This window comes from Natator depressus, chromosome 1 (assembly GCF_965152275.1).
Source record: "Natator depressus isolate rNatDep1 chromosome 1, rNatDep2.hap1, whole genome shotgun sequence".
NCBI classification, from domain to species: domain Eukaryota; kingdom Metazoa; phylum Chordata; order Testudines; family Cheloniidae; genus Natator; species Natator depressus.
The window spans coordinates 108922538-109184633 of NC_134234.1; the positions used below are offsets into that span (position 1 = coordinate 108922538).

The window sequence follows — 262096 nt, forward strand, 5'->3', positions numbered from 1 at the left end:
TCTCAGGCTGTCTACACAAGAGCCCTTACAGCAGAACAGCTGTACCCAGTGGTGAGCAGGAGCCAGTTCGCACCGGTTTGCGCGAACCAGTTGTTAAATTTTGAAGCAGTTTTAGAACCGGTTGTTAATCTGCTTCCCTGCAGGGGGCGCTGAGGCTTTGATGGGCTCCGGCCAGAAAGTGATGTAATTCCTCCTCCGGCCGCTGGGGGCGCTGTGCTGCGGGAGCCATGTGGGCTGCCACCTGGCCCTGGGCACAAGCCCTGTTGCTGCTGCTGCTGCTCCCCTGGCCCCGGGGCTCCCGATGCTGCCTGGTGGGTCCCCGGCTGCTCTGCTGGGCCTGGGCTGCGTCCTGCTGCTCTCCCAGTGAGTACCCATCACCCTGCCCGCAGCCAGCCCCTGCCCGCACCCCGCTCCTGCCCTGCCCGCACCCCGCCCGCAGCCAGCCCGTCTCCAGCCACCCCCGCACCCCCTGCCCTGCCCGCAGCCAGCCCATCTCCAGCCACCCCCGCACCCCCTGCCTGCAGCCAGCCTCTGCCGTACACACCCCCTGCCCTGCCCGCAGCCAGCCCGTCTCCAGCCACCCCCGCACCCCCTGCCCTGCCCACAGCCAACCCCTGCCGCACCCTCCTGTCTCCAGCCAACCCCGCACCCTCTGTCCTGCCCGCAGCCAGCCCTGCCCCACGCCCCGTCTGCAGCTGGCCCCATGTCCACTGGTGCCCTGCAGTTCCCAGGGCAGTAACCCCGCACACCTGCTTCAATGAGGGGGGCAGGGAGCAGCTGGGACCCACACATGTGAAACGGAGCTCATTTCTAGTTCAGGCCCATCTTTTTAAAAAAAAAAAAAAAAAAAAAAAAAACTTTAGCCAGGGTTAACATACATCCGTATTTTCCTGGAGAGGTCAGGCTTTTTGGTTCTTAAATCTTAAATTTTTAAGTTTAGAATTTTTAAATTTTAAAAATTCCTCCCGGGAAAATATGGACGTATGGTAACCCTGTTGGTACAAAAAATACATACTGGGGCACATCCCTTAAATCAGAACTTTTTATAGGGAACCGGTTGTTAAGATTTTGGCAGCTCATCACTGGCTGTACCGATGTAGCTGTGCCACTGTAATCTCTCATGTAGCCCCTGTATGCTGACGGGAGAGTGCTCTTCCCTTGTGTCATGGGGCTGATACACTCATCACCCTTTGCGGGGATGGGGTGGGGTGCTTACAGCCCCATGGTTGCATCTGTAGGGCTGCCCCCCGGTCTCAGGGCCGCATGGCCTTAGTCAGACACCCTTGTGATCAAGGCAGTGCGGCCTGATGGCTGGAGTCAATAATGGCCCCTGCTATTGGGGTATTGAGTTTCCACGGCCAGAGTCAATAATACGTCCCGTGCTGTTGGGGCAGTGCGGCCTAGCGGCAAGAGTCAATAGTGCTAGGGAGCTGAGCCACCACCCCAGGGTGAGCGGTGGCCAGGATAGGGGGACCCAGGCCCGCCTTCTCCATCAGGTCCCAACCCAGGGCCTGTTAGTGGTGGGGTTGCCCACCACCCGCTCAGCAGGGATCCTATCGAAACACGCCGAGCCCGTCTCCTATTCTACAACCGCTTCCCTGCCAAGTTTCCCTGGGTCACTTCCTACCCAACTCTCAACAGTTCGCCATCTCTGGGTCTCCATGGTCTCTCCCCTCTCTGTGGCATCTCGAGCCGGTGTGTAGGGGTCCATCTCTGGCTGGCTGGCCTCCACGTCCTGCTATGCAGGTAGTCCTCCCCTAAGAGTCAGCAGCACACCTCCTTCCTCACCAGTGGTCAGCCCAGACTGAGCCACTCTGCTGCCTTTTATATCCTGTCTGCAGTTGGAGCATGCCCAAAAGAGTTGAGGGGGCCTGGCCTCCTCAGCCAAGAGAGAAGTGTTAAACCCTGTTGCATCAGTTCGGGGTTGAAACACCCCGTCACACCTTGACATAATTGAACCACCCCCAATGGGTGGTGGTAGCTATGTCAGAGGGAGAAGTTCTGTGCACACTACAACTTATGCTAGTGAAACTTATGTCGCTCAGGGAGGTGGTTTTTTCACACCCCTAAGCAACATAAGTTTTGCCAACATTAGTGGTAGTGTAGACATGACCTAAGACTCAAATACTTAAATCAACCAGGTTTATTAAGAAAGGAGAATGAACATCTGATTAAAATGAAAAAAAAATCTCTATATATTCATTCTTATACTCTGCAAGAATTGAGCTAGGGTAGTACAACTTTGGATCATCTACAGTGAAAGAAAGGATATCTTACTTCTCTGTGCCCTTCCCTGTGTACCCTATCAGTGAGACAACCTCTTCCCTCAAGGTAGCTGTCAAACTTTTCCCACTTTGATCCACTCAGCCATCTAGTATCTCAGAGAAACAGCTTCTGGTTTCAAGTGTCTTCAGTTCCCCTTCACCCTTGAATCTGTCCTTTCACCACGAGGTGAATATAGCTAAACCACTTGGTAATAGTGACCATAATATAATTAAATTTAAGATCCCTGTGGCGGGAAAAATACCACAGCAGCCCAACATTGTAGCATTTAATTTCAGAAAGGGGAACTACACAAAAATGAGAAAGTTAGTTAAACAGAAATTAAAGGGTACAGTGCCAAAAGTGAAATCCCTGCAACTGCAGGGAAACTTTTTAAAGACACCATAATAGACACTCAACTTAAACGTATACCCCAAATTAAAAAAACATAGTAAGAGAACCAAAAAAGTGTCACTACATCTAAACAAAGTAAAAGAAGCAGTGAGAGGCAAAAAGGCTTCCTTTAAAAAGTGGAGGTTAAATCTTATTGAGGAAAATAGAAAGGAGCATAAACTCTGGCAAATGAAGTATAAAAATATAATTAGAAAGGCCAAGAAAGAATCTGAAGAACAGCTAGCCAAAGACTCAAAGTAACAGCAATTTAAAAAAAAAAAAAAAAAAAAAAGTACATCAGAAGCAGGAAGCCTGCTAAACAACCAGTGGGGCCACTGGATGATTGAGATGCTAAAAGAGCACTCCAGGATGATAACGCCATTGCAGAGAAACTAAATGAATTCTTTGCATCGGTCTTCATGGCTGAGGATGTGAGGGAACTTCTTCAGATTTGTCACCTAAAAAGAATGGCTCAGGTTTGGGAACTGTCCCAGACTGAGATGTCATTAGAGGTGGTTTTGGAACAAATTGATAAATTAAACAGGAATAAGTCACCAGGACCAGATGGTATTCACCTAAGAGTTCTGAAGAAACTGAAATTGCAGAACTACTACGTAGTTTGTAACCTATCATTTAAATCAGCTTCTGTACCAAATGACTGGAGGATAGCTAATGTGACACCAATTTTTAAAAATGGCTCCAGAGGTTTATCCTGGCAAGTACAGACCGGTAAGTCCGACTTCAGTACTGGGAAAATTGGTTGAAACTATAGTAAAGAACAGAATTGTCAGACACACAGAGAAACATGATTTGTTGGGGACGAGTCAACACGGTTTTTGTAGAGAGAAATCATGCCTCACCAATATACTAAAATTCTTTGAGAGGGTCAACAAGCATGATCCCGTGTATATAGTGTACTTAGATTTTCAGAAAGCCTTTGACAAGGTCCCTCACCAAAGGCTCTTAAGCAAAGTAAGCTATCATGGGATAAGATGGAAAGTCTTCTCATGGATTGGTAACTGGTTAAAAGATAGGAAACAAAGGGTAGGACTAAATGGTCAGTTTTCAGAATGGAGAGATGTAAATAGTGGTATCTCCCAGGGGTCTTCACTTGGAATAGTACTATTCAACATATTCATAAATGATCTGGAAAAAGGGGTAAACATGTGGCAAAATTTGCAGATGATACAAAACTACTCAAGATAGTTAAGTCACAACAGACTGCGAAGAGCTACAAAAGGATCTCACAAAACTGGATGACTGGGCTACAAAACGGAAGACGAAATTCAATGTTGATAAATGCAAAGTAATGCACATTGGAAAACATAACCCTAACTATACATATAAAATGATGGGGTCTAAATTAGCTATTACCACTCAAGAAAAAGATATCTTGGAGTCATTGTGGATAGTTCTCTGAAAACATCCACTCAGTGTGCAGAGGCAGTCAAAAAAACCTAACAGGATGTTGGGAATCATTAAGAAAGGATAGATAATAAGCCAGAAAATATCATATTGCCTCTGTATAAATCTATAGTAAGCCCACATCTTGAATACTGCATGCAGATGTGGTCGCCCCATCTCAAAAAAGATAGATTGGAATTGGAAAAAGTTCAGAAAAGGACAACAAAAATTTTTAGGGGTACAGACAGCTTCCATATGAGGAGATAAGATTAATAAGACTGGGACTTTTCAGCTTGGAAAAGAGATGACTAAGGGGGGATATGATAGAGGTCTATAAAAATCATGACTGGTGTGGACAAAGTAAATAAGGAAATGTTATTTACTCCTTCTCATAACACAAGAACTGTGGTCACCAAATGAAATTAATAGGCAGCAGGTTTCAAACAAACAAAAGGAAGTATTTCTTCACACAAGGCGCAGTCAACCTGTGGAACTCTTCCAGAGGATGTTGTGAAGGCCAAGACTATAACAGGGTTCACAAAAGAACTAGATAGCCATTGATGGACCTATCCTCCATGAATGTATTAGCATGTCCCTAGCTGGGAATGGGCAAAAGGGGATGGATCACTTGATGATTGCCTGTTCTGTTCATTCCCTCTGGGGCACCTGGCATTGGCCACTGTTGCAAGACAGGGTACTGAGCTAGAAGGACCTTTGGTCTGATCCAATATGGCCATTCTTATGTTCGTTATAGTCTGTGACTGTTTCTGAGTTAAAGGCATGACAGAAATCAGGCATGCCGATGAAGTTTACATCAGCATTTCACCAAAGTAATGTTTGATCATCTAGAGTGGGGGAGAGATGGTAATAGTCCCCGTTTTCTGTACAACCACTTCTGTTTTCTCTATCTTGTAACAACATTCTCCTACCTTCCCACCCCACTGTGTCTGCCCTACTTCAGTGCTGGAGTATTTCCCAGTTTCTTCTTTCAACAGCAAACATTTCAGATGCCTCTTTGATCTTGCCTGCACCTGAGTGAGCCCAAAGGAGCAGCATGATTGGGCCCAGATTTGCATGTCAGTTGTCCATAGTTGGACTGAATCAAACTCATGGTCTTTGAAGCAGCAGGATTTGCAATTTTTGTATAGTTTAATTTGACCAGATATGTACTGACAGACAAAAGTCCACCTGTATTGGTAGGGCAACGATTAAGATACAGGTAGGGCCCTACCAAATTCAGTCCATCCTGGTCAATTTCACAGCCAGAGCGTTTTAAAACTGGTCAATTTAAAGATTTCAGATGTTTCACAGTGTTGTAACCCTGGGGGTCCCAAAATGGGATGGGGGGGGAGGGCGAGTTGCAAAGCTGTTATAGGAGGGGGCTGCTAGTCTAGGCCAGTGACAGAATAAGGCAGGGGACCCCAGCCAGTTTGGGCCTCTGTGCTCCCAGCAGCAGGGGGATCAGATTTCACGGGGAAGGGCTGATTTAACAGTCTGTGACATGTTTTCCACAGCCATAAATTAGAAGGGCCCTAGATATAAGTATTTTAGTCCTATTCTTCTTAGAACTTAAGGGAGCTGGACTGATTAGCTTTAAGACTTCTTTCCAGCAGGGCTCTTAGCTGAATTAGTGTCCCAGATGTATTAGACTTTTTCATCACGGATATGCTGAAACTTTCCTGGGAATAATATAGCTGTTCCTACTCCTGCTTTTTCAACTGCCCATTTAAGAGGCACTCTTTCTAATGTGCCTGTGAGAGAGGACTGAGCTCAGGGAAACAAACAACATGGCCTTGATGAATTATCACATTTGTTTAGCTATTTTCAGACTTCGTAACAATCAGAGTCAGAGTAACAATAGCCATAACTTTGTTATTAGCCTTTTAGGTTTTGAGCATGTTGATCTGTGGTGGTTTTCACTTGTGGGGGGGCACTGCTAGTAGGTCAGGGCTTTGACCTTTCGATATGCGGGGGAGGGGAGGCACGAGACCCTCCCAGTCCACCAGGCTCCAGCCCAGGGCCCTGTGAGGGCAACACAAGGGTCTCACACCCAGGAGCATCTTAAAGCTGCCCTCCCTGGGCCACTTCCTATCACCCTGCTATTGTCCAAAGTTCACAGTCTATCACAGGAGGGTGAGAAGACCGTCAGCTCGTCAATTGACATAGTTTCTTGGCCAGGCATGGTGTGATAGTTCTCTCCCTCTTTGGGCAATTGCTGCCTCCTCATGTCTTGGCCCTCCGGCAGGTGAGTTCCAAGTCTCTTCGCTTCCAGCGGAGTCCATAAACAAAACATGGTGAATCAATGCAAATAAACTGGGTTAATAGGTGAGAGGAGGAAATACCTCCCTCTTCAAGTATAACAGAAGCAGGTCCTCCCTTTCCTCAGGGAGGGGTCTTCAGACAGTTGTTGAGGAAGAGATTCTGTCTTCCCTCAGCCTTTTTCTCATGAGCTGCAAGGTACAAGTCCTTTTTCATCCCTGGTCTGCCCACACGTGAGCTGTTCTGCTCCCTTTTAGCACCTCCTCCAGTCAGTACATCTCTTGCAGGGGTGGCAGGCTGGGGCTTAATCCCTTGTTGCCCAGTGTGGGGTTTGTATACTACATCACAGGATCCTGTAACTCCTTCTAAAATATGGTATTTGTTGTGCAATGTCAGGGAGTCTGAGCTTATTTTGATGGTCTGGGATTCATAATCAATATCTTCTAGAATTCTGAGGACAGAGATATTTTAAACCCTGACTTGGTGCTTTAGTGTTTCCACTTTTCTTTCCAGCAAAGAAGTTTTTTATAAGAAATTTTGTAATTCTCTTGAAGTTTCTTTGAGCTCAGATTCCATGCAGCCTAACACTGCTCAGTAGTAAAATCTCTTGGTTCTTAAATTAACAACTTCTCAGAAAACTACTCTATTTTTTCCCCCATGGCAGAGGGGCATTGTTGGCACATGACAACATATATCACATTGGTACATGTGCAGGTGAACGAGCCTCTTATGGTGTGGTTGATGTGATTAGGTGCTATGATGGTGTCCCTTGAATAGATATGTGGACAGAGTTGGCAACGGGCTTTGTTGCAAGGATAGATTCCTGGGGTAGTGTTTTTGTTGTGTGGTTGCTGGTGAGTATTTGCTTGAGGTTGGGGGGCTGTCTGTAAGCAAGGACTGGCCTGTCTCCCAAGATCTGTGAGAGTGAGGGATCATCCTTCAGGATAGGTTGTAGATCCTTGATGATGCACTGGAGAGGTCACAGTTGGGGGCTGAAGGTGATGGCTAGTGGCTTCTGTTACTTTCTTTGTTGGGCCTGTCCTGGAGTAGGTGACTTCTGGGTATTCTTCTGGCTGTGTCAATCTGTTTCTTCACTTCAGCAGGTGGGTATTGTAGTTTTAAGAATGCTTGATAGAGATCTTATAGGTGTTTGTCTCTGTCCGAGGGATTGGAGCAAGTGCGGTTGTATCTTAGAGCTTGGCTGTAGACAATGGATTGTGTGATGTGGTCTGGATGAAAGCTGGAGGCATGTAGGTAAGTATAGCGGTCAGTAGGTTTCCGGTATAGGGTGGTGTTTATGTGGCCATCGCTTATTAACACTGTAGTGTCCAGGAAGTGGATCTCTTGTGTGGACTGGTCCAGGCTGAGGTTAATGGTGGGATGGAAATTGTTGAAATCATGGCAGAATTCCTCAAGGGCTTCTTTTCCATGGGTCCAGATGATGAAGATATCATCAATGTAGCATAAGTAGAGTAGGGGCATTAGGGGACAAGAGCTGAGGAAGCGTTGTTCTAAGTCAGCCATAAAAATGTTGGCACACTGCAGGGCCATGCAGGTACCCATAGCAGTGCCGCTGACTTGAAGGTATACATTGTCGCCAAATGTACAATAGTTGTGGGTGAGGACAAAGTCACAAAGTTCGGCCACCAGGTTTGCCATGACATTATCAGGGATACTGTTCCTGACAGCTTGTAGTCCATCTTTGTGTGGAATGTTGGTATAGAGGGCTTCTACATCCATAGTGGCCAGGATGGTGCTTTACACTAACCCAGGACCCTATCCTTGCAACAAAGCCCTTTGCCAACTCTGTGCACATATCTATTCAAGGGACATCATCATTAGGACCTAAATCACATCAGCCACACCATAAGAGGCTCGTTCACCTGCACATCTACCAATGTGATATATGCAATCATGTGCCAACAATGCCCCTCTGCCATGTACATTGGCCAAACCGGACAATCTCTATGCAAAAGATTAAATGGACACAAATCAGACGTCAAGAATTATAACATTCAAAAACCAGTCGGAGAACACTTCAGCCTCCCTGGTCACTGAATTTCAGACCTAAAAGTCGCAATTCTCCAACAAAAATAACTTCAGAAACAGACTCAAATGAGAAACTGCAGAAATGGAATTAATTTGCAAACTGGACACCATTAAATTAGGCTTGAATAAAGACTGGGAGTGGATGGGTCATTACATAAAGTAAAAACTATTTCCCCATGCTAATTTTCCCCCCGCTACCGTTACTCACACCTTCTTGTCAACTGTTTGAAATGGACCATCCTGATTATCACTACAAAAGGTTTTTTCCCTCCTGCCGATAATAGCCCACCTTAATTAATTGGTCTTGTTACAGTCGGTATGGCAACACCCATTTTTGCATGTTCTCTGTGTGTATATATATCTTCCTACTGTATTTTCTACTGCATGCATCTCATGAAGTGGGTCTTAGCCCATGAAAGCTTATGCCCAAATAAATTTGTTAGTCTCTAAGGTGCCACAAGTACTCCTCGGTTTTTTTTTGTTGATACAGACTAACACGGCTACCACTCTGAAGTCTAAGGCCAGGTCTACGCTAGAAGTGCTTTGATGGAATAGCTATACTAGTATTCTATACTGGCAAAGCCCTCCTAACGTGAACACAGCTCACCCTGGAAAAATGGTGCTTTTGTGGTTATAACTTACTCCAGCTGCCCCCAACCCCAGTGAAATAAGCTATATCAGCAAAAGTGCAGTTTTGCCAGTATAATACAGCTACACTCGGGGCTTTTGCTGGCACAGCTCTGTCAGTAGCAAATCACACCTCTGACTGACTTAGGCCTGGTCTACACCTAAAACTTAGGCCAACCTAGCTACATTATTCAGGGGAGTGAAAAATTCACACACCCCTGAGACATAGGTCAGCTTAACTAAGTCCCAGTGTAGACAGCACTAGGTCAATGGAAGAACTCTTCCATCAACCTAGCTGCCGCCTCTCAGGGAGGTGGATTACTACAGTGATGGAAAGACCCCTTCCACCATTATAGTAAACGCCTACACTACACTGGTGGTACTGCAGCTCTGCCACTGTAGCATTTCTAGTTTAGATATACTCTTAGCTATGATGACAAATATCTGTACTGCAGACCTGGCCTAAGTATAAGACAAAAAGACCACAAGTAAATATAGACAGACAGACTAGGAAGCACAAGGAAACAATGAGATAATATTGATCAACATGGTAGACAGTAGTCTCGGCATACCTTAGTGTTTCCTATAGCCTAGTATATACCCCATTAGGGGTGTGTGAGAACAGACCTCTTAATTATTCTCGACAGTCTCAGCTTTCAATAACAAAAACAAACAAAAAAAGCCTCTAGCAAGCAGTTGCTATTGCACAGAGCCTTCAAAATGTGAAGCGTGTTTAAGTGGTGAACAGGCTGCTCCTGAATCTGCCGAGAGCGTGAAACAAGAGCTCTGAGATGTGAACAGCACCATTCATCTTAACTCTTGCTAATTCAGAGGACACAGGTCACACTGAAATTGCTGAAAATGTTGCTGACAATTTCACTGCTTGTCGAAGCATGTGAGAAAGGAGAAGAAGTTTATTATGAAGATCTGCAAGTGTTTTTCCAATAATTGTGGGGGAGGAAAGATGTATGAATGAAGATGCGTAGGCCTTTAGCATCACATGGAGCATAATGCATTTCATTTGCCTGAAAAAGGGAGAGAGGACTCTCAGGTTTCAAAAGTTTGGGAAATATTCATATTTTTGGATGCAGACCATAAATTCTGCAGCAAAAGTCTTGATTTTATTTGCTCACATATACTGGATTTTATGACAAACTATAGTAGCATAAAATAAATGAAAAGTAATCAGATTTTTGTTGAATATTAAAATTAACTACACAATCAATGCAGTACTGATGTTCATTTTTATGCAATGAAAATTCTTTAAGATATTTTTCCATTTATTTTATGCTGCTGCAAAAATTTCACTCAGTCATCATATTTTGCATTGACAATAGGGTAGTGGGGGGATAGAGAAAAATAAGCCAAAGATTTGGCTTGCAGGAGGTTTGGGGCTCTTAAAAGAAGGCTGTGTTAGCGATACAGGGCACGTGAGGTTGCAGGAACTGAGAAGGGTTGGTAACTGAGGCAAGAAGCGGATTTGAGTTCTATTACCTCTTCCTGTGGGTGTTTGTGGGAGGGGTAAAATATTTGCCTTCTTGTCCGTGGGTCCTCCTTAGTGAAAGAGCCAGGAGCCTTTGTGAAATCAAGTCATCGAGCAGACCAATCAGCAACACACCTTCTTTCTACACCTGAGGCGGGGACAACATTTTCTGTGGGACCACAGCACCACTCAAAGCAGAGACTAAGTTTAACATAAGTCTCACATAAATCTAAACACTGTAGAGATCAACAATAAAGATAGCTAAAACTGTATATGTTTCCTATCATATTTCATGAGTTCCCCTGCAAGCCTGTCTACAGCAAGTTCCTCTTCATTTATATAAAAAGAACAGGAGTACTTGCGGCACCTTAGAGACTAACAAATGTATTAGAGCATAAGCTTTCGTGGGCTACAGCCCACTTCATTGGATGCACAGAATGGAACATATAGTAAGAAGAATATATATACACACACACATACAGATAAGTGGGAAGTTGATATATATTCTTCTTACTATATGTTCCATTCTATGCATCCGATGAAGTGGGCTGTAGCCCACGAAAGCTTATGCTCTAATACATTTGTTAGTCTCTAAGGTGCCGCAAGTACTCCTGTTCTTTTTGCGGATACAGACTAACAAGGTTGCCACTCTGAAACTGTTCATTTATATAGTGCATGCAATATAACTAGGTCCTGTTTTTCAACCTAGCCCTTTTCTCTCTCCTGGAGAGAGCAGGGGGGGCAGAGGGTCTAGCGAGCTACCTTTTGATCAGTCCCTTATGGCACAAAACATTAGCTATAGGTTTGCTCAAGAGATCAAAGATCTCTTTAGATTAAGGACTGCATCTTCATAGGTGTTTGTACGGCGCCAAGCACAGCTGTAATACTAATATATACAGAAATAGATGATTGGCAGTGGGCAGAGAAACTATTCCTGATGTTTTGCAACGTGTGTGTAAGCAGATAATCAGGCCATAGTTTTATTCACTCTTACATGATATGGAGCCTTTTCTCCCCACCTCTGCCCATCCAATTATGCCAGACTCAGTTTCCTATTAGTCAAATTTTCCCACAAGCATCTTTGTACTTACTCTCATGCCACTTTTTATGCCTGAGAGCAGATCCTCATAAAAATCCACAATGCCATTACATTTTTATTAATAAATTAATGTACATTGAGGTTGTGCTTTTTTAGTTTTTTTAAGAGGATGGAAGGGGAAGTAATTTCAGTTACACCCAAGTAATTTCATTGATGTTAATGGGGCCGCATAGTTGTAAATGAAGACAGAAATGCAGCCTAAGGGCCAGTCGTCTCAAAGAAAGAATTCCTACTTCATGACTTCAAAGCATGGAAACCTTCCTAAATCACTTCAAATGTTGCCAGTTTTGCTCCTTAGTAGCCTCAATCACTTCTCTTTTCAAGGGGCAGGGAGGTGGAGGGAGCAAATACTCCCTTCTCCTCAGAGCAATTTGTTGGAAAAGTGGGAAGTAGAAATTTGGAGTTCCAGCAGTTTATACAGTCTTCTTTTGCATACATACTTCCGGCTGCATGGGAAAGGATGACCCTTAATTTACTGTACTTGGCTTCAAGAGAAGTATGACAATTCTTTTTATTTTGGATATAAATCATATCCATTAAAATGATTGTTCTGAGAGTGTTTAGGTCTGAAAACGTCCACCCACTAGATCTTGTCAGGGCAGTCCCCCACATTTCAACGTTAGTGCTCGTTTCTTTAAACTGGTTTTAAGTTGCTACTGTGACTCCGAACAGTAAACTATTGTTGCAGTCATTAGTCTTTAGGGCTGTAGCCTATAATACCTCTTTTGTAATAACAGTGTAATTTGAAAATGGAGATTTGTATATAGTTAGATGCCAGTAAGCAGTGATTTCAGGAACCAGATAAAAGGAACAGAGCCAAGAATTAAGGTAATTCGTACTTAAGAGTTCCTTTCATCTAAAGATCTGAAGATCTCTACCCCCATGCCCTTGTCATACTCCCATTCTTCCACCCCAGCACTAGCCAGTTGTACTGAATCAATAGGATATGGAGGGGGCAGAACAGCACCAATCATACCGGTCTTTAGGTGGGCCAACACTAAGTGACTGCTGTGGGAGCACTCTAGTATACACGTCTATTTGTAGCTTCTAAAGTGGTGAGTATTGTTGGTAGCACTTAATCACAGTATTTAACATTACTTAAACTACTGCCCAAATACATCCCCATTACACAGAGACTGTTACTGTTGTCTTACTTTAGCATTACTCATTAGCGCTCACTAGCATTACGCATTAGTTCCCTGGAACAATTCCCAATAAGACAGCCATCCCTGTGTATACTGTATTCTATCTAAGGGCAGCGATCGATCCAGCGGGGGTCGATCTATCACATCTAGTCTAGACACGATAAATCAACCGCTAAGCGTTCTCCCGTCGACTCCGGTACTCCACTGGAGTGAAAGCGCAGGTGGAGTCGACGGGGGAGCATCAGCTGCTCAACTCACCACAGTGAAGACACACTGGTGAGTAGATCTAACTACGTCGACTTCAGCTATGTTATTCACATAGCTGAAGTTGCATAACTTAGAACAACATTTCCCCCCCAACCAGTGTAGACCAGACCTAAGTATCTGAACACTGAAGGGTCAAATCCTCTTTCCTCTACCATGAGCAGTAGAGTCTCAGACACAGCAGAACAAATATAGTTTCACTGCACATGTCGGGGTTCCAAGAGTCTCTACTGAGTGAGCACACTTGTAGCCGTAGGGGACACCCACCCTGCATCTGGAACCTCCAGTCTTGGGTCCTGAACAAGATTACACTGATGCCTGCTCCTCTATGACCAACCTATTTCCTGAGATCACTTCTCTCTCTCAGTACAGAGTAAATGAAGGCTGGAGCCAGCCTATTAAAAAAATAAAATAAAAAAAAATATTTGGGATATCTTCCCTCCTCAAAAGAAGGTATGGCAGTCTCTAGCTATTTCTCAGACTATTTTGGGGAGTGCCTTCTTTCCACAACACAGAGAAACTAAGGCTTGCAGGCAGATTGCTGGTAAAAAACAAACAGTCTTTCAAAGTTTTTTCTTCCCTGCAAAGAAAAAAAGACTCAAATGCAAACCATCAGAAAAAAAACAGTCGCTCTGCAACTCTTTCCCTTCCTCCAGGCTAGCTAGTCAAACATAGAAAAGACAAACTCAGTCTTTTCATAGTATTTATCCTGTGAGGCACCACGTTTTTTGCCAGGCTGTCCCCACAGAACTGCTTCCCCACTCCCAGCAACCCTTAGCAACTTTGGCCGAGATCCACAAAAGGATCTAACAGCTTAAGTTCAACATTTTAGCATCACCAAGATTCTTAAAACCCCTGCTCAAATGCTGCCTAACTCTGGATGTGCCTGAATTTCTGCCATTAAAATCCCAGAGACAGCTATGTTTCTACTGCTGGGCATGCGTACGCCACCTCAATCCTGGCAGATAGGGCCTCTCTCACACCTATATGCCAGTGGAATCCTTACGGTAGGCGCCCGCCATTCATTAGACATACTCAGAGCACACCTAAGTCCACACAAAATATCCAAGGTGAGGCAGGAATAAAAGGCTTCCTTTATAACCCATAAATCTCATTGGTTAGGACACTCACCTGGTATGTGGGACGCTGGTTAAGTTCTCCCCTCTGCTTGATGAGGCAGATGGCTTTGAACTTGAGTGTTCTCTGGTGTGTGTTCTAATCACTGGGCTATGGGATATTGAGGAGTGGGTCTTTGTCAGTCTCTCCTGTTGAAGCTCTACTATGGTGTATAAATAAATATGCATTGGGCCAGAAAGAGTGAGAGAATAACTCTATAGCCCAGTGGTTAGGGGTCCTATTTCTCTCCATGGTCATATAAGGACTCTAGGCACTTAACTCAAGGCTATGGATTCCCATGGGTGGCAAGGCACCTAAGTGCCTTTATGGACTTAGCCCTTCCTTCCGCTTCCTTATAAAGGCTCCAGGAAGACTAACAGATTTCAGTCATTCCCTGGATGTGGTGGCTAACCAGTAGTACCTACTGGTTAATTCTTCCCTTCCCAGTGTACATGTCCAGGATTTTTGATGCCATCATCTTCCTGCTCTGAATGAGACTCAAATGAATGGTGTGCCCCAGGACAGGATGGAATTCTAGCCTGTGTTCATATACAAAAGTTACAAAACAATAAATTACACATTAAAGTTAAGTTAATGAAATGTTGTGAATATAATTTTTATTCTTGTATATCTAAGCAATTTTTTTTTTCAGTTTATGTCTCCGTATTTCCAATTCTTTCCCCTCATTTAGGGTGCAAGATTTCCACTGGTATGTCCCAGTCAGGATGAGCCTGGGATAAATTATTGCCTGCCTAATTGAACTGATTTCTATTCATATATCAACAAGTTGAAGTAAACTTAGACCACTAACTTTACTGCAATTGCAGACAAGGTCCCCAAGGAAAAAAAGAGACTCAATGACTGTGGCCGTTACACCACAAGTGACATGATGGAATTGAATGTGGTCATGGGTGAGGGCTTCAGGGACCTCATACACCTCAATGAGCCTGCCTACAAAGTGCTGCATCACACCATGTTCCCTCAAAAGCAAGATTTCCAGTACAGACAATGCTCAAAATGCCAAGCCTCTTTAATACTCAAGAAGATCAACCAGACATAGCAGTGCTAAGGGAAAAGCATAGCAGCATCTTTAAGAACTAGTTTTCCACCAAACAAGCTTGTAACATTGGCAACAAGTTTGGACACATGGTACAAGCATATCGAAAAGCTTTTGTGGGCTATTAATATTGAAGGACTTCAGAAAATTGCATTTGACAAATTTCTTTGACTATTGATAAGCAGAATAGATGTGCCGTTGGTTTGTTAATACGAGTTGAAGACAAAATTGTCTTTCAACTTAAGAAAATACCCAGAAACAACAACATGTCCTAGATTTCATAGAGACCATTGTACTCTAATTTGCATTAAACTTTCTAAATAGGGAAACTTGATGACTGTATTATTGCATACTTTTTTTCTAAACCAAAAAGGTAATACAATATTTACCATTACAAAAACGAATGTATTTACTTTATGGTATTGATTTGTAAAAAAATCACTCAAGCTTCCTAAGTAAATGGCTGTAAAAAGATTGAAGACCAAGTCAGGAAAAAAAAATGCAGATATTGTTCAGAAACATGAACCCACAACCTTTTTGAATCTAAAAATGCTGACGCTACTAATTTGAGTGCTTTATTTGGTGGGAGAGAACAAGCCACTAAAAGAGGTCTTTTTTGAGCACTAAAGCAGAAGAATGGTAATCACAGATGACATTAAAACGGAATTTTATTTACTTAGCTGATTTGGAATCAGTTACCCATTTCAGTAGCTAGAAAAGATTTTTAAAAGTAAAATTCCCAATGTGATAAGTACCTTATGGTGCATGCTAGTTCTGCTAAATAGCACCAGTCCATCCAGTTATTTTCACATTACGTAACAGTGACTGTCAACTACCTGACCCCCAGGATAAACTCGTCGCTTTTTTATAACCCTTCCCCCCTCCCCACCCACCACCACACAGGCAGCAAGAGACAGTTTGCAAGCCATATAGATGTGATGTTATCAGAATTTATGATATACTGGATGGTTTGACATGCTGATCAGAACAATGGTAAATTGAGATCAAGCTAGCCAGAGACATAAAGGGTAACAAGAAAACATTCTATAAATACATTAGAAACCAAGAGGAAGACCAAGGACAGGGCAGGCCCGTTACTCAATGAGGGGGGGAAAAAAACAACAGAAAATGTGGAAACGGTAGGGGTGCTTAATGACTTCTTTGTTTTGGTTTTCACCAAGAAGGTTGGTGGTGATCGGACGCCTAACGTAGTGAATGCCAGTGAAAATGAGGTAGGAACAGAAGAGGCTAAAATAGGGAAAGAACAAGTTAAAAATTACTTGGACAAATTAGATGTCTTCAAGTCACCAGGGCCTGATGAAATGCATCCTAGAATATTCAAGGAGCTGACTGAGGAGATATCTGAGCCATTAGCGATTATCTTTGAAAAGTCATGGAAGACGGAAGAGATTCCAGAGGACTGGAAAAGGGCAAATATAATGCCCATCTATAAAAAGGGAAATAAGGACAACCCAGGAAATTACAGACCAGTCAGCTTAACTTCTGTACCTGGAAAGATAATGGAGCTAATAATTAAGCAATCAGTTTGCAAACATCTAGAAAATAATAAAGGTGATAAGTAACAGTCAGCATAGATTTGTCAAAAACAAAATCGTGTCAAACCAACCCGATAGCTTTCTTTGACAGGGTAACAAGCCTTGTGGATGGGGGGGGGGGGGGAGAGGGGGAGGCAGACATGGTATATCTTGACTTTAGTAAAGCTTTTGATACAGTCTTGCATGACCGTCTCATAAACAAACCAGGGAAATGCAACCTAGATGGAGCTACTATAAAGGTGGGTGCAAAACTAGTTGGAGAACCATTCCTAGAGAGAAGTTATCAGTGGTTCACAGTCATACTGGAAGGGCCTAATGAGTGGGGTCCCGCAGGGATCAGTTTGAGGTCTGGTTCTGTTCAATATCTTCATCAATGATTTAGATAATGGTATAGTGAGTATACTTATAAAGTTTGAGGACGATACCAAGCTGGGAGGGGTTGCAAATGCTTTGGAGGATAGGATTAAAATTCAAATTATCTGGACAAACTGGAGAAATGGTCTGAAGTAAATAGGATGAAACTCAATACGGACAAATGCAAAGTACTCCATTTAGGAAGGATCAATCAATCAGTTGCACCCATACAAAATGGGAAATGACTGCCTAGGAAAGAACACTCTGGAAAGGGATCTGGGGGGTCACAAGCTAAATATGAGTCAACAGTGTAACGCTGTTGCAAAAAAAGTGAACATCATTCTGGGATGTATTAGCAAGAGTGCTGTAAGCAAGACACGAGAAGTAATTCTTCCGCTCTACTCCACACTGATTAGGCCTTAACTAGAGTATTGTGTCCAGATTCCACATTTCAGGAAGGATGTGGACAAATTAGAGAGAGAGTCCAGAGAAGAGCAACAAAAATGATTAAAAGTCTAGAAAACATGACCTATGAGGGAAGATTGAAAAAATTGGGTTTGTTTAGTCTGGAAAAGAGAAGACTGAGAGGGGACACAGCAGTTTTCATGTATGTAAAAGGTTGTTACAAGGAGGAGGAAGAAAAATTGTTCTTCTTAACCTCTGAGGATAGGACAAGAAACAATGGGCTTAAATTGCAGGAGGGGAGGTTTAGGTTGGACATTAGGAAAAACTTCCTAACTGTCAGGGTGGTTAAGTACTGGAATAAATTGCCTAGGGAGGTTGTGGAATCTCCATCATTGGAGATTTTTAAGAGCTGGCTAGATACACACCTGTCAGGAATGGTCTAGATACTTAGTCCTGCCATGAGTGCAGGGGACTGGACTAGATGACCTCTCAGGGTCCCTTCCAGTTCTATGAAATTAGGCAAAGACAATTGTACATCAGGATTAGAATCAGAGCAACGAGGTGTTATGTGAAAATAAAATACAATAGCAAAAAATATTCTGAGCCTTTAAAGCCCTAAAATGAGAAAGAAGGCTTTCCTCATCTAGACCCCAATACTGCATGAGCAGTATACATTCATAGTAATCGAACAGCAAGGAACTCAGTGCAAAACCAACATACTAGAGCCTAAAGTAGAGACATAAGACAAGGCTAACCTTATTGCAACTCCTAAGTGAATAGAAAAAGGCAAAGCCTAATTCAACATAGCAGCAAAGAGAGAAAAAATACCCACTTTACCTGTAGATTCCAACAGTTGCTTATTCCCTGCTTGTTTATATCTTCCTCTACCCTAGTTATAGGGGTGGCTTCCACTACTAAGGCTCATTACTATTCCAGCAAGAAGCACCTGTTAATGCACTTGTGTAAGTGTAGGAAAAGGAAGGCAGGTGAGTGAAAGACGTAATTAGTATGTTTGTAACCATAGCAGCTAACACTTTTGTGTTTCACCCCACCAAAACGTGAGTCTCGGAGAAGGCTGTTTATCTTCTTAACAGAGACAAGGTGGGGGAGGGAATATCTTTTATTGGACCAACTTCTGTTGGTGAGAGAAACAAGCTTTTAAGTTTACACAGAGCTCTTCTCGTTTAACACATTGTAGTTTACACTGTGGGCAAGTCTGGTCCTTCTACGGCTCTGTGTGTAAAGACATTCCAGAATGCATTAACCTTCATGCAGAAAAGGTTGCTCTGTGGCTGCTAAGTACTGTATACCTTGCTGAGAAACTATCTGATACAAGTTTCAGAGTAACAGCCGTGTTAGTCTGTATTCGTAAAAAGAAAAAAGAAAAGGAGTACTTGTGGCACCTTAGAGACTAACCAGTTTATTTGAGCATGAGCTTTCGTGAGCTACAGCTCACTTCATCGGATGCATAGCATATCGTGGAAACTGCAGAAGACATTATATACACACAGAGACCATGAAACAAAACTTCCTCCCACCCCACTGTCCTGCTGCTAACAGCTTATCTAAAGTGATCATCAAGGAAGGCCATTTCCAGCACAAATCCAGGTTTTCTCACCCTTCCCCCCCCCACACACACACAGACACACATACAAACTCACTCTCCTGCTGGTAATAGCCCATCCCTCTTTGAAACCTCTCTTTATAATGCGCATGATAATCAAGGTGGGTCATTTCCAGCACTAATCCAGGTTTTCTCACCACCCCCCCCCAACACACACACACCCCCCTCCAAAAACCACACACACAAACTCACTCTCCTGCTGGCAATAGCTCATCTTACAATGTGCACAGCAATAATCCAAGTTTAACCAGAACGTCTTGGGGGGGGGGGGGTTGTAGGAAAAAAACAAGGGGAGATAGGCTACCTTGCATAATGACTTAGCCACTCCCAGTCTCTATTCAAGCCCAAATTAATAGTATCCAATTTGCAAATGAATTCCAATTCAGCAGTTTCTCGCTGGAGTCTGGATTTGAAGTTTTTTTGCTTTAAGATAGCGACCCTCATGTCTGTGATTGCGTGACCAGAGAGATTGAAGTGTTCTCCGACTGGTTTATGAATGTTATAATTCTTAACATCTGATTTGTGTCCATTTATTCTTTTACGTAGAGACTGTCCAGTTTGACCAATGTACATGGCAGAGGGGCATTGCTGGCACATGATGGCATATATCACATTGGTGGATGTGCAGGTGAACGAGCCTCTGATAGTGTGGCTGATGTTGTTAGGCCCTGTGATGGTGTCCCCTGAATAGATATGTGGGCACAGTTGGCAACGGGCTTTGTTGCAAGGATAGGTTCCTGGGTTAGTGGTTCTGTTGTGTGGTATGTGGTTGTTGGTGAGTATTCGCTTCAGGTTGGGGGGCTGTCTGTAGGCAAGGACTGGCCTTTCTCCCAAGATTTGTGAGAGTGTTGGGTCATCCTTCAGGATAGGTTGTAGATCCTTAATAATGCGTTGGAGGGGTTTTAGTTGGGGGCTGAAGGCGACGGCTAGTGGCGTTCTGTTATTTTCTTTGTTAGGCCTGTCCTGTAGTAGGTGACTTCTGGGAACTCTTCTGGCTCTATCAATCTGTTTCTTCACTTCCGCAGGTGGGTATTGTAGTTGTAAGAATGCTTGATAGAGATCTTGTAGGTGTTTGTCTCTGTCTGAGGGGTTGGAGCAAATGCGGTTGTATCGCAGAGCTTGGCTGTAGACGATGGATCGTGTGGTGTGGTCAGGGTGAAAGCTGGAAGCATGTAGGTAGGAATAGCGGTCAGTAGGTTTCCGGTATAGGGTGGTGTTGATGTGACCATCGTTTATTAGCACTGTAGTGTCCAGGAAGTGGATCTCATGTGTGGACTGGACCAGGCTGAGGTTGATGGTGGGATGGAAATTGTTGAAATCATGGTGGAATTCCTCAAGGGCTTCTTTTCCATGGGTCCAGATGATGAAGATGTCATCAATATAGCGCAAGTAAAGTAGGGGCGTTAGGGGACGAGAGCTGAGGAAGCGTTGTTCTAAATCAGCCATAAAAATGTTGCCATACTGTGGGGCCATGCGGGTACCCATAGCAGTGCCGCTGATCTGAAGGTATACATTGTCCCCAAATGTAAAATAGTTATGGGTAAGGACAAAGTCACAAAGTTCAGCCACCAGGTTAGCCGTGACATTATCGGGGATAGTGTTCTTGACGGCTTGTAGTCCATCTTTGTGTGGAATGTTGGTGTAGAGGGCTTCTACATCCATAGTGGCCAGGATGGTGTTATCAGGAAGATCACCAATGGATTGTAGTTTCCTCAGGAAGTCAGTGGTGTCTCGAAGGTAGCTGGGAGTGCTGGTAGCGTAGGGCCTGAGGAGTGAGTCTACATAGCCGGACAATCCTGCTGTCAGGGTGCCAATGCCTGAGATGATGGGGCGTCCAGGATTTCCAGGTTTATGGATCTTGGGTAGTAGATAGAATATCCCAGGTCGGGGTTCCAGGGGTGTGTCTGTGCGGATTTGATCTTGCGCTTTTTCAGGAAGTTTCTTGAGCAAATGCTGTAGATGCTTTTGGTAACTCTCAGTGGGATCAGAGGGTAATGGCTTGTAGAAAGTGGTGTTGGAGAGCTGCCGAGCAGCCTCTTGTTCATATTCCGACCTATTCATGATGACAACAGCACCTCCTTTGTCAGCCTTTTTGATTATGATGTCAGAGTTGTTTCTGAGGCTGTGGATGGCATTGTGTTCTGCACGGCTGAGGTTATGGGGCAAGTGATGCTGCTTTTCCACAATTTCAGCCCGTGCACGTCGGCGGAAGCACTCTATGTAGAAGTCCAGTCTGCTGTTTCGACCTTCAGGAGGAGTCCACCTAGAATCCTTCTTTTTGTAATGTTGGTAGGCAGGCCTCTGTGGATCATTATGTTGTTCAGAGGTATCTTGGAAATATTCCTTGAGTCGGAGACGTCAAAAATAGGATTCTAGGTCACCACAGAACTGTATCATGTTCGAGGGGGTGGAGGGGCAGAAGGAGAGACCCCGAGATAGGACAGCTGCTTCTGCTGGGCTGAGAGTATAGTTGGATAGGTTAACAATATTGCTGGGTGGGTTGAGGGGACCATTGCTGTGGCCCCTTGTAGCCTGTAGTAGTTTAGAAAGTTTAGTGTCCTTTTTCTTTTGTAGAGAAGTAAAGTGTGCGTTGTAAATGGCTTGTCTAGTTTTAGTAAAATCCAGCCACGAGGAAGTTTGTGTGGAAGGTTGGTTTTTTATGAGAGTATCCATTTTTGAGAGCTCATTCTTAATCTTTCCCTGTTTGCTGTAGAGGATGTTGATCAGGTGATTCCGCAGTTTCTTTGAGAGCGTGTGGCACAAGCTGTCAGCATAGTCTGTGTGGTATGTAGATTGTAATGGATTTTTTACCTTCAGTCCTTTTGGTACGATGTCCATCTGTTTGCATTTGGAAAGGAAGATGATGTCTGTCTGTATCTGTACAAGTTTTTTCATGCAGTTGATAGATTTCCACTCCATGCGGCTAAATGCAGTGCCTTGCATAATGACAGGTTTCAGAGTAACAGCCGTGTTAGTCTGTATTCGTAAAAAGAAAAAAGAAAAGGAGTACTTGTGGCACCTGGGCTATTACCAGCAGGAGAGTGAGTTTGTATGTGTGTCTGTGTGTGTGTGGGGGGGGGAAGGGTGAGAAAACCTGGATTTGTGCTGGAAATGGCCTTCCTTGATGATCACTTTAGATAAGCTGTTAGCAGCAGGACAGTGGGGTGGGAGGAAGTTTTGTTTCATGGTCTCTGTGTGTATATAATGTCTTCTGCAGTTTCCACGATATGCTATGCATCCGATGAAGTGAGCTGTAGCTCACGAAAGCTCATGCTCAAATAAACTGGTTAGTCTCTAAGGTGCCACAAGTACTCCTTTTCTTTTTTCTTTTTATCTGATACAAATAATTGAGAAACATAGTAAAGTAGTATGGTAAAGGTAGAAGTACAACCACTGTTGTGATGGTAGAAAAAGCAACTGTGTAGACACAAACCAAATTAAGTTACTTACAATTAGCTCATATGACTGTCTCTGCTGCTTATAAAATCATAGTTAAAAGCTGTAGTATGTTCTGTTAGAGGATTTTGCTATTAAATTAGGAAATACAGGACATCTTGCAGGTTATATCACAACCAGGATGTGGTCAGTCTGGTATAGTGGGTAGGACCAGAAGTCAGGCCTAGTGGTCAGAACCAGAAATCAGCACTCAAACCAAGGGTCAGAACCCAACAACAGAACCAGAAGCCAAAACAGGGCCTGTTGGAACAACAGGTTATGTACTTCTAAGGTGCTTATACATCTTCCTGGAACTCCCTCCATGCTTGAATAGTGCACGTGGACCAAAGGTCATGGGGTGCTGCCAACTGAGTCTTCTATGGGTAGCACTTCCTGTGGTGATTAGCTTTACCCCTTCCCCCCAGCATTTATAGCACATGGATCACAGTTCTCCTATGGCTGCTGGTGTGAAAGTGTTGATCACCAAGAGCCCTGCAAACCTGGGTTTTAGTCCTCTAGATCCTCACTTATTAATATAATGGAATTTTGTTGTCATGCTCTCTGCTATTGCAGATCGGATATAAACAGCAAGCCCAGGTACATATTGTCAGAAAATTAGGAAGAAATATGTCAAAAAATCAGAAATACAACCAGCTCATTCTCACTATGATTTTTCCAGGAAACAAAACCTCTTTAAGATTTTAATAGGCACTAAAACATATCTAAAACATGTTTAATAAACCATGGTAAATGCTAGGAATACCGAATAGGTTTTAACTATCCATGGCACTATGGAACTGAACAAATCCATAGTCTGGCCACCAGGTATTTAGTTCTTCATAGAATGGTGGCGTAAAACCCTTTCCATTGCTCTTTTAAGAGAGAGAGAGAGAGAGAGAGAGAGAGACTGTGTGTGTTTTCAGTGTTTCACCTCTCATCCTCAGGGAAATTAATTACTGCAATGTAAAGGCTGTAAACATTAGTATGACAAAGAGTTAATATAAATGCAAAAGTTAATAAATATTTATCACTAACAAAGGTACAGAAACTCAGTTTTTAAATTGATGTCCCTTTAAGGTTTGAATAGCAATGTTAGCTTGACCACATTGCACATACCGTATATTAAATTGCACATTTTGTGGGTCTAAGGAGTAATAAACAATCCTGAATGTATACTATGTGGCTAAATTAAAGGTGACCTGAACAGAGGAAAAAAATGTTGGACCTATGCCCTTATTTTGTTTCCAGGATGTATAAAGAACTCAAAAAACACGATAAAAATATATACTGCTGGGTTTTTTTTTTCCACATTAGAAGTTTCAGGAATTGTCTGGCCTAGGAAATTTTATGATGGTTGGAGAACTAGTGAATTTTGACAACACAGGGACCAAGAGAGTGAAAGTTGACTAATCTAGGCCATGATCTAGGCCATGCAAAGCAGGTTGCATCATTAGGGCCCTAGACAGGAAGGGATTTTTAGTTCAACTATATAAAATACTTTGGGTTTGGTCTGCTCTTTAAAAAACTTATTTAACTAAAACAAAATAGTTTATTTTAATTAATTCTGGACAAAGAAAATTTTTGTTTAAAGTAAAATCTCTCCAGCCTTACTCCTTCACTTAAGGTGTGAAAACTAACAAAGAACATCTTCTGAGCCTCTCAACAAGTCCTTTCGCAAACTCAGGGGAAACCAGAACAGATGTGAAAAACAAGTGTCATGAGACCCATAGAACACATTGGGATTACTCATGGGTAAATTGTTTGCAGGAATGGGCCTTAACCCACCCCCCCATTACCAATAAAGGAGTATTTAACACATTGGGAATATATTCCCAGTCCCTGTATATTTTTCCATGATTGTAGCATCCTTGTGTGTGTGAGACACACGCTATTTACCTCGATTTGCCACTGTTGGGACCTGTGTGTGGTTTCACCCCTAGGAATTTTACAAATAAAGTCCTGCACGGAGAAAACTGAACAGCTGCTCCATCTAAAGTTCCCTTTCCTCGACTTCCCACCCTCAACAGCAAAGGAAACAAGGGAGAAGCGCTCATCACCGGCGTGGAGCGGGACGTGCTCTGCTGCCCGAGAGCTCCCAGCCGCCGCAGCTCGGACCTGCGGGAGCGTTCTGGGGCTGTCCCACTGCTCCGCCAAGGTCGCCCCCTCCGGGGAGGGCTCTAGCTATCACTCCCTCCACTGTCTGCTAGGTCGCGGCGTCAGTAGCTCGGTAGTTGTGGGTTTAGGGCTCTGCAGTCAGGTGATTAAAGAAGGCGCTTCCCGCTCTTTTCTCCACTTATGGGATACGCTCTTTCAACAGGCGTTGGGAACCTTCCTCTGCTTTTCGGATTTTCTGTTGCAAACTCGTGTGCACAGATGTTGGGTGCTAGCACTTTCTGAGATTGTCACTCACAACCCATCCGGAGGCAGGACAAAAGCTGCAGCGATAAAGGACAAGGAAGGGTTGCAAAGAATACGTGTGTGTTACCCGGAGTAAAGCACTCACCCGGCCTCTGCGGCATCAGCCTGCATTCTTTGCACCCCCACGTCTGAGTTCAAGGAGTGTTTTCGGGTTGCAAAATGTGCAGGAGAAGGCTCCTTGAAGCCACAGCAGAAGAGTCAAAGAGGACTGGAAAATCAGCGATAGCGCGGGGCGTTTTCCCCTGGGGTTAAAAGACAGGGTCAGGGGGAGGGAAGCAGGACGGAAACGCTCCAGTCCGAAACCTCCCAGCTTCGGCAGACCCGAGCGTGTGTCACCCGTGCCCTGAGAGCGCCCCCCGGCCGCCGGCCGCAGAGCGAAGCGCAGGACAGGAGTAAAAAGGGCGGAGCTCGAGGCACTGCGTGAGTGGGGAAGGGGAGGGGGTTATTTGCGGGAGGGGGCTTGGGGAGGCGGAATGCGCATGCTCTCACGCCCTTTATGACGCGGACTGCCTGAGTAGCCGGCAAAGATCAAAGCGGGAGGGGGAGCCGAGCCGGGCAGGGCTCGCGAGCAAAGCTAATTGCACGCTCAATAAAACACTGTCTGGCAGCCAGCGCAGAGGCAGGGACACGCCCCCCCCCCCAGCCCGGCTTTTTCCTCCTTGCAAAGTGTCCAGGGGCGGCAGCAGCAGCTCGAGCCGAGTCCCCTGCGCGGGGGGGGATGAGGCGCCGGCGGGGGCAGCGGCGCACACATGGGTAGCCTGGCGCACGCATGATTTAGCCGGGGCAGCACGGGGGGAGGAGGCGGCGGGGCGGGGGAGTCGCGCTCCGCTTCCTTGCGGGGGCGTGCGGGCGGCTGAGGAGGAGCAGCCGCTGCTCCATGGAGGCGGAAAGTGGAAGCGAGGCGAGCTAGGCAGCCCGGCCGGCCGAGCGGCTCTGGCTCACCATGGATTGCAGCCTCATCCGCACGCTCATCAACAGATATGTAAGTACCCGGGGCCGCGCCGCGAACTCGCCGGCCGGCCGGCCGCTCCCAGCGGGGCGCTCTCGGGGGCCGCTTCTCCCCGGCGTGCGGGGGAGCCAAGTGCCCGCGTTGGACCCACGCTGGCCCGGGGAAGCGCCCCGGTGACCCCCAGGGCGCTGCGAAGCCCCCGTCACTCCATTCTCCCTCCCCATGACCGCTTGGTCCCCTTCGGGGGCAGCCGCTCCGCTCCCTGCCGGGGGTGGGAACTCGGCCCGGCAGCAGGTTGCAGTGGAAGCGGTGGCGGGCGCGCCTGGCTGCGAGCACTTGCACACCGGCAAACCACTGTACTGCCGGGACTCTCCGCACTTTCCAGCTCTGCCCCCTCGCTTCCTGCCTCTCCGCCGGCCCGTTTCCTTCTGCAAAGCGCGGCGGCGGCGCCGGGTCAGTGTCGGCCGCTAGTTGCTTGTAGGACGTGAGAGATTTGAACTCTCCAGGCTGGACCAGCAGGTGCCTCTCATGTGAACGCACTTACAGGGCGAAGTATAAACACTTGTTCTGGCTCTAATTGCCTTGCGTTGCGTCGATACAGTATTTTTGACTAGCTGATGGGCTAACTATTCGCTGGTGAGTAGCTGAATAGTACAGTGTTTCGAGCTATTCAGTAAGTGAAAACTATATTTGATGCAATATGATGAATATTGTTATTGCTCGACGGTAAAAAATCCACCGAGAGAGGGGTGGCTGTGTTTACTAAGTCCGTCTTCCACTTTTGGAAGCCTTTACATCTGAGATAACATACTTGACACCCCATATCTCTCCAAGCCTAGTGAAATACAAACCCTTAAGGTAGCATTCCAAGACAACATAGTTATTTTTGTCAAATTGATTACAGTGAACCAGAATAAATCTGTTCAGACAGTAACTCCCTTTGCTGTTGAAGGCTGACAGTAAGTGATCAGTCATGAGTTTTTGATAGTCTCATGATTTGCAGGGAGGTCAGGAGAAGCCTTCAGGGCTTATCATTGCACATGATGGATCTGGTTTACACAGTTGTTAGTGTTCCCCAAATAGGTATGGGTATTGTCGTGCACTCCTTTTTACTAAAGCAAAAGTCAGCTTTCTTACCTAAAACAAGGACAACTTACTATACACAAAAATAAGTAATACTACCAGAGTGGACCAGAATTAGCATTAACAGCAATTCATATTTGATTTAGAATTTTTTAAGGATTGAATTTACAGGTATTTCTCACAAAACTAAGGTGACAGTCACTGTTAAGTGCAAAGTAATGCACATGTAGAAAAAAATAATCCTAACTGTATGTACAAAATGATGGGTTCTAAATTAGCAGTTATCATTCAAAAAAGAGATCTTGCAGTCATTGCAAATAGATTTCTGAAAACATCCGCTCAAGGTGCAGCCGCAGTCAAAAAGCTACCAATGTTAGTAGCTGTTTAGGCAAGGAATACATAATGAAACAGAAAATATCATAAACCTATGGTATGCCCACACCTTGAATACTGCATGCAGTTCTGGTCACTCTGTCTCAAAAAGATGTATTAGAATTGGGGGGGGGGGAAAAAAGTACAGAGAAGGGCAACAAAAATGGTTAAGGGTATAGAACAGCTTCCATATGAGGTGAGATTAAAGAGACCTGGACACTTCATTTTAGAAAAGAGACGACTAAGGGGGATATGACAGAGGTCTATTAGACCATGAATGATTTGGAGAAAGTGAATAGGGAAGTGTTCTTTAACACTTCATGTAACACGAGAACCAGGGTCATACAATGAAATAATAGGTTGCAGGTCTAAAACAAACATAAGGAAGTACTTCTTCACACAGCCTGTGGAACTCATTGCCGGGGATGTTGTGAAAGCCAAAATTATAACAGGGTTCAAAAAAGAATTAGATCGGTTCACAGAAGATAGGTCCATTAATGGCTATTAGTCAAGATGGTCAGGCTGATCCCAAGCTCTGGGTGTCCCTGAACCTCTGACCATCAGAAGTTGGGACTGGACGACAGGCGATAGATCACTTGAGAACTGGCCCGTTCTGTTAATTCCTTCTGAAGCATCTGGCCCTGGCCATGGTTGGAAGACAGGATACTGGGCTAGATGTACCACTGGTTTGACACAGTATGGTCATTACTTCATATGAGGAAAAATGAATTGACTTTGAGATGAACAAAGCACATGGTTTTTGAAATCTGTATGAAAGGACAAACAAATGATATCAAAATTAGCGTTGTATTAAGTTGGAGAAAAGTGTATATTGAGGGTCAAAAGAACAGTGCTAAATCTGGCTTTCATTAACATCCTCACTGATGATCAGGAAGAGAGGGTAAACAATATGCTTACTAAGTTACTACTAAAACCAGAAACAATACAGAGAGATTAGAAATATGGGCAGGAAATTGAAACTACATGTGAACTAATGCAAATTAGTACATTTGGGGATGGGGGGGAAGCCAAACCATAAATATTTTATGAGATGGGGGTAATGCTAAGAGACTTTGGGGTGTTCAATGTATCTGTAGGGGTTTTTGGGTTTTTTTTGTTTTGGTTTGGTTTTTTTGTTTGTTTTTGGACTGCATGTTCAGAAATATCTTGTCCTAGGTCAGGGAGATGATTTTCACTCTCAGTGAAACAGTAGCTAAAGTACCCAGTTTCTTTCTAAGCTCTTCAGCCAGAAAGATATGGACAAATTGGAAGGAAATGAGAAGAGTTTAGAGGGAAAAAACCAAAGAGAATAAAATGACGGGTGTTGAAGAGATTTCCTTGTGGCAAGACTTATAATGCTTCAGCTAAGGGGTGGGTGGGTGGGTGGGATGGCAAGGGAGGTAACTATATTCACACACCTTTAGAATGTAACCCTGAAGAAAGGAGAGGCATTTCTAAATACTATACAACTTTAAGTCTTAGTCCTTCAATTGGATCTTCATTGTGGAGGATTCAGCTCAGGTGTACTCTTATGCATATGCAGAGCCCCGTTGTAGGCAGCAAGTCTCCATTTAGGTGGAAAAAGAAAAGGAGTGCTTGTGACACCTTAGAGACTAACCAATTTATCTGAGCATAAGCTTTTGTGTTTCAGGCAGTTGATAGATTTCCACTCCATACGGCTAAATGCAGTGCTTCTGTAAGGCACTGCATTTAGCCGTATGGAGTGGAAATCTATCAACTGCCTGAAACACAAAAGCTTATGCTCAGATAAATTGGTTAGTCTCTAAGGTGCCACAAGCACTCCTTTTCTTTTTGCGAATACAGACTAACACGGCTGCTACTCTGAAACCTGTCACTTAGGTGCAGTGATTTGTCAGTGCAGATCCAATTGCAGGATCCAGCCTAAGCAAAGGCCAGTTTTGGATATAGCTGTGTTTTGAAAAATGATTTCCAAGTTCTAATGAATAGTCTTTCAGAGGAAGTACTGCAAACAACTTTGGTAAAACCAGGCTAGAGAATATGCTAGAAACTATTCTAAGAAGAGAGAGACCATGTAAAAATCATCATGTACTTGTGGGAGGATGGACTGTATCATCTAAGTTTCTTTTTAGTTTTGATGATTAAACAGGCTAAAAATTTAAATGCAACCACTTCATAAGCTGAATTATGGAGTGTTCCTATTTCTCAATGCTCAGAACTTTCTGCTTCAGGATAAAGTCAAGATATGTGGGAGAAATAAAAAGATCTTTATAATTCACCAGATTTTCTAGACTGGCTTCTATGAATGGCATACTTGATCAGTTGCATGTTATTACATTGCTTGGAGCAGGTAAACTATCTATCTTTCCTATTTTCTCTGTGAGTCTTGTTGGTTTCTTAAATTTGAATTCTTTATTATTTTTATGAAATCTCATGGAAGAAACTGCTGTGGACACTGTAAGGTTTACCACTTCAGAAAACTCTGCAAGTAGATGTCTAGCCAGTTGCTTTTCCCAACTCAGTGGTTGAACTGTTTTATTTAACCATGGCAGTAAACATACTCTTGCAATATTAAATGCCATCCCTGAAACTGATTGGCGTGAATGATTAGATGTCCATGCCATTAGCATAGATCTTTATCACTGTTACTGAATAGATGACACCCACACACTCGTCTCATCTTTGTCCTCATTTCAGAACTTTTTAAAAGGCTGGTGAGTAGGGGGGATGGTACTGCTGGAGGAAAGCCATAGAGAAAAGGTCGGTTTTATGTTTGCGTACACAATGTCAAGCTCAGACTTAGTCTGACTTCGTGTGGTAAGCTGAGGTCCTACCACTAAGAATTCTCTGCCCCGACTCTTTTCCTGAATCATTTTGGCTACAATGGTTTTGTGGTGTGTAGTTGTCTTGGTGGATTGTGGATGGATAAATGGTCTCTAAGGTATGCAGGTGCTAGCCTATTAGAGGCTTTGCAGATTAATAGTGTTTCCCTGGCTGAATCCAGACTAAACTTGGCTGAGTGATATAATCTCTTCACTCTCTGGCTAGTAAACAAATGCTGCATGTTGAATTAGTTGTAGCTTCTGTGAGGTGGTCTCTGTCAGTCCTAGATAACTTCCAGTTGTGTAGTTTTGAGGTTAAAACATTGGGGTTTTTTATTCAAAAGGAAAGGTCGGTCTCCTGGCTTACCAAAGGTGAGAGGTTGTAGTCCTCGCTGCAGTTGGAATCTATGTCCAAAAGCAGTGAAGTCCAGCATAACTTCAAGGTTATGCAAAAACTTTTGGATCTGATGCCCTTAGTTCAGGGTGAAGTTTGTTTTGGCTAGCATCTTGAAATGTTTTTGTCTAGTGTTTTACCTGAGTTGTTAGTCATTTGTTTCCTTATTTGTTCCAGGTATGAGGACCCTTGATAATGACATTGGTTTGCCAATGCAGCCTGACTTTAACCAGTATGCTGAGCACTTGCAAATATCATACTGTGTCCATGCCATCTCCCTGAGTGGTGGGAGAACACTCTAGAAGAGTAGAGGTGCTAATAATAACAGTGTAGTCAAATCCAAATGCATTCTGTCTCCTTTCTGCAAATTATTCTCTGCTTCCACACATACCCTGTCCTGTACACCCCTATAGGGCTGTGGGTAGGGGAATAACTTATATGAGAGATCCCAATATTTGAACAGTTTGTAAATGCTTTGGGTTCCTTGAGGATAAATGGTGTGACAGGAATATACACTTTGTTTTATATTTCCATATGAGTTTTGTTTACTGAAAGTAGTGCTTTAGTGGGTTTCAGTTTGTTGAGGCATAGTACATGGGTTCTTAATTGAATATTTGTACTTCATTATTCATAGTTTTTCTGTAATATAGGACAGAAGCTTCTGACTAAACATATACTGTTTAAGTTTAAACCATTCAGTTCCCTGAAGTCTTGAACATGTTTTGATTCTTATGGCAAACAATGAAAATTAATTTCCTAATATACATGATTAAAAATCTGTACAGCTTGTAGCCAAAAGTTTTTTTTTGTTTTTTTTTCCTCAAGTTAATTAGACTGACTTTTTACGGGGAGAAATAGACTTGAATTTTGGCCGATTTTTTACAATGAAGTTAAAGTAACTTCTGTGTCTGTGATGGGGGTATACAAACCCCACACTGGGCCCAAAGGAGCCAAGCCCCAAACTGAAGGTTCGCATAAGACAGATGTTACTCAGGGCAGCAGACTTTTACACTCTGTCGGAAGGAATTTGCTGATGTTCCTTCCCACAGGGCCCTGGGCTAGGACCTGGTGGAGAGGGGAGGGCCTGTGTTCTGTACCATGCCCCACTTATGGCCAAGGCCCAGATGCAGAGGGGAGGCACAAACTCCCAGCCTGGAGTCAGGAAGCAGGCACCATTAATGCTCTTTTTCTCCCCTTGCTGTCCCTTCCCCCACCCCCCTGTGCCCCGAAAAAAGAAGATGGAGGTCAGGTGCACTAACTACCAGGAAACCCAGCCTTCCAAGAACCCTATCGCAATATCCCTGATAGTACTCCCTGGTAATTTATCTGGTTTTACAATCACATTTTTGTTTTAAAAAAATGTTTCTTTCCTCTGTTGTTGTGTGAATGATTAAAGCAAACTGGAAATCATACTGTACAGGAGAAATAGGGAAACTGATTATACACAAATTGAAACTAGTAGTAATAGAGAATCTTTTTCTCTAAACTCACAGAAGTTTACTATAGCTATTAATAACTATATCAGGGTGGATTTGATTTAAATCATGATTTAAATCACTAGTCAGGAAGACTCTATTTTAATTATGGATTTCTACATAGAAGTACATTCTTGTTGGTTGTTAAACTCAGACAGATGTAGGTTTCATTTTTAGAAGGTACACACTATACATTTTTAAGTGATTTATTTTGAAAACTTTTCAGATTAGTTTTACAGCTATATCAGAAAATGAATGATTGTTTGGTTATTTCATTTACCAAAGGTAATTGAAGCAGATATTTATGAAGTCATTTGGAGGTGAACTATCTTCAGTTCAACAGGTTTATCATTAATATTTAGAGGATTTTCTTGCCTTGCTGTATTAGGAGGAGAACATCACCAGACAGACATTTAAATTGTTTTATTCAACTAAAACAACATTATGTATTTTGGATTTTTTTCTTCAACAGTTAACATATAATATCTTAACAAAACAAGCATATGAATTTTTGAATTTAAACCTTCAAGTTCTTGTAAAATCAGGTTTGTTTTTGTTTAACTAAAATAGCTAAATGAAATATATTAAAAAAAAAAAAAAAAGAACTTGACTGTCAGCCAGGTCAACATGAGAAACTTAAAATATTGGCTTTTGCAGCTAACACAGTCGTCTTCACCTTCATTTTCTTTTGTTCATAATCTGGAAAAGAAAAACAAGCTTTCTTGCTTTTTCAGGTCCCAAATGATTTCTCAGTTTGGAATGAATTAGTCCAAAGGAAGAAAATATTCTTTCTACGCTGGCAGAAGAAGCTACTGCAGTTAAGAGTGAGATTATCACTTCAAGAGTCTCTGAATCCAAGTGCTTAAGTGGCTTCCACCAGTTCACTGGTGTGACTTTCTTTAAAACATCAGCAAAAATGTATTTCTTGAATGGTTCTTATTCCCAAACTGGGTCTCTTTTATGGCCTGCTGCTATTACAGGTTTTCCTTTCTAGTGAGAGAATGGTATGGTGGATCTCAGATCCATGAAGGCTACACTCAGAAAGACCTAAAGACTTCTGGAATATGCTGCTCAAACAGTTTCACATTTTTTTTTCTACTGCCTGCCCCTCCCTTCTCACATTTATCTCCAGACTTCTTCTCCTTGTCGAGATCTATTCCACCTCCAACAATCTTCTGTTCATTGAACTTTTTGAAACTTTGCACTTTTAGAGAGAGGTAAGGGATTGACTCTGTACATAAATTTGCAGAGGGACAATAGGGTTGAGGTCTGTTATTTCTCACTTCTGTATATTTATTTAAAAATATTTTTGCTGTTACCAAGCATATTATCTTTGGAGATACAAATCCACAGTTTGAGAACTGCAAAACCAAGCACCTCTAATGATATCTTCTCGACTGAGCACTGATTCCCATTGGGTGGGTAGATTATTTAGATTAATCTTTCTATACAGAAGCCCCTGGAACCCCATAAGATTGGGTCTCTAATCCATGAACTATTGGAACTCATTTACAAAACTTTTCTTAAACATTACATGAATATATTGTCTTATACTATAGAATTTATAATCCCTATTGCATGATGAGATATCTTTGAGCTACAATGTATCTTAATTAAAACTTTGTTAGGTTTTTTCCTCAAAGCATTTTATCAAAAAAATGGGATTTTTTTCAATATTTTTTAAAAAAAAAATTTTTTTATCCACCCTGACTATAGTAGACACATGACTTAATTTCTTTGCATTTTAGAATCCAACTTTACATTTGAAGATGTGCAGCCATCTAAAATGACCTGAGAGGATTGAAAACTCATTAAATCTTGAGGCTTTTATTGGTGGGTTTATTCGATTTGATGCCCCCCCCCCCCCTTCTGGTGGATGTGTGGTTTAACAGATGCAGCATAATTGTGTAAACAGAATCTCTTGTGAACAGTTTAGAGGTGAATCCTGTATTTGAAGGCAGGTCAACTTGAAGGTCAGGGCTTGAAAATACTTACTAATAACCAGGTATTAGTCTCATTGCTACACATGGGGTCTGAATAGCCTCAGTGAAAATGGCCAGTTTTGTTAGCTTTCCCAAGCTGTGGCAGAGGTACTGGAGCTGTCCATGTGGAGATTTGGGAAGATAGCATTGCATCAGATAATACTTGAGAGTTGTCTTTTCCCCCAAGGGCTAGAAACTTAACCCACCATAAACTTTATTTTTTCAAATATTGGTGGATATATTATGTGCCTTTCTCTGGTGAATAATTGAGTATATTTTTCGAGCACTGCTAATGGTGGGGGGGAAAAAACCTGACCTCATTCTTCTGTGGTGGTTTTTCATGCTTCTCCTCTTACCTTCTTGCTCTTGTAATCTGTTCTAATTCATCCCCCTTCTTAACCGTTCTATGTACCCCATGTTGCCGCCTTATTTCCTTCATCGAGTTCAGTGTTACAAGTAACAGGTAATAAAATACTTGTCTGATAGCCAACACAGTTATTTCATGTTCCAGATTTGGCTTTTAAGGTCTTTCTATTTAATAACCATAACAAATAAAAGCACATTTTGAATTTTCATTGCTTTTCTTACCCTATTAAGCTAGTTTCACATACATGTCAGTGACTTCTATTAAGCAACTGTAATCTGTCTTATACAACTTGGACATCTTAAGAAATTTCAATGGAATGACTGGGTAATTAGGCTAGAAAAAAGGACTTGCTCTGTTTGATTAGAAAAGAATACTTTAGTTGTTAAATTAATCATACTGTGAGGGGAAAAATCATGTTCCATGTGTATTAAAGTTCACCACATCTTCCCTTAAAAATAACCCTATGCCTCCTGTAAAATAAGCATTTGTTGGAAATGGGGGTTGTGGGAGAATTATCCAAGGCCATCAGTTGGCTGTGGACCGGTGGAGAAGATTGCATTGAGTAGGGTGACCAGATAGCAAGTGTAAAAAAGTGGGACAGGGTGGGGGGTAATAGGTGCCTATGTAAGAAAAAGCCCCCAAAATCGGGACTGTCCCTATAAAATCGGGACATCTGGTCACCCTAGCTCTGAATAGTAATGATCTCTCAACTTCTGTGTATGTTGGGGCCTAGCACCATGGGGCCCTGATCTTGATTTGGGGTAATGTAAGTACTGTATTTCAAACTGGATAATCAATTACGTGGAAAAAATATTAGTGTTCACAGTGCTATCGCTTTTAGAGAGGAATTAAACATGCTGTGATTAAAACTGTCTTTAGAAAAATCTCTTGTAAAACAGATTGATATGCAAGGCATTACTTAGATGCCATAAAGCAGGTGTATCTTGCTGACATAATCAGCTGCAACTGCATCCCTTTTTGTGAGGGATAACAGCATGAATTAGTAATCTTAAAACTTCTGAATTTCCTGCTTCACTTATTTTCTTCTTCTCTCCTTTTTTTTTTTTTTTTTTTTCTTTTTAAATGAGGAGAGTTGGCTCACATTCTGGAAATGAAATACACAAGTCTTGACTTTTTGTAAAATGAATCATTTTTCTTGGACCTTGCATATAATCCTGATATCCATTTATAACTGATGAATAGTTGTTACTGTGCTGGCTGTGGAGCTGGACAAGCTAGAAGGTATTTGCTTCTCCAGGCAATCTGGTAAATGTCGCTCACAGCATACATATGCTTAGATACTAAATGGTCAGTAAACATCTTGCAGCCCATGGCGACTGCCTGTTCTGTATGCATGGGACAGCTGACCCTGATCTGTAGATACTGCTGTCTAGGCTGACTGCTTTGATTCTTGGCAGGACTAGTTGGGTTCGAGAATCACAGTTACTGAACTGCTCTGCTTTTTGTTTATATATTAATTAAAATAACTGCCACTGCTGCTTCATTGCCTTTGCTCTTCCATGTGTTCCCATTACTTCAGAATGACAAATCTGGTATGTTAAATCTCTTCTTTTCTGGAAGCACAGATACTTTGTTTTCAGTATTATATTTGATAAATTATTGGTTCCCTAGAAAGGAATTCTCTATACATCTTTGGTTGCTGGAGAACTTCCAGGGTGATTATGATAGTCCTCTAAAATATTTGAAAAGCTCAACAATTTAAATGTTTTCATAAATGTATGCTTTGCCCTACTTTAACAGAAGTGGGTGGAAAGTGAAGCCTTGGTTAGGTAAGATGACAGTAGTGAATGGTATAACAATGAGCTTCTCTGGAAATATACATAGAGTTTCAGCATATTCCCTATGAGTGTGGAATTTCATACAAGTGTTCCTGCGCTGTGTTTGTAGTCATTGACATAAAGGGTGTACCATATAAGTTGAATATAATTTTGAAGTTTCTGTTCTTGTTGACTGCCTTAAACACTTTACTAGTATACATATTTTGTTTTTTAATGAAACAGTGAAGAGAAAAATTCAAAGCTGAATATTTGTTACACTAGAAGTGTATAAAATGAAGTAAGGCCAATACAGCTTTAATGTGAAACTTGGAGACAGACGTTTTAGCTCTTTTGGCCTGGGATCCTTTTGTTTAAAGGGACATGGTCAACTTAAAAAACAAACAAAAAAAACCCAACCCAACCTTAAGTTGTCTCAGGTGCTACACCTACCTCCAGGCCAGTATTTCTGGGTTTAGAGTCACTTGTTCATATTTAAAATATCTATTTTTATCTTAACAGCTAGGAGGTTCACACAAACAGGGAAAACTGGTTGACCATATTGGGGAAACTGTGAAACTGACTTTATATAAATTGCTATCAAATGTACAAAGCAAACTGGAAAAATATTTCTCTAATTTCAGTTTTTAGGTGTAACATAGTAAGTTTTAAAAAATATGGCAGTATGACTTGGTATCCTGTCCCTTTTTTAAAAATCAAATTCTGAAAGGCAGAGATTATTATTTTGAATGACTAAAGGACAGTTGAATTTGAAGGATGTCAGAGTTAACTCAAAGACTTGGGCAGTGGGGGGAGAAAGCAATATAACTTCCTGAAACATGAATTTCATGTTCAGTATTCTAGTTTTCACTTGATCTAGGATCTAATATTAATGCAGCACAAACTGGAAATGTACATTCATATACCACAATTTTTTTCCCTGCTATTTCGAAATTCTCCTTTTTTCTTTTTTCTTTTCTTTTTTTTTTTTTTTTTTCCTTCCCCTTCTCTGAAAGATCTGCACTGTTTCAGTGGCCAGGTGCTCAGGTACATCCATACTTTATCTTGTGATTATTCATATTGCTACAAACACACATTCTGCTGCGGTAACTTTTGTACCCCAATTTTTGCTTTTCCTGATGGTCAGTTGGCTTTCCCTGGAGTAGCTTTCTTGAGTATTTCATCTCATGTGTTTTCCTGCTCCCTGGAACTCTAGTCCTTCATAGACTGATCCTTTTTTATTTTAAAAGTGTGACAAAATTTACTGTCACATCAGCCTACAGGCCTACCATTTCAGCAATGTAATGTTAGTTTAGATATGTCATTGGGGGGATGGAATACTGTGTCCTTTGTATGAACACAAGAGATGTTCCCCAGCCTACCCTTTGCACTTTATTTCCACTTAAACATCCTCCATTCCAATGGCCATTTACTTGTTGGTCAGGCCTAACAACCTCAGTTTTTTGTAAGTGTCCTTTAATCTATCTCAGCCTGCCTTTTAGGATACAGGGGGTAAATACGAATTCCTGACATATTGCTAAATCTAATTAGTTTCTCATGCAGTAGAGAACTATTGTAACTTTCACTCTAGTCTTGTGTTTCTTATTTTGTTTCCTGGTTCTTTAAATGTTTAGTATTCTAAGGCCTAAATCCAAGGCTCAAGAAGCCTGAGAGAACAATAAATACGTGAAGAGCTATGTGGGTTCTCTTCTCCCTCTTCCCCCCCCCCCCCCTGCGATTTGTCAACAGGTTAATCATAAGGCAACTTTTTTTTCCTTTCTTTTGAACATACAAATGAAGGTAGGATTGTGGCTGTAAACCACTTCAGTTACAGTAAACTTGAACCCACATTACAAGCTGGTTGCTATTGGCTACAAAGCATTGCTCTTCTATGCTCACCAAGTGCTAGGTTTTCTAGAATTACAGATTTCTTTTGGAGTCTCTGGATTGTTCTAATTTTTATGTCCGTGACAGTTTTCTACAAGAACATGTAACTCTGACATTTTTAGCACCAGAAATTCTTAATGTGACCTCTTCCTGTTTGTAAGACAAGAACTGTATATATTTTGTTTTTCTTCAGGAAAGATGATTTGTAGCATTACTAAATAACCACAAAACATCAGTGTGAAAATTAAGAAACATTTTAAAAAGGTTGTTTGGGAATGAAAAAGGACAAGACTCCGAACAGCACATCATAGACTAAATATATATTTGTCCATCATTTTTCCACCTTTTTCCCCTTGTCGTACAATAGTAGTTGAAACAAGAAAAACAAAAGGGGAAAGTCTTGATTTTTTTTCACTTTATTTTATAGTCCATTCAAATCAAAATATCTCAAATTGGTTTGTAAACTGCATTCTGAATGCAGTAACTTTGGATTAGCGGGAAAAAGTTACTGTATATAAATGCCGTAATTGGCTACTATTTAAAATATCAAGACAGTTGGATAACTCGAGCACAGTTTAAACAGATTTGAATGTAATTGGAAAATGGAGGGAGTTTTGAGACAACACAAGCTGATTTTTTTTTTTTTTTTTTCCTCCCTTCCTTCTCCTCCACTTAAAAGATGAAATCGTGCCTTAAGGCTGGCTGGGCAGATGATGTTATAGCACATGTAACTGATGTTATAGCACTACGTAACTGGATTTCACTTAGCAGGCTATTTTGTTCATGAAATACAGTTATCTTCTCATTTAAATCTTTTAGTCAAATTGTATTTTTCCTGAGTACCATTTCTGAACCCATTGGTTTACCATTATATGAGATAATGTAACATTTCCATTGGTATAATTGTCAAGGGACATCTCAGTTGAAATTCAGCCTGAACTACAAGGCAGAACACTGGAATGCTGTTTGTCTCCTCTGCTATAATTGCCATAGCAACAATTGCAGGTAGGGAAGCAAACCAAGTCTTCTTTCTCTGTCAGAAAGACACCAGTTTTTCATTTTAACTGTAAGGAGTCTGTTATAGAGCTGTACCCTAAGTCCCCTTGGAAGGTGTTTGAATTGAATGTCTAGTATCAGAAATGTTTCATATTAAGGTTTATTGACATCACAGAAGTATTTTGAAATATTATTTTAAAAAGAAACATGTACTTTCTAGCAGAAGATGACATTCCGTACTAGATTATTTTAGAGGGGAAGGATGGTCCAGTAGTTAGGGCTTAATGTGGGTCTCCCAGGTGCAGGCTCAATTCCCTGCTCTCCCACAGACTTCTTGTGTGACTTTGGGCAAGTAACTATTTGTTTCTTTGTGCCTCAGTCCCGCATCCCCCAAATGGGGACAATAACACTTCCCTACCTTATAGAAGTGTAGGTAAAAGCCTGTGAGGTATTCACATACTATGGTAATGGTGATCATGTAAGTACTACAGATAGGTGGGGTTTTTGGTGTCTCCCCCCCCCGCCCACCTCCCCCATCACTACTTGTTTTCCAATTATACATGATTTGCAGTAGCCTTGATCTGGATTTCTGAAAGCATCTCCTCAAACTTTGATTTATTTGATATGCTTTGATAGTAAAGGTCTCTGATAGTGTTTCCATTAAATCTCACTGAAATTGCATAGCTATTCTTTAGAACATTTGTTGTACTTGTTTCATTTTCCTGAAGCTACAAATATCACTGACTTAAGAGGTGAAAGTGATCTTTTCAGGTTTAGTGTGTGTATATGCATAATTCATATATGCAGGCACTGTCCTCTGTTTTATGTAGACTGATTTCCGTTGTTGAAACTTGTGACTAGTTAAGTTGTTTCCTTCGCTGTATCTGGAAGAGTCTAATACTTAAATACAAAAGATGTAGCAATTCTGTTTCCTGGTGGCACGGACTAATCTTGCTTCAGTTGAAAGAGGATTAAATCTACTCTATTTTAAATAGAGGATTAAGGACAATTAGGTTCTTCCTCTAGATCACTACTAAGATATTACTTTGTGAAATCCCCTGAAATGCACATCTGCTAAAGCACCAGAAAGGTGTTGGTAAATTAATAAAACACATACATAATCTCTCTCTAAAAATAGAAATGGATTATATGCTGATAAAATGTACTAAATGCCAGGGTGCTGGAACTAGGAGTGCTGGGGGTGCACGCCCAGGCTTGAAGTGGTTTCCATCATACACAGAGTTTACAGTTTTGTTTTTAAAGGGCTTTCAGCACCCCCATTAGAAAAATTGTTTCAATGCCTTTGCTAAATACAACATGTACTGTTATACATTTAACCCTATGAAGAACAGTGTACAAAGTATCATAAGCCATGCAGAATGTACCCTGCATTGATCATTTGTAATTTACATTAGTGGACATGTAGATCAACTGGAAGGGATTTCTTGAAATGTATGGTGGTTAATGCAATTAAAATAATATGCTTAGCATTTTATACAGCCCTTTATTTTTTTTACAAGTACTGTTAGTTTTATAAAGCAATATAGCAATTAAGTACAGACGCAAATATACACTAACTTTGCATGTATGAGAGTTTTTACACTGTACCTAATGAATATGAATTCCCTCTCTTGAGGCGAACCTGAATCAGAAGGGGCATTCAATAATATGTATTAAACCAGCACCCTTGACAGGAGGTGGTCATACAGTAAAAGTGGATATTGAAGTGTTTGAGTGTACATAGATCATAATTATTTAAACAAATAGATGTAAAATACTTAATCCTATGTGAAGGAAAAAGAAATGACCTTACTATTTTTGTTTTTGTCTGATGGATTAGTTGTAGAGAATAACTGTTCAAAAGACAGATGAAAGTAAATTGGTTTTACTAGACTGACACTTGCCTCGGAGAAAGGAAAACCAAAATGTTTTCAAAATTTCATCTCTAAATCTAATAACTGTCAGTTATCAGTAACTTATTTTCTTTTGTTTATAACAAGAATATTTGTTCAGAGTGCAGGGATTAGTTGGTTCTCTTGGATTACACTGTTCTCTCTCTGAATTCAGGTGCTGTTTAACCCTGGCATCTTTTGGGCTGGTAACCAAATAAATGCTTCAAATACATAGATAGGTCCAGACTCTGACGATTTAACCCATATATAAAAGGAAAGTGCATGTTGATCACGGTTTCTGTTTTTCTGAGGGCATGGAAAATGAGGAGAAAACTAATTGCTGGAAAAGTTTAGGTACATTCTGTTGTCTCGTCTCTTTAGAGTTGTGTAAACCATCATTTTAAATGAAACAGTGCCATGAAAGCTCTTACAAACCAAGCTGTCATTTAATCTTAATACAAAATGTGCCTAGGTATAAACAATACAATTTTATTATTGGAAATATGATACATGAAGAGGATGAGAATACTGCAAGTTAAGACCTAAGCAGTTTAACTTAATTTTTTATTTATGGCTTTGTCAATAACTGTTATGCTGGAGTTAGCAGATGTATAATCTAAATGTTTAGAGTTAGCATTTAGTTTTGACTAAAATACTCCATTTATTGTTCTTAAGTAATGGTCAGCATTTTCCTTGTAAACCTAGAATACACACATTGAAAATGCTGTTCATGTTAACTGGGATTTCCTGTATCTTCTATATAACAAATGGCAGTTATGAATTAACTAACTTTTTTGTGTTTTTTCTAAAGATCAGCTTTAACTGAAAGTACTCGAAAGCTTGGTTTTTTTTGTTTTTCCTTTTGTTGTTTTGACTGAAACTCATCAGTGAAGTTATGCTAGGAGTGAATATGCGTTTAAACCAACTTCCAGGCTCTAGACCGCCCCCTACCTGGCAACTTCTTTCTTGGATAGTTAAACAACTTCTGCTAAGATGGGACCAATAAAAATGGGAAAAGGACAAAATTATAGCACTTGAAGCTAAATTTACATTTTTAATCTAATATAAACTTATTGATAAGTTTCTATAAAACAGTATAAGTATATATCTGGGTGGCGAAACTCACTAGCCAGCTGAGCTGCATACAGTAATTGTCAGAAGTTTGAGAGCCAGAGCGAACCTGCTGGGAGCCAGGGCTTGGGGCTTCAGCCCCACTTCTGCTGAAGCCGCGAGCCCCAGCAGGTGCGTTCCACAGGGCGGAAGCCCTGAGACCCTCCTCCCCACTGGACAGAAGCTCCTACCCCACCATGCCACTGCAAGGCATATGTTCCAAGCTCCAGCCTGGTAGGTGAATAATGGGGAGGTGGAGTGTGGCTTGTGAGCCACACTTTAATGGTAAAAGAGCCACATGTGGCTTGCAAGCCAGAGTTTGGCCACCCTGGTGTGTATACATTACAGTGTTTGCAGCTATTCCCACTTAAATTTTTGTTTTTGTTTTTTTTCTAGTTATTCACTCATTTGTTGCTAAACCTTATCGTACTTTGTTGTGCAACAAAGGTCACATTTTCTGGTGCTTGACACATACATTGGACATATTTGTATTATTATAGCTTGACTTTGGCGGGGGGGAAGATTTTGATTTATGCATCTAGATAATTGCCTTGTTTAAATTTCCATACATTCATTTTAAACAAAAAGTTCAAGGAAAATCTTGTAAGCAGTTCCTTTAAAAAAAACAAAAACATAACCATTCATTTCTGCTGTTATGAAGCTATAAGTCATTCATTTTAAGAAGTGAAGGTTGAAGTACTATTAATCTCTTAAATGGTGTTAAGTGGTAAACTGTGACTTACAGGAATAAAGTGACCAGATGGCCTAGTGTATCTGGCAGGAAGATTCTCTTGTATCTGTGTTTTGGAGCAAGGGAAAGGGGAGATGTGATGAAGAACGCTGTGACTGTTTTAGTGCACTCACAGCTTTCATGGGGTTTGCAAATATGTTTTTGTTTCTGAGAGGTCACTTTACTCTTCAGCCAAATGATTTAATGAAGGAAAGCTTGAAATACTTTCTGTTGTGGGAGAGGAGGTGGATTCCAGTGAACACACAGACTTAAATGTGTGACGTACTAGATTGATATTTTTTTTTTTTAGAAGATTTGAGCTCTTAAATTTGGGGTGCTATTTCTTCCCCCAAAGGGGGGGGGTTCCAGCCATTTGAATTTCTTTTTAAGGGGTGAGTTACCTTAGCCAATAATGGACTATAATATTGTGCTCAAACACTTATCTCTGGAGGCTTGTGCTGACATGGGTGTGTATGACTGAGATATCCCTGTGGCACCTTAGACTAACCAATTTATTTGAGCATAAGCTTTCGTGAGCTACAGCTCACTTCATCGGATGCATGACGATGTAGCTCACGAAAGCTTATGCTCAAATAAATTGGTTAGTCTCTAAGGTGCCACAAGTACTCCTTTTCTTTTTGCGAATACAGACTAACACGGCTGTTACTCTGAAACCTGAGATATCCCTAAGCATTTGTCATTGTTTGCATAATGGAAAAGTCTAAATATAATATAATTTTCTTTATAATAATAAAAAGTGCCTGTACACAGGCTCTCTGTGCCCTGCTAATTATTTAAAATGACAAAAACAGTGTGGCGAAACCACAATTGGGGTAGAAATACCAAAGGAAACTACCGACAGTCTGACACATACTTGAAGGGTGGATAGGATTGGTGAAGATCCTTGCCAGAGATGGGGAGAAGTTATAGCCGTGGTTCTCAACACCTCTTCCTACTCACCCTATCAAATCTTTACTTTCTTCTTTCCTCCCTAGGAGCGCTTTGTTGTTGTGTAACATTGGCTGCCTGTTCTGTGGCTCCTCCCTGAGGTGGTGGTCAGAGCCAGTTGTGGCTGCCTTTTTTTGATGGGGGCAGAGCTACCCTTCTCCTTCTTTGTGGGCACGCTGGCCTGGGGGCAGCAAGGACCTGACAGTCCTACTACTGGAGCTCATGCTCTGCTCATTTCATCGAGTGGCAGCTCAGTGGAGCAGGGGAAGGGGGGTGGGTGGGTGTGTGTGTGTGTGTGTGTGTGCGCGTGCACGCGCGTGTAAGGGGATTCCTCAGATGGTGGCTACTGCACTGGCTTTGCTCCCCTTCTTATGGCACGAGGGAAAAGGCGAAGTATTTGTATGAACTTCCAGTGCTGCCAATTGCATGGGTTCTTGATAAGAGCACTTCTAACTGGATGCACCAAGGGCATCATGAGAGTTTTGTCCCATAAATTGGGGCCTAATCCAGCAACTTGCTGACATCCTGTGAGGTACTGAGTGCTCCTTGGGGACCATCCAGCATTGGAAAGGAGAGGAATAAATGACCAGAACATTATCCAATTTTCACAAATCCAGAATAATAAAGAAGAATGTGGGGTGGTATGGTAGTGGAAATGTGAGAGAATGCTGTGATGTGGAGTTATTTCTTTAATGCCTTTCATTCTTCATGAAGGCCAGACATGCATGATCAACTGGAAGTGTAATGACTACAGGAAAATGGAGGAGCCATTATGTGCTCAGCAATTACTCCCATACATACATTAGAAAATCTTTTTTATTGAAGATGAATATTGGTCAGTACACCAGAGTTATCCTTTACTCTTGTCCTTGGTAAGCAGTTATATCTTCAAGTCTTCCCCAGACAACCACAGACTGGTAGCAGGGATCTTTTGGTCTAAGGCCAATTTCTAACAGTACAGCATGCAGATAATCTCAGTAGTGGATTGTCTGGCTTGGAGGCAATTGCTCTCTTAATTGAGCCATGTTATATCCTTCGGTTTTTCTTCTAAGGTATTTGGGATTTCACTTTTCATTTTATTCTGAAAGCAATTGGTAAAATACAATAACTTCTCAAGAACTTGTCTTTTAAAAATATAAACAGGACTTCAGGGGATGAAAAAGGTAAAGTTCCTTTAAAGGGATTCTCAGTGAACCGCATATTGATCATTATGTATCGATAGCTTGAACTGCATTTTGTTCAGACACTGTGGTCCTTTTTTGTGTGTGTATGTGCGTGTGCATGGCTCACATTAGCAGAATTTACGGGTGGTGCTAGTGTGGTAAAGTAGGATGTAAATGAATTTTTAAAACTCTTGAATATTTAACTTCTGTGGTTTTCATTGCTAATGAAATAACAAATATAAAAGTTAAAATTCAAATAACCTATACATTTCCTCCTTCTCTTTACCTGGAATTTAAGTCATTAGGATATTCAGTTATCAAAATGTGTGCCGTTATACAACAAAATCATTTTTCAAGTGTCATTATTCCCTGAAGAAATTAACAGAATTTCTCCCCTTTTTGTCTTTCAATATATTCAATATCTAATGGTTCTCTTAAACTAATTTGGATGTTACAAATCTAAAATATGTAAATCAGTCCTCTGGGACTGGATATTTAAAACAGGGACTGCAAATCTTTGTAATTCTTTCAAATTTTACTTGAAAACAACCATGTCTAAGTAATTGAATAACTAGTACCTTTCTAAAATCTGCACTGACTTTTTTTTACAGTAGTTCCTGTTAGTCTGAAATTGCAATATGAGGAGAGATTGCTTTCCAGAAGTATTAACAAGAACTTCTTGTTCTTTCACTCTTGCAGGAAGCAATCTCAAAACAGCATGGAAGTATAGATGTAACTTTCCTTTTTAAAGCCCTTAAGAGTTATTCAAATAGCAGTTGAGGGTCAGCTGGCAAGCAGAGTCTGAAGCATGTAGGTGAACAAAATAAAATTAGAACTAGAATCTTTGCTGGCTGCTTCCAGCCACTCACTCTGTACCTGTCATATCCAAGTGGTGCTCAGTCCCTACAGATGGTGCAAAAGGCTGGTCTCCTTCACTCCCAGCTTTCCAACTGTCTCCTGTCATCCTCACAGACTTTGGTTCTTTGTCATTAAATCAAGCCCTACAGGGTGTATTCGGCAGGTGGGAAAGATATGGAATGTCTCAGCAGACAAACTACCCCACCCTTGACAAAAGTCTGGTAATGCAGCTGGATGGAGAAATGCCCAATATCACTCTCAGAAGTTTGATGCGTCAAGGGAAAGCCACTATATATAGACAAGTAACAATATCATTATCAAGAACATTGTAGGGAGGGTGGTCACTTTGGATAAGCTATTACCAGCAGGAGAGTAAGTTTGTGTGTGTGGTTTTTAGAGGGGGGTGGGGGGGTGAGAGAACCTGGATTTGTGCTGGAAATGGCCCACCTTGATTATCATACACATTGTAAGGAGAGTGGTCACTTTGGATGGGCTATTACCAGCAGGAGAGTGAGTTTGTGTGTCGGGGGGGGCGGAGGGTGAGAACCTGGATTTGTGCTGGAAATGGCCCAACTTGATGATCACTTTAGATAAGCTATTACCAGCAGGAGAGTGGGGTGGGAGGAGGTATTGTTTCATGGTCTCTGTGTATATCATGTCTTCTGCAGTTTCCACAATATGCATCCAATGAAGTGAGCTGTAGCTCACGAAAGCTTATGCTCAAATAAATTGGTTAGTCTCTAAGGTGCCACAAGTACTCCTTTTCTTTTTGCGAATACAGACTAACACGGCTGTTACTCTGAAACCTGTCAATATCTTTAGTGGCTTTCCCTTGACGCATCAAACTTCTGAGAGTGATATTTGAACTGTTCATGATGCTACTTGAGAAACCCAAAGATATTTATACCCCTTTCTATTTATTTCCATAAAAACAGTTGGGTCCTACTTCCCATTTAAATTAAAAAGAAAATGGTCCCTCCTGCCTCTTTAGAAGACATCTTGTTTTATCATCTGGCCAAATGATGGTGGTAAAAGATCCTGAGAGGTGTTTAAAACTGACTCTGGGTACAGAGAAGCATAATACTTTTAATAATTCACAAAATATGTGCTCTGTTATATCCATACAGAATATAAAAGGTCATAAAGATTACCAGTGACTACTACTTGGTGGCTCTCTGTCTCATCCCTGGAGATTGTGGGCCTTTATTATGGCAGTGATTTGTGTATAGATCTCTACACTATGAAAACTACCTTAGAATTTACACTGAATCACCTGTTTTACCCTGAGATTATTGCTACTGCTTCTGAATACAGAAACATCAATTAGGATAATGACACAGGGACAGACTAGCCATAAAGAACTTATTAGAAAATATGGAAAAATTTAGGAAATCACTCTGGAGAGGATGGAAGTGAACAAATAAGGGATGCAGACACTTCACGCATGACACATCTCTTCGCTTATTCTCACCCCATTCATTTTACACCTCCAAATCCAGTCTCAACTCTGGTTACAAGGAAAAGAAGGCAACACCTCTTAAACTCTTGTGTGTATTGGTGGCAGATGAACACCCTTTATCTTTTTATAAGGTACTGGGCCTGTGATCTGAAAATGAATCTGGGCTCCACTATTCCATGTGTTTTTAGTGAACTGACATGGTTGCACTTTTCTTAGCAGTTTGTGGAGAGAGCAGGGTTGACTTTGTGGAGATGGTTAGGACTAATACAAACCCTATATAGGATTTTAATTTGTTTCTTTTATGGAAATAGGAATAAAAATATTTGACCGTTAAATTTCAAATTGTTCATAGACAAAGTACAGGCTGTTTTTTGTACTACATATAACTAATTGGTATGCAAGTTCCAGCCCAGACTGGCCATAAACTTGCCCAACCAGTCCTGAGACGTGCTTTTATTGAGTCATTAGATTTTAGAAAAGACTGCAATTCTGAAAGTGGGTACTTGGAGGTCTGAGTCAGCTGAACTGGCTAGTTGAACTGGATTCAAACTACCTTATATAATCTTGTACTGTTTCTAGAAACTATTTTTAAGGTAGAGCCTCTTGCTTTTGTTACACGGTAGCAGAGGATGTAATGTGAAGGATTTTTTCCACATAATTAGGCAAGGCTCTTGGCTGAGACATACCTTGGGATTTGACACCCATGCTGTTAGGAACAGGTAACCTACCATTTTGAGATCTGTGAGCTGGTGTTGGTGAGAGACCTTGACATGTTTTCTGCCATAACAGATATTTTTCTGTTCTGCTGTGATATGGTAAATTGGCACTTGCAGGAGTCTTACAGTAAAATTAATCCAACAATGTGGAGGAGGGTTGGGCGGACTTCTCTGTTTCTGATGGAGTTCACCACCTCTCTGGATACTGCTAACTCCCCAGGCCAATGATTTGTTTTTATCCCTGGATTCCTTTTCAGATTAAATTGTGAAAAGCTGTTGATACGAGTATCCTGTGGTATAGTATTAGTGATCTCAGTGCCACCTTCTTGGTAGACTGTAATGTGTCGAATCTAATCTAATGGTTTTCTGTAGCTCCTTCAGTATAAGTGCTTTGCACAGGTAAATTAGTGTTGAATAGTAACTCCATAATGCACAGAATAAAGGATTCTGCTCTTTGTTCTTCTGGGGCATGTTGGAAGCTCAAGTTGGGGTATGTGTTTTGAGAGCCTGTATTTTTACACTATGGTTGCTGATACAGAGCAATCTGGACTGTGTGGTAAGCTGGCCTCAAGCAAACTATGAATTTTTTAATAAAGCTAAATGTATACAGTTAGGAACAAAGAATGTACCCCATACTTACAGGATGGGGCACCTCTATCCTGGGAAGCAGTGACTCTAAAAAGGGATTTGGGGGTCGTAGTGAATAGTCAGCTGAACATGAGCTCCCAGTGGGATGCTGTGGTTAAGAGGGCTAATGTGAATCTTGGATGGATAAACAAGGGAATCTTGAGCAGAAGTAGAGAGGTTATTTTATCTCTATATTTGGAAGTGGTACAACAGCTGCTGGGTTACAGTGTCCAGTTCTGGTGCCCACAGTTTGAAAGATGTTGATCAATTGGAGAGAGTTCAAAGAAGACCCATGGAAATGAGTAAAGGATTAGAAAAAATGCCTTGTAGTATAGACTTAAGGAGCTCAATCCACTTAGTTTAACACAGAGACAGAGAAGGGGTGACTTGATTAGTCTATACATACCTATGAGAAACCAATATTTAATAATGGGCTCTTCAGCCTAGCAGAGAAAGGTATAATATGACCCAATGACTGAAAGTTGAAGCTAGACAAATTCATACTAGAAACAAGGCACACATTTGCTGCACTCTACTCCCTCTGTCATGTAGACTGGGCAGCAATAGTTTGGTCAACCTGGGTTTAAAGTTGCAGGCAGGTTGACTACTCCAGGCATTGAGATAGCATCCATCCATTGCCGTGAGGTCATTGTATGTTAATGCTAGCCACACTACCTATGTGCTGATTGAAGCTCAATTATGAGGCATTTAAAATATCAGATTTCATATATTAGAAATTTCTCAGTGACTTTGCCTCAAATAGGAGGTTGGAGACAAGGTCAAAGTTGGTCAGACTTTCTCTATATGGTGTTTTGTCTCTTGGAGAATCAGACTGAGTATTGTGTGTTTTAGTGGGTTGATGTGTGTGTGAGCTTCTCTGAAGGTGTCAGATTCCCATTAGCAGTGGGCATAGCTGTTCTTCTGTGGTTCTCACCAGCTGAGTGAGGTATGGACCTTTTTCCTCAAGTAGTAGTGTAAATATTTCTTGTTGCTTTTAAAGGTTCATTGGATGTGATAGTGCCAAACTCTGTCAGAGAAAGCTAGTGGTCTACTGCATTTCACTGAAAGATTTTCCTTTATTTTCTTCTTCAAGTGTTGAATAGCATCTTTATGTTTTGACACAAAATTACTTCAAAAGAGTTATTTTTAACTTTAAGCTGCTTTTTTGTGGTGTCTTTGGAACAATATTTTTAACGAAATCCAGAATGCCAACTTTCACTTTGCATTTTCTGGCTATTATCCAGACCATTTGCCACCATCTTACCATCTAAATGTAGTTCTTATATCTATTTCTAATTTATAATATTTCTGTGCAGTGTTTCAGTGAGGATGCCAGAACAGCCATATGGTAAATATTTAATAACAGTAGTAAAGACTACTCGTTCTCAGCAGGCTGAAGTCCAGTCCAAAAGGAAATGAAATAGACTTTTGAAATTATTTATGAAATGCTGCATATAATATTGTTGGCTTTATTGTTCAGTTTACTCATGTCATCTGTGTATCATAATGCTTTCAGCTTTAAGACATAAATGGTGCAAGTGAGCTTTAGATTTTTATTATGGTAAAAAAAAAAAGGTCCCCTTGGAAGCCGTGGATCTTTTAACAGTGCCAGTTGAAGGTGATATAGTTCCATATCCAGGATGGTACATCATAGTACAGTGGTGATCTCATGGCCATCTGAAACCTTGAAGTCGAAATATGGATTAAGTAGATGACTAGTCTCAAACTTTTTATAGAACTTGAAAGGTGGTAATTCCAGTTTGAAAGGCTTTTTTAGAGTTTAACAGTGAAATTGTCACTTGATTTAGGTGTGGCCTCAGCTCTCTAGGGAATGTTACATCTCTTTAATTTACTGCTATTTAAAATGTGGATCCCAACAAAATTAATTTTGATTTGGAGTTGAAGCAACCTTTTAAACTAAAGTTAGAACTGAATAAAAAAAACTTAATGGGGGAGGAAAGCCACAAACTCTAAATTTTTGCACAGTACAAACCAGAAGGGAAGTTCTAGTTAAAATATAGAGCTCAACCTTACCTAAAAGAAATTAAAAAAAAAAATTGGAGGATATTAGGATCTTGCTATAGTGAATTCAGTGACTTTTCATATGCTGATTATCAATAAGGTTTATGCTCAATATAGAAAAAGCCAAGCAACTTAAAATTCAAGGTGGTGTTGCCAGGGTATATTACTGTTCTTATAAGACTTGTGAAATAATGCAGTTGACAAGTATCTAAGTCCTCTTTGGATCAGGTGAGTAATGGCTTTACAGTAAGGACATCTATCAAAGTTAAAATATCACTTAACTGGAATGTGGATGCCAGCAATCTAGTCTAGGTCACTGGAATATTATGGAGGCATTTGTAGCAGCTCCATGGTTAGTTATGTTGAGCTATGTACTCTTAGTGTGACCTAATATATTTCTGTTCCTTGATCTAGTTGTAGGCATGGATGTGTGGTGTCGGGGGGGCATCAGGCTATGTACAAGACTTCTGGGGGCTTGGGGGAAATAGGAGGGATGAAGCGGACCAGAGCAGTGGCAGAGGGGAACAGAGCTGTGGAGAGCAAGGGGCCAGTTCAAGGACTCAACTTAGGGTTGCCAACTTTTCTAATCACACAAACTGAACACCCCTGCTCTCATAGGCACTGACTTCCCCTCTGCCGGATGAGTGCTCGCCCCCACCCCTGCCCTGCCTCTTCTGTCTCCTCCCCTGAGCACACCACCAAACAGCTGTTAGGCGGTGGGGGGTGGTGGTGGTGGGAAGTGCTGGGAGGGAGGACTCTTGGGGAGGAGGAGGGGGGAGCTTGGCGGCTGCTGGTGGGTACGGAGCACCTGCTCACTTTTCCCTGTGGGTGCTCCAGCCTTGAAGCACTCACGGAGTCAGCGCCTATACCTACCCCACCTCTTCTGAGACCCTGCCCCTGTTCACTCCATCCCCTCTCTCTCTATTACTTGCTCTCTCCCATCCTCCCTCACTTGTTCATTTTCGCTGGGCTGGGATGCAGGAGGGGGTGAGGGTGCTGGCTGGGGGTACAGCTCTAGGGTGGGGCTAGAAATGAGGGGTTCAGGTTGCAGGAGGGGACTTGGGGCTGGGGGGTTGGGTGTGGGGGGGGGTGAGGACGCTGGCTGGGGGTGCAGGTTCTGGGGTGGGGCTGCGGATGAGAGGTTTAGTATATAGAAAGGGGCTCTGGGCAGGGGCTGAGCAGTTTGGCGTGCAGGAGGGGGCTCAGGGCTGGGGTTGGGAGGGTGTGGGCTCCGGGAAGGAATTTGGGTGTGGGAGTGGGCTCTGGGTTGAGGTGTGGGATGGGGCTTTGGGCTGGGGGATGCTGAGGAGTTTGGGGTGCAGGAAGGGACTTAGGGCTGGGGTGGGGGTGTGGCCTCCGGCAAAGAATTTCGGTGTGGGAGTGGGCTCCAGTTTGAGCTGTGGGAGGGGACTCCAAGCTGGGGGATGCAGGCTCTAAATGGGTCTGGGGATGAGGGGTTTGGGGTGTAGGAGAGGGCTCAGGGCTGGGGGTTGAGGTGTGGGAGGGGATACAGGCTCTGGGATGAAGTTTGGGGCGCAGGTGGCAGGCGGTGGTTACGCAAGGCAGTTTCCAGAAGTGACAACACGTCCCTCCAGCTCCAGTGGGAGGGGCAGCCAGGGGGCTCTGTGCTGCCCATGCCCGCATGTGCTGCCCCTGCAGCTCCCGTTGGCTGCAGTTCCTGGCCAATGGGAGCTGTGGAGCCAGCACTTGAGGCAGGGGCAGCGTGTGGAGTGTCCCTTCCCCCCAGCACCCCAAGGTTGTCCCTCTGCCTAGGAGCCAAGGGACATGTCACTGCTTCTGGGGAGCTGTGCAGAGCTAGGTAGGGAGCCTGCCAACCCCACACAAGCCAGACTTTTAACAGCCTGGTCAGTGGCGTTGACCAGAGCTGCTGGGGTCTCTTTTCGACTGGACGTTCAGGTCGAAAACCAGACACCTGGCAATCCTAACTCCACTGTTTCTGCATTGTGGTATTGGCGCTTAAAAGGAAATGTCAAATACTGATGATTTAGTATGCGAAAGACAGACTCCCATCCTCAGCGCTGCAACCTCGGCCACTTGCATGGAAGGGGAAAAAGTGAAACCAGTGAATATTAAAAAGGAAGGAAATGCAGAGTCTGGGTTTCACTTCCCAAAAAAGGCATGTAACCTACCTTAGTTATGGCCTTGCACCAAAGGGTCAGCTGCTGAGAAGGTTGCCTCTAACTAGTGTCACTCTTTTGTTTTGTAGGTAAGTCTGTTCCAGAGGAGTACATGTCACTCCTCAAGGACAATGAAACTACCTAAAAGGATAAGTCTTGATCGTGGGTAGGAAACAGTCCCTGAGGTGATGAGTGCCCAGCTCACTGCAAGCTTTGAAGATCCAGACCAGGATCTTAAAATTAATCCTATATTTGATGGAGAGCTCCTGTAGTAATGAGAGCACTAAGGGGGGTTGATCATGACCTATGCTGGTCTGCAAGTAGAGAGCCATGGCTTTCACTAGTTTGAACTCTCATTTACTCTGGATTTTTACTTTAATTCCATTGTGCCTTAACGGTGTGATCTATTCTTTTGGTAGTAGGGCTTATTTCTACTTGATGCTATTCTCTTCTATCCCTGATATTCATGGTTTTGATGATCATAAACCATTATTTTAAAGATACAATATGCCTCCTGAATGAAAGGGCATTTTTTTTAGAATGCATAAACTCAATTAGAAGCGCTCATAAGAATTCTCAAACTTAGAGGTTGTTAAAATGTGTAGAACTTAATACATTAAGGCTGGGATTTTCAAAGGAACTTAAGTGAGGTAAATGCCCAACTCCCATTGCCCACCACTGTAGTAGGGGAATTAAGCACTCAAATCCAATTACAATGCAACCTGTGGTCTGCAAGACAGTTTGTTTACACTGACAGTCCACGAGCACAGCTGCCCGCAGCTCCCAGTGGCCACAATTTGCTGTTCTGGCCAATGGGACCTGCAGGAAGTGGCACGGGCTGGCTGCCACTTCCCACAGGTCCCATTGGCTGGGAACAGCAAACTGTGGCCACTGGGAGCTGCGGGCAGCTATGCGTGCAGACGGTTCATGTAAACCAACTGTCTTGCAGCCTGCCAGCAGATTACCCTGACGGGCCACAGGTTGCCCACCACTGCCCTAGTGCCTTTGAAAATCTCAGAACAAGACACTTCGGATGCAAATGTTCGAATGATAAACTTTCCCACTCCTGGAAAAGACAGTTTTCAAAGAACAGTTCTGAGAACAAAGATCAACCCACTCCTCCAAAAGTAACAACTCCTCAAGGCAATGAGGAGGAGAGGCTCAAACAACAAACTGGAATTATTTAGTAAGTATTGTCCTGTGTTGGGCAAGACAGGACGATGCAATACCTGCTGTGAGGCACTTACAGCTTAAATACAACTTACTTTTGTCAAATTTCATTAGTGTATATAAAGAATTAATGCTATGAAATACATATTACATGCTCTGTTGCATTTTATATTTCCTGAGTTGGCCATCAGATTGACTTGAAAAAATGTTAGCTCTTTTTTTCCCCATTTCTTTTTAACAGTAATCTGCCTCTGTAAAAGAGCGGACTCACCCCTGTGGCACCTCTTGCTGGTCATTAGGAATTCAGCTCTTTTCCAGCTTGGAGCACCCTCTGCAGGCCGGTGATCCACACAGCTCTGGCCCCCATGTCCTTCACAGACCCCAGTGCCCCTTTCTCTAAGATTCTGCCCCCTGGCTGTACCCCCATACTCTGCTTCTGAGTCTCCCCTTCCCAAGGGAACCCCCAACCCACTATCCCCCCCTTTCAGTCTGGGCTACTGCCAGTCATCACCAAGTCCCCCTCACTGCAGTGTAAAGGCCACTCATCATAGGCAAGGGGGTTTGGACCTGTTGCCTTCCTCTACCTCCCAGTACCTCTATCAGCCCTGGACCAGGCCCTACAGCCTGGGGAGTTGCTAGCCTGGAGCACCTCCACTCAGCCTGCTCCTTCCCCAGCACTGCACCATCCTCAGTACCCTGTCAGTCAGGCAGCCAGGCCCTGCTCTCTCCCAGCCTGAAGAGAGACTCCTTGGGCCTCGGGCTCACAGCCTTTTTATACAGGCCAGCTGGGGCCTGATTGGGGCTTGGCCCAGCTGCAGCTGCTTCCCCAATCAGCCATCCCCAGCCACAGCCCTCTCCAGGGCTGCTTTTAACCCCTTCCATTTTAGGAGTGTGATAGTCACCCCGCTACAGCCTCAGAGCGTGTATGTGTGTGTCTGTCTGTCTCTCTTCTCCCCCCACCCCTTCGCTTTTAAAAAAAATAAATAAATAAAAAAAAAATTCCAGCACTTAAGAGGAGTGGAGAATTAAGGGTGTGTCAGCACTGCAGCTGGGAGTAAGCCTCCCAGCCCAGATGGACAGACACATGCTAACTCTATTTGAACGAGTGTGTGAAAAGTAGCAGTGTGGATGTTGCAGCATGGGCAGTAGCTCAGGCAGCAACCCAAGTATAGACTCAGGAGGATTGTACTTGGAAGATTGCCCATCTCACAACATTCATCCACGCTGCTATTTTTAGCATACTAGCTTGAGCCATGCTCCCAGCTGCTGTGTAGACATACCTGAAAGATTGGTTGCATCAATCGCAGTTGCCTAATGCGCCTGTAAGTAGGCCTGAGACTTGAACTTGCATTTAAATCTGGTCCCTAGCCTCTGCTGCAGATCTTAGCTCATTCTTTTACTCCAAGTCTGAAGAGTCCTATATTCACTATGACTTTAAAACCTTTTCAAAGGATGTTAACCACAACTTTTCATCATTCTAAAATCCTGTCCATAGTGGGGGGAGGGGAAATAAGCATGCTTGGAATAACTTGAAACATCTGTAAAAAAAAAAAAAAAATTTCTTAAATATTTATAGAACTCCAACATCACTCTTGCACTGAAATGCTGTGATTCCTTGTGTGCATATTCAGAAGTTGTGTGCGGGATTTTGATGCGCTGGTCTCACACTAGTTTGCAACACCTGGGATTCTGTTTAACCTTAAGTCCCAGTGAACCAGTGCAATCTACAATTTTAGCCAAGTATGGACCTGGAAGCCACAAAAATTATACCTGCATTAGTTGAACTGTTTTCTTTAGCTCATCATGCCTTAAATTTGTAAACTGCCAGTACGCTTCTTGCGTAAGTGCTGGTGTAAGTACTTGGAGATTGGTATTTCATGAGTCTGAGAATGCACAAGTACATCCAATGATTTGTAAGGAGGGGTGCTTTGAGGATGTGCCAAAACTACTGTAACAGAATCAGGGTTGCTGTGTGAACAACGCATCAAATGTGTAGCTCTGCCTTAAAACTAATTAAACTCGGAAAAATGTTTGCTAAACTATACTTGAAAACCAAACAACTATTTTTAAAAGTATAAGTGCATTGTAATTTGATGTGGCAATTAAAAAAAAAAAAAACCCCACCTAGAGAACAGAAGAAAACAAATACTGTGTAAAGCAAGCAGCTCTAAGCTCATTATAGGCAGTTGTGGCACACTCCTTCTCTGAGAGTTTACAATCCAAGGCCCTCCACTTGGGGTTGCCTGTTATGGTAACTGCTAATTGCAGTAGCAAGTTTATGAAGCATTTGCCCATTATATGCAGGCAAAGCAAGATGTACTGAGTCCCAGAAGATGGTGTTAACGTATCCTAGAATCTCAGCAGAACGCTTCCGAAATGGAGGACAAAACTGATAGGCCTGAGGATTGTTCGTTAGGCTTCCAAAAACGAGTTATTGAATGAGTAAAAGAACAAACTGCCAAACAAACGCATGCAGTGTTTAAATGTGAGATGGGGAAACTGAAATTGGTTTATATTATAAAATGGGCCATTTTAAGCTCTCTGAATGAACTTAATTCCTGATATGCACTGTCCAACCACTCCAGTCCAAGACCTCTCCTCAACGGGAAGGCTGCACTGTGGCACAGTTTTGCTAGCTAGTGATTACAGAAATACAAGCGTGGCAGCTTCCAGCTCTCAAGAGGAGATGAGTGCATAACTAGTGTTCTATTAGGCTTGGATGAACTTAAGCTCTTAAAAAATCCTCAATTTTGCGGGGCTGTTCAGGATGCAATTTTCTGTAAGCCCTCTGTAATATCCTAACTGCTTATATCCATGCCAAAGGGAGTTTTACCATGGACTTCAGTGAGGGCAGAGTTAGGTCAACGCTGAGCACTTTTGAAAATCCCACCCTGAATAATTAAATGGAAATAGAGATTCTGTCTTTTTAGAACTACCTCTCTGTGTAGGATGTGTACTCCACATGCTAAGGTGCCACAAGTACTCCTTTTCTTTTTGCGAATACAGACTAACACGGCTGCTACTCTGAAACCTGTCTCTCATGTAACGTTTTTCATCTATAGATTTCAAAGCACTTTACAGAGGAGGTAAGTATCATCTCCATTTTATGCAGATAGGGAGACTGAGGCACAAAGATGAAGTGATTTTTGGCCAGGGTCACAAGGCAGGCCAGTGCAAGAGGCACAGAAATTTCTCAAGTCCCAGTCCAGCACCCTACCAATGAGGCAACCGCTTCCCAACAGAACTGTCGGTAACTAAAATGAAGATGGTGATCTAGAAAGAAGTGCACCTTGGGCATGTTTGCAAATGTGTGGATATAATGATCTCCCCACAGTTGATTTACATTTGCCTGCTTTTCCAAAATATACAGAACAGGAAACTGGTCTTTTGAGTTCAGATTATCCCAGTAATTTGTTTTTTGAAGCATAGTCTTATCCCTTAGAAGCCACTTAAACTACTGCTCTGTTTTCAATGTTTAAAATGAATCCTATCTGTTTCTGCAGATCAGTTACATGTAATTGAGTTTGTTTTTAGCCTGGTAGCTTAGCTTTTTGAGGCTGTAAATAGCTAAATTGTGGTAAGAGGTTAACACTGTTTGGTTGATTGGCTTTTGACTCAGTTAAAAAATTGCTTAATCGTTTTAGTAAAACACTTCACAATGGTGATGCTACAGCTCAGTTGTGAGACCAGTTACCTTTCCTATGACTTTCAGCTGCTGACTGCTCATGTGATGTGAGTGTACAATCCCACTCATCTCCTCAGACAAGAGGATATGGAATGTTGGTTTTAGTTTCACTTGTCAACATAAACGCTGATAAATGTAATCTGCGAATCTGGTTGTATTAGGCATTCTGGCAGCCTCTGCAATAACTCTTACCCCTTGTACCCCAGTCCTTAAAGATAAGCTGGCTAAAGGTACTGTAGTTTGGCTGTTAGACCATATGTGCATTGGTGGTGGTCTTGTAATTGGTTAAGTGGGTAAATATAATGCACCAGATCACTAACAATCATAGAATATCAGGATTGGAAGGGATCTCAGCAGGTCATCTAGTCCAATGCCCTGCTCAAAGCAGGACCAATCCCCAACTAAATCATCCCGGCCAGGGCTTTGTCAAGCCTGACCTTAAAAACCTCAAAGGAAGGAGATTGCACCACCTCCCTAGGTAACGCATTCCAGTGCTTCACCACCCTCCTAGTGAAAAAGTTTTTCCTAATATCCAACCTAAACCTCCCCCACTGCAACTTGAGACCATTACTCCTTTACTCCAATGGTTGTATACAACAATGGTTGTATTCAACTTGTACAGTAAAGGAAAGAGGGACTGCTAAGTGCTTTTGCTTCAGAGAAAGGGCTGTGTGAAATTATAAAGCATTTGTATGCTTAATAAACTTTCTGGCAACCTCTTAAAAACATGTTCATGAGAAGTTAATATCTACCCCCTGAAACTTGGTATCATGTTGGAATTAGGAATTCTAAGGTAAAATTGTGGAATGCTACCTCCTATTCAATTAATTTCATACGCTGTTGGAACTTTAGGGTTTTGTGTGTTTTTGAACTAAAACAGAGGCAAGCTGTGAATATCAAATAAGATATTAATATTTTAGTAAATATTTTTAAAATAAAATGTAAACACATGTGAATTGCAGTCAGAACATACGCAGTATCTTGTAAAATATTTGAAAGTCTGTTTGTTGAGCAGGAATATGATGTGTGTTACACATCTTCCCTTTCGGTCAAATAAAAGTGTTATATTTTTGACAGTCCTGTAAAATATTTAATGTTTTTCACGGCAATGTGTTAAAACAAATTGTCCTCAAAATATATTAACATACATTAACTGTGAAAGACACAGGCATTGTTTCAGAGGTAGGACGCTGGGGTTTTATGATAATATACCACTCTAAAGTTGAATGTTCTTGTTTTGCATTGTTCATATGTATAACCCTTTAAATATATGACTGCAGCCTTTTAATTAGGATCTATTCTATAACTGGATATTCTAAAAGTGTGTGTAAGTGGCACCCTTTCCTTTTTTCCTTAAATACTAAGTTTCTTATGAGGAGCAAATCCCAGGCACAGGTTTTGGAGATGTTAAAGCTTAATTTTAACTTTAAACATATTTTGAGAATGGAGGCTACTTATAAAAACAATCCTCAGGGTTCTAAAACCATAAAGCTGCAGGGACTTTTCTTCAGCATATTTATGAGAATCTGTCAATAAGTGTTGTTGGTAGCAGCTGTTTCAACAGTTAAAAATATTAATGACATATTGAGTATCAGCCGATTATATTGAAGTTAAGTTAAAAATATAGCTTTAACATTTAGGACAAAAAACAATTGAAAAATACCACACCAAAATGTCTTGCTCTGTGTTAACATTATAGACTTCAATATGGCCTGCCATGTGACCATGTTTACAACCTAGCTTTATTTAAAGCTAGAACTAGTCAAGTGTGTATGTAACTTTAAATATCTAAAATTCAAAAGCAATAATTAGTCATGTTGCATCCAGGCTGACAATTTATGTACCATGTTTAAGATAATGTCATTTAAAGAGATAAATGACACTAGGAAAGCTGGCCTTCATTCTAAGGTAAAAAGAAAAGGAGTACTTGTGGCACCTTAGAGACTAACCAATTTAGTTGAGCATAAGCTTTCGTGAGCTACAGCTCACTTCATCGGATGCACCTGATGAAGTGAGCTGTAGCTCACGAAAGCTTATGCTCAACTAAATTGTTTAGTCTCTAAGGTGCCACAAGTACTCCTCCTTTTCTTTTTGCAAATACAGACTAACACGGCTGCTCCTCTGAAACCTGTCATTCTAAGGTAGTCTCTTATTTTGAAAAAGTCCTTGCCACTTCCCACTCTCAAATTTCAGCATTATTCCCATTGCTGAGCCAACTGAATACAGAGTAGAACCTCAAAGTTGCAAACACCTCAGGAATGGAGGTTGTTCATAACTCTGAACAAAACATTATCATGGTTCTTTCAAAAGTTTACATCCGAGCATTGACTTAATACAGCTTTGAAACTTTACTATATAAAAGAAAAATACTGCTTTTAACCATCTCAATTTAAATTAAACAAGCACAGAAACAGTTTTCTTCCCTTTTCAAATCTTACTTTTTTAAACTTTCCCTTATTTTTTAGTAGTTTATGTTTAACTCAGTACTGTGCTGTTTTTCCTTTTCCCCCCTCTGCTACTGCCTGATTACTTACTTCAGTCAAGCACATGCCTCATTTGGAACCGGGTCAGTTCGTAACTCTGGTGTTCGTATCTCTGAGATTCTACTGTACAGCCTTTTTGCAAACCCACTGTGTGACACTGGCAAACGAGCTGTAGTTTATGCCAAGGTGCTCATGCCTCATTTGGATACTGACAAATACATAGGTGGAATTAATCTGACTCACCTATGTGTCAGTATTGTTAAAATAGATATTAGAATTATAAAAAGGTGGTTAATGTTTAGAGATTATTGAATGCTTGTAAATTGCTGCATTCATTAATCTCATTAATAACATCTATATCCTATGTTACAAGGTAAAATATAAGTATTTTGCATTGTAAGCCTCTGTAACTATGTAAATCACCCGAGAGGGACCAGCTCTCGTAAGCTTACCCAGGTGACAAGATAAACCAGAGTACCCAAGAGGACTGTCTGTGACTCCATGGTTAGACTGTTATAGTGCTTGAGGAGTTTATACTTAATAAATGATTGGTGAAATCAAAGTCTAGAACTCACAACCAGTTTGGGGTTTGTCCCCTGCTTCTTAATAGTCTGCCCTGAAGTTGGTATTCATGCCCTTGAGTCACTGGAGGACGGCTTGATGCACTATTACTGTTGTTCGAGAAAATGGCCTGGCAGGAGGTGTCGAACAGTATTCCCCTCTTTCAACACTACAGATGCTACTTCTGTAATAATTGATGCTTCGTCGAGAGATATCCCTGTGGGTGCTCCACTCCAGGTGTTGGTGCGGCCCTGCGCCTTCGCTTGGAGATTTTTACAGCCGTGCATGTGCGGCGCTTGCCTCATGTGCTGACGGTGCCTCAATAACGCGTGCGCACGGCCCAGGCTCCTCAGTTCCTTTGCTATTGTCTCCGGCCGGAGGCAGAGCTCAGCTGTCTCGCTCAATTATTTCTTGCTTTAGATAGTTGTTTATACAGTTTATCTAGCTTTTTTTTTTAAATTAGATACGTTTAATTTCCCCTTCTCTTAATAAAATTAAATTTAAATTAAATTTTTTTTCCTTCCCGTTTTTTTCTGTCAGTTAGACAGTTTATACTATGCCTGGCTCTCCAGGTTTTAAGAGATGGACTGCATGCAGAGAGGCCATCCCTATCTCTGATGACCATTCTTAATGTGTTTGCTGTTTGGGGGAGTCCCACATCCCCCCCAAAATGTGCCCACTGCAGTAAACTAAAGGGTAGGGCACTAAAGGACCAAGACCTGAGACTCAAGTTAATTCTAATGGAGAAGTCCCTTAGACCTGCCTCTGACTCAGGTCAGGAATCCTACTTGAAACAGAGCTCTCCTAAGTCTACTAGGGACAAGAAAACGACAAAAAAACTGCCAGCTTCATCACCTCACAGAGATGAGCCGGTATCCAAATGGTCTCCAACCAGGTCTCTCGTCGGTGCCGACAGCTCCGTGCTAAGCACGTACAACATTCTGGGCACCTCCAGCACCGTCCGTACCTCAGCTGCTGCCAGTACACACTGCTCCGGTGCCGAGGCTATGTGCTTAAAGTTGCCTGCCTCTTCTAATACGGCACCGCAAAGGACTCGGTGCCTACTCAACTGAGCCTGCCTGTGCTGCACACCAATATAGTTGCTGTCCCAGCACCAACACCTCAACCACTTATCACTCCGCATACGGTGCCGCGCCAATTGGCACCAGCCGACCCTGTGGCCCCGATGCCGCACCCAGCGCTATGTATTCCAGCTCCATCTACCTTGGCACTACAGTTTATTCATTCCAGTGATTTGCTAATCTCGCCAGCTCCAGATTCCCCTTTACTTGGTACTGATCTCTCACCAGGACCGTCGGCACAGCACCGACAGCTATCCCCCATTCCCTGTCACTTTTTTTTTCTAGTGATAAGGATGATGACGTGGAGGGAGTTTTTTCACCATACCATTCCTCCCCCGTTCACACTCCTGCTAGCATGGGACCAAGGTCCTTTTATTCCAGGGACTTACCAGGGTGGTATGGACACCTGTGGATGGGACCACCCACACCCTTCCCCAGACAATGGCATTATTGGAACCCATGGGGGGTCCTACAGCAGGCGCCACAGTAGCCAAGCAGAGGTGACATTAGATCTCCTTCTGTACCCGTCCACGCTTCTGCGACGGACGGACAGAAGCAACCTGCAACAGTGCACGTAGACAAGGAGGCACCTGAACCCTCCCCAAATAATAATAATTAATCCATCCCACCAGAAGAAGCTATTCTGCCCCCACCCCCAACAACAGCAGATTATTTTACTCATTTTCAGGACCTCTTCAAAAGAGTGGCTAATGAGCTCAAGATGACTCTGGAGGAGGTGTCGGAGACTCAGGATGAGCTGACCGAAACATTACAACCTTCGACCTCCTGCAAGATTGCCCTACCTATTAATGGAGCCATTATGGACCCTGCCAAGAATATCTGGCAAATCCCAGCCACCATACCCCCCACCTGCAAAAGGGCAGACCAGAAATACTATGTCCCCTCCAGGGGCTCAGAATTCCTTTATACACACACCACCACCACCAAATTCACTGGTGGTAGAAGCAGCCATCCAAAAGAACAAACAGCAGCCATTTCTGGTCCACTCCCTCTGACAAGGACAGCAAAAGAATGGACCTACTCGGCTGCAAAGTTTATGCATCATCCACGCCACAGTTTAGAGTGGCAAACTACGTGGCCCTACTGGCCAAATAATATGATAGAAATTTCCATGAGTTTCCTGTCTTTATTAATGACATCCCAGAGGACAAGAGACAACAATTCAAAGCAGTAGTCTCTGAAGGGCAGATTATTTCCTGCATTACAGGCTGCCCTCAATGCTGTGGACACAGCTGCCAGGTCCACCGCAAGGGCTGTAGTGATGCGTTGGGCTGCTTCTTTCCCACGTGAGATACAAAAGATGGTGGAGGATCTCCCCTTCAATGGCAAAGTTATTTGTAGCAAAAACCAACGAGGTGCTGCACACCATGAAGGATTCCAGAGCGATGCTCAGATCCCTAGGCATCCATACACTGGCATCTGCCTTATCAATGCCCACGACACCCGGCCTCCACACAACAACAACAGAGGCCATACGACCACCAGCAGCAACGCCGCCAGAGACCCAGGCATAAACGACGATGCACCACAACATCGGCACCGTCCCAACCTGCTCCATCTAATAAGCAGATTTGAAACCTTGGTCAAGACCTTCTACCCACTCCAGCACTTATACTTCCCATTCAACCTTTTGGTTACCGTTTACTCCCATTCTACCACAACTGGTGAGCCATCACTACAGACAGATGGGCCCTAGAGGCCATCTGATTGGGTTATTCCATCCCCTTCCTCTCCATACTCCCGTCCCTCTTCGGGGACCCCTCTCATGACCACTTGCTCCACCAAGAAGTGCAACGTCTTCCACAAATAGGAGCTGTCAAGACAATGCCCAATCAGCACAGGAAAAAGGGTTTTTGTTCCCACTACTTTTTGACAGAAAAGAAAAGGTGGGGGATGGCGACCCATCGTCGACCTCAGGCGACTCAATAAGTTTGTCAAAAAGCAAAAATTCAAAATGGTTACTCATACCCATAATTCCAGCGCTGGAGCAGTGCGATTTGGTTTTCAGCCCTCAAACTCCAGGATGCTTACTTTCATGTAACTATACACCCCGCCCACGGGCGTGTTTTTCTCAGATTTGTTTTGGGCTCAAATAACTACCAATACACAGTAGTTTGACCTCTGAACAGCACCCCACGTCTTTTTCCAAGATTCTCATGATGGTAACAGCACATCTATGGAAAAAAGGAGTCATAATTTTTCCTTACCTGGACAATTGCCTGCTCAAGGCACAAACTCTCGGGGCAGCCATTCAAGCCACACAGATGACCATCGACTGCTTCCAAGGTCTGGGCCTACAAATAAACAAAACCAAAACCACTAACTCCTACTCAATGACTACAGTTCATGGGCGCTCACCTTGATTCCGCAACTGGACTTGCATTTCTTCCATTTTACAGATTCAATACCATGAAGAATCTTGTCGCCAAGTTGCAAAACAGCCTGCAGGTCACTGTCCAGGACTCTCTCTCTGCAACTTCTCAGCCATATGGCCTCGTGCACTTTTGTGGTCAAGAATGCACACCTCTAAATGCGGTGCCTGCAGGATTGCATGACCATTGTCTACAGACTTCTCTCCATAACTACCAAAGTCTAGGACTCACGTGGTGGACTCTTCCTCTGCTCCAGAGTTCTGTTCGTGCAGGAGTCCCCCTCCGTTATAATTACCACAGATGCTTCCCTCACAGGCTGAGGAGCACACATGGCATGGCACACCACACCACTCAGGGACCCTGGTCCCCTACAGAAGCCCCACTACACATAAATCTTTTAACTTTAAGCAGTCCACAGTATCTGCCTCCAATTTCTCCTACACATCCAGAACCAACACATCAGGATCATGACCAGCATCGTCTGCATGTTTTATATAAACAGACAAGGGGGAGCTCGATCCCACTCGCTCTGCATGGAGGCTACGAAACTTTGGAATTGGTGCCTCCAAAACAATATCCAAATTTCAGCTTCCTTCCTACTTGGTTCACTAAACACCACTGTGGACGAGCTCAGGAGATCTTTCCCCCTAAACGATACCATCCTACACAACATATTCCAAAATATGGGGCTACCTGCAACTGGATCTTTTTGCAATCACAACCAACAAAAAATACCCAGAATTTTGTTCCAGAGCGGGCCTAAGAAAGCACTTGATGAGAGTCGCATTCATCAAATGGAATGACAATTTCCTATATGCATTCCCCCAGATACCCTGTGAACAAGTGGTATTACAAAAAATATGAGCGGAGAGAGCCAGGGTCATACAAATAGCCCCTACATGGCCCAGACCGGCGTGGTACCTATTTGTAACGAGGATATCAGTTTGTCTGCCGATTCCACTTCCCCACCTCTTCCGAACCTATTATCATAATTATCAACTACACCACCCCAACATAACGATGCTGCACCTCAAAGCATAGCTCCTCAGTGATTCTCTAATGAGGAACTAGACTGCTCTGAACAGGTACAAAGAGTACTATTACATAGGTGGTATGTGTGGATTGTGTTCTGCTATCTCCATAAATGGACTAGGTTCACTCACTGGTGCTCCACCAAGCAAACCGCACCTGTTTCCGCCCCTCTTTCACTAATACTAGACTATCTGCGCTCTCCTTTAGCTCCATAAAGGTACATCTAGCAACAATTACGGCATTTCCTAATAAGACTGGAGACACTACTATCTTCACCCACCCCATCACAAAGCAGTTCCTCAAGGGCCTCCAGATCCTATACCCGGACATTAGACCACCCATTCAACCCTGGGACCTACATTTGGTCCTCTCATGCTTGATGCGTGATCCATTTGAGCCACTTGCAACATGCTCTCTCCTACATCTATCCACAAAAACTATTTTTTAGTTGTCATTACATTGGCCAGACATGTAGGAAAACTTGAGTACTTAGGGCTGACCCACTGTATACTATATTTTTTTAATGGACAAAGTCGTGCTCCAGACGCATCCTACATTTCTCTCAAAGGTACATTCCTCCTTCTACCTCAATGAATCTATCATCTATCAACCTTCTATCCTAAACCATATGCGACTGCTTTCGAATCAGCAATGCACACACTTAACGTGCACAGAGCATTGTCTTTTTATTTGGATAGGACTAAGCCCTTTAGGGCTTCCCCTAAACTTTTCATTTCAGTTGCAGAATGATCCAGAAGCAAATCCGTCTCTACCCAGAGAATATCCAGTTGGATAGCAGACTGCATCCGCTTATGCTACCAACTAAAGAAGATGAATCCTCCAACTTCCGTTAGAGCACGCTCCACCAGATCTGTGGCATTCTTACATAACGTACCCCTCACAGATATTTGCAAAGCCGCCACCTGGGCTTCAGAGCATACTTTTGCTTAAACATTATGTTCTTACTCAAGGACCCCTGACCGATATTCGAATGGGCCGAGCTGTGCTGTCTATAGCTTTCTTACCAGATCCAAAGGCCCTACCTCCTTAAGAGATACTACTTCTCAGTCACCTGGAGTGGAGCACCCCCAGGGACATCTCTCAGAAGAAGAGGAGGTTACTCACCTATGCACTTCCTATCCTCCTCCCTCTACTTCGGAGTTCGGAGCGGTCTCCGTTGTAGAGAAGGAACTGAGGAGTCTGGGCCACGCGCACGCATTATTGAGGCACAGTCAGCGCGTGAGGCAGGCACCACGTGTGTGCGGCCCGTGTGAGTACTGTTGTAAAAATCTCAGAGTGAAGGCGCGGGGCACACCAACACCTGTAGTAGAGCACCCACAGGGACGCTCATTTCGAAGAACGTCAGTTACTGCACAGGTGAGTAAGCTCCCCTTCTTGAACAAATGTAGAAGTCGCAAATGTAGAAGCCACTTGGCTGGAGGTCCCCCCCCCGTCCCCCTTGTATTGAGCTGCATGCTGCAATGTAACCTTTGTCTGATATTAAGTCACAATGGGCAGTGTTCACTGATCCAGCCAAGGACAATGTATGCGTATAACAAGACTGATGAATCAGTCTGAATAAAATACAAAACATTGCAGAACCTGTTCTTGCCATTTGAAATAACGTAAACTCCCATTTTAATCACTTTATATGCCTCTGAGCTCTTTGTTTACATCTGGAAGTAGAAATAACCACAGGTGTCTTATGGAAGGGAATGTATCTTTGTGTTTTGAAAAGGACTGAGTACATTATGGGTGATACTGTAATATAAGTGGTGATGCTGTATTTTTTTTATTTGAACCAAACCAAGGAACTTCAAAGACCCTGATCTTGCAACAGAAGTGGTATGAATACAGCCTCTAACAGAGGTCTGCCCTCAGTATAAAATAACTGCAGTATACATTTTTAATCAAGGAAAGTAGGTACAACCTGAAAGAGGTTGCTACCGTCCTATCTGGCGGCACTACAAGTCTTGCCTATACTGCTACCAAACAAAGAGTAGCCTGCAGTTCTGCACTTCTGTAGGTTTGCTTTCTGCTACTCTGTTAGGGAGACTTAATACACTCACACAAGCCCACACCCTGCCCCACTGACCCCCTCCTACTTTAATCTCTCATTGTCTACGACTAAGGAAACTAGGGAGAAATTTAAATACACAATACAGAAGTTCCTCCCCAGACTAACAAAAGTGATACCTGTGCCCCAAAAATTCATGCTGCATAAAACCTTGAGAACAAAGTGGTTTTTCCAGCAAAAGTGTGACCCAGAGAGTTTGTAACGTATGACTATTGAATGAACATAATCTGTGTATTCTAGTTTCATTTAAAAAATACCCAGCAGTCAAACAGGTTCTTGTTTCTTTCGTTCAAGTAAGTTTTCCTCCATGCTCAATGCACTCAGACGTTTACTCCTACCTGCATACTCCAAGCTTGTCTACGCTGTGGGGCAATATGCTGTGGGAGAGAGGAGGATTTAAAGTACATTAACATGCAGAGTATTAATTGATCTGTGTAGACCCATTCGAGGCACGCTAAGTATCTAGGGAACTTTAATGTAGCACACGTTAATGTGCAGCACATTAATGCACTTCAGAAACTATATCCCCATAGAGCAAAATGTCTTACCTTACAGACAAACACTAGAACTCTAGTGAAATAATTTCACTAATCTGTGGTCACTTGGGCAACACCACTCACTACATACTCATGGCTCTACTTGCTGGTCGGAGTTATTGTTTGTATTGTGTGTGATCTACCATCAAAGACTACTCCTCCCTTGGACTTCAGCTTCATTTTACACACCGAGCTGTAATTAACCAAAACCTTACTTAGAGCAATGAGTGATCACAGCAATGTGCATCGTGACACCTTTTAGTTTTTTGCAGTGCTTAAAACACAACATTATTGCCAATTTCAAGAGGTCAAAAAATCATTAATCAGGGCTGAACTTTGCAAGGGGGTGAAGCTTCTCCTGTCATCACGAAGTAGGCTTCAAAACCCCACCACACATGATGAAGTAGCAAGAATTGGCAACACTTAAGGTTGCCAGATATTTCGCGTTCTAAAACAGTGTTTTCAGTTGCTTATAAATTTGCCGAACTTTAATTGTTTAGGCAGATATTTTCCATGCCAGGTATTTGCCTCAAGTTATTTAAAAAAAATTAAATAAAAAAACATCAGCTAAACAGTGTAGCTATTTCTGAGAACGAGATAAAGGGAAAGTACTTTTTGAAAAATAATAATGAACTGAGAAGGTCTAACACCCCTATGCTGGAATTTGATAGGTGTGGTTTTTGTATCAAGGATGTGCCTTTTGCTGTCCCTATGAAAATCCACCCAATCTGGCCAGGTTGTAAGCCTCTGAAATATAGTAGTTTGCACACGCTCAGTAGAGATGCCTTAAATTTTTAGCAGCTAAAATCTCCAAAGATTCCCTCCTTGCTGCCATCCTCTCTCAGCTCCTAGTGCCAGACTGCACATGTGCCATCCCCTCACAGAGCAACTGACCCATGCTCCAATCCAGGGCTACAGGAGTTCAGAAGGACTTTCTTCTGTAAAGACTGGTAGGGCCAGGCACCAGAACGGAGGGCAGGGAGCCTGTCTCTCCTGTGTTTTCAATGATCCTCCTACTGACATCCAGGCAGCATGGAGGAGGAAGGAGCAGCCAGATTTTGAATGAGGAAGGCACAAAAAATAGACTGGGGTTGGGGAGGAAAAGGAGTAGATTGGGACAAAGGAATGTAGTGAGATTGGGGTTGGAGGTAGGGTAGAAACTGGATTGGTAGAGCAAGGAGACTGGGAGCTGTGGGAAGCAGGGGAAGCTGGGGATGGTGTGTGGTGAGGTTTTTCGGGGTGTTTTTTTTTTTTTTTTTTTTTTTTTTTTTGAGGAGGGGGAGACAGGCGTGTGTTGTTCTTTCTCTGTGTGTCATGTTGAGCTTGTACCAGTGCCATGAGGTAGCACATGATTAGAATAGCCATGGTGAAGTGGGTTAGATTGGATGTGGCACTTGAAAAAAGGGAGGACCCACTAGCAAGTTGTGTAACTACCATCACCTTTGAGATTTTGCTAGTTTGTCTATCTGCAGTTGTTCTGCTCATCTGTTTAGATCATGTGCACTTCAGTGTGAGTGGTCTGTTTTACTCAATGTAGGTGCAGCACCTGGCACATTTGGTCACTTCTGCAATACACAAGTAAATAACATCTGCCTTCAACACACCATTCTCCTGCTTTGCTGAAACAACTATTTTTTTTCTTGTATCTTTCAGAGGTATTAAATTGTATCTTATGTGAATATAAATTAACTGGTTTATAAATTTTAATCTAACAAGCGGTAAGTATTTAGCTTCAACATCCCACATACAGTTCATTTAGAAAAATAAAACAAACAGATGAATCCCAGTATTGTTACCTGAGAGCACTGAAAAATCACAACAGTGCAGGCTAGAAACTTTTTTTTTTTTAAAAAACAATTTAAAAAAAAAAAACACCCAGCACCCCAGCTATAGTTAAGGTTCTGGTCTATTCACATAAAGCCAGGGCCTAGAGCTTTAAGAAAAACACTGAATACTGTGAAGCTCCTGGTTTTTTTTGGAAAGTTGAGAGCTGACAACAATGCAATCACTTGAATCAAGAGTTTAAAGAGATTTAAACCAAGAAATAGTTGGTTTTCCAGTCACAGGACTAAAACCATCTCTGCATGTTGACTGTCCATCAGTTGAATGTCTGGATTTGTTGCTGGGTATTTGTCTTGGGTTCAACCCCCCCTCCCCCCCACACACACACACAGAGTGCTTTGGCGTAACAGCTCGACTACAGAACTCTATAGGAGATTAAAAGCAGACCTGACGTCTTTGCTATTCTCCTATAACTAACTGAAACAAAAGCTCCATGCAAAAGAGTGAGGTGAATGTGCTGCAACCCTATTCGATCTTTGAAGATCTGTGCAAGTGTAACCCATGCCTGCTTGGTATGACGTTTTCTGTTCTGGTCTAGTGGCAGCTAGAGATTGATGAGTCTGCTACAGCCTTGGCTAAGAGAGCGCTGTCTTTTAGCTCATGCAGTAGAATGGGGTGGGGAACCTTTTTTTCTATCGGGGCCCTTGACCTACAGAAAATATCAGTGGCAGACCCCACACAGCCCCACAGGGGAGCACGGAGGCTCAGGGCTTCCCCCTGCAGTGGGGCGAGCCAGTGCTCCCAGCTCCAGCCACACAGGGAGGCGCAGAGGCTCGGGGCTTCCCGTAAGCTCCATGGTGGGGCCAGAAATGAGAGGTTCAGGGTGCAGGAGGGGGCTCTGGGCAGGGGGTTGGGGTGCAGGAGGGGGTGTGGATTCTGGCTGTGGGTGCAGGCTCTGGGTTGGGGCTGGGGATAAGTTTGAGGTCTGGGAGGGGATTCTGACCAGAGGCAGAGGGTTGGGTTGCAGGTGGGGGAGGGAGTTCGGGTGCAGGAGCTGGATCAGGTCTGGGGGTTGGTGTGTGGGCTCTGGGGGGAAGTTAGGGTGTGGGGGCAGTGAGGGTTTCAAACTGAGGCCAGGGGTTGGGGTGTGGGTAGGGGTGTGGGCTCTGGAAGGGAGTTTGAGTGCAGGAGGTGGATCAGGCCTGGGGGTTGGTGTACAGTTAGGGGTGCTGGGTCTGGGAGGGAGTTAAGGTGTGGCAGGGGTGCGAGGTGCTGGTTCCAGCCAGGTGGCCCTTACCTGAGGTGGCTCCTGGTTGGCAGCACATCGGGGCTAAGGGAGGCTCCCTGCCTGCCCTGGTCCCGCGCCCCTCCTGGAAGCGGCCAGCATGTATGGCCCCTAGGCGGAGGCGCGGCCAGGAGTGTCTATGCAGTGCGCGCTTGCCTGCACCTGTAGGCGCCATCCCCACAGCTCCCATTGGCCCCAGTTCCCAGCCAGTGGGAGCTGCGGAGCCAGCACTGGGGGCCGGAGGAGTGTGAGGAGCTTCCCTGATCACCTCTCCACCCAGGAACTGCGGGGGGTAGGGGGATGCTGAGGCGCAGGGCTTCTGGCCCACAGCATGGAGACTTGCTGTGGGCCAGATTAAATTAAGCAGCAGGCCGCATCCAGTATGGGAGCCAAAAGTTCTTCTCCTCCCCCCCCTCCCTCTCCCCCTCCCCCAGTAAAGCTCATGCATTAAACTCCAGGGGTCCCAGGTTAGGTCCTGGTTGCTGCTGACCGGGATTTGTTGGTTTTACACCAGGACTTCATCTTTCATCACAAGGAAACTGGGCTAGGAGTCATACATGTTGCTGGTGACCTGAAGCCAGGGAGTGTCTTGATCTTACCTCCTCTCCAGCATTGCTATAGAAATAAATTCTAACCACTGTGCAGGGGAAAGTAGTGCACAGGGAGACATGCCGGTGAATAGGAGAGCAAGGCCACAAGGAGGGGAATCCAAACATTACAGAATTGGACATGGAGGTTGGCTAGGGAGAAGAGGACAACAGGATTGAATTGCTCTAATTTTAAAGATGGAGGTTCTATTTGAGTTTCAGTACTAATCCAATTACAGCAGCATTAGTTTAGATCAGTACCCAAAAGAAACTCAGTAACGTCCTCCCAAAATGTTAATCCTTAAATAACTTTTTTATTATTATTATTTTATTTATTAAAGTGTATGTAAACAGTGAGGTGGTGGAGTAGAAGAGGAGTAGAAAATGTGTAGTTAAGAGAGAACGCCATTAAAACTCTGCTTATATCCATGTGTTCATTAGGGTAAATTGCTGAAACTGATTATGTACCAAAAAACCTTGAAAATTCTGGTGGCGTGTGGTGTTTTGTTTTGTTTTGTTGGTCTTGCCTAAACTTCAGATTTAAAAAAAAAAAAAAAAGGAAACTAAATTCTCAAACTTTACAGTAGCACCAAAATATAGTGTGGACACCGCTCCCTTCCCCAACCTGCATATACATGCTTGTACACATACAGTCTACTACATGATTATTGGTCTAAAGCTAATCCATTTTCTGTTTGGTTTCATACTACTAACAAGAGACATCCCCACTAGATTCCTTGGTTTCTGAACATGACTTAAAACTCCATGCACATTGAAGCAGGCTAAATTCAAGGATCTAATTCCTACTGCATTATTTCATATGCCAGGTCAAATAGTATGACAGCACAGCTGCAGGTTATGAAACCTTGGCATGTCAAGGCCAGAGTCTTTTAAGCCTACAGAACAAAGGCCATTATCATGTAACCCCAAACTACTGGGTAGTGTCAAAAATATCTAACAATTGAAACATCACACCAGATTATTTGATTTGTTGCGATACTGAAAGAATACAAACTAATAGATTATGGAAATGCTACACTATTTAGCATTATAAAGTTTAACACGGGGTTGGGGTTTTATCCTATTATGTTACACAAATCTTTGGATTATATCAAGTGTTAGCAGCCTGCTCCAACAAAAACCAAATTGAAAATGTGTTTTTCACAAACTTACAGATTTTAAATAGGTTTTAGTTCAACGGTAGACGGGTTTATGGTCTCAAATTTATACCCCTCAGATGAACAGGTCATGCCCTAACTATGTATACAAATGTATTTGTAAGAGACTAATTCTCCTTGGAAGAATGCCCCATTATTTTATTTCATTGTATTGTACAAAGCAAGTACAGCACTGAAATAAATTATCAAGATTTCGCTCTATAATAAAAACAAAAGTCACGGGATGCTCTCACAACATATAGTGCCTTTCAAAAGAGCCCTTTCAATGTTTATAAAATCAATTATTATTCTCTGTGGACTACATCAATGAAGGGAATATTTAGGGTTGTACCGGGGAAATCCTACTGTGTATAGGATTTATCATAAAATTAAAGCTTCAGTCAGCTACCTTTCACAAAGGAATGTCTTATTTTAATCACATGGTAAATATCATATTATCTTACAACTATAAAACTGCTTAGAAATGGATTCTTTACTCACATAAAAATGTCAGCAGGGAAGAAAGGAGAAGTGGTAATGTAATATAAATGTGGAAATCAATTTGGCAAAACCCTTCCCTGACTCCTCCGTAGAAGAAGGGAGGAAACAGGTTTGCTTTGTTGCATAGCTAGTGAAGGAAATTTAAGGAAAAGCTAAACTCCAAAGTATCTGAAGAACTTTTACTTATATATTTTTTTTTTCGGAAAATACAGGATTACATGGAATAAACTCTAATCCCATAGTATTGATTTGCAAACTTCTTTGATCAAAATACTTTTAAAGAAATCACACCACTGTTGCGTGTGTGTAGTGCTAAACCACTGTTGGGGGTTTAGCACTACAAAAGTGGACAAGAGTTTTTGAACATGTGCATTCTAAAAATTATAAGAAGCAACTCACTCTGTTTATATCAGAGAATTTAATAGAATACAAAATAGCTAATTATTTATTTACTTTATTTATACAGAAGCATTATGTGCTTACAAAAGTCTTTTAACCAAAAAAGAGAGACACCAGACACTTGTGTTAATCTAATTTCCCCCTTTTTCTGTAGAAGATCATTTAGAAAGTGAACTTCTCCACTTCTAAAAACGTTTATTCAACACTGACGCCATCTTGCACCCCCCCCCCAAAGTTACAATTCTATAGATAACCAACAGCGTAAGCTGTATCTCAACATTACTTCAAAAGGACACTAAAATCGTCATGTCTTTCCTAGTAGGGGATGTAATTACAAAGTCAGCGATAGTCATGTTGGACATTGTGCCAACCGATGAGCAAAGTCCTACTGATGGTGTGCCTGCTAATGTAGAAAAAATTCATTTAGTATGTAGGCATACACTTCAGTAAATGTCATTCCATTATAGCCATATCTGAGAGGGTTCATGATCCAGGTTTGTCATAAATTCACAAGGTGGTAGGAATCTTCACCACACAGATCAACATGCAATGCTGTAGAAATGTTTTACCATGTATATGGCCAGCTAGGCAAAATTACTGATGCTTATGGAGCCTTAATTAACCAGTTTTTCTATTTAGTGACACTGATTTGGACTGATACCACGCTTTTATTATTTTTCCCTTTTTTAACTGGGAAAAAAGCTAGTGTCCTCTGTGTGCTTCCTTTCACAAAACCGAGATTGGATCATGCTGCTATGGCAGTGTCCTATCCTGATCAGAGGCCCCAACTCATGTTTTTTTCAATCTTAAAACAATGAATTTCCATCATGCACTAAACATTATAGGAGCACATGGCCCTGGGTTTTATAATAAAAATTTAAACATATTTCAGTCTTGGAACAGAAGTTGTACTTAAACTAATTATGTTTTAAAGTGTTCAGTAATTTTTATTAAATATGTGAAGAATGACAGACCCTCAGTAACCGCAGCAGTTCCAAGCACCATTATCACTGTTAACATGCATGTAAGTTGAAAAGGTCTGACATTATCAGTCTCCATAGATTCATATGTTAATTCATCAGAAAATATTTCCTCAGGAAATACACTATAGACCCTTTGGATCTTAAGAAATTTTCTTTTGCCCAAAGAGCTTTCATTGCTCCAGCAGCAGAATAAATGCCTACAGTTGATCCATTTTTCTTAACTTCACCTACGAGGTCCACTTCTTTCAGTGTGACATAAAGTGTGACATTTAATAAAGCTTAAAATCAAGATTTACTTCATACATTGCGTAATTTAGACTATCAACATGTTTGTAATATTTCAGTTTCCAGACTCTTAACAATGCAAAGACATTTTAAGAGATCTTATGAACGAGATGGCCAAAGCGCAAGCTACAGAAGAACCATCTCTTTGACCAGGAAGGGTTAAGAATCAGCTAACACAGAAATAAGGTGAAGATGGAAGATTTTACCCAAGGGCTGAAGCTTTGTCAGAACAGAAATCTGATTGAAGTACTCAAATGTATTCAACACAGGGGATTACAACTTGGGATGCACAGGATTAGTTCACCATGCAGACACTTGAAAGGCGAGCAAGTCAAGTTGGGACACTGAATTGTTATAAGCAAAGCTTGAGAGCTGCTTTCATCAGATGAAGGAGCATAGAGTTTAACCTTCCACAAATTTAGAGTCCTCTAATTATCCTTGTGAAGAAGGATGGGGGAATGAGACGGTGTGGGGACAATTGGTGGCTGAATAAAGTTTCAGGACACATGCCCAAACTTAATCTGTTGTCCAAAGCTTCCTGTTTTACTACACTTGACCTAGCCAGTGGATACTTGTGAGTGGAGATTCATCCATATGATTGGCCTGAGGCCTATGAGGGACAAGAGGGGGTGATTCCTAGAACTATAATGAAGGTAAAGCATTGCTCCCAGTGAGTTGTTCAAGTCAGCTAAATATTCTCTGTCCTCATTCTTCTCTATTCTAATCAATACCTCTATCCCAGGAGACTTAAGTGAGAATGGCAGAGATCTGGAATCCCTTTCCTGTAAGGAAACAAGAAAGACTCAAGATTACAGGGAAACTACAGTTTACTGTTAATGTCGGGTGGGTTATTAGGAGATTGGAGACTCCGTTCTCATTTGATGTTTATCTTTACTTTCTAAATGCTTTCTAAATTGCAGGGTAGGTCAAGATCTCTGCTTACCATTTTTCTATAGTAGAACACACAACAGATGTAAATACTTATTGTAGTTACGAGAATTATATATCGTAAATATATTTCTTTTAACAATTTATCTTGAAAACCTTTGGAGAAAATGTATATAAAAATCGGGAACAAAGAAGTAACTGGCCTAGAGAATCAGAGTATGAAACCACAGTTCACTTCAGATGGGGGCCTGATGCAAAGCCAGCAGAGTCCACGAAACTTTTGACTGCAGGTAGAAATCAAAGAGGACGTTTTCAGTTCTGTCATACATTACACATTTTAAAATGAATTTGAATGTAAGGTGAAGAATTAGAAACTAAATTAAAATGTTTTGAGATACTTGGTACTGGAGATCCCAGAAATATTTTTGATCAGAGCTCTATATTTTGTTTTGCCAAATACTTTACAACTGTCTCCAAAAATAGGGGTCTCTAAAAGATAAGACTGTAACATCCCCCTCAAATAGATTAAACATTTTTTAAAAAAGATACAAGACTTGTAATTCTGAAACCCACGAAGTTCCAGAAGTTTAACACTAAGTTCTGGAAATTTCCTTTTCCATAATCTACACCAATATTTAAAAATAGGGACATAGGTTAACATGAAAGCCTAAAGCTTAAACCACCTAAACTTGCAACTTGGCACTTAAATAAGAGCAGCCTGACGTTCAGAGATGCAGATACAGCTGCAAAGTCTTTGAAAGTCAGGCAGCTTTTAGCTAGGTGCTTTACGTTAGTCACCCAAACTTGAAAAGGTTTAGCCAAATCTTTAAACTTCATTGGCCACAAATCTCTTTGGATGGTGTGCAGGGGAAATTCACATTTTGTAGTAATTCTGTGGATTATCCCTTTTGAGAATTTCAGCGTGTACAAGACTTGCAAAGTTAAGTACGCAGAAGTGAAGAAGTGCCAAAATTAAAGTTGCTCATTCAGCTGCTTTGTGTGTATGCATTATGATACAGTCTTTAGTTACACGATCACATACTATTTTTTTCCACTCCCACTCACTTATCTTTATTGTTAGGGTAGGAATATATCTTTGCAATGATTTTATTTGACTCAGACGGAGCTGATAGTCTGCTCTCTCCAGAGAGTACGTATGTGACTGCTTCTGGTTAAGCAAAGGAACTTGAGAACAGTGAGTATATAAATAGATGTTTGGTTTCTTTGTACCACATGCCTAGATCCTTTAATTGTTTAAGAGTCAAGTAAACACATTTCAGAAACCTACAAACAAAAAGCAGTTTGCCCTAATACACAGAGCTGGAGTCAAGGTAAACAGTACAAACAAAATATGTCCAATATCTATTGTACATGGAATATCAAAAACAAAATTGAACATATGCAGAAAACTACTAAGGTATTAAATGCCAACATTTAACCAATTTTAAAGGAAACTTTTTTGGCATCTTTTCGTGATTTGGCCACTATAAAAATGACAGGAACGTAAGAGGTTGGTTTTTTTGGATACATCTATCACCATTAATTTTCTTATGACCTTCATGGAACTGATAATATAGGGAATAGCTGTTTCCTTCCTCTTAGTACCCTTCAAAATCACCTTTAATTGCATCTGTTTTAGAAACATTTTGAATTAGCAGAACAGAAATCTAAGTCCAGTTCTTCACCACATCCTGCTCCTTACATTTCATTGGAGATTATTTTTTTAGTGAAATAAAACCACTATAAACTAAAAATGACACATTCTGTGTCCGTTAGATATTGTTTTTAAAATACAATGCTAAATTTAGAATTGTGTAAGAGAGGGGGAAGGAAAAATTTGATAAGACCAAGGATTTCTCTTCATGGTGTGCTAGCCTCTTCAGGATGGTAGCATTGCAGTTCTAGCTGGAACACGTATAGAAGATAATGTGCATGTTGACCTGAAATTAAAACTAATGGAAAACTGTATTAAAACCGTTACTAAGATTTTTGGTATTCCCCAAAAAATTGCTGTTGAGGATCTGTTAGTTATATATAAATCTTTTTTAACTTCACTGATTGTAACTGACCCTTCTTTAAACACACTAAAAGTGTATCATATATGTCTTGAAAGAAAGTCTCCATTTTGATCATTCAGGTTCCATTAGTAGCATCTGTTTTAGTCATTTTTGTAATATTACCCACCAACAATTTGTTAATGAGAGAGGTCTGGAAATGAAAAGAGAAACGGAAGTTTTTCTTTGAGTGCTTGCTCATGTCAGTTCCATTCACGGTCGTCGGAGTTTTTTTGCCTTAGCGGTATCCGTAGGGTCAGCAGTGGCACCCCCTTGAATGCCGCGCTCGTGCACCAGTATATCAGGCGCCGCCGACCCTACACCCTCTCAGTTCCTTCCTACTTCCCATGGTGGTTAGTCGAAGTGCCTTTCCTTGCATTGTAAGCGCTAGAGGTTTTTCCTCTACTGACATCAAGCCTTAGGGCCTTGTAAATAGTTTGTTTATAGTTGTTAGTGTTAAGTAGTTAGTAGGTAGCAGTTAGAGTCCCAGCAGGGACTTTGCCCCAGGAGGAGCATGCCCCGGTCTCCTGGGTTTAATCCCTGCACGGACAGCAACAGGCCTATGCCTGTAAGTGACCGCCATAGCAGCTGCTGCAAGTGCTTGGGGGAATCACACATGAGATAAGTACTGAAGTTGTAAAAACTTCTGGCCCCTCGCTCAAAAGGAGCGGGATATTCAGTTACAGGCTCTCCTCATGGAATCCGGCCTCCATGCAGCCCTGCCAGGCATCGCCAAGTACCTTGGCCTCAATGCACAGTGTGTCCCTGGCACCGGGCTCTGCCCGGCATCGTTCCCAGTCACCAGTGCCCAAAAAGAAGGCCAAAAAGCATGGCTCCCTGGATGAGGCAGTGGTGGGACCCTCGAGCATTGGTGCTGGAACGCTTTTTATAGTGCGGTGCTGAAAGCCAGCAAAACTATCCCCAAACTTTTTACCTCATGCCACCTCTCTCAGATCTGAGGCCAGGAGCAGGGCCGTGTCTCCGGCTTGGGGGACATGGACAGGGATAAGGGGGCCGAGGCTGGGGGCAAGCATGGGGTCTGTAGTGGAGGCGTGCGTGGCCGGGAGCGGGGCTGGCAGCTGGGACCTTGCGTGCGCAGCCGGTAGCTGGTACCCCGCATGAAACCTGAGGGTTCTGCAGCACCCCCTGCCCCCCTACTTTCCGTGCCTATGCCATCAAGGGTCAGTCCGCCAGACGATTTCAAAGAGCACCAGGCCCTGCTGCGTTGGGTGGCTGAGAACTTGGGCCTGGAGGTGGATGAAATGGCTGAGCAGGTGGACACCTTATTTAATGTCCTGTCAGCCTCTACCCCAACCCGTGTCACACGACTGGTGCATGATGGTGTCCTTAAGATTGCCAAGGCCCTCTGGCAAACTCCTTCCTCCATTCCTCCCACCTCAAAAAGGGCTGAAAAGAAATACTTTGTCCTGGCCAAAGAGTTTGAATTCCTCTGCACTCACCCTCCCCCTGGCTTGCTGGTGGCCTCTGCAGCCAACGAAAGGGACAAACGGTCATACCAGCTCAACCCCCAAAAATAGAGAGGCCCAAACGGTTGGACCTGTTTAAGGAGGAAAATTTATTGGATGGCAAGTTTTCAGTTCCGGGTTGCAAATCATCACCCCCTTTTGGGCCATTACAGTTTTAACTTATGGAGCTCCCTCCATAAGTTCAAGGAGTCCCTCCCACAGGATGTGGTCCAAGAATTTGGCACCCTGGTGGAGGAGGGCACTGCGGCTGCCCGTTGCTCCCTTCGGATGACAAGGGACACCACGGACTCAGCAGCCAGGGTGGTCGCTTTGGCAGTGGTAATGAGACGCCGTTCCTGGCTTCAGACCGCCGGACTTTCCCAAGAAATGCAGACCTCTGTTCAGGAGTTCCCATTTGATGGGAATGGTCTCTTTTCCAACCAGATGAATGCGATGCTGCAAGGGCTAAAGGACAACAGGGCCACCCTTCGCTTGCTGGGAATGCATACACTGCAGCCTGCGAGGAAGCAGTTCCGGCCGCCCCCGCCACCTAGGCTTGGCAGTCTCATTCAGGGTCTGCAAGAAGAAGGGACTGAGACTTTAGCTTCAGCCGCCGCCACCACCTTTCCTCCTCCTGCTCACCCGTGCAGCCTGGCCTGGCAAAACACTCTGGGGGCCAGAAGCGCTTGTTTTGAGGGTGTGGTCGAGAGCAATGCCCCAGTCACCTTCCAGGATCCATCATGCTCTTTCCTCAATCATCTTCGTCCCTTCCGTTTGGCCTGGTCCCAAGTCACCTCAGACCATTGGGTGTTAGACATAGTGTCTCAAGGTTACACTATGCAGTTTACGGCCACCTCTCCTTCCTCCCCCCTCTGCTTCTGTCCCTCTTCAGGGACAAGTCTCATGAGTAATTCCTTGTTCAAGAGGTCAAGAACCTCTTGCGCATGGGGGCCGTGGAGGAGGTCCCTTGGGACATGGCAGGGAAAGGTTGCTACTCCTGTTATTTTCTAATCCGGAAAGCAAAAGGGAGCTATAGACCCATTTTGGACCTGCAGTACCTCAACAAGTCTCTCTCAAAAAGTTGAAGTTTCGCATGGTCTCCCTGGCCTCCATCATCCACTCCCTGGATCCAGGAGACTGGTACGCCGCCCTCAACTTGAAGGACACCTATTTCCATATCGCCATATTCCAAGGTCACAGACGTTTCCTCTGTTTTATTGTGGGCGAACCCTATTTCCAATTTAGAGTGCTCCCCTTTGGCCTCTAATCAGCCCCAAGGGTCTTCACGAAACATATGGCGCCAGTGGCCGCTTATCTGAGGGGTCCAGGTCTTCCTGTATCTCGATGATTGGCTCATCAAGGCCAAGTCTTAGGATTGAGTGCAGAGAAGCCTCGATCTGGTGCGTTCCACGTGCCACAACCTGGGCCTCTTGATAAACAAGAAAAAATCAACCTTAAGGCCAGTCCAACACATAGAGTTCATAGGGGCGATTCTCGACCTCATGTGAGCCAGGGCCTTCCTCCTGGAGGCACATTTTCAGGTCATGTTGGATCTGTTCTCCCATGTGAAGAACCAGCCGCACACCACGGCTCTCACCTGCCTGCAGTTGCTGGGCCACATGGTCGTGTGTACGTACGTGGTCAGTCATGCCCGACTCTGTTAGCCTCTGCAAGTGTGGATGGTGTCAGGTTACACCTCCAACAGACACGATCTAGACTGGATAGTCAGGGTGCCAAATCACATCCCTGGAGTGGTGGTGCAGAGAGTTCCCTTCGCAGCCCTGTCCCCATCGCTGACCCTGGTCTGAGATGCTTCGGTCCTGGGCTGGGGAGCCCACCTGGATGAACTCAGCACTCGGGGCCGCTGGCTGCGGGAGGATCTGGCCCTTCACATCAATATCAGGAAGCTATGGGCTGTTCACCTGGCCTGCCAGGCCTTCTTGCCCCACCGGAGGGGCAAGATGGTGCAGGTCCTCATGGACAATACCACTACGAACTATTACATCAACAGGCAGGGCGGGGCCAGGTAGTCACCCCTTTGCCAAGAAGTTCTCCGCCTTTGGGACTTCTGAGTGCAGCATGCCATTTATCTGGTAGCCGTGCGCTTGCCTGGGACCAAACATACACTAGCAAATTGCCTCAGCAGGACCTTCTTGTTTCTCCATGAGTGGTCGCTTCATCCAGAGGTGGCCAGTATGATCTTCCAAAAGTGGGGGACTCCCCAGGTAGACTTGTTCATGTCCCACCAGAACAGGAAACACCACGAGTTCTGTTCACTCCAGGGGATGGACGGGAGATCCCTGTCAGATGCTTTTCTGCTTCCATGGTCAGGAGCCCTGGTGTATGCCTTCCCACTAGTGCCATTGATCCACAGAGTCCTCATGAAGATCAAGCGGGGCAGGGTGTGAGTTATCCTGATAGCCCCCGAGTGGCCTCACCAACACTGGTTCGGCACACTGCTGGACCTTTCTGTAGCCATGCCGCTGTGACTCCTTGTCTGCCCAGACCTGCTGTTCTAGAACCACGGCAGTCTCCTGCACTCAAACCTGGAGGTGATGCACTTGACAGCGTGGCTGCTGCATGGCTGAATGCAGACGAGTGGGAATGCTCAACCAGGGTGCAACAGGTGGTGTTGGGCAGCAGAAAGCCCTTCACCAGAGCAACTTACCAGGAAAAGATTCACACGCTGGGCTTCAGATCAGCGCGTCCGGGCTGAGCAGGCTTTGCTGCAGGTGATCCTGGATTATCTTCTGCACCTCAAACTTCAGGACTTGTTCCTGTCATCGATCAGGGTCAACCCGGCTGCTGTTTCGACTTTCCACCCCCCCGTTCCAAGGCAGGTCAGTCTTCGCTCATGATATGATGGCCCAGTTCTTAAAAGGTCTGGAGTGTCTTTACCCTCACATCCGGGATCCTGTCCCTCCCTGGGATTTGAATCTCATGCTGTCAAGACTCATTGGGGCCTCCCTTTGAACCTCTGGCTTCCTGCTCTTTTCTCCTGGAACATTGTGTTCCTGGTGGCAGCTACTTCTGCCTGCGGAGTGTCTGAGATCAGAGCACTTACGTCAGAACCACCCTATATAGTGTTCTACAAAGATAAGGTCCAGTTGCAGCCACGGTCATTCCGTAAGTCCACGCAGCTGTTTGTTGTGGCAGTAGTCAGGATGAAAGGTCATCCGGTGTCTGCTCAAAGGATTTTGTCCTGGATCACAGCCTGCATCTGATACTGCTACGATCTGGTGAGCGTGCCTCCACCGGCAATAGTCAAAGCACACTTAACTAGAGCGTGAGCGTCATCAGCAGCCTCCTTGGCCCAGGTGCTCATCCAAGAGATCTGCTACCTGGTCATCTGTCCACAGGTTCACATCCCATTATGCAGTGACCCAGCAGGCCCAGAACGATGCTGGCTTCAACAGGGCAGTGAGTGCTGTAAACTGCCAGATTATGAACTCCGAGCCCACCTCCATTGGCACTGCATGTGAGACAACTAGAATGGAATCGACATGAGGAAGTACTCGAAGGAAAAACAGTTACCTACCTTTTGTAACTATTGTTCTTCGAGATGTATTGCTCATGTCCATTCCAAACCCACCCTGCTGCCACTCTGTCGGAATTGTCGGCAAGAAGGAACTGAGAGGGCGAAGGCCCGGCAGCGCCTGATATACTGGTGCATGAGCGTGGCCCTCAAGGGGGCGCCACTGCTGACCCTGTGGATACTGCTAAGGAAAAAAATCTCCAACTGCGCATGTGGGTGTGCGCACACCTAGAACGGAACGGACAAGAGCAACTCATCTCGAAGAACAGCAGTTATGAAAGGGAGGCAACCGTTTTTTCATTGAAACATCACTTCCCTGGTATTGCTAAAATAACTCCTAATGGCAGAAAAGTAGCTACATTATCTGAATTCTCGTCTCGTGTTTCCAGACCTCCGTATTTACCCACTAAATTTAATCAAATTAAAAATGTCTATTTTATACTATGTCTGTTTTTTAAGCTGAGAGAAAACTTTGTTTTTGTATGTGACGATCTGGATTCAGATGTCAGGTCTGATATATTTTTGTTCCCTGAATATAAGTAATGTCATGTTAGCTTAGAAAAACAAAAACCCCTCAGCTTTTTTATTTTCATGTTTAATTATTTGTATGGGTCTCATTTTTGAGCACTCTTCTAGCAGGATTTGATATATTATATTTCTTGTTTGATGAATGCATACTTGAAATAATTTCACAACCATGAGCGGAGTTACTGAGTGGTTGAAATAACATTTTAGTAGTAGCGTTTGTAGACCTAGTTGCCATGTAGTATTCCTTGCCTTGTCTTTAAAAGAGAGAGGTTAGCTCTCCAATTTAAACTTTTCATTGAAGTATCTGGATCTAGTATGGACTAGTTTGCATCTTAAACTTAAAAATTCTAGCTGCTTTTTGTGTTTTGTTTGCAACTGTGGTAATGCAATCTTGGCAGATAAGTCTTTTGAAATATTTTCCTGGTTAAGTATTCATAGCTGTGCTTTTGTTGGATGTTAAGAAATTCTTCTTTTATGCAAACTTCATTACTTTGAACAAACTCTTATGGAAATGGCTTTGACAGGATTAACATTTCAGAGGTCTGGAACAGGTCTGTTTTTAGGGACTGTGACTGTTGGAAAGATGTTATTTAGAGGCAAAATATTATTTGGCCTTATTGTGTGTGTGTGTGTGTGTGTGTGTGAAAGAGAGAGAGAACCCCCCCGCTCTTTGTCCCCTATGCGGCCCCTCCTGGGACCCCCACCCCTAAGCGCCCCCTGGGGCCCCACCCCATATCTAACCCCTCCCTGTCCCCTGACTGCCCCCTCCAGAACCTCTGCCCTATCCAACTGCTCCGTTCCCCGTCCCCTGACTGTCCCCCATCCAACTGTCCCCTGACTGACACCCGGGACCCCCTGGCCCTTATCCAACCCACCAGCCCCCTTACCACGCTGCTCAGAGCAGCATGTCTGGCTGCCGCGCCGCCCGGCCGGAGCCAGATGTGCTGCCACGCTGCCCTGCATGAGCACGGAGCCCCGCTACCCAGAGTGCTGTCCATGCAGTGGCGTGGCTGCAGGGGAGGGGGGCTAGCCTCCCGGGCCAGGAACTCAAGGGCCGGGCAGGACAGTCTTGCAGGCCGTAGTTTGCACACCTCTGAACTAGAACAAAATAATTTACCAAAATGAGACCATTAGATTTTTCTGTATTTTCTGCCCTTCATTGTGGTTTATCACTTTTTTCTTTTTACACGTAAAAATACTGTCTCCAGTCAGTGGTTTTGTTTTTTTCCTTCTTGATGTCCGAAACACCACCTGTTTCCAATCTTCCCCACACTATCCTGTTGTTTACCTTCGTATCTGAGGGAAGTTATTGCTTGAGCAATTAATAGTGTGTCATGGAGACACCTGGCTAAAGTGATTTATACATTTTTAATGCTAACTGAAGGAACCATTTTACTTTCCTTATGGGTTAACGTCATTATGCCTTTCCAAAAGTAGATTAGCATTTCTTTGTGCCTTTTCCCCTTTACCTTAAGGTACAGAGTGTATTGAAATGTTCATGAGACTTAAAAACAAAATAGCTGGTTGTAAAGACAGTCCTTGGAATATTTCCTTCTGTCCATCTCAAAAGGAATCTTTGAAATTCTGTCAATATCTTACGTAAATATTTATCTTAAATAAGAGTAGCCTTTCCCATATCATTCCTACAGGATATCAGTGTAGTGAGAATGACTATCTGAAATATTGTAATGGCTCACTGAAAGATCCTTCAGAATTGGGAATATCTCCTCCATTAAAACCCGAGGGTACTCTCATTTATGCTTTGTTTGAGAAGGGAGAAAATTTCCAGGGATACTGTTCACTTTGTTAAATCCAGATATAGAAACATCGTTGTAAAAGGCATCTGAGCATTTGTGGCAATGTATGTAAATAGAAAATCTCTCCTATTGTTTTTGCGAAAACGTGTGAAGCCATTGGAACTAGATAGGAAAAATATTGTAAGAGGCTCAGGCTTGGTGGCTTGTGGGCCTTCTGAATTAAGACCCCACATAACTGTTGTTGTTGTCTCATTGTAATTTACCAAGTACCTAGTAGAGAGTGCATCACAGTTCCCAGAGACCCTCTTGGGATTCCTGTCAGGCTTACAATAGGATTTTTGTTGTTGTTAAATTCCCTGTAGAACTGATATTTACTCTCCAAGGAACTTTACATCAATGGGAGCTGAATGTGCCTAGCATCTGTCATGATCCGTTCCTATGAAACTAACATTTTTCAAGATGCTCATTTTTTTCTTCTCTTGGGGAAATGTATCTCTTTCTGGGGTAATGGAACTGAATGAGTGGACAGGTGTTATCTCCTTTTTAACACACAGGTAAACAGAGGTTAAATGTCTTGACTGGTAGCACAAAAATGGGAAATGACTGCCTAGGAAGTAGTACTGCGAAAAGGAATCTGGGGATCATAGTGGATCACAAGTTAAATATGAGTCAACAGTGTAATGCTGTTGCAAAAAAAGCAAACATCATTCTGGGATGTATTAGCGGGAGTATTGTAAGCAAGACACGAGAAGTAATTCTTCCGCTCTACTCCGCACTGATTAGGCCCAAACTGGAGTCTTGTGTCCAGTTCTGGGTGCCACATTTCAGGAAAGATGTGGACAAATGGGAGAAAGTCCAGAGAAGAGCAACAAAAATGATTAAAGGTCTGGAAAACATGACCTATGAGGGAAGATTGAAAAAATTGGGTTTGTTTAGTCTGGAGAAGACTGAGAGGGGACATAACAGTTTTCAAGTTCATAAAAGGTTGTTACAAGAAGAAGGGAGAAAAATTGTTCTTCTTAACCTCTGAGGGTAGGACAAGAAGCAATGAGCTTAAATTGCAGCAAAGGCGGTTTAGGTTGGACGTTAGGAAAAATGGCCTAACTGTCAGAGTAGTTAAACACTGGAATAAATTGCCTAGGGAGGTTGTGGAATCTCCATCATTGGGGATTTTTAAGAGCAGGTTGGACAAACACCTGTCAGGGATGGTCTAGATCAGTGCTACTCAAAGTGGTGGTCCACGGACCGGTGACGGTCCGCGAGCCATCAGCTGCCGGTCTGCGCGCACATTGGAAAAAAAATTTTTCCGGTCCCCGACATCAGATAGCTTGAGAAGCACTGGTCTAGATAACACTTAGTCTTGCCTTGGGTGTAGGGGACTGGACTAGATGACCTCTTGAGTGCCCTTCCAGTTCTATGATTCTATACCAAATCTGTAGTAGAGTTGGGCGGAAAATCCAGGTTTGTGGTCTCCCAGTCCACTGTGCTAACCAACAGGCAATACTGTGGCCCCACAGTTGTTGTCCATCACATGGAAAATGAGGACACCAGTTTTACTTTCCTTGCATACAAACAGAGCACTCTACCTTCTCAGCAAATTCTTTTTCTACACATCAATTCTTTTCTCGTCCTCACTCACCCATATCCTTTCTCTGAATTTAGAATTTATTTTGATTTCTGATTTTGGTATCAGATCTATATCTCCATGTTCCAGAAGAGATCAGTCTTTCCCTCTGATGGATATCTCTGAACAACCATGTCTGAAATGTACTTAACAATCCTAATAAAGTTAGGCAGCACGATATAAACTTTTATCAATCACTACAGTCTACTTGATACTGTTTAAACCATGTTAATGTGTATGTAGGGCTGTCAATCGCAGCTAACACATGATTAATTTAAAACAGATTAACGCTTTTTTAACAAGCATTAATCGCACACTTCTGAAGACAGGACTAGCAGCGGCCAGGCAGGGAGGAAGACACAGCCAGCCTTAGGGGTGAGTGAGGAGGGACCACTGCCCAGGGTGCTGTGCTCAGGGGGTGCCCCTCTGCCTGCTGCCCTGCTCCACTGCTTCTCCTGCCTCCTCCCTCCCCCTGAGCCATCTCTGCTCAAGCTGCTCTGGAGCGGTCGGGAGCCTGCCTCCTGTCTGCTGCACAGAGTGGGGGCAGTGGGGAGGCTGATGTTGGGGTGTCCCCGTCCACTCAGTCATTGCTGAGCTGGGGTCAGGAAAAAGGGAGAGCCTGTCTGTTGCTGGCTCAGGAATTAGTGCTGCCCCCAGCAGCTGCTGCTGGCTGAAAATGCATTCAGGCTCCTGAGTGTTCGGCTGAAAGAGACAGCACTCTTCCCCCACACACCCCCCACCCCGCGGGCGCACGCACACACACACACTCTCTCTCTCTTTCTCTCTTCTTCCCGCCCCCAAATCTGAAATGGTGTCCCTGGTGAGCCAGGAATGGCCAGAGGGGCTGCGGAATGGCCATGGGCTCTGGAAAAATGCAGCCTCTGTATGAAACCATGAAGCCTGCCTTGAGCTGCAGGCCGAGTGCCAGGCATCACGAGCTGCAGCAGCTGCGCAGAAGTAGGTAACATTCAAGAATATTTAAATAAATGGTATTCTATTGTTGTTTTAACAGTGTGATGAAAACTGCGATTAATCACGACTTTTTAAATCTTGTGATTGATTAATTTTTTTAAATCGTTCAACAGCCCTAGTTTATAGTTGTGCCAAGTAAGACACTTTAATAAAAAAAAAAAAAAGGTCAGAAAATGAGGTAGAGTGGTAGTGTAGTCAACAGTAGAAAGCTTAGCATCGGCGTAACCAGGTCTTGAGAAACAGGTCTGGCCACACTAAATTAAAGTTTTGCCAAGTGGGATATGTAGGGAATTGTTCTTTCTCTGAGAACGAGGAACTGGACTGGATTTTATCTTGTACTTAATTTGAGCCAGATAGCCTAGGGTTGAAAGGATCTATATATCGTCACTCCACTAGTTACCAATATATATTTTTCTGTGAATGTTACTTTTAGCTAAGGATTCATCATCTGAAGGCAGCAATATTCCTGCTCACATCAGTGTATCATTTTATTAATGATAGTTATTTTATACAGTTTGCATAGAATCTTATTCTTCAGCTAATCCAAACTTGTATTATAGAGAAAACTAAGAAACCTGTGGGAGTCATGCTCTCCCCTTGTATTTTGCTGTATTCTCAGAATCCAAAGCTTTTATTAATTACAAAAAAAAAAGCCCTTCTAGTTGTGATGATCTTCAGAATGTAAACAGATGGACTGTTATATTGTTTGCAGCCTGCCAAACTGAGATAATAGTGATGAGAGGTGTGAAATGCTTCCATTACTCTAAATGGGGCACTAATTTAGAAACCTTATGATGATGTATTGCCAGTGCTGTTAATGATATATCAGGTACGTTCAACAAATATGACTGAATACATTCAGTGTATGTTGTGGCACAGGAACATTTCAAGCAATGGGAAAGGATAGCTGAGAAATTGGGTTTATCTTTGATTGTTAGAGGATTTATATCAAACAAAGCAAAATTCCTACCTACAAAGGTGGGCTTGCTCAGTGAACTCTATTTAAAGCATTTTTCTGAACAGCTGTTTCTAGCCCTTCATTTATATTTAAAATTGTGTATAATTATTACTTGAAATGCTGTTTTTTATCCAGTATACATGAAATTTTTTCTAAAAGAACTGAAGAATATGAAGGAAAAAACCTCTCTGCAGATCTTGCTGTGGGTGACCACAATTTAACCTGCTTTCCAGAAAATTCTTAGTGACAGGTTGTGTGTGTAGGCGGAGATGGATACAAGCAAATTATTTAATGCCTCTAGGTTTTTACATTGTCAAACAAAATTTCACATCCACTGTAGGCAGCGTGCCTTTATGTGTGAATCTTCCAGGGTTTGCTGTTCTTTAAATTTCAAAACTTCAAATTTTCTTTGCAAATTAATTTGTAATCGAGTCTGTAAAATTTATGGGGGAAAGATAGAAAGAGTTTGGGCTTGTTCTTTGTTTCCTATATAGCAGTTTCACTGACAGTCTTATTTCTGCTGAGCTTATATTTAGATCTGATGGTTTGGAGTGTTTGTTTTATTAAAAGCTGCATTTTTTGTAGTAGTTACAGAACACCAAGGGAAAGTTATTTTGAATCTTTGTTTGTAGTGAATTGATACTCTTAAGTCAATAACTTTTCGATTTGACTGTGGGCTAGTGAGGGATGTTCTTATTTGTTTTAAAAAATGTCCATGTGCAGATGTCATCCCCCAACATCTACAAGTGTACTCCCTTTAAAAATATAAAGTGTGGCAGAGTATTAATGACATATACTTATTTTTTTGGGAGATAATGTACATTTTTATTTTAAATCAATTGCACCATAAACCACAAGTTAATATAATATGCAATCAGTTCTGCTGCCTAAGTTATTTTGAGCCATGTTACACTCCTATTGGAGGGATTTATATATTGTAATTTACCAGAAGACTGTTGGTTCTTTCATGTTCTCTTTAAAAAGAAAATGTTTAAAAGTAAAGTAACTTTTTAAAACTTTTCCCTAAATATTGGAAATGTAAAAAACAAACAAACAAAACCCCTAACCCTGTCTAAATATGTGTTAAATAAATAATTTTTTTTTCGTTAAATTTGTAATGAGGATGACAGTTCTCTGGGGGGAAAAATGTTCCCCTGCTTGGAATAAAACAATTGAAAGCTGGTGGGATTCCTACATTGACAAAAAAACCTTTTCTGGCGGTGTGGGCTGTGTCTATACTACAGGGCTATGCTGGCATAGCTATACTGCTACAGTGTCCATAGTGCAGACCAGGGTTTTTGGTATAGACCAGGGTTTTTGCCTGTGACCACCCACCCCGCATTTTGAGACTTACTGTTTCCTCTGACCCCAGGCAGCAACATAGTGACCAAGGAATTTACACATTAAGTACACTATTTGATGCTCTCTAATGTGTCATTAGAGAACACTGTGTGACATAACAGGCAGTTTGGCCCTTCTTCATTCTTGACCAAAACACTGGTGAAGCATAATCGAAGAAAGCCTTGTCATATTTGCAAGCACGTTTCTTGGATTCTAGTTTTTCGTTCATAACTGCATCACTAGACTTGCTGCTGGAGGTTGATGAAGATACTGTCTGTAAAAATGAGTTCGTTGTGCCGCCTCTTCAAAAAGTTAAGCAAATGAGGCCAGGACTTACGAAGGCCTTGTGTGTTGATATTAGGGCAGCACTGAGACAGTCATTGTATGTCACTATCGTTGAGTGCTAACAGAATACTCAAGGTGACATAAAAGAAGATATGGGCCCTGCCTTAGCTTACAAGCCACTGCAGGTTCCATCTCAGAAAAGGCTAGCACAGGCTCCTACCAGCTCGAACAGAGAGAATGCTCTGTTGACGAGGCTGGTGCCCACAGATAAGGCTCTTCTGCATTCAAGTACCTCAGCTGGATGCTTGCATAGCTGGATGCTGCAAATGACCAAAGTAGCGTCCACACAGCTATCTCCGCACAGCCAATGCGTCCAGTTTTGCTCCACAAATGCCGCATCAGGTATTGTAAAAGGGCCTTGCTATTATGGCAGCTCGGCTAAGAAGACAAGGAGGAGTCTAGGTGTATCCTTACTAGATGACTGCCTAATACAGAGCTCCTCCCAACATCATCTCTTGACATCTTCACTTCTAAGGGTTTCAAGGTCAACAAGGACAAATCCACACTGACCCCAGTGCAAAGCATCAAATTAATAGAAGCAGTATTAGATTCCTGGCTGGGAAAAGCATATCTACCTGAGAGATTTGAAACAGTGGCAGACCAGCATACAGCATTTCCAAAAGTGCAGCCCTCAACATCAATGAGAACCTGTCTGAAGCTTCTGTGACATTTTGTTGTACACGTTTGTCACACAGCATACCGGACTTCACCTTTGTCCACTACAGGGGTAGTTGAAGTGAGCATATCTACCCAACAGCGACAGCCTAGACAAGATGGGCTCCCTCCCTGGCTCCTGGGCACCCTGCCTGCAGGCTGCAGCTCTCTGGACTCCAAGACTCCCTAGCAGCCCATCTGGCTGCCAGAGTTGGGGCTTCAGGGATGGCCAGCTCCCCAGCTGGTGGAATTCCTGGGCTTCCTGGCTTTGTGGGTGGCCAGTTCCCAGATCCTGGGGTCCCAGACAGTGGAGGTGACTGGCTTCCCAGCCAGCAGGATCCCTGCTCCCGGGGTTTTTGAGCGGATGTCTCCTTTGATAGTCTGGCTCCTTGGCCTGTCCTACTGGCGGGCAACCTGGGAAGCCAGCTAGCTGGGCAACTAGGCCTTCCGCCCAGCAGTTTGGAGGCTGGGCAGGTAGCTGGCAAGCCAGAAACCTCCATGCTGATTCTTCTGTAATGGATTTTTTTCCTCTTCTTTCCTTCCTGTTTAAAAAAAACAAACAAACAAAACCCTCTGTTCCCATTCAGAACAAAAAACCCTCAATCTTGAGATTTTTTATGGAATGGAAGATCTTTTCCCCCACACAGATCTACTAGTCACTTTTGAAGACCTGAGGGCCAATGGAGTACATCACACTCAGTTCTCAGTGTGCTCTGTAGGCACCCAGTTTTGTTCAGGATCCAGGTTAAGATTTTTATTCATTTTTAGAGTGCTATCTTAGAATGCCTTTTCTCTGACTCGACCTAAGGAGTGGGCTCTTAGGTGACTTGTTGGTGAATCACTTGTTATCTAGGGGTAAGGCATTCTTGGGCTTGTGTTAATAAGCTCCTTACTGCTGAAGAACAGGATGGCCCTGACCGTCATAAGAACACAGTGCAAGACTGAGTCTTTGGCAGAAGCCTTTTCTTGGAGGGTGAACCAGGGGAGAGGAAATTTTTTCATAGGAGAAAGAACAAAAAAGGCAAAGGAGAAAACTTTCAGTATGTAATTGAGGCAGTGGTAATTCAAACAGTAACAGAACCAAGGATGCCTTATTAGACTACTCATTTTTTTTAATTTAGTCTCCTGCATGGCACATAGATACCATGCTTATGAGAGCATCAGAAATGTATAGATGGAACTATCGCAGCATTACTTGGCCCTTATATGCACTTTACAAAAAATAAATGGCCTTTAGTAGTACAGGGTATGTGTAGTTTACTGCAGTATTTTTCTTCCAGTATACAAAGGTTATAGTGACAACAGTTATAATGAAGATTTAATAAGGACATGTGACATAAGAGGCTGTTTCTTACTGCATTGTGTGGTGACTTAACAGCTTATGCTATAGCTTACTTTTCCTTCGTGAAAGATTAACTGCTTTTATTAAAGGCTCTTTCTTCTAGAATAATGCTGAATAAAATTCCTGTTGCAGCTGCTTACGTCATATTGCTTTCAACACAGTTAGAAATGAAACTGTGAAATTTAAAACACTTAATCTTTTTTTAACATGACATTTTGTAGTAGTGTCTCTGATGCAATCTAATTGAAAAGATCCCCCTCAGAAACTCTCAAGTAATGCTTAGTTTATAGGCTTTATTTTTACAAAAGCAAAGCTAGTTTTTTTTTTCTCTATGGAAATGTCTTAACACTAGATTTAAACATAATGTTTGTAGAAATTTTGTTTTGCTCTAATGAATAAGTCTTATGTGTAACAATTGGTGCATTGTTAATGTCCAGTCTCTTATGTGATTTACCAACACAGTTTACGAGCTCAAGTTTCAACTTCTGTCTGCTTCAGGCTTTCAAGAACAAAGAAAGCAGCATAATCTTGTAACACAACAGTTTTTTTGTTTGTGTGCGTAGAAATAAAAAGGCAAATTTGTATTCTCGATCTTTTTTAACAAACAGTATCAATAGATTATATACAGAATATTTCCTGTCTTGCTTCGTACTTAAGATTTGTTTTTTAAAAAAATCCAAAGTTTGCTACAATTTGACCCTTACTACAGCACCATCGTGTTGAGAGGTAAAGAATGGATCTGCATGAGATTTTGAAGAAGCCTTTAGAGAAAGAAAGTTGTTTTGTTTCTACACTGTTATAATGAATATATAGAGTGCAGCAACTGATTCTTTCAGATTGTTCTAGCCATGAATTAAAGCCTTTATCTATGCTATAGGCCTAAAGAAGTAATTGATAAAAAGGCAGCAACGCATAGTTGTGCTAGTAATAGGTAAAAACAAAAATTCGTATACTGTCTACTTCTATCAGTGCAGGCAGAATTTGCCCCACTAAAACCAGTATCTCGACAGCAACTTGTTTTTCCAGTGGGATAAAGATTTGGTTTGTTAGGTGACATGCTTAAATAAATTAATTGTAAACCGACATTACGGTTAACTATTTGAAGTGTACAATAAAATATATATCACAAGTATTTGATCACATACACTTATACTGTACCTGAGAAACAGTATCATACTTTTTTTCCTTAAGAACTTTGCTACAGAAGTGTAGCATCTGGTAAGGTAGTAGTGTTTCAGACAGTCTATGAAAATAATGTTTTATAGACAACTACACAGTGGAAGTTTACTTAAGTGTTATACAACTTCTGTGCGTGGCTCTTGACTAACCAAGATCTCCTGACCTTTGGAACTTGATCCCCCAACTGTTCTTCAGAGTTTTTAGATCATGCTGTAAGGTTTGTCTGCTCAGCATGAAAACTTCGTATGTTTCATTTTCATTTTTGATTTCTCTTCTGGGTAATGGGATATTGGATGTGGCCAGGTTTCTAAGTTTTTGATCCAAGTTTCTATAAAGGGAAGGACTGACCAGGGTGAGCTGGAGCCGTTTCGCTGGAACTGGTTGTTAAATTTAGAAGCCCTTTTAGAACCGGTTCTCCTGTTGTTTTGTGAGGGACAACTGGTTCTAAAAGGGCTTCTAAATTTAACAACTGGCCAAAAGTGGCGCCTTAGGGGAAAATTTGGTGGGTGCAGAGCTCCCCACCTGGCCCCGCCTCACCTCACCTCTGCTCCGCCTCCTCCCCAAACACATCGCCCGCTCTGCTTCTTCGCCCTCCCCCTCTGGTTTCCCACAAATCAGCTGTTCGCGCGGGAAGCCTGGGAGGGCTGAGAAGCAAGTGGCAGCTTTGCGCTCAGGCCCAAGGAAGTGGAGCAGAGGGGAGCTGGGGAGGGGGGGGCGAGGAGGGCCGCCCACGCCACAGCAAGTAACCCGTGGGGCGCGCAGGGGAACCACTCCCCGCCCCAGCTCAGCTCCGCCTCCCTGGGCCTGAGCGTGAAGCCGCCGCCTGCTTCTCAGCCCTCCCAGGCTTCCCGCACGAACAGCTGATTCGCGGGAAGCCGGGGGTGGGGGGTGAGGGACGGGCGGAGAAGCAGAGCGGGGTGGCGCGTTCAGGGGAGGAGGCGCAGCAGAGGTGAGATGAGCTGGGGCCAGGCAGGACCAAATTTTCCCCGTGGGTGCTCCAGCCCCGGAGCACCCACGGAGTTGGTGTCTAAGGCGCCCCTTTTGATGTGATCAGTGGGGGGAGCGGCCTCCCCCTGCTTCCCCCCTAGCTATGCTACCCCGCCCCTAGGAGCCAGAGGGACCTGCCGGATGCTTCCTGGGAGCCACCCCAGGTGAACCCCGCCGGGACTCCCCACCTCACCCCCTGGCAGATCCGTCTGGCTCTTAGGGGCGGGGTGGGGTGGGCACCCACTACAGTGGCCCACGAGACCTTCCTGCCCGGTTCTGGGGGCAGTCAGGGGACAGGGGACAGGGGAGGGGGTTGGATGGGGCAGGGGTCCTGGGGGGTTGGATGGAGCAGGGATCCCTGGGGGCGCGGGCGGACCACGACTCCCTTGTGGGTTGAGGAGGGAACCGGTTGTTAAGATTTTAGGAGCTCATCACTGGGACTGACTGAATTGAATTCTGTTCTGTCATTTTGTTATAGATACTACATCATACAAATTGGACGTGTTGTGTGGATTTGTTGGTTATATCTGGCTGTTTACTTAAGATATCGGGAGGAACTTAGCGAAGTAACAGCCTAGTATAAGTGACAGTGGATTGGCTGGCTATATTTGGTGGCAATCATTTTTATCATTTTTGCAGTCGATTACAGTAGTTACTAAAATCCAAAAAGCTAAGGTAACTGTTTACAGAATCTCAGCAGAAAGCAACTATAAAGCTTCTCTTGGATCTTAATTTAATTATGATCAAACTGAAGCATCTCCTAACCACTGTCACCACTTACTTTGTGGGGAGAAAAGGCAGCCACCGAAGGATTTGGAAGCCGTTTTCTATTTATAAGATAGTTTGGCTGAGATATTCTAAAGTCACTAGTAATTTTTGAGTGTTTAATTTTTGGGTGCTCATTTTAGGGAGCATCTTAAAGAGTCTGATTTCCCCCCGAAAGTGTTGAGGATCCAGCTTTTAAGGGGGGAGGGGGTCTGAATTTTAGAGTGTTTGGCACTTAAAATTACTAATCACTTCTGAAAAATTTGGACTTTCTTCTGGAATTATTAGTAATATATCCTCTTACTCAAAGCCATGCTCATTTTACTTTAAATTTGGTCTTATACCATTGGTGGTGATAGCTTTAGTTACAGAGCTTGTTTACAAAGCTGTAATTTTTTCGTCTAATACAGAAAGGCAGATAAAAAAATAAACTGTTAGGCATCAGTGGGGTTAATAGCAAACAAATGTGACCAATTTATAATCAACTCCTTTTTTGTCAGTTCAACATTTAGTGTCTGATCCCAAACTAAGTTGCTAGTATTGATAGGTTTGCTCAATTATTATTTTTTTTTTAAATCACCCAGGCAATTGATTTACTGAGCTTTGTTGTGTAACACAGAGTGTGTCTGAGCTGGGGCAATAGTTTGGGCAACCTAATAAAATTGATCTAAGTTTAATGTAAACCCCTGTAGCATAACTTCTGAAACAATAGGATTTAGAACGATTTGCTTTAGAAGAAATTGCACCAGCCAATAATGACAAGATAGCAATCAAAGCAAAATAGCCTTTTTGGAGAGGTTTCAAAAGTGTAACCATGTTCTTAGATGATTCAATATGTAGTCATTTGAGAGATGCTGAAACTACTTAACTGCTGCTTGCGAAGTGAAAAACAGAAAGCTAGTGAAATGCTGGCTCTACACAAAATGGAAAAGGAGACATCTTGGGCTAGATGATCAATGAAGCTATCTTCAATAAGCTTTTGTACCTGTACAATGAAATATAGAAATGGAGACTTTCAAACTTTTGAAAATAGAAACTTAATAGAAAGATCCATGCATTAGTGAATTTCTGGGCATTGCAAAAGTAAATATGCTGATTGCACAGAATGCTGGATGTGGCTCTTAATTGAATACTTGAACATCCGGGGGGCGGGGAGGAGGGTGTGTGTGAATTCATGCAAAGTAGTTTTCCCTCATTGTTTAAATTGGAAAGCTGTCCAGAGGTATAGTCAGTTGGCTTGACTAAAGTCTTGTTTAAAGCAGAGTTGTTGCCAGTAGCTGTACTACAGTGGCTGCTAAACTTCTTCCAGATACGCTCTGTGACAAGTATAGTGTAACTGATGCAGTCCCTGGGACATCTAGTATTTGCTGCATCACTTTTAGAGGTTGAGAAGATTTGCATTGTTTCTTGTAACATGTAATTACAGCATTGCGACCTATAGTAATTGCTTCAGAGATGTAGTGTGTCCTGTTGATTTTGGAAAATTTGGACCTGAAAATATTGAAAGAAGTTGCAGAGTTTCTGGGAATTATGTATGACTGTTCTCAGCTACCTCTCTGTAAATCTGGAGTAACTCGAATGAAGTAATGTCACCTAGTGCAGAATTTGGTCCGTTACAGGCAACTCCCATTAGGAGTTAGAAAAATGCTCACTTCAGTTACATTAATGTATTCCTTTGTACCTGAGAAGGCTTCTGTAATGCGCTTCTCATTTGCAACATTGTAACTTTAAATATTGTGTGGTGTTTTTGTTCTTAATTACAGTGCACAAAACTTCTTAAAAGCACTTATAATTAATATATTTTTGTTTGAGATCTTCATGGTTAAACATATAATCTACTTATGTACACACATGTTCAAATTGGAGGAAGAGATGTCTGCTTTTGTGGGATGGGGTTAGAAGATTTCGTTCCTAATCAACCAAATGGGTTTCGCTTTTCTTCTCTCTGGAGCCTTGAATTACAGAGAAGAAGAAACCTCCTTGCAAAATCTTTCACCAGCATTTCTTTCCTACTTGCAGTGGCAGAGTCATGAAACTGAACGATAGAACAAGTAATATGCTACCAAAATTTTAGCAATGTGTTCCCTCAAAACTTTCCACTTTGTGGGGTGATCTATATGACACTCCATGGGTGAAATACCTTGCACATATATTCAGCAATCTTATCCCTATCCCCTAAAAATGACTGTCCCCCACACCTCTTTGCCTTCTGCTCCCCAGTACCTCTATTGAGGCTTTTCAGTGGTGGTGGCAGCTAGCTTGTCTTGGATGTGGCCTTTGTTTGCTGCAAACTGGCTGTCCAGTGTTGGCTTTCAGGTGGCTAGTGTGTTGTGGTTCGTGAGAACTGGGACTGGCAGCAATTTGGTATTAAAGGCATGGCTCTTCTCCTAAGGTCTGTAGATTGTTAAAATGCACATATCATGTACATGCTGGCCTGGACACACATTCATGGGCTTGTAGTAGTGTCTGGATTATGTCAGTTGTGCTGATTCTTGACTTGCCAAACAAGATGGTAAGTGCTTTATTACATCATGGATTGAGGCCTTCTTTTTCTTAAGGCTTTCTTTAAATTCTCTTAATTGTTTGAGAGACTCACTGCCAAACGCATTTCCTTCATCCAGAATTATGCATTTTAAAATGTTAAATTGTGGGGGGGTGTTTTGTTCCTCTTCTGTAGGTCAGGAAGTTCTTTCTAAGATTATGGGTTGAGCTCCCACTGCAGGTTGAATATATCATCTGCTACATCTTAGAGCTAGGCTTTTCCAGTACACTGAAAGCAAAATAAATTAACCCCTCTCATTTGAAAACTGCCCATGTATGGATCTACTGCTGATGGGATAAGTAGTCCCTCAGAGTTTCTGGAAACTGTGTCCGTTGGAACTCTTTTGCAGCGTTCCGATGATATAAATCAGGGAGTGACACCAGCCACCCTCCATTTCCTTTTCAACAGCAATGCAGCATGTTAAAATGCTGTGTCCTCAACACTTGCCTAGCTTCTCCTCCCCTTTTGGGTGCTATTTTTAATTTTTGTTCAGTGTCCAACTTGGAAGCACAACCTTGTGATCACTTCTAACCGTAATACTCAATCCATTCCTGGTTGTTTAATCTTCCACCTGTGAGTATCCACGTGGGCAGTTTTCAAAGGTGAAAGCCTAGATGGCTCCACACTCTGCACCCACTGCTTTGGAGCTTCAAGATAAGGATTCCTGAGTTCGTGGCTGGAACTAGGAGGTGGATGGGCCACTCCTGCTCTGATGTTCCTGGAATCCTACATGACGCAAAGGGTTGGGGGAAGTGACTCTAACGGGCAGCACTTTCTAGAAGATTCTGAGATGGTGGGCCAGACATGCAGAGATGCTCATACTCTAAGAGCGTGGCTCCATATGGGCAATATTCATCTTGCAGAACCACAGTCACTATGGTGAGAACCCTTTTTCTTTTTCCTCATGTGGGCTAACTGGTGGTCTCCAGAGGTGAGTACAGAGGGGATTAGTGACTGCCAGCCTTCTGTAAATGCCCTGGTTTGACAGATTAACATGTAACTAGCTCTCTGAAGCCATACATTTGCATCTACAGACATCTGTGTATCTTTTAGTCTCTCTAGGATGTCCCCAGTACCTCTAGTATGAGAGAAAGCATTCCCCCCGTGAGTGGAAAACCTTCAGTTAGCCCAAGGAAACTTTTTTTTAATGGGCCTAAATTCTTCTTATATCGAACTATATGCACTGACTCTTCACTGCTTTCACCAGTTAACGCCTCACTCTTTAATTTCAGTTGCTTAACACAGACTGTCACTGCTAAATTAAGTAAAGTACAGGTTGTAGATAACTCACTCTGTTATACTGAAGAATTTCACAAAACAAATTGGAACTGGGTTTGAAAGACTTGTACCTTTTTTGTCTCTTATATTATCTCAAGACTGTTTTGATTGCTGTCCACTTACATTACAGGGTCCCTGAGTAAAACTGCATTTATTATAATAAAAGGTTTGGCAAAGCTAAACACTGTGTTCTACTTTGAAATACTTAAACTCAAGAACTTTCTCTTCAGGTTTGGAGGGCTCCATAAAGAGGTTGTTTCCTTTCTGAAAAGAGGCTGATGGAAGGAAGGAAGGTTTCAGGGAGTTTAATTGTTGGGAAAGGTGCCAGATTTGACATTTCTAGAACTGAAGTATTAACAAATCTTTTCCCCTTTAACGGGAAACCACCTTATCAATGCAGTTCCAGTTCACTACCCTTCTCCACACCAGCCAGGCCATCTTCGAGAGGGGGATCTTGGGTATTAGCAGTATAGAATGGCAAATTGTCCCATGCCGACTCTGTGTAAGAGGGCTGTCTTAAAAAGGTCCAGTACTTTTAAAAGGCATTCCAAATAGAAAAATATTTTTTCTAGAGGAAAGTAAATACTCAAAGTGTGATGCTAATCTGAAGAGAGGTTAGGAATGGCACCATGGAGTTCAGTTTTTGTGCCTCAACAATATTGATTCAAATACACTCTGTTCACAGGTGGTAGTAGTATGGTTTGCTTTTTTTTCTCTTACCGGACAGCCCTGCAAACTGAACATGAAAGTCCAGCTGGAATATTCCCATCTTGTGTATCATCCCCAGGAACTGACCATGTCTGCATGACTAATTATGCCCTCAGTTACATCTGTGCAACTTCACTACAGGCAGTGGATTTGCACAGGTGAATCTGATTGGAAATTGACCAACAATTCTCTTCATGATACTCAAGAAAGGAACAGAATCCAATTTACCTCATTTGTCTCTGTTTGCTCTGCAGAACTAACTGGAGTGAAAAATTAAAAAAAAAAATTTGTCAAAGTAAACAGCTATGACTGAATACACACACAGCAAATCTGTTAAGACAGTGATTTTTCCACACATTCACTTTAAAACTAAGACTTCACTTTGATGCCTTGTCTACACTAGCAAAATCATTACTGTATTCAGCAACTGTGCAGCTGCAACAGAGTGCTAAGTGCTAAAAGATAGCAAAGTTACCCTAGACTACAAAGGGGAAGGAATGCAGATCAGGTAAGTAAAGAACACAGAACTGGAAGCCATCGGAGTGGAGTTGGACGCAGGGTGCCGGAGATGATACGCTTGGTGGCATGTAACTGTGTATCCACCAGTTTGGTGTGTGATGATCGACTCCAAACTGGTGTGCAGTACTCTGCCACCAAATATGAGATGGGAAGAGCTGACGTCCTCAGAGTTGGAGCATGAGCACCACATGATGAACCTGCCAGTTTGCTAAGAAGATTGTTGCCCGTCTTAACTTTAGCTGCTGTCTTCTTCAGGTGGGCATGGTAACTCAGTATGCAGTCTAAGGTCACACCTAGATAGACTTGTTTTACTTCGTGCTTCACCTTCTGACCATTCAGATAAACATTCAGTTCTTGTGTTTCGCTGGCGTGATGAAGATGGAACAAACTGGAGACTGTTTTTATGATGCTTGGCTGGAGGCACCAAGTCTTACAATAGAGTCAGCTAACTTTATTATGTTCCGGTTTAAGGAGGCACCAAGGATGTAGAGAAACTGGAAAGGATCCAGAGGCAAGTGATAAAGATGATCAGTGGAATGGAATCCAAGCCAAATGAGCAAATGCTGAAGGGACTGTGTATGTTCTGTTTGGAAAAGAGGAGATTAAGGAGGGACATGATGGCGGCCTTGAAATACTTGAAAGGCTGCCATAAAAAAAGATGGAGAAAAGCTGTTCTCTCTTGCCGCAAATGGCAGGCTAAAGGGCTATGGGTTCAAACTACAGCACAGCAGATTTAGATTAAATCTCAGGAAAAACTTCCTAACCGTAAGAATGGTAGGACAATGGAACAGACTGCCCAGGGAGGTTGTAGAACAGGGGTCTCAAACTCAAATGACCATGAGGGCCACATGAGGACTAGTACATTGGCCCGAGTGCCACACCACTGACCCCCCCCACCCCGCTGCCCTGGCCCCGCCCCCACTCCACCCCTTCCGTGAGGCCCCACCCTTTCCCTGCCTCTTCCCACCCATTCCTTGACAGGCTATATTTTGAATTTTTATTTTTGGCACTATAGTTCTGATGTCTTGCCCCACCTTCTCTGCCTCCAGAACAAATGTGTGCCAGGATAAGTGTTCTGGCTTAAGTAGCATGCATCTAAAACCATTTCCAAATCTACAGCTGTTTATATGGATGTTTGCTTTTTAACTGATCAAATACTTCAGTTGCTGAAGCCCAACTTACTGTTTCATTCAGTGCCATTGGTGGCAGGGGGAATGACTAGACTCGAGGTTTTTTTTACCTTGAGTTAGTTTATTATGATGGACTTGAACTAGGTAACATGCTTAAACATGCTAGTCAGGACGCTTGGCAAACATTTGTTCCACAGCATGCATGTTTGTGGTTTATTCTAGGTTATCCCCCTAAATATCAGTATTTTGAGTAGGTTGAAGCATTTTGTGTCTTAGGATAAGTGTCCAGGCTAGCATTTAGAAACAGGTTTGCTGATTAATTGGTAGTCAATGAATTAATGTTAAACTCTAGTCTAGACTAATCCTCAAAAATGCCAAAGAAAATCCAAACAGTACATGTTAAACAAGAGGTTTATACAACCAGTTGCTCAGTCAACCTGGAGTCTTCTGAAAAGACCTGTAACAGCGTGGAACAAGGTACTGAATTTTCAGGGTCATTCATTCTCAGGAGAAGGTGTTGAGTGCAATATATAACCAGTTTTCTTGGATATTCAATGTAAACTTAATTTATACTAATTTATTTTGTAGTCAGTCTTATAAAGGTAGTTTGAGTTTATTTCATCACTGCTTTTTGTGGCTCCACTTCGCAGTAGCTGAGCGGTTATGGTTTCTGTGCTGTTTGCTGTTATGGTTTCTGTGATTTGGCTTAGTTCCATAACCCCACTTAGACACCAGGAGCAGACTATATGGCCAGGGAAACACCCTGGTGTTGGAAGAGGCTCAGTAAAACTTAAAAACACTTTTGATTGTGTACTCAGGACAAGGCTCAGAACAGAAAGCAAATGATTATAAAATATTTTTTTCATTAGATTAAAAGCCCCTTTCTGCTGAATTTCCCTCATTTGTAATTGTATTTGTGTGTGTGTGTGTGTGTGTGTGTGTGTATTTTTATATATATAAAATACACACATTCTTATATTTGTGCTTATAGGATTCAGCTGCACCAGCTTGTAGGTTATTTGGCTTGTCTTATGCAAAAAATCAGACATTATGATCAGAGTCATCCCCTCTGGTCTTAAAAATCTATAAATTTCATCATCTTATTCTTGAGCGTTTGAGGAAGCAACTCTGAGTCCTAGATTTCCTCTTCTCTGTCTTCATAAGAGAAATTTGAATATGTAGAACTCATAACTTTGAGGCTCCATTTTGGGCTCTGAAAGGTTTGTAACATTTCATACTCTTATGTAAAGTTCCTTATATGAAAGAAGGTCTTGCCTCTCAACAGGCGCATTTCCCTCCTGATCCCTTTTACAGTAGAGCAGCCGAGCATAGGGTGCAGCACAGTCTCAGTGCAAGTTTTTCCTATTCTGCCCTGCTAACATAATGGGTTGAGATTGGTTACATGTTGCTGAAGGGAGGCTCAGTTTTTAAAGGTTTCTTTAGGGAGCAGGCAAAAAGGGATATTAAGGATGTGGGTTAAAGAGTTTTGGAAGACCTTTTGGTTAAGGAGCACATGGGGAGATATGGTAAGAAGAGACCACCATTCCATGACCAGCTTGTCTCTACAGCATCTCTTCCTCTTCTATAACCAGGATTCTCTTCCCCTCTCCTAGTCAAACAGTGTATGACAGCAAATCAGAGACTGGAGGTGTATGCTGTTTCATGTATTGTTTATGTATGTTTTTGCTGTTTGAATAGGAAACTGCTACATCAAAATGTTGTTTAACCTTTTTCTATATCATTGAACAACAGACACATCTGGAGGCTGTGATTACACGTATCTTCTCACCCCAGACAAAACTACCTAACCTCCCTTGCCGTTATCAATATCATTGCAACTCAAAATGTACTAATATTAAAGTACAGTTCTATACATGACTTTATAGCAAAATCTTTCTCTAACAATATCTTGGCTTTCCTAGATGAGAGACAACAGTTTTTTCATATATTAAATGCTCTTGAAATACAGACATATATTAAATCTCTATCCAAATATAAATGGAGGTACATGGTACGTCAAAAGCATTTTTCCCATCTCCATTCCCCATGTAGTGTAATTATATTGGTGTCATCCACACTGTGATATTCAAAGGTCTGTTACTCTGAGCACATACGTGAATGATATAATGTATAGCTTATATTTAGAGTGGGAAGTGGCTACTGTTTCATTAAAATAAAGAAAATTAGTTGAACCCCATCAGCCTCTAAGATGACAGTCGCAGTTTATAATACAGTTTGATGTGTTACAATTTAAAGCTTACAATGCTTACCAGGATTTACATTAGCCATGTCCCTCCCTTGAGTCACTACATACAATCCCACAATAATACATACACATTTGCATTTTTTAATACCATGAACTCCTAAGGTACTGAAAGATTTAACTTAATAAGGTTTAGTCAAGCAATTGCCATATTGTCACAGGCAGGTACTGTTGTCCTTTCAGTTTTAAATGCCGAACCACAAGCCCTTAAGCGTTATCTAACATTGACGGTAATTGGCCTCAATGAGCCTTTCTGAAAACATCTCATATCATGCGACCTCGTGTTTTGGGTTTAAATCCTTTCAGGGGAGGGATGATGGTAGGGCCCATATATTCCCCCTCTGCACCTTGAAGTTGTGTGATCTCAGATCGCTACCCAATATCTCAATTAGGATATAACACTCTCTTCCTCTGCCATTAAATACAGCCCCATTGCAAGCAGACACCTTTGTCACACCATCATAGCAATAGAATACACATGCACCATGAATTCCATGGGTCTCTAGCCCAAGTATGCATGTGCCTTTGTAGGCCAGGCCATGAAACATTGGATTAGTGGGTGTGTATCAGTAACAAGAACTACCCTTTCACCCCTTAGGAGAAAGGGTAGCTGTTCTTCCCTTATTCACATAAGGTGGGCCATATTGGGTGGCAAGAGAGCAGGCAGATTACAAAGCAAGTATCACTTTATGGCTCTCTAAAATGAATTAAATATCGCTATAAATTGGGTTTATGGGCAAATTATTTATTCAGAATGCACCAGAACGATTGATCTCCCAGAGTAGCTATGTCTTCTACCTGAAAAAAGGGAGACACCGAATACCGTGTGCGGGAAAAGACACCTTTGTTATCCTAGTTTGTAAATGGATGAAGGTGGTGGATGGTAGGCAATTATTTACTGTACCTGGTACCCAATTAACCATGTCTTATTTCTGTTACTTTAGCCCAAACCTTAAATAAGCGAACACTGGTATTTTGAAGGATCACTACACGTTTAACACAACAACTCTTCTTTCTCATGATTTCATTCTTTTTGGTTTCATGCTTTGGGCCTATTTCTCAAGTGCCCCTCAATTTCATTGTCAGTAGTAGAAGTTCTTTAATGTGGAATATGGTAAACTTCTGATATTCAGTGTTTGTACCAAAACTGCACCAACAAACATTTAGGCTATTGTTTATATTCTCAAGAGTAGGTACACTCAAAGATAAGACAGATGTTCCATCCTGGTTACTTTGCCTATGTACACTTTTGAAGTGTAGTTCTCAGCAGCAGATGAATTAGGTACTGGATTTTCTTTACCTACCTATGGTAAGATATATTTAAATGAGTGATAAGTTCTGAACTACCTTTTTGTGGTTATGAAGTAAACTGGCTATCATGATCCACAGTTCAGTGTTTAATTATATTACAAATATAGGTTTGATATTTTGTGCTGAAGTCTGGCAGAAGACTGTCTATATTCAGTTCATACTTCTGCAAATATATTCACATTTGGGATTTTTTAGCTTTTCTGAATTGTGGTGGAACTCCTTCCTAAATAGTCAAAATAAGCATTTGCATCTGATTTCTCCTGTTCTCATGTTACTATTATTTTTTGGGAATTATACTTTCATTGCTTTGAGAATATGAATGTCAAAGAAAGATTAAGAATGCAAAGGAAAGTTTGGGATGTGAAATTGAAAATCTTTGTTGAATATCCAACAAACTTCTGAAATGTAAATAGTACTGAAAAATAATAAATGTTTACTATGTTAAATATTTGACTGGCTAGTGGATAAGTGCTTATCCTTAAAATGAATCTTTTGATGTCATTAAATGCAATACATTGTGAAATATTCGTACTTTGATTTGGTATTCAGTTGTAGATGGAAAAAGCTATACTCTTTGAAAGAATGAAAAGTAAACAGGACTTAAAAGCTCAGTACATCAAAGGAATTTCTTAAATATTTAATCTTTAATTGAATTGTTTCTTTTCTTCAATTGCTGTGAAAATCAAACTTATTCTACAAATGCTGCGATTAGCAGTATTGTAAACCTTTTTATTTATTAGGGGTATGTTTCTCCATACTCCTGACGTTAACACACACTAGAGGTGTCAAACATGAATTTTCCACTCTGTCAGCTTCAGACATTCACCAGCATAGGTATTACATGAAGTCTGTGATCTAGACGCTGTTAGTTTGAGGTGTGTATTAAAGATCCCCACAACTATACTCAGGGATCAAAGGGATATATCATCAGCATCTAATATATAAAATGGTAGGTAAAACTATCAAATGTAATTTGTGGGTGGTATTAGAACTTGAATATTTTTCTGCTGATATATTTAAAATTGGAGTTCTTCCTTTATATTAAAGGGTCTGATTGATATTTTAGGTTCCTTTATCATGGCAAAATTGCAGTGGAGTATTGTTTTTGTAAATATGTGAAATTCCGTCAGAGGACAGTCTGGTTTTTGTATAGCTCTGAACAAATTTCTCATCTAATTTTTATAACTTTCTAGAGTTAGGGTCCTTCTTCACATCATAGCAGATCAAATGTGGGTTACCATTTTCTAAACCAGACATTACATAACCAAGGATTTGCTGCCAGTCTACTGGAGATGGTCTGGAAATGCAGGGAACTATTTAATAATACATTGTAAGATAATTTTTATCACTTATCCTGAAGAGACAAGTGATTTTAAAGCTATATGTACAGGAATAACTGTGCAGGCTGAAGTGTAGCTACCCTTGTGTTGGAACATGACAGCTGTATAATGTTTCAGAGTTGCTAAACAATTATATGCTATCCAACAGACACTGCAGCGGAAATTTAAATAGGAAAAATGTAATAATCCATATTAGAATTTGGCCGGCACATAAGACAATGCCATAATTTTGCCTAAAGGAGAGGGTGGGAACTATAACAAGTGATCAGGATGTTGGTTTTAATCTTTATCTGAAAAAGGCAGCCCAAGCAACAAAGTGTCTAATGTATTGCTAGGGCATTTGGTCTATACTACCTGATAGTGAAGAGTACCATCTACTCAGTCAGTAATACCACTCCCAGAAGCACTTGGATTTGCTTTGGAGAACTCCCATTAGTGTCTCTACTTAGTTTAGGAGATCCGATGAACTTGCAGTTCAAGTTGGTATGGCTATACACATTAATCAGGAGAACCTTGAACACCACTACCTTGTTCAAAAGAGGTTGAAGGTTTGAGGGTTTCCTGCAACAGTGCATTATTACACAGATTATTCGATAGTGGCACTTGTCTTGCCTATATTTAAATGATATAGATGATATATAGATGAATGACTATGTATAACTTGACTTCTGTATTCTACGAATATATTGCCAGTTGTAATATAGATCACATTTCAATGTTCATTGTATAATATTTGTATATCTGGAACATACAATACTGGAAGCATTTTGATGAAACTTGGTGCCAAAACAGATATGATGGTTTACAGTCTGAGTTGTGGGATTTTGGCAGTTTTGATTTAGTAATGTAAAACTGCATAAGTAACAATTTGTCCGCCAAGATTCATTTAGCATATTCAGTTGTCTTTTGAATTTCTGAGACAGGCTAATGTTTGAATATGCTTACAAGAAAGCAATGCCTGAATAGCAAAGAAAATGTAAATGTGTTAAATGATGAACTGTTCATTTCAGAATTGGTCCAGTTCATTTTGTGGTAAGTGTCCTTAGCATAAGGTCAACATCATTATTCTACAAAATATCTTATTGGGGGTGTGTGTGTGTGTGTGTCTGTCTGTCCATCTATCCACACGCACACGCACACACACCATGCACAGGTTGGCTAGCTTTTATAATAGAAATAGTCAACACAAACACTAGAGCATTGGGATTTTACATATAGAACACTTTGACCAACTGGGGATTTTTAGATTTATTTTACTGTTAGAAAGTATTGGAAGGCTTCAACTGAGCAAATTTTAACCAATTAATTACTTTGTGAGTTGAGATATTAATTGTTGTTGCTATATGTTTGGTTGCCATCATTAAATGAAACTGTCTTTCCTAACTGCATAACTGTAATCATAATCACTGGGTCTTTGATTCTGTTAGGGAGGAGTAGTTTGTGATATAGGCCTAGGTCTTGCTAAAAAGTTTAGGGATTTTTTGGGGGGTATCTTTTTAAAAAAGTCATACAGGTCATTGAGTTACATCCTGTCTGGGATGTAATGACGAGGAAAATAATTAGACTATTGTAATTGAGCGTTGAGGCAGAATTTAAGCTAAGTTCCAGCATATTCACACACAATAAATGAGGCATATGAGGCGATAGTCTTACTGCTACAGAGTTTTGAGGAGATCTTTCAGTGACGGTTGTCACAGGAACAGGTTTTTCTTAGGAAGCCTGCGGGTGGGAAAAGCCTCAGTGGAAAGAAATCTGGCTCGTATGCCCTTAATTCCTCTCTCCCTAGTTGTGCTCCCTCTCCCCAACTGTTTCCCCAACACCCCCTTCCACAACCAGCTCACAGCAAGAGAGACCACAGCAGCCACCTCTTCTTCCTCCCCCACTGGCTCTTCTTTACTGCCAGGCAGTTAGCTAGCAATGAACAGGGGCAGAGAGGCGTCTGGTTGCCTGTTCCTCCCCACAGTGCCTAGAAGCACCTGCTTCTGCATGCTCGCAGGGACCTTTATCTCCTGGGTCAATGAGGAAGACCATTATATGGAGGTGTCTGGGTCAGCTGGTTGAGTAGCCTAGTGTGTTGCCTGTCTAGGCAGCTGGAGTAGTTGAGTAGTAGAAGTTTGCTAGTTGTGTGGGGCTGCTGGGGAGTGAGGGGAATCCTGTGGTAGCTTATACTGTGAGAAACTCTGGACCAGTATTGGACTCCTCTCCCTTTGCTGCTGCAGTCTCCTCCCTGGTTAAGATCCAGCAGGAAGAGCGGTGAGATGGGAAGCAGGCATCACAGTGGCCCCAGGTGGTGGCCAGACAGCACAACTGGAGGCAAATGCCTCCTGCTTCTCCACAGCTCATTAGCTATGTGATCATTAGGCTTGGCAGAATTTATAATTGATGGGTCAATGTTTATTTAAGCATTTTAATGATTTTATTGATGTAAATATTTACAGTTGTGTGAAATTATGGGGTTTAAGCACTTTTCTGTTTTTATCAATTTAAATTGTCAGTTGTGGGGAAATTAAGGGGACATGAGCTGATAAATATTTAATGACAGTTGCTGAATTTCCAAAAGTTGAAGCTACTTAAATGGCGCCTCTGTTCCAGGTCCACTAAATGCCAGCGTAACACGTTTTATATACATTAAGGTGGGACTGTAAGTTCTCAAGGAGCATTTTTCTTTTTGTCTATCTGTAAAGTTTGATAATAATCAATAAAAATATTATTCATTGGTTTGTGTGTACAGTGAAATTTACATTTGCTGACATTTACTGATTAAAAATCTAATCCTTATTAGTCTAGTGATATTGCATTTGTGATGCAGGTTTGGACTCAGTTGTAAAGAGTGTAACAAAGTCCTTGTCTTTTTTTCTTAATTGTCTCTTTGCCAAGGTTTGTTACAGGAGGTCTGACCAAAGAGTCCAATACATGTTTCCTTCTCTCTATGTTGCTTAATATACTAGTGCTAGGATTCTGGTCTGAGGCTTGGGGAAATCTGCCTCCCTCTCTCTAGTGCAGTGATGGTGGTAAACATTGTACAGCAAAATTTATTTACAGTGAATATTTTATGAACGAAAACTTGCTCAATCAGTTGCTTGCGAAAGAGCTGAATATAAAAGGGGTATAAACAACAAATTAAATTTGCGTTCATTATTTGCCATAGCACTTGCAAAGAATTTTCCCACTACTGCTTACTTCTAGTCATGACTCTTCGAAGGCTGACAAAATATATTACTTTTACTTAATATATTTTTAGAATGCAGCCCTCTGGACAGTCTGAAAGTACTCTAAAAGCAAGAACCTTGGTTCAGAAATGGTCCTGTTTTATCTAATCGCCTGAATTTTTTTGTATGGGGAGAATACTTGGCCCCTCCCCCCCATGCATTAAATTGTGCTTTTGAAAGGGTTGCTTACTGGAACTGTTGCTTGATCTGTCTTAAAAATTAATATCTCAGTATTGAAAACTTAAAATACAGAGATTTTGATATTTCCAGAATTTTGCTACTTACTTTTGCATGAATGAAGGGACAAAATCACCCCCCAAACCCAAACAATATAGACACTATTTTCAGAATTTGATATGCTGCAAATAACAGCAATACATTTAAAAAATTGAAATGTTGAATTTTGTAGCTTGACATTGTCTCGTTACTTTCTTTTGAGGAACAATTGTAAATTCAGTGTTCCCCTTGCAACCAAGAGGATGAAGTTGCCAGTCCTCTGAGGCATCTTATGTAAGTTCTCTTAGTTTAGCTACTACTGCATGTAATTCTTAGCACCACTATCAGTTATCTTGTAAAAACTGAAAAGATTTCTCGATACTCTCTAGTCTTCATTTAGCTCCAGGAGCAGGAACTCCAGATCCTCTTCTCATAAACTCAAGTTTCAGTTATTGCATTGTCTAAGGGCTAGCTAGGTATAAACTTGACTTATAATTAATTTAGATACCAGGGCTGCCAAGTATCATGCATCTCATGTGACATCTTATGCCTGCCAGCCCCCCTTGTCACTCCTGCCCACAGTGTAGTTGGATTCTCATGCATCCATCTGGTTTGCAGACAGGCAGGAAAGGTTACTCTGCAGTGACTCCTCCTAACTGTTGGGGGCAACGCAGCCTCTCTGCCTCAGCTCTTTCTGCTGTCTTACAGCCACCATTGAGCACAATATGGAGCAGGCAAGAGTGAAAAAGGTGAGGCCCAAAGCACTCCCTTAGATGCCCTGACACTCCCATGTTCCCCAGACGTTTACTTCCTGCTGTTTTCCCCATATTTCCTTGATCTGGGGTCCCAAGAGTGTGTATGAAGGGACCCTAGGGAGTGTTGGAATAAGATGCTGCTTCTCTGTACCATGTCCATCACTACTCCTTTTATAGAGGGGAGGGGGGAGAAATCGGGAACACACACTCAGCCATCCGAAGTATCACAGGTGGGTCCATTCTAAGTCTTTAATATAGTTGTACTTTGTTTGGAGTTAAAGATGACCACATATTAACAATCTGCTTCTTGTTCCAGTAATTTAGATTTGTTTATGATCTGAAACAAATTACTGTAAACTCTGCTGAACAAGAAAATGGATGAACTAACCTTGTCAGTTCAGTAATCTGGAATTAAGTATGGATAGCATGGAACTGCAGTTTAAGTGTAGATGTTTAAAATTTAAAATTTGTGAATATAAAGTGAAAGTGGTCTGAGGTGCAAGTACCCCTACTAAAAGACAAGATAATGACTTGACTGAATAATTTCATCATATTAGTGCATAATAATATTCTAGTGATGTCACAGCAAACATGAGGTGAGAAAGGCATCTCAATTTTTTGAATTAGGTCGGAAATTAGAAATGATAGATTCTGATTATTAGTTTACTGGAGATGCACTGATAATTTTCTGTTGCAATTCAGTTGGGGTTGGTCCTGCTTTGAGCAGGGGGCTGGACTAGATGACCTCCTGAGGTCTCTTCCAACCCTAATCTTCTATGCTTCTATGAGTAGGCAGAACTAGATCTGCCATGTGGTGTTGTGCTGGATATCACTGTGTTTGGTGGCTAATCTGATGTGAAATAGATTTTAACTAGATCTGTTAGATGATCTTCTGAGCAAATGGCTGTGACAGGGCTTTCTGCTTACTGCTCGAAGGTGCCTCCTCCTGGCTGTCTGCGGATTAGCTCTGCCAGGCCAATGTCCCTTCCTGCTGTCGCACTCTGTCTCTCTCTAACTGTGGCCCCTCTCTCGCTCCAGGAGCTACTACTTCCTCTTCGTGACTTGGCCTTCTTGCTAGGTCACTATGCCGTTTCCCCTCTCAGGGTACAGCCCTTCAAAGTCTTCCTGTCCAAGCAGTGTCAGGCAGTCCTCAAGCCCACTACCCTGACCTTGTCACTCCAGCAGTGACCTGGGCAGTCTTCTAGTTCACTGCCCCAAGCGGTACCACTCTGCAGTGGTTCGTAGGGGAACCCACACCCATCATCTACTCTGGGTTGCTGTCCAGGGCCCTTTACCAAGCTGTCACAGTCTGCAGTATCCCTAACCTTACTGCTCTCACCACTGGACTACTTCCTACCTTGCTTCCACCCATTCTAGTCAGACCTCTCCCTTAGGGTTTGCTAGGTCTCAGGGATTCCTATCCCTCCTTCCTTCAGGGAGAGTGATTGCCACTCTTCACCCTGTAGCCATTTCTCTGGTACCAGTCTCTTGACGTTTATGTAAACCCTGCCTGTTCCCTCACAGGTGACTGTGCTTCCAATTAGCAACCTCCTTGTAGCCTAAATCTCTCCCCTGTTTGCTGCTTAATTGGTCAATTGATTGGGCCTGCCTGGCCTAATTCAACCCTTTCAGGGCTAGTGTGGGAAGCTCATCACAATGGCCCCAAAGGGGAAGGAGTCAAATACATTTTCAGTACATTCCCAGCAATGCTAGGCTTTCCACAGAAACTAGAATGTTTGCTTGTTTGTCAGGATATATGTTCCAACAGGTGTGACAGAAACTTAGTAGTTGCATTATGTAATGTTTTGTATCTCCTGTGCCTGTGCCTGACGTTTTCTACGATTATAATCAGTGTGGGGCTTTGCAGACACCCATGCAGTCTGTGGATCTGACCAGAGCTCTTTGCACTCTCCTGGAGCACCAGTGACTTACCATTGCTCTATGCAGTGTTGTTATAGCCATATAGGTTCCAGGATATTAGTGAGACCAGATGGGAGAGGTAATATCTTTTATGGGACCAACTTCTGTTCGTGAGAGAGACAAGCTTTATAGAAAATATTGGAGATCTCTGTGTAGCTCAAAAGCTTCTCTCTCTCTCACTAACAGAAGTTGGACCCAGAAAAGATATTACTTCCCGCACCATGTCTCTCTAAGGCCTTGTCTACACTACAAAATTAGGTCGAATTTCTAGAATTTGGTATTGTAGAAAGCGTTTTTATTCAGTCGATATTGTGTGGCTAAGGTTACCATAAACGATATCACTCTCCTGAGGATAACCCAGAGAGATAAAGAATGGATGTTGCTTGAATGCCAGCAAACACCGGGACCGTACGCTGCCAGGCTTTGTCATGCAATGATACCAGATTACTTGCTACTAGCATGGCGTGGTAAAGTGTCCTACCATGGAGGACAGAATAAGGCTGCTCTCCCCAGAAACCTTCTGCAAAGGCTTTTAGAGTACCTCCAGGAGAGCTTCATTGAGATGTCCCTGGAGGATTTCCGCTCCATCCCCAGAAAAGTTAACAGACTTTTCCAGTAGCAGTACTGGCCACAAATGCGTCCCAAGTCCTCAGGGCTACTTAATCATTAAAAAACACTTGCTTTTATAACATGTATTATATTTAAAAAGGTACACTCACCAGAGGTCCCTTCTCTGGCTTCGTTGGGTTGGGAGGGTATTTCAGTCAGGGTGATAAAAAGATCCTGGCTGTCAGGGAGAATGGTGTGCTGTGTGCTCTCCCCAAGCTCGTCGTCCTCCTCCTCTTCATCTTCCCCATCTGCAAAATCCTCAGGCATGGCGGAGAGTATCCCATCATCGGAGTCCATGGACAGGGGTGGGGTAGTGGTGGCGGCCCCCCCTAGAATTGCATGCAGCTCAGCATAGAAGCGGCATGTCTGGGGCTCTGTCCCGGAGCGTCCATTTGATTCTTTGGTTTTCTGGTACGCTTATCTGAGCTCCTTAAGTTTCACGTGGCACTGTGTTACGTCCCTGCTGTAGCCTCTGTCCCTCATGGCCTCGGAGATTTTTTGGAATGTTTTGGCATTTTGTCTTTTGGAAAGTAGTTCTGATAGCACGGATTCCTCTCCCCATACAGCGATCAGATCCAGTACCTCCCGTTCGGTCCATGCTGGAGCTCTTTTTCGATTCTGGGACTGCATGGTCACCTGTGCTGATGAGCTCGCCTGGCCAAACAGGAAATGAGATTCAAAAGTTCCCAGGGCTTTTCCTGTGCACCTGGCCAGTGCATCCGAGTTCAGAGTGCTGTCCAGAGCAGTCACAATGATGCACTGTGGGGTAGGTCCTGGAGGCCAATATCTTCGAATTGCGTCCACGCTAACCCTAATTCGAGGTACTGGTGACTAAAATTTGGGGCCACGGTGCTCGGGGGGGGGGTCCAGGGGCACCGGAGGTGCTGGGGGAGGTGGCCCGGGACCCCTGCTGATGCTGGAGGTGTGGGTTGGTGGGGCTGGCAGGGGCTCCTTACCCGGCTCCGTATCTCTGCAGTTCCTAGGCGGCAGAAGGGCACAAGAGGCAGCTGCTGCAGTTCCCATTGGCTGGGAACTGCAGCACACAGTGCGGAGCCCCCCGTGACCCCTCTGCTGCCTAGGAGCTGCAGGGCCATGCCAGTGGGAGCCCCACACCCTGAGGTAAGCACCTCCCGCACCCCACAACCCTCTGCCTCTAGCCCTGAGCCCCTTCCCACACATCCAAACTACTGCTGCTAGCCCAGGGGCTGCCGGAGCCAGGCAGCCCCTGAGCCAGCACCAGCCGCTGCAGAAGTCTCGGAAAGTCATAGAATCTGTGACCTCCGTGACAGACTCACCCTTAATCATGATACATTAATTAGATCGGTGGCTTTCAAACTATTTACCATTCAGTCCTTTTATCAACGGAAATTAACTAGGAGGGGCAGAGATGTTAAGACAGTAATAGGGGAACTGTCATTCATTTCCTATCTCAGGGTTGAGGATATGGTAAGTAGAGTCTCCATCTGAGCAGTTAGGGAGAGGAGTGCATTTTTGTGCATGTTAAAAGTTAACTTTTTCAACCTGAAATTATCCCACACACATTGAGAAACATCAGTTTAAAAAAATATGATTTGCTTTTTTTTTAAATCTCATAGTTTTTGTGGGTTGACTCTTGACTTTTGATCTCTTGAGATTAGCAATACTGAGTACTGTTTGCAGATTTCTAGAAGGGTTTTTTAATCAGTGGTGCAATATGTGTAACGGGAGGCTGAGCTTTATAACAAGCCTTTATAAAATTTGTCTTGATACTGAATTTATGTAATAATTACCTATTTATTTGGATTCTTAGAACGCATCTATAAATATGCCTGAAGTGCAATAAAATAATTTTACAAACATTTGTTACTGTTCATTCTGAGTTAAATTCACATGCGTAGATGGCCAGGACCTGGTCTTAATCAAAGTATAATCCTCCTTAAGCATTTTACATGGGTATTTGTGTTGGCCCTCTGCACAGAGCTGAGTTTCACCTTTTATTTCCACATAGAAATGCATCTAATTTTTAGGAGGTTTCATACTTCGTAAGATATTTACTGATATCTATGGATAATATTAATTCACTTGCAGTTGCTAGCAATTACTTGTTCACAGTCCTTAAAGGAAATGTAAAATTACCCCTTAAATCAAAGTATTCTATAGAATTTATACTCGATCTGCATTGTTATGATTTACAGATTATCTGCATTTAAAAGCATTATCTGCATTTAAAATGTATGATTGGATTCAGCAGGGCCAAATTCAAATGCGCACATCACCCTCACCTCTACCAGAGACAGCTGGTTAGGGCCTGACTCTTTTTTAAAGGTGGTGGGCATTCCCAGCTGTGGAAGCGTGGATACTTGGCACCTATGAATAATGAAGCCCTTTGGGTATAAATCAAATGAGTAACCTAATAAATGAGATTGTGTGATTAGAATATTGAAAATCAGAATGCAAATCATTTTGTTTTTCCCTTTAATGAACTATGCCTTCTTACAATGTTAAAATAGCTATGTGCATTGAATAGTAAACTGAGAACAGAGGGAATCTTGCTATTGCAGATGCACAGTAATGTACACAAGTAGATGTGAGCAAACCATTTTACTCTTGGAGGTTTTTCAAACTGTGGTGTATTAGTACTTAATACAGATTTGGATGATAATAGCTTGTCCTTTTCTGTTATCCTAATCGCTGAAGTGACTGAACAGCTGTGTTCTTGTGCAATTTCAGCAACAGTGTTAATTGTGTTATCAAGGTCAAAAAATGGAGTAGTGTTTTTACTGAAGCACCATATCTGTTGCAAATGTTGCTTCTTAGAGTTCAAAGCATTTGTGTGAATGAAATTTGGTTTTAGCCTGAGCAGATAGGCTTACAGCTGATTCTGAGCATTCATTACTAGCAAGTATACAGTTTGAGTGTGCCATCTGTCTATGACTCTTCTGATACACTAATTTTTCCTGAATGAACATTTAACAACAACAAAAAAAGAAATTATTGCACATCAAGTTATGTTTCCAGTCTGGTCAGTGGAGATTATTGCTGAAGTTGTAGTTGTAAATCTAAATGCAGTTATTTATTCTGTAATTTTGTTAGTTACATTACTTGGAGTAATAATCTAATCTTGAGTTTCTTCAAGTGCTGATCCCAATGTGTATTCCACGTGTGGATACACATGCATGCCATGCGCTGAAGTCTGGAGATTCTTTACAAGCAGTGTCCATTGGTCCATGTTTGCGCAGTTGCTCTCTTCATGCTCTACACTGAGCCGACAGCATGGGCTGATGTCTCTCTATTTCCTTCCTACTGCCGCATGCCCCAAGTTGGAATCCTCTGCATCCAGATTTCTTCAGCTTCTTTCTTGTTAAGCCTGTAAACAGATATAGTAAATCGCTTTTTTATTAGCATAGTTAGTTTTCTAGTATGGTTAGTATAGCTTGTTTTTCTCAGTCCTGGGGTTCAAGATTTACATCTCTTGCCCTCATTCTTTCTTGATGAATGATGACCACAGCACTGCCCCTACTCTGGTTGAGATACAGATCTCTGTATAGTGCAGCATCTGTTACTCATTTCCCATGCAAACATGTGGTGCTCATGACATTCAGTTCAGGAAAAACTCTTTATGGAGAAGTCTGTGAGGCCTCACTCTGATCTGGTCCATGAAGATCCCCCTGTACATTGGCCCCAGCCGACAAGTAGCACCCTTCTGGGCATGAACTTGGAAGTGGTGCCTAGAGCTGCGTAGGCCAAAGAGTCCTCATCCAAGGCTTTACATGAGTGCAAGGGATACTCTCCTGGTTATAAGGACCATAAATAATGTAGAACATTACCAAGTATGTACTACTTACAATAAACTGTAGGTTACCAACACATTAATCTTTGTGAGCTTATACATGCTACTCGTCCTTACTCTGTGCAGTCAATACCAAATGCATTGTTGTTAACAAAAATAAAAGTGATTACTCAAGAATATACTGTGTTACTTCAGAGAAGAAACAACTTTTCCTCTCCTGGGCAGCAAGTCCAGCTCTACTCTTGCTGTCCTGTTCTTTGCTTCCTTTCAGCTTGAAGTGCTCCTTAGATTTTATTTGCCTATGACTGTACCTCTTTTCGCTGAGTTTATCCACGGGTTTATCTTCACCTTGTGGGCCCTCATTTGTCCATTAGGCACCTTTTGAACTGTATTCCTTCAATAGATGTTTAAACAGTCATTCTCTTTGTTCATAGAATCATAGAATATCAGGGTTGAAAGAGACCTCAGGAGGTCATCTAGTCCAACCCCCTGCTCAAAGCAGGACTAATCCCCAGTTTTTGCCCCCGATCCCTAAATGGCCCCCTCAAGGATTGAACTCTCAGTCCTGGGTTTAGCAGGCCAATGCTCAAACCACTGAGCTATCCCACCCCCACTAAAGTTCATATACTTTAGGTTCTTTGTGGGTGGGCTTCTCATTTACTGTTTTCAGGATCTTTTTTCATTGAACAAGCTTTTTGAACAATTCCCTTTTTCACCACTTATATTTCCTGTCAGTTTTCCCCCTTGACTCTCTCTCCAGTATGTCTGTAGATTTTATTTCCCTCTACTTCCCTTTTCTACTATGCTGCTGACATACCCAGGTTTTTTATTTCTGCCTCTCGTGAACTGAAACCGTTCCTATTTTCCTTCTTCCCTCCTTCCCAGTTCCATATATTTATTCTCCTGTTCTTTTATCACCTCACCTCCTACCCCAGTTCTGCTTCATCCACTAGCTCAGCATCTAAAAGAGTTGAGACATGCTATTTCATCCTGACCAAAGGATCTGAGTTCCTTTTCAACCATCCAGCAGACAACTTGCCACTGTTGCAAGCAGCCATAGAGAGAGCAAGGTCACAATATCCTAAGACAGTGGTCTCCAACCATTTTATGCACAAGATCACTCTTTGAATTTAAAATCAGCCCAGGATCTACCCCGCCCCTTCCCCAAGGCCCCGTCCCACTTACTCTATTTCCCCCTATCTCCATCGCTCACTCTCCCCCACCCTCACTCATTTTCACTGGGCTGGGGCAAGGGGTTGGGGTGTGGGAGGGGGTGCAGGCTCTGGGCTGGGGCTGAGAGGTTTGGAGTGTGGGAGGGGGCTCCGGGCTGAGCCTGGGGTAAGGGGTTGGGGTGCAGGAGGGGATGAGGGGTGTAAGCTCTGGGAGGGAGTTTGGGTGCAGGAGGGAGCTCTAGGCTGGGGCAGGGGATAGGGGTGAGGGTTCTGGGAGGGAGTTTGGGTGCGGGCTCAGGGCTGGGGCAGGGGGTTGGAGCATGGAAGGCGGTGCAGGGTCTGGGAGGGAGTTTGCGTGAAGGAGGGGGCTCTGGGCTGGGCAGGGGTGCAGGAGGGGGTAAGGTGCAGGCTCTGGCCAGGAGGCACTTACCACAGGTGGCTCCCAGTCAGCAGCGCAGTGGGGCTAAGGCAGGCTGCCCTTGCTTCCCAGGGAATTTACAGCAAGACCCTCAAGCGAAAACACTGCAGGCATGGGTATAGACCAAAGCCACCCCCTCCACAAACTTTCTACCACCAGAGTCCACCAGAGCCTCTGTGCAAGCATCAGAGAGTAGAGAGACCTTGATTTTCAGCTCCCTCTACTACCACAACCTCTGTCCATTCCCATCCACCCAATGTGAGGGCTACTTCTAAAGCACCCACTGTTATTGATGCTGACCATTTCTACTCCTCTCCGTCTTCTTTGATGGTTCTCTCTCACTTTTTTTTTTATCACAACTGGGACTCAGTCACAACAGACAGTTGGGTTTGAGAAATCATCCACCATGGTTACTCCATCAAATTTCTCTCCCTTCCTCCAAACAAATCCACTTCCTGGTTCCTCTTCAGGGACCACTCTTTCATGAGGAGATTCTTCATAAGTAGGTGGATTCTGTTCTTCAATAACAGGCAATAGGATGATTCCCACCTCAGTATCAAGGGAGAGGATTCTAGTCTCCATACTACTTAGTCCTCCAAAAAGACAGAGGGTAGACACCCATTTTGGACTTTTGACAACTGAACATCTTTATTTGAAAGTCAAAATTCAGGATGATTACACTGGCATCAGTAATCCCCTCCCTACAGGAGGGAATGTGGTTCATGGCTCTTGACATGGACATCTATTTTCATGTCGATATTCATCTGTCCCACAAAAAGTTTGTTCAGTTCCTGATAGGTCAGGAATGTTACCAGCGCAGAGTCCTTCCCTTTGTACTAGCAGCAGTGTCCAGGTATTCACAAAGGTTTTCTTTGCGGTGGCCACCCAAATGAGACAAGTTGCTTGTTTGAATTTAATAACAATTTGAGATTATCAAATAACAATAATAACCTTTGATTAAATAATTCCATTTAATGAAAGATAAATACAGAAAGAATAGATACATTACCACTCCCTGTAGATAGTGAAGAAAAGGTAGTTTAGTCTTTTCTTCTGCACCTGGTGGTATGCTGACAGGGCTCATTCACAATCTAACTCCAAAAACCTGCCCTTTACTAGGGTGTGAGACAAAAACTCTTCCTCAGAGCGCAAATACTTTCCCAAAATTAATGTTATCACTTGTTCTGTTTTCCTAATTAGTGATGGAATTTCTTGTATGGTTCTCAGTTTACCTGATTGAGTGTGAGGGGAATCTCTAACCCAGTCATGTTTACTAACAGCTGTGATAACCAACAGTTTTCAATGTGTTAAAAACATCTTTCAGTAGGTTATTTCCTTCATTACAGAACCCATCAGTAATAAGAATTATTCCTCATCAGTCAGTCGGTTTGGTTTATAACATACTTCTGTAGACATTTTTATTTGAGGGGTCTTTTCCCTGAACACCTGGATTCCCAAAGACCAGGAAATGCTCGGGATAATTAGATACAGGCCAACACGTAATCAGAAAAAAAAGTTCTTGAGTACAAGTCACTTTCAGTTTATGAATTCCTGAGTTCAGGTTACTTTGGGCCTTAGAATTCAGATGCACAATTTGCTTATATTGTAAAAGATTCTGGGGCAATAGTAAATATTAACCCTTTTAATACTCTTTTCCTTGTATATTAAATTCATTTGTATATTAACTAACATACTAACAAATGTCATGGTCACACAGTTTTCTCGTATTTGGATGATTGGCTGTTAGTGGGTCACTCCAACCATATGGTCAGGTCAGCAACTTTTTCCTGCTCCATCTTCTAGTAGCGCTGGGTGAGTGCACGAACAAAGAGAAGTCAGTTTTGATGACCATATAGGCAATAAACTTTATGGAAGTGACTCTGGATTCTATCTCAGCAGGAGATTTCCTCCCCAAGGCAAGATTTCAATTATTGGGCAATCTGATAGCATAAATTACTCACAGACCAAAGATTATGGTCCTAGTATGCCTTTCTCTTCTCGGCCTCATGGCCGTGTGCACTTGTGTGTACCAGATTTCATCTATGCTGCCTGCATGCTTGGCTCCAGTCAGTCTACTCATCAGACAAGGACCACATGAACACCAGCCTGACTGTTCACACGAGAGTAATCACCTCTTAGCTGGTGGTCAAACCTGGCACAAGTGTGAATGGAAGTTCCCTTCAGCACTCTCAACCTCCCCCCATGCCACTGTCATCACAGATGCATCCCTTCTGAGTTGAGGTGCTCACCTGAACAACCATACCGTAGAGGGGATTTGAACCCCACAGGAAGCCAGACTTCACATCAACCTGCTAGAACTGAGAGCAGTGCGCCTGGCTTGCGGGGCCCTTTCCCCCACTCATATGTTCACTCCATATCCAAGTAATGTCAGACAACATCACCATGGTTTTTTTAGATAAACAAGGAGGGTCAAGCAAGATCCCTTCCCCTCTGCCTGGAAGTAGTCAGGCATTGGAATTGGTGCATCAGAAATCACATTGCTATCCAAGCCAAGTATCTTCCAGGTGTTCAGAATTCTTTAGTGGACAATGTAAGCAGGCACCTCTCTGCAGATCTCAAGTGTAAAATATACAGCTTTGTCCTGAGTGAGATATTTGCTCAGTGGGGAAAACTTCAATAGGATCTCTTTCTGTTCCAAATGAATAGGAAGCTTCCCTTGTACTGCTCCAGAGCAGCTGTGGGCAACTACTCCCAGGGTTATGCTCTACTGCTGTCAGGTACAGACCAACTGAGAGATCCATTTTAGCCCATTCCCCTGCTACCACAGGTCTTGAGAGTGGCTCTGGCCCTGTCGAGCCAGATCTTTCTCACAGCACCCAACAATTCCCAGAACTTCGGAGACTATCAATCTGTCCTCCATCAGGATTTGTCCCATCCCAGATCTGCTAATTTAAGAAGTTGGTAAAATCAGTCGCACCAATCCAGACCCACTTCACCTCATGGCCTGGTGTCTGGATGGACATCAGACCTACAGCACTCATGTTCTGAAGCTGTCCAAGCCATTCTTACACAAAGTAGGAAAGATTCAACTAGGAACTGCTACTTGAGGACGCTTCCCTACCTGAGTATGGTGCAATGGGTCTTCCTCAAACTCTGCAGATATCCCAGTCATTTTAGACTATCTTCTGTTGTTGAAGAACTTGGGTCTTTCCCTTCGCTCACTGTGGGTACTTTTTGCAGCATTCAGTGCCTTTCTTCTTCCAGTAGGGGGATGTTCCGTTTTTTACTCACCCAGCTATGGTTAGGTTAATGACGGGCCTAGTCAGGATCTTTCTACCAGTGGTAAAGTCTGTACCTTAATGGGACCTCAAACTCTCCTGTCAGTGCTGACCAGACCACCATGTGAACCTTTGCCATCGTTCTGTGTCCCACCTTTCCATGATAGTTGCATTCTTAGTTGATATAAGTTCAGTCAGAAGGGTGAGCTAGGTGGGGGCACTCCTGACTGACCTACCATATACCACTTTTCACAAGAAGAAGGTCTTCCTTCACCTTCATCCTAAATTCCTCCCTAAGGTAACTTCTGAATTTCATGTCAACGAACCTGTCCATGCTTATCATGCTTCCACCGAAGAGAAAAGACTTCATTCCCTGGATGTCAGATGTGCCCTGGCATTCTACCTGCAAAGGACCAAACCAATTAGAAAATCACCAAGGCTGTTTCTCACTATAGCAAAGAGGTTGCGAGGACAAGCAATATCTTAGCAGAGAATTTATGAATGGATTTCTGGTTGCATTATCATGTGCTACCAATTAGCATGTACCCTTCCTCCGGATGGAGTAAGGGCACACTCCACAAAGGCGCAAGCTGCTTCTACAGCATCTCTGCAGGAGGTACAGATACTGAACATATTCAGAGCAGATACCTGAAGTTCCATTCACAAGTTTACAAAACATTATGTGTTAGTTCAGGCCTGCACTGAGGATGCAGTGGAGTTCTTCAAGCATCTTTACTGCCAGCATCCTTGCACCCCCCCTCTGGTCTGAGCACTGCTTGTCAGTTGCCCACATGTGGAGTATACATAGGGACCAATACTTGAAAAAGTGGAGGTTACTTACCTGTAACTGGAAGTTTTTTCAAAAAGAAAAGGAGTACTTATGGCACCTTAGAGACTAACAAATTTATTTGAACATAAGCTTTCGTGAGCTACAGCTCACTTCATCGGATGCATTCAGTGGAAAAACTGTGGAAGTTTTTTGAGATGTATGATCCCTGTCTGTATTCCACTACTTGTGCTCTGTCCTCTTTGCTTTGGATCCTATTGGATTCACTGTAAGGAGAGGCATTGACCCGCACTGCCTCTTGTGTCCTTGGTTTGGAGCACAAGGTGGGCAACTGCTATGTGTGAGCCAATGGACGCTGCTCGTTCCGAATCTCCAGAGTCAGGTGCATGGGGTGCATGCATATACCCATGTGTGGAATACACATACAGACTGCACATCTTGAAGAACTTCTAGTTACAGGTATGTAATCACCTTTTAGATTACTTTTGGCTCTGTTCCAAACTGGTATTCTTTTTATTTGAGATTTCTGGAAATGTCTTTCTTTGTTTCCATTGATTTTTCCAGTTTATAGCCCAAAACCCTGTTCCTTAAAATTATCTAAGATTCTGAATCTTTCAAGATCAGTTACGTTTTCAAAATCTGCTGTTGCAAGCTAACAGAGTTGTCAGTACCTTAATTAAAGTTGCCTTTGGACTGGAAGAGCTAAAATTACATGTGAAGAATAAGCTGATTTGTTATACCCCTGGATTTTATCAAATTGCTTTTATTTCTCTCTGTTATTAATATGAAGATGTCTTTGTAACTTAATTCTCAGAAAGCATTGTTTTTTAGCTCACAGACGTTAACTTATCTCTCTTCACTCCCAGCCCCCACCACCTGTTGAATATTTATACCTTATCTGGTCAATCTCTAAATGGATCTAGCTAAAAATTAGCAGAGTAACATACAAGTGATTCAGAAGTTTGTCATAGTTTGGAATTAAACCTAGAACAAAATGCTTAGTGTATTTTGTGTGACTTCCTAAACTCTCAGATTTTATGAAGATCATACTAGATCATCAGCCTTCTTTTATGTGAAGTACAGACAATTTAATGGATTTTTCACCAGTCTTTGGTTTCTGTATTGCTGACAGTGCTAAAGAGCGCAGAACATAAGTAATGCTGCTTCATTTATGTGCCAATGAAACTAGGTTTCAGTACATTGAGCTTTTGTACTAGTAATGGAAACACATAATGCTTTAGGTTTATTTATGGTTTCTTGGACATATTTGTAATGGGCTTAAGCAACAGAATATAAAACATTGAATACACTTCACTGCACTGGCCACAGTGCAGAGTTCCTTTTTTCTATTATCCTGGTGTCACTCTGCAAATGATGTCTAATATCTGGTACCTGGACATCAAAAGAATTCCTTGTTCAAAGTGTTCTCTTTGTAGGACAATATTACTGTTAATAAAAACATGGTGTTTTGATCTCTGCAAGTAGCATACATTAGAGCTTCACTGTGGCATTTTCCTCCATATACCTTTTCCTGATTAGTAGAGATGAGTGCCCTTGTGGGATAACTGTATTGCAGTGTTATTGAATAATGCATGATGCTTCCTTTTTTATTACAGTATTACTTCACTGAACAATGCAGTTGCACATGTTGTGCAAAATATTCCATGTATATGTTGTGAAATGTCTTTTTGTTTGGAGTAGACCAGTGATGTACATTAATTCATCACTTCTACAAACTGATGGGAAAAATCAAATTAATTCTGCTGTGGCAAGTGGTTAAACCTGTATGTAAAAAGTTAGTTGACTTGTTTTTAATCCATTCTCTATGGTGAATTTATTTTAAGAACAAAAATAAATCTGATGGACTGAGTAAATGAGCCTGTCTTAATTTATATCCCTATGTACAATTAATTGTATTGTGCCTCTATGTAGACGGACAAATGTTGGTCATAATACTTGACTGGCAGCCTGATAGAAAAATACTAGCTTTCAAATCAACAAAGTACTGTGGGGGAACTTCAGCTCTTTAAAGGACTTTAAATAAATAATATTCAATATTATATGAGCTCCTATTGGTAATCCAGTTAATGGGGGAGGGTTGTGCACTTGTAATTGGCTCATGGCAAAGACCAGTTTATATTGCAAAATGAAGGAATTGGTTACCTCACCTACTCATGTTCTCTCCAAATCCCTTTATGTGGACTCATAAACACAAGGAATATGTTTGTCAATCTTGCTCAGTGTAGAAGGAAGAAGCTAAATAGTCAAGTCTTGATGTTCAAGGATTTATGCATTGAATTCCCATTAGCTCTAATGGAAGCTTCCTACTTGCATCCCCTGTGTATCTTAAAAATTGTACTACAATACAAAGAATTGTTCCCATTTTTTAAAGTCCTCCTTAGTGTAAAAACAAATGCCAGTGTACTGTATAACTTAATAGACTATCCAGGCCTGTACTGTATTCTCTGTTTTCAGCAGTATTATTTGACACAAATACCTATAAACCTTTCAAGTGTTTTGTGCATCCTCAGGTACTGAAAAGGTGATATGTATGGCAATTTAGGTATAAAATATACATTTTTTTGAACCTATTTGTTTCTGTTGCCATAGAAGGTCAGTATAATATAGAAATGTTTTCAGTACAATTTCCTTTTCCCTCAAAATTCTTTGACTTGCCACAAAATCCTGGGTACCTGGGTGGGGGAAGTGGTATGAACTATAGCTATTCTAGGGTAAGTTGAATATTTGGAATGGCAACAAGCTTTTTAAATTGTGGCAATTCACATTAAAGACATGGGGAGTTGACTTGTTGGAGAATTAAACTTGTTGGAGATTAAACGTTCTTCTCTTTCCCTTATTCCACTTTTCAAAAGGGATGCGCTAAATGTTTTTTAGATCTACACATTTGGGGCCTGATTCTAAAAGATGCTGAGCACCTACAATATCCATTTGAAGTCAGTAGGAGTTGCAGGTACACAGTACTTCTCAGGATCATGGTCTTCCTCTGTCTTGAGGCAGTCTTCATTTCTACAGTCTTTGCATCTGTAAATACATTGTCAGAGTAGTTATTTTTAAGGTGTGCCTCTCAATGTACTGAGTAGGATAGAAATAGAAGAATAGGATGGCGAAAATGCCAAGAAACACTTTATCTTCTTATCCTTTTATCTTATTTAGTTTTGTATACCAAACTCACTATTTGGGCATCTGAGTGCCATCTCTTCATATTTCTGTATGATTTCAAGAATGAATACTAATGTAACTTTTTTGTTGACTGTTTTCAGTACAGACATATTGAAACGCATAGATTAATTATATAAAGGTACAGTTAAAACTTAATGGTTCATAGATTTAATTTTCATAGTCTTAAACTTTTCACACTTTTTCCCCAAAAGAAGCTTCAAATCTACACATTTGCAATTAGACATTTACTGATTTTTCTACACACAACTACTTCAGGTTTTTCTTTTTCCTTTTTTCTTTTTTGTAATACTGCATTAACAAACAGTTGAACTGAAAGTTTTTTTCTTAATATAAACGTAGTATTTAAGTCATTAACTTGCTGTAGTAGTGAACCAGTGTGGGCAAGTCTAAGTGTAGGCAATCTAAGGGCAAGTCTCTTTTGCTTAAATGTGAGAATGAAATTCTATTTTCAGAATTCTGGGGTTATTGAGGAGGAAAGCTAATGTTCTAAGATGCTAAACACAAGTGTGTATAAAATACAACATTTCAATATAAGGTAATGTTTGTGTTTAAAGCAGATTGAAACGTTCTCTAAATAAATAATTAAATGTAAACTTAATCCTGTGGCATTTACAATACAGTGAAACTCCTATCTAAAGATACCAAGTACTACACCCTGTGCAAATACCGAAGAGTTGGTGCACTAGGATAAAGTTTAGATATATGTGGGAACTACTAAAGCTTTTTTTTTTTTCTTAAGAAGCAAGTACTTTCTATTCTAAACTCTCTGAACCAACCCCTCAAATCATAATCCCAAGGGAAAGGGATCTGTGTCCTCAGATAGTAGTACTTACAAACTGTGAATACATAAATGCTAATTTGAACCAATTATATAGAAGCTTTGTGATGTGGTGTGTGTGGGGACTAAATGTGGGCCCCACTCATACTCCTCTTTTTTTCATGATCATAGGCTTTGAACCCAGATAGTATATTCAGAGATGAAAAGCTAATGCATTGCCCTGGTGTACAGCATATCTCCAGTGTCTGGATTATGAAAAGTATTCTGGGTATTTCTGGATATGCTACTGTGGCTTGGTGCCTGTGGGATTCACCATTACTAGTATTTCAGACAACACAGGGTGGGTTCTGTGTAGAAAGTAAAGCACTTTTCAGTTACATTTGCTTTAGTGTTGGGTAAAAATGGAGCTATAGCTGGCTATTCATCCAATCTAGATTGTTCTTGTCATATGACTGAAATGTTAATATTATCAGTAATTTTCTCAGAGTAGTGAGATAAGCACTGGCCATGTGGAAACTTTATAAAACTCGATTTAATGGCAAAATTGTAAATCGTCTCTTCTTTTTCTTCAAAGGCTAGCATTTCAAGGATATTACCTTATTGCTATAGGGGGAAAATGTTACTGAAGACAATTAAAGGCAGAATTTTGATAGCTTGCTCCTATTTGTCATTTAGGGTTCTTGGGAAGACTATAGGCAGAAATTTAGGGACGGTACATTGATGACTGTGTGAAAATGGCATCTGTGTTGAAAAATGACAGGACTAGCGGATTCAATCTGACTATTTTTATACAGAAATACTGGGTGAACTGAGGATAACTCTTTCTTTTTTCCTTTTGCAGTGTGCTGGGGAAGAGAATTGGGTGGACAATCGGACTATTTATGTTGGGCATCGTGAACCTCCTTCGGGCACCGAAGCATACATTCCACAGAGGTATCCAGATAACAGGATAGTCTCATCAAAGGTAGAAGTATTTCCTTTCATTCACTGTTAGAAACCACATCATTTTCTGCTTTATTCTGTTCATTTTTTATTTCCACAAAAATCTTTTTTTGCTTCTTAATTCATCATCATCTTGACTGTGACAGCTTCTGGAAAAGGTAAAATGAAAAGTGCTACAAGTTTCCTTCACCAAATTGCCTCTGGCTTGAAGGGGAATAAAATGACTCATTCTGTGTTAATATCAGTGATGTACATTAAGCCAGTAATGTGACTCCACATGATTAATCAAAAATGTGGGCTTTTTTATTTTTTTTTTTAAAAAAAGGCAAATATTAGTGTGGAGACAAGTTGGGAAAAATGGAGGAATAAATCTTCCTTCTCTTACTTTCTATTCCCCTGCTCTATATCCAAGAATAGTGTTAGCTTTCTTAACTACAGCATTGGACTGGGAGCTTGTGCTTAGTTGGTTATATGCTATGATCATGGGCAGCGGATGAATCCCTGCTTTGCAGAGGCTAGCCCGCTGCCCCCCGCTTCTGACCAGGGCCCTGATGCCTGCACGCCGGAGCCCCCGAATTCCGCCCCCCCCCAACAGGAGAAGCCCTGAGGGGCATCCCCATGACTGGAGGAGCCCCGGCCTACCCGCCCCAGCCACACCAGGCTGAGCCACCGATTCCCCTGAGCTGCTCGATCCACCGCCCCCCCCATCCAGCTGCGGGGCTGGCCCCCCCACCCCTGAAGGCTGTCCCCTGGCCAAGCAACTGGCCCCCAGTGCTGGGCTGAGCTGCTGGCCCCCCGAGTGCCAGGCCCACCCCAATGCCGGGCCAGCCCCCCCGAGTGCCTGAACCCCCCAGGCCGAGCCTCTTTACTCCCCAGCCCACTGCTGACTTTCTGCATCCCTCCTCATTCCCCTGTCCCTGAGGAGGAGGGATGCTGCGAGCAGCAGGGCCCTTCAGAGTGGGGGTGGAGTTGAGGAGACATGGCAGGCAGGCAGGAGCAGCAGCAGGCAATGGGGGCCTTGGGGAAAGAGTGGGGCCCAGGTGGCGGGTGGGCAGCAGCACCAGGGAAGGCTAAGCCTTCCTTGGCCTATTATACCCACCGCCTATGGCTATGATCCCCATAAGTCCCTTTCAGAGTTGATACATTCTAGGGTATTGTACCCCATCCTGCACAGGCGGCGGGTGGAGTTGCCCTTCAGGGAGGCTAGCCCCCAGGTCCGCCCCTTCCGCCTGCACCCATTTACATTTCCTCCCCACACACCTGGAGGAGCTCCGGGAGCCCCCTCCCCTTGGCTGGAGAAGCCCCGGGCCAGCCGGAGGCCCGAGCGCACACCCCCCCAAACATAGGCCGGAGGAGACCTGGGCCAGCTGAAGTCCTGAGGCGCCCCGCCTAGAGGAGCCCGAGGCCAGCCATGCCTCCGCAGACCTTAAGCCACCCTGGGGAAAAGTGTCTCGTCTGAAAAAGCGTTTGCTATGCCCTATGCAGGTTCTGGGGCAGCTGAGGAGACAGTATTTGCTCCTCAGCTTCCTGGATTCATCAGTAATTTCTCTGAAGTCTTGGGAGATTACTGATAAACCTGGGAAGCTAAATAGTACATACCGCCTCCTCAGCTGCCCTGGAACCTGCATGAGGCATAATAAAGCAAAAACTTCCTCGCCAAACCCTGCACCCGTGGGTTCAGCAACAGAGGCATCACCAGGCAAGGCTCAGCCATCCTGCAAGCATGATCTACATTAGATGATCCTAAATTAATGACCATGCATTTGGCAATATTAAAATGGTTATTGTTCAAATGAGCCCAGCTTACCAAGCAATCCAGATCATGCTATAAAACTGTTTTGTTCTTATCACTCTTTATCACTCCACCATTTTTTGTCATCTAATCAGTAATTTTTCTACCTCATTGATAAAAATATGCAAATTGTATTGGGCCAAGAAGAGCTCTATGCAGGATCACACTAGAAACCCGTCCCCCTCCCGGAATGAATGATCACTTATTTTGAAATGTAGTCACCAGTTTCAAATCCTCATAGTATGTTGCTTTGTTAATTTGTAGAGTGCTTATTTTATTATCAAAATAATATGCATACAATACTAAGTCAAATGCCTCACAAAAGTCTAAAAATATGTCAACGCAGTTGTCATTGTTAGCCAAATTTGTAATCTTATGATAAAACATGACTAAGGGAGTAGGATGGGGATAAAGGTGCAAAGGGAAGGGGGGCAGGAGCCAGGGGATGTGAGGGTGGATAGGAGCAAAGAATCAGGGAGGCAGGAACTGGAGAGTGGGCAGGTTGTAGAGAGGAGAGAGAGAGGCAGGACTTTGGGGAGAGGTGGGTTAGAAGCAAGGACATGTTGGGTGGTCAGAGCAGAAGGGTTTTGTAACTAAAGACCATATCCTAATGCATATGTACAGTGAGACCAAACTAAGGTTATATGTGCAGTTCCGGCATTTCTGAACATTAGAGTGTCTGACTTCACAACTTTAACAACCTTATCATTCTTCGTAACATTTATTGGGGTGTAATAAATTACATGTACTCTACACTTACGTAGTGTACAATTAACATCTCTGGGGTGGAATGCTGAAATTGTAGTATACAGCAACTTCATTTCCTGTGCTAAGTAAATATGTTCTCATAGTGACACTATGAAGGGAATTGAGCACCAGCAAAATGTGCTATTGTGTCTTCAGTGACCACTGGTGCTCACAACTTCTGTTTTGTGTCTCAGCTGAAAGATGTTACCTCAAGTAGAATCACTGTACCACAAAAGAGGTACCCCCACTGCCACCATTTCTTGTCGTATCTGGGCTTTCCCTGAAGGATAACCATCCAAATATTGACACAGCTGCTGATCTCACGAGATGTAGCCAGAGCTAGTAACACTGTAGTTTGAGAATCCTCCAAATATCCTTGTTCTGCAAATGAGTCCTCAATTGCATCCCACAGAAAAACTAAATTATAGTTTTTTGAAGATACTAGTTATTTATGAGTCATCTCAGACCTTCAGAATCACAGTGAATATCTGTCTTTTCTTGTAGCTAAAGAGGTCTCTCTGTTCTCAGTAAATAATTTTAAGATGTCACTGACAGATATTACAATTACATGGAGTATCTTTGGGGATCATATAGTATTAAATCTATGAATAGCTTATGTATGATTGTGTTCTACATGGGGGTGGGGGAGTTACCACAGCACCTTCAGGAACTAAAAATAGTGGAAGGTGATTAAGGTAAATCACTGAAAATGAAAAACTCTAGGGAGGTACCACCCCCTGGAGTGGCTTGCATATACTATTCATATTGGGTTTTCCAGAGACTAGGGGACAAAGAAAGGGCTTTTGGCTTAAAAGGATGAGCTTGAACTGACCCAATGTGTTCCTTCTGATCCAGTAAACAGACAGGTCCAAGGGGGGAGACCCTTGTGGAAGGTGTGGAATGACTTTGGCCTACAAGGGCCCCATATGGTTGGTGGGTGACCTCTAGTGAGCTTTTAGCATATGTACAGGAACTTTTATTTTTTAAGTTTTTCTCTGTAATGCTTTTATTTTAAGAATAAATGTACTTGCTTATAAAGTACCATGAGGTAACTTGTGATTTCTGGCGATACATTATTTATAGACTTTGGAGAGAAAGAAAAGCACAGACTCTGACCTTTAGGCAGACTGGCTTGCTAAGGCTATCACAGGGTAAGGCAGGGAGCTGTACGGCCTTAAAACCCTGAGTCAGAAGGAAGTGGGACAAGGGTCCCTGCCCGGAGACAGATGTGGCTGGAGACCTGACTGGGAACTCCTGGAGTGGACCATGGAGAGGGGATACAGGTGCAGTTACCTATCACTGTTTCAGGGTACGTCTACACAGCAGCTAGACGCTCAAGACTGGCCTGTGCCAGCTGACACGGGCTCGCAGGCCTTGTGCTGTGGGGCTGTGTCATTGCTTTGTAGATTTCCTTACTGTCATTGTCACTTGTTGCCAGTGTTCAAAAGTGTGCATCTAAAAGAGCAGCTAGTGATGAATGCATGTGTAGTTCATTCTGTATTAGGAGCGCACTTAATGAGCCTACGCTAAAAGCCAGCACTACATGTGGTCAGTAGGTGTTTTCAGACCTACATAACTTAGTCAAATAAAATGAATTTTCTTCTGAAACAAGGCCATGTTCTGATCCGCAGTGAGGACTCTTTCTGGGACAATTGCAGCTTTTGAAAACCAGACTTTTCAAGTGGACGCCTATTCAAATCTCACTTAAAGATTTAAAAAAGGGCTGTGAAGTGCAGAGGTTATGAAGGTCATTCAGGAGGAGGGAACACAGGACTCCTTGACTCCAGCTTTGTGTGCATTTCCTATTATGAAGAGGACGACTTCTTCTGTGAATAAAGCAGGAGGCCAGGGAAGGTTTTCAGTAATGTTTGGACAGCTGTCCATGTTGGTTTGGAGTCATTCTTGGAACTAACCAGTTTTGTGGGAAGCTAAGCTAGCTACAAGTTAAGTTATAATGGAAACTGTTTTATCAACCACGAGTGTGCCCTCCAGAAGGCTAGACAGTCTCTGTTCTTTGTTACTTGCTTTTTAAAATGTGGCTAAGATATTTGCACATTCATACATTTTTATTTGTCTCCTGCAAAGCACTTTACACAATTGCCTAGGCATTATTATCTCAGTTTTATTTGTAACATAGCTAAGTTTAGAGGTCTCAAGCAAATTGCTTCAGACACTTTAGTTGGGGGCAAAGACGTAAGTCTAACACATTAAAGATCAGAGTTCAGTTCTGCCACAAACTTCGTATATGGCAAGTCTATGTCTGATTTCTAGAAAAATGGGAGCAGTGAATGTTGTCCCTCTTTGATTGTTAGTGTGAGGACTTTCTAAGAAGGTTTGTGAAGCACAAAGACATAAAAATATTGGAGGAAGAGGTGGGATTAAATCTCTAAGCCCTGTCTGTGCACGTTTCTTTTGGCTGTGGGCAGCATTTTGGTGTGTCTTCCACAACATTTGAAAAATGCATCCTGGCTAGTTGGCATAAATTTAAAAATGAGCAGCTCAGTGGGTACTTAATTAAACGGTGCATGCATATTTACTAGATTGGCAGTGCACCCTTCTATAGGTGGGCTTAAAAATTTTGGCAAAAAATCTCTACTGCACATGTTCAGTATATGATTTTGACTTGTCCAAGTGGTGAGCATTTGAAATACATCTTCCAGAATAAAGATGTGAACTGCATTTGACAAGTTCCATGTCTGAAAAGTGTAATTTTATAAATTTAGAAGTTCTGAAAACACAAAAACTTTCTCATTATGGATAAAGTATATTGAATATAAACTGTATAATTGCAGCTGGCATTTGAGCTCCCTTGCTGAAGGCAGACACCTTGTTTAAAAAAAAAAGTCATTTGCTATTTTGGCAACATGAGAACCTTACATAAGAAGTTGTAAACATTTTCTTTAAATTTTGTTTGTGTCATAAAAATCCATGTGCTGGGAATATTGCTGTTAATACATAGGAATCCAAATATTGTTTAAATATCTTGGTCTTTTCTGATGTATAGTTATACTTATTTTAGATGTTGGTACCTAGCATTTGTTTGGCTTGTTGTAAGAAAAAAATTATTTGAAAATCTTAACAAATAAAAAGAGATTGAATCCATCATGGTGGTGGCTAGAATTCAGGATGTGGCTGGAGGTTTACCATTGGAGGGTTAGATAGAGAGAACACAGGGTTGAGGGTGGCACGACAGCCTGGAGGCTCTTAGGAGCATGGGTGAATGGGTATATATTTGGTTATAGGAGGCAGCAGGAAGAATCCAGTAAGACTGGGGGAGGGAGAATCTGATTTGTGTGAAGTGGGAGAAATTTGGAAAAAATGAGGATGTGGTGGTAGCTGCTTGGCCAAATGGGCTGTGGGAAATTGAGGAGGCAGCTGTCATCAAAAGGATTCTGTTACTCTTGGGGGGATTATGTGACAAAAAATTAAAAATCATGCACCAAAAAATTAAAAATTCTGCAAAATTCTGAAAATTTTATTTGTCAAAATAATCATACCAGTTTCAATTATTTTGATAAGTTATTTAAACTACAGTACAGAAAAAAGTCACAATAACTATTCAGGATTTCCTTAACACATGAAAGTTAAGTTACAAATATTTGGTAACTAATACCCTGCATTCCAGTTATAATCCTGGATTTTCATTCAAATTACATTACAGAACACCAAACAGGGAACAAAAACATTAAAATGTCATTTTAAATTGCTCAGACTTTCACACATGAAAGTCGTACAGTTTTGCTAATCATTGTCCTGGACCTAGCTGGGTACTTTGGAAAGTGCTTGGTTCTGATCGTCCTGACATTTTATTGACTGCTTGGTAAATGTTTTATTTGCCCTCAAAAGTCTTTTTTTTTTTTTTTTTAAATGGGTAAGTAAAAATCTAACTCATTGTGCCACTTTGGCACAGGAAAAAAGTGAAAAAGTGAATAGATCTTCCTAGCTGATTCCCTTATTGCCATTTATAAGGTTTTACATCACTTTGGCAATGTAGGGACCTTAAAAATTGTGTAGGTTTTGCTCCTGGGGGAATTGACTGAGAATGGGAACAGTTAACTAACAATAGAATAATTAACAATGTTACTATGCAGACAGGTTACTATGCAGAAAAGGAGGACATGTGGCACCTTAGAGACTAACAAATTTATTTGAGCATAAGCTTTCGTGAGCTACAGCTCACTTTATCGGATGCATTCAGTGGAAAATACAGGTTGCTATGCAGACAGGTTGCTACATTTCTGTCTCCGAGAATGAGATCAATTAACCTTTTTTTTTTTTTTTTTTTTTTTTTTACAAAAGCTATTTTCTTTAACTTAAAAACAAACAATTTTCCGTAACATGATGCTAATATTTAATTACATGTTTTTTCAGTTCTCAAGAAGTTACATTTTACTAGGCAGGCAGGCTGCTACACTTCTGCCTCGGGACAAAGCCTTCCTCCTGCATAACAAAAAGATCTACCCTCCTCCACGCCCCTCAAGCTGCAGTATCAAGAGAGACTGACAGAGTCTCTCTCACTTGTTGGCCAGCCCCGCCCCCTGACAGTGATCAACGTCTCCCCAGCAGGCAGGCACGCTGAGTCCCCCATCCCCCACAGTGATTTGTGTCTCTGAAGCTGCTCCAGGCAAACTGGAACAGACGCGCTGCCTGGGCTGCCGGGGAAGAGACGAGTGTCTCTCCCCCCCGTCCCCCGCCCACAGTTTTAGTTTGCGTTTTTCTGCACGGGGGGCACAGAAATATGTGGGCCATATGAATTCTGCGTCCCTGCATCGGCGCAGAATTCTGTCAGGAGTAATTCTCTGCATACAGGAGCACTGCTACAGGATGCAAGAGCAGCACAGCACTGTAGGAGTGTGCTAGAATTACAGAGGAAGGTTGTTACTACAACCTGGAGAAACACTTCTGTGATCGGTTTCAGAGTGGTAGCCATGTTAGTCTGTATCAGCAAAAAAAAAAAAGAGGAGTACTTGTGGCACCTTAGAGAATAACAAATTTATTTGGGTATAAGCTTTTGTGGGTTAAAACCCACTTCATCGGATGCATGCAGTGGACAATACAGTAGGAAGATATATATGCACAGAGAACATGAAAAAATGGGTGTTGCCATACCCACTGTAACAAGACTAATCAATTAAGGTGGGCTATTATCAGCAGGAGAAAAAAAACCTTTGGAATGATAATCAGGATGGCCCATTTCCAACAGTTGCAAGAAGGTATGAGTAACAGGAGGGAAAAAATTTAGCATGGGGAAAGAGTTTTTACTTTGTGTAATGACCCATCCACTCCCAGTCTCTATTCAAGCCTAATTTAATGGTGTCCAGTTTGCAGATTAATTCCAGTTCTGCAGTTTCTTGTGGGAGTCTGTTTTTGAAGTTCTTTTTGTTGGAGAATTGCGACTTTGGGTCTGAAATTCCGTGACCAGAGAGGTTGAAATGTTCTCCGACTGGTTTTTGAACGTTATAATTCTTGACGTCTGATTTGTGTCCATTTATTCTTTTGCATAGAGATTCTCCGGTTTGGCAAATGTACATGGCAGAGGGCTATTGCTGGCACATGATGGCATATATCACATTGGTAGATGTGCAGGTGAACGAGCCTCTTATGGTGTGGCTGATGTGATTACATACTATGATGGTGTCCCTTGAATAGATATGTGGACCGAGTTGGCAACGGGCTTTGTTGCAAGGATAGGTTCCTGGGTTAGTGTTTTTGTTGTGTGGTGTGTGGTTGCTGGTGAGTATTTGCTTCAGGTTGGGGGGCTGTCTGTAAGCAAGGAATGGCCTGTCTCCCAAGATCTGTAAGAGGGAGGGATCGTCCTTCAGGATAGGTTGTAGATCCTTGATGATGTGCTGGAGAGGTTTTAGTTGGGGGCTGAAGGTGATAGCTAGTGGCGTTCTGTTACTTTCTTTGTTGGGCCTGTCCTGTAGTAGGTGACTTCTGGGTACTCTTCTGGCTCTGTCAATCTGTTTCTTCACATCAGCAGGTGGGTATTGTAGTTATAAGAATGTTTGATAGAGATCTTGTAGGTGTTTGTCTCTGTCTGAGTGATTGGAGCAAATGCGGTTGTATCTTAGAGCTTGGCTGTAGACAGTGGATCGTGTGATGTGGTCTGGATGAAAGCTGGAGGCATGTAGGTAAGTATAGCGGTCAGTAGGTTTCTGGTATAGGGTGGTGTTTATGTGACCATCACTTATTAGTACTGTAGTGTCCAGGATGTGGATCTCTTGTGTGGACTGGTCCAGGCTGAGGTTGATGGTGGGATGGAAACGATGAAGATGTCATCAATGTAGGGCAAGTAGAGTAGGGGCGTTAGGGGACGAGAGCTGAGGAAGCGTTGTTCTAAGTCAGCTGTAAAAATGTTGGCATACTGTGGGGCCATGCGGGTACCCATAGCAGTGCCGCTGACTTGAAGGTATACATTGTCCCGAAATGTGAAATAGTTATGGGTGAGGACAAAGTCACAGTCATCTTACACTACATTGATGACATCTTCATCATCTGGACCCATGGAAAAGAAGCCCTTGAGGAATTCCACCATGATTTCAACAATTTCCATCCCACCATCAATATATTTACACCTGAGATGGAATGTGTCTGTGCATAGTTCAAGGATAGATATATTTGAAAGGATTTTAAGGATTAATTTACATATTACCTGGGCTACCTCAGTTACTAGGGTTCCTGATCAATTATGCTGTTCCCCTTTATTCTAAAAATATAACAAATAAATCTGGCTCAAGCAAAAGCATATATAATATTTGAGGCACCTGAGACCTGTTAAATTGTAGAAAAGTAGGGAGAGGCCTATATGGGATTGGAGAGATGATGTGCTGAGGTTGTAAAGTGGAAGGTGTCTTCTTATCCAGAACTTCTCTCAATCTCAAACGCTTGAGGAAAGGACTAAAATTCATATTTTTGTCTGTTTATTTAAACTACTTGAATTGGCTTTCCCATTCTGACATATGAAGTGTCTAGACTGATGAAGGTAATATGCTTCCAACTTACATTATTACTCATAATTGTTTACAGAAGAAAAGTCATTCTATAAGCTGTTGAATTTTGACTTGATAAACAGTCTTTTGGGGAGTTTTAGTGCTATCAAAAAAACCTGTATGTTAAAATGGTGATCAAAAATGTATGTTTTCCTTCTATAATTAATTTTCAATGTTGATGGAATGAAGAAAACTCTGTTTATTCCAGACACATTAAATTTGTAGTGTACGTAATTTTTTCTCCTCCTTGACTGATTTGCCTTGATAATACTTGGAAGTAAATTGGTTCTCTTATATTGAAACTGAGTATTTCTATTATGTTCCCCAATCAGTTGTAGCTATCTTACCTATGAAAATGCAATACCAACTAAGGACTGGAGAAGAAGAATTGTATAAATCTGCGGAGACTGTGATTTATTAGGAAGTGATGACTACAAGATCTGAAAAGGATAACTTTTTCCTGTTAGTCTAATTTAACAATGAAAGTGTAGAATTACTTAAATCAGTCTCTTCCCACAAACCATCATCTCCAAATTTAATATAACTGAAAGGTCACATTCAGGTTTTAGTGTTTAAATAGTAGAAAACAAAGTTTCAAGTAAAACATCAAGTGGCCTACCTGAGACTACGTTTTGGAATATGAGACTTAGCTGCAGATTTTGCCACTTGTAGAGCAACAGTGACCAAAGATGACAACAATAGGGATCAGGAATCCAAAGAACCTCTTTTTAGCAATCCCTTCTCTTTAAGTGTTGCTAAAGAGTTGGTAATACATCTTCTTGCTCTTCTCTCTTTAAAGATGTCACCTAGGAGATGAAAAGACTAAAGATAGGAGCTGCAAAGAAAGATTTATATTCTTCCCACAGTCGCTGATATATCATCATTTTATTAATCTAACTGAATGCCCCCATGGCTGCCTCCTCATCTCTTTCAATCCTCAGCAGGTTATAACTATTATCCCCAGAACTGGCATCAGCAGCTTCTTAGAATCATAGAATATCAAAGTTGGAAGAGACCTCAGGAGGTCATCTAGTCCAATGCCCGGCTCAAATCAGGACCAACACCAACTAAATCATCCCAGCCAAGGCTTTGTCATACCGGGCTTTAAAAACCTCTAAGGATGGAGATTCCATCACCTTCCTAGGTAACCCATTCCAGTGCTTCACCACCCTCCTAGTGAAATAGTGTTTCCTAATATCCAACCTAAACCTCCCCCACTGCAACTTGAGACCGTTGCTGCCTCTTCTGTCATCTGCCACCACTGGGACCAGCCGAGCTCCATCCTCTTTGGAATCCCACTTCAAGTAGTTGAAGGCTGCTATCAAATCCCCCCTCGCTCTTCTCTTCTGCAGACTAAATAACCCCAGTTCCCTCAGCCTCTCCTCATAAGTCATGTGCCCTAGCCCCCTAATAATTTTCCTTGCCCTCTGCTGGACTCTCTCCAATTTTCCACATCCCTTCTGTAGTGGGGGGACCAAAACTGGACTGAATACTCCAGGTGTGGCCTCACCAGTGCCGAATAGAGGGGAAGAATCACTTCCCTCGATCTGCTGGCCATGCTCCTACTAATACAGCCCAATATGCCATTGGCCTTCTTGGCAACAAGGGCACACTGCTGACTCATATCCAGCTTCTCGTCCACTGTAATCCCTAGGTTCTTTTCTGCAGAACTGCTGTTTAGCCAGTCGGTCCCCAGTCCATAGCGGTGCATGGGATTCTTCCTTCCTAGGTGCAGAACTCTGTACTTGTCCTTGTTGAACCTCATCACATTTCTTTTGGCTCAATCCTCCAATTTGTCTAGGTCACTCTGGACCCTATCCCTACCTTCCAGCATATCTACTTCTCCCCCCCAGCTTAGTGTCATCTGCGAATTTGCTGAGGGTGCAATTAATCTCATCATCCAGATCATTAATAAAGATGTTGAACAAAAATGTCCCCAGGACCAACACCTGGGGCACTCCGCATGATACCGGCTGCCAACTAGACATCGAGCTGTTGATCACTACCCATTGAGCCCGACAATCTAGCCAGCTTTCTATCCACCTTATAGTCCATTCATCCAATCCATACTTTAACTTGCTGGCAAGATTACTGTGGGAGACTGTATCAAAAGCTTTGCTAAAGTCAAGTCTTTTCAAGCAGTGACTTTTTACTCTATTTTTGTTAGTTAGTCTTTGTCCTTAACTGGAATTTTAACTTCACCTTACACTTGGTTGCAGTAGACTTGGATTTTCAGTTTTTATTTTTATTCATTTTCTGTGTTTATAGCTACATTAAAGTCTTGTAACAGACTAGAAATTTTGTATAGGTTTATTTGAATTGTGATTTCACAGTTTTGATTAGAAATCTGGTGTTTTGTTAGCAATGAAATAAAAACAAGCTTTTTTGAAGTCTCAATTATTTTTGCAATCTGCATTCCCATTCTGAGTGTAACCACATATAAAAGAACCACCACTTTCCATTGTGTTGCTATGTGCAACCAAGTGTGCTGCTGAGAGACTTGAATGTAATTGGAAACTTGTCACTCTGGTTTTATTTCTCAATCATTTTTTTCTATTATTTGTTTAATTTTAAACAGAAAATCAGAATCCCAGGTAATCTAATACCCCTGTAATTGTAGCTTCTACATCTGATAATTTCAAAACAAAACAACACCTTTTTGTAATCTTGTCCATCTTCCAATTACCCATGGCTCTTGCCACACCCCTCTTCTGGACCATTGCATCTGCCATCCTCTTCCCCCTTACTTCCCCATTGGCTCCATTTCCCCATACATGTTAACCTCACCCCTATAAAGTTCCCACCAGCTCTCGTTGCTCTTCTTCCCTTCTCCATCCTCATCTTCCCCATTCTCCCACCAATACAAATCCAGATGTCAGATCCCACATCCACATTCTCCTTTGCCTCGTCACCTTTTCCCCTCTTGTGCCACCATTCCTAATCTCATGCCCATCCACCTACTACCCATCTCCCCCTTCCTTTTCTCTTGCTGTCTCTAGAACCCCCACTTGATTTCTAAAAAGATCTCAGCCGTCCACATCCTCCTCACAGCTCCCTCCCTCCAGCTCCTGGATCCCTTCATCTGACATTGCCGTTGCAGCTGTCCTCTTTTTATGAAGGCCTCTCCTTGCTTTCTCCTGGCTGGATCAGACAATAATGGGGGTGTTGGGCTTTTCTCCTCCCATTCCTGCCATTTCCAGCCTCTCCCTCCCCCCTTCCCACACATACTCTTTTGAACAGTACTGCATCCAACTCTCTTCGTCCTCTCCATGTTGCTTCATTCACCCAACTCCTCCCCATCAGCCTGCCTCTCTGATTTCAACTTCTGACTCACTCTCTCACACTTTCCTTACAATCTCCCACACTCACCCTTTTTGATTTTGCCCTATACAACCCCTTACCTGAACATTTCCTTACCCTCATATCTTCACTTGACCTGCAGTCCTGTTTCCACGTTCCTACTCCCCAAGGTGGCCATTCACTTGACTTGATCTTCACCAAGCACTGCTCTTTCTGTTGCTGAGTTCCCTCTGTCCAACCCAGCTATCAGCTGGTCTCTTTTTCAGCATCACCCATCAACCTCTTCCCCCCTCCCCTCACGCCCTATCACTTGCCCTTTTTGTGACTTTCAGTTCACCAGGGTTGATGTCGTCTTGTCTGCTGACATCTGCTCCTATGTGCCAGCTTTTGTGCTGAAGAGAAATCCCATGACCAGGCTGGCTGACTTAATTACAAATTAGTTCTCTCCTTCAGTTCTGCCATATTCTTAGATAAACGGCTCTACTTCTTCAACTTAATTGAATCCCACATGTACAGTCACAGCCATTTTTTACCACTTTTGACTCCCTCCTCAAATCCTTCCCTCTTTTGCCTCCACTTCTCTCCACACTGGATCTCCAAGGGAAAATTATAAGTTTATATAGTCTTTATTTGTATTTTCATAGTCTGTAATTTGTATGTCACATTATATTCATTACAGTTTTGCTATGTATAACACCGTTAAATAAAGGTTTTACAGCCATAAACTGTTAGTGCTCTTGATTGTTTTAAGGGAAGCATGTGTAACAAAACCAAAGAACATAAAGGGGCTGATAACTTTTGATTTTGTCCCTGACTTGCTGACAAAGCAGGTTTAGCATAAATGAAAAAAGAAAATGGAGATTAATTAAATACAGCATTAAAAGCAATTGTTTTAATATTTTAAATGTTTTTCAGTGGCTTTCAACTAAATATACCGTAACTAAATATCTGGGTATCATTGCCATAAAAACTTATTTCAGTCCATAGTACCAAGATATCCAGATGTCAAATATTTCTGAATGAAACTGTGGAGTGCTACACTTCTGCTTCGGGTAGCCATGTTAGATTCAATCATTCAGTTAATAACTGAAATTCTAAGAATGCATGAATGCCAATTGCATAAGTATATTTGCCTAAATAAATTAACAAAAATTTCTTCTAATTTGCATTTAATATTTAAACTTAATTTGTGAATTTTAAGCTTGTTTGATTCTTAAAGTACTTGTATATATTTTGCTGCTGTTAGTGATGTGGCAGGGCACGCAGTATTAGAGAAAACAGCATTATCATCATCAAATACTTAAATACTCTTACATTTTTTTTTTTAGTACACATTTTGGAACTTTGTACCGAAGAACTTGTTTGAGCAGTTCAGAAGGATAGCTAACTTTTATTTTCTCATCATTTTTCTTGTTCAGGTAAGCCGTTCCCATTTTTTAAATAGATTCATATGAACATTGAAAAAATAGAACTTGTAAAATTCAGCTAAAGCTTGAAAGAGATTTAGAAAAAACAAAACCAAACCACCTGCATCCTCCAATCCACCAATTTTGGTAGCAGGAGAAATTGGATGGTTGAGATTGGTTGGTTTAAAGATTGGGTGGTGGTATGCTAAAGAACTTTTTCAACTGTTTCTAGTGTGAATCCAATCATGGTGGGAAATGGCACTTACTTATAGCTGATGATTAGTGTGTATAAAATGAGTGGTTTTTATGTTGTAATAAACAGGTTTTCACCTCACTAAACCCACATCATAATTGGCACTAACTGGCATCCATGTTGGTAATACTCAGGATAAGTGGTAGTCTAAATGGGTATGGAAACTGGATTATCCTCTATCAGCAAAAGGTAGTCCCTCCAGGCCAGGGTCAAGGCACACTGACAGGGTAGTGTGGGTAGGCTTTCACTGTCACTGTGCATGTTGACATGTTTCAGTAATTATAGGTTGTCACTTTTTAAGTCCCTTAATTTTGCACCTTGAATGAGCACTGAAATACACTAAACGTAATGGAAATTCACTGGTTCGGAATGAAAGACCTTTACTATTTCTTCACTTCTCTAGACCAGCGTTTTTCAAAGTTCGGGTCGCGACGCAGTACTGGGTTGCGGCAAGTAAGGCACTGGGTCGGTCTGGTCAGCACCACTGACCAGGATCTTAAAAGTCCTGTTGGCAGTCCTGCCCAGCTAAGGCAGGCTAGTACCTACTTGTTTCGACAGTGTGCTGCACCCCAGAAGTGGCCAGCAGCGGGTCCAGCTTCTAGGCAGGGGGGCACGGGGCTCTGCATGCTGCCCAAGCACCAGCTCCGCACTCCCATTGGCCAGGAACCGGCCAATGGGAGCTGGTGCGGGGGGAGTTATGCCTGCGGGTGACAGCTGCGCGGAGCCACTTGCGCACCTCTGCCTATGAACTGGACCTGCTGCTGGCTGCTTCAGGGGCAGCGCGGTTCGTGGTGCCAGGACCAGTGGGAAGCCTGACTCTGCACCCCGGCTGCGCTGCTGACTGGGAGCCTCCAGAGGTAAATTCGCACCACAACCCCACACCCCAATCTCCTGCCCCAGCCCTGAGCTCCCCAGAACCCCTTCCTGCACCCCAAACCCCTCATCCCTGGTCCCACCCCAGAGCATGCACCCCCAGCCCAGAGTCCTGACCCCCTCCTGCACCCTAACCCCCTGCCCCAGTCCAGATCCCCCTCCCACACGCTGAACCCCTCATTCACGGCCCCACCCCACAGCCCTCACCCCTACACCCCAACCCTCTGCACCAGCCCTGAGCCCCTCTCACTCCCCAAGCCCCTCATCCTCAGCTCCGTTGGGTCGCAGGCATCAACAGTTTTCTTCAACTGGGTCCCCAGAAAATTTTTTTGAAAACCACTGATCTAGACAGTAGCAAGCAATATTTATTGTAGGTTCTTAGAACATTTTTTATTTTTCTCATTGCACTGGGACCCCAGTCTGTGTTCTGCCTCCTTACCATCTAAATGCAGTAGTTACAGTTTGGTATTTTTGCATTTTCTCTTAGGACAAGAATAGCAGTGTCATGAGGGCTATGAAGAAAGCCCTTTTGCTGCTACTTCGCAGCTAACAATTACTACAGTCTTATTTCCAGTTCCTGTAGCCTTTACTCCTTAACGACTAGAAGGAGGAGTGAGCATTCCAACCCACATGTTTTAACACTTGATTAATTATGTGTTTATTTTGCACTTAAAAATTCTTCCAAAGTACAAACAGGTATTATGTTTTAAGAAAATGTATAGAATCATAGGGTTAGAAGGGACTGGAAGGGTCATCTAGTCTTCGGCAAGAAGCAGGATTTGTTGTCTAAAGCATCCAAGACAGATGTCTGTCTAGCCTCCTTTTTAAAAGCTCCAGTGAAGGAGCTTCCAGTACCTCCCTAAACAGTCTGTTCTATTGTCCTGCCGTTTTTCCTGAGATTTAATCTAATCCTCTATGCTAAAGTCTGAACCCATTGTCTCTTGTCCTGCCCTCTGTGGCAAGAGAGAACAACTTTTCTCCATCTTTTTTATGGAAGCCTTTCAAGTATTTGAAGACAGCTATCATGTCTCCCTTAATCTCCTCTTTTCCAAACTAAACATACCCAGTTCCTTCAGTCTTTGCTCATATGGCTTGTATTCCATCCCTTTAATCATCTTTGTTGCTCGCCTCTGGATCCTTTCCAGTTTCTCTATAAACATCCTTTCTATACTTGGATGAACAAAATTGGACACAGGACTCCAGTGGCGACCTAACCAACGCCGACTAGAGTGGTACTATCACCTCCCGTGACTTGCATGTTATGCCTCTGTTAATGCAACCTAAACATGCATTAGCTTTTTTTGCTATAGCGTCACATTGCTGAATCATGTTGAGGTTGTGATCCACCACAACTCCCAAATCCTTCACAGCAGTGCTGCTGCAAAGCCAGTTATCCCCCATTCTGCATTTGTGCATTTAGTTTTCCTTCCCTACATGTAGCACCTTACATTGGTCTATGCTGAATTTCATTTTGTTGTCTGTAGCCCAGTTCTCCAGTTTATCAAGATCCCTCTGAATTTTAACTGTATCCTCCAAAGTGTTGGCAAGCCCTCCTAGCTTTGTCATCTACAGACTTGATCAGTATGCTGTATTCCTACATCCAGGTCATTAATAAAGATGTTAAACAACACCGGACCCAGAACAGATCCCTGTGGAACCTCGCTTGAGACCTCCGTACAATCTGACATCATTCCATTAATAGTTACTCTTTGTTTGCGGTTGTTTAACCAGTTATGTAGCCACTTAATGGTAGTTCTGCTGAGCCTGCATTTCTCTGGCTTGCTTATCAGAATGTCATGTAGGACTGTCTCAAAAGCCTTGCTGAAGTCCAAGTATATTATGTCCACCACATTCCCCCTACCCACCAAACCAGTTATCTTGTCAAAGAAGGAAATCAAGCTGGTTTGGCAAGATTTGTTCTTAGTAAATCTATGCTAGCTGCTAGTGATTACCCCTTCATCCTCCAGGTATTCACAAATTGAATGTTTTATACACTGCTCTAGTAGATTCCCAGGTATCGAGGTCAGGCTGACTGGTCTATAGTTGCTTGACTGGTCTATCGTTGCTTGACTCCTCCCTTTTTCCCCTCTTTAAAGATGGACGCTATGTTAGCCCTTCTCCAGTCTTCCAGGACCAGTCCTGTCATCCATGAGTTTCCAAATATTGCTAGTGGCTCTGAGATTTCCTCAGCTAATTCCTTGAGTACCCTGGGGAGAATAGCATCAGGCCCTGCTGACTTGAATTCATTCAAATTGGTTAGAAGATCTGACATGTTCTGTACTTATCCCTATCTGCATCCCTTCCCCTTTATTGTCTGTAGTAATTTGACTAGTTGTCCAGTCACATTTTGTTTTTTGTGAGAAGACTGAAGCAAAGTAGGCATTGAGCAGCTCTGACTTCCTATCATCTTTGGTTATCATATTACCTTCTCCATTGAGCAGCGGACCCACACCATCCCTGATCTTTCTTTTTTGTCTGACTTATTTGAAGAACCCCTTCTTGTTGTCTTTAACATTTCTCACCAGCTATAACTCATTCTTTGTTTTAGCTTTCCTGATTTTATCCAAACACACTTGCGCTGTTCCTACGTATACTTCCTTGATGATTTGGCCCTCTTTCCATTCCCTGTATGTATCCATTTTGGTTTTTATAGCTAAAAAGGTTCTTGTGCAGCCACATTGGCCTCCTGTAGCTCTTCTTATCTTTCCTCTGCATTGGAATAGCATGATGTTGAGGCTTTAGTATTACATCTTTTAGGAACTGCTAGCCCCCTTCAACTCCTGTACTTCCTAATTGGTCTTTTCATGGGACCTTGCCTACTCTTTTTCTGAGTTGGTTGAAATCCACCTTTCTGAAGTCCAGTGTCTTGTTTTGCTGTTCTTGTGTCTTCTTTTCCTTAGCATCTTGAATTCCATCAGTTCCTGATCCCTTCCTCCAAAGTTTCCGACCACCTTCATCATAGCAAGCATTTACCCTAATTAACTACTTTCACTATGGGGACAGACTTGGATATTTCCAAAAGATAGAACGCTAACTTTTACCCAATTAAAACAAGGATTCATTCCATTAGGTTCCTACTAATCTTTGAAATGGGTTTTATATGGTATTTTAAAGGGTACCATTTGAGAGAACATCCACGTATTTAGCAGATACCGATATCTAAAACTTAGAGGATACTTTATATGCTCAAAGTACTGGGCAATCACTAACTAATCATCACAGCACCTCTATAAAGTAGGTATGTAAATGTTGTTCCATTTTAGAGATGGGGATATAGAATAAATATTTATTGACTTGGTCAAAGTCACACAGAAATCAAGTGGCAGAACTCTGATTAGAATTTGGAGTTCCTCATTCCCAACCCTACACTCATTCCTCTTAACATTAAACAAATAAAAAAAAGAGTGAGTGAGTGAGTTCTTAAGGATTTTTTTTCTTGTGCCTGCCTGCCTCAAAAGAACATTAGAGATCAGAAAAAATAGTCACCTGTGGTACTATTAAATGGACAAGCAATTTGAAAATGGTCCTTAGTGCAGGTTTCACTATATTTATTCAGAACTATTGTTTTTTATTAATCTAGAATAGGGGTCTCAAACACTTGGCCCACAGGGTTATTTTCTGTGGTCCGCCACCTCCGTGCGGCCCTCCCCCAGCGTTTACCTAGAGTGGCTCTGGCCCGGCCCAGCACACACCGGGGGGAGGGGGAGGACAGGGGTCTGTGTGTTGCCCTGGCTGCGCCTCCAGGTACCTCCCCCGAAGCTCCCATTGGCCACGGTTCCTTGTTCCCAGCGAATGGGAGCTGCGGGGGGCGGTGCCTGGAGGTGCAGCCAGGGCAACACACAGACTCCTGTGGGCCTCCCCCCCCAGGTTCCAGTCGCATCGCGGAGCGGCGTGGGGGCAGGGCAGGCAGGCGGGGAGCCTGCCCTGCCCCCGGTGCACGCCAGGCTGGAGTCTGCCCCCCGAACCCCTCCTGCAGCTGAAACCTCTGCCGCACCCCTCCTGCACCCCACGCCCCTGCTGCACCCCGACCCCCTGTCCTGAGCCCCCTGCTGCACCCCACAACCTGACCCCCTGCCCTGAGCCCCCCGTCCCACCTCGCACCCCTCCTGCACCCCGACCCCCGCCCTGAGGCCCCTGCTGCACCCTGCACCCCTCCTGCACCCCCTGGGGGAAGGGAAGGGGTGGAGTTGGGGTGGGGATATCGGGGAAGGGGTTGGAATGGCGGCAGGGAAGGGGTGGAAAGAGGTGGGGCAGGGGCGGGGCCTCATGGAAGGGGTGGGGGCGGGGCAGCGGGGGTGGGGTCAGTGATTGTGCCCTCAGGCCAACGTACTAGTCCTCATGTGGCCCTCGTGGTCATTTGAGTTTGAGACCCCTGATCTAGAACTAGAGTGATAGATTTGAAGGTCCAACCCCCCCCCCCAAAAAAAGGAATATTGGAAGCCCACTCCGTTTGATTTTTTTTTTTTTAAATGGAGGGGACCTTAACCAGATAACTCAAGATTTTTTCAACAAGAATGTGCTCAGATTTTCTTTCGACAAAATATTTTTTCAAAGAAGTGCCTCATAGGTTTGAAAGCAAAGAATAAAAATTCAGACATTTCCAGATACCTAACTTGTTGAAGACTTATTGCTGTTGCAATCTTGCAAAACTTGTTCTTCTTCTTTGAGTGATGGTCCCTATGTGTATTCCACACGTGAGTACACACGTGCCTGAATCTAGAAATTCTTCAAAGCAATATCTGTTGACCCGCACTTGCTCAGTAGCTCCCCTCATGTTTCTGACTGAGGGCATAAAAGACAGTGTGGGTCAACCCCTGCCCAGTTCCTTCTTACCTCCACATGGCCAGAGTCAGAAATGTCCTTCACTCCATGTATAAACTGTAACATAAAATACTTGTAAATAGTTTGTCTATCTTAACTTATAGAGTCATAGACTTTAAGGTCAGAAGGGGATCATCATGATCATTTAGTCTGACCTCCTACACATTGCAGGCCTCAAGACCTTGCCCACCCACTCCTGTAATAGATCCCTAACCTCTTGCTGAGTTACTGAAGTCCTCAAATCATGATTTAAAGACTTCAAGTTACAGAGAATTCACCATTTACACTAGTTTAAACTGTAAGTGACCCGTGCCCCATGCTGCAGAGGAAGACGAAAACCCACCATGGTCTCTGAAAATCTGACCCCAGGGAAGATTCCTTCCTGACCCTAAATATGGTGATCAGTTAGAGACCCTTAACTAGTTTGTAGTTAGTATAGTCTATGGTTAGTATAGAGTAGTTCCCTCACTCCCAGTTGGGGGAAATCTTCTCCAGGCCCAGGACTATGTCCAGAGACCTGAGCTTCAAGAATTGCATTTCCTGCCCTTGCTCCTTCTCCATCAGCAATGATCAACTGTGCCTGTACTGTCTGGGAGAAGTATATATCTCTGCAGGTGCAGTATCTGTTGATCCTTTCCACCAAGAACTTAAAACACCTGGCAGCCCTGACTTAAGTTCCTGATGGAGGAGGCTATGAGGCCCCGCTCTGATCAAGGCCCAGCAGACCTGCCTGTAAATTGGCCTCCACCAACCAGCAGTGCCCCTCCAAGTACATGGCTTGGAGTGAAACAGTTAACCCCAAAGCCCAAGGACTTTTCCTTCAGGGCTTTCTATGAGAATAGAGGCACTCTCATGGGTGCAAGGACAGATCCTCACAGAGGACTGTCTTTAGCAAATGTGTTTCCTCCACAAGCCGGTCCAGGTTGGGTGAGACATCACGTCTGGAACCCATGGAAGTGGCTCTGCAGAAGATCCCCAGGTTGGAGGGCAAGGCATGCAAAAAGAGGGATCCGATGGTGACTGTGCTTCTGAAATGGAAGGACAGATGCTTACCGGTTCCATATTCGAGTGTGGGTCCAGACTCCTTATTGGTACTGCCTTGTTCACCTAAAGAATGTTCGGCTTCAACAAATGAGCTGCGTCCTTCAGACATATTTGTTGGAACTTCCTGGATCCCAAGCCATACAGGGACCTATGTAACACCGGAGGACATACTCCTCCCCTACTCACAGTCTCCACTCTTTTCTGGCCCTGCTGTCTTGAGGAATGTCATTTCTCCAGAGGAGGAATCTTTTCTGATGTCTCAGGAGCAGTTCCATCTCCAACCATTGGGCGGGAGCGACCTGGAACCTGCTACCAGTGGAACAGTCCTCGTAATCGGAGGAGTCAGAAGAGATAGCCACACAGTATCTCCGCTCAGGCACAGGAGCCCCAACAGACAGCCGAGAGGCCATACTTGCCATCTGTCCGGGTATGACCCTCCTAGACACTGCTGGTACCGATTCCCCTGGGAGCCACTGCAATGGATGGATCCTGCCTTCTGGACTTATTGGGGCCTGTGGGATCCTTATGGCAGGCCTCTGGATCCCTTTCAGAAGTTGCACCACTCCTCCCCTTCTCGCCAGCCAGCTCCATCTGTGTACAAGGAGGAGGAGCCAGAACCAGTTCCACTGGTACCAAGAATTCCAATAGTCATCGTCTTCATTATCCCCAGACAGTGCTGTCATTCTTTCATCGCCTCTTCTGCCAGGTCATAGAATCATAGAATATCAGGGTTGGAAGGGACCTCAGGAGGTCATTTAGTCCAACCCCCTGCTCAAAGCAGGACCAATCCCCAGCTAAATCATCCCAGCGAGTGATGATCACTGTCAGTACCAGCAGCTTTTACAAAAGGTCACAAATGATCTACAGATCCCAATAGACGTGGTTCAGGACCCTCCACACTAGCTCCTACATATTTTGCAACTACAGGGATGGAGTAAGGTGGCCCTTCCAATTATACTCTGTACTAGAGTCAGCCAGAGTGGCATGGTACACACCAGCATCTTGTGGCCCTACACCAAAAAGGGCCCAGCGACATTATTTTGTTCCTGCCAAAGGAGCTGACTTGTTGTTTTCTCATCCTACCTCCAGTTCTTTGGTGGTACAGACAGTCATGGAAAGAGCTCAGTCGCACTATCAGAAATCCACCCCGACACATGAGGGCTCAACGAGACTGGACCTCCTGGGAAGGAAGGTCTTCTCCGCCACATATCTGCAGTTTTGCGTAGCTAACTACCAGCGTTAGTAGCAAAATATGATTTTAACACCGATGCCAGGCTTGCAGACTTTAAAGATAAACTTCCCATAGGCAACCCAGTTCCAGTCCCTTCTAGATGAAAGGAAGTTAATAGCAAAGATGGCCCTCCAGGCAGAGACGGATGCTGCAGACACAGTATCCAGGACTTTGGCCACAGGACTTGTATTGTGGCGGGACTCATGGCTACATTTGTCAAGGTTTCCTAGAAAGGTCCAAATCACCATCCAGGACCTCCCCTTTAATGAGTCCAATCTTATTTTAATGGAAATACAGATGAGTCCCTGCAGTCACTAAAGGACTTGATCTACTTTGCGGTCCCTGGGGATTTCCCCTCCTTCCCCCAGGAAGAAAATACCAGAGACAGCTTTTAGACAAAGACCACCCCCTCTACACCCTCCCTATTGCCAGCATCCACATGAGCCTCTGTACAAATGCCAGCAGACTCTAGGTGCTGTTTCTCGGCTCCGTCTACTGCCACAGCTTCCACTCACTCCCAACCGCAGGTCAAGGGCCATTTTTGGTTGAGACCTGCATGCCACACTGATGCCACCCACATTTGTGTGCCATCTTACTCTCTTTTTGCCCACAGCTGGAACCAGATCACCCCGGACAGTTGGGTCCTGGAGATTATGCATCAGGGATACTCCACAGAGTTTCTCTCCTTCCCTTATCACAAACCCCGTTCCCAATTTCCCTTTGAGGACCACTCTCAGCAATTGATTTTTCATCTGGAGGCAGAATCCCTTTTACACCGGAGGTTAAGGGGTGGTAGCAGCCCAGATCAGGGGTCTCAAACTCAAATGACCACGAGGGCCACATGAAGACTAGTACATTGGCCTGAGGGCCGCATCACTGACCCCCCGGCACTGCCCCCACCCCGACTCCACCCCTTCCATGAGGCCCAACCTCTTCCCACCCCTTCCCTGCCCCCATTTCAACCCCTTCCCCGAAATCAAGACCAAGCAGCAATTGCAGATGCAGCCGTAGGAAGGGCATAACTACAAGCAATTCTGTTGTTACCTTCCTTGCACCTTTCTCTAGTCTGAACACTGCTTGCCATGTGTGAAATGTAAATAGGGACCACACATCACAAAAAATGTCCAGTTACAGTAAGTAACCTCAATTTCTTCCTCAAGTGATGGTCCCTATGTGTATTGCACACATGGGTGACTGGCAAGCAGTGTTCAGACTGGAGGAGGGTGTGATGAAGGGGGCACAGAGATGTTTGTAGTGCTGCCTTTCCTATGGCTGTGTCTGTAGTTGCTGCTTTCCATCCTCCATCCCTTCTGCTTCAGATCTGGTTGGATTGCAGTAAGAGGAGGAAGTGGAGAGGCATTGATCCACACTGCCTTTTATTCCTTGGTTGGGAGTGCAAGGGGAGCTACTGAACAAGTGCAGGTCAATTGACACTGCTTTGAAGAATTTCCAGATTTGAGCACATGGCGCACATGCATACTCACATGCGGAATACAGATAAGGACCACATATCTCAAAGAACCTCCAGTTACAGTAAGTAACCTCCATTTTGACTGAGTGCATGATCATGAATTGGTGGATAGGCTTATATGTATTTGCAATTACAGATGGTGTCAGGGAACGGTATTGTCAATAGAAATAACCTTGATTTCTTACTGCACTTTCCTTTTTTTAATAATAAGTTGCTTTGTGTATGGTTGCACTGTGGGCTTTTTTAAAAACCCAAAATAAATTTCATGCTTGGAAAATGATTGCATTAAATTCACAGAACAGTATTCAGGAAATGGTATGATTATTCTTTGTGTTGCAGTTAATTATTGATACACCAACCAGTCCAGTAACAAGTGGACTTCCACTTTTCTTTGTCATCACTGTAACAGCTATCAAACAGGTGAGAGTTTCTTTGGGGGAAAGCGGGGGAGTGAAACTGAAGATTGTATGAAAATGTAAATTTGTTTTTTGTTTTTTTTTTTCAAAACAACTGCCAATGTTACTTTTGTTTGCTCTTAGGGATTCAAGGGAAGGTTATCCTTTCTTTGAGGGCTTTGCGTTTATTTTGAGGGCTTTATTTTTTATTTACCTCTGTTTTAAGTAGAAATTTTATTGGTTGTTAAACGATGCTGGCTTTCATTTATTCAACAGAACTTTCAAAATTATTTTGTAATGTTAGTTTGTACTTTGTGTAACTGTGTTCTGAAGAATAGTTTATACAGTTGTGTCTATTAAAAGTAGCCAGATGTTTGTTTTTAGTTCCTAAATATTTATTCACCTACCTATTCAAAAAAATTAAAATATGTTGAGGAAGAATTACAGCAGTAGGTTATGGGGTAAAATTGTTGCTCTTATTGGTGAGGAAATTTCCAACATACAGTTGTTGTGATATGTATAGACAACCTCTCTACAGCATCCACAAGATGGACTTTTAATGGATCACATTAATTTTTACTCAAACTATTAACAGTTTATAACGAGATTTAATGGATCTTACAAATTGAGTATACTATATAATAATGCTTCAAGTATATTTAAAAATTATCTATAAAAACTAAAATAATAAAATTCAAGTAAGTCAATACTTGCCATATCAATGTAGCTTGGAAGATCCTAATAAAGGTTCCCCTAATCTAAGTAAAATACTACTATAATAGTATGGAACTGTGTCAGCCTTCCCTTTCTCTTTTGTAGATTTTAAATTAATATTGCCATAGAGAGTGGATTACAGCAGTTTGTCACTCTGTGACCCCAGTACTGCAATGGTATCTGCTAGAGTGGATTGGTACACCTGTGTAGAATCCCAGTAAAATCAGTGGGGGACCCTACACAGAATATATGCTATGACTTATCTGTGTAAGAATTTCATATCTTCAATTACACTGGCTCAGCCTGTTCCCATTCAGACTCCAGTCTGCATTTTGCCATTGATCAGGACACCAACAGTTTCATTCACACAGTAGAGAGGGAAGAGAGTAAAGAAGTGTTGTGATAATTGGGCTTACAAATTTACCCTAATTGTGAGCTCTATTATGAAAAGTGAGTAAAAGTTCATAAAATGTTACAATAACCTAGAACAACAAATGTTGCTGGGAAAAGGTGTGAAAGAGAGATCAATTGAATTAGTTTGAACAAAAAGGCCTACTGACATAATTCAAGGACTGAGTTAAAAATCATGTCTGGTAAACAAGAAAAATGTTGGACCAGAAATCAATTTAACCAGAATTGGCGTATAGGAAATTAGGCTTAATTGGTGGATAAAATAGTGAAGGGAAGAGCTGTTTTACCAATTACTACCTTTTGGGGTCCTCAGAAAGACTTTGGAGGAGAATTAGCGGTAGTGGGCTGCCAACAACCGCTGACTAAGAGACAGAAGATCAGGAAATGGGTGAGCTTTACCATCATAGCTGTCACCTACTCCATTTCCTGAGACCTCAGGATCCACTGTAACACAGTTGGGCCTTCATCTTGACCCTGAGAGAAGTCCTGACCAAGTCCGGCCAGAGAGAGGGACCAAAATGACATCACCCCCTCTATTGAGACTGACTAAATCCCAGCCATCACCTGGGATGTGAGACTTCCTTCTGCCTCTCCACACATTGTTTTTTTCCTTCCCTACCTTATTTCTTCTCTTTCCTATCCTCCCTGTTTCTTTTATCTAATAAGAATCTGGGTTAGCTGGCCAAAACTGTGTTTTATGGCACTGCTATAACCCTGTGACCAGAAGGAGGCAGATAAAAGCAATGCCCTAAACAGTCCTGGTACAAGTTTGCCAAGTCTTGGAGTAGCTAATAAGACAATATGCCATGCTTTTGTTTTTTCAGCAGTGAGGTGCAAGTAAAAGTCAACATGAGACAGAAGCCTGCATTTTCTGTCTTCTTATAGTTTTTTCTCTCCCCTTTTGAGCGTGTGTGTGTTTTGTCTTCTAAGAAACAGAATCAGACTTTAACACCACAACCACCACCACCACCTCCAGACCATCTCAACTAACTTCTTCTCTTTTCCCCAAAAGGGCCGTTATTACCACTTTAATACCTCTAAGACACTGTCAGATGGGGGTGGTGCGTTTTGGTGGGATGTCTTTCTTAAAACTTTCTCCAGCAAAAGGGAAAGAGAACAAAAAATGTTGTTAAAACGAAAGCCCTACTTAATACTTCACATTTCAAAACTTTAACTGTTTCCTTCTTTTCTGCATCTTTATTAGAAGGTTAAAAAAAAGGTAATGTGTTTGCCATGGTACGAAGCAGGCTAAGATCTCGGTCTACCTAACCTTGTTTAACACTGTTTAATATTGGACAGTGACAGGACCGTGTTGACACCTTTAATTCTTTGGGCCAATATATTCCATCTAACATGATACAACAGAGGGTACAATTGTTTGAGACTCTGTATTAACACTTTCTGCTCAAAATTGTGTGATGCTATCTGCTAAGTGCCAGGAGTCGACACTCTTTGTACAGAAATTAGCCAGTTATTTTTCTTAACTTCTTCAAACTCAAGTATTCTGTGCTCAGAGAAAGAAGTTGAGGAGATTATAGGACATCGAGAGATTCATATGTCAGCCTTCAGTTCAAAACTTCTTGGCTTGCAATGGGGCCTCTCTATTCCAATATTCCATGCCAACATTTGGGCTTGCCCCAATTCTGATCTCTAGAAAGAAAGTAACTTCAATTGTGTCGTGCTGGGATAACTGGCTACCAGTGTAGTTGTTTCAAGTCATGTGGCAGTGATGAATGCAGAGAATACTTATTCTACAAATTTCTCATTCATTAGTTGTAAAAGAAATCACAAACAGCAGCGTTTTCAGTCCTTCACGCTGCATGACTGACTGTACTTTGCAGTCACAGTCAGTATTTGCTGACACTAGGTGGTTGTGGGGAGCACAGCAGCTAGCTTCTTATGGGTGGCTTTTCCGCTCTAAGATTTGGGGGATTATTTTTAACACTCTCTTGTGGTTTGACCACACTCAAACAGAGACTGGATTATTACAAAGTGTTCCCCATAACACGACACTTGTATCTCCTTGTGACTACCCTCAGAAGCTACAGCTGGAGTGGACTTTTGTGGGCTGCTTGTATACCCGTGTGAGCTGCTGGGAGCATGTTACACAGGGCTCCAAAGGCTACATTGGTTCCCTATTCATTTCTGGGTGCAATTCAAAGTGGTGATATTGTTCTCTTAGGCAAGGAGTTTCAAACATGCCTAAGGAAACTAAAAGTAAAACTCCCATTGAATTACAATGAGATTTGAAATCCCAGCCTTTAAACCCACTGTTTTTTAGGCTCTGTGTGTCTGGGGAATCACCTGCAGTAGAACCTCAGACTTACTAACACCCCAGGAATGGAGGTTGTTCATAACTCTGAAACATTCATAACTCCAAACAGAACATTATGGTGGTTCTTTCAAAAGTTTACAACTGAACATTCACTTAATACAGCTTTGAAACTTCACTATTGTGGCAAATTACCAGCATTACTATGATGGGTCCCGCGCTTTCTCTTCTTGTGGGGGGAGTTCAGGGCTCCATTTCTCACCCCAGATCTGGGGTATTAACTGTCCCACTAGTATCCCAGAGAAGGGGAGTGGAGAGGGAGGGACCCAGGCCCACCCTCTACTCCGGGTCCCAGCCCAGGGCCCCTAGGGATCACAGCAAACTACTTGAACTAGTGATTCCTTCCCCTGGGCTACTTCCCTCTCCGGCCCTTCAGCTTGTGGGGCTTCCTGCCCTCTCTCTGCTTGGACCAGGTTTCTCCCAACCCCTTGTGTCTGTGGAGTCCCTCTGCTCTGCACAAGCCAGGTTTCCCTTTACCTAGGGTCTTGGTCTTCTGGCCCACCACAGCACTTCTCCAAACTCTCCTCTGCTTCCCTTCAAACTACTCTCTGCTCCAACACCAAACCACTCTGCTTCAAGTCCTCCAACTGTCTGATTGAAGCAGGGGGGTTTTATCAGGTGACTGGCTTCAGGTGGTCTAATTGGCTTCAGGTGTGCTAATTAATCTATAGCAACCTCTCTTCCCTCTACAGGGAATAAGGCTCTCATCATTCTGGGGCTTACATATCTCCCCTCTATCACCCTCCTACTGCCCTCTGGCCATGCTGTATCACACTATATAGAAGAAAAATGCTGCTTTTCACCATCTTAATTTAAATGAAACAAGCACAGAAACCGTTTCCTTATCTTGTCAAATCTTTTTTTTTTAAACTTTATTTTTAATAATTTACATTTAACACAGTACTGTACTGTATTTGCTTTTTTTCTCTCTCTCTCTCTCTGCTGCTACCTGATGGCATACTTCTGGTTCCAAATGAGGTGTGTGGTTGACCAGTCAACCTCATAACTCTGAGGTTCTACTGTATTTCTTTAACACAACAGTTGAGATTAGCTGATTGGAATTTCTGACGACTAGGGCAGGATGTTTTAAATTGATGGCCATAGACTCTGGAATTTGCTTTTCCTGCTGGTCTAACAGAGCCTGTGGAGTATGACCTTCAGTGGATCTAAAGGTCATCTGGCCTTTTCTCATTCATTAGTTATTAAAGAAATTACAAACAGCAGCATTTTGATTGCTCCCATTGCTGGGGTATATTTGTATCTTCAGTTGGATTTTGGAGTTATCTTTTCATATTTGGTTGACATGTCAAATTGCTTTTTAATTTGTGCGTATGCTCCTGCACACATGTAATGGGTGCATTTCTAAAAATAAAAAAAATAAATACAGCCACAGAAAATCCTTTATAAGCTTGAAGTTACCCTTTCTCATAAAAAGAATGGAAAATCTGTGGGGTGAAATGTCACTTGATATTGTTAGCAGCTGTTGCATCTTCCAGTTGTCATTAATCATAAGCAATGTGCTGAATTCTGCCCCTGGATATATGGCATCTATTGCCTTGTGTCTAGGAATTTCCAGGGAATTTAAAGCAAAAGAGCTGCTTAGGTCAGCTCTGCTTAAATATCAGTTCTAGCATCTGATCTTTTTGTGTGCATTAGGGGCTTCCGTGGAATTAATGCAAGAGAGATTTTGGGAGGATGGGAAGTAGGAGGAACTTTGACCTCCCCAAAAAAGGATCCATTCATTTTTTTAAAAAAACTAATAAAATAGTAAAACTAATTTTTAAAATTTTATAATATGGCTATACAGATTTGAAAGCAGAGTTATCATTGTATTGCTGAGATCCTCAACCATATTTATATGTGTTCCTCTCTAATGTAACCTTATAAATTGGTGAAATAATTCATCAACCAAAATAAGCATCATCAAGGTCACTTTCTCAAAACTTATTCTGGAGGGTTGGTATATTGTGTACACCAAATAATAGTTCAGTGTAATCAGAAAACAAACAGGGAAACTCCCCAGTTTGTAGTTCATTACAGCCCTGTAATCGCTTAATGTTGAGCCCAACCTTACCAAATGCATTCTGCACACTTTGTCTCCTGAGCAGCCACCCTTATAGGAAACCCCTCAGAGCGCTTGGGCAAGGAGTGGTGGAAAATGAGCTGGAGTTTACCCATTATTCACGAGAGACCAAGAAGTGGCTCTGCATTTTTTCACAAAGCCTACTCACACCATCAGATTATCTTCACTTATGTTATTTAAGCACATCTGATTTGCTAAATAATAAACTATTGAAGATTTTAGTGATATGCTTTACTTTTTAATATCATCTTGTAATCGAAAATTCTTTAACTATTTTTGTAAGAAAGCTTTGATCTACAACTGCAATGTAAAGTGTGGCTAGCTGCATTTCCTTAACTTTATTCCATTCCACTTCACTTTTTTCTAGGGTTATGAAGATTGGCTTCGACATAAAGCAGACAATGCAATGAACCAGTGCCCTGTTCATTTCATTCAGCATGGCAAACTGGTTAGAAAGCAAAGCCGAAAATTAAGAGTAAGTAACAACTAACGCAGGGTGTTTTTTTAGGCATCAGGCTTCTCTCTCCCCGCTTTCCCCACTTGCAAAACAAATTAGACAAAAATGTAGTGCACTCAAGATCACAGTATTCACTACATCAATATGGAAAATAAAAGTTTAGAAAAATATTTTAAAACGATTAAATCTGAATAAAATATTGTTAAAAGCTATAGCATTTCCTTCCTCATCCTTGCTTTGCTAGGTCCTCCCCTATTCATTCCCTATGCTGGGTTGTCTCTCTACCCTCCTTGGTCCTTTCATTATCTCCTCCTTAACTTCTAGCCCTTCACTCGTGGTTTTTCTTCTGTTTTCTTCTCTCTCTCTAGGAAAGTAAAAATGATTAGCAAGATCTCTCTCTTAATCCAGTTTTGATGCAAAATTCATTGACTAATTCCTCTCCTTCCAAAGAGGACACAGCCCAATCAGAATACAATCCTCGCTTTGTACCTTTTTAGCATCATAAAGCCTCTCCTTTAGATTTCTACCTTTGTACCTGCACCCCTGATATTTTGGGGGTTATTTTCAGAAACTAATGTCTGTAAATTCTCATAATCAAAGCAACTTGCCTACCTGGTTTTAATTTTCAGAATGTCAACAGTTTGAAACAATTGATGGGCATCTCTTTGGAATACCTGTTTTTTTTTTCCCCTGGTGCCTCCTACTTTGCCAGAATTGTCTTGTCAGAGCTCTTGGCAAAATTCCTTGTGACCCTTCCATTTGGTGTTCTGATCTCTTCACTAGCCTAGTATTTTTTTTAAGACCATTTATCCTTATCACACAGTTCGTTTGGGTCTCTTCATCTTTACCTTTTCAAACAAGCAGCTGTAGCTCTAGTGCCAGTCAGGTATTCTTAAATCCTCACAGTCAAAAAAAATTACTCTTGCTACCATTTTCAATATAAATATAATTCACTGTTTGTTTCTTGTAAACATAAGCACATTTAATTCTGATGGTGTGGGTTCTGTAGTTGCTGCATTGGAGTGTTGCTTTTTTTAAGACTTCTGAAAACATGCTCTACACCTTGTCCCTCTCAGATTTTGGAAGGCACTTCAGATTTTTAAACCTTGGGACGAGTGCTGTAGCTATCTTTAGAAATCTCACATTGGTACCTTCTTTGCGTTTTGTCATATCTGCGATGAAAGTGTTCTTAAAATGACCAGCATGTGCTAGGTCATCATCCGAGACTGCTATAACATGAACCATGTGGCAGAATGCGGGTAAAACAGAGCAGGAGACGTACAATTCTCCCCTAAAGAGTTGAGTCCCAAATTTAATTAACGCATTGTTTTTTCAACTAGCAGTATCAGCAGGGAAGCATGTCCTCTGAAATGGTGGTCGAAGCATGAAGGGGCATACAAATGTTTAGCATATCTGGCATTTAAAAACCTTGCAATGCTGGCTACAAAAGTGCCATGTGAACGCCTGTTCTCATTTTCAGGTGACATTGTATATTAGAAGCTGGCAGCATTATCTCCTGTAAATGTGAACAAACTTGTTCATCATAGCGATTGGCTGAACAAGAAGTAGGACTGAGTGGACTTGTAGGCTCTAAAGTTTTACATTGTTTTATTTTTGAGTGCAGTTATGTAACAAAAAAAATCTACATTTGTAAATTGCACTTTCACGATAAAGAGATTGCACTACAGTATTTGTATGACGTGAATTGAAAAATACTATTATCATTTTTATAGTGCAAATATTTAAAATAAAAAATAACAATATAAAGTGAGCACTGTACCCTTTGTATTCGTGTTGTAATTGAAATAAATACATTTGAAAATGTAGAAAAAAATCCAAAAATATTTAATAAATTTCAGTGGATATTCTATTGTTTAAGAGTGCGATTAATACTGAGATTAATCACGATTAATTTTTTGAGTTAATCGCATAAGTTAACGGCGATTAATCGACAGCCCTAATTTTTATTGTTCCTTAACTGTTTGGTGAAAATCGATGTTATTACTCCTTTGTCTTCTAGGTAGTAGACTTCTGCAACTTTCTTGTCATAAGAGGTCTGTGACCAATGTGCTTTACATGTTCTTAATATTCCTTCTTTTCACAGTTCACTCCGTGCCTTTATATGACTGTGTGTTTGTATCAAAGAGCTTGTTTAGGCTAGTTCCTTAATTTTGCAGCCTAATGACTATATCATAAATCTAGGACAGACATATTTAATACTAACTGTATTCACTTTAATAATGATTCAGCCCAAATCAAAAAGAACAATAGAAAAATTAGTAGTTTGTAGTACACTAATTGAAATTTTGCTCAACATAAGTATAAACAAAAGAAAAAAGTTACTAAAAGGGAAAGTCCTCTTTTCGCCAGTGCACTGGTAAATGAAATCAGAGGTGCACTTAACAATTTTGGTTAACAGGCTTCCTGTTGCTGAGCTTTATTTTTACTACTTTTCTAACTCTTGTGTTTTCCCTTCTTGAATTAGTACTAGGATAAGTTTAATTATTAATCATTCACATTTTGGCAGGTTCTTATTACAGGTTGCTCAGTTTCCTAGATCAACTCAAGTTTTTTGTATGCTATGGATTGCAGAGTGAACCTTGCTAGAATCAGTACATTTTATTTGTAGTCTGCGACTCTTGGAACTCAAGAAACCAATCTTTATGAATTTCCTGTATACATTCTCTTTATGATTTTAAAATACCTTCAGTGGCAAGCTGGAACCCTATAGAAAAAGTGTCGGTGTGGATTGTGCTCATTCATTCCTGAGCTTTACTGCTTGAATCCTCAGCAGGCAAGCTTGTCAGTGACTACTTAAAAGGGTTCATGGTTTTGAAGCAGCAGATTGGGTCCAAAAACTACTAACAAAAAAGTCTAAGAAATCTATTTTAGAGACCCTTTGGATGCATTGAAGACAAAGAAAGGAGGAGGCAACAGAGACCATAGCCATATGGCCAGACACACACACACACAAAATGGAGGATACAAGGATTCTAGATTTATTACGCCTTGGCACTAACATATAAGTTAGTGTGATACACCTCAATGCTCGGCAGATACAGAAGTTGGGTAGGCAGCTGAGCTAATTCATTTGGAATTCTTTCCATAATCTGGGAAATGTAAAAATACATTTTATCAAGTACTGCCTAAACTGTCTTGATTTTTACTTTTATACTTGCTTGGTCCTTGTCAATTACCAAAATATTTGTGTATCATTAGAATTGCTCACCTCCTAAAAGTTTGTTTTGGTGATGTCAAAATTCAGACTTTAATGTCATAATTTACTGTTATGAAATTCATTGTGACCACACTAAATCCTTCTGACAAGAGGACAATGATTAACTAGAAAACTATTTAGACAAGGGCATCTTAACATGATAAAGTAGGCAACCCAAGAAATCCACACTAGTCGAATGTTCAGCTTGTCAAAATTCCAAAATTTATTTTTTTGATATTTTTCATTGAACCTTTGATATTTTTACAGCCCCCCGACTAAATTCTTACAATTTTTTAACCTTCTTTGACCTGCTGTACTTAAATTTGAGTTTAAAATTATATATCAGAAGCTGCCTCTATGGGGGGAAAAAAATCTTTAAAATAATCTTTGACTGTGGGAGCTGGTTTGTTGAACAATAGCACTCTATAAGAAGCCTATAGTCTTGTTGACAAAGTCTATGAAAGTATCAGTTATGGTTACAGAAATCTGAATTAATTTACTGGCCACCAATATGGATGGAAGATGAGATGAACTTTTCATGAAAACTTTTGCTAAAAATTTCTTTCAATTAAAAAAAACCGAACTTCAAATTTTTTCAACCAGCTCAATATCAACAGCCAGTGATACTGGGTCATCCCCAGTTTCGGCATAGAGTCAGACTCCAGAGTCACGCTTCTGACTTGGCTCATTGTGTAACCCAGGGTTTGGCAACCTTCGTCACGCGGCCCATCAGGGTAATCCACTGGCAGGCCACGAGACATTTGGTTTATGTTGACCATCCACAGGCATGGCCCCAACAGCTCCCAGTGGCTGTGGTTCATCGTTCCAAGCCAATTGGTGCTGCGGGTGGCTGTGCTTGCAGACGGTCAAAGTAAACTAAATGTCTTGCGGCCCGCCAGCAGATTACCCTGATGGGTCGCGTGCTGAAGGTTGCCGAGCCCTGGTGTAACCTATCTGTGCCTCAGTGTTTTCATCTGTAAAATAGGGATAATACCATACATGTGCATATCTAAAAGGGATGTTGTAAGGCTTAATAAAATAATCTGCCCTTTGAGGATCTCAAAGTACTTTTGAGATCCTCAGAGGATGGATACTATCCCAGTGCTAAGTATTATTTATTGTCTTACAGGATGTAGTACTCCTTTTGAGAATTGTATCTGCAGTTCCTTAGTCTTGTGATGAAATCTCAGCCCTATTAAAGTCAATGAAAATTTTTCCATAGACTTCGATGGAAGAAGGATTTCATCCTTGGAATCTGATCTTTGGGCTATTTAACTAATGATAAACATGTTTTCTTTTCTATTTTTTTTAGGTTGGAGACATTGTGATGGTAAAAGAAGATGAAACATTCCCATGTGACTTAATATTTCTATCAAGCAGCAGAAGGGATGGAACATGTTTTGTTACAACAGCTAGTTTGGATGGTGAATCTAGTCATAAAGTAATAAAATACTATATTTTTTTTATTTTAAAAATGCTATTACAAACTTTTTTGCATACAATGCACAGTAACGTCCTATATAATAGTGTAAACAAAGATATTGGTTTGTGTGATTTTTTTTTTTTCATTTAAGCTGTCATTAACTTATTTCCTTACCATTGAGCCATTTTGTGAGGAATTTTCTAACTGGTGCTTGCTTATGTGTACTTGCACTTTTGTATGTGCCCAACATGGGCACTCAGAGGTGAAACACAAGCTAGTGTTGTGCATGTGTATACATACGTGCAATCCTGATTTGTGCAGGATTGGGGGCACTGAGGCATGCACCTATTATGTAAAAGGTTAATAGGTAAAAGGTTAAGAGAAAGCAAAAATATTTCACTTAAAAATTTAGGCTGCTTAGATTAGAGGAAAAGAGAGTTCATACTGCAAAGAAAACTGAATCAATCTGTGAGTTATGACAGGCAGAGGAAAATTCCAGATCTATATTTGGAAGTGCATATTTTTTAACGAGAATCATTATTACATGGCTCTTGACAGTCTAGCACAAAATATGAAAAATTTACCTACTTCATGGGCCTTCTTTTAATTACATACATTACTTGGTCACCGCATGTGTTTTGGCTTATTATTTTTGTTACACCTTTTTCATTCATTCTAGACTTACCGTGCTGTTCAAGATACAAAGGCATTTCATAATGAACAAGATATCGATGCGCTGCACGCTACCATTGAATGTGAACAACCTCAGCCTGACCTTTATAAGTAAGAAAATGATTTGTATTTTTATAGCTTTAGTATATGCTACCAAGGAATCCTGTAAACAAACTATAAAATAATGTAATTATTAAAGGGATGCTATCAATTCAAACTTAGCCCAAAATTTAAATTTAAGACAAATAAAAATCCAGTGAAATGGCTGATTTTTTTTAAACAAATGGTCTCCTACAGTATTTGAAACCTAAGCATTGCAATCTAAGAAGATCAAAGTGAAACTGATTTTCATTGTCCTATCCAAGCAGACAGGCAATTCAAAGGCAAGTAAGGAGCATAAATAGTGACATGTAAATTGGATTTTTAAAAAATCTTTCTTCTATATTTTTAGATGTTCAAAACGTGGGCTAAGAAATGTGTGTTTGCAACCTCACAATCCCTCAATTTTTTACTTAGTTGTTCTAGTTGTGTATAGTTAGTACTCTTAACTAACCTAACTAATACTAAGTGTTTTCCCTGGTGATGCCCTCACCAAGGTTCAAACGTTGTCCATCGTGTGGAGGGGTGATTCCTAAATGGTTTGTAATTGTATGTATGGACGATCATTTGGCAGCCCTGCAAATGTCCAATATTGAGATGTCACTTAAGAACGCCATTGACGTAGCTTGTGCTCTCGTAGAAAGGCTGCCTAGCCCTTCACACAGTCCACGTACAACACAAGTAGATGAGGCAAAGCATGACAGGGTTTAGTCTAGAAGGATAGATGTCATCTGATGTCTAACCTGTGAAGGTGCTGCTCTTCCAGGGATGAATGTGGCTTAGGAAATAAAACAGGTAAATATACCACCTGGTTCAAATGAAACTGAGAGACTTCTCTAGACATAAATGTTGATTACAGCCGCAATGTCGCTTAGTCTTTGGACAACTGCGTATAAGGAGGCTCTGCCATCAAAGCCTGTAATTCTCAGACTCTCCTTGCAGATGTTATCACCACCAGGAATGCAGTTCTTTTGACACAAGGAAAGGAAAGTGACAAAATGACTGACAGGCTCGACCAGAGGTCCCATCAGAGCTGCTGAGACTGTATTAAGATCCTAAAAATGAACTGGTTCTCGCCCTGGCAGATGGAGATGAAAAATTCCTTTTAAGAATCTTGTTACCACTGGAAAATACTGCTCTCCCGTGAATAGGTAGATGAAACCTTGAGATCATTTCCAGATGCACCTTCCATGAGCTAAGCATAAGGCCCCGTGACTGAGGATGCAGCAAGTTCTCCAAGATGTCCTGGATGCAAGCCAGCATCAGCTGAATTCCATGGGCCAAGGTCACATTGAAAACCACTTCCATTTTGCCTAATAGGCCATTCTGGTATTGAGTAGGACCTGTCAAGCAGCTGGCAAACATTGCTCTTCCTCTTCATTCAATTACTGAGGAGCCATGCAGTGAGATGCAGGGAGCTGAGCGCAGGATACAAATTGCAACTGTGATTCTGTGTGAGTGGGTCAGGATGGAGAGAAAAAGATATGGGAGGCTGAAAGACAACATGAGAAGGTCAGAAAACCAACACTGCCTCCTTGGTCATGCCAGGGCAATGAGGATGAGCTTGACCCAATCCACTTTCGGCTTGAGGATGACTTGTGGAATGATAGGGATCAGAGGTAAAGCATAGAGGAGTGTTGATTGCCACCTGATTTGGAAGGTGTTGATCAGAGAGGCCGGACTGAGGGCCCCCTATGTAACCCCCAAGATCAGACTCCAAGCTCCCCTATAATAGCCTGCCTACATTTATAACTCAGTCCTCAATTTGTCTGGTTTTGGTAGGTGAAAGGGGGTGGCCTGCCCAAGAGGAATTGCCAGGGTTTTACCAGAGGGTTTCTCTCTGATCTTTGGAGGACTCCCCAAAACAGACTAGTTCTGTTAACTCCTGGGAGGACCTGGATACAGCTTCCGCTGAAAGGATTTACACTCAGGTAGTAATCCTTCAAAAACAAAAGTAACCTTTATTTAATGCAATATTTCCTAATACAATAACTCTAAAACACATAATAATATTAGGAAAACATAGCAGATCTAAAACATATACTAAAGAAATAAACCACGTTTTCTTAACAAAGGTATAAAATCCTGTTAGCACAGATGCACATTAAAGTATGCAAAATTGCAATATCCTACAATTGGAAAACAGCTTTAAGTGATTGCATTCTATATGTGATGGCCAGTCACATACAGGAGGCTGACAGCAAGTTCTTAAACATTAAAACTATACATATAACAACAAAGTATACATACACAATCATCCAGCTTTAACATCCCATACATACACATTTACATATTACCTTGTATGTATATTGGAGTCATTATGCTTTCTACTTTGATATCTTCCCCCTTCCCTCTGACTGTTCCTTCTGTTCTGTCAAAATGGCATTGTTATTGCTGCTGTTTTTCCACTGCTTGCTGATACTTAATGATTTAGCTTTTTTAGTGGACTTCCTTCTCTCCGGTTTCTATCCGCTATGATACTTTTTTCCCACACACACACACAGGTACCTTTCCACTTTCACAGACAAACTAACTAAAGCCTGTCAGCTCCTTGCCTTATATACAGATTTTGATCTGTTCTGATTGGTTGTTTCTTCAATCCCTATCATTATCAGCCGATCAGCTTTGAGCCCTCTCTCTGTCAATCAAAGTTGGACCTGATTGAAAACCTGCGCTTTAAAGATGGACCTGTTTGAAGACCTGTGTTCTGCCTAACTGACGCCACCCTTCAGGTTTCTGGAGTGACCTTTATTTCACCCCAACCAGCCTTCTTGCTGCTATTGGCTGAATCGTTCTAAGGCCTCCATTTTGGTTTTCACAGCTTTGGTTTCTTGCGACCACCATCTTGCTTTCTCTAGCTGTAACTGCTTAAAACTTTCTTTATTAACTATCTAAATCCTTATAATTACCAAATATATATACACACACACACACTTATCTGCACCTTAACATTATGTTTCACTGTCACCAGTCCAATTTCACTAATTTACATAAACCCCAAATTCGATCTTTCTCTCCTTCAGCTAATGGTGACATATCAGTACTATTGATGCTGGACAGTGCCTCAGTGCTGATCAGTGTTTGCAGCACACAGAGAAGCTGGAAAATCCTTTGTATCACCTCGAGAGTAGAAGAGACAGCATTTCCTGTTTTCTCTTGTAATGAATAGGTCGATTGTGAGGCTGCCCCCAAGCTGTGAAGTTGATTTGCAGAATACTGGGCTTCAAAGACCACTTGTGACTCAGCTTAAAATTCCTGCTGAGATGGTCCATGAGATGGTTCTGGGCTCCGGGCAAGTTATCAGCTATCAGAGTGATACTCTACTTGATGTAGAACTGCCACAGCCTGGTTGCCTCTTCGCAGAACGCTCTGGAGTATGTTCCCTGTCGCCTGTTCAAATAATACACAGCAATGGTAATGTCGCTAAGTATGTGAACCACTGAGCCTCTGATGTGGTCTAGAAAACTGTGACATGCATTATGATGTTGATATGCCGTGGAGCATCCTGCTCCGATCACAGATGCTGAACATTCAGTGGAACCAGATGTGTTCCCCAACCTATCAGAGAGGTGTTGGTGACCACAGTCCTGGTTGTTAAGAGCCAGACAAAGGGAATGCCCTGACATACATTCCTTTGAACCATCCATCACTGGAAGGAGCTCAGGATCAACAAAGGGAGGCGGACTAAGGGGTGACGGGTTAGACAGTAAACTGTCCTCAGCCACATTTGAAGAGGAAGAAGGCAAATTGAACCACCTGAGTGAATGCAGACGTGTGATACAAGAGCCTCAGACACGTGCAAACTGTCTTGGAAGGTTGAAACTGTAGACCCCAAAACAAAAGTGACAAGTGGTCTGAGAATCGTCAGTTGTCAAAAAAACCTCTCAAACGTGTAGAGTCTATTAGGGCCCTAGTGAACTCAATTTTCTGAATGGTGACAAATGTTGACTTCCCACTGTTTAGGATGAGACCCAGATGGTCAAGCAAGCACAGCGTAATGGGTACATGAGAATATTTTCTCTGGACCTGTCCCTTAGTAACCAGTTGTCAAGATACAGGAAGACATGGGTTCCCTTGTTCCTGAGGTCTGCCATCAGCATGATCATACATTTGGTTAAAAACCCAGGGACAGAAGACAGACTGAAGGGGAGGACTATGTATTGAAAATGATGGTTTGCCACAATGAACTGGAGGAATCTTCTGTGGCTTGGGAGGATCACCACATGAAAATAAGCATCCTGAAGGTCCAGAGCAGGAAACCAGTCATTGAATCAACCCAGGAGGATAGTTGACAGGGTTACCATTCAGAGCTTCATGTATCCTATATATTTGATAAAGCTGCATAGGTCAAAAGTAGATCTGCCCCTCCTTTTGGATTTGGGAACCAGAAAGTACCAGAAATAATAACCTTGACGCTGGTGCACCAGAGGAATTTCTTCCACTGCTCCCAGAACCAGTAGAGATTGGACCTGCTCAAGGAGCAGTATCCCATGAGAGGAATCCCTGAAGAGAGACTGGGAGGGAGTGTGGGGAGGAGGAGTGAAGAGGAACTGGGTAGCGTAGCCTGATCTGACAATTCTTAGGAACTAGCTGTGGGTGGTAATCAGGCCCCAAACATTGAGAAAGCAGGCTAGCCTGTCCCCAAATGGTGGGGGGGGGGGAGAGAAAAACAGGGAAATGAGATAATTGAAATCCCAACTGGACAAAGGAGTCAAACTTGATGGTTGGGGGTGCTGGCATAGGTCATGTTGACTGGCAGAACCCAGAGCCCGAATGCCCCCATTTGGGACATATGTCCTTTTCTAGGTAGTACTGCTGTCTCAGGGGAGAGAAAGATTGCCCAAAGGGGTGTTGAGGGCAGTACTGCTGCTGGCACTGTTGCTGGGTGCTGTAATGGCACATTTTGGCCACCAGCATATAGACCCCCAAGGAACATAGAGTAGCCCTAGAATCCTTGAAGGAGTGCAAAGTTTCATTGGTTTTGTCTGAAAAAGCACCCGACTGTTGAAGGGCAAATCTTCTATTGCCTGCTGCACCGCAGGAGAAATACCCAAACTGTGCAGCCAGGATGCCCTTCTCATGGTCACGGCTGAGGTCATCACTCTGGCCAAAGTGTCGGCCACGTCAAGCACACACTGCAGTGACATCTTTGCTACCAAGCAGCCTTTGGCAATAATCACCCGAAATTTCTCCTTGGAGGCTTCAGGCAGGTGGTTTGTAAACTTAGACATAGCTGTCCAATTTACAAAGTTGTACTTGGACAGCAATTCCTGCTGGTTATCAAACAACATTGGCAGGGAAGAGGAGGTATAGATCTTTCTACCATTTAGTCCAGTCATTTAGAGTCCTTGTCCTGAGGAGTGGACTTAAATTTGCCCTGCTGGGCTGTGTTGTTCCCAGCGGTTATGACCAGGGATATAGGGGTGTCATAAATATAAAGGGAAGGGTAAACCCCTTTAAAATCCCTCCTGGCCAGAGGAAATCTCCTCTCACCTGTAAAGGGTTAAGAAGCTAAAGGTAACCTCGCTGGCACCTGACCAAAATGACCAATGAGGAGACAAGATACTTTCAAAAGCTGGGAGGAGGGAGAGAAACAAAGGGTCTGTGTGTCTGTCTATATGCTGCTTTTGTCAGGGATAGACCAGGAATTGAGTCTTAGAACTTTTAGTAAGTAATCTAGCTAGGTATGTGTTAGATTATGATTTCTTTAAATGGCTGAGAAAAGAATTGTGCTGAATAGAATAACTATTTCTGTCTGTGTATCTTTTTGTAACTTAAGGTTTTGCCTAGAGGGATTCTCTATGTTTTGAATCTAATTACCCTGTAAGGTATCTACCATCCTGATTTTACAGAGGGGATTTCTTTACTTCTGTTTACTCCTATTTCTATTAAAAGTCGTCTTGTAAGAAAAGTGAATGCTTTTTCATTGCTCTCAGATCCAAGGGTTTGGGCCTGTGGTCACCTATGCAAATTGGTGAGGCTTTTTATCCAATATTTCCCAGGAAAGGGGGGGTGCAAGTGTTGGGAGGATTGTTCATTGTTCTTAAGATCCAAGGCTCTGGGTCTGTAGTCACCTAGGCAAATTGGTGAGGCTTTTTACCAAACCTGGTCCAGGAAGTGGGGTGCAAGGTTTTGGGAAGTATTTGGGGGGAAAGACGTTTCCAAACAGCTCTTCCCCAGTAACCAGTATTTGTTTGGTGGTGGTAGCGGCCAATCCAAGGACAAAGGGTGGAATATTTTGTACCTTGGGGAAGTTTTGACCTAAGCTGGTAAAGATAAGCTTAGGAGGTTTTCATGCAGGTCCCCACATCTGTACCCTAGCGTTCAGAGTGGGGGAGGAACCTTGACAAGGGGTAAAGTGGAAGTAAAACCCCTCAAATCCCAGCGTCGGGACAAAGTAGCATTCCCCTCGGTGGCACCAAAGCTGGCGTGCTCCAAAGAACCTTTCCAGGTTCCAGGTGCGCATCATTAATGGGGAGAGTCACTCTCCATGGGGTCTAGCAAATTACAGATGTTCTCCTGCAAGAACTCCATCTGGATGCTCAAGGAAGCAGCCACACACCACAGGGGGTCCTTGAAGGCCTTGAAATCCTCAGGCATTAAAGGAGAGCTGGGCATCACTGAATTTGTCCAGGGACAATGAAGAGACAGTTAACTGTGCCAGTGATGGGTCATGGACCTGGATGGGACAACTCTGGAGGCTTCATATGGGGAAGGACAACCCCAGCCACTGAAGTGCCCATTGATGTTGCCTTGGAGTGGATTGAGAAGGGCAGCCTCCACGATTGAGGAGCATCCCACAGATTCTATGGGGGCTACAGAGCATAAGGATAAAGCATTGGTTGCCAGTCGGCACCAGGCCAGAATGCTGAACTCAGTACCAATGCTGCTCTGTGAACAGTCCTGGATATGGGCCAGGCGATGGAGAGCGGAAGAGGATCCTGACCTGGATGCCAAGGAAACTTGGGTTTCAGGGCATAAAGGTGGAGCCAGCCCAGAAGGCACAAGCAACCGGCCTGACTTGTCTGTCACCCATAGCGAGGGAAGGACTGGTACAATGGTGGAAACGGCACAGCCACAGAGTATGCCTTAGTTGTCTCTGGCGCTGGGAGTGGTGTCAGTACGAAGTCAGCGGTGGTACCAATGCTGCTGACGGTGCTGAGGTGGAGGGCAGGGAATGCTGCCACAGTAACATTGGCACCACAAAGGAGTTTCCCAGTGTCAAGGAGATCCCTTGTGCTGAGCCCAGCAATGGCCTCACTTCCACAGTCTGCGGTGCCCGTACACCTGAAGGTTCAGCTGCCCAGGCTGAGGATGCCATAACCCTGGTGAAGTCCTGGACCAATGGTGAGCTTGGGATGGAAAGGCAAAGGAGGTCTGCCACCTTCTGATATGCCGCTAGTGTGGAAACAACCAGTGCCGGCATCGCCGTCAATACCAGACTCAACAGGTGCCCCAGGACTGGAACTGGAGTCAGTGGTATGGGGTCTCCCACACCCCTGCACAGGACTGGGGAGCAGTTGGAAGGACCTGCTTCTTCCCGCGTGCTGGGGTGGCAATAGCCATACTCTTCCTGGAAGAGGAAGAAGAGTCTCCACAAGGTCTGGAACGATCTTGATTGGTCTTGACACCTTTTCTTTGGCACACCTCAATGCGGAGTGTTTTCTTCACCTCTTTGGAGAGGGGCCAGTTCCAGAGTGTAAGTCAGTACCACTCACCGAGGTTGAGGGCGACTTCCAATCCTCTATAGGTCTTGGTGCTGAGACAGACTTCCTGGCCTGCTTGAGAAGATGCTGCTTTAGGAAAAGGTGTCTAAGCTAACTAACATTAATATTAAGGGTACTAACTAACTATATGCAGCTAGAACAATTAAGTCAAAAACCAAGGAATTGTGAGGTTAAGAACTACACACAGTTCTGACTCTGGCCACGGTTAGTAAGAAGGAACTGAGCAGGGGCAGAGGCAGTGCCACCTCATTATAGCCGGGGAAGGGGCTAAGGCCATGAGGCACAAGCGCCGATTGCTACAGGTACTGCTAGGCAAAATTGTTCAGCTCTGGTGTGCTGGGCATGCACACATCTAAATGAAATACACAGCTGCATCACTTCTCGAAGAACTATAGTTTTGGTAGGTAGCTGTATCTTTCAGGAATTGAAAATGAATGAATAAATGTGCTCTAATTAGAAGGTCTGCAAGTAACCTTAGAACCACATTCGCCTTTGTTACACACACAATTTGTATTGACTCACTGTTATAACTGATGTCTTCAAATGCTGGCTTATAAAAGTGAAGTTTATAAAAAGTTTAATATGTTTCAAATAATCCAAATTTTCAGGCTTCCTTCTCTATTATTTTTATTATATGTTGTCCATATAACATTTAATGAACTTTTATAGCATATAGAGCCTTCATAGAGAATTTTAAAAATAATCTTCATCTTAATGTATTTTTGCAAGTTTTTTTACAAGTGAGATGCTTATATAAAATTTCAGATCATCATAATACAGATTTTTAAAATGTGTTATAAATATTTCTCAAGTTGTGTTTGCGTATGTTCTATATAAAATAACTTAATATCTGGGATTGATACTAAAGTACTTTTCCTCTTACAGATTTGTTGGTCGAATAAATGTTTACCAGGATAGGAATGAACCTATTGCAAGGTAAATCAGAGAGAGGGTTTTTAACATACAATACATAGGTTTCTTTTGTCCCTGAATATGTAGTGATCCTGAGGGAGAAGTATGTTGTCTTGGTTTTACAGTAGAAATTTTTATTTTAAAAGTTTACAAAATTCAATTTTGTGTATAGCGAATATTTTATGCTTCATGTATTCAATCATCTTTTTTATATTACATTTTGTTTTTAATATTAGGTTTGTGATCTGTTTTGATGGTACTTTGTGATTGTCTGTATCATAGATGTCTGAATGTAAGGTTAATAATTGATTTAGTGCATTTATATAGTGTTGTTTACAATCCCAAATTGCTTTGCATGCACAGAATATAGATATTTCAGGTATTGCTTACTCAAATAGCTTCATTCTGTTCTACTTGTATCGTTCTACATAGGTTCTTACACTGCCCTTCTCACTGTAGGATTTCAGCACTTTCCAGTAACGTCTGTCATATGTAGTTCATTCTTTCTCGTCTTCTCTGCAGGGGAAGAATTGTGTGTGCAGCGTAGTGTTTTTTGTTTTGATAGGGGTTTGCGGGGGGGGTGGGGTGTTGTTTGTTTTAAATATACGTATTGCTTTATTTGTTAGAGAAAGCAAGTCAAAGAAGTGCAGCTTGCTCATGGAATAGAAGGTGATGGTACTGAGTTAATTCCTCAGTCCGTCTCCTGCACAGACAAGCTTCACCCATACGGTAGAAAGTTCCATTCTGCCTGAGGAATGGAGTTGTCAACCATGGTCCTAATCTAAGGAGGTTTTAGATATACTGGGCCTAGGCCATTGAGCACCTTGAAGATCAGGACCTTAACCTTGAATATGACTCAGTATTCTGAGGAACCAGGGAGAATAGGAGTCATAGGCTCTTATCCTTCATATTTCAGTACATTGCAAACAATATGCAGGGTGCACAACTGAGGGCTGTGATCCTGCCTCATAGACAGAGTGCTGTCAGAGTCCACAAGAGTCCACATAGGCAGACAGATTGCTTTTCAGGATAGGGGTCTAACATTGCAGACAACACTGAGCAGTCACAAATCTAGTGTTTCTTAAAATTACAAGACTTGGTAAAATATAGAATGAAAAATTTCAAAGAGAGAGAGAGACTTAACTTGCCACTGGTGTGAAACGTGGCATCATATAATTGTGCACAGCAATACCACTCAACACTTTGGAACAGGAAGTGAAGAAATTTTCAATTGAAACTATTGGAGAAACTTGGAGAAACAAAACATATTGGCAGTACATCTTCTCCTGTTCTGTCTGGCAAGAGCCCATATACACAGCATTCATTTTCCACCGATCAATTTATCGGTGGAATATAAGCTCCAATTTGCCCACTTCCTCTCAATTTGTTGTCTCCTGCATTTTGGAAGCACGGAAGAGCAATTGTCTCTTTTTCTGTATGCTTTCTTATTTGTTATAATTCTTGTTCAAGAAAAGAGAATGAAGAACCACAGAATCAAAGCTATAGAGGAGAAGCAAAGATGAACAAAGCAGCACAAGGAGGCACCATTCCTCCTGTCTGCACTGTCAAGGACCTCATCTACAGAGGGAAAGAAGATTCCCCCTCCTGTATGTGCTTCTGTCCAGATCTCAACCCAAAGAGAACAAAAGCTTTTCCTTTTGTGGCTACTTGCAGAAGCCCAGCAACCAAGGAGCCAGCCAGAGCTCTTTCTCAGAGTGGCTCCTGTTAAGCCTTTTGCTTAACCTCTGTAAGTGACTGCAGGTTGTCAGTTCTCTGTGTCAGTGAGCCCAGTGGATATGGGGAATTTCTGCTATTCATAGAATCATAGAATCATAGAATATCAGGGTTGGAAGGGACCCCAGAAGGTCATCTAGTCCAACCCCCTGCTTGAAGCAGGACCAATTCCCAGTTAAATCATCCCAGCCAGGGCTTTGTCAAGCCTGACCTTAAAAACCTCTAAGGAAGGAGATTCTACCACCTCCCTAGGTAACGCATTCCAGTGTTTCACCACCCTCTTAGTGAAAAAGTTTTTCCTAATATCCAATCTAAACCTCCCCCATTGCAACTTGAGACCATTACTCCTCGTTCTGTCATCTGCTACCATTGAGAACAGTCTAGAGCCATCCTCTTTGGAACCCCCTTTCAGGTAGTTGAAAGCAGCTATCAAATCCCCCCTCATTCTTCTCTTCTGCAGACTAAACAATCCCAGCTCCCTCAGCCTCTCTTCATAAGTCATGTGCTCTAGACCCCTAATCATTTTTGTTGCCCTTCGCTGGACTCTCTCCAATTTATCCACATCCTTCTTGTAGTGTGGGGCCCAAAACTGGACACAGTACTCCAGATGAGGCCTCACCAGTGTCGAATAGAGGGGAACGCTCACGTCCCTCGATCTGCTCGCTATGCCCCTACTTATACATCCCAAAATGCCATTGGCCTTCTTGGCAACAAGGGCACACTGTTGACTCATATCCAGCTTCTCGTCCACTGTCACCCCTAGGTCCTTTTCCGCAGAACTGCTGCCTAGCCATTCGGTCCCTAGTCTGTAGCGGTGCATTGGATTCTTCCATCCTAAGTGCAGGACCCTGCACTTATCCTTATTGAACCTCATCAGATTTCTTTTGGCCCAATCCTCCAATTTGTCTAGGTCCTTCTGTATCCTATCCCTCCCCTCCAGCGTATCTACCACTCCTCCCAGTTTAGTATCATCTGCAAATTTGCTGAGAGTGCAATCCACACCATCCTCCAGATCATTTATGAAGATATTGAACAAAACCGGCCCCAGGACCGACCCCTGGGGCACTCCACTTGACACCGGCTGCCAACTAGACATGGAGCCATTGATCACTACCCGTTGAGCCCGACAATCTAGCCAGCTTTCTACCCACCTTATAGTGCATTCATCTAGCCCATACTTCCTTAACTTGCTGACAAGAATACTGTGGGAGACCGTGTCAAAAGCTTTGCTAAAGTCAAGAAACAATACATCCACTGCTTTCCCTTCATCCACAGAACCAGTAATCTCATCATAAAAGGTGATTAGATTAGTCAGGCATGACCTTCCCTTGGTGAATCCATGCTGACTGTTCCTGATCACTTTCCTCTCATGTAAGTGCTTCAGGATTGATTCTTTGAGGACCTGCTCCATGATTTTTCCAGGGACTGAGGTGAGGCTGACTGGCCTGTAGTTCCCAGGATCCTCCTTCTTCCCTTTTTTAAAGATTGGCACTACATTAGCCTTTTTCCAGTCATCCGGGACTTCCCCCGTTCGCCACGAGTTTTCAAAGATAATGGCCAAGGGCTCTGCAATCACAGCCGCCAATTCCTTCAGCACTCTCGGATGTAACTCGTCCGGCCCCATGGACTTGTGCACGTCCAGCTTTTCTGGATTCCAGATCTTCCTGGCCCTCCTTGCTTAGTTTGTCAAGGTATTCTGGCTCCCTCAGGATACCTGTGTACCTCATTAGCTGTAAGTGCTTCCACAGGTCTAACTGATAAAATCTGAAAACAGGATTGCACAGGTATATCTGAGAAGCCTAATTCAGGCAGCAGAGCAAACCATTGCAACTTGAGCAGATTTGAAATGCAAATCAGTGAGACAGTGAATTATAGAACCCTACAATGCCATTTTTACAAAGGTGTTTCAGTACATACAGTGCTGTAAGACCAGGGCCTGTCCTTCACTTATGACCCCATTTTACCTTCTGGTTGCTTTGGAGGATAATCCCTTCAAACATAGCATGGATTCCAAGGCAGACCCTGGCCTTCCCCACCACTCTGGGCTCATTTCCATCTTCAGAGGTTCCCACTCCTTTAGTGGCATTGGCCTTTTCCCCCTCATTCTGTCTGTCAAGGAATCTGTCCTATGTGGTACTTCCTCCTCTCTGCATACAATGGGTCTGAGGTATGTACTGCACCACCCCCATTCTTGCCATGATACTTGCCTCTTGAACTCAGACTTCTTTTGAGTCTAGGAAATGATTCTTTCCCTGTAGTCTCAATACCAACATGCTGGAGCTTTGGGTTATCATTTGTGACCTGGAGCACACCCTGCCTCCACACCTCTCCTGAACCATGTGGGGTTGAGGAAGAGGAAAAACTCCTGGGTGGAGCCAACCAAACAGTCACCCTCGAGCAAACTCAGGTAGCTCCTGAAGGCACTGTTGGCTACTTTCTACAGTTCTTAGGCGGGTCATTCTCTCCCCTGAGCTGACTGGTTATTTGCTTCAATCCCTTTACACATAATCTCTTCACCTCAGTTTAACTCTACCTGCCTTCCATTTTTTTCTTGTCTCTGTTCCTTCCTTCGATATCCCCTGTCCTTTACATTTAGCTAATCCTTTCCCACCAGGACACCTCACCTGCCCCCTCCCCGCCACAATAAAGCCAAATCATGGAACTAGCTTGATGTTTGCAAATGAAAACTCAGTTCACTCTGCTTGCATGTTATTGCTATTCCCCTATCCTTTTTTGTCTATTTAGATATAAAATCCTTTGGGGCAAGGACTGCCTCTTGGTTTCTGTATACAGTGCTTAGCACAGTGGGGCCTAGGGACTACATAATGCAAATAACAACCAAACTACAGTAAATAGGAACACATAGCTCCATGTTCCTTTCCTTCCCCGCTTGTCCCATCTGTGTTTGGACATAGCCTTTCCCTACCTCCCTCAGAACAGTCTCTCTCTTAGGCCAGGGGAGCTCCTGTCCAAGACATTGGGAAAGTGGAGCTTGCACCTCAAGTCTTCCAGGAGGTTTGCCAGCAGCTGAGTCCAGAACAGTCAATTGGCTTGACTCCAGCAAGACAGCCACACTAACCGCATTTTGGAAAATACTTCTGTCCCCAAATGATGGGGAAGATACACTGGCCTGAGATTGAAATAAGGAACTGGGATATTGTTTCCCTGGCCTAATAGTGTTCTGTAAAGCTGCAAGAGAAATTAGGCTAGATATAAATGATCCTGCTGGCTTCTTGGTGGCCCCATCATCTTTGGTTTTCTGACCTCCGGAGCATCACTGTATACTTCTACATAGCTGCTACTTAATAGGCCAGAACTGCTATCTGAGATCAGCCAGCTTCCCCAACTCAGAACACCTAGCCTTGAGGGATGGCCTGGAGATTGAGCAGAGCTATTAATTGTAGATTTCTCGGAGGAAATTGCTGAGTGGCCTTTGTGAGCTGATGTTGAAAATAATCAGCCTTGACAACGTTCTCTTAGGTTAGTGCATCTTCATTCACTGGATGTTGGAGAAAGGGGAGGATGTATAATGATGCTTCTTTCAGTGTGTCCTCAGCATTTTACCAGCAGGCTTCAAGAAGGTCCTGATTCAGTAATATTTCTCTCTTCAATAGAGTTCATAGCTAAAACTCAAACTCTAAGCAACTATTCTCTTTGCTTTGAGAGTTGCAATAAAAGCAAGGCCACCAGTAAAAATACTGTAGCCAAACTATGAAAAGCTTGTCCTTACATCGTAAGTGTCGCATGGTATGGCAAAATCTGGTGCATGGAGAGTTGAGATATCTGCCTCTTCTATTTGCAAGGAGACCATCTGTTCATAGCTGTATACTTTCAACTGTCACTACCAGCTGGTTGTCTTTTGCCACTGACACTTAGTTTGGCTAGTTGGTTTTCCAAGCTTCACTACATGTAAACCCTCCTTTGGGATGATACCATATACTATATCCACTATCTCTAAGGGCATTTGCCCATTGGAATGGGAGAAGAGGGACATATGACATTAGTAATCCTATTTGTTATAGTCTTCTCCCATTCTACATTCCTCCCACCTCCCCTCAGCTATTGAGGGATGGATTTGGCCTTATGTACTGACTATGATTGACAGACATTTTCCTCCTGCTTCCTGATTTGGTAGAGTCTGAATGCTGTCCATAAGACTTTTTGCTAGGAAGGATAGGAGAAAAGAAGGAGATGATAAACAAGATTACTGGGAATAACCTTCCCTTATACAAATTGGCATTTGGTCCAGACACCAGCATTAACAGCCGATACCTTACAAACAATGTCATGAAATGTCTACAAGTGGTCAGGTCCAGGCTTTACATCTTTTCTAAAACCCAGCACCTTTTAGCAGAGTGCTAGAGCACTCTTCTAGTTCAGTGCTGACTCAAATTAAAAACACCACTTTTTGGATATCCAAACTTCCTTTCCGTGAAGGACCAAGCAAAATAGATCTTTAAATTCAACAAGATTACAATATAGTTTTCAATTCCTTGCTTATATTTAGCACACATATTTCCAGCATGCCATATACAAATACTTGCTTTTCACAAGATATATTTGAAGTACTGTATAAATTCTCAAACGTTTGGATGAACTTAAACATTAGTTTATAGCAATCTGAGTCTAAAACTTTTGCTCCATCAAATTTCTTTGCAGCTAATTTGAAACGGGAGGGAGAAAGAGAGCTTGAAAGCAGCAATCTTTCCCATTCTAATGAGCTTCCCATCCTAATCAGTAAACAAAAATAGACTGTACAATTTTCAGGGGTGAGAAGTAAAGCAAGATAAGTTGGTTACGATATGCCATGTATATCTTGGACAGTGCTGTTGGAACAAACTCCGTACTGCATTTTTCAGTTATCTTTGTATATTGAGGTTTATGGTCCAAATTCAATCTGAAGTCAGTGGTAGCTGCCGGATTCTCAGTGTTTCTGTAAATCAGGTTACAGGTGTCTAAGTATGAATTTAAGAGCTTAACTTTAGGTAGTCATATATCTAAAAATCTTGACCATAATACTTTAATAAAAAATCCCAAATGCAAACCGCAAATGTTGGTTGCTTGTTAATTGTGGACTTTCACTAAACAAAATGATCAATACTTCATTTTCTGTAGCTAATACTGTCTGTTATGTTTCATGTGGCTTTCATAACAATCTGTTTTCTATTTCTGAACACTTAATATATTTTTGATAATCCTTTATCTTTTGTAGGCCATTAGGATCTGAAAATCTGCTTCTTAGAGGAGCTACTTTAAAGAACACAGAGAGAATCTTTGGTAAATATTTGAATTAACAAATGATGAAAATGCATTCTCAATTAAAATGTAAACGTTAAATCAATTAAAAATCTATAATTACAATCACCCGAGCATAAATCATCCCTTGCATTGCCTGAACTACATCTGCACCACGGAGTGCACTTTTGTCATTATTAAGAGAACTGAGATAATCACAACTGACATACAATAGCAATGACACCCTTTTTTTCTTGAAATAGCAATTGATTTAGTATGTAGTAATCTCTAATACTAGCTATCGGCAAGAGACCTTGGAAGGAAACGTTTCCTAAATTCTGCACGTAAATATGTGGCTTTAATCCACAAAATTGTTGGTGCAATGTGGATGTGACAGGCTAGCAGTGTGTGCTCAAAAGCCCAATTGTGTTAGAAGTTAATGAGCCACTGGAAAACGTTGAGTCTCTGTTGCTGAATCATTAGGGCAGATTAATTGTTACCCCAACCTAATATACGAAGGGCTGTCCAACATGTTCTCTTAAAAGTGTTCTTCAACAGAGTTGGATTTTCATCTCAACATTTTTTCCCCTCCATAAAGTGTCTGCTTTCTGCAGAAAATTTCAGTTTTATGTTTACAAACCAATCACCGAAAAACTGAAATATTTTTATTTGGAAATGCCACGATGAATCATGGAAGTTGTAGTTCAGTTGCTTCATGTCCCCATTCTCCTCTATGGGTCGGGCGCCCTGGCCAGACCACATCTCCCATGATGCACCACCTACTCTTTCCAAGAGGGAAGACTGTGAATGGCAAGGAATCTGGAAAATTCAAATTTTGCAACTTTCTCTCTCCAGAAAAAACCAGCAGGAAATGATTAGAGGAGAGATGTTGTCAAATTTCCCCTATTTACTTGGAATAAAGAACAATGTAATAGGTATAATTAATGTCTTTTTATTATTATTTTCAATTTCATAGGGCTATTTTATAAACTCAGTGAAGATGTGTATCAAGCTGAGATATTGCCACTCCTTGAGCAGTTGCTGTTGACCTTGTTAATAACACACCCAACATATGGAATTATCCCAGAACAGTACACATGCCAGAGTGTCTTATTTTTAGTAGTGAGTTATGACCCAGGATACATTAGATCTGATTTAATGTGTACCTTGAATATATTTTTTTGTTTATAGCTGATTATAATTGCTGTATTTAATCTTTTTTTTTTTAGTCTCTGAAGCTGTTATTAATGGGGCTGTGCAAAACTATAATATTTTTTAAATGAATGAGTAGGTTCTGCTGAAGAGAGCAAAATGTGTGGATTTCTTTTATTCTTGGATACATCATGTAGTTTAGGCTTGTTTAGAATACTTCTTATAACCTATCATTTAGTTTCTAAAATTGAAGCTGGACAAATCTAGAATTACAATATGGACTATTCAAAAATACTTTGTACAGTTGCATTGGGTAACATGTCAAAAGGCACTCCAATGCAAGAATTGTGAGGAACATGGTGTAGATTCAAGATGAAAAAATGTTAATTAGAAATGGAATGTGAATGTTGCTGTTTCTAGTGCTGGTCCCTGTGTGCGTTTCGCTGTCGATACATATACGCTCAATGTGCCTGAGTCTGGAAGATTTTTGCTAGTAGTGTCAATTCGTCTGCACCAGATGACCAAAAACGGTTTCAAGATCTGTTGGAGTTGTGGATGAGCTCCAGATTCTTCTGGAGCAAATTCAGGGGATACCTTACAGACTCCTGGATAGTTTACAGTCTGTAGGACCTAGCAGAATGGCATTTGCCATTAACAGTGCCATCCCTAAGCTTGACAAGCTTGTGTGGCATGCTCCAGCATCAAGTGCACCTTACTCCTCAGAGGGGAGAAAAGAGATACTTTGTCCCAGACAGGGTAACAGCATTTTTATTTACTCATCCTGCCCGGAATCCTTTGGTGGTTCAGGCAGCCACTGAACAAGTAGGTAACAGCACCCAAGGTCTGTCCCCCCGAGGTAAAGAAACCAAAAGTTTAGACCTCTTTGGAAGAAATATTTACGTCCACCAGCACGTGATTCCGAATAGCCAACTACCAGACCTTGCTATCGAAATACAATTTGTCAACTATTCAAAAATTTCTGAATTCAGAGATGAGTTCCTTCCAGAGAATAGGGCATAATTTGAGGTCCTTATTGAGGAGGGTAGATTGGTGGCTAGAACATCTCTACAGGCTGCGGTTGATACAGCTGACATGGCCTCAAGGTTAATAGCACCTGCTGTTGTGTTGGAAATCCTTGCAGCACTTCTTGAGATTTCTCAGGGAGGTTCAATCAGCTGTAGAGGATTTGCCATTCAATGGGAATAATTTATTTTGTGAAAAGACAGATGAGTTTTACACTCACTGGAGCACTCCAGGGCAACAGTATGCTCCCTGACTTTATATACGCTAGCACTGAAGAGGAAGTGTCATAGACAGCCTTATGAACCAAGTCCAGTATCACAATCCTTCTACCACCAAAGGGGATACAAACCACCACATAAGGAATAGAGGATCCAGAAAAGTAAACACAACACTCATCCTCCTTTCAGCGACAACTTCATGTCAAGAGGTACTTTGATGAGACCTTCAAGAGCTGCTAACCAACTGAGATGCCATTTCCTTCTGACCCAGAAATCCGTTTTGGTGGCTGAATAGCGAAATTTTTCCATGCCTAGTAGATAACAGACAAATGGGTTCTTAACACTGTCAAGTTCAGATGCACAAAGAGTTCCTCTACCCTCCCCCTTGAAAACCCTCTTCCCTATTCCTTTTTAGGGGCCACTTTTATAAGAAGATACTCATTCAGGAGGTAGACTTCCAACTTCAGCAGGGAGCTGTAGAGCTGGTACCACCTCAAGATTGGGGAGCAGGGGGGGAGGATTTTATCCAAATATTTCCTCATATCCAAGAAAAGGAGGGTGGAGATCCATTTTAGACCTTCAACAACTATCTGTAGATTGAGATTGTGGATATGGTTGCCAAGTCTGACTGAAGCTGTTCTGGGAGATTTTTTTTTCCCCAGCATGACGTAATGTCATTTTCTTAAAATAGCCTATTTAAAACTCTTTGTGAAGGTCACCATGTTAGTGGCCATCCCATCAGCAAGAAGGGTTGGTGAACTAGGTGACATTATGGCTTATCCACCTTATGCAATTTTCCATAGCAATAGTTACACTGAGGCTACACCCAAAATTCACCCCCAAAGTCCTCTTGGGCTTTTGCCTAAAACAGACTATACATCTACCTCTTTGTTTGTTTTTTCTGAAGCTACATGCTGCTAATGAGGAGAGGAGACTTTATTCTCTGGATATATGCCAGGCACTGGCACTCCACCAACAAAGAACAGTCTTTTAGGCAATCACCTACGTTGTTTGTTTGTTTCACTGGGAGAATGGATGAAGGGACAAGTGATATCTTCTCGGAGGCTTTCCGAGTGGATTTCAGGCTGTATCCTGCTCTGTTATCAATTAGTTGTTACCCTCGCCTGCAAAATGTGAGGTCCCATCAAGCATCGCTTCATCTGCCACTGACTGACATCTACAAAGCACAAGATGGAGTTCTATACATACCTCCACAGGACATTATGCTTTAATCCAAGCCTCTGCAGCCAATGGTTCATTTGGATCTGCAATCCTTCAGTTATTTATACTGCGTAGGTCCTCGCATCCGCCTCCTTCTTCAGCAGTGTGCAGTGGAATACACATAAGGACCATTACTTGAAGAAAGAGGGGCTGCTTATCTTGTATAGTAACTGGAGTTCTTTGAGATGTGTGGTCTCTAGCTGTATTCCCCTATCTGTTCATCTTGCCCTCTACTTGGATTCTCACATGATTCGTGGTAGAGAAGGAACAGGAGAGGTAGTCAGTCTGCACTGCCACTTATGCTCTTGATCTGGACCACAGGTGGGGACCAATGGAGACTACTGGCAAAAAAATGAAATTCTGTCTCAGGCGCGTGAAGTGCATGCATCCCCACAGTGGCATACAGATAGGGCCACACATCTCAAAGACGCTCCAGTTACTATACAAAGTAAACAACCTCTGTTTCTTAAAATTTGCTTGGACTAACCATGGTGTTACAACTGTTTTTAATTTCTGAATATCATCTGAACCAGTATTTTTTTTCTTCATATGGCCAAGGCAGGATGTAATGGTAGGGTATGTAAATACCAGGGCAATCAGAGATTTTTATTTTTTTTTTTTTGTTGCTGTCAGGATCATATATCCTCCTTGATCTTGTGCTGTTCATTAACACTTGCATTCACAATCTTCAATCTTTACTATAATAATCTTTATTATAATCTTTACTAAATCTTTACACAATCTTTACTAAAATAGTTTTTCTTGTTTCAGGTGTTGCTATATACACTGGCATGGAAACGAAGATGGCATTAAATTACCAGTCAAAATCACAGAAACGATCTGCTGTTGAAAAGTAAAGCTTTTATTATCCTTTTTAAGTATTTATTTTGGGGTGAAAAGAGTACGTTTGGATTTAAAAAAATAATATTCAGACACATTTTTGTTTACGCTAAAACTGTACGTTACATTGACTAGAATATAAGTGGAAGAAAGAGACTTAGTAAAAATTGCATCTTTCTGTGTGTCACCATGGGTGCCCTTTAGATTTTTGTTCCTCTTATTGAACAGATGACTATATTTTAAAAACAACAACAAACACTTATTAATTCTAGTTACCTTTTCGAAATCAGCTGTTCTTTACCATTCCAGAGTATAGTAACTCTTCCTGCTTAGTGTAGATCCACTGACAGAATCAGCAGATTGTGCCATGTTCCAGTATCCTTACAATTCCCAATTTTTAGCAATTACATGTTGAGTTCAATAGACAAAACTCCTTTGAGGCACTTCAGTCTGGAACAGCATACTAAAATACAATAAAATGGAACCAAACTGCAGAAACACTGTGTACTACCAGGCTGTTTCTGGCAGGGTTTCTGTGTTTTAACTAAAATGAATGGTGGTCTACACAAGCAAAATGAATGCTATTGAAAAGGAAGCCTGTTGTTTTCTGAACACACTGTCATCTGTAAGGGGAGTAGCAGCTACTTGGGCTGATATTGGTTGTCTGTTACCACAGATATCGGGGATTCTTATATAGTCTCATAGCTTACCCTGGTGTCTGAGTGGCAGATAGGATGCCATTGCTTAAGGCAAGCTACGGTAATCAGCCTGTGTACCTCCTTTTTCCTTTCACAACTGCTGGGAAGTGGTGAAGGAGCTCTTCTTGTTGTTAAAGGTGTACAGGTCAGAACGTTCAGTTCATGCCCATCACTGATGTTAATAACAACATTTTTGTTTTCTTATGCTTTGAGAAGAAAGTTAGGCCTTATCTGAACTAGGACGTTTTTGCCATTATATTGGTATAGTTATACCAGCAAAATCTTGAGTGTGGATGCAGTTATATCTGTATAAAAGTGTTTATACCAGCATAGTTTGTGCTGGTTCAGGGAACTGGCTTAAGCTGTCTTGGTATAAGGATAGTTATGCCAATGTAATTGCATCTACATAGTGGGTTTACCAGCATAGTGGTGATGGTAAAATGTGTATAAAATTTGTGATCAAGTTATGTTGGTAAACTTTTAAGTTTAGACCAGGTCTTAGTAATATTATTCTCCACTGGAGAAATACTGTACAGAACTTATTTAACATCATAACATTATTAGATTTGTTAATGAATATTAATTAGACTTAAGGAGCTTCAGTATAAAGTTTTCATAAACTCTGTACATTTTTATATACTAATGGAAGAGTTGTTTTCTTTTGTTTGTTTTAGATCAATGAATGTATTCCTTATTGTATACCTCTGTATTCTAATCAGTAAAGCACTAATAAATACTACCCTGAAGTATGTCTGGCAGAGTGATCCATTGCGTGATGAACCATGGTATAATCAGAAAACAGAGTCAGAAAGGAAAAGAAACCTGGTACGGAAAATTACTGTGTGTTTGTGTAACATAATTTTCTCTCAAGGTGTTCAAGAGTGACACATATAAAAATTATAGTGTTCTAAACAGAAGAGCATGGAGGATCATATAGCAACTAGGAAAGTGTAAACTTGCCATTTTTATTCTAGTCTCCCTGAGATTTACAGTTCCATTTCACCGTAATCCCAGAGTATGTGATTGTATGACGTTACTGATAACAGGAAGCCCTGCTGTTGAAGTGTATGATGGATTGATGTAGAGTTAGAGAAATGTTTTATTTTTAAAATATTTTTAAAAAGCTATTCTATAAAAAATTTAAAAAGCTATTTTTTTAAAAAGTATATGAAATATTTTTTCAAAAGAGCACCATATTACCAAAAAAGTGTCACTTACCAGACCCATATTGACTGGCTCTATTAGTTAATGATGCTTCATGGTATGTGTGACATCACAATGGAGTCAAATTGGTTAGCATAACTTTAAGAAGATTGGAAAAACTTTTTCGTATCTGTTATTTTTTGAATGACTCTTTGCCCTCTTGTTCTTTGTGCATTTAGCACACACTAGATAAAATATATTTCTGAATGTTTTGGAGGTCACTTTTAAAATGCTGAGCGGTAAGTGCAGATACAACACTTGACCATATTATGCTGATCTGTTGTTTTCGTTCTGTTTGTTTTTTAATTCTAAGTCTTTGGATAACATACTTCCTACTATCCTAAATTCAGATGGAGGTACCCATCAGTCTTTGTTTTTATACATTTTCTGTTTCGTTGACACTTGTTTGATGAAAACCTTTTAAGTAGTGATTGTTAAATAGTATATAGATAATAGTAAAACAGAAAAGTTTAAAGAGGCTAAAATTTCTGTATCAGTTAAAGGGAAGCAAATCCCCTAGGCATAGTAGCTAATTACTTTAAAAAATAAATATTGAATAAATAGTAGATGTTTGTCTAAAGTAAACATTAAAAATTAGATGGCAACGTGTGGGATATGATATATTTTTATACGGTAGCTTATGAATAGATCTCTGAAGTTGGGGATGAGCTCCTATTGATTAGAAGTAATTTTGACTGTCTGAGGGGAAGCCATTTCAGGACTTTTGAGAATCACTTAGGGGATTACTAGAGCCATTGGATAGCTACGGGAAAATTTATAAAATTCAATGGAATTTAAAACAAATTGAGTGAACTTGTTGGATATTTTTGTAAAGCAAATCAAAATAAAAGTGAGAATGCTAGTGATTGTAGTAAGTTATCTGTATCTTTTCTGGATCATTTTAAAATAAAATGTATTCTGCCCTCTTCTGCCCCCACCCTTAACCTGGAGTCCTTTCTTTATGACTTCCCACCCCGATCTCTTCCCAGAGGTCTTCCCATATCATCACCTGTCTCTCTCTTCTCCCTTCTATTCCCCCATAGGGACCAAAACAAAATTCAAATATTTGATACCATATTCCAATGCAACCTGATTCGTGGAGCATGTCCTTTTGAATTAATCCAACTATACTGCATAAAGCACATTAGCTAGGTTTTTATACTAAAATGAACAGCAGTAAAATAGTAAACAGTATTGGCATTTTAAATTGGTATGGTCAGATACAAAGTTAATGACCCCAAGGTGAATGAGGCAATATACACCTGTTAGCCCCTCGTGCTATAAAAATGCACTATTGGTGGGACTGTTACATCATGCTCCACCATGTCCTATATAAATGGATACTGGCTGTCTTGTCTGTTCCTATAGATGGATAAATACAAAACTGTCATTGTTCTTTCAGAAGTAGATCTGTGCAACCATAATTCGCAGAATATTTTTAATGAAAATTTATCTTGTGAAGAAAACACTTGAAATACCAAAATAGTTTCAGAATACCCTAAATTCACATGTGTTTCCAGTGATCCTAGTGAAGAGTGACTATCAGTCATGAATTATTTCTCCTGGTCCTTGCTGAGACTACTGGCAGTGCAGTTTGGAAAAGCTTGTATTTTGGCTTTCTGCACTTTAAGCTGGATGTTTGTTCAAATGTAATTTTAAAGAGACTATATAGTAATAGTGTTTAGTATTCAGTCTGTATAGTATCAAAAATCCACCTAAATTGAAAGTGTGTGTTTTCTTGTTGCTGGTATTAGTTACTGAGAAATCGGTATTAAACTCTGAGCTCTTAACTTTGGGCCTCACTTTGCAGCCTTTCTTCACATAAATAAATTTTCTTACAAATAAGATTGGATTTTGCAACCTTTACTCCCACAAGTAATACTTACTTGTGTGATCTTAGTGACTGGGATTGCTAGGTTTACGAATGGGAGTAAAGGTTGCACAATTCAGTCCTTTATTTCTAAATTGCTTAAAATCTGTCATTTATTATCTATGGAGAAAACATCAAAGTATTAATATATACACATGAATACCTTGCTATTTCATTGAGATGGGAAGCCCTTTATTTGAAATATGGGAAGTGCCTGTAATCTGTACAAATCGGCAAACCTTGCCTCCTTTTCTTGCTGTTTGGTTTTTCTCTTTTATGATATTCTGTGAATATTAATTTTTCATCATTCATAGGTAGTCATTCATTCGACACTCTAGAACTTTGTAATACATTCATATGTAACTGAAAATATGTACTCTAAACCTGGACTCACGAGAATTACAAAGTTGGTTTCTCCTTCAAAGCTCTTTCTTCCTCATGCTTGATTAGTAGTGAAGTTGGAATCATAACAGATGTATAAAAATGTGCCAGATTCTGACTTCACTGTATCGTGAAGCATGGAGAGAAAATGACAGTGATGGAGAAATGCAGAAATGCAAGCTTAGGGTTGAGAGTAACTGAGAAGATTTTTCTTTTAAATGGTTCCACTTAATGTTTGAAAGACATCTGAAAGATAAACTCATAAATAACCATCTGAATCTTTTAATTTCCACTGATTAATGAAAAATCAATGTTTTGGTTTTGTTTCTTTGGCAGATACTTCGAGCATTTACAGACTTCCTTGCATTCATGGTTCTTTTCAACTACATTATTCCTGTATCTATGTATGTCACAGTGGAAATGCAGAAGTTTCTTGGTTCTTATTTCCTCACTTGGGACGAAGAAATGTTTGATGAGGACACAGGTGAAGGACCTCTGGTGAATACATCTGACCTCAATGAGGAATTAGGACAGGTAAATTGATTATAAAAATTTATCAATCGTTTCTAACACTGAAAGAAAAATAACCCAATTGTGGTCATTTTTGGCTTAATTAATTTTTGTCATTTCAAAATGTGCTGTTCAAGATTTAATCTGGAGTTTAAAAGTGTTCTTCAGTTTTAGATGTCCAACTTGATACCCATGAGGCTCAATTTTCAGAGATACTGACCACCCACGTCAGTGGGAAGTTGGTGAGAATTGTAGGTGCTCAGAGCCTCTGAAGAACAGGCCTGAGGTTTGTCAAGTTGTGCAGCCAAACTTAGTGGACACATTCATTGTCGATGCAGTGTTATTGTAGCCATGTTGGTCCCAGGGTATTAGAGAGACAAGGTGGGTGAGGTAATACATTTTATTGGACCAACTTATTTCTTTTAACGTGTGATAATTTCTAAGTTTTTTAAACAATATGATCAATAGTAATTGAGAGAAGTATTGCTTAACCCATTATAAGCACCATTAGCTTAAATGATGTATTTGGAACTGCTTGCTGTCAGTTACTCAAAAAAAAACAAAAAAACACCACACCCCACCTTTGAGCTGTTATAGTAGTCTGACATATCAGTTGTCCCTGCTACCGGTCACTTTTCATTTTCTTTTTACTGCTGTGGGTTTTGAATTCCATGAAGCGCTATGGAAGGTGAAATAAAAACTGATGTTCAGGTGAAGAGTGCAGTTGCTAGGCCTACACTGTAACACTATAACTACATTTTGTTGGTTTTTCCACAATTGCTGTGGTCCTATTCTGATCTCACTAGTATCTCACTCACATGCACATTAGTATGTAATGCTTGAGTAATTCTGTTGACATTGTTGTAGACGTTGTAGACACTCGGGATTTACCTTGTATAACCATAATCGAAATCTGGGCTTATGCATCAGATATCAAAAGTCATTGACAAGTGTAAGCCATGTGCAATGTGTTTCCAGAAATAGCTCTTGCAGATAAGGGATTTAACCTGGGAAAGGAGGAGGATGGAAGTGAGAAAAATGGATTAAGTGCTTCACTACTGTCTCACATACTTTCTTTGTCAGGTGAAACATAGTTCTGCAACTATCCCATGTACTGTAGAACCTTTCAGGTGCTGCCTGTATTTTGACAAAAGTTGACACCCCAAAGGCAAGCTACTGTGTTCTTCTTTAGTGAGGACCAGTAGCTAAGGGCTTGAAAATTATACAACTTGAGTTATGAACAGAGACTTTCTCAGTGTCTTATAATAAATCCAGTTCTCTTTAATTAATGTATTTCTTTGCAGGTTGAGTATGTCTTCACAGATAAAACGGGAACATTAACTGAGAACAATATGGAATTCATAGAATGCTGCATTGAAGGGCATGTTTATATACCTCATGTCATCTGTAATGGGCAAATCCTCCATGATTGTACAGGCATTGATATGATCGACTCTTCTCCAGGAGGAAGCGGGAAAGTACGATGCCCCTTTAAAAAAAATCTGAAAATGGACTGATCTTTATGTGGAAAAGAAAATTATAAATGTCCCAGAGATTTTAGTAAACTAAGTGGGTTTCTGGTGGAGTTGTATCACAGCATAAATATTTTCCTCTTGTAGTTTAGTCTAAGGGATTTATTTGGTTAACAAGAAATGTCCAAGAGAATCCACTTAATAGAATTGTAAAATATCGTTAGTTGAAAACTAAAATATGAAAGTTTACCAAGTTAATAGCTAAACATCTATAATAATAGTTAGTTGACTGATTAAAGTGATAATATAAGACAAAAACTATGATAAAATGGGTAAAAATGAGTGCTAAAAGCATATTGTATAGTCTTCATAAATTTAAACTAGTGCAAAAGTTTTTTTCTGGGTGACTCTATTCTCTACACAGTTGCAGTTTTTGCTTTGCAGGAAAGAGAGACAGACACCGAAGTGTGATTAGAGCACGGGCTGCAATTCTTCTTTGGCTTAACTAAGCAACCTTCATTGGGATAAAACAGAACCCCAAACAACAGCCCAGGAACTAGCAGTTACCTCTTTGATATGGTTCCCAACCTGCACTCAGAGGCCTGAAATACATAAAGAGAGGCTGTCCTTAGTCAGTCCCTGCAACTGACTGTAAAGGTTTCACCCCAGCTCCCAAAATCGCCTACCAAAGCATACCTTATATGAGCAACCAGAAAGGGGCTGTTTCAAGCTATGCAAGACAGGAAGTCCACACACTCAGCTGACAACATCAAAGGTCCAGACCCAATGCTTTTCTGGCTCTCAGCTTGGATTTAAGGCCCCTAAAAACATGCTCTGTTATTGTGCAGTAAACACTTGTCAGAGTTGCAACAGAACAATCAGAAACTCACCCCACAGTAAGACCTGGGTGCTGAGAGAAAATTTATCATATCACTCTTGTCCTTTCTCTGTGACCCACAGCCTTCTGCAAGAGCCTGTCTACTCCCTACGTGATTATATTCCACAGGGCATCTGCCTGAGAGTCAGGGCGAGCCTGTCTCTACTCCCCTTACCTTTAGCCTGCTGCCTGCAGAATCATATGTAATCTCTGTTCCTTCCCCTGTCCCAGGGACTCACGCAGGAACCTTCCTACAACCTGCACCTCTCCATTCTGCTCCTTTTAAGATTATACTTCTTTCAGAGAGTTGCATATGAAATAGGCCATTTCCCTTGATCCAGGGATTCTTACAGGAGTCGTCTTACTTCCTGCTGCTCTCCAGAGCTGCTTGGTGGCTTTTATGAGGACCAGGTAATCTTCAAGCCGTCACCTGATCCTGGCTTTGACATCATCTAGGAGGAAGCTTGATTAGTCATGGGTAGGGCTAGCATCCAATTCCCTCGTAAAGGATTAGCCACCATGTGAGACTGTATTACGTATCAAAAATATTCATAATTGGTTGTAGGTACAAGCCCAAATCAAATAAGTGGTTCCAATCTCCTGCAAAACAGAATAATTTAGAAGGAAGATTGGGTTTTATTTGTTTTTGTTTTCATTTTTCGTATCCCTTTTCAAGGTAATACTATATAATGACAATACTTTCCTTTTTATTTATTAGGAGAGAGAGGAGCTATTTTTTCGGGCTCTTTGTCTTTGTCACACTGTTCAAGTGAAAGAGGATGACAGTGTAGATGGATTAAAGAAAGCCCAGTTGTCCGGAAGATCTTGTGTGTATATATCATCATCACCTGATGAAGTTGCTTTAGTTGAAGGAATACAGAGGTACGTGTGTAATTTGATCGTTTTTAGGTCTCCAAAATAATTTTGAATATGGATATTCAATTCACTGAAGCTGAAAATATATTTCAGCAGCAAAATATTATTAATAGGCAACTTAACAGAATCATATCAACATGTGGTGTTTACTATCTTCTTAGCATACCTTAGTGATTCTTTTTCTTAGCTATGAATGAAATCAAAACAGAATATTTCTATTTCAGAAGATAAAGTTGATTCTTAAGTACTTACAACATGTTAAGCTGTGTAATTATAAATGTATTACTTGTAATCTCTTCTTGTCTGAATTTGCATTTAAATTTGCAGGCTTGGTTACACATATTTAAGGCTGAAGGACAATTTTATGGAAATTTTAAATCCAAAAAATGATATTGAGAGGTGAGTGGTTGTGGAAATGTGAACTGGTTGGGACTGAGAAAATGGATTTTATCAATGGTGTATACAGCAATTTTTTCTTTCGCTAAGTATATTCATTTGTAAACCAAAAATTTTGAGAAATAATAAACCACTTAGTTGAAGAAGGCTAATGCTTTACTGATAGTTATAATTTGCAGGACTTCTCATTTTCTGTTTTCACTTACTCTGACAGTTTGAGAAACTATGTAGTTGGAAAAATGGGAAAACAGCAAAGGTATAACAAGGTAGTCCAAGGCAAAATGGTGTTTCTCTGGTATATAAAATTAATATGGCTTCATCTGTTTCCATATTTTTTTTTAAACAATCCTATTTAGTTTTAATGGAGAATTATATCCCTGCTGGAAAATCGTTTAGGTGGTTCAAGTAATTTACAGAAAAGGTTCTCTACTTTGTTAAATAGTCTGGGACTATAGAGTAACTTCTGTAGAACATTTTTATGAGTAAAATTTTCAAAACCACTTAAATCCCACAGAAAGTTAATAGGATTTATGTGCTTTTGAAAATGTTAATCTATATTTCTGTAGAACCCCATTGGTTTCATTCCTGTTAAGTAACATAGAACTCTGATATTTATAGCTAAATTCATAAGCAAATGGAGGCACAGTAATAATTTGGCAGGTAAAGTATGGAAGTACTAAAAAATACTTGGAACTTACTCCAATTTTCATTGCATTTTGCAATCATAAGCCTGATCCAGCTTCCTGCTAGATTTGTACCATTGACTTCAACAAAAGTAGTATTATGGCCTTACGTAGTTTTTTTTTTTTGTTTTTTTTTTTTTAATTCCAGACTGTAAAAACATAGAACTGAGTAAATTCTCTATTTAAACAAGTGAAAACAATATGATATGGTCTGTCTAATGATTATAGCATTTTTCATGAGTAAAATATTTACGGAGAAGGGCCTTTCAGAGGTCAGAACTTGGGTTAAAGATATGTTTATATTGAAAAAAAAATTGGGACTCTTTACTTTATAAAAAATTAATAAGAGACCTGATAAAATACATTAAATGAATGATATGGAGAAGGTAGAGGGGAATCATTGGGTCAAGGGGAATATTGGTGTTGGATGGAGATTTATTGGGGGTAGGAGTGTCATTTCCCTTTGAGGAAAACAAGAATATTCAGAGTTATAATAAATCTTAAAAATCCTAAAACATCTGAGGGATAGAAACCCTCATACTTCAAGGCATAGGACAACCTCTAGCTATTAGGGACTAGAAGGAAACTTTCCCTGTGAGTAGTATGTTCCATATCCCGGTGTTATAGGGTTTCTTGCATCTTCCTCTAGTACTGGCTGCTATCAGTGACTGGATACTGGACTCCATCATGCAGTCATTACCCAGCCAAAACTCCTGGTCTAGTTGCCAGGGGACTCACCCATTTTTCCTTAACTGACTGCATCTTACTTTGTTCCACGTGGCAGAACTTACAAATTATTATCTAGGATTAGTAACAAGCTTAGCTGTGTGAAAAAACAGGCTAACTTCAAAATGTTTTTTTTTTCTCTTTCAGGTTTGAATTGTTAGAGATTTTGAGTTTTGATTCTGTAAGGAGGCGAATGAGTGTGATTGTCCGATCAGTGGCAGGTAGAGATGTCATATCCTGGATCTGGTTTGCTTTGGAGGGAGGGGGTTAGTGGTTTGTGAACTTTGTCTTGATTTTGAATTCAGCTGGGTCTCACCAGAGTGTTCTTTTCTTCATGCTTTGCTCTTTTCTATTCTTCCAGTGATACTTCGGAATTTTAAGATGGTAATTAGCTCTCTCAGAACAATGTATGTCTGAAGAAACTGTCTTTAAAGATATTTAACCTGTTTAAAAACTTTTTTTTTTTTTTGAGAAAATAAATTTTAACCATTTTAAACTTCGTATTTTGTCTCTTTTAGGCGACATTTTTCTGTTTTGTAAGGGAGCAGATTCATCTATATTTCCTAGAGTTACAGAAGGCAAAATAGACCAAATACGATCCAGAGTTGAGCGCAACGCAGTGGTAAGATTAAATATTAAATGGCATTTCCTGACCCTGCATTGTATACCAAGATGGGGAGGAGGGTTCAGGGAGCCTCCACCATTGTGCGAGACCTGGACACAGCTACAGTCCTTCTGCCCTCCTGAGTGCAAGGATTACTCTTCATCATAGCCCCTGTAGCAGTAGCTGCCAACAAAAGTGAGCCCCCTCTCTCCTCTGCCCCCTGGAGATCTTTCCTCTGAGGTGTGATTTTTGCCCCAATGCATAATAAACACCAAGAACTCATATTTTGAAGGATATTTACATGTTAATTTTGTGGTTAGGATAATCTAACTAGTAGTTATCTATTATTACCCAGAACTAGTTAATTAGCAGTCAAAGGTGAGGTTTTTAAAAAGTGTTCAGCTTTGGCCTAACTTTTCCCCATTGAAGTCAGTGGTAAAACTCCTATTGAAAATCCCACCCCCACTTTCAGTCTCCAGCTTGGCATCTGATATTTTTACTGACTTTAGAATATTTCACAAGATCTCCTGAGAGAGAAACCATTAGAACATAATTTTGCTGTAAATGCTCTTGTTATGAAGAAGCAATACAACAATAATGCCTGTACGTACATTTTTGCTCACTAAAAAGGAAGTATGAGCTTGCTCGATTCCTTTGGGAAAAAATATCTAACTTGGTTACTTGAAAGATAGGATTAGGGGTTATAAATACTTGTCTCACATGCCATTAAAAAACCACAAAGGCCATTTCAATGAAATATTATCATCTCTTTTAAAATAAGATAGCATTGACTGGCATCAAATACTCAGACTGAAAACAGGTATTACTACAGAAAATGAAGAAATGTCCATCAATATTATCTGCTGTTTTAGAGGAAAACTGGATTTCCTCTTTAAAACTCTTTCCCAGAGCACATTACTAAGCTTTTACTATATAAAATAGCTTTCTCCCCTGAGAGAGTGGTTGTTTAGAGGTGGAAGAAGCTAATAAAACTGAAAGAGCAATTTAATATTACTATATCCATCCAAATTCTAGCAGAGACTGAGAGAGAATCAAGACCCTCAGCCTCAATATTTCTTCATCCTGGATAATTGCATTTAGGCCAAATTCTTAAATATAGCTGCTTCTTCAAGAGCATACAGGCAGCAAATTGGCTCACATGCTATGATAAATGATAAGTATCTCATAGATGTCCTGATGGTTGTCCTTTTTGGATTGCATATAAGTAGAGAGCTGGTCTATCTTTATTTTGCTTGATTAATCTTCCATACTAACATTAAATGCCACTTAAAATATATTTCTTCTGACAACGTCATTTAACTGGGAAATAAAATACTTCCTTATTCTAATATAGTCCATAGTTCAAAAGTTTGAACCAACTTGAAAGGTCGTTGCTGGAATCTAGTCTTAGCAGTCAACTAAACTGAAACAGTTAGATTGAGTCATGCTTTCAATATTGATCTGGTCCTTTCCCTCTCTTTTGAAAGATTACTAAGACTTTATTATTCATTTTGTCATGTAGACTTTACTGACTAACGTTAAAATAACACTTCAGATTCTGTGTCCAGAACAATATACTGCTTTTTTACAAGAAGCAACATCAATTTATCAATAAAATCACGAAGTAAGTTGCCCAAATTGTTGTGACTGGAAGGAGTAAAATTACTAGAGCCTCATCTCAAGCTAACTGCTTCAAGAAGTGGCTATTAATGCATTCTGTCTCAAAGTGGAAAACTAAATTGAGAGGTGGTTGTAGTAGTTAATTGCTAAATACCAAAGTACAAAAAATACAGAGGATTCTATAATCAATACAAATTAATAATCTAAGGTGATGGGCAAAGCGCTATCGCCACAAACTGCCCAGGCTTTAACCAGGGGAAGACGAGCCTAAAACATTCAGATTAGGAGCTAGGATTTTCTTATTTACTAAAGCAAAGTACAGTAACACCAAGGGCAAGACCTTGCTGTCCTTCCATTTTCAATTAACTGACTTGCTCTTCTGTTCAAGTAGGACAGTCCTGTTGATCTAACAAACCAAAAAAATAACATTCATTTTCTTCTGTCTATGCTTTATGTTCATTTTTAAGTAAAATTCACCTTTGTGCAGAGAGCCAGCATCAAGATCTGTACATGGGTTATGTGGCATTTAATGCATTGGCCTTGTGCTGATCATCTTCATAGGGATGAATTTCATCTTCTTATGTATATGTTCCCTTCCAAAAATGAAATAATGTTGTTTCCTCTTCAAAAATTGAATTCAGTCATCTTTGGCAACTGGGTTCTGGGCACTGGCTCAGATGAGTTAATCACTTTATTAATAAACATTCTTGGCTTTGTTGCCATCAGCTGTTTCTTTCCTCATGGCTCCTTACGGACATAATTCAAAAAGAGCACCTTGCACTTCTGATTTGTGCATTTTCCCATCATATTTTTGATAGCGTGACTTTTTTTTCTTTGGAGAAGGGTACATGGGTTACCTACCTTCTGTTTAGTAAATTCTACTCATGGATCAAAATATATAAAGCCAGAATGGTAACAGTGATAGGTTATGTTATAGAGCAGAATCGTTCGGTAGTGCCCATCAAAGTGTAAGAGACTTGTTTGTATTTATTTGTCGGTTAGATTCATGGGAAATTCCTTTAACTTTTCAGGTTACATTAAAGGTACTAATTAACAGTATAAAGGGAACTTGCAATGATACTATTAGTATTATTCTTTCTAAGCATGTGTAAACCAGTTCAGATCAAATCAGAAGTAATTCAGCCCAAAATAATATACTCAAATCTGTGCTTCCTGGTCATGATCAAGGTAGAAAGTGGAAACATCAAATTTCTAGGAGTATGATAATTACTAATCTTGCAGTGCTGTTCTGTGGAGAGCAATATCCATATCTCAAGGCTGGAAGTGGTGTTGATCAAGTGAAATGCTGTTGCCATAAAATTTCTAACTCATTTTTGGTGATTGTTACTTGTTTTTATCCTTGGCACTGTGCTCTGCTATTTCAGGGACAAATAGGAAGTGAGAGGATGTGATCTAGGTCAGACGTTCTCAACCTTTTTCTTTCGGAGACCCCCACCAATATGCTATAAAAACCCCAAGGCCCAACTGGGGGTGGAGGGGGACTTCAGAGCTCTGGGCTTCAGCTGCTGAGCCAGGGGGCTCAGAATTTCCACCCCAGTGGGTGCCAGGACTCAGGGCTCCAAGCTTCAACCGTAGGTCCCGATCAGTCTAATGCTGGCTCTGCTTCATGGATCCCCTGAAACTGCCTCGCAGTCCCCCAGGGGGCTTCAGACCTGCAGTTAAAAACCATTGATCTAGGTGTTTTGGGCAGTCATCGGGATGCTTAAGGTACTGTACATTAGCAATAGAAGCCACTGTGAGCCAGTACAAAAATATAGTAATACCCAATCCCTGCAGTAGTGCAGTGTGAAGGTGAACACATGACATTTACACACAGTGAAATGCTTTACTGCTAGTCCTCAAATTCAACTGCTGCATTGCAGCAGGGCTCTTTTCAAGTTCCAAAATTTAACTGAAATAAAAATGGAATGCGCTCTCTCTCCTGCCTTTTCACTCTGTGATCACCACCCTCTCTAATGTGGGCTTCTGTTATTCTGTCCTTTCTTGGCTCTCCTGCCTCGCTTATGTTTTTTTCAGAGGATCATCTTCCCTTCCCTCTCCATTTCTATAATTGCTGACCAGAATCTGCCATAGGTTCCCTCCTTATCTCCTTATACCCTTACTCTCTTGATGATCTCGTTGACTCCTATGATGTCTTATCACCACTGTGCTGATGACTGTCAGATCTACCTGTTTATTCCAGACCTTACCCCTTAGTCTAAGTTCATGTATTTTTCCTCTCATCCTGAATGTCGTAGTACTTATTTTAAATTAAGTATGGCAAAAACTGAATTTTTCATCATTCCCTCAACACTTCCCTTTCTCTGTTTCCATTGATAACTCCACTATCCTGCCCATCTCTCTAACTGGAAATGTCAGAGGGGTTTTTTTGGGGCACTTCCTTATTTCTCTCTTCAACTCTCAGGCTGTCCAGCAATATGCAACTGTAATGAACTTTTCCTGCTATTTTTACCATGTCCCTTAATTGGTTCTTTGTCTCTTTCTGTGTAAAATTAAAAACTTTTGTCACTGAAAGCTTGAGAGAACTCCTGCCTACACATGTTACTTATCCTCTTGACCCTCTCCATCTCGTACTGTGCAATCTGCCTACTCTTAACTGCTGATCGTTCCCACGCACTCATTCCTCAAACTGGAATGACCTCCCTCTGTAATGTGTCAAGCACCTTCAGTCATCTTCAAATGCCTCCGCAAAACCCATTTCTTTCACCCTCATTTCTGTCACTCACTTCCACTCCTGTGCTATCCACTCGATCCTTCTTGCACTACCTCAGCCTCATTTAAAAAATCACAGGTTATATAATTCAACCACAATATAACATGACTCATGTTATCATTTGGCCTTAATCCTTGGCCCTCCTTTCACTGCTTCTTCCTTTATCTTCATTTCCTTTGTTTCTCTAAATAAGTATGCAAACTCCTTGAGGACTCTTCCATTTATAATTCTCAGTAAAGTACCATTCAAAGTTTTGGCACTACCTAAATATTTAACAATATCTGACACCAGCAAGAAAATAATTGATCATACTCACATCGAAAATGGTCAAAGGGAAATGTTTTTGTTGTATTGCTTTCTGAACACTTGACATTCCACCTGACTTTCAGTCCAATTACTGTGGTGCATTTGCTGAAGTGTAACGTTATGGTGAAAAAGGTACTGATCGTTCACTAGATCATTCACCAGACCAGTACATACCAGAAAGTAGCTTCTTATTTGATTTCCTTTTGTTAATGAGATACTTGACATCCTGCTTTGTTTTGTATGTGCTTGCTTTCTCTTCTTCTGTTAGAATTAAACTATTGTAAATTAAGAAACGATATGTGCAGTAAATGTAGGATTGAGATTATCGTGACGTTCAGGTATTTTGTGCTTAACTTCACAGAATAATATAACTATAATATTTCGTTATCTCAAAATTGGATGATGCCTGCCCTTTCAGTGTATAAGGAGTTACTGAGAAACATGCATTGTTTTAGATTAGACAATTGTTTATAGCTCTCAAAAGTGAGGTCTATTTGTACAGTTTTAGTATTTTTTTCATTTGTACCTATTTAAAGATAATCTCGCCAAATGAATCAGAATTTTAAAGCTGATCTTTTTAACATGGAAAATATATAAGTAAAATCAGCTGAAAAAATTATAAACTTGAATCCCTTTTAAATAGACATAAAAATGCTTGCCTACAAATTAAATCTTTGTGCATATAATGTAAAGACCAGCCAAGAGCCAAATTCTATCCCTGCTTGTGCAGCAGCACAAGGGATTAAGAGCGAGAAGCACCCCTTTGGACCAGGTTGCAGGTAGCAGCTGAGGAGGGGTAGCAGGCTCCACAAAGCGAGTACATTTCCCCCTCTGTGCAGGTAAGTAGGAGAGGTCAGAAAGGGGAACATATAGCCTTGGTTTCCCATGCTTTTCCACCTACCTATCCTATGCACTCAGCAGGATAGTTGCCTTGGCATGTCAGGCAGCGTGTGCTGCAGTGGGTATAGACCCAGTACAATTTACTCCCTACATGGAGGGTCACAATGTCTCTCCCTGGCTGCTCTCAAAGCAGCATAACATCCTGATGCCTCTTGTTCTGCCAGATCATATAGTCATCATCGAGCCCTAAACTGATATAGAGGAACCAAAGAGGGACTCTTCATATTAATCATAAATATTAGATAATATTAATTTCTTCTATTTTCAGAAATTTTCTTAATGGTGTTTAAGACTTTCACAGTATAAACATTGTTCTTTGTTTTTATCATATTCTTTAGGAGGGACTGCGAACATTGTGTGTTGCATATAAAAAGTTCACACGCAAAGAGTATGATAGTGTCTGCAGGCTGCTTCAGAATGCAAAGATAGCCCTTCATGATCGGGAAAAGAAACTGGCAGAGGCATATGAGCAGATAGAGAAAGATCTTATTTTGCTTGGTGCTACAGCTGTTGAGGACCAGTAAGTATATTGCTTTGGATATGTTGAATGATGTATACTAGCAAATGTGATAAATGGGAAGATGCGCCTATTACCAGAGGAGCAATAATTATACCTCTTTTTTTGTATGAGACACAGATCTCTTTATTTGTATCCATCTCCTATAAATTAGCTACCTACATTCTCAGTTATGCATAATAAATACACAGAAATCAGTATTTTCAGATAATCAGTGTTGCAAATTATTACTTTTACTATTATGTTTCTAACTAAGACCTACTACAAATAAAAATGTTAAATATGGCTTATTTCTTTCAGTCATAGATACCATACTAAAATAAAACTTTGAAGAATAACATGTCGTGAATATTACCCAAGTATTTCTATACTCATTTGATTTGAGTCACAAATGGTAATGAACATTTTGGTTTATATCAAAGTCAGCATATTCCTCGAATTGTTTAATCAGACTATACTGTATATTCACACACAGATCATGATTAAGGTTGCATGAGCTACCTTAATTCTGGCATTTCCTGAGTTTTGAGTGCTTACTTTGCAATAATAATTTTCTTTTAGTTTGTTTTTTATGGAGTTTATATAAAATCTGTCACCCATGTGGAAAAGCGGATACAAAACTCAGCAAGGTTAGGTCTGCTCAGAAGACATTGCTTGGAATTCTTCATTTGTCACTAGTTCTGGCTATGAAGGCTGTGGAGCCCCAGAGGAACAAAAAAGGGAATCTCACACTTTTGAGAACAGCACTGATGTGTGACAGGGCTGGGCGGTATTCCTGTGTACCCTTCATCTGCTGGAGGGAAGATCATGGAGAAGCAAGTCTCTGAGATGGGCAGTCTGAGAAAATGAAGGCAGAATCTTTAGGGGTTTGTGAGGAGAGCAAAAGATATGCTTATTGGGTGCTGTGAGGGGGATGTGTGTGTCTGACTTTTATCACCCAGCAACTTAGATGTTTCATTTTTTTAACACAACTAATTGAAGATACTGGATATGTTGTGTGTTTGTACTTGGACTGGAGCTGGTGAGATGAAACATCCTATTCTTTAAGTAATAAAGATGAAAGCAGAAACCTTTGAGTAGCTTGAAAATGGCAAGACACATTACTTATACAGTAACATGCTGATCTTTGTCTTTAAGCATTTTCAGATTCCCAGCTATGATTTTCCTCATATTAGAAACTTCTTGTGTCTAAAACCTTTTACTGAAATACTGTTAGTGTCATGGAAACCTTTTAGTAAGGACCCTGAATTTCTCATTTCCAGTCAGTCTATCAATATTTATTGTCAATTAATATCCACAGGCTGCAAGAAAAAGCTGCTGACACTATTGAAGCACTCCAGAAAGCTGGCATTAAAGTTTGGGTTCTGACCGGAGACAAAATGGAGACTGCTGCTGCCACATGCTATGCCTGCAAACTCTTCAGAAGAAACACACAGCTACTTGAGCTAACCACAAAGAAAATTGAGGAACAGAGTTTACATGATGTATTGTTTGACCTAAGCAAAACTGTCCTAAAGCACAGTGGCAGCTTAACCAGGGACAACTTCTCAGGGTATGTAGAAAGTTCAGCTTTCAGGCTGAGAAAAGAATTCTTGGGCATTTCATAATTACTGTAATTAAATGGTTGTTAGAACAGCAATGGCAGCAATATACTGTAGCTCAATTTATGTTGCCATAATGTGAATTACTGTGTAGCAACTAATACCTAGTGTAGGCTTGTTACGTGCCAAAAATCTTTCCACTCTTCATCCTCGGGCTTGTTATGTGACTTAGGTTATTTTAACCATTCCACTGCTAAAAACAGATCATGGACAAAAATCATGGTTATGAAAAATATATTGTTTTTATTTTTAAAAGATACTATGAACAGTATGTTCCTGAATTCATATTTTGTGTGCTCTGGGACTTCCCTGATAAGCCCATGTGCCAGGAGGTTTTGTGTACTATAATTAAGGAAGCCTTAGAGTACACCTACGGGCATCTGGGACACAGCAAGCGCACTGCAGGATCTCTTGGACCACATGTGAACCTTGAAACATTAGTGACTTAAATATGAAGGTAGAGGAACCAGAGAATATTGAATTATGTTTGTTGAGTGGCTAAGTGGCAGCTGCCCATGATCTGGGGAAGAGTGGTTGATTTCATCAGTTTAGAATGTGGCATGAAGGGAGAGGATGGTTAGAAAGTCAGAAAAATGGGATTTGGAATCAGAAAATGGGTGTAAATGTCTGAATAAAACTTCAAAAGGTTAAAACTCTAAAAGGGTTTTTTTGTCTGAAAATTTGGGGGGAAATCAGTTTCTGGGTTTTCTGGACCTAGTAATACAGCATGTATGTTTGCTTTGTTCTCTTTGTTAATTTGAAAACAAATAGCAATTTCACCCTAGTGATAAGTTTGTAAAATAAAGGGACAGCATCAGTTAGCAAGCATTGTTACGTTTTGGCAGAGTATTGCACAAATGTCGGTCTTGTTGCTTGGAGTTGATGGTTACTGGTTTTCCTTAGCTCTTACTTCCTAGATATTAATTCTCTCTGTCTGCCTTGTCAAGGGTTTGGGTGTGTTCAGTTATGTATATTATTTTAACCTTGTGTTGCAAAGGTCTTTGTACATTGGTTTTCTCTGTACCATTTGATTCATATATGTATGAATCAAATACATTATTTATTTATTTTTATTTTAGTTGTAGGGATTCTGTGTGTGTAAGGCTAGAATGAAAATATTTCATTGTCCTGTCAAGCATTCAAGCTCATTGTCAGCTCTTAATAAATACCTCGTTTTCTAGTTAATTCTGACTCAGTAGTGTGCTACTTTAATGCTTCTGTTGTTTTCAAGGTGTGAGGGAAATTTTTAATATGTCAATAATTTATCATTATAATGGGTAGCTTAGGCAGTTTATTTTTGTCAAAGATAAACAAAAGGTTGTGCATTGGCAGTGTAGACAGAGGGAGGTGTTGGGGAAAATAACTATTATAAATGTAAATGTTTACAGACTTTTGAAAACCACTTTTTTCCCCCCATTTTTGTTGTAAACATTCCCTTGCAGTGTTGGAAACCCAAACACAGTAGCATTATACAGTGCATAGAAATCAAAGCATAAATTAAACGGAATCAATCTAGTTTCATTGTCCAAGCTAGGTGGTGAAATGCAAAAGTAAATAAGCAGAATGAGTCAAAAGTAAACTAGAATTTAAAAATATTTTGCTAGGAACAGCATAGAAGGATTTTCACTTTAAGTATATTTACCTTGGTAGTGTCCCTTTTAATGTTGCTTTTTGGTAAATAAATTTGTCACCCTCTCTTTCCAAATCAAGACTCAAAATATGTATATTTGTATAGTAGCTCTTCACTTGCATTTTCTTCCTCAACAGACTTTCAACTGATATGCAAGATTATGGTTTAATTATTGATGGAGCAGCATTATCATTAATAATGAAACCTAGAGAAGATGGGAGCTCTGGTAACTATAGAGAGCTCTTTCTTGAAATTTGCAGGAACTGCAGTGCAGTGTTATGCTGTCGAATGGCACCTTTGCAGAAAGCACAGGTTTGTGTTTCATGATCAATTACTTGTTAACTATGCATCTATGTAAATATTGAAAGTCATTACTGTTTGTGACATATTATGGTAATTTAAAATGTTATCTTTTACTTTTCTATCCTATAAAATGGAATAAAAAAATCAGAAAAAGAATGAGAGGAGAATTTTTGCTAGAAAGCAATTAGGTAATGGCACATTAAAAGAGAACCCTGCTGTGCACCTGATTTTGATTTATGTATATGATCAACTTTTATGGTTGATACATACTGGTAAATGAAACATATTTAATGAACTAATTGCTTCATCTTCTGTTCATACTACATGATACTATTGGAAGAATGAGTTACCTATTATTGTGGAGTGTTAGTTCTTGTTTTTTAAACACAAATAGAAGTAAAATCCAGATGGAATAGGTAGATGGTGTAAACTATTTGAAATACTGTCTGACTCCTGTTTGCTCATTTATGTTTACATAAACATATACATTTCTGTAGATATTCCCAGATTAAAAATTCTGTTTTACCTGGAGTTCAATTTGTAAACAATATTAATAACTCCAGGGGAGGAAACGTTAAAGCATGTTGATATTTAAGACACAAAACATGGGAACATTAATATCTTGAATCCCCATATCTTTGTTTTAGTACTCATATACAGTACACATGCACATTCGTTTAGTCTAATCAATGTATTTAGTCACTCTTCTTTTCATCCTGGGGAAGTCTGTATAAGTATTTAGTTTGAATGGACCAGTTTATTAAAATCATAATGCTTGCTAGTTAAAATGGATAGATCTGTGCTCCCATATTTGGTCTTCTATATCCAAAAAGACATACAGGACCCTATTATCTTTGTTCATTGTCAAGTTTGATATTCATTTTGCCAGTCATGGAATGATCATGAGATTAATATTCAAGAAAACTATTCAATAAGAAAAGAAAAGCAACTTTACTGGCTTTGGAAGCATTTGAGAAGGTAAAAACCTTTTTTTAAAAAGGATTTTACTGAAAATGTACAGTCCATATCTTGGGAATTATTTTAATTAAAGCTTTCACAGCCTATAGATGATGACTGTGCATAAGCAAAACTTCTGAATAATTTCTACATTAGTCTCCTCAACAGTCTCTCTCCCCTACCCCTTTTAAAATGCACTAATAATACTTATAAAACCAGAGGACTATTCATACCCAAGGTTTTTCTAGCCAAAGAAAATCTATTGGGTTTAATGTATAATGATTGAATTGGACAAAAGTGGTTTTCTTCACTTTCACAGAATTTCCTTGGTAAGCATGTTGCTTACATTTAATTAACTGTACACCACGTGCCATCTCACAGCACAGTAACCAAACTGTAAACATGTCAGGAAAGAGATTTTTAATGCTAGTTCTTTTTCAGATCGTGAAATTGATTAAATTATCAAAGGAACACCCTATCACATTAGCAATTGGTGATGGAGCAAATGATGTCAGTATGATTCTAGAAGCACATGTTGGTATAGGTAAGTGTGCAGTCTAGATTTTAATTTACAAGGAAATAAATATAATTTAAAAAGTAATAAGAGGTTGCTTCAAAGAATTAATTCCCCATTTTCTTAGATACCTTTTATATTTTATACACTCCAGCTAATTATAAGGCATAGTGAAATCTAATAATATTAAATTAACATCACCGCATGCCCTGCAACTTTGTCAGTATTTGTTTGTATGCTTTAAATAATTTGTTACCTTTCTGAACAGCTTCTAATGACTCTTTCTTCTAGGAATCACGGGGAAAGAAGGCCGCCAAGCTGCAAGAAATAGTGACTATGCAATACCTAAATTTAAACATTTGAAAAAAATGTTACTTGTTCATGGGCATTTTTATTATGTTAGGATATCCGAGCTTGTGCAATACTTCTTTTATAAGGTAGGGTGACCTCATGTAATCCACGAATATGCATATGGTATTAACTAACTATACGTAATAGGTACCCTCAACTGTAGAAAATGCTGTAATTCCACAGAAGTCTGTTGACTCCTAGATACAAATCCCCAGGTCATTTGCTCATTGTACTCCGGGGCAGGATTCTGTGCCACTGCGCATGCACAGAATTTATGTCCCCCCACATACTTTTGTTTCCCCGAAGAAAAATGACTTTCTGATGGGGAAGCAAAGGGAAGCCACAAGAGCAGTCATGCAACCCTCCCCAGCAGTATGTTTCGGCTGCCCAGGGCAGCCAGCAGAGAAGTAAATCACTGTGGGACAGGAGGCGGGACTGGGGAAGACCCAACGGGTGGCTCCTACCCTGCACCGGACTCAGGTGCTAGTCCCATCTGGGCTGGGCAAAACAGGATTTCTTCTTCCCCTGTACAGCATCTGGGGCCGGGTCAGACCTATTCCCAGATTTCTCCCCTGGCTGCAGGAAGCATTGCAAACTCCTCCCTTTCCCCTGCTGCCTGCACCCATCACTCCTCAGCCACAAGGGGAGGGATCTCTGTACAGGGAGCTGCTCCCCCGTCCACCCAAACTCCGTGCATCCAGACCCCTCGTACCCAGACCCTCCCACTGAGCCTCACCCCCCCACACTCAGAAGCCCCCAATGAGCCCCACTCCCCCTACACCTGGACCACCCCAACGAGCCACCTGGATCCTCACCACACCGAACCCCAACCAGATGAGTCTGTGTCCCAGGCAGGGGAGGCTCCAGAGTGATCTCCCATCTCTGTGCAGCCAGTGGTCTGTGTCCCCAGTGCCATGCTGGAGCCTCCTCATTTATTTGTCTGAAGAACATAAATTCACACCGTGTAGAGGTCAAGCACAGGAGTTTATTGCATACAGCGCTTATGGAGTGTCACCTCGCTTATAAGGCTTAGAGACACTGTTAATCAATGGATTACAATGGAATATATGGATTTTCCATGAGCGGGGAAAGTGACGGGGTAGGCAGTCCCACTTTCCCGGGTAGGTTTAGCAGCAAGACATGATAGCACAGTAGCCAATGGTTAAAGGTTACATAATGTCTTCGCCCATGGTCTCAAGTTAACAAATTAACATTTAACATTTAATTAGTACTTTAATAAATGCATTTGTATAAAATATGTATGTTGAATTTTTATTTGGGGTTTATAGGAATGAAGTAGCTCCTTTGATTGTCCAACAGATACATATCTAGGGGTAAAAGCAAAGGAACAGTGAAAGTATATGGCAATAAAGATTGCCTTTCAAGTTGTTCATTTGTGTTTTAAGGCAGGCATTGGTCCCTGGGCAAGGGAGGTGGGAGGAGGCCATATCATATACTGACATGCTTGAACCTTTTATAAACTCAAGGTTGGATGTGTGGGAAGAATATCTTCCTACAGAAGAACCTAACACAAGAGAAACAGGGCTTCTTTGTTTTATTTGCAACTTTGAATAAGACACAATTATTGCCCCCAACATCTGGCGTTTTGCTGACCAGGCATATATTAGCAAAAGCAAAGTTGTCTTTCAGTTATTCTGCTTTCTCTAACCTCCACTGCCTGGTTCCGCGCCTTCAAGTACTTTACATTGGCCTGGTCCACGGTTTTTCCTATTAGGGTGTACCTTAGACCCTCTGGGCCTTGGCCGCCAACTCCTCGATTTTTGCCTGCAGGGCCTGTAGACCCTCCTTGAGATACTTACTGCCGTAGTGCCATTCCAGATTTTATGTTAGGTTACCCATTATTGGCGGAGTATGGTGGAGCTGCATCCTGTTAACAGTCAGGGTTGCCCTTTGGGGAACTGTCGTGCACACGGATGGGTGCCTTGAGGGGCAGGGCTTTTTATTTAGCTTGATGGAGTGGTTTGGGGCAGTTACACACCAGTAGGTACCGTTTATTTGGACCAGCTCCATGTGCGCCAGTTTTTTAGTGATGGCCACTTTGAACCTAGACAGAGTAGTTAGAATATTATATGGGCATGTACACAGAATTTTCTTATTAGAGTGGGTGCAACATTCACTAGGATACAATGCTTTTCCAGCGACCTCGGAGTGTGCAACACCTTCTATTTTAATAACATGACCCCTCCTCCATACTGGCAGGGAGGTCACCATCCTGGCTTGCTGTAAATGAGGGATGCCCAGAGGTACCAAAAGGTTGAAGAGTATACTGTGACCTGTTCAAACTGGTTTTGGACTTTTATTGATTTTTTTTGTTTCCCCATGCCCACGGAGCGGTACTGGGGAGATAGGGTTCCACCACTTTTATAAGGGCTGGGTGGACCCGGCCATTAAGGAAATCGGTTACAATTCCCTGTGTGGTGCGGCCAAAGTTTGTTTTGCTCTTCAACAGCTCTCCTCCAGGGCCTTTATTTTGGTACCATGTTAGTATAATTGGCACATGATTTTTTACGAGTGTTTGGGGGTTTTTTTTTCACAAAATTCCACACAAATTCCAGTATTGAGGTTTGTGTGTTTCCTTCCAAGCCATTGTGGCAATATGCCATGTAATTGTGTTTAAATGAGGGATAACCCAGGACCTTGTAGTCCCCTTCACTAGTGGGACGCAGCTGGCCCCCTTTAAAGGTAATTTGGACACTAGTTGCATTAAGTATAGGCACTGTCCCTCTAAGAGGGCCACAGCATTGTTTAAGGGTGTTACCCTGCTTGAAGGGGTAGCTTATGCACTGTCATGATTTTTTTCAAATGCCTTCATTAAACTCCATAATCTCTGGCACCTGACACCAGCGAATAACAGGGCAGTTAGCTGTTATTAAAATTGTGATGTTACTAGTCTCCCTGTTATTATGAGCATCAGTGTATGATTTTATTTGGACCTTTTTACATTTTATTGTGTGCTCATGTCCTAACTGTACTGCCATCTTTATCTCTGGCCAGACTTGTTTATTGGCCACTGCATGTGTTTTGCAAAAGCTAAGTGTTTTTTTAGTGTGGCAATTAAAGCGAAGCAGACCTGAAGGAGGGGGGTTGGTGACCCATTTTCATTCCTTCTTTTCACATGGCACACTACTTGTTTTTTTTTTAATGCACCACAGGGACTGCAGGAGCCACAGCAAGAGCCTTCCCCTGGTCACTTTGGTTGTTTTGGTTACCCTTTAGTTCTTTGTCCTTTACTTCCTTTTGTTTACCTGTCGAGACATTTGTGGAAACATTGTTAGTATTGACAGATGCTGATTTAAACAATTTTAACTGATTTTGGTGCCTTGAAAATGTTCCCAATTTCCCCCCAATCTTTGCACACGTATTAGTAGTTAGAAGGACCCTTATTGGGCCTTGACATTTTGGCTTGAAAATTTTTTAACTTCTGGGTAAATGTGACACATTACCAAATTTCCAAATTTAAATGCCAGTTTCTTTAAAGTGCTGTTATTATTCAGTTGGGTTTGATTTTTTTTTTTTTTTACTTGGTTGTACAAGTCCTTTAACTCTCTGTCCAATGCCTTGATGTAGTTTTCCAGCCTGTCTGCAAAAAGTCCAGACCCCACCCCCCCACCAGGAGGATTACAGTGCTAGGCATTTTTATTGCTCTTTCTCTTATTAGCTCAAAGGGCGTTAGCTGGGTCAGCCTGTTTGGCCTGCCTCTGATTCGATACAATACATCAGGGAGCATACGAGCCCATCCTTCTCCTGTATTCAGTACTGCTTTTGTTAAGGCGGCTTTTATTGTTTTATTTATTTTTTTCACCATTTCTGAACTTTCAGGGTGGTATGGTATATGGAATCTTTGCTTTATTTCTAGTGCCTTACATGCCTTTTTCATCACTCGCCCTGTAAAGTGAGCTGTAAAGTGAGGTCAGAGTTTATTGACAGGGGCAGACCCCATCTGGGTATTATTTTTTTTGCTGGGATTCGAGCTACTGTTGTGGCAGTGCAGTTCTTGGTTGGGAATGCCTCTATCCATCGGGTAAAAGTTTTAATAATTACCAAAATGTAAGTGTATCCCCTGCTTCGTGGCAAAGGGTTTAGTAAAATTAATTTGCAGATTTTACCACTGTCCCTTTGGCCGTGGTTGGTGGTTTAGAGGCACCTTTTTTCTTCTACCCAGATTCACTTGTGCGCACGTTACACATGGTTTGAGAAATAATAAAGCATTTTTTTTCATAGAGGGCGACCACCAGTGTTTTAGGGTAGCTCTTATTTGTCTCCACCCCAGATGAGCTGGAGAGTGGATGGCATGGAGCAGCAGAGCCCGTATGCACTCCCGGGCTACCAGCTCCTCCCCCCCACCCCCCGGCCCATACCAGAGGTGATTATTGTACACACAGCCTTGCTCTTTCCATTTTTTTTTTCTGGGCTTATGGTTGCATATAGCTTTTTTAAATTCACTTCCTTTTTTGACACTACAGCTGCACAAACCTTAATAGGACTTGCTTGTGCAATTTTTTTGGCCCGTTTATCTGCCCAGTAATTTTCCTTTTGTTCCTTGCTTGAGATTTTATTATGTGCTTTTATCTTTACTACTGCCAGTTCTGATGGTAGTTTGGCAGCTTTTGTCAGTTTTTGAACTGCCTCCATATTATTAATTGGCTTGCCAGTTGTTGTTATAAACCCTCTGCGTGACCACACATTCATGTAGTTATGCACTACTCCGAATGTATATCTGCTGTCTGTGTATACAGTGAGCTTCTTGCCTTCCCCCACTCTCAAACATTTAGTGAGGGCTGTTAGCTCCGCTTCTTGTGCTGACTTTGATCCTTCCATCTGACCTGACGCTATTACTGTCCCATTACTGAGTACCACTGGCCATCCGGTGTGTGGCACTCCATTTTTATACTTTCTTGAATTATTTACTTACAGAATTATATTTGAATTCTCTAATGGCTCTTCTTTAACTCTCCCCAACACTTCCTCTTTCCTATTTATAAGATATTTGTGTACTTCTCTCTCTATGTTTAGACATTCAGCTACATTTATTTTTTTGTTTCTTACGATAGAGAAGTTGGGGTTTTGCAAGCACAATGTTGATTCCCACTGCCGCCTGCGGGCATCTGTTACAGATCTTAGCCACCTGGTATTAAGGAGATTAATAAGTGTATGGGGTGTATGTAGCACTAATTTTTCCATGAGAGTGTATGATTTACAAGCTTTTACCGCCCATGTAGCACAATCTAGAGCTGCTATGCACTCCGCACTCTGGTAGTCCCTGGGATACAGGGGGTCTTAAGGTAGATAGGTATGCTACAGACCCTGTTTATCTTCCTGAAGTTGTGTTAATACAGCTGAGTATTGAGTTTCACGATGGCTGCAGTAAAGGTGGAATGGCTTTTTCACATTGGGTAAGCCCAGGCTGGGGGTAGAGGCTAAAGCCTGTTTTATTTTTTTAAATGCCTTCTCTTGTTCTGTGCCCCATATTACTAACTCATTTGCAGGCTTTCCTCCTCTAGTGAGGCTTTGAATTGGTTCTACCGTCTCTGAGTACTCCGAAATATATGTTTTGCAGAAATTGCGGAGTCCCAGCACCATTCGGACTTCCTTAACTGTCCATGGTTTTTTAACTCTCAAATTGCCTGTTTTTTTATCTACAGTGAGTGCTTTTTCTCCCTGTGATATGCTGTTGCCATTGAGCTTTTTTTGCGCTTAATTTAAATTCTGCCTCGCGAAGATATATAAACAGTTTGTTTAGGGTTTTTAAATGGTCCTTTTTATTTGAACTGGCAATTAGCAAGTTATTTACATACTGCAGTATTACAGTATCCACTTCCAAAGGCACTTGTGTTATTACTTCTGCCGTTGCCCTGTGGAAGATAGAATGGAACCCCTGGGGTACTCGGGTTCAAGTATAGTGCTGGTCTTCCACTGTAAATGCAAATTTTTCCTGACTCTCTTTTGCAAGGGGAATACTCCAAAATTCAATAGCTATATTCAGGACTGAGAATACTGAGTGTTCTGGTTTTAGCAAATTAAGAATAGTGGCAGGGCTTGCCACAATAGGGTGTGCCTTTGGATTCATCCGGTTAAGGTGGGTGTAGTTTATAGTTAACTACCAGGTCCCATCTGGCTTTCGGACGGGCCAAATTGGGGAGTTAGTTGTGGAGGTGGTTTTTCTAATCACCTGTTTAGCTTTTAAATTAGTGACTATAATTTTAATTGCCTTTAAGGCTTTTGGTTTCATTGGGTACTGCCTGTGGGCTTTATGTGTTGGTCTTTCTACAGATATAGGCTTCATGTTTACTAGCCCACAATCTTGTTTATCTGTTGCCCACACTTCAGGGTGAAGGAAAACACAGTGTTTTTACTGGACTTCCCCCCACTCTTGTATTATTGCCTTACTCCTGGCAATTATGGCTATATTTTGAGATAATCTCTCCTGTTTGGACCCTCCGGCCCATTCAGTACAGCTGGCTCTGGGGTTGATTGCTCCCCCGAGCTCCTTAAGGAGATCTGTGCTGCAAATTGTGTCTTCCTGCTTGGGGCAAACCCAGATTTGACTGACTGTGACCATATTTTTAAATTTTATTTCTACTGGCTGGCTTATGGTTCCTTTTAATCTTCCCTCTGCCACTCCTTTAATTTATATGGTTCGATGGGTGAGGGGGAGATTTTGGCTGGTTATCAATACCGAGGCTCCTATGTTTATCAAAATTGTTGCACGGTTGGCCCCCCACTCGTGCGTTAAGAAACATCCTGGGGTCACTTTCGGTTCCAGCCACAGAGGCCGCAGATACCTATTTGCTAGCCAGTAGTTTGAGCAACTCCTGGATTTGTTTTTTTGTTTTTGGGTACTAGTTGTATCAGTTTTATTTTGCTTGTTTGGCACTGGCCCTCCTTACGCCCCCTCTCCCCCCTGGGGTGGAAGCAGTCTTCCTTTATGTGGCCGCTCCTTTTACAATTGCTGCATGTTTTGATTTTATTTTTACAGTTACGTGCCAGATGTCCAGGCTTATTGCACGTGAAGCAGGTAGTGGTTCTGATTGCATGAACTGCTGTAATTTCCTCAGAGGGGATGGTTGCTGCTACCTTCCTCCTTTTTCTGTTTTCTACTTCTGTGTCCCTTTTCATTACTGCTGAGTGTGTTTCTCCCACTGAGGTGCCTAATGCCAGGACCGCTTGGTGGTTTGCAGACTGCCCCTTCCTTTAGGATTTGGAGGAATACATCATGGTTTTGGGATGTTATATTCTCCAGACCTGAATAAGCTTGAAATGCATTCCATTTCTTTTCAGCATAAGACATGGCAGACTCCCCCTTCTGCTGAACCACTGATTGCAGAGCCCCCCAGTTAGTGGTCTGGGCTCCTAGAACAGCAGATAGTGCATTTCTGAATTCTGTTACACTGCCTACATCTGGGTTTGGAATTCCTGCTGGTTCTCCGGCCTGATCCCCTCCCGCAGGGTTGGGGTTATGATTTTTAGCCCAGTGCCACATCTTCCATTTATCTTTTAAGTTGTCCCACACATTCCTGGGGCATTTACACTTGGCCAGGATGTGAACATCCTTCCTGTGGAGGCTGTGTATTTTAGCCAGGCCATTTAGCTTGTCCCAAAACTCAGTATTTTTGTTATCATGTTTGCGTTTGGGTAAATCAGATAGTAATGCCTGTTTTTCCTGGGGGGTGAAGGGATGGTAGATTTTAGTTGTTTCTGTTCTGAGTCCCCTTACTGGTTCACCCTCCGCATTAACATTTCTGAACCTCCTTAATTGTGTTTTGATTGAAGCCATATGCTGTACTTGCTCCCCTTGGGCAATTAATCCTTGTGACACTCTTTTATTATCTTTGTGGGTGCTTAAATTTGGGCTTTCACACGAAGAAATGTATGGGGGGGGGTTGGATTCCTCCCCTTTGCTTTGTGCTGCTGAGTTTTTTCACAGATAGTTAATTGGTGGTGCAGTTGGCTAACAAATGCTGGGAGTGGGCTCTCCCCCCTCCCAATCTGGAAGCGTGTTTTAGGCATGGTGAATGTAATTCGTTTGCTCTGGGATCTTTTCCAATCTCCGGACAATTACACATTTTAAAGCACAAATTCTTATTTTTTAGAGCTTGGTTTTTAGATTTAAAAATTGCATTTTCTTTTCTTTTATGTTGAGTATATTCAGTAACACTATTACTGCCTTGTCTGTTTTGTCACTTTTCTGATTATTCCACCAAGTAACCAGATCCGCCTCTGGTCCGGCTGCAGAGTAGTTTGTTTTTTTAGCTGCTGTTTGTCGAGTTTTGACATGTTTATATTTCAAATACTCTCGAGGGCTGATTATCGCCTCTCCCTTTGATGCCATAGGCTTTTACTCACCCCGGCTGCTGACCTTGTTTTTGGGAACTTACATTTTCCCCTCTAAATGCCGTAGTTTCAATCTTTACAGCCTGTCAGCCTTGATCGGGATTTACCTTTTCCCCTTTTTATGCTATGGTCTCAATCTCCACAGCCTTTTGTGAGGCCGTCTCCCCCCCCCTTTTTTAAATACTGCGTGGTTTTAAGTTACACACAGCTGCCGGCCTTATTGGTTGGAGACTTTGTGCTATTCAAAAGCATGTACGTTACATGCCTGCGGGGGGGCACTCCCCTAGGACTTGCAGTGTTACGTGCAATGAGGAAATGGGACCACCAGTTTGCACTGCCTACCGCTTGCGTACCCAGCCAGTCCTGGGCTTAACTCACGGCCAATCGCTTGCTGGTGGTTTATTCAAGTTCCCCGTAACATACCCCTTAGTTTAAACAGTACATGACCCTTTTGCACTTGTCTTCCCTCCCATTTGGTACCCTTATTTAACCCCTCTGCTTGGACTACATGTGCCTAAGTTCCTTCACACTTAAATTTAAAAAGCGGAAACAAGATGTGTTTGAAAGGGGATGAGAGACTTCTATCCCTGGCCTAATGAGGTGGTAAAGTAAACATACTCACCTCCTTGGATTTCAGTCTCAGATCCTCAGTTAGCTCACAAGCCTGAATCCAGGACGATCCCCCAAATGGAAGGACATAAATTCACACTGTGTAGAGGTCAAGCACAGGAGTTTATTACGTACAGTGCTGACGGAGTATCACCTCGCTTTTTAGGCTTAGAGACACTGTCAATCAATTGATTACAATGGAATATATGAATTTTCCATGGGCGGGGAAAGTGACGGGGTAGGCAGTCCCATTTCCCCAGATAGGTTTAGCAGTAAGACATGATAGCACAGTAGCCAATGGTTAAAGGTTACATAATGTCTCTGCCCATGGTCTCAAGTTCACAAATTAACATTTAACATTTAATTAGTACTTTAATAAATGTATTTGTATAAAATATGTATGTTGAATTTTTATTTGGGGTTTATAGGAATGAAGTAACTCCTTTGATTGTCCAACAGATACATATCTAGGGGTAAAAGCAAAGAAACAGTGAAAGTATATGGCAATAAAGATTGCCTTTCAAGTTGTTCATTTGTGTTTTAAGGCAGGCATTGGTCCCTGGGCAAGGGAGGTGGGAGGAGGCCATATCTTATACTGACATGCTTGAACCTTTTATAAACTCAAGGTTGGATGTGTGGGAAGAATATCTACCTACAGAAGAAACTAAAACAACAGAAACAGGACTTCTTTGTTCTATTTGTAACTTTGAATAAGACACAATTATTGCCCCCAACATCTGGCATTTTGCTGACCAGGCATATCTTAGCAAAAGCAAAGTTAACTTTTGGTTATTCTGCTTTCTCTTAGCTATTGCTAGGCCTTTGACCTTTTGACCAAACTCAGGACTTTGGGCCTGTACACAAATCCATATACCAGGTTATTACATCAGCAATGGATTTTAACCCTTCATTGTCAAATAAAATTTGCAAAATTTTGCAGAATTTTAGAATATTGTATATTCTAATTTTTTTGGTGCAGAATGATCTCGGGAGTGTCACTGTCACCAAACTCTGAGGCAGAACAGCTTTTATTTATATGCACTGTGGGATCTTTAATACGGTCACAAATAAAATTTTCATTTTTTCTTTAATCTTTATTCCCTTATGTATTCCAGCAACTCCCTCCTCCTCCTCTACCCTCCACCCCACTCATCTTCTAAGCTCCATATGCAGTGGCCTTTTAAATCAAGTGTGAGGAACAGTGTTTTAAAAGTTAACATAATTCTAACTTAAATCAGTTTCTAAGTTCAGTTGACCAGTGTGGATGGAGAAACCCATTTTACTGTTTATGTCCACACTGACTGGCCACCGTATATCAGAAACTAGTTTACCTGAATCCCATTGTTGATATGACCTTAATTTCCTCTTTCTGTCTTCTGTGCCCACCCACCCCCGGGTAGCATCTCTATTTCCCTCCAACTGGATAGAGTACTTATAGTTTTTCTTTCAAAATTCTGTTTGTCTGTGCTAATGTAAAAGGAGAATGTGAATGCCCTATTTCTATAAATCTGTCACGGTATTTTCTGTATTCTGTGTACAGTACAATTAGTATTATACAATATTATAATATACATGGTTGTAATAATGCATGATACATGTTGTCGATGCATCACTTGATAACTCTCACTTTGTCTTCCAGAATGTCTGCTTCATTTTTCCTCAGTTTTTATACCAGTTCTTCTGTGGGTTTTCACAACAGGTTAGTCAGGCATTTTAATTTTTCTGCTTTGTGTAAAACCTTCTCTTTGGCCTTTTTTAACTAAAAGCGTTGGGCTGTTGTATATTCTTACTGGACCAAGTAGGCTGGGAAAGCTGTTAGTTTAGCTTACAGCTGTCACTAAAGAAGGCTATTACCTTTGGTTAGTGTGGCTTTCAAGAGCTCTCGTGATTGTTACTGAAATGAATTTGATGAATTATCAGAAAACCCACATTATTTTCTGAGTCAAAGACTTAATGGAAAAAGCAAAACTGAGAGTTAGCTGTGGAAAGCAAAATCTCCATGGAAAACATGCAGTTCAATCTTTTCATCGATTTTTTTTTGCTCACAGAGCATGGATAGAGGAAAATCTAAAAGGTGTGGGTGTGAACAAGCAGTTTGTCTTTTGAGGCAGGGGTGAAAATGCAGAAGGCTGCTGGCCTGATCTGGGGGGGGGCTCTCAGGCTGAGCATGCAGATGCCCATACCGTGGAAATCCGTGGTGGGAGAAGGGAAAATAAACACACCAGTTTAGGGAAAAGGGACCTAATTCTCCAAAAGAAAAAAAAATAAGGCATTCTTGCGGGATGGCAAGGTCCTCTTTCTTCTAAATTCTTGTTTCTTTGCTCCTCCTTGGCTGTTCTCAGCTATCTAAGTTGTATGGAAGGCTCCTTGTCACTCCTCCCATGAAGTAAGGGAGATGAAAACAAATTCAGGAACTTGGAAGAAAAGGAGACCGGACCTTTGTCAAAGATTTTCCCAGTAAAGCTCTAATGAGCTTAACAAAATGGAGTTTGAGTTAATTTTAGGGATGCGCTGAAACCTATCTAGCATTTTGCAAAGCACTCTCTGGCTAATACTAGATGTTAAAGCATGTGTTCATGAACTTTGACTGCAAAATTTGCCATTCTTTGTCATGAAAAATAACACTACTTTTTTTTTTTTTTTTAAGAGAAGCCTTTGTAGTAAGGATTTTCAGTGCACATGTTTCAGGGCATAGGTTGATCTTGAGGCAGGGTCTGGAAAAAAACCCCACTTTATAGGGGTAAGGAATAGGTTTGTTGTTGATGATAAACGTTATGTACCTAGAATAAGACCCAGAACAGGGAGAAGGGGAGAAAAAGTTTGGTTCATACCCATTCCCTTATGCTGTCAAGGAGCTGATTTGATCCCCCTATTCAAGCTGTTCTCTAGAGCCGCTTTAGCTTAAACTTGCTAGCTAGAGCCCCACAAGTGACCATTATGTCATCTGAGGATTACTGGAATGTAACAACACTCCAGCCATTACACCTGAACTCTGCCCTACATTGGGTGGGTGAAAAGGGGGTGGAGTGGAGCTGGCTATGCCTGACAGAGATTTCCTCCACCAGAGGAATCAGTTGTCCAGCTAGGGCAGCTTTACAGCTCCTTTGCACAGCTGAAACATTGTGAGGCAGCCACTGACTATTGTCAGGTCAAATTTTGATAGACTTGTTTGCCCAGAGGAACCTGGGTGAAAACTAACTTTTATCCTATCTCAAAAGCTGTCATCCAAGGATGTTATGTGGAATTTGTCTTCGTTTTAAGGAATGTGCTTTTATGGCTCTAAACAAGACAACGTTCTCCTGTTAAATCAAGCATAATATGGTGTATTGTGTTTGAAAATATAACTGGTTAATATAACTCTTTTTTCCATCTGCAGCCTTTATATGATACTGCGTATCTAACACTATACAATATCAGCTTCACATCTCTTCCTATCCTCTTGTACAGTCTAATGGAACAGCATGTCAGTACAGACATGCTCAAGAGAGAACCTTCACTGTACAGGTAAAGGTAATCATTTAGCCCAAAATGTTTGGCTATTCATTTGTAGACCGTCTTTTTTGGAATGTGTCTCTAAAATACCTTTAGCGATTCACTACTTCAATTGTGCACAATATAAGAAATTCAACATCCTCTAACAAGTAAATGCGCTGCACCTGAGATGGTAGTTCTGTAAATATTTTGGAAATGACCGGATGTATATAGCATACTATACAGCATATATATGTTTAGGGCTGTTGATTAATCGCAGTTAACTCACGCTATTAACTAAAAAAAAATTAATCACGATTTTAAAAATTAATCGCGATTAATCGCAGTTTTAATTGCACTGGTAAACAATAGAATACCAATTGAAATTTATTAAATATTTTGGCTGTTTTTCTACCTTTTCAAATATATTGATTTCAATTACAACACAGAGTACAAAGTATACACTGCTCACTTTATATTATTTTTTATTACAAATATTTGCACTGTAAAAATGATAAACAAAAGAAACAGTATTTTTCAGTTCACCTCATACAATACCATGATGCAATCTCTTTATCGTGCAAATGCAACTTACAAATGTAGGGTTTTTTTTGTTATGTAACTGCACTCAAAAACAAAACAATGTAAACCTTTAGATCCTACAAGTCCACTCAGTCCTACTTCTCGTTCAGCCAATCACCCTGACAAACAAGTTTCTTTACATTTATGGGAGATAATGCTGTCCAATTCTTATTTATAATGTCAACAGAAAGTGAGAACAGGCGTTCACATGGCACTTTTGTAGCCGGCATTGCAAGGTACCTATGTGCCAGATATGCTAAGCATTCGGATGCCTCTTCATGCTTCGGCCACCATTCCAGAGGACATGCTTCCATGCTGCTGATGCTCATTAAAAAAATAATGCGTTAATTAAATTTGTGACTGAACTCCTTGGGGGAGAATTGTATGTCTCTGGCTCTATTTTATGTGCATTGTGCCATATATTTCATGTTATAGTAGTCTTGGATGATGACTCAGCACATGTTCATTTTAAGAACACTTTCACTGCAGATGTGACAAAACGCAAAGAAGGTACCAATGTGAGATTTCTAAAGCTGACTACAGCACTCAAACCAAGGTTTCAGAATCTGAAGTGCCTTTCAAAATCTGAGAGGGCTGAGGTGTGGAGCATGCTTTCAGAGATCTTAAAAGAGCAGCACTCCCATGCGGAAACTACAGAACCCAAACCACCAAAAAAGAAAATCAGCCTTCTCCTGGTGGCATTTGATTCAGATGATAAAAATGAACATGCATCGGTCCGCACTGCTTTGAATGGTTATTGAGCAGAACCCCGTCATCAGCATGGACGTATGTCCTCTGGAATGGTGGTTGAAGCATGAAGGGACATATGAATCTTTAGCACATTTGACATGTAAATATCTTGCAATGCTAGCTACAGCAGTGCGATGTGAACACCTGTTCTCACTTTCAGGTGACATTGTGAACAAGAAGTGGGCAACATTATCTCCTGCAAATGTAAAAAACCTTGTTTGTCTGAGCGACTGGCTGAACAAGAAGTAGGACTGAGTGGACTTGTAGGCTCTAAAGTTTTACATTGTTTTATCTTTGAATGCAGTTATTTTTTGTACATAATTCTACATTTGTAAGTTCAACTTTCATGATAAAGAGATTGCACTACAGTACTTGTATTAGGTGAATTGAAAAATACTGTTTATTTTGTTTTTTGCAGTGCAAGTATTTGTAATAAAAATAAATATAAAGTGAGAAGTGTACACTTTGTACTCTGTTATAAATGAAATCAATATATTTGAAAAGGTAGAAAACATCCAAAAATATTTAAATAAATGGTGTTCTATTATTGTTTAACAGTGCGATTAATCGCGATTAATTTTTGTAATGCTTCGCAGCCCTAATATATATATTTCAATAGCTGGATAAACTCTGTAGATCATGTACAATCTTGGAGAGAAGTTCAGAATTATAGTAGAAAATTATTGCCCTACAGAGTGGAAAAAAACGTATTCGTTTAGTATTGTTTAATGCCTCCATCTGTGGAGGACAGCAGATTCCTAGAAACAAAACACACTATATATCTATTTATAAACTTTTCTTTTGAGGGGAAAGAGAGACTGAAAGCTGCAGTTTCTCGCTCCTTTTTCCTTAAATATTCTCTTTGCTGGATCTAATTCCATCAGCGAGTTCCTTGTTTCTTGCAGAGGTGAGTGGTGCGGGTATAGTGAAAGATATCTTTTATGCAGCAACATGTTTTTCACACTAGACACCATGTGAACAAGTTTTTTTGAAGCCCCATAAACATATTGTTGCTGCTTGTTGAAATACCTCAAGCCTGCTTCCAGTATGCCATAGTGTTTCCTTGAAACATCCATCAGTTTTACATGTCCCAAGATCCTTTTGGCAGGGAGACTAAAATAGTCAACGGCAAAATGTTGACTAGCTTTCAGGACAGTAATGCTAAAACTATTTTAGATTACTCTTCTCTGCCAGTTGGATGACTATTTCTGCCAATAAACTGCATTTGGCAGTCCACATTAGGATGAGTGTCTGGTTTGGATTGCTGAAGCTGCAAAACCCGTGCCTTACTTTGAGAGTAATTGTAGATGCCCAAAGCATAAATTTGAAAAGTGTAATATGGCTCCAGGTATTTATTTCACAATTGGGTGAACTCTTAGATCCTAAGGGCAATATGACATGCGGCTATTGAAAACTCATTTTTATTACACCTTACAATTTAAAAAAATGCTTGTTTTGGAGAGTGACATTTTTGTTTGGCTTTTGAGAGCATAGCATATTTAATGCCCACTGATCTTCTGAACTTATTTTGTCAGTCAATAGCACAAAATTATTGCAGGCGACATGAGACACATAATGCTCTTTTAGCCATTTATAGTGATGTATTCTTTTGAAAAAATTCCTGTTAAATGAATGGGGTAATTTACTCACAGTGAAAAATAATTTAAGATCATCCTGAGCCCAGTTTTTTTTAAAAGCTATTTGGATGAAAATATTGATTGATATGATCACTGATGGAAAGGGAGAGAGTGTATAAGTGCTTTTGTTTCCAGCTACTGTTTATATCTTTATAATTCACATTTTTCATTTCAGTTTTGCTCTGACCCATTTTATGATATTTTATGATAGGCCATGTCCCAATTTTCTGTGTATGAGAATTAAACAAATACCATTCAAATTCATATGTACTGTGGAAAATTTACTATAGCCAAATACTTTTGTCCAACAATCAATCAATCACATTTTCTAAAGGAAAGCATTCTAGTAATACTCTTTATGTTAATATACTCTTCGATTCTGGTAAGCGTGACTCCACCTACGTTGTTAACATTCCATATCGTAGTAATAAGTTTGTCCTGTGCTCTTTTTGTTTACAAAGAGCACCACCTGGAAAAGAAAACAAAGTCTCCAGAGACCTGTAGTGTTTCAATTTATTACATATCTTTTTAGGTCATCAGTGTGTACAGCACTTTATAAAACTTTACTTTAAACATGTCCCTTCCCTGAAGAGATTGAAATCTAACTTGCACTGGTACAGTACAAATACAGAATTTACCATCAGAGTGGGAACTGGTAGAATTATAGTCAATGAGTAGCGGAGAAGGCTAGAAAAAAGTCGTAGATCTTACGGAGAGAGATGAATGTGGGTCTGGTAGACACTTGTCGTATGGGAAGCGTTTAGCTGTTCCAAATAAAATATTTTAAATATTTCTTCTCACAGAATAATTTGTTGACTTCATATTTCTTGGATCTTTTTAGCATGCCAGTCTGAGTGCATATGTCTTGTTTTGTTCAGGGATATCGCCAAGAATGCTCTTCTGCGCTGGCGTGTATTTATTTATTGGACGTTCTTGGGACTGTTTGATGCTGTGGTATTTTTTTTTGGTGCCTATTTCTTGTTTGACAACACAACTGTGACCAGCAATGGACAGGTTAGTATTTAGTTTGATCAAAGTAGACTTGGGAAATGAAGAAATTGTAACTTTTAAAATCCCAAATGTTCAATTATGATTTACATAGGCGTAATTCATTAAAAATAACAAACTATTGTCATAAAGGCTTCCTGTAGAGATAACAACTTTTATGGGTGGCAGTGAGATAGGAGTGATCTGTAACACTGTGTTTAACAGAAACAGAATTATATAGCTAAAATATCGTGGATCAGTAATCAGCATGTGGCTGCATGCTACTTTGTGGGGGTATGGGGGAGTTTATAACCTGAACTCGAAATATCCTGTAAGAATTTACATTATAACTTTGCTATTTCATAATTAACACCTACTTCATCAATATCTTGATAATTTGACCCATTTAATTAATTTGTGTATATTTTAAAAAGATAGACACCTGAATATCCTTGTGATGGGTACCACGCAAGAGCCTAAATATAAAAGACTAGAATTACGTGTTTAACATTTATACATTTTACGTGTCATTTAAGATATTCTATTTCTACTTACTGTACAGTGACATGAATATAAATTCTTAAGGACCTTTCGCATTTTAGTTATTTATACATTAACATTTTTTGGTCTATTTTATTTGTGTCTTGCTTTTTTTTCTTTTTTGCTACTTGCTTCTCTTCCTAACCTCAGCTAATGACAACCAACACTCATATGGTAAGACTACTGTGGTTTTGTCATGATGTGCATTTCCTCTTTCCCGATTCTTGAACTAAAGAACAGTTAAAATATTTCCTACAAATATTTTCATGACTTCTGTCCTTTATAGAAATATTAGCAGTTGCTGCCTTCTTCATTTCTTTAAAAATTGTTACGGCCAGGGAGTTGTATTAGAAAGACTATAATTTTTTGACAATATTCATTTTCTGCTTTCCTTTGCGTTATGTTGTGTTTTCATCAGTGCTTCCCACTCAGCTTTTTTGTCTTATTGAAAATCTGTACTCTAGTCGATTTATAATATCTGACATTTCCAAAACTTTAGAAAAGATTCATTGAATGACAGTGAGAATACAACAATGTAATTTTTTTACCCAATTTTAAGTGAAACAGATCTGTCCACAAATGTCACTTGTAATTCTACATTTACTAGAGAAGTAATATTTGAGTAGAATGGATATTGTGACATCATTGAATGTAATAAACTAAACCACTATGTGAGAAAAGATAGGAATCTTCTTTTTAAGTTTGCCTGTACATTGAAAAAATTACCATTGGGCAGTGCAGTGTGCTACAGTAGTTCTGTTTATCCTGTACTTATGTTTTCAATCTGATGTTGAAAATTCTATATAGTTTCAATTTTTGGTACACATAAAATTGTCTTTTTCAGACCTGTGGGAGTCGCATAGCCTCTTGTTGTTGCCAGATGTATTGATTCAGAGTCCATCTTTAATCTTTTAGTTCAGTCTTGTTGTGTAGATAGAGCCAGCTTGCTTTTAACAATGTTCCCAAATCACATTAAAGCCTTATCCCAAAATGTTCAAAGTTGGGTGCTTAAGGTTAGGTACCCACATTAATGTTTAGGTACCTAAAATAAGTAGCCTAATGACAGAGGTATTGAGTATCCTGAGCTCCATTGGAAGTCAGAATTTAAGGGGAAATTCAGCACCTTTTGGAACTCTGACCTTTTATTTCAGTGTTAAGCATGGATTTTGGGTGCTTGAAAATGTTGGCTGCCAGGGATAAGTTATCAACTGAAATGTGGACATCAACCTCAACTCTAAACAATGATTGAGTGTCCGATATGTGCTAAGTGCCTCACAAAATCAAGCTTTGAGTGGCTTACAATATCAATTCAGTATCTCACAACAAGTCAGTCAAAAACAAGTGAAGGGGGAGAGGAGAGACAAGTGTGACAGTCTCATGAAGCTACACTAGATGATCCACCTTAGGTTCCAAGTTGTTAAAATGGACAACTTCTAGATTATTGCATCAAGAGGGTATTTTTTTTCAGCTTTTCACCCCAAATCTCCACTTCCGCCAAGGCTAGTAAAAATGTGAGGCAAGTTAATGTCCTTTACTGTGGTGAAAAACTCCAATGTGACAGGCCAGATAATGGCATGACATTCAGCTTAAAAATAAATCACAAACCTAAAGCATCTAACTTTATTTAGAAATCTTATTGAAGGTCCACTACAATCTCTAAAGTGATATACTGTTAGAATTTTGGGTGTCCTTTATCACCCATCGTCTTTCATTTCTCTTGGCCAGCTGACTGCAAAATGGCTGGCCCAGAGCAATTGGCTGACAAGCAAAATTCAGGTGTCCAAGATCTGTCAATAATAATAGTAGTCAATTTTTACTACAGCAATGCCTAGATACCCCAACTGAATTGTGGACCCCATTGTGTTAGGCACAGTACTAACACATAGTAAGAGATGTTCCCCAAAGAGCTTGCAATTTAAACAGAGAAGGCAAAGAGTAAAGAAAGGAATGCAACATAGAAGCAGAGTGATTGCAGATGGTAAATGTCATATAACTTATACAGTGTGTTTTGTGTGCACTTGATTTGGTGTTTTGTTGTAGGATTTTTAAAATTATATTATTGGGGTCGGAAAAGTGGGAAAAGGGCAGGAGAGATGATGGGTTAATAGGAGCAAAGGTGTGGGAAAGACAAAAGAAGGGAATAGGGACACTGAAGGAGAAGAAGAGATGGGAGAAGTAGGATTGAAAGTTGGAGAGGAACATGGAGGACAGGGACAATGAGGTCAGAAGCAGAATGAAAGTGAGGACAAAGGGAGTAGGAGCATATCATAGCAAACCAGCAAACAGAACACAATACCCAGAATTTCAAGTAAAATGTTCACCATCTGGGTTTGATACGCCTTCTTTTACTGGGAATCTGGACTTGCCATCTCACAAAGTCTGCTGAGCACTATACATACAAACACTCAAACTGGTACCAGATCTTCAAGTTCTTATTCTGTCAGAGAGGTGCCTAGACCAGCATCTAATTACTTGAATATCTAATTGCTGGAAGAAAGTCAGCATGTGTTGGCATGACCCCAAGTCCTGAACAAGTCAACTAACTAAAGGGTTAAAGAGTCCAGCCTAGCCTCTCTAATCAAGAAGTGAACTGAATTTTTCAGAAGTGGCACACACAATAGTACAGCCATGAGCATGGCCATGTGAAAATCAAGTTGATTACCAAAACGAAACCTCAGTAAATCAAAATCCTTCAGGTTGTTACAGGTAAGAGGATTAAATGCAGAAGGTCTGACTAGTGAATGAAAGGTGCCACATAGGCTTAAATAAAGAAATTAGATGGATGTGAAAGTCCTGATTATGGAGGAACAGACAATCACTTTAATATTTCAGTCATTCATTGCTTTAATATTTCTTCGTCTTAAACACCATGCACACAGATAAATTTGGATGAACTGTTGAAATGTTGTATTGAATGTAAAAATATCAAGAAGTTAAAAATACAGCCGCATGTGATCTTAGTTTCAATTGAATTAACTTAAGATAAATGAGAAATCAACACTGTGGGATAATATATGGTTGAAGGTATCCTTTCTAACTGAGATTCAGAATTTGATATTGGGTATGATGAAGTTTGAGTACTGGTCTATGTAAAATGAGTGGATGGTGTCTGTCTACTTTCTCGTGGAGAGGTGTCCACATCAAAGAAACTACTAGCACAGCTGGCTCTGAGGCACCATTGCTGGAAGGTTCAGTGGAGATACAAAGGATCACCATGTGAAAAAGGGAAGTTATCATCCCTGGAGGTGACGCCATGTGTTATCAACCCTTCAAATCAGAACTAAATCAAATTGAGTGAGCCTTCACAGCTTCATATGCTCTAATGGTTATGGGACATAAATCTCTAAGGATAGTAATTTACACTTTTCATCAACACTAATAATTATTTCTGCAGAGAGCCTACTAGTCTGGAGTAAATGTGGTGAACGTCAAGGCCTGAGCAACTCCACACCTTTCTCCTCAACATGTAGTTGAGAAGGTCCACCAGATCAAAGTATAGCTGGGAGGCAAGACCCTTTCTACCTGACTGTGTGCTCCTTCTAGTCTCTGCTCTGTTGCCTCTCCTGTGGAACAGGTTGCCTGCCTGATATCTTCTCAGGAAGTTGTCCAAAATCTTGTGGAGTCTCTTCCCATTTGGTTTAGAGTGAAGATTCAATGAGGTATAAGGGGCAGGTCAGGCCAGGCCTGTTCCAGTCACTGCAACACTCCATGCACAGTTTCAGTCCTACTGTCATCAGTATAGCTGTAGGAGTACTACTGCAATAGTTCTTGTCTCCTTGTGAAGTAAAGATAACAGAGACTGGTGGGGGGCATGTTGCTGGTAGAGGGGACTTTGCTGGGCAGCAAAAGCCTAGCAACCAAGTAGGGAGAAGAGCTACAAACAAACAAACAATGTAGCAAGAAGCAGCCCAGATTCCAAACTGGTGGTTTCCTTCACAGGAAATCAATTTAAAAGACACACCAAAATCTCTCTTAAACAAAATAGAAAACCTGGGATATTTTATCATAATACGTGTTGTTCAGTCTATTAAAGTACATTATTTCAAGATTTATTGTATCATTTCTGATAGTATAATTTCTGATAGTAGCTCAGATACCATGGTGAGGGGCGATCTTATGAAAACCTAGATGAATAACTGAGTAGTGAATATACATAATACTATGGATTTGACAGAATATTATTAATAATCATAATATTTTGTCACAGTAGTATGTAGAAGCCTAACTGAGATTGGGACTTCATTGTACTAGATAAAACACTTACTTAGAAGTCTCTACTTTGCAGAATTTATAATATAAACGGTCTTTATTTCTCTTGGTGTAAAAGCCAAAGTTATTTTGGTTGGTTGGTGGTGTTTTTGTTTTGTTTTAAAGCTCTATGTTAAAGTTGGTATCTGAAATAAATGACTTACAGTACGTCTGAAGTTTACTTAAGTAACACCTAATCTCTATTACAAATACTAGTATATGGAAAATATGCATGCCACTTCTGTGTCTTGGTTTAATAAGGCAGAAGTCATATTTATCAATTGCAACACAATTATATCTTAGTATAAAATAGCACATTTTTCATAACTCTTGGAAATGGAATGAAGTGGAAAGAAATTGTAGCTTATGTAATCTTTGCATGTCTGCCCTGCCCTCATGCAACCAACTAGCAGCCTCTGGTGCAGCATGCTGGAAGTCTACAGTCACTACATTTGAATAAGAAAATTCAGCTCAGCTCATCTGCTCCTGAGCTGTTTGCTGTCTCTATCTGAGTAAGCAGCAGCTGCTCCCTCGTGTGTTGTCTGTGTTCATCTCTCAGGTCCCCTTCACATCATTTTCAAATTTCCTTCTCTGTGCCATCTATCTGAAGAATCTCGAGCATGAGATACTTCAGATATTGCATCATTATCACAGCTTCTAAAATAGATATATGTGTAGGTGTTAAAAGGTATTATGTTGGTATCCTGAACCATAAATATTGTATGCTACATAAAGCAATGTGCATTTAGGGTAGTTGAGGTGATTTTATTTCAAGGTGCATGTAGTGAGGAATAAAAGGAAAAAAATCTAGTATCAACTACTCAAAGGTATTTTTTTAAATCAGTGAAGTTTATACATACCTACGTTTCTATGATGCATATCACATTCTTACTTGTCCTGTTACCAACCTGATGCATTCATCAGTCTCCATGAAGACATGTGACTCCAAGAGCTAGAGAGGAGGGAGGTCAGAAAGATGGCTGTTGAGAAAACTCTGAAGATATCATCAGTGCTGTCATGGGAAACATCGCGATGACACGCTAACTGTGCTTCAGTTTTTCTTTACACAAAGAAAACTACCAATGAGCTTTGGGCTGAGTGTTCTGATTATGTGTATTCTGCTTGTGTGCAGCCTGAAATATGAGCAAAATAAACTGATATCCAAATAGTTTTTTCTAGATGGATCATGATACAATGAAGTACATTACCTATAATGACTTTGGACCCTTTTTTATAGATGTTTGGAAACTGGACCTTTGGAACACTGGTGTTTACTGTGCTAGTATTTACAGTTACATTGAAGGTAAGATATTCTATATTAATATTTCATCTACTGAGACTCTGGGATTTCCATCAATAGCGACAGTTGTACCCTATCGTATTTACTAAAACCAACTCTCCCAACATGGTATTTTGACTATAATCCTTCTACTTACGGAGAACTAGACATGGTTTCCTTCGGAGCTTGTCGATGCTGCTCCTGTCCAGAGCTGTTGGCATGTGAAGCTATAAAAAAACCTCTGTACATTGGTTGAATCTGTGCAGGGTTACTGGCAGCTCAAGAATGAAGGATTTAGCTGGAGTTCCAGAGTTGGATCTTGACATATCATCACATTGTTACCAGTGAATTGCCAGATTGATCCTGTTTGTGGTTTGGTTTGGTTTTAATTTTTAAGTTCAGCTTTCTAGCTTGGTATGGTGATATACTCCTTTTCAGATGCCCTATCAAAGTTGGTTTATGTTTAAATATACTGATTTCTTACACATTCTGTATAATGAAATGAAAATTTCTGTGCAGAAATGCACATATATTTTGCTTGGGTTCCTTTCATGTGATTTTTTAGCCAGGGTATTCAAAATAGCTGATTTTACTGAGTTAATTGTTGGAATACTTTCTCCAGTAGATTTTCACTGTCAAAAGAGAGAAGTGTTGGGAGTTCATGACTTATATTTCTATCATCCAATAAGTACAGCCTATTAGATGAAAAGAGAGCATCAGTAATGAGCATCACTATGTAATTATTTGTTTGTTATAAGGGGGGAGAGAATTCTTTTCATTGTTGAGGCAGTTTATAATTGCCAATTTTCAGTAATTATATACATAAGTTTTTAACTGATATAAAGTAGGACAGTTACAGCCTAATTATAAAGAGGAACAAGAGGGAGGACGGTGAAACAATAGTCTGGGGCTGTGCTAGTAATATCTCAATGTTATAATTTCCTAATGAATAGTCAAGCCTTTGTCATGACATATACTAGATCTCAGTACAGATTAGTACTTAGGTATGGGAACTTTCTTAACTATGGTAGAAATAGAAAGGTATCATTGTTCCCTAAAGTTCTGCAAAGATTTCTCAGATTAATTCTTTAAATAGTTCATTGATTTTCTTTGTACCTCATCTCCTGTTGAGTCTTTTATCACTTCTAAAAAATAATATAAACACCACGATGACCTGTTTTCTTTCAGCTTGCACTAGATACACACTACTGGACATGGATAAACCACTTTGTGATCTGGGGATCATTGTTGTTCTACATTATCTTTTCCCTCCTCTGGGGAGGAATTATCTGGTAGGAACCTAGTGTGAATTGTATTGCAAATGTTATTTTCAGAAGCATAAAATAAGTTTATATATTCAACTGTTTTTTTTTTTCAAATAAAATTCATTTCAGCTTTTATATGTACTGTAATTTACAATACGAGTTACCAACTTAAACATGTCAGTCATGGCGATTAATGAATACTTGGCTTTTCTTGAGTTTAATAGCTGCTAAAATTGTTCTTAAAGAAGAGAAGAAGAATAGCACTCAGACTGAGTCAGTAAGCACCTGAGTTTCTGGTTGTTCTATTGTTTTAAGAAACCAAAAACTCTATTTTTAATAAAGGCTTAAGTACATATTAAAGCGGTCCCCTGTTGTGCTAATATACATACTGCAGTACGTTTTCTAAATTCGTAAAATGAGTTCATGTTAAAAGGTAAGGAGTTAAGTTGAATTTCAGACACTGGCTAAATGTGTTAGTGAGTACTACATTTGTTATGATAGCTAAATATTTCTGCTATTCACCAGATGTGAATAACGTTTTAGTAAATGTTTTTCCTTTCCTTCTTCTTTGCTTAAAATATATATATATTATTATTGCAGAATTTGTGCACCACCTACCGCTACTTTTGTTACTTTATTTGTGTATTTTTATGAATACATTCTGGCAAGGTTTAATATCCACCGCTAGCAAGGAAAATGGAAAGCAAAACTCATATTACAAAACTCTTGGATGTATATAGGAGAGAATAAAGAAAAAAGAAAAGGAGTACTTTTGGCACCTTAGAGACTAACCAATTTATCTGAGCATAAGCTTTCGTGAGCTACAGCTCACTTCAAGAGACTTGTCTGGTTTCTTGCTTTTGGCTGCAAACAGACTATAAAGGCATATATCTTTAGATTAAATACATTTTTAAAAAATAGCTATAAAGTGGCTTAAGTTTTATCCACATTTACATTTTAACAGGATTAAATCAGTTGTATATAACTGAAAAATCACTATCAACTTGTTGACTCCTGTACTCCACTGGATCAAGAAGAGTAAGTGGAGTCGACAGGAGAGCATCTCCTGTCGACATCACATAGTGTGGACCCCGCGGTAAGTAGATCTAAGGTACGTCGACTTGAGTTACACTATTCACGTAACTCAAATTGCGTAGCATAGATCCACTTTTCCTTGTAGTGTAGACAAGGCCTGAGCCAGGCAAAAGGTGGAGGCCGTTCGAACTAAGCTTGTCTGAATTTTCTGGTTGGTTTGAATGTGAAATACAAAGTGAAACTCTGGTGGATGAACTCCCACAAACTGAAAAGTGAACTCTGTGCAAATTGGAAACCGTTTCACACAACTCTGCTACTCCAGTTTTTATATTTAACAATGTTAGGAATTTTGTTCTTAGATGTTCCATTGAGGTTTAATTTCTTTTTTCTTTTTCCCACTAGGCCTTTTCTCAATTATCAGAGGATGTACTATGTTTTCATGCAGATGTTGTCTAGTGGTCCTGCATGGTTGGGTATCATTCTGCTCATAACTGTCAGCCTTCTTCCAGATGTACTCAAGAAGGTTTTATGCAGACAGTTGTGGCCCACAGCAACAGAAAGAACCCAGGTAAAAATATCTTTCTAAGTAGATATAGTGATATTTACTATGAATCCTTAAAAGTTAGAGCCCTTTAGCATTTTAGAAGCAATAAATGGAAAGAATAGAAATCATGTTTATGTTTAGTGAGAAGTATGTGTTAGTCAATTTCTGCAATGTTGAAATTTCACTGGGAGAACTTTTTGATCAACTCTTTCATAAATTATAAGACTGTTGAGAAATAGTTGATGGTACTGATCCAGGCAGTTCATTACAGCTATATACAATGGAAAACCATGTAAAGGCGTTTCCTGAGCACAAAATAAAGCCAATAGCAAGAAGGCAAGTTTTCTTAACCAAATTCAAAGTAACTCTTTGCAAAAGCAGTTCCACTCCAATATCAAAAGAAGACTATATGAATATTTGTTTAATCCAGGATTTGTAAATTTAAAAATTAATATGCATAAGATGGCTAAGTAGTTTACTACTGCTAAAATATCATGTTACATGACCTATGTAATCTAATCATTTCCTAGGAAACTATATTACTCTTGTTTGCTGTCTCTAGTGAGGCTGTAGTTTTCACAAAAAATTGTGCATTTAAACCAGTTGCTCTCAACCTATTTACCATTGTGGGCCACATATGCAGCTCTCTCTGTGTTACGTGGGCTGCATCCACACAATATATATACTATCTGTATAACACAGAGGATATCGCTTGGGCCACAGCTGTGTGATAATTGGGCTGCAAGTGGCCTGTGGGCCATGGGTTGAGAACCACTGATTTAAATATTACTAATTCATAATGCTGTTAGCTCTTGTCATCTATAGTTAAACTTATCTTTATTTTTGTTTCTTTCAGTACTCTTTCTAGAATTAATATTCACATATATGAGATGCATATATTCACAACATACTGAACTACAAACACACTGACATGCACTGTAGTCACATCATTGAAAGACAAGCCTGTTTTCAGATCTCTACTTTCCCCATTCCTTTGATCAGCCAACAGGAGAAACTACTGTATAGTGTCAATGCAAAACTCCCTTACTGACGAATGAGAATGAAGCCAAACTCAGGTGGTTTGGATGGTAGCCCACAGCAGTACTGCCGAGGGCCATCAGTCCAGTTCCAACCTTAAAACTCTCATATCTGCAAGGTTTCAGAATAGCAGCCGTGTTAGTCTGTATTCCCCCCCAAAAAAGGAGTACTTGTGGCACCTTAGAGACTAACCAGTTTATTTGCGCATAAGCTTTCGATGCATCCGATGAAGTGAGCTGTAGCTCACGAAAGCTTATGCTCAAATAAATTGGTTAGTCTCTAAGGTGCCACAAGTACTCCTTTTCTTTTTGCATATCTGTAAGGCAACTCTTAATGCCATTATTCTGCATTCCCTGTATGTATAAAACTATAACTGACCGATTTCTATAGGAAAACCAAGCTTGTAGGAATAGCAGAATATTGGAAGAAGATTTCTGCACAGATCAGATTATAGAATTTTTCCATTTGGACCTTTGAAGATAGGACTCTTCGGTATATGACTGCTACTTACAGAAGCTCACTATATCAACAAATCTCTGACCTCTATTTAGGCTGTGGGTGCTCAAGCTAAAACCTCTAACGAGAGAGAATGAGGATGGGTTATAAAACAAAAAAATAGAAAGAGGGTGGGGGGAGGATGTATATCTAATGGCATTTCTCAGTGCCATTATGTGTTAATGTTGGAAAATGAACCAGCTGGAAAGCAGAGTGGGCTTAACACTGGCAATGTTCATTTTTTAATAAGCTCTAATATCACTAGAAAATCTTTAGCTTTTAACCAGATTTATCCCTTGTATTTCTTTCTTCTCTCTCTCTCTCTCCTCCTATCTTCCAACCTGCTTTTGCCTAAATAACCACTACCTTGCTTTAAACATACATGATGTGCACGATTACTTCGTACAATCTTCTGGGGAAATCAGAGTAAACATCAGTGCCTTTCTGTTGAGCAGTCCACCATCTTTATGCTTTCTCAGACTTCAAGCAGTCTAAGTTTCTAATGGAATAAAAGGTGATTTTTTTCTGCCTTTCTGCATGCTTGGCCATTTCATTCAAAGGACAGTAGAAAGCTTAATTATCATCAAAACCTGTTTACTGTTATCATTGTCTCCACTTCTGACTCACATAAAAACTACTAGACTTTAGAGAAAAATACTTTTTTGGATTAGATTTTTCCTCCTTACATTTATCCTAAAGTTTTTACACATCATTAGTGGTTATCTGAGTCATCTTTGTCACAGTCATTTGCATTTTATGCAGTAATATTTCTGCTTAAGGAATCAGAGATCTGTGACTGTTTCCCTCCTTTTTGAAGCACTGATGTTTCTGTAGATGAATGCACGTAGTGCTTGCATTGTAACTGACTATGTTGACTGTTCACCACACAAAGAAGTGATAAAGCCCTTAAGCAAGATGATATTGGTTTTACCATTATTTCTAACTTAATACAGAAATGATGGTATTAAGCTATTTAATGGCTCTTTTGTAATGTGTCTACTCCACTACCGTGGGGAAAAATGCTGCAACTCTGATCTTTTGTTCTGCAGCCATTATTTCCAGCAAACATGTTTCATTTTTTAAAGGAAAATTTCCTTGTATTCTATTTCATGAAATCCTATGCTGCTTTCTAGAAAGAAAAAACATCCATAAGATCAGAAATACTGTTGAATTCAAAATATTTAAAGTAACAAAAACGTTAATAGGAAATAGACTAGTGATAGATGCCCTTTTATAGAACAATTTAAGGTGAAATCATGTCCCCATTAAAGTCAATAGCAAAGCTCTCATTGACTTCAATGGGGCCAGTCTCTATTTCAGATTTCATATTCATATTTTCTGACTGACCAACATAATAAATAGAATTTTTTTTAAGTGTGGTCATTTAAAAATGAGTTGTTGCATAAGTCACAGGGAGGACATATGAAGCTAATTTTGAAGTTCAAATTTTTGGCTAGAACTGTCTTCTAAATATGCTAGAATTGGTTTGAACTAGCTGCTTGAACAGCAATGATTTTTAGTTTTTGAGTCCCTTAAAATGATAAAGCCTTCTTTATAATATAGTTTAGAGGGCTTCTGCAACAGCTGAAAATATACTGAACCAATTCTGGCTCTACTGAACTTTGTATTTCTAACCTTGAGATTATTTGTGTGTGGTGAACAGCTATTTACCATCCATTACCATTAAAAAAAAAATTTAAAATATCATTTAAAGTCTGTCACCATTTGAAGTTCAATATCAGAGGGGTGTTGTATATGCTGGGATAAAACAATCAATAATTCTGCAAAAGCTTTGGAGGAATCTATTGCTATGAGTAACTTCAGGCCAAAACCGGCATGCACCTCTCAGACAAGTAGGCTCAATAATTACAGTGAAACTATTTGCCTGTGTGAGGCAAGCTGAATTTGACCCTTTAATTTGAAATTACACGTGTATGGTGTTTTCTCTGTTATCTATCATACACTGTGGTCATGTGTTATACCCAAACTGCATTAATTTATTACATTTCCACTACCATTATTTTTCTTCCCTCTAACTAACAGCAGAGATGTCTAATATCTGGCAACACTCATTTGAAAAATGCAAAAGCACTTCAAATTATCTTCTTCCCACTTTTTATTGGCTCTGTAACTGACCGTTATTCTAGTAATTGAAAATATTTATCTAACTCAAAAATGTCAAACATTTTATCTGAGAGTGGTGAAGAATTTTACATTTTTGACCCATTTTTAAAAAAAACACCTTTCCCTTCCATTTGGTTGCTGACTGATATTTTCTCTTTAATATTTTGCTTCAGTCCCAATTGCAGGTCATCCGCCTTGTTGTTAAATCTTTGCCCTTTGTTGTTTCTAGAGGAGCCAAAAATGGTACTTTTGCTTTAGAAAGGAATAATGGGGACTCTACATACTTCCACTTTCCTATGCGTATAGCCCTGTTGAACTAGAGTGCTTTTATTACATCAGTGACCAATAAACTATTATCTTTGTCAAGTCGTTGGCTTCTTCTCTTTTGAAAAAAAGAGGACAGGATTCTGCTGTGGAAGAACTTGAATCCAATGACAACTACTGACCCTGAGTAGTCTTCAAAGTGACCTCCTGTAGCACCAACCCTCATCAGTTTTCAAGTGCAACTGCCTACTTCTTCAGTACAGAATCATTCTGCAAATTAGTAAAGGGGACAATTTGCTCCTTAATTTTGGTGGCTGAGCACTTTGAGCTGACAGCTCATAAATAAGGCTATGATTTTGTCAGGGAGGTCATGCCAGTCACAGAATCGGTGACTTCCAGGGACCTCCGTGACTTCAGCCTGTGGCACCCAGGAGCTGCGGGGTCCTGCGGCAGATCATGGGGGGACTCTGCAGCTCCTCATTTTGTCACCGATATTTTTAGTAAAAGTCACGGACAGGTCACGGCTTCCCTGAATTTTTCTTTATTGCCTCTGACCTGTCCGTGATGTTTTCTAAAAATATCCATGACAAAATCTTAGCTTTACTCATACATAAACATTCTACCAGCATAGCTAATAGCCTTGTTCCAGGGCAGTTTTGACATTCTTATAAGCACTGTGCTGTCAAGTCATTTGATCATGTCATAAGGAAATCTCTTGTTAATACAAATAACTTTTTCTGCTGTAATTAATAAATAGTCAAAAGAGTGCAGCAGAACACATACTCATTACTAGTTAGTTATGGTACACTGTATATATCTCTGAGAGAGTGATTAGTATTCTATCAGTGGAGTTCAAAATGGGATTAAAGCCACTCTGGGTAGGCAGTATGGCTCAGGAAATTAACCTCAGGATTAGGAATATGCATTTTGCTTTAAACTTAACTTTAAAAAAAAATCTGTATTGGAAAATTTGTTGCTTTATATGACCTTGATACAACAGTTAGATTTTTATTCTTTACATCTTGACAAATTCACTCATTTCCCTCATGTATTCAGCAGTAGTCTCAGTGTTTTTCCTCATCCTTGCAGAAGAGTATGAAACATAAAACAACTCTAAATGCACTGGCGAACAGCGATGGGCCACTTCTTGAAGGAACTCTTTCAGCTTCCGAGGCATAATTAGATCAATGCTAGGTAACAGTATTGCACATGTTGCCAGTTTGGAGTCATTTCTGTTGGTGTTCTGTGCTATTTAAAACTAAAACTATTTCCTCCAGAGTTTTTGTTGTGCTTTACCAATTTTGATATATGATATCATTACCATTTTCTTGGAGATCCAAGTTTTTGTATGATGTATGTCATATCACAGGTAAGGTCTTTTTGTCTCAGACATGTAACAGTAAAGGGCCCTGATCCTGCAAAGCAATCTGCCTGCGTGGATCCATACACCCACAAGGGGTCCCACTGAAGAGGATTGGGTTTAAGAGATTAAGTATTGTATGACAATTGCTTTCATATTTATAAACTGCTTGTTCTCATGCTATATCTTGGGTGTTGAATACATAGTATACAAAGAAATAATACTTAATCATTAGCAGTTTATTCGCCATAGCCCTGGTTCTTCTCAGACACATGTATAGACCAAATGCAGACAAAACAAGATGTTAGACATACAGAGTCTTAAAATGCTGTAGGTACTACTGAAAACTCAAACATGGAGCGCCATGTATTATGTCTCTTGTGTGATATATATTCCTGGATGAAAAACTGCATTAGAATGGCATTAAAATTGAAAGTACATAGCAGTAATTTAAGGTAAAAAAAAATCACACAGGGATTTTGTAATTATCTCCAAAACAGGCATTATAAACCCAGAAAATTTGGAGTTTAACATGTTTTGATTTCTTTTAAGGTTAAAGTACAGAAAAGCGTCGTTAAAACACAGGAAGAACCTTAATTCTGCCCTGTGGTGACACCATGCAATAACGATATAGTTACTATTAATGCATTATTCTGGTGTCTGGGGTCCCTGATTAGATTAAACTGCTTTTCAGGTTTTTTCTCTCCTGGTGTCACAACCGAAGTCACCATGGGGAACCTGTGAGGGGGGGTCAGGAAGGGTGAGTGGAAATATAGAGGGTACAGGGGTGTTCATTGGTCTTCAAAGATAGTTGTGGGAGAGGGTGTTATGTACGAGAAGGATCTTGTGTTGAGACCAGGGCTGTGTATCAAGCAGGGACCTGGAGTGGGGATAGAATTCCTGTGTGCCCAGGGCAACAGTGTTTTCCCATGGTACTAGTGGAAAAGCAACATAGGGTCATGAGCTCTTCAAGCACAAAGACATTGAGACTCAGGATCTGGGTCTCCAGTATCTCCAGTCTCATTAATACCAGCTGCCTTACCCAAACAAACTCCCACCTGGACCCATGAATATACCTTGTTTCCCACTTTACTTCTTCCCATGGTTGCCTCACCGTTTCCTGATACCAGAAAACAACAGTGGGGTAATCAAGGGGAGGTCAGAGTGACAGTGTGTGAAGAGAGTGATAGGTGTGTGGGGGAGCCGAGGGGAAAGCATGCAGGGAAGTGGGCTCGGGCGGCAGGGAAGCTGTGTTTTTAGATATCTTGTAACCCTGCAGAGCAAAACACAGGCACTTTATACCATTCTTAGGGGAGTTTCCCAGTTTTGCAGTGTGGACACAAATTGTTTCTAGCCCTGGACAATCCCAAAATAGAAGACCTTGAGCTCATGACATTTTATATATAGAACAACACATCATTTTTAGAGGTATTTAGGGTAACTGACTTTGTGGGTTGAGGGATATGAAATATAGTTCCTGTACACTTCTTTTAAAAAAAATCCTTTAAAAAAAACATTTATAAAATGCTTTCCCATAAGATGCAATGTATACTTATCTGGTTTTTTTCCCTTAATTAATGCCTGTCTTTGGTCTATATATGTTGAAAAGATTCGGGGCTATATTAAATACCCCTCTGCTGAATAATTCCCTGTATTTGTCTCACTGTTTGTCTTCAAAGAGTGATTATACTGTGGAGTTAAAAAGAGAGCCTTATTGCTGGTCTTGAGCATATACAAGTGGTATTTGAGGGTTGTGATTGTTATGAAAGAAATAATGTCTCAGGCAGGTTTTATAAACAGAAAGGGGATGAAATGACTAACAGTGATGTTTTTTTACCTCCTTTTGCCATTTTTTGTTTTGAACAGAGGAGATAGGTTTTATTAATGGTTTATTAATTTGTTAATGGTTTATTCATTACTCACAAGAAAGTGACTGATAGCATTGGCTTGAATGCTTAAGGTTAAGCATTGGCTTAAGGTTTATTTTCCTCTCTATGATATAGCTTCTTTAACCCATAAATATTAGTTATATGTGCATTTGCAGAGGAGAATAGACCACTGCTTTGGGAAGGCCCAGTGCAAATTTCCCCTCAGTCAGTGCACATGTACTTCAGTCTTGTCATGCAATACTGCTATTATTGTAGTCCTGAGTATTTCCTGGGTAGATGTTACCCATTGTGCTCGGTTATGGGGTGATTTTGTAGCATAGATAAATGTTAATGGAAGATTAGACTAAGATAATACTGTGATGTGTAGTATAAATTGCTAAATAGATCCATATGTAATCCAAGCAAGATCTGAATTTAGATCTGCAGAAGTAAAGAGCTAGTGCATTTAACCCCACTGTGCATTATCATCTATTAACATAAACTAGTTAAGGAGAATTCTCTCTCTTTGGAAATGCTGGAGAAAATATATGAAATTATTCTGGCCTTTTTAAAATTTCTGCTACACTGATAAAAGGTCAAGGATGAAATGATATTTAAAGCAATATAGCAAATTATAATGTAAACCTGGTAATAATTCTCAAATTGAAAACAATCCTTCTAATCCCCACTCTGCTCTTTAATGAGACATTATCAACTTTATGTATGAAGAATAGCTGGCTCTCTGATCTCTAAATCTAATGTAAATTAATCATGTAGAAATTGGCTGATTGCTCATCACTTTGGGATTGAAATGAACAAGCCAGACTGGTGCTCTAGTGAGCACTATGTGTGTGCCAAAGGCATAGTGCGTCTATTAAATGACTTTTTTTTAGGATATTTGGCTATTTTATTGTCAACTTACTGTGTGTTATTTCTTTGGTTTTCTTGACAGTTTATGTCCAGGCACTGTCGGGACCACATTTCAGAATTCACACCTCTTGCGTCTCTGAAAAACCCAAGATACAGAAGCAGTGACTGCAGCAATTCCCCAGCCAGGAGGTCTAATTCTCATTCTAAAAAAATGATGTTTACGCACTGGAGAGGCAATGATTATTCAATACTTCCATCCATCTTTGGCTATTCAAATAACCATTGCAATTCCAGTGCAAGATACTGCTACAGTGGGTCAGGTCTGGAAACATCCGTATGACAGATCACCAATTCAAGCCTTTAAGAACTGCATTTTTCTTTCTTTTTTGCAAAAACAGGAAACGTCACAGAACTGTACTAAAATACACTTGGCTTTTCCTGTCTGAAATACTGTTCAGACAAATAGGATCAAGAGCTAGAAGTATGAATCTTTCCAGGCCTGCTGGCCCCTTTTTATGTTTTGAACTGCTGCAGCAATGAACAATCTGCACAGTCTGGTACTGTGAGACTGATAGCACTAGAAATTTTCTTCATGCTATGTCAAGACGTTTGTGCGTTTGTTGCTTCTGTTGTCATTAGTCATTTCTGTATTACTTGAAGTGTATAATTTAAGTCAATGACCTACATTTTGAGATCAACAGTTTTAATTTTCAGCCAGAAGCAATGACCTCAGATAACTCCAGTGAAAGTCACTTAAAGAATATTTAACAAGTGCGGTTTCTGATTTTCCTCTGTACTTTTTTCTTTCTTTGCTCTTTCTGTAGAACATACTGGTGTTTCCTCTGTGCAAATCTGCTTTCAAGAAACACTCTCTAATATTCACTACCTTGTAAGTGGCTAAATCAGGTCTAATATGGTTTTAAGTTAGTTTCCCCTGTAGAAAGGTAGACTAAATAAATTTTGCTTAGACTAGATACATACCATATGGAGTCAAGCTGGCTGTCAAATACATAAAACCATCAATATTGACATTTACTCGGTTACTGAATTTAAGAATTCAGCCTAAAATGTCTGAATTTAAGAATAAATTAACCAGTGTTCCTATCACCTAGCTACCTCTCTGGAAAAGTGCATGTGCATGATTCTAAATTATTCATGTTAGGAAATATTGGTGGGTTAAGCTTTTTCCTGTCAATGATAGGAAATAGTTGTTCATAACCAATCTTTTATGCTACCCAAATAGAATTTTGTTAACATCTCCATTTTTGTTCTTTGATTCTTATTTTGACTTAATGGCTAATGGATCCACTATATGTATCTTATTCTGAAGAAGCCAGTATATGTTTGTTAGTCTTTTGAGACAGAACCACTTGATGGCATGTGTCTATTACTGTGGGTTAAAACATATTTCTGGTAGAAATGAGTCTGACTACAAGCTGTATGAATTATTTAAAGCATTACAGCCAGCTTGTGCTTCCAATTTCTCAGCAGCATTAATTTTACCTTGCACTGTTTTTACTTAGCTATGTACTTGCTTGGTTTTTGTCCAGTGTTTTATTTGGGGTGTAAAAATGCCTCAAGGTTTAATCGAACACTGATCAATTTTAATGTACCCATAGTTAATACCAGATAAACAATCATTTCCATTTATGTTTCTGGCAGGCCATTAGTTAAATGTTTATTTCTAGATGGAAACTAAGTATTTGGGATGAGAGCTGCTGCCTTTATTAGAAAAGTTGACCAGGGTATTGTTTGCAGACTTTTTAGTGCTGTAGATAAGGGGGAAAGGGGAGGATTTCATTTTTGTGTAAAATAACTTAGAAGTACATGTTTTTTAAATACAAGTAAAATCAATTCACTAGGAAATGTTTCACACAAACATTTACAGTGATCTCTTCATAAGAACCAGTGACCTACTGTTAAGAAACACTGGGGAAAACAGCTAGAATTTTTAAAAAGTGAATTGTGAAAACTTCATTATACCAAAGATTAGAGAGAAGAAGAAAAAAGTCTGACAACCTATTCATTGCCCTATAGAATGATATTAGGGCATCTTTACCATTTAACATGTAGCAGTTTTCAGTTTCAAACAATGCCATCATATTGGTCACATACTGTAATATTAATAAATATAAATTTATTTATATTTGCCATTGCATATTTGAATGTCGGTCAGTTAGAACTGTCCCCTGTATAAAACACTGGTGTATGTATTTTAAAAATATAACTTATATGGGTATACGTTTTATACCAGTAGTAGTGACAAATTTCCTGTGTGCAGTTAACAAATTATTTGTAATGTATTTTTTAGAAATCTTAAAATTGCCTTTGCACTGAAATATTTTTCATACTGTGGCTATTTATAGATCTGGTTTACGCATACATTTGTTAACACACCATTTTTATTATTTTTAAATATCTGTTTTGAAGGCTTTTTTAATATTTGAGTTTTGGCCACTTAAATTTTAGCTTACAAAGGAATTGTGGCTGAATGTTAAAATTCTAAAGAATGTTAAATTAGAAATTTAGGTCTCTTGCTCTATCAATCTCACCCAAACTACTGATGTTTTGATGCTGTTTATTATAGTAGTGATTACTGTGATACATTTTCTGCTTATATACTATTACGCTCACTTTTTTTATTCTGTAAAGCCTCATCCTTTTCGATTTTTTTCTCATTTCCATCCTTCAGCCTTAAATCAGAAGACTTTGGCTTGATCTTGAAAATGCTTCATTCCTGCGCTGCCTACTAACAAAACAGTTTACTGCAACCTTCTTACAGCCCAACTCTTACCTAGAAATCATTGACAGAGATTTTATACAGGCTGAAACACTTTGTGTTTGGGGAGTTGTTTAAAGGACAAAATAGTTTTATTTAACAAAGTCATTTTTGGGAGGGAGAGAGATGTTTTGCATTTACTAAGTCAAAGCAGAAATATCTATTAAAACTTTTAGTTAAATAGTTGTACTATATTTGTCTGCAAAAATATGCCATCTAAATGAAAAAGGCATATGTTCTCAAAATTAATTTACACTTGATACATCTTTCCTTCAGTCCCTTGTTACTATAGCCAACCTAGTCCAATGCAGCAGATGTTAAACTCAAGAGTTTCACTGTAAACGGATCAGATAGGACACACGTGTAAATGTAAGTTATATCTAAACAACATTAGAAGGTTGTATTATTAATGCGACATGGTCATTTGATGGACTTTTGTATGATGAAAGAAATTTCAGGAAGACGAAAAGAACAATTCATATAACTCCTCACTTGCCTTGTTTAAATTGTTGCAGCTTTAACAACAAAATATCTTCATAACTGCTTTTATAAATGTATTGGAATTGGTAGGCATCAACCAAATGTTTGTGAAGACTTAAAGTATTTCAAGCTTCTTAGCTACTGAAGTTCATGTATTCCTGCAGTGGCTAGTAGCAAAATACTGGAATCATTTTCATTGTATGGTACACAGTAATTAATATGGTTTGTTCAACCACTTAATATAAAAGCTTACAGTTTACTTTCTTGCTTGCATTAGCCTGTTTGTCTTGATCCCACTGGCTTGCAAGTATAAAAGGAAACAAGTTTAATTGAGGAACTGCACTATTTTGGAAAGCCAGTGGGATCATTGTGATCATGCTACTGTCCGTGAACAAAGCTTTAATGGAAATTTGTCAAAGTATTATGAAAGTGTAAGTATACATGATTCTACTTTGCAGAATAATCTAAAAATCAGTTTATGTAGCTTTAATTTTTTACCATATGAACATATACAGACTTTAAATTGTGGTGCTTCTGACTTGTTGTATTGTGTGCATATACTGTCCCTTAAAATATCCTCATTATATAATGTAAAGTAGACTCTGCAAAAGTGCTGTTGGGAATGGGGGGAGAGTTATCAGTGCATTAACCATTTAAGATCTCTCTAGTCTTCTGCACCAAATACTGACATTTATTTTTAATTGTACAATGATAGGTGCATTTATCTGAAAATAAATCAGCCTTCAAATCTAAGGTTTAGATTATCCTGTAACACTTCATTCACCTGACCTAAACAGTCAAATAATCATACATTACGGTAAAGTTTATTTTCAATGCTATTTTCAACTTTTGTTTCTATAGATACCCACACATAACTTGTTTATATATACTCATTCATATTTTGGACATTTCTATAGAATATATAAGCAGGAGATATGAATCTGTTTGCAATAAAATAAAAATTAAAGACTGGTTTAGCTTGGTGATAAGCAATTAAAAACATTTAAGGGTCAATATGAAATGATTTCTTCTTAACCTGTAATAAACTGTAAGTAGATAATAGACTAATAAAGTAGTGTTTTAATCTTACACTGATGTGTTTGTATTCACATTTTATTTTAGTCGTCTGATTGTGTCAGCTTCAGTGAGCTTTGTTCATCGTGACCAAGACTTTTTTCTTTTGCAGTAGTTTGAAAAAGGTGTTACATTTTCAGGAAGCCATATGTAGCCAGAAGAGGAACAGAGTGATAAAAATGAGAGTTCACTGGAGGCTTAGGTGTAAACACAAAATCACTCACTCTGGATTGGTATTAGTGCAGAGGTTCTGGGTTAATACAAATTGGCACCAGTCTGGCAAAGCTTCATTCCTTACATGCAGTTTTACAGCCAGCAAGCTGAAAAAAATTCCAAACAAAAACTATAAACCATACCATGTAGCATATATTTTTCCCTAGTATTCTTTGCCCTGGAAAACCTGGGTCCCCCCGAGTAAAACCCTTCTTTTAAGGTGTTTTCCAATAGGTAGGGCACTACCAAATTCATGGTCCATTTTGGTCAACTTCACAGTCATAGGATTTTTAAAATTGTAAATTTCATGATTCTAGATATTTAAATCTGAAATTTCACAGTGTTGTAACTGTAGTGCTCCTGACCCAACTCTGAAGGCAAGAGTACAGAAGTAAGGGTGGCATGGTATGGTATTGCCACCTTTACTTCTGTGCTGCTGCAGGGGGAGCGCTGCCTTCAGACCTGGGTGCCCGGCCAGCAGCTGCCACTCTCCAGCCGCTCAGGTCTGAAAACAGCACAGAAGTAAGGGTGGTGATACCGACCCCCCCTAAAATAACCTTGCGATGCCCCTCCTTCCCCCCACACACACGACTCTCTTGGGTAAGGAATCCTGGCTTGTCAAGGACTCCTCTGCAAGATGCTCCTGGGGCAGACAGCAGAAGGGACCTGAGGTTCCCACCCGGGACCACCAAAATATCTGTATGCACCATCACACTGTAAGGGAGATAATACATTTGTAGACCGCTAGTGTTAAAATAGGTGTATTAATATTGCCATGACTTCAAAATAGCTCATTAGAAGTCTGAAAGACACAGTGATTAATGAGTCCATAGCACAATGTATGGGTCAGATCAAGTGTACAGGAAAGCTTGGTTTTATCGATTTATTTATTCATTTCAGAGAATATTGTTAGGATCATTTCTTCTCTTTTGATCAGATTTAATTTCTGCATAACATTGAGTTATCCTGGACAAAAGAAATTAGAGATTTTTATGAAACCTGAAGATTTTCCTCAACCCCATCACAAAATATGAGGTCAAGAAATCCCATGTTTTATTTTAAGACACACAATCATTCAGAAATATTTATTAGTTTAACTGAACTGCTTCTGTTGCTGACCCAAGTTTTAAAGAAAAGCTACATCATAAAATACTTTAGATTATAGCTATCCCACTCCTTTCTTCAAAATGAAATCTTGGTAAGAATTAATTAAAAACCCCGCTAAACAGAATTCTTACTGAAACATTCTAAAGATCAATATTTAATATCCGAACAACAGAAAAGAAGTAGAAGAACTGTCTAAAAACTGGATTTGTCAAAACAATACCTAAATTTTCCCATAAGTATTAATATTGCATAAGAAAATATTGTTTAATAATTTCTAATCTGCCTAGTCTTCGTTTCAGCATTTATGCACACTGAGCTATGGAGAGGTTGCAGTGGGAGCACCAGTGACGTCTAAGGTTAGAGTAAAAATCATTATACAACCTAACTCCCTGATTTTAGTCATTCATAACGCTGAAACTTTTACCTTTTGATGTTTTTCATACTAGGTCTCTGCCTCAAAGTGAATTTGTTTAGGAAACTTTGAGCCAAAATAATTCCATTTTTCAGTAGAAGGGAAATGGAAAAAATATACGCTTTTCCCATAATTTTTTTAAAAAATGTTGTTTGACTTTGTTTTGAACAGAGTTACAGTCAAAATGGCTGCGTCTGAAATTCGAAATAGAAATAGTCCTCGCTGAAAAGAAGTGTGTTTGTGTTCTGCAAACATTTGCAAACTTTTGTAAATTGCATACTGAGGTATGCAGTATATATTTTTGCTAAGTTGGTAAAGTGCAGAAAAAAATAAAAGTTCACTAAACGTATGTGTGTAACTAAGGTAGCTGTAGAATGAACTGTGTGATGAAACATTGCTTTGTATCACCAGGGACACCTATAACTGGGACTTCGTAAGTTACGCAAAATCTCCTTGTAAAGCATGCAGAAGCTAAGGAATTCTTAGAGAATGAAGTTCCTTTTTGTTCCTTTTAAAATCTTTGAGTTAAAAACCTAGGAATTTCCATACCAAAACTGTTAACAGAATATTAGGGTTGAATTATGATTTATGGTCACAGTAAGCGGCTCAGGCCCTCCTCTTGGCATAAACCAAATTGTAGTGTTTATACCTCTGCTGGCAGTGTCAACTAACTGACCACTTTAATTAAGCTTCATAAGCCCCCATGTTCCCATTCAAACAGTTTGAGCTGTTCAGGTATCATGGCTTTGAATTCCACATGCCCCTCTCCCCCATCCCTTTGGCTAGGGGAAGTTGGAAATTGAAACACAAAAAGTTAAGATTTTCTTTGTAATGTTACTTCGGCTAAATTTGTGATATTTTATAGACTGATACATATGTAAGAACTATCTTAATATATTGCTTATATTTTAAAACCCTAAAATATGGGATGCAGAATATGGCAGAGGTAGCATTACTCTGAGAATGTTTTCATTTCCACATTTCTGAGTATTTAAATTCATAAACATAACACTGGAGTCCCAGACAAAAAGCATGTTAAGACAGAGTTAAGGTTGAGGGAACATGTTCATATTTTAGGATACAACACCATTGTAGAGTATTTTAATTATCCCATAACAAAGCATTAGAAACCTAGGAAATTCAGAGTTAAGGTTAAACCTGAAAGAAATCAGAAATTATTAAAATATAGAAAGGTATGGTACGCTTAGTTAAGGTACACATGGTTTTCCTGTCCCATGAACATTTTTGAGATTTCAAAATTTTTCCCATTCTCCATTGGGGCCCCTGATGGTGGATATTGTTCTCTGACCAGAAGTTCCCTCCTGGACCCAAGAAACCTGCCACAAAAATTTTCTATGAAAAGTTTCAACAAATTAGCATTTTCTGCCATCCATGTGCAAATTACTTGGCTACAATCTGTATTTGTTTCCACCGGACATTTGAAATGCATCTTACTGTTTTGATATTGTTCTGAATATTGGGGATGATGAGGTACATCGATTTAGCATTGCAGTTGCTTTTATACCCCTAACAAAGGGGTTTACTCCATAGGAAGAGGGACGAGATCATCACAATGTGTAAATGAAGGAGCTTCCACTGCTGCACAACTGTATTCAAGAATAGATATATTTTGTGCTTTGCTGGAATACGTTTAACATACAAGCTCAAGAGGAAAGGGCAAAATATTAACAACTCCTCCTCCAGGTATCACAAGCTAAAAATAGTGGAATAAAGATATAACAAAACAGCAGCAAATAGGAATGTTGGGGCTTCAGCAAAGACTCGTGCACAAGCCAAGAGCTAGATGGAATTATAGCCTCATCCTTCAAAATGTGGTTTGTTCGACTACTGGTCTGTATGTGTATTCCACATGTAGGTACACATGTGCTTCATGCACCTGAGACCAGAGATTTGTACCCAGAAATGGTGTTGGTTTGTGCATCTGCAGTTACTCTCTGAACCAAGGGCCTAAACAGTGGCACAGACTGATGCCTCTCCAGTTCCTTCTTACTGCCACATGGTCTGAGGATTCTGTGTCCATTTCGATCTTCCTCTGCTTTTAATACCTGTAAATAGTTTTTAGTAAGTTTAAACTTTGTGTTTTTATAGCTAGTATAGTTAGTGCTCTCTGCCTCAGGGAGCCTCTCCCCATGGAGGATCATGCCAAGACTGTATCTCCTGCCCCTGTTTCTTCTCCATCAGTGATGAACACCGCTACTGCCTTGGAGAGCTTACACTGCCACCAAGTGCAGCATCTGCCGCTCCTTCCTGCCTCAAGCGTTTGAGGGACAAGAACTCCACCTGCAGAAGCATCTCATGAAGGAAGCCATGAGACCCCAGTTGGATCCAGGCCAGAGAGACTACCCTGTACAGTGGCCTCAGACTGCAAGTAGCACCCTTCTGAGCATGAGCTCTGGAGTAGACACCAAAATAGTTGTCTAAGAAACCCCCTCATGAGAGTAGGGGAGATGACCATAGCAGTAAGGACAGATCCCAGTACAGATCTGCCTGTAAAATAAACGGATCCTTCCTTATTTTGGTCCAAATCAGGTGAATCCTTGCACGCAGGTCCTAAAGAAGTAGATCTGCGTAAACCTTCTGTCCGAGAAGGTAAGGTGCAGATGAAAAAGGAGCCCATAGTTCCAGCTGCATCCCACAGGCCAAAAGAGGAGTACCCACCAGTCCCATCTGGGAGCTTCATGTTGGACCCCCCGTTCAGTGGTTCCAGCACACTCTGACTGGGATCCTCTGATTAATCAGTCCCCACCTCAGGGACTCTGCAAGCTCCAGGAAGGACTGAAACCCTTATCTTGCTGGAACATATTTTCACTCTGCCTTATCCACAGTCCTCTCTTCTGTCAGGCCTGGTCCTCCTTAGAGACATTTTAATGCCAGAAACCACTTTGAGAAGAGGATCCTCCCCTACTGCACCCACAAGTTAGAGCATTCTTCCACTGGAACCAATGGCACCTCTGGTAGAACAAAAGCCTACCTTTTCATTGGACGTATCTGATGCTCCAGACTAGCCTTCCCCCAGGCCCTCTAGGAAACAAGCCCGACCATCCTCTTTCTCCAGGTTATGACTACATAGGGGGCTGTTGGTACTCTATGCCTTGGGGGCCCCTCTGAATGGTTGATCCTTCCTACTGGCCTTACTGGGCCCCAGGGAATCTGCACCACAGACAACCCAGATCCGTGCAAGAATTCCACCAACTGTCTTCTCCCAGCTGTCAGAGTTTGCGGAGAAAACAGTCAAACAGGTCCTAACGAGTGTCTTTCTCCTGACTTGGTAAGGCAATTGCTCCATCATCTCCTTCCCCATCTGATGACCGTAGGCAATACCAGGAACCATTACAGAAGGTGGCAACCAAGCTCCATGTAACTCTTGAGGAGGTCCAAGACACACAGCATGGTTTATTGGACATTCAGCAACCCCTTTGACCTTAGTAAGGTGGCCCTCCCAGTCAACAAGGCCATTGTGGAACCCACCAGGTCTGTGTCATACCCCTGCCTCCTGTGCCCCTACTGTAAAAAGGGCTGACAAATGTATTTGTGCTGACTAAAGGGCAGAGGTTTTTAGTTACACAACCAGTGCCCAAATCCTTAATCGTGCAGTAGTTACAGCGAGGTCCAGGATGCGACACAACCAAGACCGCTCCAACTAACAAAGGTGCTAAATGCCTTGATTTCTTGGGGAGGAAGGCATTGTTATCAGCTAGTCTCCAGTTCACAGTTGCTAACTACCCTCGGTACTGTTAGCAAAGTACAATTTCCTAAATTATTCTAAATATTTGGAATTCAGAGACAAACTTTCCCAGGGAGACATAGCTCAGTTCCAAGCCCTCATTGATGAGTCAGGTTGGTGTCTAAAACATCACTCCAAGCAGCAGCGGACACTGCTGACACTGCATCTAGAGCCATTGCCACAGTTGTAGTCATGAGGTGCGAATCATGGCTTCACTCCTTGGGTCTCTGTGTTGGAGTGGATTAGGCCTAGAGCCCCTTTGAGGCTTCAGGGTTCTACCACACCCCATCCCAGAAAGGAGCAGTAGAGAAGTCCTCCAAGTGGCCTAGAGTGGCTGGGGGGAAGCAGCCACTCAGGGAGCAGTCAATCAGGGCCTAGGAAGGCCATATAAAACTCTCTGCAGAGCTGGAGATAGTGAGTTGCTGCCTAGAGCTGGAGGTGTGAGGACTGTGTTCCTGGCTGGCTGACTGACAGAAAGAGCAGCAGGACCACGGACAGCTTAGTGCTGGCAGGGACCAGGGCAGTGAAAAAGAGCTCTTGGCTGGCTGCTAGGCCTGAACACAGAAGAGCCCTGAGCTAAGGGTGAAGCATTGGTGAAGGCTGGGGCCAAGGGGAAGTGCCCCAGGGAACTGAAGGCAGCTTTGTTAAAGGGACAGGGTGGCGCATGGCTGCTATTGTTAGGGTCCCTGGGCTGGGATCTGGAGTAATGGGCAAGCCTGGGTTACCCCTGTAGGTCACTGGGGAAGTGACTTGCAACTGGACAGTGATAAACCCCCAGAAGGGGATCTGAACTAGTTAGTGACCCAGCTGGAGAGCTGGGCCCAGAGAGGGCAAAACCATTGCCTGCAGTGAGGAAACCCTGGGGATACGGCCTGACACCAGGGCCAGAACTGTTTAAAGATTGCAGACACACCCAACCCAAAGGAGCGCTTGCAAGAAGTGGTTGCCATGCTGTTACAGTTCCCCAGGGTGGGGGCAGAATACCATTGAGGAGTTGCCCTTTGATAAATTTAATTTCTTGAATGAGAAAACCAACAAATCCCTACACTCTCTTGATGCTAGGACAACTCTCCACTCTGTAGGCATTTGCACCCTGGCCCAAAGAGAAATCACCACAAGCAAACCTACAGATCCAGCTTTACCCCCCAGGCATTTTATCATCAATGCCCTTATAAACCACCACACAATGACAAAGGGTTCAAAGATCCACATCTGCAGCTTCCTCTGCCTCTATGACTGCTGCCAATCCCCACCTGCTATCTAAGGGTTTCTTTGACAGATGCTCGAGGACTGCATACTGATATTGATGCCATGCCATATTGCCCCCCAAACCTTTGGCTACCTAACCGACTTTGCACACAACTAGAGGGCAATAAAAACAGACAAATGGGTACTAGAGATCATCCACTCTGGTTACACAATTGAGTTTAGCTCCCCTCTCGGCCTCTTCTCAAGGATCACTCTCACAGGGACATCCTTCATCAGGATGTGAGCTCTGTCCTCCAGTGAAGGTCCATAGAGCATCCTTCTACTCCTGCTATTTCACAGCTCCCAAGAAAAATGGAGGCTGGAGACCAATTCTTGATCTACGCCAACTAAAGATCTTTATTTGCAAATCAAAATTTCTTGTGGTAACACTGGCATCAATAATTCCCTCCCTGGAGGAGAGCACATGGTTTGCGGCCCTTGATGTGAAAGATACTTGCTTTTACGTAGCTATTCACCACTCCCACAGAAGGTTTTTCAGATTCATGATAGGACAAGAGCACTACCAGTTTGGAGTACTCCCATTCGTGCTGGCAACAGACCTGAGTTCTTCATGCAAGTCTTCTCTGTGTTGACAGGCCAGATGAGAGGCAATGGCTACACCATCTTCCTATATCTGGATGACTAGCTACCAATGAGCAGATCAAGCTAATAGGTCCAGGCAGCAGCCCTATTCTTACTCCACCTCTGACATCATTGGGGATTTGTCTAAACAAAAAAGTCCACTTTGACTCCCATAAAGACTATAGATTTCATAGGAACAATCTTAGACTCATCCTCAGGAAAGGCCTACTTCTCTATAGATAGATTTCAGACTGTGGGCATATGGATAAATCAAGTCACCCTCAACCCACAGTCAACATCTGTCTTTTCCTCCTAGGCCACATGGCTGTATGTCATACATAACGCTGTTTGCCATGCCCCTCCACTGCCTGCAGGCCTGAGTTTGGTCTGTTTACTCATTAGACAAGGAAAACATGAATCCCACAGAAGGTCAGAGCCTCTCTCATATGGTGGACAAAAGTAGACCAGGTGTGAGTGGGAGTTGCCCTTCTTCCAACCATACCCAAGACCAACCGTAATTACAGATGAATCCCTCAGGTTGTAAAGCCCATATTGACAATCATATTGCACATGGTTCCCATGGGAAGCCAGAATGCATATCAGTCTGCTGGAGATGAAGGCAGTTCACCTATCCTGCAACACATTCCTCCCCCTCATATGCTTCCAGTACATCCAAATAATGTCGGACAACATGACATCAGTTTTTTTATATAAACAGGACGGATCAAGATCTCTTCTTCTGTGTATAGAGGCAGTGAATTTATGGAACCATATCACACTCTCAGCGACATACCTACCAAGTGTGAAGAACAATCTGGCAGACCATTTCAGCAGGCATTTCTCCACAGACCATGAGTGGGAAATTCTCAGTTCTGTCTTTACCGAAATCATTACCCAGCAGGGAACACCATCTTGGGACTATTCAGATCCCCAAAAAACAAGAAATTCAATCTCTACTGATCCAGATCAGCATTAGACAGACTCCTTTTGTTATCCTGGATGGACTATCTAAGGTGCACCTTTCCTACCATCCCTCTGCCACCCCAGGTTCTCCAGAAGATTTGCCAGGGTTATTTTCATTGCACCCAATTGGCCCAAACAGTTGTGGTGTCTGAACCTTCTAGGTATATCATTCTATTCTCCTATCTATATTTGACCCTTTTTGGATCCATTAATTCAAGAGAATGGCAGGATCAGACATCCCAACCCAGACCCTCTTCATCTCCTGGCATGATATTTGAATGGGCATCAGACCTGGGACGTTCATGTTCAGAGGCTGTCCAAACTATTCTCTATCATAGCGGAAAAATCTCCATTAGAAAATGCTGTCTGTCTACATGGAAGTGTTTCTCTACCTGGTCACAACAGAAACAGTTATCACCAGAATGGGCCAGTATCCCAGAAATGTTGGGGCTTTCCATTAGCTCGTTGATGGTCCACCTGGCAGCAGTCATTTTGCATTCCATCCTCTGGTGGAAGGCCACTCTATTCACACTGCCACAATTCAATTCCTGAAAGGCCTCATTAAAACCTTCCTACTGGTGACAAAACCCACATCACAATGGGACCTCAGTGTTGTACTCTCAGCTTTTACCAAACCATCCTTTGAACTGATGGCTGCATGTTCTATACCAGACCTTTCCATGAAGGCTGCTTTGTTAGTTGCTATCACATCAACCAGACAGATGAGTGAACTGGGAGCACTCACGGGTGACTTGCTCTGCACCATATTTCATAAAGAGTCTCCCTTCATCTCTACCCAAAACTCATCCCTAAGGTAATTTCAGAATTTCACATGAACCAACATCATGCTTCCAGCAAAGAAAAAGGCTGCACTCCCTCGACATCAGGTGGAGCTTGTCCTTCTATCTACAAAGAAGGAAACCAATTAGGAAAACACCAAGGCTGTTTGTTGCTGTTGCAGAGCAATTATGAGGACAAACTTTATCGGCCCATAGATTTTCTAAGTGGATCTCTGGATCCATCATTCACTGTTTAATCAGTTGACATGTATTCCTCCCCCAGATGGGGGGAGGGCTCACTGTACGACAGCACAAGCAATCTCAATGGCATCTCTTCTATATGTACCAATACTGGACATTAGTAAGGCAGCTACTTGGAGCTCCATCTGCACCTTTGCAAAGCATAACACCCCATTCCTGATTTCTTTTGGCAGATGTAGCTGTGTGGTCAGCAGTTCTGGTCATCCATACCAACTGCATCCTTGCACCCTCCTTATGTTTGATTACTGCTAACCAATCACCCATGTGTGGAATACACATAGGGACCAGTACTCTAAGAAGAAGTGGAGGTTACATGCCTGTAACTGGAGGTTCTTTGAGATGTGTGGTCCCTATCTGTATTCCACTGCCTGCATTCCTTCCCCTCTGCTTCAAACCTTTTCTGATTCATGGTAGAAAGAACTGGAGGTGTGTTGGTCCGCACTGCCCATTCGGATCACGATGAGCAACTATGCAAGCGTGGAGCAATGGACGCTATTTGCTACAAATCTCCAGTCTCAGGCACATGGTGCAAATGCGTACCCACAGGTGGAATACGGATAGGGACCATGCATCTTGAAGAACTTCCAGTTACAGGTAAGTTACCTCCATTTTTCTTGTCTCTAATACATAGATTAGAGGGTTGGCAAGAACTGAATATTGCACCATGAAGATGTAGGTTTGTGTAGAAGCCACGCCTCCCTGAAAACTCACCACCACCCCGCCGTCCTCAGGCTCTTACTATTTATTATTATTTGTATTACGATAGCGCCTAGGACCCCTTGTCCCAGACAAGGCCCCACTGTGCTACGCACTATACTAACACACGACAAAAAAAACAAACAGTCTATTAGATGTCTTCACTCACCTGGGGCTTGTGTTGGATTCTGTGTAGCTGCTCCAACTCCACACATGTGCACACTAACACACGTATTCTCCCTCTCTCTGTCTCTCTTTAATGCGTATGGGTCTCGCAGGAAGTGACACCGCCTCCTATAATGCTGCAAGGAACTTCTTGAGTGGGGGGGAAGGGAAATGGAAGAGTAGCCCTCCACGCTGCCTACGCTCACTCGCTCTCTCTCACACACACACACACACACACACACACACAAGCAGGTGCTGGAAAAAGTCCCCAGGAAACTTTCAGGGGCAGATCTTTCCCTTACCACCCCAAAATCCCTACCCCCTAGTTGTAAGTATCTCTCCTAGTATATATTTGCTGGGAAGCTCAGGGGTGGAGAAGCCTTATGTGATGGTAGGGGCTACCTGCCCCTGCTCGGTTCCTCAGCAATTGCAGTCAGACTAGCTTCACACACATGGGTGTGCTGTCACAGAATTTGTGGTGCAATCCAGACCAATAAGGGGTTGTCATCTCTTATCCTGTAACCCTGAATGCCTCACAGTGCTTTGCTACTGTAATACCTGCCCTGGGACACTAACAGTCAGCAAACAAACAAACATGCAGGTTACACCAAGTGTCTCTATGACTGCAGCCCTGGTCCAGCAACTATGACCCCAGCAGTCTGCCAGCAACACACCCGTCACTCTACTAGCCTTGGTTTTACTACTTGCAGTGTAACCCAACTCACTCCCAGTCCCAAATTTTCCCAAATGTGCTCTAATATGTCTAGTCCTCTCCTGGACAGTTCCTCAAAAGGCACACAAGTACATCAAAGCTTATTAACTTCACTGGATTAAATACACCCTTCCATTTAAACACAGCACTGAGTTCATTTATAGTAAAAATAAGTGTATTAACCATAGGACAAAAGTTAAATGATGCCAGGTAAAAGGAATAAAGTCAGAAAGGGTTGCAAACAAATAAAAGTGAATACACACATCTAATAGTCTAAAAAACTTAATCTAGCAAGATATAGCCTTTATACAAGATGATTTATCTCACCAGTCGGTCATTCTTCTTCCCAGCCATGACTGACTTGGCATCAGTCTGGACCTTCTACAGAATTACAAAATGCTGGTTTCCCTTTTCGTACTAGGTGAAAAATCTTTTCCTAAGCAGAGTTCTGACCTATATTCAGTTTCCAGAGACTTCAATCCCTCCTTGGTTGAAGGGACCATCTTTCTCACCTTGTCTAGTAATGGATGCCAAAGATGGCTTCTGTTTTTGCTCATACCTTCTGAAGTTCAATCACTTTATTTCAAGAGGCAGGATGATCTCATGTTGTTCTTACCTTCCTGTGGACTTTCCATCCCTTTGCTAATTTCTATGTAAGTGGGGCTTCCATTGTTTTAGTTTACACCTTGCTTAATCTCACAGGAGACCAGTAGATAGTTACCTTCTCTCCTGGCTGGTAGGGAACCTGTTTGGCCATAGACTTTAAAACATAATATCATCAAATATCCATATTTCATCATATAGTGTGCATACAAACATTTCACAATATTAACCACCAGTATGGCATTAACTTTCAGAAAAGACTACACTCTATACACTTTTATAAACACAATAATATTGTATAAAATCAGTTGGTTCAATTGCTTATCACTTGAGGTTCAGCCTCCTTGTCTTTTATAGAGCAATAAACCTTTGCAATATATTCTTTGAAAAGTAAAACCTAGACCAAGCTTCTCTCTTCTGCAGGGGTGTAGACGCCATGCTGTCTTCCCCCTCACTTGTTGGCTTGATAGCTTTGTTTACCTATTATGTAAAAATGGACCTTCATTGTCTTTGCCTGGAGACCAGGGTAGTCAGAGAAAAAATACACATTCTTCTTGGAGTGTTTGCCCACGTCGAATCCATTCTAGGTGTGCGTGTGCCCATGTGTGTGGTCGTCAGAGTTTTTTGCCTTAGCAGTATCTGTAGGGTCAGCAGTGGTGCCCCCTTGAGTGCCATGCTCATGCGCCAGTATATCAGGCACCACTGACCCTACATCCTCTCAGTTCCTTCTTACCGTCCATGGTAGTTTGTTGGAGTGCCTTCCCTTGCATTGCAAGGACTAGCAGTTTTCGTCTATCGTCTTTGAGCCTTAGGGCCTTGTAAATAGTTTTGTTCAGAGTAGTTAAGTGTAGTTAGTAGGGTCCCAGCGGGGACTTTGCCCCAGGCAGGGCATGCCCTGGTTTCCTGGGTTTAGAACCTGCATGTACTGCAACAGGCCGATGCCTGTAAGTGACCCCCATAGCAGCTGTCTCAAGTGCTTGGGGGAATTGCACGTTAGAGATAAGTGCTGAATTTTCAAGAACTTCTGATCCTGCACGCAAAAGGAGTGGGATAGTTGGCTTTGGGTTCTCCTGATGGAGTCTGCCCTGAGCCCGGCCTCCAGGCAGCCCCACCAGGACTCACCGAGTGCCTCAGTCTCATTGCAGTGTGTGCCCCCAGCACCGGGCTCCACATGGCACTGTTCCCAGTTGCTGGTGCCCAAAAAGACTAAAACCCTGGCACCAAGCAAACAGGGCCATGGGCCATTGCACAAAGGACCCGCTTTGGGCCGCCGGGCCACTCTGGAGCCATGTGCTCGCACGCCTCCAGCTGGGGCTTTTAGTCCCATGAAAGGTCCACCGCCGACTTCCAGGAGCGGCAGAGGGCCCAAAACCCTGGCGGCACCGACCCCTTCACAGGCTCCCCCGGAACCAAGAGCACAGGCCTCCACCCATGCTGCCGATACAGCATGTGCCCCAGGAACTGGCAAAGGCTCTCCATGAGGACAAGCCAGCCCCTAAGACCCCTCAGGGGACAGTGGGGTGCTGCCGATCCCCCGGAGACAAAGCAGTGCTCTCCACCTCTGCATTGCAGGTCACCGAAGCCGCAGCCCAGATGCTCTGAGACTAGTCCTCGGTCACTGGCGCCACATTCCTGGTCGCCGCCATCTCAACATGGATCACGTAAAGCAAGACATTAGTCTCCGTACTACCCACACCATTCACCCTCCTGCAGATAGTCTTCTAGGCGCAAGTCACGGTCACCCGTATCAGGGGGAACACTCCCTGTCGCATCTCTGGTCCCCCCGGCACCGATTCCCTCGATACGAGCACCCGTCACCTCACTCCAGCAAGCGGACCCAGGCATTGGTGGCCCCCACGGTGGTCACCGAAAGGGGAGTCCTCCAGCATGGAAGCCCAGTTCAGCCCCTCACCTAATCTGCACCAGTGCGAATGGGCACCTGAAGCTGGGTCGACATCAGTGCCAACTTGGCAGCATGCCCCGTGGCCAATGTGGTGGCCTTATTGGGATGCGTGGGGAATGCCACTTGTGGCGATGCCCCCTTCTCACCATTCATCGGCTGCCACCTCAGAGCAGCAACTGGCAGCACTGATGGCACCGGGCTGTGTGCCTGAGGTATGCCCAGTGGTCAAAGCAGAGGGAACGGTGCCCACCCCAAGCCTCCCCCTGCCCGCAGGGGAAGATGCCTCAGAACCTCCCCTGGCAGTACAATCATCCTTTTTCCCAGATTAGGAGGTTGCAAGACCCTCAAGGGCAAGCCCGCAGGACGTTTTAAAAGAACATCAGGCCCTGCTGAGTTGGGTAGCCAAGAATGTGGCTCTGGAGGCGGAGGAAATGGCTGAGCAGACAGACGCCTTAACATCCCGTTAACCTCCACCCCAACCCATGTCACACTACCGGTGTCCTTAAGATTGCCAAGGGTCTCTGGCAAAACTCCGTCCTCCATCCCTCCCACCTCAAAGAGGGCTGAAAAGAAGTACTTTGTTCCAGCCAAGGGGTTTGAGTACCTCTATATCCCCCTGCCCCGGGTTCACTGTGGCCAATGAAAGAGAAAAAGGGGTATACCAGTTTGACTCCCCAAAATAAAGAAGCCAAATGGTTGGATCTGTTTGGGAATAAGATTAATTTGACATGCAGTTCCAGGTGGCAAACCATCAGGCCCTGGTTGGGCTGGTACAACTTTAAATTTATGGGACTTCCTCGGTAAGTTCAAGGAGTCCCTTCCACAGGGGTTGGCCCAAGAATTTGGCACCGTGGTGGAGGAGGGCACTGTGGCTACCAGGTGCTCCCTCCAGACGGCGTGGGACATGGTGGACTCGGCAGCCCAGATGGTTGCGCCGGTGATGAGGCACAGCTCCTGGCTTCAGATTGCAGGTCTCTCCCAGGAAATGCAGACCTCTATCCTAGACCTCCCATTCAATGGTAACAGTCTTTTTTCAGAGCAGACTGATGCAATGCTGCATTGGCTGAAAGACACCAGGGCCATCCTTCGCTCACTGGGAATGCATGTGCCACAGCCTGCGAGGAAGCAGTTCTGACTGCCCCCTCTGCCTAAGCCTTGGCAGTCTCGCCTGGGACCTGCAAGAAGAAGGGACAGAGATGCTAATTTCAGCTGCCATTGCCCTTCTTCCTCCTGCTCACCCAAGCAGCCCAGTCCAGCAAAAACATTCTGGGGGCCAGAAATGCTTGTTTTGAGAGTGTGGTTGAGAGCAACACCCCAGTCACTGTCCAGGATCCACCCCACTCTTTCCTCAACCATCTGCATCCCTTTCGTTCAGCCTGGTCCAAAGTCACTTTGGACCGTTGGGTGCTGGACATAGTGTCTCACAGTTACACCCTTCAATTTTTGGCCGCCCCTCCCTCCCAGACCCCATCCTTCCCATACTCATGAGAAGGGTCCCTGAAGAGGTAACTCCTCGTTCAGGAGATCAAGAACCTCCTGCACATGAGGGCGATGGAAGAGGTCCTGTGGAACATGAAGGGAAAGGGGTTCTACTCCCACTACTTCCTAATCCCAAAGGCAAAAGGGGGCCTCAGACCAATTCTGGACCTGCAACACCTCAACAAGTCTCTCAAAAAGTTGAAGTTTTGCATAGTCTCCCTGGCCGCCATTATCCCCTCCCTGGATTTGGGAGACTGGTATGCCGCCCTTGACTTGAAGGATGCCTATTTTCACATCTTAATATTCCAAAGTTACAGGCATTTCCTCCAGTTTATAGTGGGTGAAAACCATTTCCAATTCACAGCACACCCCTTTGGCCTCTCATTGGCTCCAAGGGTTTTTACCAGATATACGGTGCAGGTGGCCACTTACCTCAGACTTTGCGGGGTCCAGGTCTTCCCATCTCTCGATGACTGGCTCAGCTGGGGTAGGTCCTGGAACCAAGTGCAGAGAAGCCTCGATCTGGTGTGTTCCACCTGCCATGACCTGGGGCTGTTAATAAACTAGAAAAAAAATCCTCCTTAAGGCCGGTTCAGTGCATAGAGTGCATAGGAGTGGTTCTTGACTCCATGTGAGCCAGAGTCTTCCTCCTGGAGGTGCATTTTCAGACTATGTGAGGAGCTGCCCTCTCACCACAGTTCACACCTGCCTGCAATTGTTCGGCCACATGGCTGCCTGTACATATGTTGTCAGGGATGCCCAGCTCCACCTCTGGCCTCTGCAAGCGTGGCTGGCGTCAGTCTACACCCCCAACAGATATGATCTAGACTGGGTGGTCAGGGTGCCAGATCACAACCTGTCATCCCTGGATTGATGGTTGGACGCTGAGTCAGTATTGCCGGGAGTCCCCTTCACCACCTGTCCCCATCATTGACCCTGGTCTCCAGTGCTTTATACCTGGGCTGGGGAGCCCACCTGGGCAAGCTGAGCACCCAGGGCCGATGGGTGCGGGATGATCTGGCCCTCCACATCAACATCAGGGAGTTCAGAGTGGTTTGCATGGCTTGCCAGGCCTTCTTGCCCCACCTGAGGGGCAAGGTGGTGCAGGTCCTCACAGACAATACCACCGCGATGTATTACATCAGACAGGGCAGAGCCAGGTCGCCAGCCCTCTCCAAGAAGCTCTCAACCTTTCACATTTCTGTGTGCAGCATGCCATTCAGCTGGCAGCTGTGCACCTGCCCGGCACCAAAAATGTGCTAGCAGATCACCTCAGTAGAGCTCTCTCGTCTCGCCACAAGTGGTTGCTCCATCCAGAGGTGGCCAGTATGATGTTCCAGAAGTGGGGGACTCCCCAGGTTCATGTCCCACCAGAACAGGAAATGCCACGTGTTCTGTTTGTTTCAGAGGATGGACAGAGGTTACCTGTCAGATGCTTTCCTACTTCCGTGGTCAGGGGCCCTGATGTATGCCTTCCCGCCAGTGCCGTTGATCCAGACAGTCCTAGTGAAAAATCAAGCGGGACAGGGTGAGGGTTATCCTGATAATCCCCGAGTGGCTCGCCAGCACTGGTTCGGCATGCTGCTGGATCTTCCGCCTGCAGAGTGTCTGAGCTCAGGCACTTACGTCAGAACCACCCTTTACAGTGTTCTACAAGGACAAGCTCTTGTTGCAGCTGCACTCGGTGTTCCTGCCCATGGTAGTTTCCCAGTTTCATGCCAGCCAGGACATTCTCTTACCGGTCTTCTTTCGAAGCCACATAATTCCGATGAGAAGCGCAGGTTACACGCTGTGGATGTCTGGAGGGCGCTGCCCTTCTATATCAACAGGACACAGCTGTTCCATAAGTCATCGCAACTGTTCGTTGCTGTGGCAGACAGGATGAAAGGTCACCCAGTGTCTGTTCAAAGGATTTCATCCTTGATCACAGCCTGCATCCGATACTGCTAGGAGCTTGCGTGCGTGCCTCCACCGATGATAGTCAAAGCACACTCACCTAGAGCACAAGCATCCTAAGTGGCCTTCTTGGCTCAGGTGCCAATCCAAAAGATCTGTAGAGCTTCTACCTGGTCATCTGTTCACATCACATTACGCATTGACTCAGCAGGCCTGTGACAATGCTGGCTTCGGCAGAGCAGTGCTGCAAGCTGCAAAACTGTGAACTCTGAGCCCACCCCCATTGGCATTGCTTGTGAGTCACCTAGAATGGAATGGACGTGAGCAAGCCCTCGAAGAAAAAACAGTTACCTACCTTTCATAACTGCTGTTCTTTGAGATGTGTTGCTCATGTCCATCCCATTACCTGCCCTCCTGCCACTCTGTCGATGTTGCCAACAAGAAGGAACTGAGAGGGCGTAGGGTCAGCAGCGCCTGATAAACCAGCGCATGAACGCAGCACTCTAAGGGGCACCACTGCCGACCATACAGATACTGCTAAGACAAAAATATCTGACAACTGTGCACATGGGCACGCGCACACCGAGAAGGGAATGGACGTGAGCCACACATCTTGAAGAACAACAGTTATGAAAGATAGGTAACCATACATTTTAAGAAGATAAGTCTACCATATATTCATAATTTTGTACACACCCTGTGCATACATCTTGCAAGAATATTAATCTGTTAGTTACTAGTTTTCCAATCATATTTTACATGACACCTTTTAGATGCAGTTATAACCATAGTGAGTTGGGGTACAATGTGTTGGTCAGGCTAGCTGAAACTCATTACTTGATAACGGTGAGCCCCTTACCCTCTAGCACTGGGATGCTCTTAGTCACATACACCCCTGTTGACAACAAACAGGGGGCACTACTACCTCTGAAATATATCTTTACTGGCTCCTTGTGGAGCAGATCACTGTCATACCAGTAAAAAGGGTCCACAGTAATTATTTGCAATATACAGCAGTTTATCGAGAAGGAATTACGCAAGCAGTAAAGGGTTTTGGCTACTCTGTCTAGCAGCGTTGCTTCTTCGAGTGTCCATTAAGGAATCCCAATCACAGTAATTTACTTTGCTTGATTCTTATACTCTTTCCTCAAAGGAGTCATATGTCTTAAAAGCATGCCCAGTGGGCGTGTGGTTACTAATTTTTACCTAATTAGTGTTTTAGAAGAGGGGCTGGGGATGGTGGTACCGAACGAAGATCATCCCACGTTTACTCACTCATCAGTCACTCAGGCTCTCTGCTCGGTGTCCTTGCTGTAAGGTCGCTACAATCAGGTGGACCCGTGCTCCATGCTGGAACTTTATGCATGTGATATTTATTTTTGCATGGGCCCGTATTTGCCGACCAATAGGTTCAATATCGATCCTACATGCAAACTTGGCCAGTTCTTTAATCAAATTTGCTTCTGCTTAAAGGAAACCTGCTCCCAGGATCCTCTGCTGCCTTTCAGCCATGTTTAAGTCATGTCAAGTTATGTTCACACCCTTCATTCAGTATGGCCACACCATACTGGCACCATCCCAACACCCCCTTACAAAACTGCAGGAAGGTTAGCCATTGGCTGACCCAGAGGCAGTAGGTCAGAGCCCTCTTTCCTGGATAGGGCATCACCTTTGTCTATTAAATCTCCATGGTACATCCGAGGTAATCCATAATTTGACCTACTGAGGAGGAGTTGTTGTTTCACAGTGATATTAAGGACAAGTGTATTCTTAATTTCAAACAATTTATTTCATCACCTTTTAAATACATATCATGACACCAGTGTGATGTGTAGTAAATATGTCAGGCCTGACAAGTTGCTGAGACAGAGTTGTGAACCACAAATAAACTTCTGTGTTGCACGTGCACAAGTGGCTTCCCCAAAGACCTTACAGGATTAGGAAAAAGGAGATAGCATTTTTTTTGGCTGCTCCTGGCTGTCCCACCATGCAGGATTGGAACACACATGACAAGGGAATAGTTTTCTGTATTTAAAAAAAAAAAAAAAAAAAAAAAACCAGACTAGATCTAATTCTTTGCATCCCTAAACTGGTGTTGATTTGGGTAGAATACAAATTCACCATGATTTTGGAAGAGTTTGGGTTTCTAACCTGTTTTTACATCAATATGGATGTCAGTCTTGCTCCTTCTGTACAGTCTCCAATGCCTTGACTGAACCCACTAGTGCTATAATCCCCTCCTTTTTTGTTGCTGCTCTCCCCAGTAGATTCCAATATGTAGTTCCAACCAACATTTTCCTATCTTTTCTGCTATAGCAGGTTTCCCCTCCTTTTTTGGTGACTTCTCTTACAATAGTGGAGAGTCTCTTTACATCACTCCACTGGCTTTTTCATAGGATCATAGAAGGGAGCAATGAAAAAGACTGACTTGATCCCTGAGTTTATCCCCATAAATCCAGGATACAGTCCTCCTAATAATGGCATCATGTGTCACTCATGCTGCACTTCACCACAGCCAAAAGGCCAATATAGTGGTAGCAAACTATTGCTTGAGGCCAATATTTTCAAACCTGAGTGCCTAAAGTTAGGTTCCTGAATACAAGACTTCACTTTCAGAAATGCTGAGCACCCCAAGTTCCATTTAACTCAGTGGAAGTTGCAAGTGATCAGTATTTTAAAGTCAGGCCATGTGTACACACACACACACACCTCTATCGATCAATATGCATACACATGTATTAGGGCTGTCGATCAATCACAGTTAACTCACGCGATTTTTTTAAAATCGCAATTAATTGCACTGTTAAATAATACCAACTGAAGTTTAATATTTTTGGATGTTTTTCTACATTTTCAAATATATTGATTTATATTACAAAATAGAATACAAAGTGTACAGTACTCACTTCATATTAGTTTATTACAAATATTTGCATTGTAAAATAACAAAAGAAATAGTATTTT

At 41.5% G+C, this 262096-nt stretch overlaps 1 protein-coding gene across 5 annotated transcripts; it reads left to right on the forward strand.

The window, feature by feature from the left end:
* The first annotated feature begins 25776 nt into the window (after window positions 1-25776).
* On the forward strand, window positions 25777-242346 carry ATP11A (ATPase phospholipid transporting 11A). Of its 5 annotated transcripts, none has more exons than XM_074963867.1 (30): window positions 25777-25932; window positions 127093-127215; window positions 141353-141442; window positions 151463-151543; window positions 157426-157533; window positions 162045-162173; window positions 162835-162938; window positions 171539-171589; window positions 178512-178576; window positions 182920-183001; window positions 184361-184511; window positions 187477-187674; window positions 188955-189128; window positions 190718-190881; window positions 191203-191274; window positions 192828-192901; window positions 193199-193302; window positions 199183-199364; window positions 200662-200913; window positions 202730-202904; window positions 204294-204396; window positions 204658-204803; window positions 215318-215377; window positions 217055-217182; window positions 220997-221132; window positions 227131-227196; window positions 228361-228464; window positions 229875-230040; window positions 235027-235131; window positions 238118-238255. In XM_074963867.1, exons 1-29 carry the CDS (start codon window positions 25894-25896, stop codon window positions 235114-235116), a joined length of 3417 nt encoding a protein of 1138 aa, XP_074819968.1. In that variant the 5' UTR covers window positions 25777-25893; the 3' UTR covers window positions 235117-235131; window positions 238118-238255. The 5 variants fall into 5 exon arrangements, with proteins under 5 accessions (XP_074819968.1, XP_074819976.1, XP_074819953.1 ...); XM_074963875.1 differs by lacking the exon at window positions 235027-235131 and adding an exon at window positions 231975-232063 and having other exon boundaries at window positions 238118-238254; XM_074963852.1 differs by lacking the exon at window positions 235027-235131 and having other exon boundaries at window positions 238118-242346.
* Window positions 242347-262096: the final 19750 nt, after the last annotated feature.

What these genes read in the sequence shown, in the direction of transcription:
- ATP11A (XM_074963852.1), top strand. Translation starts at nt 25,894, where the DNA reads ATGGATTGCAGCCTCATCCGCACGCTCATCAACAGATAT. An exon ending in GATTGTCCGATCAGTGGCAG is followed by an intron (nt 192,902 to 193,198) that starts GTAGAGATGTCA and finishes TGTCTCTTTTAG; the next exon opens with GCGACATTTTTCTGTTTTGT. An exon ending in GAGTTGAGCGCAACGCAGTG is followed by an intron (nt 193,303 to 199,182) that starts GTAAGATTAAAT and finishes CATATTCTTTAG; the next exon opens with GAGGGACTGCGAACATTGTG.